The following is a 288358-nucleotide window of genomic DNA, read 5'->3' as shown; positions in this document are numbered from 1 at the left end:
GAGAATTGGTAACATATGTACCATTTTTAAAGATAACATGAGTGAGCAGGCAAAACACATTTTTTATTTCTAATGGGATTCATATTTAACTGTTGGTTATAACAGAATGGCACAATCATAAAACAAAACATGGCAAAACAGAATAATGAAATGACCCCTGTTAAATAGTCTACATACCCTTAGTTCTTAATACTGTGTATTGCCACATTTAGCATTAATGACAGCGTGCAGTCTTTTGTAATAGCTGTCTATGAGGCCTCAAATTCTTGCAGGTACTATAGCTGCCCATTCATCTTGACAAAATGCCTCCAGGTCTTGCAAAGTCTTTGGTCGTCTTACATGAACTGCACAATTAAGATATCTCTAGAAAGGCTCGATGATATTAATGCCAGGAGACTGTGATGGCTACTCCAGAACCTTCATCTTTTTCTGCTGTAACCACTGGAGGGTCAACTCAGCCTTGTGCTTAGGGTCATTGTCATGCTGGAAAGTCCAAGAGCGTCCCATGCACAGCCTTAGTGCAGAAGAATGCAAATTGTATACCAGTATTTTGTGATAACATGCTGCATTCATCTTGCCATCAATTTTCACAAGATTCCCCATGCCTTTAGAGCCCACCCTCCTCCTCCCCCCTTCTCTATTTTTTTTTTCAATTATCATCGTATTGTGCTCCTTGAAACAACCACAGCATCTTTTTTCCAGAGCAGCCTGTATTTCTCCTGACGTTACTTGTGGGTTTTTTCTTTGTATCCCGAACAATTCTTCAGGCAGTTGTGGCTGAAATCTTTCTTGGTCTACCTGACCTTGGCTTGGTATCAAGAGATCCCCAAATGTTCCACTTCTTAATAAGTGATTGAACAGTACTGACTGGCATTTTCAAGGTTTTGAATATCTTTTTATATCCTTTTCCATCTTTGTAAGGTTCCATTACCTTGATACGCAGGTCTTTTGACAGTTCTTTTCTGCTACCCATGGCTTAGTATCTAGCCTGCTCAGTGCATCCACGTGAGACCTAACAAACTCATTGACTATTTATACACAGACACTAATTGCAATTTAAAAAGCCACAGGTGTAGGAAATTAACCTTTGAATGCCATGTGATAATAAATGGCTTCATATGATCATTATTCTTTAATAAAAGATTTTTTTTTTTGCATGATCAGTTATATTTTCAAAATCAATGCCAAGATGTCACAATTAATACCAGGGTATGCAAACTTTTGAGCACAACTATATGTCCAACATATAGCTATAAATTCTTCTCCTGTGGAATTATTGCAAAATTTTACTTTATTAAAGGGAAACTCCAGTGCCAGAAAAACGATCCGTTTTTCTGGCACTGGAGGGTCCCTCTCCCTCCCACCCCCCAATCCCCGGTTACTGAAGGGGTGAAAACCCCTTCAGTGACTTACCTGTGATTACATCGGCCGGTGGGCGAGACTAATCTCGCCCACCGGCGAGGAGACCTAATGCGCATGCGCGGAAATGCCGCGCATGCGCATTACGTCTCCCCATAGGAAAGCATTGAAAAATCATTTCAATGCTTTCCTATGGGGTTTTGAGCGACGCTGGAGGTCCTCACACAGCGTGAGGACGTCCAGCGACGCTCTAGCACAGGTTTCCTGTGCTAGAACCAAGGAAGTGACCTCTAGTGGCTGTCTAGTAGACAGCCACTAGAGGTGGAGTTAACCCTGCAATGTAATTATTGCAGTTTATGAAAAACTGCAATAATTACAGTTGCAGGGTTAAGGGTAGTGGGAGTTGGCACCCAGACCACTCCAATGAGCAGAAGTGGTCTGGGTGCCTGGAGTGTCCCTTTAAAGTAGTAATATTAAGTATTTTTTTATTATTATTGATGGAGAGAGCCTATTTATCTACTTAAAAGGTTTTCTGCCAGGGCTGAAGACTATGTGTCTGTTGCCATGCTGTGCCCTCTATGGTTGTGTGGGTTCATCTTCATCGTCAAGAACATGTTGCTATAGACCTAAGATAGAGGCAAAAGGTTGATGGTAAAAAAAAAAAAAGTGTTTTTAAATTTTAGAAGGCAACTTAAAATCACCTATCTTAGCAAACAAATATGGGGATCCAGTTACACCATATGGTCACTTTGTGTTAAGCCCACCACTACATAACAATACCACATTATCGATGGGTCCTACACTAACAGAAGTTTAACATGACAGATGAACATGCTTCTAAAAACTCTCCTCAAATGTATGATTTCCTGTGGCCACTAGCAAAGGAGAAGAATTTCAAATTTTCCAGAAGAACAAAACAAAAACAAAAACATGCAGTTTGTGAGCTTATTACGTTGTCCCAATCTTCTTTGTTTGAGTTGTTGCAGGTGTTGGATAAAGCCCACAAACAGGTTTCCCTACACTTTTTGTATTCCACTTCCAGTTGTATATTCCACTACGATTATTTGCTCACTTTGTAAAGCTCTTTGGATACGTATGCTACCTGCATAATCAATATGATCACTGAATTTAACAATGATGCTGAATGTTATCCATGCCTGCTAGGCATTTTATAGCAGGAGTCAGAGCCAAGGACTGTATGGCATTTATCATACCATACATTGAAACTTTTATGTCTGTATATATATATATATATATATATATATATATATATATATATATATATATATACAGGGAGTGCAGAATTATTAGGCAAGTTGTATTTTTGAGGATTAATTTTATTATTGAACAACAACCATGTTCTCAATGAACCCAAAAAACTCATTAATATCAAAGCTGAATATTTTTGGAAGTAGTTTTTAGTTTGTTTTTAGTTATAGCTATTTTAGGGGGATATCTGTGTGTGAAGGTGACTATTACTGTGCATAATTATTAGGCAACTTAACAAAAAACAAATATATACCCATTTCAATTATTTATTTTTACCAATGAAACCAATATAACATCTCAACATTCACAAATATACATTTCTGACATTCAAAAACATAACAAAAACAAATCAGTGACCAATATAGCCACCTTTCTTTGCAAGGACACTCACAAGCCTGCCATCCATGGATTCTGTCAGTGTTTTGATCTGTTCACCATCAACATTGCATGCAGAAGCAACCACAGCCTCCCAGACACTGTTCAGAGAGGTGTACTGTTTTCCCTCCTTGTAAATCTCACATTTGATGATGGACCACAGGTTCTCAATGGGGTTCAGATCAGGTGAACAAGGAGGCCATGTCATTAGATTTTCTTCTTTTATACCCTTTCTTGCCAGCCACGCTGTGGAGTACTTGGACGCGTGTGATGGAGCATTGTCCTGCATGAAAATCATGTTTTTCTTGAAGGATGCAGACTTCTTCCTGTACCACTGCTTGAAGAAGGTGTCTTCCAGAAACTGGCAGTAGGACTGGGAGTTGAGCTTGACTCCATCCTCAACCCGAAAAGGCCCCACAAGCTCATCTTTGATGATACCAGCCCAAACCAGTACTCCACCTCCACCTTGCTGGCGTCTGAGTCGGACTGGAGCTCTCTGCCCTTTACCAATCCATCCATCTGGCCCATCAAGACTCACTCTCATTTCATCAGTCCATAAAACCTTAGAAAAATCAGTCTTGAGATATTTCTTGACCCAGTCTTGACGTTTCAGCTTGTGTGTCTTGTTCAGTGGTGGTCGTCTTTCAGCCTTTCTTACCTTGGCCATGTCTCTGAGTATTGCACACCTTGTGCTTTTGGGCACTCCAGTGATGTTGCAGCTGTGAAATATGGCCAAACTGGTGGCAAGTGGCATCTTGGCAGCTGCACGCTTGACTTTTCTCAGTTCATGGGCAGTTATTTTGCGCCTTGGTTTCTCCACACGCTTCTTGCGACCCTGTTGACTATTTTGAATGAAACGCTTGATTGTTCGATGATCATGCTTCAAAAGCTTTGCAATTTTAAGAGTGCTGCATCCCTCTGCAAGATATCTCACTATTTTTGACTTTTCTGAGCCTGTCAAGTCCTTCTTTTGACCCATTTTGCCAAAGGAAAGGAAGTTGCCTAATAATTATGCACACCTGATAATGGGTGTTGATGTCATTAGACCACACCCCTTCTCATTACAGAGATGCACATTGCCTAATATGCTTAATTGGTAGTAGGCTTTCGAGCCTATCCAGCTTGGAGTAAGACAACATGCATAAAGAGGATGATGTGGTCAAAATACTAATTTGCCTAATAATTCTGCACTCCCTGTATATATATATATCAATGCAATGTTTTCTGGACCCAGGACATACTTGAAAACAAGAGAAATCTCAATGTATATTACCTGGTAAAATCTTATATATATATATATAAATAGATGCTGCCATATAGGATAACAGGAAGGAAGCATACAAGGATGAAACAGTCTAATGTCTTTGAGAAAGTGCTGAAAAATTTGACGTGCGTTGGGCAATTTCATCCATTTATACTTCCTTCTTTAACCTCTTAAAGAGATACTATAGTGGCAGGAATACAAAGCACGCATTAGACCTCCCCACAGGAAAACATTGAATCAATGTTTTCCTATGGGGAAAATATTTACGCTGGACGTCCAGCATCAGATACCGGACCAAAGGTCCGTTTTGATTCAGGAAGCCCTCTAGTGGCTGACTGGTAGACAGGCACTCTGGGCCAACTTAGAGCTGCAATGTAAACATTGCAGTATCTCTAGAACTGCAATTTTTAATATTGCAGCACCAAGTGCAAAAGGTGTGGTGGAATCTCGGTAGAAATAAATTTAGTAGGCCGAGATTACCACGTGGTATGTGTACGTGCATATGCTGATGTATCGGTCGGTTGGTTGCACGTGGCAAGATACGATCAGTAGTGTACGGAGCATGTGCGAGAATACAGGATGTAGTATTCCCCTCCTCCATTGTGCTGGACAAGCCATGCGGTCAAGCAGGAAGTTAGTTCTTGTTCGTATTGATTGGTTAAGAGAATGTGCGGGTGGAGCTTAATATGGGAGGAGTTATGTGCCTATATAAGGAGCCTGCACTATTGTCCGGGACTCAGAACTTGTTGTATTTTGGTGACATTAGTCCCTCTGAGTCCCGATCGGTGAACCGAATAAAGAATCTCTTCCTTCCTGAAGAAACCTGTGTCCATCTCTCTGTGCTTGGCTTCCGTCAGTTTCTCCGGTATCATTTGGTGCATTGGCCGGGAAGCTCATCGTTCAACGGTAACTGAGAAGCAGAGGCGTGAGACGGTCTATCTTTGCCCACGTTCTCTACGGCTGCACCCCTGAACTTCTGCGTGGACCTCCCTTCGTCTCGGCGCCACTGGTCTGTTGTCCAGGAGATCATCGGCCTCTACGTAGTAAGTGCTGGGGTGTCCCCGTCGATGAGTGTGAACTCAGGTTCAGGAACGAGGAGGTAAGACGACCGCTGTTTTAGACGGCGGACACACTAGGGGTATACCGATTGTGCGGTAGGCCCATAAGGGGTTAATCTGTGTATGGAATCTGCCCCCTCTGTCGGAGGGAAGGAGCGAAGGCGCACCGCTCAATCGAACGCTCTTTAGTAAGACCGTTTGATTTGGTTTGGAGTCAGGCGGGGTTCTGTGTAAATAGCCCTAGCCGGACACCGGTGTCTTGTCTAGACTAGCGTTCTAGGGTGTACAATTTGTTCGCTAGGTCGGAGGGACCTGGAGACTAAGCGGCGTCTGTGTAAATTCGGTCCGCTAGCTCTCAACCTATCTTGGCTAAGTGGGAAGGCGTGTAAATTTGGAACCCACTAGACTATTGATAGAGTAGAAAGACTAAAAGGGTTCTGTTGTAAATTCCGCCCTCTTGTTCGCTATATGTGGTGCTTGGGCAGTGTGGCTAACCAAAACGGATGTAGATAGTTTTAGGTAGTCCATCAAGGTACTGGCCAATAGATTAGTTGGGGATTGTATATGTGATAAAGATTGTTTAGTAACGTGTATATCTTGTTAGATAGCGTGAGCTCTGCCGTCTAGCGAGAGTGTTAATAGTGTGTTGCTGTATTATAGTGCACGGTACCATAACCCTGTATATTTACTGATACTGTATATAAGTACTAATAATTGTCGTCTATTGCATGTCTAACACCATAACCACTAATAATTGTATTGTGACCTTAAATTGTACTTTGACCTATGCTAACCGTACTGTAACTGCTGTTTGTAAAGACGATGTTACTGGGGTGTGTTATAGACGGGTAATTCATATATAGAGAATTATAGCGTGGGTGACGGTATAGTTTCGCCAAAGGGCATAATTTCGATTACTTAGTGACTGGTGTAACAGCTGTGTGTGTACGGGAATTCCCTGAGTGTTTTTATTGTGTTATTGTGTACGTTTCACTTGGTAACTGTACCACGTGGTGCTGTTGCCGAAGGAACGGGTGTGACTGTTGAATAGAGTGTGTGTATAGCATTCGTTGTCAACGACGCTCCATTGATAAGTATGGGCGCGTCGGAGTCGACGATTTTGGATCCCTTAGGATGTATGGTAAAAATTTTTAAAAAGGGATTTACAGTATGTGATTTTGGGGTTAAAATGTCTCCTGCACATTTGATCACTTTGTGCACTAGGGAATGGCCTACTTTGGTTGCGGCATGGCCGCCACGTGGCAGTTTGGATCCAAATCTGGTACAGCGTGTACACGTGGCTGTATCAGGTAGGCCTGAACTTTACGGACAGTTTCCATACATTGATTGTTGGAGGCAGGCCGTAAACGACTCGCCAAGATGGGTCAGAATATGCCACGAGGAGCAATGTCGCCTCATGGTGGCCAGGACTTGTTTGTCCACTAGGACCACGGTTAAGCCCATTTTGGACACGCCCCCTGAGTCCGAGATCCCTATGCCGCCCCCTTATTTCTCTGCAAGGGGAAGTGATACAAGTACAGGAAGTTCTACACCCCCTCCCCCATTGTCCCCATCTACTTCCTCCTCCAGCTCAGAATCCACCCCACGCCATACTAAACCTCCCCTTCCGGTACCAGCCCCCGTTAAGCCTACCTATCCCGATTTGGCTCCATTTCAAGCTTCCGGTCAGGCTTCCTCTAGCCCGGCTCGGAATATTTTATTCACCGGCCTTCCCTATGATAAAGCTTCTACATCCGCACGTCTTATTACCCCCCGACCGGAACCCCTAACCGACGCCCCTCCACGAAGCCCTATACTAACCCGACAACTGACCGGTACCCAAAAACCTAAACATTACCAGATGCCTCTTCGTTTGAATCCCGGGTCAGCTTACCTTAATGATGTAGGTCAAATGGTGTATGCTGACCCAGTCTTCGTATATGTCCCGTTCACGACTACCGATCTCTTGAATTGGAAGACCCACAATTCCTCGTATACTGAAAAGCAACAAGCCATAACCGACCTGTTCACCTCGATAGTCCAGACGCATAATCCAACTTGGGCTGATTGCCAGCAATTATTAATGACATTATTTAACAATGAGGAGAGGACTAGGATAAACCAAGCGGCTATTAAAGCGCTAGAGGAAGAAGCCCGTACTTTAAACCAAGCAAATCCAGCAGCATGGGCCGCAACTCATTATCCTAATGCTGATCCCGACTGGGATGTTAATGGCGCAGATATGGTTCATCTAAAAGCCTATAGAGACGCTATAATTGCTGGCATGAAAGCCGGAGGGAAGAAAGCCATAAATATGTCAAAGACGGTTGAGGTGATTCAGAAAAGTGATGAAGCGCCTAGTGTCTTTTATGACCGATTATTGGAGGCATACCGTCTGTATACCCCCTTTAATCCGGAAGACACTGAGAATTCCCGAATGGTAAACTCCGCCTTTGTCAGCCAAGCCTACGGGGATATTAAGCGCAAGCTACAAAACTTAGAAGGGTTTGCAGGAATGTCCATCACCCAACTAATGGAGGTAGCAAATAAGGTGTACATGAATAGGGAATCAGAAAGTAAGAAAGAGGAAGAGCGCAAGATGCGTAAAAAGGCAGATATGCTAGCGGTAGCGATCGCAGGCGTAGCTAGACGGGGCCCAGATAGAGGCGATAGTAGGTGGAATAGGGAACCCCTGAGTAGGAATCAGTGCGCGTATTGTAGAGAAGAAGGGCATTGGAGAAGCGAGTGTCCAAAAAGAGAGCAATACGAGAGAGACCAACCCAGGGCAGGATATGGAAATTTTAGAGGCGGAGCGAGAAGTAGAGGAGGTCCCGGAGGGAGTAATAGTAATAACAGAGGAAGTGTAAGAGAAGACAGATACTATCCCGCAGCGCAAAGGTCCCGCGATAGAGAAGATAGGGACTTTGTAGGATTGGCTGACACGGTCATGGAGGACTATTGATACCGACCGGGCTCCATCCCCCTTGGTCGAGCGGAGCCTATGGTCGATGTGTCAATAGGGGGAAAAAGGAGTGCATTCATGATCGACACTGGTGCTGAACATTCGGTGGTGACTGACCTAGTTGCTCCTCCATCCGGAAGAACTATTACCGTAATCGGAGCAACTGGAAGGAGTGCTGCAAAACCGGTTCTTTTTTTTTTATGCAGTATTATGCAAACAATTTCAGGTAAACATTGTTAAGGGTTAAACAAGATAAAGCAATGGTGTAACATACAATATCAGGAAAAAGTGCACTGTTTTTTATATTTATACATGACATAGTAAATAACGATTAATGATATGATATGGTGTCCTCCAGCATTATTAATCTGAAGAATTAGTCAGGCTAAGTAACTGGTGGAGTGTAAAAGTTGAGTAAAACAAGAAGAATGCATGCTGAGTAGGTCAGGATATAGTTACATGCCAGTTGCAATAGCAAGAGTTGTGGTTTCTAGTGTTAAATTGATACCGGAGAAACTGACGGAAGCGAAGCACAGAGAGATGGACACAGGTTTCTTCAGGAAGGAAGAGATTCTTTATTGGATCACCGATCGGGACTCAGAGGGACTAGCGTCACCAAAATACCACAAGTTCTGAGCCCCGGACAATAGTGCAGGCTCCTTATATAGGCACTGTAACGGATCACCTGGTACCCCGACCGGGTACCTCCGTTAAAGGATGCTCCTAGTGCTTCCTGAGGACTCCAAGCACTCTGGCAGACACCACAATCACCGAATCCGAGAAACCTTTTAAATTCTCCCAAGCATATGAATGCTGTAGACCATTGAATAGGAACCATACGAATAGGCTTGTACTCCTAGCAGTCAACTGGAACAGCATGCAATAAATCCTTTCCCCCAATAATGAGACGACACATCACTTTGAGGGTAAAACAGGAACTCTGGACTGGCTCATCCAGCCTGGCTTTTATTTCCAACTCACACATACAGGCCACACCCAGGGGGAGGCATAAAAGAACCAATGACATAGATGTTACCTCCCACACATCCCCTCCCCTTAGTGTGACACATAATCCCATTATGCATACAGTGTAAAATATACTTTTACACAACTTTCATAACTTTAAAACCATACATCACATTCACATAAAAATACATATCCACAATCAATCCATTCAGGGGAACAACATATTAAAAAATGGCATGAATCCGACCAGGGGTTCAAAAGTTACTAAAAGTATCTTTTGTTCCTTTCTGGCTGGCAGAAAAACATCCCCACAATGCACCCTGGTTTCCTCCCTTCTGCCCTGGAGTTAATTGGAGAAGTAATCCAATTACCCAGGACTAAAGGCAGACTCCATTAACCACATGGTTGCAAAACAACATAAAACACTTTAAAATACATAAAGTCACATTTACACATAACACACAGACATTTCACCTATCCCCAGATAGCTGGGATCTGCACGCACAAAACTACCGAATAGCGCGCAGATCCTACTCACACAGTACAATTGCCATGGAGCTAAAGTCTTTCCCATAGTCTTTCATTATATGAATAGGCTCCATGGTATGGCTATCTGGGGTATCACATTCCCATAAAGTCTGGTCCATAGTCCAAAGGCAAGAGGCGGGCAATCAGCCCCCTCCAAGGACACGTGGCGAGGTCGGTTTCGCCACACTTCTCCCCTTTACCCCCCAGACTAACAGGGTACCTGACCTCCTGCCGGTCAGTGCCCTTGTTAGTCCAGCAGCCCACCCACAAGACAGAAACAGCAGAGCAGCCCACCCACAATAAACCTGGAGAATCTTGTCCAGGTTCAGGTGCCTCACCACGGCTGTGTGGGGGACTGGTAGGCTGCCTTGGTAGGTTGCTGAGGGGGCAGAGACCAGCGGTACTCTGTCCTGTTGCCAGCACTACCACGGGAGTAGTCTGGTTGGAGCCTGGTTGCTGGAGACCGACTGTCTCCCCTTTAAATACACCGCTCTGCTGCTGGAGACCGACTGTCTCCCCTTGAGTTACACAACTCTGCTGCTGGAGACCGACTGTCTCCCCTTTAGTTACACAGCTCTGCTGCTGGAGACAGACTGTCTCCCCTTTGGCTAAACAGCCCTGTTGTGGGGGGGCAGGACCGACCGTCCCTACCCCCTGTGCTGGAAGTGCAGAGACCACGGTCCCATCTGCACAGGTGTGGGGCTTACAGTCTCCCCTTGGTACATTAAGCTGCCGCTGGGGAGAGGTGGTAACCAGCTCCTCTCCCATTAGAACACTCTGCCGCTGGGGAATGGAGACTGGGCTCTCTATTCCCTGTACATTAATGATCCGCTGCTGGGGAGAGGTGGTAACAATCTCCTCTCCCATGCATACTTCCCGTCTCTGCGGAGGGAGACCGACTGTCTCTCCTCCCAGCACAGAGTCCTGCTGTGGGGGAAAGGGGGATGGGCTCTCTATTCCCTGCTGGATACTCTGCCGCTGGGGAATGGAGACCGGGCTCCCAATTCCCAACAAATCACACTGCCGCTGGGGAGGGAGGACGGCTCCTTCAGCTCCCTGTAACTTGGGCGCAGAGACCACTGTCCCATCTGCGCTGGTGTGGGGCTTACGGTCTCCCCTTGGTGGGTTAGGCTGCCGCTGGAGAGAGGGTGTAACAAGCTCCTCTCTCTGAACTGTAACCTGCCGCTGGGGATCTGGGCCGACTGCCCAGCATCCCTGTAGGGCCAGTAGAGAGACCTCGATCCCATCTCCACCTGCCATCTGTGGGTCTCTCCAGGACCAGTCTATGAGGTCTGGTTCTGCTTGTCGGGTAGGTTGGAGCTGCACGAAGCTGAGCAGGTGTTGGTAGTCCTGCTCCAGCTCCCACTCCCTTGTTACCAGGTGGGTCATGTCTTTGCTCACCTCGCATTCGTCAGCCCAGACATACATGCCCATCCGGTAGTCGTAGATGTCCCAAAACCTAGACCCCTCCGTGCTGCCAAGATCAATGTCGTCCTCCAAGGCATCCCATAATAAACCCGGGCCATCATAATCATCCCCCTCCGGTAAGTCGTGCTCGGCCGTCCAGGGGGTAAGTCGAATGGTATGCCACCAGAGGGCCTGGTATGCATTGTCTAGCCAGATCTCTCGCCATACCAGGGTCTCTAGTCTTGTCACCCACTCATCCAGGGGCTGCTCTCCCAATAGATACATGCGCATCGCCACACGCTTCTGTAGCCGCTGCTCATCACTAGGGAGACTCTCACCTCGCCGCCACTGGGCGTCTTCCAGGGCATCATACCAGACTTCCTTTCTGTCTGCATCCCTGTAGTCCGCGGCCGCCTCCTCCTCCTCATCATGGAACGCTGTCCAAAAACTAGCTGATTCCATCCTGCTGTAGCCAGGGGCGCTGTACGGATACTAGCGTTGCCCTCAATTTGTAATTCCAAACGTTACCAGTGTCTCTGAGCTGCTTCTCCTCGCACTAGGACGCCATCCCACCGCTTGCCACCAATGTAACGGATCACCTGGTACCCCGACCGGGTACCTCCGTTAAAGGATGCTCCTAGTGCTTCCTGAGGACTCCAAGCACTCTGGCAGACACCACAATCACCGAATCCGAGAAACCTTTTAAATTCTCCCAAGCATATGAATGCTGTAGACCATTGAATAGGAACCATACGAATAGGCGTGTACTCCTAGCAGTCAACTGGAACAGCATGCAATAAATCCTTCCCCCCAATAATGAGACGACACATCACTTTGAGGGTAAAACAGGAACTCTGGACTGGCTCATCCAGCCTGGCTTTTATTTCCAACTCACACATACAGGCCACACCCAGGGGGAGGCATAAAAGAACCAATGACATAGATGTTACCTCCCACACATCCCCTCCCCTTAGTGTGACACATAATCCCATTATGCATACAGTGTAAAATATACTTTTACACAACTTTCATAACTTTAAAACCATACATCACATTCACATAAAAATACATATCCACAATCAATCCATTCAGGGGAACAACATATTAAAAAATGGCATGAATCCGACCAGGGGTTCAAAAGTTACTAAAAGTATCTTTTGTTCCTTTCTGGCTGGCAGAAAAACATCCCCACAATGCACCCTGGTTTCCTCCCTTCTGCCCTGGAGTTAATTGGAGAAGTAATCCAATTACCCAGGACTAAAGGCAGACTCCATTAACCACATGGTTGCAAAACAACATAAAACACTTTAAAATACATAAAGTCACATTTACACATAACACACAGACATTTCACCTATCCCCAGATAGCTGGGATCTGCACGCACAAAACTACCGAATAGCGCGCAGATCCTACTCACACAGTACAATTGCCATGGAGCTAAAGTCTTTCCCATAGTCTTTCATTATATGAATAGGCTCCATGGTATGGCTATCTGGGGTATCACATTCCCATAAAGTCTGGTCCATAGTCCAAAGGCAAGAGGCGGGCAATCAGCCCCCTCCAAGGACACGTGGCGAGGTCGGTTTCGCCACAGGCACATAACTCCTCCCATATTAAGCTCCACCCGCACATTCTCTTGACCAATCAATACAAATAAGAATTAACTTCCTGCTTGACCGCATGGCTTGTCCAGCACAATGGAGGAGGGGAATACTACATCCTGTATTCTTGCACATGCTCCGTACACTACTGATCGTATCTTGCCTCGTGCAACCAACTGATCGATACGTCAGCATATGCACGTACACATGCCACGTGGTAATCTCGGCCCACTAAATTTATTTTTACCGAGATTCCACCACATTCCCCCCTTTGATGCCTCTTGATATTTCACAATTACTTGAGGCATCACTTAACCTTAGTTTGCATACACCGCAAGTTACCTTGAACCAGACCAGACTTAACTTATGATGTGAATCTTCAACACTCATCTTCCTGCATTGGTTCTCCCTGATCTCGAGCCTTATACTTATAAATTGCCATTATCTGTGCAGCAGCCTTCCTTTCTGCTATATTTTCTATCAGGCTTTGCACAGACCTAACTACTAAGGGTATAAGACACGGCAGGAGTAGACACAACATTAAAATCAGTAGGACTCCACCTACCACTGCCTTAAGCCCTCCAAACCACTCATACCAGCTACCAAACCAACTACTTGGATTATACCCTTTCCATACCTGAGTAGGCACATGCGCTAGTTTAACCATATGGCTAGTAAGCTCAGCTATTGCTTGCCCTTCGTCATCTATTTGAAGACAGCAATTGCTCAGGTTAAACTTCCCACATACACCTCCCTCTACTGCCAAAAGGTAATCCAAGGCTAATCTATTTTGGTAAACTGCCGTCCTCATCCTGGTATTATGCTTCGCTAGAAGATTGAGCGCTTGTGATGTTTCGTTAGTAATAATCTCAACCACCGCCTGTAATCTTATAATACGGTTGAGCATATAAATAGGGGTTCTATAACCAAAGGTACCATCTTCTGCCCACGTGGCTGGCCCATAATAATCTATGATACGCTGGGGAGGCCATTCATCATCTTCCCAGGCGCCTATCTCTATGGGTCCCCTTTTCTTCCTATGATTCACATCATACACTTTAACACCTAAAGTCTCACCTGTTTCAATCGGTAACAAGAAGAAGGATGGTTTGAGCATACCCAACACACATGCCCCTTCCCAGTCCTGTGGCAACTCCGAATAGGCTTTCTTACCACAGATCCAGTACAAATTTGCTGGGGCTCTCCAGGTAGATGTGATGGATAAATCAAACCACACATCCTTTAAATTGGCGTATCTAGCAAACGGGTTAGATGGTTCTGAGACATTTGAAGCCGACCACCAAGTTGTATTCTTTGTATCATCATCATAAGCTTTTTGCCCTAGACAAGTTAATTCTCCTACAGAAGTATTATACATTATTCCTTTCCTTGCTATGCAAACATAACCTATGATGGAGGTCTTTAATCTCCACTCAGATTTACCTCTAACACTCATATGATAATCGGCTTGTGTAGATATTAGTTGGTCAACTGCCTCAGAACCGGACATTACCTCCTTTGCTTCCCAAGGCCATTGGTCTCCCATGTTAGTACCTCCACACACATAGCAGTTGGTAACATTAAGACTACCGGCAATACTTTCAGCTAAGTCAATGAACAGGTTTTTAGCATTATGGGGGATCTTATTATCTATGCTCATCTCTTCATAAAAGGAATGGTATACTTGATGAGTTTGGGAGGATACCGTATCAATCTCTATCCCTATAAACAATACTGTCCCAGGATCTAAACCCGTCCCATATATTTGAAACCCAAATAAATTGCCATATTTGTCTAAGAACTTATCGGGGTTATTTATAAGTATATGGATGGGATTGCATTCCATAGACTTACAATATGGGCTGGTAGGCAACTTAGTCACTATCATGTCTTTGTCTACTGTCTGTCCCCAAGTCGCCCACCCCACACAAGACCAATATGGGCAAAAGTTATAGTCTTTATTTGGGCATCTAGGACTCACATATTTATTTTTACTACTGGGACAAATATATTTATCATTAGACCCATACGTCCTCTCCCATCTAAGATCCCCACATACATTCCACGGCTTTCTACCACTTGATATCGCTTTACACGCATCAAATAGCAGAACACCCGAAGAATGTACGGATTCTAACACTGTCTTATTAATTAGGGTCCCCTGAGGATCTCCATTCCTGAGAGTCAACCAAATTGTACGGGGTTGATACTCTGGACTGAAGCACCTAGGTTCTCCTACTCCTAAATGGCACACACTATAGTCTATATTTAGGTATCTACATCTCGATACATCTCCTTTACACTCGTATTGTGAATGCCAAATTAGGGTTTGGGAAATATGGTTACCTGTTCTTGTAGTCTTAATGCATACCTCACAGCTAGGAGTGTCGGTACCTCTACCTTCCTGAATATAAAAATACACATAAATAAACATTATCATCAACACATCTTTCGCCGTCATCCTCAGTCTTCGTCCGTGCGAAGGCACCTCAGCTTCCAGGATGTAAGGGCTGCAGGGAATGGAGTTCTGCTCGTCTTCACAGGAGTCCCTTCGAGACTTTCCCTGGCTTATAAACTATACGTCGGTGGGCGGACAGGCTTTATTATGGCCTTCTCACTCACGCACCAAATCCCAAAAATAATAAAATTTGTAATCCACAATAATTCCTCGTTACTCCGACTGAGTAGTGCGTTTTAACCGGATCTTGCAGGGATTCTCTGGATCTGCTGTAACTTGCCAAGAATCGACTGCTGCTGGTTTAACCCTGGAGTGATGTATCCACGGAGTCACTTCGGCTACTTTTATCGCTGTAGGGGTAGACAAAAGAACAACATAAGGACCTCTCCACTTGGGCCCTAACGGTACATTATTCCACTCTTTAATCCACACTTGATCTCCTGGATGATAACTATGAACAGGGGGATAAATATTCACAGGTAATCTATCTTGTACCCATTTCTGTACCTCCTCCATAGTCTTACCCAACTCTACAACCTGCTGCCGGGTAATTCCTTCTCCCAACTGACTCAAGTCCCCCCTTAAGTTACCAAGTACGGGAGGTGGTCGCCCATACATGATTTCAAAAGGAGAGAGGCCCATCCTTCTGGTAGGGGTACTGCGGATTCGCAAAAAAGCTATGGGTAAGAGAACGTTCCACTTAAGTTGGGTTTCCTGACACATTTTAGCCAACTGATTCTTAATAGTTCTATTCATTCTCTCTACCTTACCAGAACTCTGGGGTCTATATGCTGTATGAAGCCTCCACTTTATACCTAGCATATGAGTCAGTTGTTGTAGGCACTGATGAACAAAAGCTGGACCATTGTCCGATCCTATAGAACAGGGTAGTCCATATCGGGGTATTATTTCTCGTAGCAGGAATCTCACAACTTCTCCTGCTTTCTCTGTACGAGTAGGACATGCTTCTACCCAGCCTGAATAGGTGCACACAATTACCAGCAGGTAACGATGTCCACCCGATTTAGGCATCACTGTAAAGTCAATTTGTAAATCGGACATGGGGAGTCCCCCCATAAACTGGACTCCTGGTGGCTTTACTGGTCCTTGTCTTGCATTATTTTTAGCACACGTTACACATCTTCGTACAATGGCCTGAGTCAAGTTGGACAATCTTGGTATGTAGAAATGTTTTCTGAGAGATTCTTCTGTGCTGTCTCTCCCAGAATGTGTCCCGTTGTGATAATTTTGGACAATTTCTACCGCTAGTGATGCTGGTATGACTATTCTTCCATCTTCTAGCTGATACCACTTGTTCTCCAAATACTTTCCTTGTTCAGTCTTTAACCACTCCTTTTCTTGAGCTGTATAAACTGGAGTCCATTGGGATAGTGGAGTTGGTATAAGAGCAGCTATATGCCCCACATATTCCTGTCTTCCTGATTCAGCAGCACGCTTAGCTGCACTGTCTGCCATCCGATTTCCTTTGGTTACATCACCATCTCCTCTCAGATGCGCTCGACAATGTATGATACTGACTTCTTTCGGCTCCCACACTGCTTCCAATAGTTGTAGGATTTCAGCTGCGTACTTGATTTCTTTGCCTTCTGAATTCAGTAGTCCTCTTTCTTTATACAAAGCTCCGTGGGCATGAGTGGTTAAAAACGCATACTTGGAGTCCGTGTAGATGTTCACTCTTAAACCTTCAGCCAATTGTAACGCTCGTGTCAGTGCTATCAATTCTGCCTTTTGTGCTGATGTTCCTTTCGCCAGTGGCCGAGCTTCTATCACCTTGTCTATTGTTGTCACTGCATATCCTGCATAGCGGATCCCTTCTTTCACATAACTACTGCCGTCGGTATAATATTGAACATCGGGGTTCTGGATGGGAAAATCACGAAGATCTGGTCTACTTGAGAATACTTCATCCATTACTTCCAAACAATCATGTTGACTTTCAGTAGGTTGTGGCAAAAGGGTAGCTGGATTTAAGGTGTTTACAGTCTCTAAATGCACTCTTGGGTTTTCACACAACATTGCCTGATACTTGGTCATACGGCTGTTACTAAACCAATGATTTCCTTTGTAATCCAACAACGTCTGTACTGCATGTGGGACTCGTACATAAAGTTCTTGACCCAGAGTGAGTTTATCAGCTTCAGCTACTAGCAGGGCGGCTGCAGCTACAGCTCTTAGACAAGGTGGAAGTCCGCTGGCCACTGCATCCAATTGCTTAGACATGTAGGCAACAGGTCTTTGCCATGATCCCAAGTACTGTGTCAATACTCCCACAGCCATTCTTCTTTGCTCATGTACATACAGGTAGAATGGTCGTGTGTGATCAGGTAGACCTAATGCTGGGGCACTCATCAAAGCCTTCTTCACATCTTCAAATGCCGTTTGCTGCTCTTGGGTCCATAAGAAGGGGTCGTGCTCTGTACCTTTGATAGCTGCGTACAGAGGTTTTGCCAGTATCGCGTAGCTGGGAATCCATATCCTACAGAAGCCTGCTGCCCCCAAGAATTCTCGCACTTGTCTTCTATTCTTGGGTATCGGTATTTGGCACACAGCTTCTTTTCTCTCTGGCCCCATAATTCTTTGACCTTCAGAGATATGGAATGCCAGATATTTGACAGTTGGCAAACACAACTGAGCCTTCTTTCTAGACACCTTGTATCCTGCCTTCCAGAGAATGTGTAGTAGATCGTGCGTTGCTTGCTGACAGATTTCTTTTGTAACTGCTGCTATCAACAAGTCATCTACATATTGTAACAATACACACTCTCCTGGGATGGACTCGAAATCCAGTAGATCTTGACTTAGAGCTGAACCAAATAGGGTAGGTGAATTTTTAAACCCTTGGGGCAGTCTTGTCCAGGTCATTTGAGCCCGTTACAGCGTTCTCCCATTGGAAAGCGAAAATACATTGACTTTCTGCGGCAATTCGGAGGCAAAAGAAGGCATCTTTGAGGTCTAAGACTGTAAAGTAAGTAGCCCCGCCCGGAATTAAAGCAAGCAGGTTATATGGATTGGGTACAACTGGATGTATACTAACAACCGCATCATTGACTGCTCTCAAGTCCTGCACAGGTCGATACTCATCTGTACCGGGCTTTTGAACAGGCAGCAATGGGGTGTTCCAGGGGGAAGTACAGAATTTTAGGATACCATACCGTATGAACTTATCCAGATAAGATTGGATGTTCTTCTTAGCCTTCTGCGGGATGTGGTATTGTCTTAGGCTTACTGGATAAACCCCAAGTTTTAGTTCAATTTTTATAGGTGGAATATTGCGGGCCAGTCCTGGTGGGTTGTTCTCTGCCCAAACTCTTGGTATGTTGAATAATGACTCATCACTCCTAGGGTTTTGGCTAGTCAACGCTGTATAAAGTCGCCACTCTTCTTCCTTTGGTACGGATAATGTCATAATACCTGAAGGTCCATTAAACTTTAAGGATGTTGTTCCATTTGGTAGGAACGTAATCTGCGCTTGTAACTTAGATAGCATATCACGTCCCAGCAATTGGACTGGACATTCAGGCATATAAAGGAATTGATGTTTTACTACGTGGCCTCCCAATGTACAGAGTCGACTTTTAAGAACCGGTTTTTCAGCACTTCTTCCAGTTGCTCCTATTACAGTAATAGTCCTTCCAGATGGAGGAGCAACTAGATTAGTCACCACTGAATGTTCAGCACCAGTGTCGATCATGAACGCACTCCTTTTTCCCCCTATTGATACATCGACCATAGGCTCCGCTCGACCAAGGGGGATGGAGCCCGGTCGGTATCAATAGTCCTCCATGACCGTGTCAGCCAATCCTACAAAGTCCCTGCCTTCTCTATCGCGGGACCTTTGCGCTGCTGGGATATACCTATCTTCCCTAACACTTCCTCTGTTCCCATTACTCCCTCTATTACCATTACTCCCTCCGGGGCCTCCTCTACCTCTCGCTCTGCCTCTAAAGTTTCCGTAACCTGCCCTGGGTTGGTCTCTCTCGTACTGCTCTCTTTGTGGACATTCGTTCCTCCAATGCCCTTCTTCCTTGCAATACGCGCACTGATTCCTACTCAAAGGCTCCCTACTCCATCTACTATCGCCTCTATCTGGGCCCCGTCTATCTACGCCTGCGATCGCTACCGCTAGCATGTCTGCCTTTCTACGCATCTTGCGCTCTTCCTCTTTCTTACTTTCTGTTTCCCTATTCATATATACCTTATTCGCTACCTCCATTAGTTGGGTGATGGACATACCTGCAAACCCTTCTAACTTATGTAGCTTGCGCTTAATATCTCCGTAAGCTTGGCTGACAAAGGCGGAGTTCACCATTCGGGAATTATCTGCGTCTTCCGGATTAAAGGGGGTATACAAGCGGTATGCCTCCAATAATCGGTCATAAAAGACACTGGGCGCTTCATCACTTTTCTGAATCACCTCAACTGTCTTCGACATATTAATGGCTTTCTTTCCTCCGGCTTTCATGCCAGCAATTATAGCGTCTCTATAGGCTCTGAGTTGAACCATATCAGCACCATTTACATTCCAATCGGGATCGGTGTTGGGATAATGTGTTGCGGACCATGCTGATGGATTGGCTTGGTTTAAAGTACGGGCTTTATCCTCTAGCGCTTTAATGGCCGCTTGATTAATTCTTGTCCTTTCCTCATTGTTGAACAAAGTCATTAATAACTGCTGGCAATCAGCCCATGTCGGGTTATGTGTCTGTACTATTGAGGTGAACAGATCAGTCATAGCTTGTGGTTTCTCAGTATACGAGGAATTGTGGGTCTTCCAATTTAAGAGATCGGTTGTCGTGAATGGGACATATACAAAGACTGGGTCAGCATGTGCCATTTGGCCTGTGGCATCGATATAGGCTGACCCAGGATTCAGACGAAGAGGCATCTGATAGTGTTTTAATTGTTGGGTACCGGTCAGTTGTCGGGTCTGTATGGGGCTACGTGGAGGGGCGTCAGTCATAGGTTCCAGTCGGGGAGAAATAGGGTATGGGGATATGGGAGCTTGGTTTTGGGAAAAGGTTGTAAATAAAACACTTCGAGTCGAGCTAGATGAAGCTTGACCGGAAGTCTGAAGTGGCGCCAAATCAGGATATTCGGTTTTAATGGGGGTTGGTTCTGATTCCGGAAGGGGAGATTTAGTACGAGAGGGGGTGGATTCTGTACTGGAGGAGGAAGCGGAAGTGGATGAGGGCAATGAGGGAAGGGTTGCAGGACTTCCTGCATTTGCGTCACTTCCTCTTAACGGAAAGTAAGGGGGCGGCAAAGGGATCTCGGACTCAGGGGGCGTGTCCAAAATGGGCCTAACACCAGTCCTAGTGGACAAACAAGTCCTAGCTACCATGAGGCGACATTGCTCCTCGTGGCATGTCTGGAGCCATTTTGGCGAGTCATTTACGGCCTGTCTCCAACAATCAATATAAGGAAACTGGCCGTAAAGTTCAGGCCTACCCGATACAGCCACGTGTAAGCGCTGTACCAGAGTTGGATCCAAACTGCCACGTGGCGGCCATGCCGCAACCAAAGTAGGCCACTCCCTAGTACACAAAGTGACCAAACGTACAGGAGACATTTTAACCCCCAAATCACATGTCTTGAATCCCTTTTTAAAATTCTTCACCATACAACCTAAGGGATCCGGAATCGTTGACTGCGACGCGCCCATACTTATCAATGGAACGTCGTTGACAACGAATACTATGCACGCGTACTATTCAACAGTCACACCCGTTTCCTCTGGCAACAGCACCACGTGGTACAGTTACCAAGTGAAACGTATACAATAACACAATAAACACTCAGGGAATTCCCGTACACACACAGCTGTTACACCAGTCACTAAATAATCAATATTATGCCCTTTGGCGTAACTATACAGTCACCCACGCTATAATTCTCTATATATGAATTACCCGTCTATAACACACCCCAGTAACATCGTCTTTTACAAATAGCGGTTACAGTACGGTTAGCATAGGTCAAAGCACAAGTTAAGGTCACAATACAATTATTAGTGGTTATGGTGTTAAACATGCAATGGACGACAATGATTAGTACTTATATACAGTGTCAGTAAATATACAGGGTTATGGTACCGTGCACTATAATACAGCAACACACTATTAACACTCTCGCTAGACAGCTGAGCTCGCGCTATCTAACAAGATATACACTTTACTAACAATCTTTAACACATTTACAATCCCAACTAAACTATTGGCCAGTACCTTGATGGACTACCTAAAACTATATACACCCGTTTTGGTTAGCCACACTGCCCAAGCACCACATATAGCGAGCTAGAGGACCGAATTTACACAGGCGCCTCTTAGTCGATTACTATCAAAAATCTAGTGGGTTCCAAATTTACACGCCTTCCCACTTAGCCAAGATAGGTTGAGAGCTAGCGAACCGAATTTACACAGGTGCCGCTTAGTCTCCCGGTCCCTCCGACCTAGCGAACGTAATATACACCCTAGAACGCTAGTCTAGACAAGACACCGGTGTCCGGCTAGGGCTATTTACACAGGACCCCGCCTGACTAACCAAATCAAACGGTCTGACTAAAGAGCGTTCGATTGAGCGGTGCGCCTTCGCTCCTTCCCTCCGACAGAGGGGGCAGATTCCATACACAAATAACCCCTTATGGGCCTACCGCACAATCGGTATACCCCTAGTGGGTCTGCCGTCTAAAACAGCAGTTGTCTTACCTCCTCGTTCCTGAACCTGAGTTCACACTCATCGACGGGGACACCCCAGCACTTCTCACGTAGAGGCCGATGATCTCCTGGACAACAGACCAGTGGCGCCGAGACGAAGGGAGGTCCACGCAGAAGTTCAGGGGTGCAGCCGTAGAGAACGTGGGCAAAGATAGACCGTCTCACGCCTCTGCCTCTCAGCTACCGTTGAACGATGAGCTTCCCGGCCAATGCACCAAATGATACCGGAGAAACTGACGGAAGCGAAGCACAGAGAGATGGACACAGGTTTCTTCAGGAAGGAAGAGATTCTTTATTGGATCACCGATCGGGACTCAGAGGGACTAGCGTCACCAAAATACCACAAGTTCTGAGCCCCGGACAATAGTGCAGGCTCCTTATATAGGCACATAACTCCTCCCATATTAAGCTCCACCCGCACATTCTCTTGACCAATCAATACAAATAAGAATTAACTTCCTGCTTGACCGCATGGCTTGTCCAGCACAATGGAGGAGGGGAATACTACATCCTGTATTCTTGCACATGCTCCGTACACTACTGATCGTATCTTGCCTCGTGCAACCAACTGATCGATACGTCAGCATATGCACGTACACATGCCACGTGGTAATCTCGGCCTACTAAATTTATTTTTACCGAGATTCCACCACAAAATTAGTGGACCAGACTGGCTACTATGCAAGCGTGTTTGTTTCTTAATTTAAATTACAACAGTATTGTGTGATTTAAGCCGGCAAGAGTGGAGTTGGTGGGCTTTGTTAGATTGTCATCAGCCATACTATAATGTTAAACCGGTGAGCTAGAAAACCACCTGGTCACTAGAGTATGTGAGGCACATATGTGTAAGGCCTAGGAAGCATAAAAGATAACATAAAAAATAACAAACCAAACAAAGTCAACGGAAAAGGCATGCATCATGGTACATTGGGAAGCAGTAGGTCTTGGCTTAATGAGCAGTGAGCAATCTGTCCCGGTGCTCAGCCCATACCCTTTGGGGGTAAGATGTAATCATGCTTACGATCGCCAGTTCGTGACACATGTCCCATTCGCGAGAGTCTCAGTCCCGGTATCATATATGAGTGCGGGCATGCTGTAGGCCTCATCCCGTCATGAGCCCGGCATATTGCTGTCAGGGTACCTGAGGTCTCTACCTCCGAGAGAGGTAGAGACTTAGTCGTTCATCCATCCGGACAGCCTGATTTCCCTCTTCCTCGCGGTCCATCCGGTCATGCAAAGCCGGCCGCGAGGGAGTGACTCCCTTTTATAGCATGACGCCCGGAGGTCGACGTCAGGACGTCAACCCGGAACGACCTGTCACTCAATTGGTTCAGGACCAATCAGGACTCGATGGAGGTGTGTCTACTTATCTGAACAGGGCATTTAATGGTGCTTCTTTCATTAGCTCATTGCCCTGTCGTGGTTCTAGCTTGTTCTAGTCACTCAGTGCTCGTATTTTCTAGTTATTCCTTTTGGCTTTGACCCGGCTTGTTTGCTCTATTCTGCTTATCTCTGTTACTCTTGATTCGGCTTGTCTATCGCTTACCTGTCTTCTGTTACCCTCGATCTCGGCTTGTCTTTGACTATTCTCTACTCTACTACTTACGTAAGTCCGGCCATTCTAAGGTCCGGTATACGTATCTGGCTACTGTTTGTACTCTGCGTGTTGGATCCCTGTCCCGATCCTGACATTACGACAGGGCCAATGGATCCTGCAAGTACGAACAGTCAGCTTGGTTCTCCTGATCCTAGGTTTGAAGCCATGGATCACAGAATGGATCAGATGGCGCTAGCACTACAGGCGTTATTATCTCGTGCCAATAATCCACCAGAGGAGTTACGTACTACTCCTATCTCTCCTGTGGGTTCAGGCCTAGAGGTAGCCACTGTAGGTGCTTCTTCTCGCATTACCCCACCAGTACGTTATGGTGGTGCTCCTGAGAAGTGTTGTGGTTTTTTAAACCAAATTAGTATCCACTTTGAATTGCAACCTCGCTCCTATCCTACGGATAGGGCAAAGGTGGGATTTATTATCACCTTACTCATTGAGAAGGCTCTGAGGTGGGCCAATCCACTGTGGGAGAACGATAACCCGTTAGTATATAACTATAACGCATTTGTAGCTGCTTTTAGAAGAACTTTTGACCCTCCTGGTAGAAAGGTTAATGCAGCCAGATTACTGTTATGCCTGAGACAGGAGAACCGAACACTTGTGGATTATGCACTAGAGTTCAGGCCTCTGGCGTCAGAGGTCAAGTGGAATGAGCAGGCGTATATGGACGTATTTTTGAATGGGCTATCAGATGTAATCCTTGACGAGGTTGCTACTAGAGAACTTCCTGAGAGTTTAGAGGATTTAATTTCGTTCATTTCTTGTATAGATGAACGTTTAAGAGAGAGACAGAACACTCGAGAGAGGAACCGGAGACCTTCCTTTAGGTTTGCTCCCGCATTTCCAAGTCCTGACTCCACGGTCTCTTTGCTCCCTGAACCTATGCAGGTAGGCTATACTCGCCTCTCTGAGGAGGAGAGACAGTACAGTAGAAAGGGGGGGTTATGTATGTACTGTGGGGCCAGAAGTCATTTACTCTCGAACTGCCCTAACCGCCCGGGAAACGCTCGCACCTAAGTTTCTCTAGAGGACAGGGTGTTTCTATTTTGTCCTCTACTCCTGATTATAAAGATCACAGGCTTCTGCTACCAGTTTCCTTAACATGGGAGAAAGAAGTGGTAAGGGCTATGGCCTTGATAGATTCCGGAGCTGCTGAGAATTTTATCGACCAAGCCTTTGCTACTAGACACAATATCCCATCCCAGTTAAGGGAGACACCCTTGGCCGTTGAGGCCATAGATGGTAGACCATTACTGGACCCCGTTATCTTTCGTGAGACCATACCCATTAACTTACCATACCCATTAACCTACACGTGGAGAATTTACCTCTCATGCTCATCTCGTCCCCTTCTGTTCCCATAGTTCTGGGGTATCCATGGTTGAAAAGACATAACCCTATTATCGATTGGGAATTAGGGGAGATACTCTCGTGGGGTCTAAGCTGCCAGGAGAGGTGTTTACGCAGGGTTTCTCCATTGGCCAATATTAATACACCGGGTAGTTCTACTCAGTCCACTGAGAGACAGATACCGCCCCTGTACCAAGACTTAAAGGCAGTATTCGACAAGAAGAATGCCGATTCATTACCTCCACACAGGCCATTTGATTGTAAAATTAAGCTTCTACCTGGTACTATGCCTCCGAGGGGTAATGTAAATCCTTTATCTGTTCAGGAGAACTCTGTTCTAGAGGAATATATCCGTGAGAATTTAGAGAAAGGATTCATTAGGAGGTCTTCTTCTCCTGCCGGGGCTGGGTTTTTCTTCGTTAAAAAGAAGGATGGCACGCTGAGGCCTTGTATTGATTACCGAGGTTTGAATAAAATAACTATCAGAAATGCCTATCCTATCACATTGATTACCGAGTTGTTTGATCGTCTTAAGGGCTCCAAAATCTTCACCAAATTAGATCTCAGAGGGGCATATAATTTGGTGAGAATTCAGCATGGACACGAGTGGATGACGGCGTTCAATACTCGGTATGGCCATTATGAATACACAGTTATGCCATTTGGACTTTGCAATGCTCCTGCAGTATTTCAGGATTTGATTAATGAGGTACTTAGGGAGTTTCCATAGACAAGTCAGAAAGGTACTACACAAACTTCTGCAACATGGTCTATACTGTAAATTGGAAAAATGCAGCTTTGACCAATCGCAGATAGAATTTCTTGGTTACGTGATTTCTGGGGAAGGCTTTAAAATGGACCCTAACAAACTCCAGTCTATTTTAGATTGGCCGTTGCCTAAAGGACTCAAGGCTATTCAGAGGTTTATTGGTTTTTCCAACTATTATAGGCGCTTCATTAAGGGATACTCTTCTATCATCTCGCCTATTACCAATATGACCAAACAAGGGGCTGATACTAAGACTTGGTCTACGGAGGCTCTTGTTGCGTTCAAGACTCTCAAAGAACTTTTTGCCTCTGCTCCCATTCTAGTCCACCCTGATACGACTCTGCCATTCTTACTCGAGGTCGATGCCTCTGAGACGGGAGTTGGTGCTGTTCTGTCTCAAAGGTTAGGGGTGGACAAACCGTTACACCCTTGTGGGTTCTTCTCTAAGAAATTATCTGGGCCTGAAAGCAGATATGACATCGGTGATAGGGAACTCTTAGCGGTCATTAAGACTTTAAAGGAGTGGAGACATTTACTAGAAGGGACTTTACACCCTGTTACTATTTTAACGGATCATAAGAACTTGTCTTATATTGGGGAGGCTAAGCGCCTGTCCGCCAGACAAGCTCGCTGGTCCTTGTTTCTTACTCACTTTAATTATGTACTTACTTACAGACCTGGTTCTAAGAACTCTAAAGCCGACGCTTTGTCTCGTCAATATGAACCGTTCACTATAACTGAGCCAGTCCTTTCCTCGATAGTTCCTAAGGGTAACATCATCGCTAACACGAATCTCAGGATTCATTCTCCATTGTTTACGGAGATCATGAAATTACAGCATCTTGCGCCCAAACAGACTCCTGGGGATCGACACTTCGTTCCCGCCACTCTCCAACTAGAGGTGTTACGCTGTTTCCATAACAGCAAGGTGGCTGGGCATCCGGGCATTCGCAAGACGTATGCTTTGATTTCTAAAGATTTCTGGTGGCCTGATTTACGTAAAGATATTAAAGAATTCATCGGGGCGTGTGAAGTTTGTACCAAGACTAAACTACCTCATTCGCTCCCATGCGGATTTCTGCACCCTCTAGAGGTTCCTGAAAAGCCATGGTCCTGTTTGGCTATGGACTTCATTGTTGATTTGCCTACCTCTAAAAAGCAGACTGTTATCCTCACTGTGGTGGACAGATTTACTAAGATGGCTCACTTCATTCCCTTACCTAAACTCCCATCTTCACCCGAATTAGCAGAGATATTCGCTAGGGAGGTCTTCCGTTTACATGGGATACCTTCCCAAATTGTATCGGACAGGGGTTCCCAATTTGTTTCCCGTTTTTGGAAATCCTTCTGCTCTCAACTGGGCATCAAATTGAATTTTTCTTCTGCCTACCATCCTCAGTCCAATGGAGCTGCTGAACGCACCAACCAAAAGGTTGAACAATATCTACGTTGTTTCATTTCTGAACACCAGGACGATTGGGTCGGTTTGATTCCTTGGGCGGAGTTTGCACACAACAATCTCGTTTGTGATTCTACGCATTCTAGCTCCTTCTTCATGAATTATGGCTTTCATCCTTCCATTCTTCCTTCTGAGTCTTCTTCCCAAGGGGTACCGTCGGTTGATGTCCATGTTGCCAATTTGAAGAAGTTGTGGGACCAGACTCGACAAATTTTTCTGCACAATTCTATGCTGGTAAAAAGACACGCTGACAAACGTAGAAGGGCAGCACCGGTGTTTGTTCCTGGCGATAGAATATGGCTGAGTACTAGAAACATTCGCTTAAAAATGCCTTCCATGAAGTTCGCTCCCCGGTATATTGGACCTTACAGGGTGTTGGCCCAAATTAACCCAGTTGCGTATCGTCTAGCTTTTACCTACTACCGGGTCTTTCTGGCCCCCAGGGACTGTCGCTGGATGAGAGAGCTAGCAGGTCTCTGCTGGGGCAGTAGTTGGAGCGCGGGTCTCCTCCTCCACCTGTGTTGGAGCGTGGTCTCCCGTTGCTGCTGGAGTCGGAGCGTAGCCCTGTGTTTTGGTATCGCAGGTGTCCCTGTCTGAGTTCCCCTCCGCTTGAGTTTCGGTGTTCCCGCTGGTTTCGTCATAGGTTTCCCGGCAGGGAGGTGCACATGGGGGTACCGCCCGCTTGGAGCCCTAGCCGTTGGAGGGGACTGGGTGCTCGGGGGCCTCATGTGTGGTGAGTTACAGCCCGGCGTTAGCAAGAAGGGCTCCTGCAATGCTCGGTTTAACTTTGCCCAGAAATCTTAGAAGATTTTGTCAAGTGTGTTTACTTGCGTGGTCTGAGTCTTGGGTTGTGCTGCGCACATGGCGTCCGCCATATTGGTTGGGTCATTGTGTTTCCCGCTTTGGGAGGCTGCTAAACGGTTGTGCTTGTCTCCGCCAGGTTGCCTTCCGGACCGGTATATCCCCCACCGGTCCATGGGGGGGGGGTTACGGGGCTCTGTGAGGTGATTTCCTCTGCTTTCTTTGTGTTCCCCATTGTAAGATCGGCCGCCTCTCCAGGGTTCACCAGGCCACAGGTCAGTTATCCTGCTCTCCGGGATTGTGTCCACTTGCAGGTCGTTATTGTCGCTCATATTGAGCTCCGGTACCGCCAGAGAAAGTAATCCGCCGACTTGGTGTGTTTTTCCTTCGCGTTTTTGGGCAGAAATCCTCATTTTAGTTCTGAGTGGTCTGGAGCTCATACGATACACGTCTGCCCGGCTTGGCAGTCAGGCCCCGCCCCCCCGCAAAACCGGTTCTTAAAAGTCGACTTTGTACATTGGGAGGCCACGTAGTAAAACATCAATTCCTTTACATGCCTGAATGTCCAGTCCAATTGCTGGGACGTGATATGCTATCCAAATTACAAGCGCAGATTACGTTCCTACCAAACGGAACAATATCTTTAAAGTTTAATGGACCTTCAGGTATTATGACATTTTCCATACCAAAGGACCAAACAAAACAGTGTTAGAATCCGTACATTCTTTGGGTGTTCTGCTATTTGATGCATGTAAAGCAATATCAAGTGGTAGAAAGCCGTGGAATGTATGTGGGGATCTTAGATGGGAGAGAACGTATGGGTCTAATGATAAATATATATGTCCCAGTAGTAAAAATAAGTATGTGAGTCCTAGATGCCCAAATAGGGATTATAATTTTTGCCCATATTGGTCTTGTGTGGGGTGGGCAACTTGGGGACAGACAGCAGACAAGGACATGATTGTGACTAAGTTGCCTACCAATCCATACTGTAAGTCTATGGAATGCAATCCAGTCCATATTCTTATAAATAATCCTGACCAATTCTTAGATAGACATGGTAATTTATTTGGGTTTCAAATATACGGGACGGGTTTAGACCCTGGGACAGTATTGTTTATAGGGATAGAGACCGATACGGTAACCTCCCAAACTCATCAGGTATTCCATTCGTTTTAAGAAGAGATGAGTATAGATAATAAGATCCCCCATAACGCTAAAAACCTGTTCATAGATTTAGCTGAAAGTATTGCCGGTAGTCTTAATGTAACCAACTGCTATGTGTGTGGAGGTACTAACATGGGAGACCAATGGCCTTGGGAAGCAAAGGAGGTAATGTCCGGTTCTGAGGCAGTTGAACAATTAATATCCTCACAAGCCGATTATCAGATGAGTGTTAGAGGTAAATCTGAGTGGAGATTAAAGACCTCCATCATAGGTTATGTTTGCATAGCAAGGAAAGGAATGATGTTTAATACTTCTGTAGGAGAGTTAACTTGTCTAGGGCAAAAAGCTTATGATGATGATACAAAGAATACAACTTGGTGGTCGGCTTCAAATGTCTCAGAACCATCTAACCCGTTTGCAAGATATGCCTATTTTAATGGACGTATGGTTTGATTTATCTATCACATCTAGTTGGAAAGCCCCAGCAAATTTGTACTGGATCTGTGGTAAGAAGGCCTATTCGGAGTTGCCACAGGACTGGGAAGGAGCATGTGTGTTGGGTATGCTCAAACCATCCTTCTTCTTGTTACCGATTGAAACAGGTGAGACTTTGGGTGTTAAAGTGTATGATGTGAATCATAGGAAGAAAAGGGGACCCATAGAGATAGGCGCCTGGGAAGATGATGAATGGCCTCCCCAGCATATTATAGATTATTATGGGCCAGCCACATGGGCAGAGGATGGTACTTTCGGATATAGAACCCCAATTTATATGCTCAACCGCATTATAAGATTACAGGCGGTGGTTGAGATAATCACTAATGAGACCTCACAAGCGCTCAATCTTCTAGCGAAGCATAATACCAGGATGAGGACAGCAGTGTACCAAAATAGATTAGCCTTGGATTACCTATTGGCAGTAGAGGGAGGTGTATGTGGGAAGTTTAACCTGAGCAATTTCTGTCTTCAAATAGATGACGAAGGGCAAGCAATAGCTGAGCTTACTAGCCATATGGTTAAACTAGCGCATGTGCCTACTCAGGTATGGAAAGGGTACAATCCAAGTAGTTGGTTTGGTAACTGGTATGAGCAGTTTGGAGGGCTTAAGGCATTGGTAGGCGGAGTCATACTGATTTTAATGTTGTGTCTACTCCTGCCATGTCTTATTCCCTTGGTAGTTAGGTCTGTGCAAAGCCTGATAGAAAATATAGCAGAAAGGAAGGCTGCAGCACAGATAATGGCTATATATAAATATGAGGCTCTAAATCAGGGAGAACCAATGCAGGAAGAGGAGTGTTGAGGGATTCACATCATAGGAAAAGTCTGGTCTGGTTCATGGTAACCTGAGGTGTATGCAAACCAAGGTTAAGTGATGCCTCAAGTAATTGTGAAATATCAAGAGGCATCAAAGGGGGGAATGTGGTGGAATCTCGGTAGAAATAAATTTAGTAGGCCGAGATTATCACGTGGTATGTGTACGTGCATATGCTGATGTATCGGTCGGTTGGTTGCATGTGGCAAGATACGATCAGTAGTGTACGGAGCATGTGCGAGAATACAGGATGTAGTATTCCCCTCCTCCATTGTGCTGGACAAGCCATGCGGTCAAGCAGGAAGTTAGTTCTTGTTCGTATTGATTGGTTAAGAGAATGTGCGGGTGGAGCTTAATATGGGAGGAGTTATGTGCCTATGTAAGGAGCCTGCACTATTGTCCGGGGCTCAGAACTTGTTGTATTTTGGTGACATTAGTCCCTCTGAGTCCCGATTGGTGAACCGAATAAAGAATCTCTTCCTTCCTGAAGAAACCTGTGTCCATCTCTCTGTGCTTGGCTTCCGTCAGTTTCTCCGGTATCAAAGGGGCATTGCACCCAGACCACTTCAATTAGTTGAAGTGGTCTGGGTGCCTACAGTGTCCCTTTAATGATCAAATTGAAACTTTCCTTTGCCCTGGAGGAAACTGGCAATCAAGATTTTTTTTTTCAAGAATTCTAGACATTCCAATACGGGATGGGCAAGGAAAGGGTCAGAATAGGGAGTGTCTGTGACCCAGTTTGCATCATCATTCACTTGAACACTCCTGAATGGCAGTCTGGGGCTTGTTTGCACTGGGCTGTTTTGCTGCACCTCAAGGCTGCCTATAGTGCAGCTGAAAAACACATTGGACACATTACCATTAGATGGCTTAGTGCAGTGCAGTAATAATATGCTCACACTGCATTTGAAATTTTTGTTGTCTTCAGAGGCGGGGCACCTGGGTATCAGCTCAGGACTGTCACAATAGAGCCCAAAGTCAGAACTGTCTTGCAGAGTTTTTTAATTATTTGGGAGGTATAGAATTCTGAAAATATATGACGAATGCCACATGAATATACTATGAAAATAATTATTCTGACGTCTAAATTTCTCAACAGTGTTAACCATAAAATAAAGGTGTCTTCAGTAGGTGAGAGAAATTGTGGAAAACTTTCGGCTACATAATACAGTTAAAATAGATTGCATATAATTTCAGAAATTATTAAAACGCCAGAAATAGTAATTCCAAATGGAGTCTTGCTTCCCTCTACTGGATACATATGTAATTGTCTTTTATGCCAGGGATGTGCTGGAGGCACTATGAAGGCACATTGTAGCAAGCAGATTTATATCAGATTATTTAATAGTTGCCAATTTATTCTCCCGGGACAGTCCCGGCAATTTACTGGGCCACGTGCTTGTATTATTTTCCCTCGGACTGTAACAGCCTGACAGACTCCCTTCCGATTTCCAAGCAGCTTCCCCGGCACACAGGCTTGTGGTCCACCTCGCTCGTGCAGGCTCTGCCCCATGACAAAAGCTCCCGTCATACACACAAGCCCTGCCTCCCGCACATAAGCTCTGCCCCTGCCGTTTAGCAGCAGGCCTTGTTGCAGTTGGAAGAGGCCAGAATATGCACACCTGACCTCCTAGCAACAGCCTCCACTGACAGGTAGGCTTGATATAAGCAGCCGTGTGTATGTGTGTGTGTGTGTACCTGCTAGTGAGAATGTTTGTGTGTCAGTGAGGTTGTTTGTAGTAAGCTTGTGTGTGTGTCAATGAGCTTGTATGTAGTAAACTTGTTTGTGTATTTGTGTGTGTCAGTGTGCTTGTTTATAGTGAGCTTAAGAGTGTGTGTGTGTGTGTCAGTGAGCTCCTATTTAGTGAGCTTGCGTGCAGGACAGTGTTTCCGCATAGGCATGTGCTGGGCAGTTGCCCGGGGACTCCACATGCATGGTGGCCCCACCGTGATGCCCATGTGCCCAGGCTGATAGAGGAGAGTGAATATCACTAAGGGACAGGGGGCTAAGGGAGAGCACTAAGGGTCAGGAGGGGAGTAGAGAGCACCAAGGGACAGGAGGAGAGAACACTGAGGGACAGGAGGAGAGGAAAGATCACTAATTGCTAGGAGGGGAGAGCACTTTAAAAAAAAAAAAAAAAGCTGCTCCCCTCTCAGCCCCTATCCTTCACCACAAACCCTCTCTTTTACACTACACACATACACAATGCATCCTAACACATACACAGAAACACACAATGCATCCCTACACACACACACAGAAACATACAATGCATCCCTACTCCCACACAGACACACCGAAACACAAAATGCATCCCTTACGCACACACACACTGCTTCTCTTACACACACAGAAACTAAATGCATCTCTTACACACACTCAATGCACACCTTACAGACACACACTGCATTAAATTACATACACAGAAACATACCCTGCCTTCCTTACACACACACTCACAAACACCCAGAAACAAACAATGCATTCCTTACACACAACACACACACTGCAGCCCCTATACACACACTAAACCCCTTACACAAATTGGTATCCCTATACACTACATTCCATAAGAACACACACATTACATCCTCTACAATAACATATAACACATGCCCTACACACATACACTCCACTCCCTGTGAGTGAACTCATGGGTGGGCCATGTAGGTGGACTTATGGGCGGGTCTTGTAGGCATACTCACGGTCAGGCCCTGGGGGCCCAGAGCTTGAGCTTTGTAAGGGGCCCCAAAAATGGAGCTGCTTCCTGTTGGTTAATTGTTGTGAGCACTGTTAAAAAAAAAAAGTCTCCAGAGAGTCTCTTCAACACCAGACCTGTGGAGCCAGACTGCAGCCTGACCCCATCATTATCTTGTCCTCATCTGGTGGTAAGTAGGCAATACAATATTATTAGTGGCACTAATCTCTAATTTACCTCACATGAAAGAGCTTAATGTAGTGGTTCTGGTGTCTATAGCCTGTGCCTGCAGGCTTTTTAATGTAAACACACTGCCTTTTCAGATAAAAGACACTTTGTGCAGAACTGGTGTTGGCCCATATGGCAGATCGTATGGGTGGGGCATTGTGATGTCACATGGTGGGCAGAACATTTGGAGGGGCGGCAACTTTTTGTTTGCCTAGGGTGGCAAAAATCCTTGTACCGACCCTGCACAGCACCCCTCACACACACAGCACCCCTCACACGCACACTCAGCACCCCTCACACGCACTCAGCATCCCTCATACACAGTCAGCACCCGTCACACACACAGCATCCCTCACAAGCACACAAAGCACCCGTCCCACACTGCACCCCTTACACACACATACTGCACCCCTCACACACACACACACACTCAGGAATATGACGTCATATTCCAGCTCCTGGCATCACTCTGCGATGCGCGAGGGAGCTGAGCAAGGAGAGCTCACAAATCAGCGCTCCCTCGTCGCCCGCCTGGAGTTCAACCAGCCACCTGCCCCGAGGCTAACAAGGCAAATGCCTTGTTTGCCTCGCGGGCAAACAAGTCCTGCAGGACCACTTACGGGAATGGCGTTCCTGCTGTGTTGCTTTTGTTGGAGGTACCAATAAATATAAGCTTAACTTTATCAATAATTTACATTTTTATTCCTTTGAGTTGTTGCGTAGGAAGGGCCCCAGTGCACTGCTTAGCCCGGGGGCTCATAACGCTGTTCAGATGGTACTGCTTGTGTGTGTCAGTGAGCTTTTATTTAGTGAACATGTGTGTGTCAGTGAGCTTGTCTGTAGTGAGCTTGTGTGTCTATGCAAGTATGTATGTAGTAAACTTGTGTGTGAGTCAGAGAGTTTTGTCTGTCATTTTGTGTGTGTCAGTGAACTTGTCTATCTTTGAGCCTGTGTATCAGTGATCTTGTGTGCTAGCTGTATACCTGTATACTATATATAGTGACTTATAGGGCTGGTCTACATTTTTTTTTCTGTGGGCTGCTTTGTATTCCCTGTCCGGCCCTGCCAGTGAGTGCTCTTTACCGCCGAATCACCTGTGTGAGCTGCCGCACACTTAAGCCTGCATTGCCCAGCCCTGTTATACACGTCTGGGAGCTGCTGTTGACAGGTACTAGTAGTATGGAGATTGGGACATGGGATATATGTTCAGCTATCTGTAAAATACTATAGTGCTGCTTTCTGTATTATACAGATTTGTGTGTATAATATCCCAGAACAGTCAATGTTCCCTGTATAGTGCTGTTCTCTGTATAATACAGGTCTGTGTGTATAATATCCCGGGACAGTTAGTACTCCCTGTATAGTGCTGCTCTCTGTATAATACAGGTCTGTGTATAGTATCCCGGGACAGTCAGTGCTCCCTGTATAGTGCTGCTCTCTGTATAATACAGCCCTGTGTGTATAATAAGCTGGGACAGTCAGTGCTCCCTATATAGTGCTGCTCTCTGTATAATACAAGTCTGTGTGTGAAATATCCTGGGACAGTCAGTTATCTATGTATAGTGCTGCTCTCTGTATAATACAGGCCTATGTGTGTATAATATCCTGGGACAGTCAGTGATCCCTGTAAAGTGCTGCTCTCTGTATAATACAGGTCTGTGTGCGTATAATATCCTGGGACAGTCAGTGCTCCCTGTATAGTGCTGCTCTCTGTATAATACAGGCATGTGTGGATAATATCCTGGGACAGTCAGTGTTCCTTGTATAGTGATGCTCTCTGTATAATACAGGTCTGTGTATTTATAATATCCTGGGACAGTCAGTGCTCCCTTTATAGCGCTGCTCTCTGTATAATACAGGTCTGTGTCTGAATAACATCACAGAATAGTCAGTGCTTCCTGTATAGTGCTTGTGACGAAAGTGCCCTCGTCACTGTTTTTTGGAGGGGCCTGTTTGCTTGCCTCCTACCCTGTGGCTATGGGCCCTGCGATATACCGTGCCCAATAACTTTAACCCCTTAAGGACACATGACATGTCTGACATGTCATGATTCCCTTTTATTCCAGAAGTTTGGTCCTTAAGGAGTTAAAACGCTCCATTCATGTAATATAAGTACTTTTGTACACCATAAAGAGAGACCGACTTCTGGCCCTAATTCCTTGGAACTGTTTTGGGCATAGGACCATGTGCACGGTCAAAACTATGACTTCCAGGAAACTACTGAACCCCTGAACCGATCTGGGTAATTTTTGGATATGTTGTTCACCCAGATCAACTTTTATGGGGATATGTTGTGTTTTGGGGTACTTTATAAAAAATGTGTGTTTTTTCTGCCTGGGGATAATTAAGTTAATGCATTATCTGCCTTAATTATATCACAGGCAGAGGGGAGGGTTTGTGTACTGTATGTGGAAGCAGTGGCGGATCCAGAGCCTGATCTCGGGAGGGGCACTTGTAGATTATTTAAAAAAAATAATCCTGGCACAATAACCACTACAGCTCAGTGTAGTAGTTATGGTGCCAGTAGTGCCAGGATCCCACCCCAGAGTAAGTAGTCATACCGCTTAAGAACAGTTTGACAACTTACCTGGGGTCTGCTGGGATATAGGGCATAGGAGAAGTGGTGTGTGTTAGGGGTGAAGTGTGTGTGAAAGGTGCAGTGTGTGTGTGTGTGAGCGGTGAAGTGAGTGTGAGTGCGTAAGGGTGACAGTGTGTGTATGGGGGCACTGTATGTATGTGTGGGGCAGTGTGTGTATGGGGGCACTGCGTGTATGGGGGGGTCGTGTGTGTGTGTGTTTGGGGCAATGTGTGTATGGGGGCAGCAGTTTGTGTAGGGCACTGTGTGTGTATGGGTGTGCAGTGTGCGGGGCAGTATGTGTATGGGGCAGTGTTTGTGGGGCAGTGTGTGCATGGGGACAGTGTTTGTGGGACAGTGTTGTATGGGGACAGTGTTTGTGGGACAGTGTTGTATGGGGACAGTGTTGTATGGGGACAGTGTTGTATGGGGACAGTGTTTGTGGGGCAGTGTGTGTATGGGGGCAGTGTATGTGGGGGCAGTGTGTGTATGGGGGCAGTGTGTGTATGGGGGCAGTGTTTGTATGTGGACAGTGTGTGTATGGGGTCAGTGTGTGTAGTGTTTGTGGGGCAGTGTTTGTGGGGTCAGTGTGTGTAAGGGGGAAGTGTGTGTAGTGTGTATGGGGCAGTGTTTGTGGGGCAGTGTGTGTATGGGGACAGTGTGTGTATGGGGACAGTGTGTGTATGGGGTCAGTGTGTGTATGGGGTCAGTGTGTGTATGGGGTCAGTGTGTGTATGGGGTCAGTGTGTGTATGGGGTCAGTGTGTGTAGTGTCTGTATGGGGTCAGTGTGTGTATGGGGTCAGTGCGTGTATGGGGTCAGTGTGTGTAGTGTCTGTATGGGGTCAGTGTGTGTATGTGGGGCAGTGTGTGTAGTGTTTGTAGTGTGTGTATGGGGGCAGTGTGTGTATGGGGTCAGTGTGTGTATGGGAGCAGTGTGTGTATGGGGTCAGTGTGTGTATGGGAGCAGTGTGTGTATGGGGGCAGTGTGTGTATGGGGGCAGTGTTTGTATGGGGGCAGTGTGTGTATAGTGTGTGTATGGGGCAGTGTATGTGGGGCAGTGTGTATGGGGGGGACGGGAGGAGGGAAGGGGGGCTTTTTTAATTAAAAAAAAAAATGTATTTAATAAAATATATTTATGCCCCCCTTATGGGGGGGAGGGGAGGAGGGAAGGGAGGCTTTTTAATGAAAAAGAAAAAAAAAATGTATTTAATGAAATATATTTATGCCCCCCCTCCCTTCTTACCTTTATTGAGGAGGAGGGGGACATTTCTGGATCCCTGGTGGTCCCAGTGGGGAATCCCTGGTGGTCCAGTGGTTCCAGTGAACTCTAGCCCGCGCTCCAGGGCTAGAGTTCACTCTCGCGAGATTTGGAGCGTTGCCGTGGTAACCGCGGCAACGCTCCAAATCTCGCGAGAGGAGGACCCGGAGGAGCTGCTGGTAACAGCTCCCGGGTCCTCTCTCCCTCCCTCCCCTGCCGGCTGTCAGCACAGTGCCTGCGGACCGGGGAGGGAGATCACTGATCACTCTCCCCGATCCGCAGGCACATTGCAGGGCTGGCGCTTGGGCAATGCCAGCCCTGCACTAGCCGGCAGGGGAGAATCTCGGGGGGGGCAATTGCCCCGTTGCCCCCCCCCTGGATCCGCCAATGTGTGGAAGTGTCATTCATTGCTGTATCTACCCTGGGGATTGCTATATCACTATACTCCCCTGGGATTATAATCACTAGCTCTTTTAAGAGCTGTTCCTGCTTCGCTCTCTGGAGTAGGAGAGGTTCACCCACTGGAAGCTGAATCCTGGTCTTGGGTCCAGGGTGGGTGGAGGACGGCGAGTTCCCAGCCAAATTGTAATGCTGGACATGGGTGCTGCGGTGTTGATGGTGTCAGGTTGCTTTATACGCTCACATCTGTTTATCTCTTAAAGTGCCATATGCCCTTTATCCTTCCATGAAGAAGGCTCCCCTTATAGAACAAATCAATTAGGGGTTTAAAAAACGTAAAAATATACATAATTAAATACAATGAAACAGTTGTGTACATATATAAAGAGTTAAACTTGATAAAACCAAGCAAATTCATGAGTTCATAAGTTCATAAGTCTAATTTACAACATTCTTTTAGTTTGTCTATGTATTGAATTCTGCAGGAACAGTTTAACAAATAGATTACCTGTTTAGAATGGCAAGTGATACATTCTTTAATTTCAAAAGATTTTTTGGTAACTAAAGATTGGAAACTAGAAATTTTTCCATAGGGAGGACCTGTCACTTTGCAAATACTGCAATTGCCACATTTAAAAAAACAAAAAAAACTTTTCTGAATTTAAAAAGTGTGCCTCTGGCTTAGGTGTTCTAAAGCTGTGTACTAGTTTATTTTTAATTGTGGGAGCACCCCTGAATATAATCCTTGGATGTTCTGGTAAAAACGGGTCCTGGTAAAAACAGAGCTCAAATAGAATCTTTTTTTAAAAGGTGCCAATGTTTTTTTATACTTCTTCTTAGGAATTGAGATTGGCCACTGTAATTAAAAATAATAGGACAATTAAAACAATTGTCATTTGTTATATTCTTTTAGTTTTTGGACGGTGTTACAAACTGCTATTTGTAACTGGCCCTTTAAATGGAAAATTGTCCTGCTTCCCTGGATTGTGGAGAAGCCTATTTGCCAGCCTCCTCCCTCATGACTATGGCCCCTGGAAGATTGTGCCCCTGAAAACGTATTAACTTTTATTGGGTGTGTATGGCCCTTTAAGAACCGTCTGGGGACATATTGTGACTTTGCTGAACAATACCCCTTTAAGACTATGTCCCCAGACCTGTAAAATAACTTGCCCCTGGCTCTCTCCCACTTGGTTCAGTAAATAGGGCTTACTGAACCAAGTACCACACAGGCGGACCACCCAGAAGTTAAAATATGCAGGCAATTTACCTCCCAGGCTGTGAGGTTACTGCAGGTTAATTGCCGACCGCTGGGTGGCCGCAGTTCGTGCAAACGAACACGTGGCGGCGGCCATCTTTGTTCAGTCGAACGCGGTCAGCGGTGTATGCTAAAGATTCTGTGGAACTGAAATCGGCTACACATTTTACCGAACACCGCTGACCCTTACCTTCTCCTACACTTCATTTTTCAGCTCCAGAGACTAAGTCCCGTTCGAAATTGAATCGTTTTTCTGCATGAAATTGACCGACCGCACAGCCCAAATCTATGGAACTGTTTTGGGCAGGAAATTGTGCTTGCGGTCGGTCATAAAGGGACCTCCAGCTAACTTTTGATCCACTGGAGGGATTTGGCTGATTTTTGGAAGTGTTTATGTTTGAAGTGTGCTGAATTCAAATATGTAATATGGAGATTGAATGTATAGTTTTAAAGTTACAGTGTATGTGTGAAAACTGTATTTTTACTGTATGTAATAATTATGTTAACTGCTTATCTGAGGGGAGGGGATGTGTGGGTTGTACTGTTACTTGATTGGTTATTTTATGCCTCCCCCTGGGTGTGTCCTGTATGTGCACAACCGTAATAAAAACCAGGCTGGGTGTTCCAGCACCTCAGACCTCTTCTGACCCTCTAACTTGCAGCCTTGACTCATGTAGGGGACAGCTATAATCACTACAGGGATTGCTATGCTCTTTATACTCCCTTAGCTACTGAGCTCTTGTAAGAGCTCTTGTTCCTGATCCTGCTTCGCTCTACAGAAGGAAGAGGTTCACCTACTGGAACCTGGAGCCTGGTCGTAGGTCCAGGGCGCAGAGCAGATGGCGAGATACCAGCCCTGCAGCGGTGGTTCGTGGAGTACGCAGTAGTTATGGTGTCTACGGTGCTGATGGTCCTTTGGTGAGCACTAGGAGCATCCTTTCTACGGTCCAACTTCCAGCCAGCCTGGAGGCAACCGTAACAGACGGATTATCCAGATTATTCACCCTTGTGATAGAATTCTCTAAGAGATTTAGTTCATATTCCTTTTCTATAAATTGTGTCTTGATTTTTTTTCTAATTGTTGCTCACATACTTGTGGATCTGTACAATTCTTTTTGATTCGTTGGTATATCCATATGGTACATTAGTGAGCCAAGGGGAATGATGGCAACTTGATCTTAAAATAAAACTGTTCACATCTACCATTTAAAAAAAAAAAAAAAGGCTAGATTTAAGGGTCTGGTCCTCTACATACAAAACCAGATCTAAAAATTCAATACCCATAGTGCTGTACTTAGATGTGAAGAGTAAATTGTAAAAACAAGGCTAATTCCTTCTCCTCCCCATCCCAAATAAAAAAGCAGTCATCAATGTACCGTCTATAGAGGACTAAGTGTAGATCTTTCCAATATGAAATAAAGATTTTTGCGTAACTGGGTGCAAACCTAGTGCCCATAGCGGTAGACTTGTAGACAGTAGACCTGTAGGTAAACCCCTTCCTTGTGCCAGAAAAAAATGTGGGTAAGAATAAAATGTATACATTCCACCAGAAATTCAATCTGTTCCATATAAAGTTCTGGATCTGCAAATAAAGTATGTCTTATTGCTCGTAATCCCAATTCATGTTGTATTACTGTATAAAGTGAGGTAACGTCACAAGTTACCAACCAGTAGTTATCCTTCCAAGTTATCCCTTCTATCATTTGAAGTAATTCACTACTGTCCCTCAAGTATGACTCAGTACATTTAACTGATGGCTGTATTTTTGTATCTATGTATTGGGACAAATTGGAGGTCAAAGATCTGATTCCTAAAATAATTGGCCTTCCTGGAGCTTCTGTCACATTTTTGTGGATTTTTGGGAGGAAGTTAAAAACAGGTTTCCTAGGATATAGGTTTAAAACAGAATCATACTCCCTTTTTCTTAAAATTCCCACCTGCCTTCCTTTATCTAGGCGGGTGGTTAAACCTATTTTAAATTCTGAAGTGGGGTCTCTGTTTAGTGGAACATAAGTGTTTTTATCTTGTAAAATCCTAAGACATTATTAAAACAATACCTCCGCCCTTATCGGCGGGTTTGATTATTATATTCATATTTTGGCTTAACTCATTTAATACCTTTTTTTCTTGTACTGTGAGATTATGATGTCTATTAGGTATTTTAATAGGATTTTTTTCTAAATGCTCTAGCATCGCTATCCTAAAGGCATTCATCTGTGTACTCATTGGGTTAGGGAGACAAAATCTAGATTTCTATTTTAAAACTGTGTGTTTAAAAGACTCCTCATGTTGAGTTTTATTCGAATCAAAAGGGTTGTTCATGAAAAAACGCTTCAGATTGAGTGTTCTCATAAACTTTTGAACACATTTGACTACTTAATGTGTGCAGATGCCAGACTGTTATCCACTATTTAGAAGATTTCCTCACAATTGAAGACAACACACCCCTTGCAGTCTCACAGCAGCGATCGTTCTTTTTGAATCCCTGGGTATACTGGTCTCCCCGAAAAGACAGAAGATCCAGACCCGGTAATACATTTTCTGGATATTCAACTAGACTCATCTTTGGTAATGATGAGTTTTTTTTATTTTTATTTATAATTTTATTAGGTTAAGTACAACATTATCAACCATGAGCATTGTACACATATTTTGAATAGTAACATATAATGTCATCTTGTGGCAAGAATTGGGGGGAAGAAAGAGTAACAGCATAAGTGCAGGCAACGTAGTTTAGCTTTGTCGGTGCGCTGTCTGGGAGCCCCGGGTTAGTCAACTGGGGATAACTTGGTATCTAATCATCGTGTATAGTGTGGTCATTAGTAAGTGGGCTTAGTCCATGTCTCTGATCGGGGAATGATTGGGTTGCCGCTCCCAGGCTCATATTGGTTCAGCGCGCCTCATATAATGTGTTTAATGTGGTTTGGGCTGGACATCTGTCTCGAAGTGCCAAGGCTGTCCTCTCGGTGTCTGGGTCGAGATTGCATTTTCTTATGTGTGCCCTGTAGCGGTTGGGTGTGCTTGTGAGTGTCTCTCTTTTCCACGGTTTGGTTTGTGATGGTTGCCTCTGTCGGGGCCTCTGTGGCCCAGACAGTGCCTGTATTAGCGACTCTGGGTCATCTGCTGATGTTAGTGTAACAGTCTTCTCTCCGCTATCAACCAACAGGGATCCCTCTATTCCCCATCAGTATTTCACAGAGTGGTCTCTTAGGCGTCTAGCCATCGGGGCCATCTTCCTCTTCTCTGCCAGAACTGAGAATGGGATATCTGCATATATTGCTACTGCATGGCTCTTGCATTGTATGATCCCCCTCTCCTGTGAGCGGTTTAGAATCGCCGTCCTTGCTATGACGTCCCTTGTCACCGCAATGACAACTCTAGATGCGCCGTTTGGCGCCGTGGCTGATTTCCGCACTCTAAACGCAGATTTTATCATGGTTTGCTCAGGGGTGTCTGTAATGTCCATGTTTGCCAGTAACTCTTTTAGGTACATTGGCAGTGTCTCTGTTGAAATCTGTTCTGATATGCCCCTAAGGCGAATATTTTTCTTTCTATGTCACAACTCCAAAGTGGTCACTACTCTGTGGAGGTGTTGGACTTGAGCGGCTTGTCCTTCCACTTTGGCATCTGTGCCCTGTGTAAGTTCAGTCCTGTGAGCCTCCCTCCCCTCCAGCTCCTTTACCTTTTTATAGACCTTTCCAATCTCGGCCTGTGCTACTTGGAGGTCCTCCTGCCAGACCCTCCGGAGGTCAATTAGAAGCCTCTTGATGTCTCCCTACGCCTGATGCTGAGGTGGGGGTCATTGTCCCAGAGCGGGGGGAGGTGAAAGGGTCTTCCTCTTCCATTGAGACTTCTGACTGCTCTGATACGGCTCCGGCGCCATTTTGGGCTGCTGTTGCGGCCGCGGTCTCTCAAAGGAGAGCCAATTGTCCGGCTGACAGGGGGTCTCTGGATGGCGTTTTTTTCTATTTTTTCCTCCCCATTCTCACTGTGGGTGGGGGGTGATGTTCTGGTACAGTATCTCTGCTGTTTGTGGCTTTATTTCACGGGTTACCCCTGGGCCCGGACGGTGCTCAGGGAATAGACGTCTACCTCTGGTCTCTGTTTGCCACGCCCCCCTTGGTAATGATGAGGTTTTGAGGAGACTCACATGGGTGGCGGCCATTTGCCATTTTTTTTCCTCAGTTTTATTCACGTCCTTGGGGGTCACTAAAGTATCGGCTGATCGTCTGTCTCTTTTCTGCTTGCAGGCATTCAGCAAGACTCTGCCCACCGCTTACTTACTGGCTATTCCTGCTCCTCCATTCCAATACATTCTACTGGATTAAATGTTTATTGACACACGCACAGACTCTTACCCTGCTAGCACTCTCAGTTAATACTACATTCATAGACAATTTTTTTCAAATTTAGGACATGTTTGCTATTGAGGCTGTATTGGGGTTTTCTCCCTTTTGCCACCTTAAATTTAAATATTTTCATTTGACACTACCAAACTCTACCTAACAGGCATTCAACACCACATGCTGTTACAATATTCTAACAAAACAGGATTCCTATCATCCTACCAAATTAAAACCTTACTGAAAGGAATCCAAAAGCTGACCTGACTTTACTCTTTAATAGTGATGTCACAAAAATAAAATTTTCGGTTCGCGAACCGGGCGAACCGCCATAGACTTCAATGGGCAGGCGAATTTTAAAACCCACAGGGACTCTTTCTGGCCACAATAGTGATGGAAAAGTTGTTTCAAGGGGACTAACACCTGGACTGTGGCATGCCGGAGGGGGATCCATGGCAAAACTCCCATGGAAAATTATATAGTTGATGCAGAGTCTGGTTTTAATCCATAAAGGGCATAAATCACCTAACATTCCTAAATCACAATGGATATGGATTGACACCTGACATATGACATATTGACACCTTGACATATGGATTGACACCTGTCCTCAGAGACCCTGATACACACTGACACAGAGCAGAATAGGGACTGTTCCCCCTACATAGGGTCACTTGGCAGATATGGATTGACACCTGTCCTCAGGGACCCTGATACACACTGACACAGAGCAGAATAGGGACTGTTCCCCCTACATAGGGTCACTTGGCAGATATGGATTGACACCTGTCCTCAGGGACCCTGATACACACTGACACAGAGCAGAATAGGGAGTGTTCCCCCTACATTTCAGCCACTTTCTGCTTATACCGGGGGTCTAGTAGCGTGGACACCAAGTACAGGTCGTTCTCCTTCAGCCTTTTTATACGAGGGTCCCTCAACAGGCACGACAGCATCAAAGACCCCATTTGCACAAGGTTGGATGCCGAGCTACTCATTTCCCGTTCATCCTCCTCAGTGATCTCAATGAAGGTATGTTCTTCCCCCCAGCCACGTACAACACCACGGGTACCAGATAGGTAACAATGAGCACCCTGGGATGCCTGTTGTGGTTGGTCTTCCTCCTCCTCCTCAAAGCCACATTCCTCCTCTGACTCCTCTTCCTCACAATCCTCTTCCAGCGTTGCCGCAGGTCCAGCAAGCGATAAGGCTGTTTCTGGTGGTGATGGTGACCACAACTCTTCCTCTTCACGCTCATCTACGGCCTGATCCAGCACTCTTCGCAGGGCACGCTCCAGGAAGAAAACAAATGGTATGATGTCGCTGATGGTGCCTTCGGTGCGACTTGTCACCTCCTCAAAAGGACGCATGAGCCTACAGGCATTGCGCATGAGCGTCCAGTAACGTGGCAAAAAAATTCCCAGCTATCCAGAGGCTGTCCTAGCACCCCGGTCATACAACTATTCATTAACAGCTTTTTCTTGTTGGAGCAGGCGGTCGAACATTTTGCCGATCTCCAGGTGCTGCGGAGTCTGCCACTTTTCAACGTGTGCATTCAGGGTGGACAGAAGTGCTTGTCCGGTGTGACTCTCTGCTTTCAAGCAAGTCAAACCCAAGACGGCGTGACACTGCCGTATCCGGGATGTGGAACAGTACCTGGGGAGCTGGGGGGGTGCCGTTGATGTGGAGCAAGACGCAGCAGCAGAAGAGGACTCAGATGAGGAGGTTATGGAAGAGGATGGAGTAGGAGGAGTAGAGGAGGTGGCAGCAGGCCTGCCTGCAAGTCGTGGCGGTGTCACCAACTCCTTTGCAGAGCCACGCATTCCATGCTTGGCAGCCATCAGCAGGTTTACCCAATGCGCAGTGTAGGTGATATACCTGCCCTGACCATGCTTTGCAGACCAGGTATCAGTGGTCAGATAGACCTTTGCCCCAACACTGTGTGCCAGACATGCCATTACGTCCTTTTGCACAATTGAGTACAGGTTGGGGATTGCCTTTTGTGAAAATAAATTTTGTCCGGGTACCTTCCACTGCGGTGTCACAATAGCTACAAATTTTTTGAACGCCTCAGACTCCACCAGCTTGTATGGTAAAAGCTAGTGGGCTAATAGTTCAGACAAGCCAGCTGTCAGACGCTGGGCAAGGGGGTGACTTTCTGACATTGGCTTCTTACGCTCAAACATGTCCTTGACAGACACCTGACTGTGGGCAGATGAGCGGGAACGGAGTGGCGGAGTGGCGGATGGTTGAGAGGGGGACGGAGGACAGCAGTGGTTGATGTGGCTGAAAATGCTGGACTAGGAGGAGGATGGCGGCTTTGAGTTTGTGTGCTGCTTGTACTCATGTGTTGAACCCATAGGCATTTGTGATGTGCGATCATGTGCCTATGCAAAGCAGATGTACCTAGGTGGGTGTTGGATTTCCCACACTGCTGAGCTCTGCAATGACAGCTTTCTGGTGGTGGACACAGCATGCGTTGATTGGCGTGCTGTCGGGCTGACCCCGGGTGCCGATGCATGCTGTCTGACTGTGCCACTAGCTCCTTGCGATGACCTCCCCTTGCTTCCAACTCGCCTCCTCCTCCTCTCTGTCTCCCCATCTGAACTTTCGCCCTGTTCTTCTTCTTGCCGAGCGGGCACCCACGTGACATCCATGGACGCATCGTCATCATCAACCGCTTCACTTGTATCTGACAACTCAGCAAAGGAAGCAGCAGCGGGTACAACATGATCATCATCACACCGTACCTCCATGTGTGTAATGCTGCCTGACTGAGACATATCCCTGTTATCTACATCCTCTGGCAATAATGGTTGCGCATCACTCATTTCTTCAAACGGATGTGTAAATAACTCCTCTGACAGATAAAGTGAAGCAGCTGTGGTGCTAGTGTTGGTGGTGGCGGCAGGCAGGTGAGTGGTATCTTGAGAGGTGCCCGAAGCTAAGCTGGAGGAGGATGGTGCGTCAAGGTTCCGAGCGGAAGCTGTAGAAGATAGGGTGTCCTGTGTTAGCCAGTCAACTATGTCCTCAGAACTTTTCAATTTCAGGGTACGTGGCCTCTATGAACTGGGCATAATTCTAGGGCAAAAGGGAATCACAGCACCACAACCACTATGGCCCCTGTGGGGTGGCCTGCCTCTGCCTGTCATTTTTTTTTGATTAGTGGTACTATGCGTGCAAGCTACTGTGAGACCAGATGAGAGTGGCACTGTGCAGTGGCAGAGGTTGGCAGAGTACACGCTGTAGGCCTGACACACACGCTTGAAGACAACTAACTGCTATTCAATCTATAACAGTGAAAAAAGTTTTTGGGTTTTTAAATGCACGCTATTGTGACACCAGATATGAGTGGCACTGTGCACTGGCAGAGGTTGGCAGAGTACACGCTGTGGGCCTGACACCCGCTTGAAGACAACTAACTGCTATTCAATCTATAACAGTGAAAAAAGTTTTGGGGTTTTTAAATGCACGCTATTGTGACACCAGATATGAGTGGCACTGTGCACTGACAGAGGTTGGCAGAGTACACACTGTAGGCCTGACACACACGCTTGAAGACAACTAACTGCTATTCAATCTATAACAGTGTAAAAACATTTTTGGGTTTTAAAAGCACGCTATTGTGACACCAGATATGAGTGGCAATGTGCACTGGCAGAGGTTGGCAGAGTACACGCTGTAGACCTGACACACACGCTTGAAGACAACTAACTGCTATTCAATCTATAACAGTGTAAAAAAATGTTTTGGTTTTAAATACACGCTATTGTGACACCAGATATGAGTGGCAATGTACACTGGCAGAGGTTGGCAGAGTACACGCTGTAGGCCTGACACCCGCTTGAAGACATCTAACTGCTATTCAATCTATAACAGTGAAAAAAGTTTTGGGGTTTTTAAATGCACGCTATTGTGACACCAGACCAGATATGAGTGGCACTGTGCACTGGCAGAGGTTGGCAGAGTACACGCTGTAGGCCTGACACCCGCTTGCAGACAACTAACTGCTATTCAATCTATAACAGTGAAAAAAGTTTTTGGTTTTAAATACACGCTATTGTGACACCAGATATGAGTGGCAATGTACACTGGCAGAGGTTGGCAGAGTACACGCTGTAGGCCTGACACCCGCTTGAAGACATCTAACTGCTATTCAATCTATAACAGTGAAAAAAGTTTTGGGGTTTTTAAATGCACGCTATTGTGACACCAGACCAGATATGAGTGGCACTGTGCAATGGCAGAGGTTGGCAGAGTACACGCTGTAGACCTGACACACACGCTTGAAGACAACTAACTGCTATTCAATCTATAACAGTGTAAAAAAATGTTTTGGTTTTAAATACACGCTATTGTGACACCAGATATGAGTGGCAATGTGCACTGGCAGAGGTTGGCAGAGTACACGCTGTAGGCCTGACACCCGCTTGAAGACATCTAACTGCTATTCAATCTATAACAGTGAAAAAAGTTTTGGGGTTTTTAAATGCACGCTATTGTGACACCAGACCAGATATGAGTGGCACTGTGCACTGGCAGAGGTTGGCAGAGTACACGCTGTAGGCCTGACACCCGCTTGCAGACAACTAACTGCTATTCAATCTATAACAGTGAAAAAAGTTTTTGGGTTTAAATGCACGCTATTGTGACACCAGATATGAGTGGCAATGTGCACTGGCAGAGGTTGGCAGAGTACACGCTGTAGGCCTGACACCTGCGTGAAGACATCTAACTGCTATTCAATCTATAACAGTGAAAAAAGTTTTTGGGTTTTTAAATGCACGCTATTGTGACACCAGACCAGATAAGAGTGGCAATGTGCACTGGCAGAGGTTGGCAGAGTACACGCTGTAGGCCTGACACCCGCTTGCAGACAACTAACTGCTATTCAATCTATAACAGTGAAAAAAGTTTTGGGGTTTTTAAATGCACGCTATTGTGACACCAGATATGAGTGGCAATGTGCACTGGCAGAGATTGGCAGAGTACACGCTGTAGGCCTGACACACACGCTTGAAGACAACTAACTGCTATTCAATCTATAACAGTGAAAAAAGTTTTTGGGTTTTTAAATGCACGCTATTGTGACACCAGACCAGATGAGTGGCACTGTGCACTGGCAGAGGTTGGCAGAGTACACGCTGTAGGCCTGACACACCCGCTTGAAGACAACTAACTGCTATTCAATCTATAACAGTGAAAACGTTTTTTGGCAGATATGAGTGGCAATGTGCACTGGCAGAGGTTGGCAGAGTACACGCTGTAGGCCTGACACCCGCTTGAAGACAACTAACTGCTATTCAATCTATAACAGTGAAAACAGTTTTTGGGTTTTTAAATGCACGCTATTGTGACACCAGACCAGATATGAGTGGCACTGTGCACTGGCAGAGGTTGGCCAAGTACACGCTGTAGGCCTGACACACCCGCTTGAAGACAACTAACTGCTATTCAATCTATAACAGTGTAAAAAAATGTTTTGGTTTTAAATGCACGCTATTGTGACACCAGATATGAGTGGCAATGTGCACTGGCAGAGGTTGGCAGAGTACACGCTGTAGGCCTGACACCCGCTTGAAGACATCTAACTTCTATTCAATCTATAACAGTGAAAAAAGTTTTTGGGTTTTTAAATGCACGCTATTGTGACACCAGATATGAGTGGCACTGTGCACTGGCAGAGAGTACATGCTGTAGGCCTGACACACACGCTTGGGACGCCCCGTCGACATACCCTTCTACCCTACCTATCACATAATGGTGCCCAGTTAAGATATTGGATAATTATTTCAGCACTATTCACAAACATCCACACCAACTACTACTAGAATTACACGGTTCCAAACTTTATGCTCCATAATTCGTATGCTATTGACAGGGCTTGGCCTTAATTCAAATTATTACTCAGGGCAATCTTTCTGCATAGGGGCAGCATCATCTGTTCCCTCCAATTACATTCCAGCACATATCATCAAGGCCATGGGATGCTGGGAATCATACATTTATACATTACATATACTAGAACTGGTTATAAGGATTCGTGGCTTAGCCAAGTAATTTTGTTGTATTGTAGAACGAATACAATTTTGTATGGTACACTCTAGGTATACTTCAATCTATAACAGTAAAACATTTTTTGGGGTTTTTAAATGCACGCTATTGTGACACCAGACCAGATATGAGTGGCACTGTGCACTGGCAGAGGTTGGCAGAGTACACGCTGTAGGCCTGACACCCGTTTGCAGACAACTGCTATTCAATCTATAACAGTGAAAAAAGTTTTTGGGTTTTTAAATGCACGCTATTGTGACACCAGATATGAGTGGCAATGTGCACTGGCAGAGGTTGGCAGAGTACACGCTGTAGGCCTGACACACACGCTTGAAGACAACTAACTGCTATTCAATCTATAACAGTGAAAAAAAATTTGGGTTTTTAAATGCACGCTAATGTGACACCAGACCAGATTTGAGTGTACACGCTGAGTACACGCTGTAGGCCTGACACCCGCTTGAAGACAACTAACTGCTATTCAATCTATAACAGTGAAAAAAGTTTTTGGGTTTTTAAATGCATGCTATTGTGACACCAGACCAGATATGAGTGGCAATGTGCACTAACAGAGGTTGGCAGAGTACACGCTGTAGGCCTGACACCCGCTTGAAGACATCTAACTGCTATTCAATCTATAACAGTGACAAAAGTTTTGGGGTTTTTAAATGCATGCTATTGTGACACCAGATATGAGTGGCACTGTGCACTGGCAGAGGTTGGCAGAGTACACGCTGTTGGCCTGACACACAGACGCTTGCAGACAACTAACTGCTATTCAATCTATTACAGTGAAAAAAACATTTTTGTTTTTAAATGCACGCTATTGTGACACCAGATATGAGTGGCACTGTGCACTGGCAGAGAGTACATGCTGTAGGCCTGACACACACGCTTGGGACGCCCGGTCGACATACCCTTCTACCCTACCTATCACATAATGGTGCCCAGTTAAGATATTGGATAATTATTTCAGCACTATTCACAAATATCCACACCAACTACTACTAGAATTACACGGTTCCAAACTTTATGCTCCATAATTCGTATGCTATTGACAGGGTTTGGCCTTAATTCAACGTATTACTCAGGTCAATCTTTCCGCATAGGGGCAGCATCATCTGCTCCCTCCAATTACATTCCAGCACATATCATCAAGGCCATGGGATGCTGGGAATCATACATTTATACATTATATATACTAGAACTGGTTATAGGGATTCGTCAGGCATTTCGTGACTTAGCCAAGTAATTTTTATGTATTGTAGAACGAATACAATTTTGTATGGTACACTTATTTTTGCTCTCTTTATTTCAGGTGTACTGCATTGTCAGTTCCGGCACACCACAACCGACTGGTGTTTTTAACTATGATATCTACAGGGAGTGCAGAATTATTAGGCAAATGCGTATTTTGACCACATCATCCTCTTTATGCATGTTGTCTTACTCCAAGCTGTATAGGCTCGAAAGCCTACTACCAATTAAGCATATTAGGTGATGTGCATTTCTGTAATGAGTAGGGGTGTGGTCTAATGACATCAACACCCTATATCAGGTGTGCATAATTATTAGGCAACTTCCTTTCCTTTGGCAAAATGGGTCAAAAGAAGGACTTGACAGGCTCAGAAAAGTCAAAAATAGTGAGATATCTTGCAGAGGGATGCAGCACTCTTAAAATTGCAAAGCTTCTGAAGCGTGATCATCGAACAATCAAGCGTTTCATTCAAAATAGTCAACAGGGTCGCAAGAAGCGTGTGGAGAAACCAAGGCGCAAAATAACTGCCCATGAACTGAGAAAAGTCAAGCGTACAGCTGCCAAGATGCCACTTGCCACCAGTTTGGCCATATTTCAGAGCTGCAACATCACTGGAGTGCCCAAAAGCACAAGGTGTGCAATACTCAGAGACATGGCCAAGGTAAGAAAGGCTGAAAGATGACCACAACTGAACACGACACACAAGCTGAAACGTCAAGACTGGGCCAAGAAATATCTCAAGACTGATTTTTCTAAGGTTTTATGGACTGATGAAATGAGAGTGAGTCTTGATGGGCCAGATGGATGGATTGGTAAAGGGCAGAGAGCTCCAGTCCGACTCAGACGCCAGCAAAGTGGAGGTGGAGTACTGGTTTGGGCTGGTATCATCAAAGATGAGCTTGTGGGGCCTTTTCGGGTTGAGGATGGAGTCAAGCTCAACTCCCAGTCCTACTGCCAGTTTCTGGAAGACACCTTCTTCAAGCAGTGGTACAGGAAGAAGTCTGCATCCTTCAAGAAAAACATGATTTTCATGCAGGACAATGCTCCATCACACGCGTCCAAGTACTCCACAGTGTGGCTGGCAAGAAAGGGTATAAAAGAAGAAAATCTAATGACATGGCCTCCTTGTTCACCTGATCTGAACCCCATTGAGAACCTGTGGTCCATCATCAAATGTGAGATTTACAAGGAGGGAAAACAGTACACCTCTCTGAACAGTGTCTGGGAGGCTGTGGTTGCTGCTGCACGCAATGTTGATGGTGAACAGATCAAAACACTGGCAGAATCCATGGATGGCAGGCGTTGAGTGTCCTTGCAAAGAAAGGTGGCTATATTTGTCACTGATTTGTTTTTGTTATGTTTTTGAATGTCAGAAATGTATATTTGTGAATGTTGAGATGTTATATTGGTTTCACTTGTAAAAATAAATAATTGAAATGGGTATATATTTGTTTTTTGTTAAGTTGCCTAATAATTATGCACAGTAATAGTCACCTGCACACACAGATATCCCCCTAAAATAGCTAAAACTAAAAACAAACTAAAAACTACTTCCAAAAATATTCAGCTTTGATATTAATTCGTTTTTTTGGGTTCATTGAGAACATGGTTGTTGTTCAATAATAAAATTAATCCTCAAAAATACAACTTGCCTAATAATTCTGCACTCCCTGTATTTATGTGTTATCTGACTCTTACGGCAATATTGCCCTGACCACAAATTTAAGGCTGGGCGTGTAGTTGTGGGAGGGGCCTAGATCCCCTTTTAAGGGTCTCCAATCCACTCTCACATACCGTTATTGGCCTGGCAAATATCCCCTCCCACCACTCCCTCTTTTCACATCACCCTCTAAGGTGGGCCCTCATTATTACAGGCCTACTCCATTGTTGGTTCCGGCACACCACATCTATAACAGTGAAAAAAGTTGGTGTTATTAACTATGATATTTATTTATGTGTTATCTAACTCTTACGGCAATATTGCCCCAACCACAAACAAATACTTTTTTTTTTTTTTTTTTCTTGAAGAGAGGAATCTGGAGTCTTTGTAGAGTAAATGAATCGTGCTTTTATTGCAGCAATCAAAAAGACACTTTTTGATTGCTGCAATAAAAGCATGATTCATTCACTCTACAAAGACTCCAGAGTGCTCTCTTCAAGGAAAATATATTGGGCTAGAGATTTGCACCGGAGCAATTTAAAGACCAGGAACGTTGAGTGCTAGGATCTAGAAAAAAAATAAATATATATATATATATATATATATATATATATATTTCCTGAATGCACCTTTGTTTGTGTAGCCAGAAACCCTTTCAGCAGCCATGTGCAGTTGTTGCCTCCAGCTTTTAAGAATTCTCTGAGGCATGGGATGGCTGGCAAATTGCCCCCTAGGTCACCAGCATGGGCGTGCGCTAGCAATGGGATTGTGTGCTCCATATTTAAATCTCGAAATAGCAGGTGGTGTGCTGTAATTTCTACAGGATGAATGCATAAGGCAGGAACTGTGCGGGACCCAAAGACCCTATAGAGCCAGGAAAACGAGTTTGTTTTCCTGGCACTATAGTGGTCCTTTAAGGCCTTGTTAAGGAGTGATAGGCGTGCTTTATACGAAAGGAAGCTAGCCTGTATAAACTGCATCAGCTGTGTGTAGTGTACTAGCTGTACTCGAATAACATAGGAGATAGGTGTGCTTACAATTAAATATTCTTTTCCCTAACCTTAAATGCTGTCCATCTCTGCAAAGTTCTGTGTATGAAGAGATCCATAGACAGATCGTTGTATTGACCTTGAATATATTTGTATATGGTAATGAAATTCCCTCGAGGGCATCTCTTCTCCAAAGTAAACAAACCCAATTTAGAATGCACATCCTCATAGAGGTAATCATCCATTCCTTTAATTAATTTTGTTGCCAGTCTAAACACTTTTCAAATCCATGTTTTTTTTTTTCTTTATGAATGTGTGGCCAACATTCTAACGCATTAAGCAGCATTATATAAATAAAATTACATTGGCGCTTGATAACATTTGCAGTAAGTGTTTGTGAATTTGAGGAAATGCCATTCATGTCCTTTGAAATCCTGATGGTTTTCTTATTTAACCTTTGCACGTAATGCCCCAAAGAGTATAGATCAATATATTTTATGGCCATGCTGGGTAAAAACGACAGATTTAATTACATGGAATCCAAGGATGAAGTTTAAAACAAAACAAGAAAATCAAACAAGCACCAATATGAAACAGAGCACCATAAAAGTCCTTTTGCAAACCCTGCTTAATTGTAGATTATGCTATCTTTAGTGTACCTATAATCTTAATTTTATTAATGACAGGAGGCGAGAATTTGCTTAAGTCTCTCTTTACTAGAACTCCACAGCAGCATCAGAAAAAAGTTAGGTACTATAAAACTTCCCTTCCCATGCATCATTTCCTCTTTCAAGCTGAGACAAGACAAAACAAAATACACAAAACATAACGAGGAAGAAACAAAGTCCTAGATATAATGAAAACGACAATGTCCACCATCCGAGAAGAGCTGTCGAACCAGATAGTGTTGATGGACTGTAAACTGAAACGAAAGAAAAACAGAGTCGAACAGGTTGGTTAGCCAATTAAATGTACTTTGAACAAGCAAGTAGGTACCCACGCAGCAACCAAAATTTTTACCGTAACCTCCATAGATTCCAACCCTACTTATGAAAACCAGACATAAGAACAAGTGACAGGTAGCAGAGACAACAAGCAGAGTTGCATACATACCTGAAGGACTCAAACTATAAAATTAAACAAGGGAGGGATAAGAATGGGCGGGAAATACTCGCCTCCTGTCATTAATAAAATTAAGATTATAGGTACACTAAAGCTAGCATAATCTACAATTTTATAACATGACAGGAGGCTTTGTATTTGCTGTTTTAACGCTCAGCCAACAAATCCAACGCTGTTTGTTTAGCTGGTACCTATTCTGTGAGATATGAGTAATCCAAATAGATCCTCCAACTGCGAGAAGTGACAGTAGACGGGTCGATGAAGATGCCAGCTGACTAAGCATCCCAATATGGAAAAAACACCATCCTCTGATAGATCCATTGTACGTAGGGTTGCGACCTGTTTCCTAGCAGCCGGTCCATGAGCTGCCAAGTTGCCCTATCAGTCATTTTCCTGTAGGTGTAAAGTGCCGAAGGTCATTTGCGGACTTAGGGCCGCGCGAAGAAACTGCCACCATGCCTCGACTCTCGATGTGGAAGGTGGTTCCTCCAATCGTGCCAGGGTCACCAGGCGATGTGGCCTTGCAGGCAAACCTCCAACCTCAAAAAATGCGCCTAAGTCCACCACCAACTCCGTAATAGAACCGAGTAGGATCTTTTGTCCCTCATGACCTACCCGCTGAGATGTCTCATCCGCGAATAAATTATGCAGGCAAGAGAGTGGTCAAACTAGCCGTATCCTAAGTGATTCCAGTATTCCCAATGGACTGTGTAATCCGCGGCTGTGGTAGAGAAAAGACTCCTAAAGGATGTCCCAACAAGGTCCTAAGTTGAACTTGTGTGGTGGAACGATGATCGACTATTCTGGGGAATGTGAATCCCGAAAATATTCAAAGGGATGAGAACGTAAATCAGGGTTGAGATTTCCATCCAGATATATATTGTCTAAGGGTGATAACAAAGAAGAGTCCTCACGTGCTGTAGTGAGAGAGTGAATTAATCTGATTACCCGTTTGTACGATCCTGTTCCATGCCCGACCTGTCAAACTCGGGTAGGGGTTCCTGGTCCACACGCCACCTACAAGAACGGGTATAATATAGTGAGACCCCTAGGTCCCTGTACCCCTGACTGTCCGAGTACCTATCTCCCAGAGTAGGCCATAGGTCAAGGAACCCAGGTATGTGAATACGAGAACCAAAGTCAAGGCCTCCCTATAGAGGGATACCTCCCTTCTTAGTTTGGAGTCCCGCGAACACATAGCATTCTCTAATACGCAGGCATGGCATAAAGTCCCCTCACTCACGACAGGTGACTCCAGTGAGCATATATAACGAAAGGACAAGGGTCTAGCTTCAACCGTCCAAAGCAGTTGTTGTCCCGTTTGAAAATGTCGGCTGTCCTATCTGAGTCTGCTACACCTCCTGAGCAGTACTCCAGCAGTAGGTTGCGTCCTGACTTTTGACATCCGTGTAGGAGTCGGCACACAGGGTTCCTCCATAGAGTCCACCGTAGGCCTCATTAAAGGTAGTTAAAAAGGTGGTTTAGCGAGAAACCAAACCAAGACGGTAAGTGTATAGAAGGAGAGCCCTCCATATCCGAACCATGTTCTCCAGATACGTGCTCAGAAGAGATGGAGCAGTCCCGTCATTTTATCCCAAGATTGTAATGACCAGGGAACCCAAATCAACTCGGGATTCTGGTCTTTCCATGCGATCCATGCACCCGGTGTACCTGCAGACCGGGTAGTGGGCCTTCCCTAGTCTTGTTACCCGAGCAAGGCATAGCCTCTATGAAGGCCTCAGGATCTCATGTCACCTTGACATGGGAAAACTGTTACATAGTTACATAGTTACATAGCTGAAAAGAGACTTGCGTCCATCAAGTTCAGACTTCCTCACATTTATTTTTTGCTGTTGATCCAAAAGAAGGCAAAAAAAACAGTTTGAAGCACAGTTTTGCAATAAGCTAGGAAAAAAATTTCTTCTTGACCCCAGAATGGCAGTCATATTTATCCTTGGATCAAGCAGTTATTACCCTACATTGAAAGATCATATTCTTGAATATTCTGTTTTTGCAAGTATGCATCTAGTAGCTGTTTGAACATCTGTATGGACTCTGATAAAACCACTTCTTCAGGCAGAGAATTCCACATCCTGATTGTTCTTACAGTAAAAAAACCTTTCCTTTGTCTTAGACAAAATCTTCTTTCTTCCAGTCTAAACGTATGGCTTCGTGTCCTATGTAATGTCCGGTTTGTGAATAGATTTCCACCCAATGGTTTGTATTGGCCCCGAATATATTTGTATAATGTTATCATATCCCCTCTCAGGTGACGTTTTTCTAAACTAAATATGTTTAAATTTGTTAACCTTTCTTCATAGCTGATATGTTCCATTCCTTTTATTAATTTTGTAGCACGCCACTTTTTCTAGTGCCATAATATCCATAATATCCTGTTCGTGCAGTTTGTTCATGATGGTCTGAATATCTTAAATAGAGTGCAATTGCCTGGTTGATCTAGCGTAGATTATACCAAAACCTGTACTCCTGTAATACCTGAGGCTCATCCGTTAGCCGTACCGTCTCCAGGAGTGTGTGTAAATAAGTGGGGAATCTCCCCCCGTAATACCACAGTGAGTGGCCCGGTCCAGTAGATCCATTATAGGAGTTGAAATATGATACCCTGTAAGATCAGACAGCCCTCTATAACGAAATTGGCAGCACGGTCGTTAGATCTAATCGAATGTAGGAGGGGCGACCCTCTAAGCAGTCATCGTTGTCTTGTACAGGTTCAAGCCTGTGTGATGACTAAATAGACGGCACCGTAGTGCGTTGAGTGTATGGGAGAGCCGTGCTCTCTAATAATGTGATCGAACTCCATGTCAGCGCCTGGCTGACAGCATGAGCGGGCCGCACCCGTCAATAAACAAACCTTAGAGTTTACATCTGTGTCCCTTTATGAGAATGTGTCACTCAAAACATGTCCTCTGTATCCAGCTCGGTATCGAGCTGAGGTGGAAGGAGGGTCGCGCCCTCTAATGATGAATCAGGGGAACTTTCGGAAACAATGATGGAAACTACCCACGGACCGCCTGGATCCCATGCGCGTGCACAGGATCCAGGATGACTGTCGGCAGCCTGAGGAAAGCTGGAGACGTTCTCCGCAATCCACAAGAGCCCGGGAGATCAGCAGAGGTCAAGTCAGACCTCTTGACTTCCCTAGCGATATGGTAATTGGAAGGCTCGAAAACCAAGAAACAACAAATAAAGTAGAAAAAGGTAAATACGTACCTCGGAGAGAAGGTGAATAGCCGATCGGAAGAAGCAAGACTAGGAAAACCAACTGAGAGGATCAGGAGTTAAACATGACGTAGGATCAACTACCAATACCCAAGGTGGATACCTGGAAGGCAGCTAAATGGTTAGTTGTTGAAGGCATGGAACCATGTTCCCCTGTAGGCGTCTGAGCACTGGTCTGTGCACTGCTTGTGCGAAATTCTCTTTGGAGATGTGTTGCCGCTGGGTTGGTGCAAACCGTGGTTGTGTGTCCGGGAATCTTCATAAAGGCTTTGCCCCTCAGGGTATGAGGTGTGTAGGGCCTTCACCCTTCCGATCGTATTTAGGTGTCCGTATCCTGGTGTCCTTTTGGATAGTATGGCAGCAGTGCTTGCCTGTACACCCACTTATCTCCATGTCAGTGATATTCCTCCAGGCCTGTGGCCAAAAAGGGGGTTCGGGCCCAGATAGAACCGACCAATGGTAGAGCAGGCCATTCAATGGGCACAGACATAGCAGGCCAATTAATGGGGCACAGACATAGCAGGTCAATCAATGGGGCACAGATGTAACAGGCCAATCAATGGGGCACAGACATAGCAGGACAATCAATGGGGCACAGACATAGCAGGACAATCAATGGGGCACAGACATGACAGGCCAATCAATGGGGAGCAGACGTAGCAGGCCCATCCTGAGTTGTGTATTAAATGAGTAATGGGGACCCTAAGTTTGGGCAGAGTCCCCTAAACATCTGTAGGTCCTCAGGGTCTCCTATGACATAGGACCCCTAGACACCAACCCGTCCAGACAGTGTAATACTGTGTGAATAACCTGAACCGGGACTGGCAGTCCCTAAATGCCCAGCAGGCAAAATAGTGGTATTCCAGATGTATTGGGTAAAAGCTGAAGTTGTTCCAGTGATTATAGTGTCCATAAAAGCAAGATATACTGAGCAAAACCTTCTTTAACCCCTTAAGGACCAAACTTCTGGAATAAAAGGGAATTGTGACATGTCACACATGTCATGTGTCCTTAAGGGGTTAAATTGTGAATTGGTAAGCACAAGCACCTACCGATCTGTGTGAGATTTCTTATCTATATATAATAGATCATCATCGTCATACCACCTGAAGGGTATTGTACCAATGGTCTCTTTTAGGAGTAGGGTTAAACCATAGTCAACTCAATGAATCTCGCCATAGAAGCTGGTAAAAATGTAATAGTATCAGCATAGACTGGTCTCCCATACCAGTTGGAGGCAGAGTAAGGTCTGTTTAGCTTTTAATACATGCCATGGACAGCGCCTTATACCAGAGTAGTCTCATCTAAGACCTATAGCTGGACCAGAATGTATATACTGTAAACCACCTCAATCTTAGAGCTAACTAGCAAATTAGCTCTGTATACACCCTGTACAGAGCCTGTATAACCGAGTCTCATATATACATGTAACTCACAGTGTTCTGAGATGTATACTGCCATTTAAAATTCTCAGTAAACTGTGGTATAAACTGCCATAAACTCACATCAAGCTGTGATATATACACTGTATTGATACTCAGCAATCTGTGATCTAAACTGCGATATATTCATAGACAGAAAAAACAGTGATCCGATGACCTGTATAAGTTCATGGGCATAGAGAATACAGTGATTTGATGAACTGTATAAGTTCATTAACATAGAGAATACAGTGAGTTGATGAATTGTATAAATCCAATGACAGAGAATACAGTGATTTCATAAACTGTATAAATCCAATGACAGAGAATACAGTGATTTCATAAACTGTATAAATCCAATGACAGAGAATACAGTGATTTTATAAAAATGGCATGTCAGATGTTAGACTATTGGTAGACATGTAGAAATCAGCCGGTGCATCCTAGCAGGGCAAGAATAGGCGAGAGCCGGTCACCGTGGGTAGAGGGGGGACCGCGAGCCGGCGCACCCTCCTCTAGCCGGTCTGACGCCCGCGGCTCCTAGAAAGAGCCGATCGCGGCGAGGCGGCCATGTGTGCGAGCTCCTAGAAGGAGCCGATCGTGGTGAGGCGGCCATGTGCGCAAGCTCCTAGAAGGAGCCGATCGTGGTGAGGCGGCCATGTGCGCGGGTGTCGCCGGGTACTCGTGTCCAACAGCGAGTACCCTGGAAAGCTCGGAAGGGAGCTCGGGGAATCAGAGGAGCCAGCCAGGAGGCTAGTCTCCAGAAACCCCGAGAGAAACACTTGTCGCCCGCGGTTAGCAAGGGCGGAACAAGTAACAGAAGGGAGTTAGTGAGTGGGGTAGCGGGGGTGGGAGGGATAAAGGCAAAGGGAGCAAACCAAATAGAATCCCTAGGAACCCCCCAAAAAACACCACAAAGTAAGCGAAAATCTCCCCAAAGAAAACCAAGGGAAGCAAAGAAGAGCCAAAAGGGCACATTCCCCAAAAAACTAAGCATAATAATAAAATCATAAATAAAACATGATGAATATAAATCATCAATAAATACCAAATAAGCTAAATAAAGGTAAAATAAATCATAGTAAAACATGATTAATATAAATAATCAATAAATCATAATAAAACCCAAAGCCACCCACTAAGAGCAGGAGGCTGTCACGTATTCATCTGCTTATAGAAATGTGGTTAATGACGTTTACTGTCCACACAGTAAAAGGTGTGCCGAGCAGCAACCTAATCCACAGAAGGGTTAATGCTGAGCAGCAATTATGCAAATGAAACCTGGTAACTGACTTTGGGGTCAAAGGCCGGTTACAGCCTATCAGAACTAAAGGCCCAGTTCTCATCCTGCTCAGTGCCCCTGTCGTGGTTTCCCTTGTGGTTGTCCGAGAGCGCGTTCCTGTTATTAGTTTTCTACCTGGTTTTTGACTTTGGCTTTGTTGATTGACTTCTCTATATTCTGGTATCCTGACTCCTGGCTTTCCTCATCGCTGCATCCCTTTCTGTCTTCCCTGACCTCAGCTAGTATTTTTGACTATTCTATGTATGTTAAATCCAGCCATTCTAAGGACCGGTAATACGTTACTTATTTGTCATCCGTGCTATACAGTTCTACGTGCTGGATCAAACAGTTATCCTGACAGAGGCAGTGGTACTCTGACCTGTACTGACTGCAGAGCAGCAAAGAAAGAGGAAATGATGCATGGGGAGGGGAGTTTTATAGTACCTAACTTTTTTCTGATTGGTTGTTTTTCTGTGCTGCTGTGGAGTTCTAGTAAAGAGAGACTTAAGCAAATACGAAGCCTCCTGTGATGTTATAAAATTGGGATGTCGTAATTTTTCCCTCATTTTACTTTCTGGACAGGACAAGTGTTATTTAAAGTCAGAATGGCAGGATAAAATTGTAGGAGATGTCATTAAGAAAAAAATAATGCAATGAATTTCAAATTTAAAGGCAGGGTAAACAAACAAAATGTGACAAACTGAAAGCATAGCTGATTTGGAGATTTTTCATGTTCGGGTATCTTGACCTAAAGTAACCAACAAAGGGAAAAACAGGAGGTGCAGAATTTATTTTTTTTAAGTGGTCATGGAGCCTGTAGTCTTTTTCTGCAACCTTTCAGAGTTGGAGTCTTTATCTGCAGCCGGAGGTGTAACTATTATAATTACCAATAAGGATCCCGCACTTTCCTAGATCCCAGGTCGCAACCAGGCCTGAGGTTGGCCAATCCTCACAATGTGATTTGCAAAAAAGTAATGATGGTCCAGGAACAAAAGTTCAATCCAGTGGGCAGATTTATTGGAGAAAAACAGGGCCTGAGAGATGGCAGTTAAACATCTCCCAAATTTACATGCATTTTCCATTTTCTGTTTACAGCTAAATCTTATTTTACGGTTTCTTCTAACTTGTGCAATCTGCAGCATAATGTTGTCATGAGTGGTCTCTATGTAGTAATGTCATTGTTCGGTAAATTATTTTTTCTCTGGTAACTAAGGCTCTAAGAATTGCTTTATTGTTTAGTGCTAATGACTGAGAATAAAAGGCACTGACGTCTTCACCTCAATGTTCTGTCTGTGATCCAAGTTCAAAACATCAGTTAATTCTCTTCATTTATAAGCTAATAATTTACACAATTGTTGGGTTGAAGTACCAAAAAAAGGTATTATTGGTTATTTTTTTATATAGAACCACAAAATGTTATTCTAGCACTCTGAAATAGGTATCCCATAAAAATAGGACATTAATTAAAATTAGAATACAGTCTGATCACAATTGCATGTATTTGCACAAATTTAGAAAACTTTTAAAAGTATTAACGTTATTGGGGACACAGCGTAATCAGAGACTCAAGAAAGAAAGAACCCTGCTCACTTAGCGCGGGAGGGAGGAGGCAGAGTGGAGACTGCGAGGACAGGAGAGGCAGCCAACTCCCATCAGACCCATCCACCCTCCTGCAATAAAAAGGTAAGAAACAGGAGGGTGGCTACAAAATTAGATGAGTGTGTGTCAGTATGAATGTATGTGTGTATGTCAGCAGGGACATATTTTTTACTTTTTCTAATTCTTGCGAGTCCTGCGGCTGTCAGAAGGTTGCCATGGATTACCATGGCAACGCTCCGCGTGGCACGCAGGCCGCAAGAGTGAGACAGGGGAGCTGCTGGGAAGGGAAGTGAGAGTATGCTGCGGGCCCCCTCTGCAACAAACAGGTAGCCGAAGGCCCGCAAGTACACATATATTTAGCGAAAATCGGCCCGGTGGGCCGAGGCTGGCAGGGAGATCACAGGATCTCCCCTGCCGGTCTATGCAGGGCCGGCACTATCCGAGCACCGGCCCGGCTGTTTGCCATGGAAGGCCGGTGGGGAGATCAAAGATCTACCTCACCGGCCCACTTGGACAGACATGCGGCAGAGGAGGGAGAGGACTTGGCGGAGCTCTAACTTGCAGCTCCGCCGGGTTCCTCTTGCGAGATCCATGGCAACGACCGGATCTCGCGAGAGTGAACTCTAGCCCGCAGGCTAGAGTTCACTCACCACTGGACCACCATGAATCGTGTGCGAGTGCCGGTTCCCCCCTTCCAGGTACCACCATGCCTGTCCCTCCCTCCCAGGCTAAAGGTAAGAAGGGAGGAGGGGATATTATTGATACCGGAGAAACTGACGGAAGCCAAGCACAGAGAGATGGACACAGGTTTCTTCAGGAAGGAAGAGATTCTTTATTCGGTTTACCGATCGGGACTCAGAGGGACTAATGTCACCAAAATACAACAAGATCTGAGCCCAGAACTGACTGTGTAAATGCATGATATAGACATATAGCTCCTCCTATAGTTAACTCTACCCACAATCAGCTGAACAAAGCCTAACTTCCCTTACCTGTTAGACCACATGGCTCACCCAGAACAATGGAGGAGGGGAAGTGTTTTTAGTTTCTACATTCCTGCATTTGCTCAATACAGTGTTGATTGTATCTTAGCTACGTGTAACTGATACACCAAAATTTACACATATGCCACATGGCAATCTTGTCCTAGTAAATTTATTTTTACTGAGATTCCACCACATTCCCCCCTTTGATGCTTCTGATATTTCACAATTCCAGATGCATCACTTAACCATAGTTTGCTTACACCTCAGGTTGCCATGAATCAGAACAGACCTCGTAAGCATCTTAGCATCATTACAAATTCCTTCAGCACTCCTCATTCTGAATATATTCTCTCTGGGCTAAGGGTTCATACTTGCAAACAGCCATTACATGCGCAGCTGGTTTCCTTTCTGTCGTGCTCTCTATGACACTCTGTATGGACCTAATTACCAATGGAACCAAACATGGTAGAAAGAGACACACTATAATCAACATGACTCCTCCTACCAATGTCTTGATCCCTCCAAGCTGTTCGTACCTACTTCCAAACCAACTACTAGAATTGTACCCGTTCCAGGCTTAAGTCGGTACATGCGTCAGTTTAGCCATGTGGCTTGTGAGATCAGCCACTGCCTGCCCTTCATCATCTATGTGCAGACAACAGTTGCTGAGATTGAACTTTCCACATACACCTCCTTCTATTTGCACTGGAAGTGAATGGAGGACTTTATCAACAGCCCAACTGGTTTACCTGGTAAGAAGGCTATGTGCTTTACAGAGGAATCCATAATTGCCTAATGGTAGAATGAGGCTTGAATCCCTGTATTAGAATACAATAACACTTCATGGGCATACAGTTTGGCTGTTAACCAGTTCCCTCACATATTACATCCCTCCTATTGGCAATGAAGCGCGCTAAGGTAGCCAGTGCCACTCATTATCTTCCCAGCTACCTACATTCAAGAATGCTAGCTTCTTTTTATGATTCACATCATACACTTTAACTCTCAAGGTCTCTCCTGTTTCAATTGGCAACAAGAAGAAGGATGGTTTGAGCATACCTAATACACATGCCCCTTCCCAGTCCTGTGGCAACTGCGAATAGGCTTTCTTACCACAGATCCAGTACAAATTTGCTGGGGCTTTCCAACTAGATGTAGCAGATAGGTCAAACCACACATCCTTTAAATTGGTATAAATTGCAAACGGGTTAGGTGGTTCTGAGACATTTGAAGCTGACCACCAAGTTGTATCTTTTGTACTATCATTATAAGCTTTTTGCCCTAGACAAGTTAGTTCTCCTACAGATGTGTTAAACATTATTCCTTTTCTTGCTATGCAAACATAACCTATAATGGAGGTCTTTAATCGCCACTCAGATTTACCTCTAACACTCACTTGATAATCAGTTTGAGAAGATATTAACTGTTCAACTGTCTCAGAACCGGAATACATTACCTCCTTTGCTTCCCATGGCCATTGGTCTCCCATGTTAGTACCTCCACACACATAGCAGTTGGTTACATTAAGACTACCAGCAATACTCTCGGCTAGATCAATAAACAGGTTTTTAGCGTTATGGGGAATCTTATTTTCTACACTCATCTCTTCATAAAAAGAATGGAAAACCTGATGAGTTTGGGATGCTACGGTATCGGTCTCTATCCCTATAAATAATATTGTCCCAGGATCTAAACCCGTCCCATATATTTGGAACCCAAATAAGTTACCGAACCTATCTAAAAATTGTTCAGGATTATTTATGAGTATATGGATTGGGTTGCATTCCCTAGACTTACAATATGGCTTTGTAGGCAACTTAGTAACAATCATATCCTTGTCTGCTGTCTGTCCCCAAGTTGCCCACCCCACACAAGACCAATATGGGCAAAAGTTATATTCTCTATTTGGGCATCTAGGACTCACATACTTATTTTTACTGCTGGGACAAATATATTTATCGTTAGACCCATACGTTCTTTCCCATCTAAGATCCCCACATACATTCCATGGCTTTCTACCACTTGATATCGCCTTACACGCATCAAATAGCAGAACACCCGAAGAATGTACGGTTTCTAGTATGGTCTTATTTATCAGGGTCCCCTGTGAGTCTCCATTCCGAATAGTCAACCAAATTGTACAGGGTTGATACTCAGGGCTGAAGCACTTAGGTTCTCCTACTCCTAAATGGCACACACTATATTCTATATTTAAGTATCTACATCTTGATACATCTCCTTTACACTCGTATTGCGAATGCCAAATTAGGGTCTGGGAAATATGGTTACCTGTTCTTGTAGTCTTAATGCATACCTCACAGCTAGGAGTGTCGGTACCTCTACCTTCCTGAATATAAAAATACACATATAAAAACATTATCAGAAACACATCTTTCGTCGGCATCCTCAGTCTTCGTCCGTGCGATGGCACCTCAGCTTCCAGGATGTTAGGGCTGCAGGGAATGGAGTTCTGCTCGCCTTAACAGGGGTCCCTTCGAGACACCCTGCTATTACACGTGGGTGAGTGGTCAGGCTTTATTATGGCCGTCAAAACACTCACGTACTAATCTCTGAAACAACAATAATTGTAATCCACAAGGTTTCCTCGTCACTCCGACTGAGTCGTGCGCTTGAACCGGATCTTGCAGGGATTCTCTGGATCTATGGTAGCTTGTCAGGAATCTGCCGCTGTTTTTTTTTACCCTAGAGTGATGAATCCACGGAGTCACTTCTACAACCTTTACAACTGTTGGGGTAGATAACAGTTGTAAAGGTTGGGGTAGATAAAAGAACAACATAGGGACCTCTCCACTTGGAACCTAATGGAACAGTGTTCCATTCTTTTATCCACACTTGATCCCTAAGGCTAACAGGATACGCTCCAAGCTTTAATTCAATGTGTATTGGTGGAATATTGCGAACAAGTCCTGGAGGATTATTCTCTGTCCATATTCTTGAAATGTCAAATAAGGATTCATCACTCTTAGGGTCTGTATTTGTTATTATAGAGTAGAAGTGCCACCTTTACAACTGTTGGGGTAGATAACAGTTGTAAAGGTTGGGGTAGATAAAAGAACAACATAGGGACCTCTCCACTTGGAACCTAATGGAACAGTGTTCCATTCTTTTATCCACACTTGATCCCTAAGGCTAACAGGATACGCTCCAAGCTTTAATTCAATGTGTATTGGTGGAATATTGCGAACAAGTCCTGGAGGATTATTCTCTGTCCATATTCTTGAAATGTCAAATAAGGATTCATCACTCTTAGGGTCTGTATTTGTTATTATAGAGTAGAAGTGCCATTCTTCTTCCCTTTGCACCGATACTGATATTATGCCTGGTGATCTATTAAACTTCAGAGACGTTGATCCGTTGGGTTTAAAAGTTATCTGGGCTTGAAGCTTTAATAATAGATCTCGTCCTAGAAGCTGAACTGGACACTCCAGCATATACAGGAACTGGTGCTTAACCAAATGGCCTCCTAGAATACAAGTATGACTCCTGAGAATTGGTCTAGCAGCGCTTTTCCCAGTAGCTCCTATCATAATTATAGTCTTCCTGAAGGAGGAGCAACTAGGTTAGTTACCACAGAGTACTCAGCACCAGTGTCAATCATGAAAGAGCTCCTCTTTCCCTCTATTGATACATCGACCATAGGCTGCACTCGGCTAAAGGGGGATGGAGCCCAGTCGGTATCAATAGTCTTCCATGACAGTGTCAGCCAGACCGACAAAATCTCTATCTTCTCTATCCCTTAATCTCTGGGTAGGGGAATAGTATCTACTTCCCTGAACACCTCCTCTGTTACTACTGTCATTCCCTCCAAGACTTTCTCTATAGCCACCTCTGCAACCATCTCGTAACCTTCTCTCTTGTCTTATCTATAACTTGCTTTATATTCCCTCTGTGGGCAGTCACTTTTCCAATATCCTTCCTCTCTACAATACACACAGTAATTCCTACTTCCTCCCTTACTCAGCCTATTCTCAACTCCTCTATTCACCTCCCTGTTCATATACACCTGATTTGCAATTTCCATTAACTGTGATATGGACATTCCTACAAATCCATTTAACTTTAGCAATTTTCTTTTGATATCACCTTGGGTCTGGCTGACAAATGCTGAGTTGTTCATTCGAGAGTTCTCAGGGGCCTCTGGATTAAAAGGAGTATATAATCTATATGACTCCAGCAATCTCTCATAGAAAGCACTAGGTGACTCGTCTGCTTTCGTAAAGGAATTATGGGTCTTCCAATTAAACAGATCAGTCATGGCGAACGGGACATAAACAAATACAGGGTCTGCCAACTGTAATTGACCATTAATATCAATGTGTGGGGGACCAGGGGTAAGCTGCAGTGGCATTTGTAAATGTCAAAGTTGGAGGGCACCAGTCATTTGTCAGGTTAGGGTGGGACTTAGATAGGGTTGTTTAGTCATAGGTTCCGGTCGGGGAGTGGTGAGGTAGGTGGAAATGGATAAATTAATTTTACTGGTCAGTAACTTGGTTAACAAAATGTTTCGGACAGGGCTAGGAGGAGCCTGACCAGTAACCAAAAATGGTAAAAGTGTATTCCAGCGTCCTATACCATTGACCATTTCATCCAGTTGTATTTCAAAACTAATTTACTGTTACTAAAGGCACACAAGGCTCAGTAATTATAGTGTTATGTCAGTCGTTATGGTGTTGTCAGTGATTATGGTATTGTCAGTGGTTATGGCGTTTTCAGTGATTATGGTATTGTCAGTGGTTATGGTGTTTTCAATGGTTATGGTATTATCAGTGGTTATGGTGTTTTCAGAGGTTATGGTGTTTTCAGTGGTTATGGTGTTTTCAATGGTTATGGTATTATCAGTGGTTATGGTGTTTTCAGTGGTTATGGTGTTTTCAGTGGTTATGGTGTTTTCAGTGATTATGGTATTATCAGTGGTTATGGTGTTTTCAGTGGTTATGGTGTTTTCAGTGGTTATGGTATTGCCAGTGGTCATGGTGTTTTCAGTGGTTATGGTATTGCCAGTGGTTATGGTATTTTGTAATTGCTGAGAATGATCTGATTTCAGTGGATTCAGTTACTGTTATTAAGAATTCTCCTCACAATTTTGACTGCTAATAATAAAACTGAATACAAAGAACCAGTTGGGGGGGTAGGTAGGCACAGAAATACGAGGGGACAGGCATCTGAAAGCCAGAGACAATTAGAGCACAGGTGGACTGGACATACCAGCTGCACCAGTTCTTGCTAAAGAATTTAGTTGAGGGATGGTCAGATGGGTCAGATTCCATTGGGGATGGACAGACCAGTTTTGATAACCATCTAGTAACACAAACTGTGTTAACAGTCAAAATATGGAAACTGGTCATTCTCTACTACATAAGGTAGTCCCCAAAATCACACACATTATATCCCTTTTTAAAGTTATTTAGCATATATTCTAAGGGATCAACAATCTTTAAATTCCGGCGCTGCCATACTTAGCAACGGAGCGTCTAATTCAAAGAAATACAACAAACACACCTCCAACAGTCACACTCGTTTCCCTGGCAACAGCACCATGTGGCACAGTTACTAGGTCAAACTCATACAACAAAACATACAGGGAATTCCCGTACACACACAGCTGTTACACCAGTCACTAAGTAACTAATACTGTGCCCTTTGGTGAAACTATACAGTCACCCACGCTATAATTCCCTATATCTGAATTACCCGTCTATAACACACCCCAGTAACATCGTCTTTACAAACAGTAGTTATAGTACGGTTAGCATTGGTTAGAGTACAATTTAAAGTCACAGTTCAATTAGTAGTGGTTATGGTGTTAAACATACAACATAGACAACAGTTATTAGTAGTTATTTACAATATCAGTAATTATACATGGTTATGGTACCGTGCGCTATAATACAGTTACACACTATTCACACTCTCGCTAGACGGCAGAGCTCACGCTATCTAACAAGATATACACTTTACTAACAATCTTTAACACATATACAATCCCAACTAAACTATTGGCCAGTACCTTGATGGACTACCTAAAACTATCTACATCCGTTTTGGTTAGCCACACTGCCCAAGCACCACATATAGCGAACTAGAGGGCGGAATTTACAACAGAACCCTTTTAGTCTTTCTACTCTATCAATAGTCTAGTGGGTTCCAAATTTACACGCCTTCCCACTTAGCCAAGATAGGTTGAGATCTAGCAAACGATAATGTACATCAGAGTCTGCTTAGTCTCCCGGTCCCTCCGACCTAGCGAACGAATTGTACACCCTAGAACGCTAGTCTAGACAAGACACCGGTGTCCGGCTAGGGCTATTTACACAGAACCCCGCCTGACTCCAAACCAAATTAAACGGTCTTACTAAAGAGCGTTCAATTGAGCGGTGCGCCTTCGCTCCTTCCCTCCGACAGAGGGGGCAGATTCCATACACAGATTTAAACCCCTTATGGGCCTACCGCACAATCAGTATACCCCTAGTGGGTCCGCCGTCTAAAACAGCAGTCGTCTTACCTCCTCGTTCCTGAACCTGGGTTCACACTCATCGACGGGGACACCCCAGCACTTACTACGTAGAGGCCGATGATCTCCTGGACAACAGACCAGTGGCGCCGAGACGAAGGGAGGTCCACGCAGAAGTTCAGGGGTGCAGCCGTAGAGAACGTGGGCAAAGATAGACCGTCTCACGCCTCTGCCTCTCAGCTACCGTTGAACGATGAGCTTCCCGGCCCAATGCACCAAATGATACCGGAGAAACTGACGGAAGCCAAGCACAGAGAGATGGACACAGGTTTCTTCAGGAAGGAAGAGATTCTTTATTCGGTTCACCGATCGGGACTCAGAGGGACTAATGTCACCAAAATACAACAAGATCTGAGCCCAGAACTGACTGTGTAAATGCATGATATAGACATATAGCTCCTCCTATAGTTAACTCTACCCACAATCAGCTGAACAAAGCCTAACTTCCCTTACCTGTTAGACCACATGGCTCACCCAGAACAATGGAGGAGGGGAAGTGTTTTTAGTTTCTACATTCCTGCATTTGCTCAATACAGTGTTGATTGTATCTTAGCTACGTGTAACTGATACACCAACATTTACACATATGCCACATGGCAATCTTGTCCTAGTAAATTTATTTTTACTGAGATTCCACCACATTATAACTGCTTAATTTTATTTTTTACCCCCCACACACACACACACACAAGCACTAAGACTTCATAAACACATATATAAAAATAATTTACGCATAATTAAGCTACCACAAATATACAGATGTATTTGAGGCCTTACATTTTATGTTTGTTTTTCTGTTAACCACAAACCAAAGTGCACTGTGAATTTAGTGTGGCAAAGATGCCTCTGCCACGAGTTCCTGGAGGAGCCTGCTGGCTAGCCTCCTGCCCAAGGACTATGGGCCCTGCAAAAGACATGCTTAAAGACTTTGTTCATGGGATTTCTCGTTATGGTTCGGGAACCGAACAAACCCACGAACTAAGGAACACCCGGATGCTTGTTAAGCCCGATTGACACCTTTTAACGAATCACACCTCAGTGTTCTAAGTGTTCGTCTGGGTATCCGCCGTTCGTATGCACGAACACTTGGTGGCGGACATTTTGCTTGCACGAACGTAGGCATTGGTGTTTGGATATTGTAATACTTGAGGAAAAGTTATTTGGAACTCAACCCCTGAGACTCGATACTGTCACTTTAAGAAAATAATATTTATTGAAATAAAACAATTTTGCTTTGGCAATCTTCTGTGTAATACGATTCTAAAATGATAACGCATGATTAAAGATAATCTTGCAGGTAATTGCTTCAATCTGAATAACGTTTTGCAAAATTAAATTAAATAAGGCAACTCCTTAATTACACTGAACAAAATTATAAACACAACACTTTTGTTTTTGCTCTATTTTTCATGAGCTGAACTCAAAGATCTAAGACTTTTTCTATGTATACAAAATGCATATTTCCCTCAAATATTCACAAATCTGTCTAAATCTGTGTTTGTGAGCAGGGCTGCCATCAGAAATTGTGGGGCCCCTAACACAGCTCAAGATCTGGGCCCCCGTGTGCCCGCCTCCAAGCCCCGCCTCCAAATCCCGCCCCACGGGAATACACACACACAGACACAAAAGGACACAGACACAGAAAGATACACACATACTAACAGACACACACACATATAGACATATACACAGATACACACACACACTGACGTACATTCATACTCACATACTGACACACACACATACATACATACTGACAAACAGACATACATACAAACTGACATACAGACATACACATAAATACATAACGGCATACATACACACACACAGACATACACACTGACAGACATACACACTAACATACACACACTGACATACACACAGAGATACTGACACACACACAGACACACACACAGACATACACACAGACATACACACACACAGACATACACATAGGCAGACATACACACACACAGACATAACCACACACACTGACATACAGACATACACACAGACAGACATACACACACACACACTGACATACAGACATACAGACATACACACAGACAGACATACACACAGACAGACATACACACACATACACACACACATACACACACACATACACACTGACATACACACACAGACATACAGACATACACACTAACATACAGACATACAGACATACACACTGACATACACACACAGACACACAGACATGCAGACATACACACAGACATGCACACAGACAGACATACACACACAGACATACACACTGACATACACACATGCAGACATACACACAAAGACATACACACTGACATACACACACACAGACATACAGACATACACACAGACATGCACACAGACAGACATACACACACAGACATACACACTGACATACACACACGCAGACATACACACAAAGACATACACACTGACATACACACACACAGACATACACACAGACATACAGACATACACATAGACAGACATACACACACACACAGACACACACACACACACACACACACACACACTGACATACAGACATACAGACAGACATACACACAGACAGACATGCACACACAGACATACACACACACACTGACATACAGACATACAGACATACACACAGACAGACATACACACTGACATACAGACATACACACTGACATACACACACACACAGACATACACACTGACATACACACACCTCATTTATCAGCCACCCTCCTCATACCTTTAAGTTGCAGGAGGGTGGCTGGGGATGATGGGAGTGAGCGGATGCCTCTCCTCTCTCCTCTCCTTTTTCCTCTCCTCTGCTCTCCCTTCGCTCTCCTCCCGCGCGCAGTAAGCTGGGAGGAAGTGACCGGACGTCACTTCCTCCCAGCAGCCCTTGCGGTGCTGCCGCAATTTTTTATTTTTTTTTAAAGGGGCCCGGTCGCACAATTACCCGGTCGCAGCGCTGACCTGGCCCCTGAAGATATAGGGCCCCCCAGGGCCGCCGGGCCCGTGACAACCATCATGGTTGTCACCCCCTGATGGCTGCCCTGTTTGTGAGAACTTCTTGCCGAGATAATCCATCCACCTCGCAGGTGTGGCATATCAAGATGCTGATTAGACAGCATGATTATTGCACAAGTGTGCCTTAGGCTGTAAAAAGTCTTAGATCTTTGAGTTCAGCTCATGAAAAATGGGGGCAAAAACAAAAGTGTTGCGTTTATTATTTTGTTCAGTATAGGAACATTCTTCTTAGAAAAGGACACAGAGTCTTTTAGGTTCTGGAAGAAGTAAATAATGAATAGGTCTCATTGGGAGATAAGTAGCTAAATCCCAGAGTGAAGACAATTATATTTCTTCTTATCCTTCCCAATAACTTCAGGTGCGAACCAATTAACTTATTTTGCTTACTGTGAATGATGGTTGAATTGAAGTCCTTTCCCGAATAGATGAGGGTTATGGTTGCTTGAAATATATGTAGAGGAATAGAGGAAGTGGTGATGTCTGTTCCGAAGTCTGGAAGTGGAGAGGTCAGCGTAGTCAGGAGCAAGCCTGAGGGTTCGGTACACAGAGAAGTCAGCGTTGTAAGGAGTAAGCCTTCTGTACACGGAGAAGCTGGTAGTAAAGCTCAGACGGCAATCTGCAACAAAGTAGCAAGTATGCGAGAGGCACAAATTGATTGAGCAATCTTGATTAGTTTGTGGCTTACTTTTCAAAGGGAAGCGCGTGACGTCAGATGCATGGGCGGAGTCAAATTGGCGAAACCCGGAAGCCGATTGGAAAGGAAGATATAGGGGAATGCTGACAGATATGTTGGTCACTCATATCAGAGCTATCGGAGGATGTGACTCTTGTGGGGTTTCCATGGATTTTGGGGGTACTTTTGGGGTGTTTGAAAATTGCATGTTTTTCTGTACCTAGAGATAATTGAGTTTGTACAGTTCCTGACTTAATTATCTCTCAGGCACAGGGGAGGAGTTTGTGACATGTATAAATTCTGTGACTGTACTTCCATTAAACAGATGACTTCCCAGCATTAAGCCTCGGCTCATGTGTGGCGAGATATGCGATACTGGCGATAATTACTGATATACTGCTATACTCTCTGGAGAAGAGTTCTGACCACTGGGAACTGGATCCAGGACTCGGACCCAGGGTGGGAAAAGACAGCTAGACCCCAGCCAAGCTGCAGCTGTTAAGGGTCTGAAAGTGCTTATGGTGTCCTGGCAAAGTGCTTATCGTAACTCGGTGATAACTAGGAAGCACATTTGGCGGAGGTATCCAGGCGGGGTACCAGGCGGTACTCTACATTTAGTTTTTGTATTGTGTTCTGTAGTGTACTGTATATGATTTATAAAAAATTATTGATGCTTGATGTATGCTGTCTCGGTGCAAAGTGGTGAGGGAGGTTTTATCAGTTTGAAGCTATATATACCTGGTGCTCTTGTCACACAAAGTATAAATAATGAAAGGAATACTGGCACTCCAGGATTTGGTAAAAAAAAAAAAAAAAAGAAAGGTTAGTTCTTTATTCTTACCTTACAGTTCTGAACTGTAAGAATAAAGAAGAACTAACCTCTCTTTTTTCCCAAATCCTGGAGTGCCGGTATTTCTTTCATTTTATATATATATATATATATTCTTCCAAAAAGGATGCAGCACTCTCGAATTTAAAAGTCCAAAATTTATTAATACGAAGTTAAAAACGATCAACGTTTCAGTCCTGCATAGTGGACTTTCATCAGGATCAAATACATTAATACGAAAAATTTATTAATACAAAGTTAAAAACTATCAACATTTCAGTCCTGCATAGAGGACTTTCATCAGGATCAAATACATATTTGATCCTGATGAAAGTCCTCTATGCAGGACTGAAACGTTGATCGTTTTTAACTTCGTATTAATAAATTTTGGACTTTTAAATCCGAGAGTGCTGCATCCTTTTTGGAAGAATGGATACTACTAGCCTTCGCATGCTAGCACCCGGTTACTAAGGGATTACAGCGTGAGTGCAAGAGCATTTGTCATTTTTTCTTGTATACATATATATTCATATATATATATATATATATATATATATATATATATATATATATATATATACAGGGAGTGCAGAATTATTAGGCAAGTTGTATTTTTGAGGATTAATTTTATTATTGAACAACAACCATGTTCTCAATGAACCCAAAGAACTCATTAATATCAAAGCTGAATATTTTTGGAAGTAGTTTTTAGTTTGTTTTTAGTTTTAGCTATTTTAGGGGGATATCTGTGTGTGCAGGTGACTATTGCTGTGCATAATTATTAGGCAACTTAACAAAAAACAAATATATACCCATTTCAATTATTTATTTTTACCAGTGAAACCAATATAACATCTCAACATTCACAAATATACATTTCTGACATTCAAAAACAAAACAAAAACAAACCAGTGACCAATATAGCCACCTTTCTTTGCAAGGACACTCAAAAGCCTGCCATCCATGGATTCTGTCAGTGTTTTGGTCTGTTCACCATCAACATTGCGTGCAGAAGCAACCACAGCCTCCCTGACACTGTTCAGAGAGGTCTACTGTTTTCCCTCCTTGTAAATCTCACATTTGATGATGGACCACAAGTTCTCAATGGGGTTCAGATCAGGTGAACAAGGAGGCCATGTCATTAGATTTTCTTCTTTTATACCCTTTCTTGCCTGCCACGCTGTGGAGTACTTGGACGCGTGTGATGGAGCATTGTCCTGCATGAAAATCATGTTTTTCTTGAAGGATGCAGACTTCTTCCTGTACCACTGCTTGAAGAAGGTGTCTTCCAGAAACTGGCAGTAGGACTGGGAGTTGAGCTTGACTCCATCCTCAACCCGAAAAGGCCCCACAAGCTCATCTTTGATGATACCAGCCCAAACCAGTACTCCACCTCCACCTTGCTGGCGTCTGAGTCGGACTGGAGCTCTCTGCCCTTTACCAATCCAGCCACGGGCCCATCCATCTGGCCCATCAAGACTCACTCTCATTTCATCAGTCCATAAAACCTTAGAAAAATCAGTCTTGAGATATTTCTTGGCCCAGTCTTGACGTTTCAGCTTATGTGTCTTGTTCAGTGGTGGTCGTTTTTCAGCCTTTCTTACCTTGGCCATGTCTCTGAGTATTGCACACCTTGTGCTTTTGGGCACTCCAGTGATGTTGCAGCTCTGAAATATGGCCAAACTGGTGGCAAGTGGCATCTTGGCAGCTGCACGCTTGACTTTTCTCAGTTCATGGGCAGTTATTTTGCGCCTTGGTTTTTCCACACGCTTCTTGCGACCCTGTTGACTATTTTGAATGAAACGCTTGATTGTTCGATGATCACGCTTTTCTGAGCCTGTCAAGTCCTTCTTTTGACCCATTTTGCCAAAGGAAAGGAAGTTGCCTAATAATTATGCACACCTGATATAGGGTGTTGATGTCATTAGACCACACCCCTTCTCATTACAGAGATGCACATCACCTAATATGCTTAATTGGTAGTAGGCTTTCGAGCCTATACAGCTTGGAGTAAGACAACATGCATAAAGAGGATGATGTGGTCAAAATACTAATTTGCCTAATAATTCTGCACTCCCTGTATATATATAGTAATATTATTATTATTATTTTTATTCTTTATTTATATCTCACTCCACATGTGAGTAAGACAACATGTAAAACAATATTGAAAGCACTGCACATTTGAGAAATAAATAACAAGGGGACATTATACACAGGTGTTCTAATGAAGAGAGGGTTTTTGGTATTATTTATAGCTCAAGAACTAAACTTAAAAGGTGCCCAACAAGTTAGCTCCGTAGGGCAATAGCTCACCCCTTGGAAAAATTACCCCCATGTAGGATGCGGTTCCTTTTATCTTGCATGGATAATAGGAGAGAATAATATCCCCCAATTTATTATATTAATCCTTTGGTGGATCAATATTGATACATAAGCACCTTACAACAACTTATAACAAGCTAAAAAAATGCTAATACACCTTGGATCATGATGTCTGTGGGACCAGTTCCCAATGAACTTCATAGTTCAGGGTTATTCACTAAAAGTATGAATCCTTGGAATTGAAAGTGAATTCAAATGCTTGTACAAAATCACTGAATTGGAAAAATTCTCAAAGTCAACCAAGGGTTATTCACCAGAATGTTAATTTTTGAAAATGTGAAACTGAATTTAAAATGTTAGGCCTCAGTAACCAAAGTGGAATAACTGGCAAGTCAGCAATGTCTCAGTATGATTATTAGTCTACTTTGGTCTAACATTTCCAATTTACTTTGGATTTCCCAACAATTTTAATTTTAATAAATAACCCTAAGCATTGTTTTTAATTAGCTTATTTTGACTCCCATTTTGATATGTTCTTTGCATGGTAAGCAATGCACACTCATCCTGACCTGTTGGAGGTAAGTCTGCCCCTCATTCCCTAGTTCTACAACCATGACATCAGTTATTGGGAATGTTTTGGAGCAAAATGTAATAACGGGTCTCTTGTACAATTAGCTAAAGTTACAGAAAGGATCTATGCAAATCTTTGTATGGGGATTTAGTTTACATTTATTTCGTTTTGTTTACGTTCTAAATGTGTAAAATGGGGACTTCAAGGACCATCATCTAGAATTAACAACAAATCAGGCAATACTTCTATTTGATTCTATGAAAACAGATTTGAAGATTAAGGATACCTGTCACTTAGAAAAAAGTATATATATATATATATATATATATATATATATATTTGTTTTAAATGTTCAATCCTCCAAGAGGCACACACCCCTTTCCACTGGGGAGGCTGCAGTTTCCCAGCGTTGCCAGCAGGGTGCGCCGCCGAGCAGCGCTGCGCGGTCCTGATGCTGCCGGGGCTCAGTTTCCAGCTGAGAGCTCTGCCTGTGTGACTGATCCAGCCTACCGAGGGGCTGGAGATGGCCAGACTGACGGAGAGAGAGGCGAGGAGGCAGCAGCAGCAGCATCCCCCGCAGCAGCAGCCCCGAGCCTGCCCCATGAGCGGCCCCGAGCTCCCTGCTCAACAATCGGACAGCATGAAGGACCTAGACGCAATCAAACTGTTCGTGGGGCAGATCCCTCGCAACCTGGAGGAGAAAGACCTGAAGCCTCTGTTCGAGCAGTTCGGCAAGATCTACGAACTCACAGTGCTCAAAGACCGCTACACGGGCATGCACAAGGGTGAGTGTCAACCTGTAATACCACCATACCCACTGACATGCACTGCCCTCACTGGCAGCTAGGACCAAGGGGGATTCCACCCTTTCTACCTGTATCCTCAACATTCTATTTAGGTGATTTTGGTTCTAGTGTGGAGTGCTGAGTGTGATTGGGCTTCCATGCTCATATCCACTGAACCCTGTCCGATTCATATTTTTAGTTATTTATATACTGTGTTTTTATTTTTTTTCCCTCACTCCCTACATAAGACCGTAGTGGGGTGAGCACCAGAATGGTCTTCAGACTTATTTCAAAAGCTCACCCTGGTTGAAAAAAAAAAAAAAAAAAAAAAAGAAGAGGGTGTTAAGTGGCTGGCTTTCTGTCCTCTTGCACACTCAGAAATACAGCGATTCATCATAGGGATGGTTTCGGTACCAGCCTCCGACATCTGTACTTACATCGTTAATACACATCGCGAGTGCCTCACATCCCCTTTATACACATACCGATCCCCATTTTTTTTCTCTCTGCACACTAAAATATACAGTGACACAAACAAACTGGTGATTGTAGGCTTTTCATTTTAATGTCAAAAACCACCCCAGTTCTCTTATTATTGAGTGAATTTACCCATAAAAGAGACTTTAAAAAAGGAGCACTGACCTCTTAAAACAAAATGTATTTATAATTGTCAGTAACGTATGTTGACATTGTCTTTTTCTTACACATAACATTATGTGGAATATGTGCTCTGTGTCATTAACCCAATCCTATCTGCCCAATTTACATATATGTCCCATTCTTGTATTTGTTTTATTTCTTATCTTTTATTGAACTACACACCCTCCCCCATTTTATGCAATCATTCCCCTTTATGTTCTTTCACACTCATTTCCATTTTGCCACTCCATTTCCACTCAGATATTTACTCAGCCTACAATTTTCACTCATTTCTCTTACTTATTTTCTTTTCAGTTGGTCTTCCCATTTGTCAAATACAAGGATATTTATTTATAATGTATCATTTATTTAAATACATCTATGTACATGCTTTCTGCATAAACACACTCACACATTTGTGTGTGTGTGTGTGTGTGTGTGTGTGTGTTTATTCCTTTGTTACCCTTCTCTTCATTCATGAACTCTCAAATTCCTTTCTTTATTTTCCCATTATTCACACACCTTGTCTTAAATCTTCTAATCTTTCTTTTCCACTCTATTTATTTCAGTATTTCTGGCCTTATATGTAGCTTTCACAATCAGTTTAGATATTGTTTGCTAATCCTACTGTAAGTACAGAATTGTATTTACCCAAATTATTTCACCTATACATAAGCACAGTGTTTATCCCTCTCTCCTTTTTTTTTTTTTATATATTGTTATCTTTATTATAGTCCCTATGCATTCATACTTATATTCTGTGTGTATTCCTTTTAGCTCCATATATGCATCTGAATTCCAAAACGTGTGAATAAATTCCCTGAATTTCACCAGATATTGCAATAGACTTGCAAATGTGATGATTGGTCCTTAGTGCAAAATAAATACAGAGCTATTTGGTGTCGAAGAGAAATAAAACTGGATTGGTCAATGCATAGTGTAGAAACGTGTGACACTATCTATTTGTTTGGAAGCAGAGTCAGTGATTTACTCTTACATGCTTTTTGCAAAAATTGAAATAGGTTCTTGAGGATTGTACTGTACTTGTTTTTTTTTTAATTCATCACCACTTAATTCCAGAGGGACTGGATTTCCCTGGGCATTGCAACTACTAAATGAGGAAGTTGGCATTAGGAGGGTTAAGGGATTTTGTTATCTCACGGCAATAGATATGGCACAATGTCACAGTTAGTGCCTAAAAGGCTGATAGTATGTTTTGATTGGAAGGCCACAAACCATTGCATTGCGCTTGCATTCTGCAGAACATGGGGTGTGGGAGTAAGAGAGAGACTATGAGAGTTACTATGAGGTATTTACTAAGGCCTCAATTCAAAAAGCTTTCTAAATGATACTGTTAGAAAAGTTTCCAAGTGGTTTATCTACAAAAGTCACCATTAAGGTTTATAGACATTTTTGCTGATTAATCATTTGGAAATTCATCTAACAGTATTGAATCGTTTGGAAAGCTTGTTAAATCAAGGCCTCAGTTGGCATTTGCCAGTAATTCAAAGTGAATTTCAAGTTTTTAAAAAACTGGAGCCATGCCTGTTTTGACGTTAAATTTTTAATTTTCTTTGAATTCACTTCAATATCCAGCATTAACACTATACAGAGTTCCTAATAAAAAAAAATCTGAATTTGGGCTAAAGCCCAATTTCAACCGAATAGCTAAAAGCTGTTTCTTTTTTTTTTTTAAATGAAACTTAATGTTTACATTTCATTCAGCCTGCTTTAAAATCAGCAATTCTTAAATGCAGATACTATATCAAATATAGTATTCACATATTTATAAAACACCAGATTCCAGCCAGATTCAATCTGAACAGATTCAGTAGGCAGGAAATTTGCAAAATACATTTACCTGCATTTTACAGGTGAAACAACAGAAATCCACTATATTTGGCTGCACAGTCAGCCAGCAGGAAAATGGTTAAAATATATATTAAATTAATAATGATGTATTACATAATATTAAAACAATCACACGATGTGCATTTTACAACCTAAAATATCATGTTCTAATTATTGGGATATGATGTTCCCTTCTATGGAGTTATCCTGTTCAATCAAATTTGGAAAAATAATCTGTTGAATCTAAGTATTCAGTTGCATATTTCCATCATTTAGTTCTGGATTTCAGGTTTTTGTTTAGACAGACTAATATCCTGACTAGGCTGCTTTGCAAAATCTGGACATTGATAAATCTTATGAGCAGTGTCTGGACTTTGCAGACTGAATGCCCAAGATTATAGTTGCTAATTCTGATGGGGGCATGCAGATTTTAGTGAATAACCCCATAGAGCTCTTTCTTGATTATTTAGGATATAATTATTATTGGCCCATTTCTTCTGCCAGAAAGGAACATGACAAGTTGTGTACTCTACCCTTTAGCATCCTGTGCATTGGATGTAAGGGAGTAAAGAGGACTGTTGGTCCTCCCTGATAATTTTACCATTCATCAAACAGACATTGGGTGAGGTGTACCATGGAGGTCTTGGTACCCTTTTTGTTAGCAGTGGGTCAATGAACCCCCTTTTCCCAACTTCAACACATTGGGTTAAAGTAAAGTAAGCTAGCATCTTCCTTGTTATTAGGTGACCCTGAGGCTACACACAAGAGATTTTAATTTACATAAATGGCCTATTAATTTATTTTCTTTTATTTAGGTTTATCAAGCTGTCCATTTTTTTCCAGCCAGGAGTAGGTCAGTCCATCATGCCATGTATTTCTTATGGACTTGGGGCTTCATTTTCTACTTTGATAAAAAAAACCAAAAAAAAAAAACTATCCTCATTGAAGAGTCATTACATAGTGATATTTAGTGCACTGCTACCATGGGACAAGCACTCCAGAAATTGGGATCACTGTCTATGGAAAACAGCATCATTAAAATGGGCACCCCCTACCTTTTTTGTGTAATTTTACTTGTATTAAAGAGATTATGAATTATCTTAAATGTTTATTTTGTTAGAAAAAATGCCCTCAACATTTATTTGTCAAGGTGAGTATACCCCAACACATAAATCCAGTTAGAAAACAGTAGAAAAACCTAGGAAAAAAACAGTAAAAGAACATAGTGATAGTCCTTGGAGTGGTCATGATTAAAGTTATAAAGAAACAGCTAAGAACAGGCTGAGAGAAAAGTCAGAGCCACGGTGGAGTCAAGGGTCAGAGAAAAGTATCAGTGAGCAAGTCAGGGAGAACAGAGATCAGGATAAACTAGGAACAAAACTGAGTTAAAACCTGGCTCTTAAAGAACGGATATCAGAGACCACAACAGGGCAAGGGGCAAACTGAATCATGGTCTTAAATTTTCGAAAAATTACACAATCGGCTAGCATCAAAAGTGATGCCGAAACTAGTGGGAGCTGCATCGTTGGATTGGCATGCGCCATTACAGCGCCAGAAAATGAGATTCAAGGACTTATAACAAACCTAAAGATGAAAACCATATACATCAATTGATGCCAGAGTGTTGCACAGAGTCAGATTGTGTGCCATGGTTGCATTCGAAAAAGAGGGGGATTTGTGACATAACCTTTAAAATGGTTGGATTAGGAAAGGAATGATGGGGTGGAGGTGGATGTGAAAGGCAATGGTCTACTAGCTTTTAGAGAAGATAGTAAAGAGCATTTTCGTGTTTGTGTGCGTGTACGAATCCAACATATGCGTTTCACAGGACTCCAGAGAGGGTATGTTTGGCTTTTCTTACTAGCCTCCTTGTACTCTCTAATCATATTCACTCACTGAACTATTGTTCCCGGGATGTGAATCTCCCTGGTCATAATTATTCTGTCCCTTGGAGTCAGGCAGGTGTGCATTATAGCACATAAATATGTGGATTTGCACTTGCACTGGTAACCAGTCCCCATGTTCTGGCCAATTTGGCTATTTTCATAAAGGTCAGCCAGGCCACCGGACTTTAATGAGTCTGTGCGGTGTCCCTTGATGTGTGAGACAGTGCTTGTGACATTCATTATCCACTGGTTGTGTCAATACTAACAGAGTATGAATCATTTATGCTTGCATATATTTTGTGAATACTCCCTCATGCTGTCTATGTCATACTGATGGAGGTTGCAGAGATATATACTGTTTGTTGGCACATCTCTCAACTCTAGTAGTATCTGTCAAGACCATATTTTGCACATAGGGCTATCCACAAGAAGATCCACTCAAACACACACATACACATTGTACCATAATCACAACCATTTGCCTAGATGCATATAGCTCAATCCCCTGCCTTCACACACTACAATTCTTCTACTTATGGTTCTTATTGACTTGTACCATACACATTTCAATCCTTGTGACCGCTGACTATTGACTTCTCTGGCTGTAACACTTCCCAATTGACAAATCAGTACATTTATTGAAGGGAAATGATTTGCAAATTCTTGGTCATAATAGCAGAGGTAAAAAAATAGAGTTGGATATTTTTTCAATTTAATTAAAACATTTTTTTTCAATATTGGTTATTTTTGTCTAAAATGTGTAATTCCTTTCTAGTTGTTGACAATTACTGGTTTAGTTAATTACCCCATGGATCTCCTGTCTATTGCACCCTGACTATCTGTCACTACTCCCTTTTCTTATATTTACTCAAAATCCTAATCTTAATTTTAATTTAATCTAATTCTGCTTTTAATGCTCATGTACGCTACCCAAGTTTATTTTGACAGTAAGGAATAAGTGTTGCACTCATGTCACTTACGATAGGATTATATGTATGGGTAACGCTCCATCCTGGGGAAACAACAAGTTACCTGCTAGATTCCAATAATAAAATATGGAACCGGAATCCCAGTCAACATTTAACCCACTCTTGCAGAATCACTATCTCTGCTTTTTTCCTTTACACACTTACTGACTGAGCAGCGAAAAAGACGTGTTTGAGCAGAGCTCCGACAAAGCCGACGATTAATAGCAAACATTTGCAACTTAAATAGCTCTTACAAGCTCCACACATCACTATCCCCAGCCAGCTGACATTATGGGGCGAAAAAACAAAAAATCCACATCCCGGAGTCTCCCAAAATGGCTGACATTAGGCTTTCCTTTGATTGGCCTATCCCGTGGGTTGCTCCCAGGATGGCGCCTGCAGAGCTAAGTGAGGACGAGGCCTTATAAGCATCTAGGGAGGATGAGCGAGCTCCAGATACTCCCCCAGGCAGCAACTCAGACTCAGAAGAAGACTCTGCGCCAGCGACCAAAAGGGACGTCAGAAACCTCCTGTTGGAGATGAGGCAGGTGTGGAAAGCAAACCTGCTAAATACGCAGACTGAGCTGGGGACCCCGAGTCAACAACTTACAGAAATGGAGTCCAGAGACGGAGCCAGGGAACAACGGCTGCAGACCGTGCAAGAAGAGATACAGGACCTCGCCCAACGGGTCCAGAAACTTACCAGGTCGACAGTGGTGCTGTAATCGCGGCACAGATGGAAGAACATCTGCTTCAGAGGGGTGTCAGAACGAGTCTTGGGAAATGTCCTACTGCCCTTCCTCCGGCGACTACTGACCCACATGGGAGCCAAGAGAGGTGCAGACCCCGAGATCATAACATCAGCATTCAGGATCTGCAAGGCGGCATCAGAACAAGCAGAAGCACCAAGAGATGTTATTGCTGTAACAAAAGATATTGCGTCCAGGTCTGCCATTATGTCCCGCTCGAGAGAGCTTGGCAATATCCGATTTGAGGGAATTAAATTGGCAATATACCGGGATCTCCCGTTCGCTGTGATGACAGCAAAGCGGCAACTGGCACCAGTCGCAAGACGTCTGCGAGAGGCAGAAATAAAGTATAGGTGAGGGGTAGACAGATCACTAGTGGTCCAGGAGGGTAGCGAGACACTCACCTTGCCCTCCACTGGCCTACGATACAGATCCAAAACAGGCCCATAAGGCCAAGACCGGCACAAAGGGCTGACTCAGACTACTCCTTGAGCATGTAGTGTAGTAAAGCAGGCTACCCCAAGCCCATTCCCATCCATAACACTGCAGGAAATCTCGGCACTCGTTTAGTGACACATAGCTCACCCTAGCTGAGATGTAGGAAGCAATCAACTGCCTAAATGCCAAAAGTTGTGTTTTACCGTTTTACCCTTTTCCTTCTCTTGTGTTCGAAAATTGATTATGTTCCTCAGCTTCAGCTCCTACCATGCTTACCATATAACACTACCTAGGAGACAGATATAACCAAGTTTAGGAGCAGAACATACTAGATTATGTCACCTGACACCAATAAGACATACCTTTATACTGTAAAGCATGTCTTGCCTTCAATATGGTTTTGCTGACTTACTATTGTTACCATTGTTTTATTCTCATACTGCGATACAGTTGTATTTTGCGTGTGCAAAATCAAATAAAATACAAATTGAAAAAAAAAAAATATATATATATATATATTTCTGAGGTGACAGTTTTCCTTTAATGTTTGCTGTACCCATGTCAATTTTTGCTTTATTTTAACCCCTCACTAACCATGCATTTAAGTAAACTTGATCCCTCTCATTTTGCACTATTTCTGCTTTTGCCTCAGTCCATCCAGTTCTTACACACTCACACATATAGTCATTTTTTCTTACATCCCTCTGATTTTGAACTACCATGCTCAAATATTTTCTCTGAATCCCTGAGCTGTAACAGACTCCTACTTATCATCTTAATTTCAGCCCCTCTGCTACAAAGCGCTCAATCGATTCCTGATGATCTTTCACACCTTCTTCCCACATTTGAATTTAAACAGTTTTTGCCAAATAGCATTGACCCTTTAACATCGTGTACCAGCATTGTGCAACCCCCCCCCCCCCCCCCCCCCAAAAAAAAAAATATGTGCTTTAACACAAACCTTTTAATTAGCAGAGTGTAATGGGTTTTTTCCCCCCGCAAATTTTGTTTTTTTGGTATATACAATTATTTCTACAGATAGTAAACATATTGTAGTACTTAGGAGCAGGTTTGCTTTTGTGTGTAGAGTTGGTGTTTGTATGTAGCGTTTGCATTTGCGTGTAGGGGTGTGATTGGATGTATTGTTGGCTTTTAAATGCATTTGTGTAGTATTGGTGTTTGGGTGAAGGATGCGTTTATATATAATTTTGGAGTTTGAATTCAGGTGTGTTTTTTATGTAATGTTGGTGTTTGCAGGAGTGTTTGCATGTTGTGTTGGTGTTTGTTTGCTTGGACGTATTTACACACTGCCACATACATACTTACACAGATATACATGCACATTAACACAGAGATACACAGTGACACACTGCACATATACACACGTTCATAAACACACTGACATATGAACACATCTTGACACACAGATACACACAACACATTGGCGCAGATATACACATATACACAGACAAATACACACAGTGACACACGCATACCTTAACACACAGATACATGCACACTGGCACACAGATACACACACACTGAAAGATACACACAGTGACACTCAGATACACACACTGACACACACTAGCACCTACACACACACTGATACACAGATGCATACACTCAGATACACGCACACCGACACACAGATACACTGAAAGATATAAACATTGACCCACAGATACACACACTGGCACATACACACACTCAGATACACACAGCGACACATACACACTGGCACACACACAAGCACATACACACACACACACTGAAAGATACACACACTGACACTCAGATACACACTGACACAGGTACACACAGAGACACAGTGGCACATACACACACTCAGATACACACACTCAGATACACACAGTGACACATTAATACTCACACTCAGACACATACAGTGACACATACACACAGTGACACACAGACTTCACACAGATATGCACACACTGTCAAATACACACACCTGTCATTTTTTTATATTTGCAGTCACCTTCCTGTTAGCATACCTGTTGTCTGCAAGGGGGTGACTTGCTGGCTGAGGCTAGTGTGTGGGGGGGGAGGGGATTCTCACTGTTGGCTGCTGCCTCTCTCCATCAAGTGAGGCATTTTCTATATGACGCTAGGAGGAAATGACCGTTTGTCACTTCCTCCCAGCATCCCATTCTATGGGGACCCCGTTGCGCAATTATTTGGCTGCGGTGCTGACCAGGTCCCTCTGCAGGAATAGGACACCCGGTGGGCAAATCACAGCGGAACCCCAATTTTGCTCTCGCGGAACCCTAGGGTTGGAACACCTATTGGGAAACGCTGCCCTAGACAATCCAGGCCAGTGGTTCTCAAGCCTACCTTGTTATGCCCCAATAGTTATTATGATGGTGGTGCAGGACTGGGAAACCCCCAAACGCAAACCTTTCTATGAGGAGTGCGTTAAGAACCCTTGGCAGAGTGGTGGGTTTTGTTGGGGCCAGGTATGCACCAACATTGGCACTATAGATCTGCATATAGATACACTATAGCTGTTTACTATTATAGCTTTCCCATCTCTGAAGAATGTAACTAATATTATTAAATATTTTGAAGAGCACAATCTACTTACTTTTCATTTAAATTCCCCTTTGTCAACAATTTGCTCACTTTTAAAATTTCTTAATGTACACAATCATCACATTTCTCACAATTTATTGTCACATTATTTTTCACTTCCACCTTTCTTCTGTGGTAAACTATTCACCTTTCTCACGATAATCTACTCACATATTTTGCACATTTTCTCGTCCTTTTATATCATGTACTTGTGTTACCTCTTCATTTGCACACATTCTCACCTCATTTTTGTACCTATATTTTTTTTCTCTATATACTCAGTCTTTCACACCCTTATTTTCTTAAATATGTGTTACATTTTCTAACCTAATGCTTTCGTCACATACTAAGTACTGTATCGCTCTCTATTTCTGTGATCAAAGCATAACCCTCTCATTATTGCTCATTTTCTTATATCCTTTACGTTTTATTCTTAAAGCTCATCTCCATATTGACAATTTGGGAATTCTCGTTCACCGAGCTCTGTTTTATCTTTCTGATTCACCTCTTCACTCAAAAATATATACTCTTCATTGATTCTTCTCTTTACATATCTTGTCATTTTACTAAACCCTTCTATTTGGTGTGGTTTGGTGTATTGTCATACTAAAGCAGCTTTTTTTTCTTTCTCTGTATGTATTTCAGAATGTAAGCTCATTGAGCAGGGCCTTCCACCTCTCTGTTCCTATGCGTCCAGTTGTCTGGTTACAATTACATGTCTGTTAGTCCACCCATTGTACAGCGCTACAGAATCTTATAACACTATATAAATAATAAAATAATAATTTTACCTATATGTTATTCTAATTTACTGCTTCACTGCAATCCCCACTATTCTGCTTTTTATCTCTGACTCTCTCTCTCTCCCCCCTCTCAGACCACAGGGAGGGCTATTGGTTGTATCAGTGACTGACTATAAAGTCTACCTCCCCTGACTGGTAGCTATTTTACAAGGTATATTAGCAGCTAGGGAGTAATTGTTTCTGATGTAGTGACATATAGATATAAATGGTCAAGGCCACATTAACTACATCTGAGACCCCTCGAATATTAATAAGTAATATTGAACAATTTGAAGTACACAGACAGAGAGGTCTCCTAAAACAAAGGCCAACCTTGAAATCTGGATTGACAGCAGTAATAAAATAACCTTAAATGGTTGTGTGGGTGCTGCTGATAGATTGCAATCTATTGCATATTATATAAGGGCGTAAACTAAAGCTATATACTTGTAACTTTTCGTAGTCTTAATAAAGGCTGTTGGTAGCTGCTGAAACATTCTTTCAAATGTTTTATTAATACACTTTCAATAATAACACAATAATAAAAAATAAATGACTAGTAACAATAATAACAATAACAATAATTGTAACTAACATCATTCAATACTGTAAAATAGACACACACACATATATATAAAAAACATACAAAATACACAATGTTTTTCATTTATTTATATATATATATATATATATATATATGTATATATATATATATATATATATATATGTTGTTTTTTTTTTAAAGGCCATAGCCCTGTATCTGTGGGAGGAGTTTGAATCTATCTTATGCTATAAAAACTCCCACTACCATTACCTGGGCCGTTCTCGTTCATGTGATACGTTACCACGTGGACTTCGGGTGCGGCACTTCCCGCCAAAATTTTTCCCTTTACTTACCTTCAGCCACGAAATCTGACCGCATGGGCTGCCAGCTTACTTCAAACCGCATCAGAGTCTCGTTGCCGGTCCGCTTCCGGGTTCCTGTCTCGTGGTCTTTGCAGGTAATGCAAGGCTTACTCCCGAACGCCCGCTGCTCGTCTTCGTGATATTTCATATTCATACGTACGGTGTTCGGTGCATCATAGGAGCTTTCGTGCCCTTCGCGGTGTTTGTGGGAACCAGGTTGTAGTAATTCTTATGTTTCATACGCATGCTAAACAACCGAACGTTCGCATAAACATTCCGTTCCCATGCGTATGTGTTGTTTAACACTTAGCCGTTACATTTCGTATGTTTCTCAAGCTATTATGCATTCGCATGAATTTAAGTTAGTCATGATTTGTTTGGTTGGATGGTATTTTAGTTGTTTGAGCCCTTAGCAATGTTACACAGAGACTGTTCACTGAAATATTTACAGTTTCGGTACTTTCATGTCACTTAAGTGCTTCCTTATCCATAGTTTAGTTATCATGATATTTATTTCACATATATTCACATCTGTTGTTTGCTAAAATCCGGGATTTTGCAAATTACCCCTTTTTTCTTTTTTAGGTGTTATCTATTAAAATGGGTTTCGGACTAGTGATAATTGCATACTGCATTGACATGTTCCCACAGCGTTCCTTTTCCTAAACTACTTTCATGGCGTTGTCACATATCTATCTCATCAATTACGCTCTGTCTATGTTAAGGTACTTTTATTAAATTTGAGTCAATTTACATTACATCCTGGAAAACACCACATTGTCTGTGTTTTCACTTGCTAGCAGTCTAGCTTACTCGTACGCCCATTAGTCCTGGGGGATGGCATGGGGCTTGCCTTTTAGCATTGACCCTCGGATGGTCCACAATATGCATACATTAACGTTCTGACGATATAATTACGGTTTTAGTTCTATACGTTCCTTTATTTCATGTCATTTCAATTCCTGTTTAGAATCCTTTCTATACTTTCTTGATATTAGATGATACAGTGTATTTCAGTTTCTCACAGGTATTTCCAGCTCTCTTGATATATATTTTATTATTATCCCCCGTATTATTATTATACTCATATGTATACGTTTTACTTTTCCTCATAGATCTCTATTCAAAATATTTCCCTGCTTCCTAAGAGAAGCATACTTCTGACACCTTTTTGGTAGGTGAATTGTCCGATCGCCCCCTTTTTACTTTCTATTTTCATTACCCCTCAATAATTTCGAAAATTCTTTTTATAGGTGTATATTCCCTGTATTTACCCTTATCCTCACACATTACGCTTCATAAGAGTCAAGCCCATGCCTAGGGAAAGTGAACTGGCTTATAGGTTTCAGGTGCTAACCTTCACTTTCTTACTCATATTGGTCTCACACTAGCAAGGCCAGATGACCTGCCTCAAACCAGAGGCTTGCCCACATGACCCCACGTTATAGTTATTGTCTCAAAGACCCTTCTTTAGGGTGTTAATTAGTTAGAAGTCCCCTATCATGGCCATACGTATTGATTCTCTTAACATCACCGAAAGGCCAACACCCTGCCACAACGTTTCGGTAGCCACATTCCCCTTGGGCCAAATCATAGCTAGAGCCTTTTTCTGGCATGGCCCGCCTATCACGGGGTAGATTTTAATCCCCAACTCCATCAGGAAAGACATCATTGGGGGTAAGGATGTTCATTTAGTCTCTCTACTGATCTAGTACATTGTAGAGAACAGGACCTATAACTACGGGGATTTGTCAGGGGTCCTTAAAGCCAGGAATCAATCCCTAAATTCGTGATCTCCTTTGGTCTCTACAGAGACATCTTATGCTCCGTGTATCCCCAGAGGCAAGTTGGTGGATTTAGGGTACAAGTATGGGGGCTTTTTTTTATGACTATCACAAGTCGGTGTCAGCTAAAGCTGCGGTAGCTCTGACCCAGTTTAACATTCAAATCGACTGGAGTCGTTTGGATACTAAACTGTTTTGCAGGCATTTTGCCGGCCTGAGCCCCCAGCTTGTGCAGTTTGTTCATCCTCCTCCCATTCCCCCAACTTTTTCCCCTGCAAAGCTGACCCATCCACATCCACCACCCCTGCACGTACCACTATTGTTTCCTCCATGGGTCAAGATTGAGGTCAGAAGGACTAGTTGGGCAGACCCCCAGTTTTCTTGTAGATTGTTGCACATCTGCTCTATGTGCCCCTCGAAGCTCTTTCCCAAGAAATGACATACGGAGGTTAATCGGGCCAATCTAAGCTATCACATATGCTTCCACCCCTTACCCCACTTGGTAGAATTCTTAGTTTCTGTATTTTCCATTGGTTTTCATACAGGTCTCGTGGCACTTCCCTCAGGCACACTGGAATGCCCCAATTATTATCAGCCTATTCCGATCCCTTAACTGTAGATGCTCTACTGAACAAATAAGTCCATCTAGGTTTTGTCTTAGGCCCATCTCTCATTCACCTTTTCAGACTTGGCACATGAATCCCATCGGTGTTTAGACGCACAAATTTTCAAATATAAATGCTTATTATTGATCTTTCAGCTCCTCATTCTTCACACACACCAAGCATTAACTTTCTCATTCCTGCTGAAGAATTTTCCCTCCATTACGCCACCATCGAATACGCCATCCAGGCCATTTTACACGCAGGTAAGCACGCTTGGCTTAGCATAACTGACATGTCTAAAGCTTTCAAGCTGCTACCAATGCACCCGTCCCTATGGCATATTCACAATGTTAAGTGGAGAGATAATTATAACTTTTACACTAGACTTACTTTTGGTTCTAGGGGCAGTCCAAAACTGTTTGATATCTTCACAAAAATACTCTGCTGGCTGCTTCTCAATGTCGTTCGATGTCCCTCGGTGATTCAGTACCTCAACGACTTTCTGGTAGAAAGAGGCACACAGACACCTCTAGTATTTTCAGCACTACTGCCTGTTTCACCACATTAGGTATCCCTATTTCACCTGATAAGACTCTTGGCCACTTCACTAGGTTGGTGTTCCAGGGCATCACCTTGGACACGGTCGTTTTTCAGAAGAGAAGCTGGTACACACTAGTGAGGAAATGGACCAATTCCTGCGGGCTAGTTCATGTACTCGTAGGGAGCTTCAGTTCTTACTAAGGTCACTCAACTTTGCCATGCGAATCATCCCGCGGGGAAGGGGATTCATTTCTTTGTCTACTTCCTGGCTTGTCTGATTATGCGACCGTTCTCCTCGACCCCCTGCCTTAGCTGATTTACGAATGTGGCAACATTTTCTTGTTTCTTGGAATGTTATTTCTCTGATTATTTTCACCTCTTTCTCACCATCACGCTCTCAATCCCCACATCAGACAGCCTCCCATCCAGAACTCTGCTATTCCACTAGCTTGTGATGGACTAGCCAGCATTCTGTCTCACACCCGGTCACTATCACGTTCTGCACTCTCTGATATCACAAAACGGCTCATGATAGGGCTCTTAAAATTTATCATAGGTTTGCCATGGAATTTTTGCCACCTTCACCTTAAATTAGCATACAACACGATTAAACTTTATCTCACAAGGAGTCAACATCACGTACTCACCAAGTACCATAGCAATCATATACCTTTTCTCATGTCCTATCCTATTAAAAGTATATTCCAGGATATACATAATACAGATAAACCCCCTACTTCATCCAGGTTACCAATCGATGGTCCAATATTCCGAGCCCTCTCAGATTTACTGGACACATGACCATTCGACAGTCCCACAAATCAAGTAATTAAAACCGCTACTTATGTAGCTTTCTATGGCTTTTAGACCCCAAGAGTTTACAGTAGCTAGACAGACAGGCATCATCTCTAGATAAAAAATAGCTGATATCACTAAACATCACGATCACTATATACTCTCTCTACTAACCTCTAAAACAAACCAAATAACTCATCCATCCACCATACCACTTTATCCCACCGAGAACAAGTGGTGCCCAGTTAAAATACTCAATTCCTTCTTACCCACATACAGTCATGTCACACACAATTCACCACTTCTCTCACTGCCAGGAATCTCTGTGACTACTGCTAAGTTCATATTTCACATTAAAATACTTCTCTTAAGATTGGGTTTCAACCTGTCCTCTTTTTCAGGTCATTCATTTAGAATGGGCAAGCTCCAGCCGCTTTAAGCACTGACACTCCAGTACATATCATTACAAATTGGGGAGATGGTAATCCTCAGTTCACAATCAGTACATACCTCATCCCAGAAGGAAATGAGGAAAGCTTTCAAATGTTTGGCCTTGTAAATGTGATACAATAAAGTGTGTTCTTCATTGATAACTTTTTGCCCTCTTTTATTACAGGCCTACCCGTACTTTGGTTACGGCACACCCCAACCAACTTTGTATTAACCCGATTTACGTATATTACTAATGTTTCCGACAACAAGTTTTAAGGCCATAGGCCTGTATTTGTGTGAGGAGTTTGAATCTATCTTATGCTATAAAAACTCTCACTACCCTCTTACCTGGGCCGTTCTCGTTCCGGTGATCCCACCCACCTCACTCCATTTTCTTTATTGTAACACCTTTATTAACACCTTAACTCTTGGAGGGCCCTCTTTTATTACAGGCCTACCCGTATGTTGGTTACGGCACACCAACCAACTTTGTATAAACCCGATTTACGTATATTACTAATATGTTTCCTACCACAAATATATATATATATATACATACGTATAAAATAAAATAAAAAAAATAAATAAACAATTTCAGTGCTCATATATATGAATCAGTTTATAATTTGTATATAATGCTGTTTGGTTGAGTGTGGTGTGGATGATACTTATAAGCCAAAATGGCCTCTGATGTCCCTTTCCCAAAAACATTCACCTGCAATCATGTGTATTCAGAAATAAATAATAATAATAGTTTTCACTTTGAATACACTCTGTGGTGGTGTATTTTTATTTTTTTTTATCATTTTGGCGTTACTTACCTGACCAAGATCCATATTAAGTAAATATATCTTGGTATGTGTTGGGAATAATACGCAAGAAATCTTCACTTACAGTATCCTCTATTTTACTTTTTTTTTTTTTTTTTTTTTTTTTATAGAGTATATATAATGGTGAAGTGATTATTTTCCAAAAATAATACCATATTGGGGTTCTGGATAGTGGAGGCTGAACTATTTTTTTTTTTTCTAAATTAAATTTAATTCAATTCTTTATTTAATAGACAGGAAGGCCATATGCAGTACATATAAAGATCCACTTATCCAAATGCCATACATATCTCTATTTTAGGTTTGTAGGAAAGCGGTAAAACAAAATGAAAGAGTTAAAGCAGGGAGAAAGGGGAGGTTTAAAAATGTGGGGTGGTAGGGTAACCACGGGTCTGTAGTAAAATGCCTATGGAAGACAGCCACCAAAAAAGCACTTCCTTCCAAAGTGAAACCACCTTAGAACAGAGCCACCTTATCTGTAGGGATTACCCCTTTGGCAACAGAGCCTCCAGCAATTACCAGTGGGGGATTCCACATCCTAAAAAGCTGGAGTGATGTAGTATACCATGAGATGCAACACAAATGCCTGGTGGCTGCTTCACAAATATCAACCCATGACTCATTAGCCTGAAATTAATAAAGAAGCTTTATTTTTGTCTTTTTGTATATTGGCCAGTGGGAACAAGATCAAGGTGAGGACCTTGATCTTGTTCCCACTGGCCAATATACAAAAATAAAGCTTCTTTATTAATTTCAGGCCTACAGGTCCTTAGACGTAGGAACATAGGAAATCAATTTCCTATGTCTAAGAACCTGGAGATCGAAACGTGAAAGTTTTTCTTATTTGTGTTTTTTTTTGTTTTTTTTGTTTCCCCTATTTGATTTTGTTCCCAATAAACTTCAGCTTGGATTTTAGTAAGCGCTTGATGTGGTGTTTTTTTTTTTTTTTCTTTTAACACAAGAAGGACCTTTTGTTGGGCTTATCTGGCCAAATGTAGAACATCTGGAAATCAGACCTCATTAAGTTTGACTCCTACCTACCTCCTGAAACTCAGGAGAGTGTACCACATTACAATTTGAGGAAGTTGTGCAGCATAGTAGTATATTAACAGACTGGGAAGCCCTAGGCCACCCCTCAACTTAGGACAATATAACATATTTCTTGCAAGTCTGTGAATTTTGTTTTGCTATATAAAATCATTAATGGCCCTCTGCATAAAGTCCAAGTCCTCACTGGTGAAAAGTTCTTCCAGTCCACAAGATTGGTCTCTCTCCTCAGGTTCCCCCAGAGAGTGTAATTGGCCAAGATAAGGGATTTAGGATCACTGGTAATTAGAATCCCCAGGTACCTGATCTCAGGAGTTTTTACCATCTTTTATTTTCACGCTTTCTCCCCAAATGGATGCACCTGTACTTTTTTTGGAGATAAAATAAATCACAAAAAGGTTGAGTGGTTTATAAATGTCTCTACAATCCCAAGATGGCATTATTTTCACCTAAAACATGTTTGTTAGTGTGTATGCATCTTTTATATTACTTTTGTTAGCTTAGAGTCTTGTTTAGGTTTTAAAGCTAGTGTTAAGGTTGGGGATACATTTAGAGCTAGTAGGATTCCAGTAGAGGTACATAGACAGACTTCTAAACAGCAGCTGTTATATGCTACTACCTTCCCTGATGTTAGCACTTCTCTTTTTAGGAATATACCAGTATTGCATTCTGTCCCCTCAGCTCCTTTGCCAGTACACAGATACAGGATGAGGGACTCGATGCAATTTTGTGATGTCTTCCCCTGTGCAATATAAGCTTTGAAAAAAAAATCTACCTATTGACATAACAGGCAAATCATGTAATACATATACGTCCTATATCAACCTTCCAAAATAACATTAAATAGACACCAATAGATCCATAGATTACTTTACAAATGCAATGATTTCTGTTTATGCCTGTTAAAGGAATACTCTTGGCACCATAACAACTTCAGTGTAATGGTGCAAGGAGATCCCTTGACGCTTGTTTAACTCAAGAGGTTAAACGTTAATGAAAGGCTTAACCCAAAAATTTTGAATCAGTTGAATCATAACCCTCGGACAAGTGTCCGCTAGCAGGCTCAAAAACATAAGTATTTTTCTCTAGCTTGTTGTAATTTTCCCCAACAAAGCTGTGTGAATGGTAAAGCACAGATAGTCTCAGAGCGTCAGCCGGCACTCTCAGTTTATTTGTGGTGCCCCTGTCCGAAGCTTCCTGATTCAAGTCAACAACTGTGGCGGATGTTCGTTAACCGAGCATTCAGGCATCGGATTCAACACTACAGCGGACTATAGTGGTTATAATGGTTTTAGTAACCATTTAACCATTAAATGACCATCATAAGGATTAACTGAAGAGACTCACCAGCTGAAGAAATATCTGTAATTTCAATCCTAACTAAACTAAGTAACCCTATAAGAATAGATATTCTCAAATGAGCACTTTTTTATATTTCAGGTAAAGGTGTAGTGTATAATCACTACTGAGCAACAATATTGTATATAATTGTTGTATAAAATAATTTTATAACATTTATTTTTCAGGATAGTTAGTGGGATTGAAGTCAAATGAGTGGGAAAGACCGAGATGGGGTTTCTGTCCAGTTGTGGCCTTCCAAATACCGTTTACCTTGTGTACCTCTGTCAACTGCAGCTTAATTTTATAACCTAATTTGTGGGCCTCTGAGAGAACTAGCGATGGATAAAATAGGAAGTCCCCAAGTAGCTCGTATTTGTAGCCAGTGTCTGACATCTCTGGTTTTGTGTAGATTTTTTGGTAAATGTTTTCAAACAGTCAAAAATGTTTTTTTAGCAAATAAAATATGGATAATGAATTGCTAAATCAAATATGTGCAATAAATTGTATATAGCTTTGCATGTGGCACATACCAATATTCTGCAAATACAACCAGGTTAAATATACAGTTATTTATAAAGCACCAGTATGTTTGCAGCGATGTGCAATAGATAAAACAAGACAAAAATGAATTCTAACAAAACGCTTTTGACACACAAGAACATTAGGGGAAGAGGGCCCTGTGCAAATGAGCTTACAATCTAAAAATGGGTGCAGCTACCCCTAAACTAGTATGCAAAAAGCAAGGTTGGGTTCAATGTGAATATATATTTAAAAAGAAAAAAAAAGAAAATGCAATGTTCTGGTTACAAAGAAACTTCATAAAGTTACAAGATAGGAATTAATTTTAAAAGTGAAATAAATATAATATAGTACCTAACACAGTGAACTGTTCAGTTCTCTGTATAATACCAAATGTGTTTATTACCAAACGATAAGTACTACACCCCAAATTTTGCTGTTTTCACAGTCTGGTGGTATGTTTTTTATTATTTCTGATTTCCACATTTTCCTTCATTATAGTTGTTCAATCCACACTAAACCCACACTTCCCCCTTTTATCTGTATCCATCATTTCTTCACATCCTCTCTCCGCAGCCTAAAATCCCATCCCCCTCTTTTGTTGATTACATTTCCTATTTATTTTTTCTTTATATTTCCTTGTACATATCCATATTTTCACCGTAAGCTCTCCTTTTTCGTAGCTTCTTTCCTCCCTCTATTTCTCTGTGTCTTCTCTCTGGCCTCTCTTATCATATGCCTCCTTTTTCTAGGCATAATACCCAGATTTTATATTTTTTTGTTTCATCCCTTGAGCTTTTTTCTATCAGGAGTGGCCTTGGGAGCATTAATCCTGTCATAGCAGCACTGAGCATGTAACTGGGAGACAGACTCGTTCATGTCTCTGCATTTTATTATTTCTTCTCTGGATTCTCTGAATTTAACCCTGCCATCCCCTCTTTTATCCCTTCCACTCTGCCTCAAGTGGGTTCTAAGCAGCATTTTATAGCACATTATAGATAAACGAATTACACCCAGTTAACGCAACTGAGGGTTACTTGTCTGTCTGGAGGCCAGTGAGTTGGTGTTTACAGAAGGTGGTATAGATTTAGAACATACCTAATGAGGGCTGGCAGTTACTGTGGATAAGGTGATTTATAAAAGTCTTATATGGGGAGCTTATCACACATCACTTAGATAATGGAAAAACAAATTTAGTGGGATGAGCACTGCCGACTAGGTTGGTGCTATATAAATATTTGAAATTGTAGCACACTAATAAGCAATGAGATTCATAGATAAAGGTTTTAGGGAGCAATGCTATAGTAATGTTAGTTACATATAGTGTTATTAAGACTGAATACTGGTGCATTCAAAGTGAAAACTGTCACATAGCAGCGAGGAAAAATCTATATATTGAGAGAAAAAGGCATTTTAATTAGTACACCTGCCAGCCTATGTCCCCTCTGTAATGTCACAGCACAGTATGATAACCAGCTACTTTGCCAAGCTCAGGGAGTATTTTTTTTTTTTAATGTTTTTATACTTGTCATTATGTAGGACACTTTACATATATCACTGATTTTTCTAATGGGACGGGGAAGGCAATAAAAAAAGAGTACAATATATGATTAGAAATACCATTACAGGAAGAATAGCAGAACCCTGCTTGGGTAGTGAATTACAATGTTTAGTGCACGTGGTTGGTTCTAGATGATGGTAAGTAAAAGTCACCCAGACTATTTCATCTCAACGAAGTAGTCTGGGTTCAGTGACGTGGCATTTTAACACTGCAGTGTTCAAGCCCCCATTGCTCCTCTATGAGTCATGCTGTCATGGTACCTGTTGTATCTGCCTCAAAGGAGGTCAGGCATCTGGATGTGGTCCCTCGGGATGGGGCATGTGCACCCGATCATTTCAGTTATTTCGTCCATTTACACGCCGGCCGGCCTCCTTTTATGACATGGCGCTCGATAGCCGACGTCATGACGTCAATGACGTCACGACCCGCCAAAAACTTAAAATCAGGACATTTTGGGGGCGTGGTCATCAATTAAGGAACCAAGGTATAAAAGAGACTCATTTTTAATTAGTCATTGCCCTGTCGTGGTTCTAGCTTGTCTGGTCCCTCAGTGCTCTTACTACTATTGTTTATTTGGTTCTTGACTTGGCTCTCTATTATCGACTTTGCTACTTTCTCCTACCCTTGTACTCGGCTTGGCTTTCGCCTACCTGTCTTCTCGTTCCCTCGACCTCAGCTTGTCCCTGACCATTCTTTGTCTTGTCTGACGTTAGTCTGGCTGTCCTAAGGTCCGGTATACGTACCTATTACTGTTTGCATTCTGCGTGTTCGATCCGTGTCACGATCCTGACACATGCTTCCTCAATGATGTCACAGAAGGGAAGACGTAAACAGCACCTAGCGAGCTTTGGTGCTGGATAAAGGATACAATTTTTATTGCAAATGGGGGGTACCTATATACTTAGGGACAGGGCACATTAGCATTAGGAATACTGTCTTGTTTTCCTAATACTATATTTTTATTTAAAGTGCATTAAGCTTGGATTGCTTTGTGAAATTTGTAGACATTTGTTGAGATTGTTATAGAGGGGTGCAACCAGACATTGCGTTAAGTTACTTAGGGGAAAATATATATTTTATTTTTAAAAGAGTTTAGTAGATATACCTATAATGAAAACATGCAGGCATTTACATTGGAGGTATATCTAAAAACAGCTCGCAAAAGCAGCATATCTCTTTCCCCTTCTTCCCCAGCCCAGACTTTCTGTGGATGCCGATTCACAGACTTTCAATGCATCTCAATGAGAAATCAGGTTCTCTGGGCAATTGTCTGTCTCTTGAGTTTAGACCCACTGAACTAAACAACCAGGAGGTAACAATATGGGTTGTCTGATTGACAGCCGGGTGTGTATTTACAAGATTAGGTTATACATGTGACAATTTGTATTGAAATCTGCACTTTCTCTAAAATTAATAAGAAAACAAACTCTGAACAGATAAAGCACTTCAGCAAGCTTAAATGTTTTAGGTGTCTGGAGTGTCCCTTTTAAGTATAAATAGGGAGTACAGGAGAAATTATAAAGAAATTAAGCTATATGTAAGTGCACTAATGTAATTATTCTAATATTAAGGTGTTGTTCGAGTGTGTCTGAATAAAATGTTCTAGTAACATAAAAGGCCACAGGGAGTAATAGTTCCACCAGTAGCTCATGATTTCAAATTCAATACAGGTGAGTGACATCATCTGTGCATTATGCTCTATTAAGCTCCATAATCTCAGAGCAGCACAGGGACGTGCATGTCCTCAACTGCTGCCATTTAAATTCAACCCTCTCCTAATAATGATATGGCAAGCCTTCCATCCATCTTAATTTTGGCCAGTCAGCCCCACTCTTACTGTCCTGTCTCGCCGTCTGGATATTTTTCCCTGGTGTGCCCAAAAACCATTGTGTGAGGGCATCATTAGAGTCACTCATGCATTATCTTGCCTCACCTGCCAGTTTTTTTGATGGACTTGCTCCATTCCAGATGGTCTGTCTACTTTTACCCCTCCACCGGCATCCTGATTAATAGGACGCTGATGTTGTGGAGTATGCTCTGGTGATAGAGGAGTTGAAGACAAACATAGCATTAACCTATCCCCAACATATCGAGCGTCACATTATATTTATTTGTTAGTCCCTATTTTGATTCTACCCCCCCCCCCCACCTTAACCTGTAAAAAAATAGAGAAGAAATATGTTTTTCAGTTGCGAGATTCACTTGGCGCTGCCACATGCTCATTCTTCTTTCACAAAGATCGTCCAATGCAATGCTTCTCATAGAGGAGCATTGAGGACGGGATGCACCGTGCACAAATAATCAAATGCTTCTCATAGGGAATCGTCAAATCCAACTGTAGCTAAAATCCTAAAAAATATTATAAACTATGAAAGATACTTGCTGTTTGAGAGCATAAGTCGCACCTGTTTTGGCCGTACCAGGACAAATAGATTACAGTAGTGCCCTAAAATTAATGAAAGCCTAGGACAAACTCTAATTCTAAAGAGTCATGTAAAATAAAAGATTTATAACCATGTAATTTGTTTTGCGGAAAAATAATGACATCTCGGGGTTTTGGAGACAGTTACAAAGCAGCTGACCTTTAATCCTTTGCTTTAGGATTACTTACCCATAATACATGGTTCATGGTTATGTGTCATATAATTATATCTCTCAATGGAACATCTGAAAAAAGAAAATGTGTGAAGTGATGGGCGCTAGTACGTGAAAGCTGCAATAACCTGTTAGTCTACTTCCAAAGACTATCAATTAATTGGTAAGCAAACACCAATCGACAAGTTTGTAATAGTGCCTGGTGTCCCTACTCCTCCTCCTCCTCTCTCTGATGTTCGATTGATGGTGTATTTCACACGCTTGCATGCTTCTTCTAATTCTATTCGCTTTATCTGTCTTCTGAAAATAAATGTCCAGTGGCAACAATGGTAACTCCTTAGTCCTTATTGGATGTGAGGTGCCAGGCAGGGATATAAGAGAGTATAATAGAAAATCTCAATACTTGGAATGCTAACTTAGTTCATAATTACCTCACAATTTGGTAAAACAGTGTATGATATCATCACAAAAACAAAAATAATGTTAAAAATAAAATAGAATATATTATATTAACAGCAATCTAAACAAAGAAGATTATTATTATTTTTATTGGTAATGTACTTGAATGTCTCTGTGTTCCTTCCTTTGTCCTGCTCTATCTATTTCCATTCCCTTCTATTTTCTTGCTTGCGATGGCCCTAAACATTCGCTCTCTTCACTTACACATCCTCTGCCATATTTTTTCCCCTGGCATTTCTGATTCTCTTTTTTTGTCATTCTTTCACAGTTCTTCTTTTGCCATTTATCACTCCTTTTTTGTCTCTTTTTTCTTTATTTTCCTCCATTGTTGCTTTGTTTCCTTTTTCATTCACCATTTCTCCTTTCCCTCTGTCTCTGTTACTATCATTCTCTCCATATTTCTCTTTTACTCCATCTATTTCTCCAATCTCCTTTTATCTTTTTCTGTCCCTTCCTCCCAGTCTCTCTCTTTATCTTTGTCCCCCCTCCTCCTTCTCGCAGGTCCCCAGCTGGCTTATGGCTGTAAGGGAAATCCCCCTTGCGTTCAGAGATTTTAAACTATGCATAACAGATAACACACATACTCCTGAGGATCATGCTGCCTCCCTGTCTAGAAAAGGGTTAACAAGATGTTTCTGGGATGGGGGATGGTCTTTTTCATTTTTTTTTTTATTTCCTCCCAATTTTTTCGTTTAATTGTTTTGTTTTTTTGTTACCTGGAGGAGAGATGGTATTTCAGCCGTTTCCATGGAAACATATCCTTCCTATGTAATGAAGATGCTTGTGATAAAGAGAGAAAAATCCCCTTTCCTTCCCCGCCCCCCATCCATGCAGGGGCAGCTCAGAAAGACCCTGTATTTTCAGGTGACGATGACGGTGGCATATCACTGTCAAATTTCTATACTTTGCACATCGTGGGTTCAGGCAGATGAGTTTTTGGGTTACCAAAATATATGAGGTCTAAAATTTTAAGGCACATATAATCCTTTTCATTGGGTACAATTTATTCAATAGCTTTTTTTTTCGTAGTGTTTTAAAAATGACTCGGCAGAACTAAAATGCATGCAGAACACATGAAAACACAAATATGAAAATGCCAATGCATTTTGTTATAATGTGGTGTGATAAAAGAGATATTTAAGTGCAATATAAAAAAATAAATTGAGACATAACCTCTTAGCGCCAGTATGCATACTAGTAAAATAATGTAAACACCATCTCAGTCTATTAAAGAACAACAATTTACCCCCAGAGACATTGCAATTAGAGCATGGAATTGCATACACCCGAGAACACTATAGACTAAGAGATATTTTTTTTCTGAATGGAAAATAAACTTGGGTATTTAAGGTAATAATACTACTAGAGGTTTACTGCAATGGCTGAAATTTAAAATGGAATAACATTTCAGATATACTGGTCTTACTCATGCCAATCCGCAAAACTATTTAATTCTTTGAATGTCAGAGGAGAGCAAAACTGCATTAACCTGATATGCACTTAAAGCACCACTGTCAAATTTAAGATTTAAATAATTTTGTATTCAACTCCTTAAAATAGGTTTGTTTAATTGTATATTCCATTGTTTAAGCCTTCTTCTTATCCTACATTTAATAACTGTTTTTAATACATTTAGGTGTTTGTTATTCTCAATAAACAGTGATACCTTTCAGTTAGCAGACAGATCTGACCTGTCACAGCAAATGTATAGTTTTCAATAACTGTTGCCACGAGTGAGCATAATATGATTTACAGGGTTATTTAGTCAAGTGAGAATTGGTGGGAATTTCAAGTGAATTCAAAGTGAATTTCAAATCTCATGTCAATAGCTGAATTGGAAAAATACTCAGCTGTGCTTTCAGTTTTGGTCCAAAATTGAAAAATTCACTTTGAATTCCCAGCAATTCAAGTAAATAAGACTGTTAATTTAATTGAAAAGAAGCATATTATTGAGTTTTTATTTTTTGAAAAATGCTTCATATAACAGTTAATCTGTTATCACTATCCTGTTAACCTCTGTTGTTGTTTGTGTGAGTCGCCTTTAATCTATCATATGCAATTAATGAATCTGCGCTCTTCTCTTGCCCTCATGTTTCTATGCTTTGCTCATTTTTTCATCACCCTTAAAACAACAAAAAATATAGAGTTGATGTTCGAATAAGCAGTTAATCTACCTCCCTCTTTTCCACTCTACAGGCTGTGCCTTCCTTACGTACTGTGCAAGAGACTCTGCAATCAAAGCCCAAACGGCTCTCCACGAGCAGAAGACACTTCCAGGAGTGAGTAGAATTTTAGGAAGTTGGGTGTTCCATTTTTCCAAATCATAGCGATTCAGTTAGATTCGGAGGGATAATGCATGACATCAAATCACTGTGAATACAAATCCAATATATGACTTCATTTATCAAGACAATTTTTTACAGGAAATAGGACCTCATATATATATATCATATTCCATTTGCTCGTTAGAACAGTATTAAGGTCAGTGCTTGGAGCCAGGAAACCTACGTTCAAATCCAGGTCAGACCACCTCACCAGTAAGTGCCTTTGGGCAAGACCTCTAGTGATAAATATCCACCTACTTCAAATCCTCTTAGATTGTAAGCTCATTTGAGCAGGGCCTTCTTTACGTATAAATATCCTCTTTCTGTAACGGTAAAGCGCTGCAGAATATGTTGATGCTATGTACAAATGCTAATAATAATCAGAATACTGGGTGCAAATGCTCCCATTTGAAACACTGATTGGAGAAGAGGAAAAGGCAGCCTATGAACATGAGTTGTAGCCAACTGTTATTGGTCTACTAGAGCTGAATAGTAGAAATCACTATTCATCATGCTGTAAAGCAGGCCATATAGGTTTATTATTTCCATAAAGATAATTTTTTATGAGGGATCAAACTACCTATTGTTTTGCAAGACAAGTTAGTTTTTTGTACCACTTTGGCAAAAGGTAAAGCAGAACAAAACAAAACCAGATCTCTAATGCTTTTCTTGCTAACTGTTAATTGGAAGAAATATATTCTTATGTACGATAAATGCCTCTGACATCTTTTTGAGTGAAAATAAACCTGTGGAACATGCTGTGCTCTTATGGAAACTACCATCTTCCACTATTTTATACTCTGATTAATGCGTGACAGTACAAAGTGCCACACTAATGGTATACCAAGAGGAAGAAATAAGATAATGGTGTTGAAGGAAGTAGAAGTAGAGGCAAGTTTCTCACCAACCCATACTGCTAACAAGTGTCAGCTAGCAGACTTAATACTCAGGTCATAAACTTTTTGAAACTATGCAGAGAACCTCCTCAACTGTTAGTCAACCATGATTTACTGATGTGTATATTTTACAAATGTGTCCACCAATGGTAAACAAGATACAGTTTTTAAATAAGATAGCCAGTGGAGTTGCTAGCGGTGGGCATTGGGTGATGTGAGCAGGTAGAGCCCCAGAAAAACTAATTGTTAAAATAAACATATTGGCCCTATTTTGTCTTTGGCCATCCTTCTTTAATTGTTATAGTTAAAACCGCGTAAGGCCACCAGAATAAACCTTACAGCATGATCCAGCTGATGAAATTATCACTCTTGACCATCTGACTGCACTCTGCATTGAAAGTAGTAATTTCTGATTCATGGCTACCTTGCAGAGATAAGCTGCACAGTCACTGGAGCGCACAATAGAGTCAGGACATGTCGCCACATAACGCCACTGAAATCAGACGCCAAAAACAGCAAAAGAGCTGCTCTGTATCGGATGACGTTGAGACACACTGCTCACTGTGATATTTCAGACCTTTTAAATGTTCCTATTTAGTAGTGGCCGTCCATATTTTGGCCCCAAATCCATCTGTCTCACTTTTCTACACTAATGTCCCACTCTTCTAATATCTTCATATTGTAACTGTGTCTGAGTGACAGAGCTTCACTGCAATAAAGCTCAATAAAGGTATTCATAAATCAGTCTGTATAAATACAATTATTTTTGTTCTCAGTTCTGATTTATTTTCATAACTTGTTATAAAAACGCCGCCTAAAATTTCTTAGAAGTGTCCAACTCATGGCCACATCCAATTCATAAACCCAGAATTAAAGTATCTCTCTTTGTTTATTTGAAATGTTTGGAGGTATATATTAGGTGGTTCATTAAAGTCCTCCTGTCCTATGTCCTATAAATAACATGGTTTCATGTTTGATGCCACTCAGCCCAATTTATTAGGTTAGACACAGTTCTAATTCTAAGGGCTCACCCAGTGCCACTGGCCTGGACCCACGTTAATTACAATGCCTGCTAAACCCAGCTTGATGTCTATTGACCCTAAGCCCTGAACCTAAGTCAAAGGCTCCAGTCACGTGCATCATGTCATAACATGGCCTAATGTTGGATTTCAAGTGGATAGCCAAGGGTGAGAGGGTTGGCAGGGGCAATGTGACGGTTATATAAGGATTATATTTTTAAGGAATAATAAAATAGATGTGAAAGGGTGATATAGTTGGATACTTGGGGATTCAGATGAATATCCTATTTTGATTTGGTTTGGGAATGACAATTAAATTAATGACTAGGAATAATTTGGCAGGATAATGAGATTAAGTTAAATGGCATATGAGATCACAGTATGAAAAATGCAAAAGAGCGTTTGGTAGGATGAAAACTATATAAAATAGTGGCTGGTTCTTTCAATGAATATAGAAAACAGAAAGGAGGGGAGGGATGGACCTTGGCAAATAATTCTGTAGCGTGAATGAGGAAGGAACCATGCCACCATCAGTCTGAGCAAATGAAAAAATCTCCACATATATTATATGTATACTTTTTCCTTCATACAGACGCTACACATAAATAGAAAACTGCATTCACAAACCCTGACACTATAAACTAATACAGCCGGCCCTAAACTAATACAGCCTTACATTTACACACTTATATCACAAACAAAACTATGAAAAAAGTATGCACTCATGAGTACTTATATTACACACAAGTACATGCAGAAATTCAAACTGATACAATGTATATATACAAACCCAATTTAATTAGTTAATTGCTGCCCTCCAGATTTTTGTGGTTCACACACCGATGGATGTAGTCTCTGAATTTTTGCAGATGAAGAGGATTGGTATTCTCAGGATCCCTGAACGTCATTAGACAAGACACTGCTGCTGGAGCTCCAGGCTGTATTGAGAACCTCAGGCACCGGTCATCTTTAAGAATACAATCACACAGCTAGACAGTACTTGTTATAGTAATAAGAGGTTATAGTAGCAGTTTGTTGTTTCTGATGGTACCATTGTTTCCTGCACCAGTCTTGATTATAGTGCTTCATTTCAGTGCTCATTTAATATCATTAAACATTATTATCTATAGCAGGTACCATATCTTCCCAAGAGAATAGGGTTGGTAATAGACATTGAAAAAGTTCTAACAATCTGATAACTTTTGGGTACTGTTGTTGGCCTTAGACCTCATATCTAAATGATCATGCTTTCTACTTGAATATGTTGTTTTCTGAAATTCTCTTTCCTCGAGTGAATTTTATGGAAGCTAATTTAAGGCAATTGTAATTTTTGTTATCACCAGTATGAATGTAAAGAAGTTGGTATTACATACTCCTCAGCTTATTGCTGAAATCTCATATTGACAGCAAATTTGAAAGACAACATGTGAATGCAAAAAGAACTCTTAGATTGGGTCAATGATACTTTGTTTTCTTTGATAAGAGAACCGTTCGTTGAGACATATATATATATATATATATATACACACACACACAATGTTATACTTCCTGCTCCTTGCCTGTTTCTAAAATACCATGAAGAAGCAACTACAATATACAGTAATTACAGGTAGACAGTTTTATATTAAGTCTACACATACAAATTCCCATTGTCTTATTCTTTCTTTTCTGCTATAAGTCTTACCTTACTTAACTAATATTTTGTTCATGGCCTCTTTAAGTGATCCCTGTTGCTTTACCTCCAACAATGATATATATATATATATGTATATATATATATATATATATATATATATATATATATATATATATGCGATGAGATATGCAATGGGGCAGTCCTATCTTCACCTGCAGGTAAATGGTCTTATTTGCTTATTGAATATTGGAAGTAACTATGTCCCTATTCCTGACATTCAGAGCTTGGTGTCTCCCCCACTGTCTGTCTTCAAATATTGCCATTTGGTTAAAGTGATCCTCATCTTCACTAGATGAACGGTTGCTTGTTTATTCCAGCTAAATATAATTTTAGTTTAAACTTACTCAATACCGGAAAAGGTTGTCAGGTTTTGCATTAGGTCAGACAAGAAACTTATGCCCGGGTTAACTTTATGTTCATTATTTTGAACTTTAGACATGATTTGACAAGAAAATAATAAGAATAGCAGAACTAAAGGGAAAAGGAAACAATTTACTTGGCATTGCAAGCCTGGAGGACTCATGGCACACTAGGACTAATTTTTATTCACCAGAGCTACATTTTCACTCTTCCATGGCTATGGCGTATAATCATTTTGAGTTGTGCTTGTATTGTTGGATGTTAATCAATGACTTAATTGCAGTAGTTTCTACTAGAATCTAGATAAAGTTGTTTTCCTAAAAATAAAAACAAAACAAAGTATCCATGATCTTTACCTTCATGACTATGGTGCATTATGGGTGTCACTATAGATTTACACTGTGTGCAGAATTATTAGGCAAATGAGTATTTTGACCACATCATCCTCTTTATGCATGTTGTCTTACTCCAAGCTGTATAGGCTTGAAAGCCTACTACCAATTAAGCATATTAGGTGATGTGCATCTCTGTAATGAGAAGGGGTGTGGTCTAATGACATCAACACCCTATATCAGGTGTGCATAATTATTAGGCAACTTCCTTTCCTTTGGCAAAATGGGTCAAAAGAAGGACTTGACAGGCTCAGAAAAGTCATAAATAGTGAGATATCTTGCAGAGGGATGCAGCACTCTTAAAATTGCAAAGCTTCTGAAGCGTGATCATCGAACAATCAAGCGTTTCATTCAAAATAGTCAACAGGGTCGCAAGAAGCGTGTGGAGAAACCAAGGCGCAAAATAACTGCCCATGAACTGAGAAAAGTCAAGCGTGCAGCTGCCAAGATGCCACTTGCCACCAGTTTGGCCATATTTCAGAGCTGCAACATCACTGGAGTGCCCAAAAGCACAAGGTGTGCAATACTCAGAGACATGGCCAAGGTAAGAAAGGCTGAAAGACGACCACTACTGAACAAGACACACAAGCTGAAACGTCAAGACTGGGCCAAGAAATATCTCAAGACTGATTTTTCTAAGGTTTTATGGACTGATGAAATGAGAGTGAGTCTTGATGGGCCAGATGGATGGATTGGTAAAGGGCAGAGAGCTCCAGTCCGACTCAGACGCCAGCAAGGTGGAGGTGGAGTACTGGTTTGGGCTGGTATCATCAAAGATGAGCTTGTGGGGCCTTTTCGGGTTGAGGATGGAGTCAAGCTCAACTCCCAGTTTCTGGAAGACACCTTCTTCAAGCAGTGGTACAGGAAGAAGTCTGCATCCTTCAAGAAAAACATGATTTTCATGCAGGACAATGCTCCATCACACGCGTCCAAGTACTCCACAGCGTGGCTGGCAAGAAAGGGTATAAAAGAAGAAAATCTAATGACATGGCCTCCTTGTTCACCTGATCTGAACCCCATTGAGAACCTGTGGTCCATCATCAAATGTGAGATTTACAAGGAGGGAAAACAGTACACCTCTCTGAACAGTGTCTGGGAGGCTGTGGTTGCTGCTGCACGCAATGTTGATGGTGAACAGATCAAAACACTGACAGAATCCATGGATGGCAGGCTCTTGAGTGTCCTTGCAAAGAAAGGTGGCTATACTGGTCACTGATTTGTTTTTGTTATGTTTTTGAATGTAAGAAATGTATATTTGTGAATGTTGAGATGTTATATTGGTTTCACTGGTAAAAATAAATAATTGAAATGGGTATATATTTGTTTTTTGTTAAGTTGCCTAATAATTATGCACAGTAATAGTCACCTGCACACACAGATATCCCCCTAAAATAGCTATAACTAAAAACAAACTAAAAACTACTTCCAAAAATATTCAGCTTTGATATTAATGAGTTTTTTGGGTTCATTGAGAACATGGTTGTTGTTCAATAATAAAATTAATCCTCAAAAATACAACTTGCCTAATAATTCTGCATTCCCTGTATATCCAATGTCTTCAGTCTCTATAAGACTGTTCCTATACAGATTATATTAGCAGACTTTTCCATACTTCACACTCAGCTACGTATGTTTAAATGGAGGTCAACTACCTTTTGAACAGTGTATATTTCTCTCTGTCTTATAACTCTCCTGGTGGTCTGAGGGCTCCCAAATTACTTCTATATTGTAACATGGCCATACTGGCAAAAACGTCTGTCTGGCATAATTATTCAGACAAAACTTTGATTCCAGCTTGAAAAGGTGCTAATTTATCATACTGCTTGTCAAAAGTCAAAAGAAAATTACTTTCCTCTGCCCTAGACCAACCCATCTCATTACAGGACTTTTTCTGTCTCTGTGGGAAAAAACATTTCTACCTTCAAATTACCCTACACTGGGTTTAAGCTTACCCCTGGGGGTTCTGATGGGCAAACAGAATAATAGACTAAATTGAATGGGCAGAAGCCAATCAGCTCTTGAATACACGCCACACTGTTAGAGGTGGGTGGAAGTTTAGAAGAAAAACAGTGGTGATCCCAGGACCTTTGTACTCAAGATAGTTTAGCAGCCTGTTTCTTCTCAACTTTTTCTGGGTGGTGGAGGGTGAATAACCAAGCAGGAGCTGTGCATTTCTTCTGCCTTAAAAATCTATCTCCTGGTTGTAATGGCTAATAGTTATAATGATTGATCAAAGCCTCTTGGGCCATGAAAGAATGTTTCCTTATTAAATGCATAGAATACCAATGTTGCCAACACCGTAATTAATATTATACTAACCTTACCTCCCTTCCTTCCATGATACGATTATTAACATTAAAGAACCGATCTCCGCTAATCTTGCCTGGTCATCTGGCACGTGTCTAGCCTGTTGCAAGGGAAAACTCAATAAAAAATGTTTGGGTATTCCAGGCTACATCATGGTGACTTCAACATTCTAGTCATAGAAATACAGGTTTAGGTCCAGGTAACTGGGATACCCCTAAACTCAACTGTGTGTGAGGAGAGCATTTGGGACCAGTGGCTTGGATCTTGTAATAGGATATTTTATTGTCCAGGTGGACTTGAGACCTCCTGGCCTATGATTATAACTTTATACACACCCATCAAAGAGTGCCAGGGAATTGGACATTTTATTACACAAGGTAAATCTTTCTCTTCTGCATTAAGTTAGGTTTATGCTGGCAATAGCATAACAGAAAGCAGGCAATTAATCACGCTGGCTGTTTAATAGCAGTTTGCTTCCAGTAACATAGCGCCCAGTCACCAAAGGCATTTCTCCACTGTAAGAAATCATTCATGCCAGTTGTTGCAGGTCTATATTGATTGACTGCTGTCCCCAAAAATTCCCATCCTATAAATACTACATGAAAGAAAAAGAATGCACAAAGTGTACCTTGTAGTTACATTTAATAGAAAGTATTAATAAAATCACACTCACAAACAAGAGGCAAACTAATACACCACGTGTACGCAATTTAAGAGTTACAATCACAGTTGGAGTTGTTTATTTTGTTCCCTAAAGGTGTCCCTTCACATATATTCATATCCAGATTTGCATCCGTAGCAGTGGCGTACATACCGGGGTCGCGGCTGCGACCGGGCCCGGCCCACTAGGGGGCCCGGCCGCCCTGCGACCCAGGTATGTACCCACAGGGCCAGCCTCTTCTCCTGGGGGGCCCAAGAGCCGGCCACCTCAGCCCCCCCCGAGGCTGGGCCTGCTGTCACCCGGCTGGCGGGCGCGCGAGGGAGCACTGTCCCCTCACTGCTTCCTCTTCAGCTCCCTCACGCACCGCACTGATACCGGAGCCGGAAATTACGTAATCTTCCGGCTCCAGCATCAGTACGCAGCGCGCAAGGGAGCTGAAGAGGAAGCACTGAGGGGACAGTGCTCCCTCGCGCGCCCGCCAGCCGGGTGACACCACTGGACCCCAGGGAATCCCCTCAGCTCTCCCACAGGTAAGGAGGCTGGGGGGATTCAATTAAAAAAAACCAAAAAAACGTGTGTTAGTGTGTGTGTGAGCGTGTGTTACTTCCCGATTAGTGTGAGTGTGTATCTTCACCAGATACGGAGAACCTGTCACTTTTGCCCTGAGGAAAACGCAATCCTAGTCCTGTGTCGTTAGAAAAGGGATTCCATCAAAAAAGTATTCACATTTCACCTCTATTAATTTGTAAATTTTCTTTAAATTGTAAAACAAAGCTTATGTAGTGACTACTAAGACTTCTATAAACTATAATATATATCGTCCTACTGTTTAAAAAAAATGTGTGTGTGAGCGTGTGTGTGTGTTAGTGAGTGTGTGTGTGTGTGTTAGTGTGTGTAAGTGTTAGAGTGTGTGTGTGTTACTGAGTGTGTATGTGTGCGTCTGTTAGTGAGTGTGTGTTTTGTAAGTAAGTGAGTGTGCCTGTTTGTCTGTCAGTGAGTATGTATGTCTGTCACTGAGTCTGTGTCTGTCAGTAAATGTGTGCGTCTGTTTATGAGAGTTTGTGTGTGTGTCTTAAGCACTTACCTTTCTCCAGCGCCGGACTCCCTTGGCGCTGGGGATCTCTCCGTCCCGGTCGGCCTCTCAGCTCCGAATGCGCATGCGTGGCAAGAGCCACGCGCGCATTCAAACCGCCCATAGGAAAGCATTACTCAATGCTTTTCTATCGACGTTCAGCTCCTCTAGTGGCGGTCAGGGAGAAAGTGAATAGAGGCTGGATTAACCCTCAATGAAACATAGCAGTTTCTCTGAAACTGCTATGTTTTTAGCTGCAGGGTTAAAACTAGAGAGACCTGGCACCCAGACCACTTAATTGAGCTGATGTGATCTGGGTGTCTGTAATGGTCCTTTAAGTGTATGTGTTTATGCATGCACTGGCATACATACCGCGGTCGCAGGGGACGCGAGTAAGTGCACGCGCGGGGTGGGGGGCCCACGGATCAGTTTTCGCACCGGGGCCCCATGGGTTGTGTGTACGCCACTGATCCGTAGGGTTAGGTAACTGCAGCCAATTTATCCCCAAAAGTAAAAATGTTTTACTCAAAGCGTATGCAAATGATTTGTTCGTTGTTTGATCAGGTTAGACCGGTTGTTGTTCGCATTATGTTTAACATAATGGGTAATGCAGTATTAACAATTATTTGCTGGGGGTAACCCACCATCAGCTTCCCTTAACAATAATTAGTCAAAAAAAATAGTTTTGGTGACTATTTGGTAGGCCAATTATAATCAGCTAGTTGTATCATTAGACCTCACATAATTAGAGATATTAGGAAACATCTATTTTTGGAATATAAGACGCACTCATATATTTTAAGGACAGTAAAAAAAATCAAACAACCATCTCCCTTATTACAGTAAAATTAAGCTTATTTTTATAGTAGCTATAGTACATGCGTTTAGGGGATGTAGTTTGTGCATAGGGAATCCAGTGTGTGTAGAGAATGGAGTGTGTATATGTGTAAGGGAGAATGGTGTTTGTATAGGGAAACTCTAGGTGATGTCTAGGTGTCCCTTTCTCAACCCTGATTCCAGCATTGGGAGTCATGAATGAGAAGGGCAACTTAAGACAGTCTGACAAGCCCTTCAGTGCTGTCTCTTTGCCACAGCAATCTACTGGACCAGAGGCGGCTCTCTAATTAGGCGATTTAGGCGGCCGCCTAAGGACTCGCGCTTGCTGGGGCCTCGCGGCCGCCTAAATCACCTTAGGGCAGACTGAACTGCTGGGTCCTCGGTCCATGACCGAGGATCCGACAGTGAGAGGGGGCCCGGCGGCTTGCCCAGTATGCCGCCGGGTGGCCCCTCCACATGGTCTGCCCACAGGGAGAGCCAGCCTCTGATCTGCAGCTCCGCCGAGTGCAGAGCTGCAGATCACATAATGTGGTTCTCGCGAGCACACAGAGCGTTGCCGCGGGTTACCAAGGTAATGATCTGACAGGCTCTCGCGAGAACGAGGTCTGCAGCTCTCGCAGAGCTGCAGACAGAACAGTCATCCCACCGGACCACCAGGGAGTGCTGCCACTGGACCACCAGGGAATTAAATTATAAAACAAGCTATTTTAGTGTGTGGAGGCTTGTCACAGGCTCCACATACACTGTCCCCAAAACTGCCCACCCACCCTCACTGCCCACCCACCCTCACTTCCCCAAAACTGTCCACCCCCTCACTGCCCACCCAGCCTCACTGCCCCAAAACTGCCCACCCACCCTCACTGCCCCAACACTGCCCACCCAGCCTCACTGTCCCAACACTGCCCACCCACCCTCACTGCCCCAAAACTGCCCACCCAGCCTCACTGCCCCAAAACTGCCCACCCAGCCTCACTGCCCCATCACTGCCCACCCAGCCTCACTGCCCCAACACTGCCCACCCACCCTCTCTGCCCCAACACTGCCTGCCCACCCACCCTCACTGCCCCAACACTGCCCTCCCACCCTCTCTGCCCCAACACTGCCCACCCTCACTGCCGCAAAACTGCCCTCCTACCCTCACTGTCCATCTACATACACTGCCCCAACACTGCCCTCCCACCCTCACTGCCCCAACACTGCCCACCCACCCTCTCTGCCCCAGCACTGCCCACTCATCCTCATTGCCCCAACACTGCCCTTACCACCCTCACTGTCCACCTACATACACTGCCCTAACACTGCCCTCCCACCCTCACTGCCCCAACACTGCCCTCCCACCCTCACTGCCCACCTACATACACTGCCCCAACACTGCCCTCCCACCCTCACTGTCCACCTACATACACTGCCCTCCCACCCTCACTGTCCTCCCACCCACACTACCCCAACACTGCCCTCCCACCCCCACTGCCCACCCACATACACTGCCCTGCCCCAACACTGCCCTCCCACGCACACTGCCCCCCACACTGCCCTGCCCCCCACACTGCCCTGCCCCCCACATACCCTGTCTCAAACATGCCCTGCTGCAACATACACTGCCCCGCCATCCACATATCCTGCCCACCACATACACTGCCCCCACACTAACCACCACAGACACTGCCCCCCACACTGACCACCACATACACTGCCCCCACACTGACCACCACAGACACTGTCCCCCACATTGACCACCACATACCCTGACCCCAACCCTGACCACCACATAACCTGCCCCCCCACACTGTCCGCCACACACTCTGCCCCCACACAATTTCTCACACAAAATGCCCCCCACTGTCACACACCCTGCTCTCCCACACTGTTTCCCACACACTCTGCCACCCACATGGTCACACACCCTGCCCCCCTACACTGTCATACACACTGCCCCCTCATGCTGTCACACACCCTGCCCTCACTACACTGTGTCCCACACACCTTGCCCTCCCAAACTGTAACACACCCTGTCCCCCCACACTATCACACACTGCCCCCCACACTGTCACCATCCTCCACACTGCTACCCCACACTGTCATCTTCCTCCTCACTGTCACCCACTCACACCCTGCCCCCAAAACTGTCACATTCCTCCACACTGCTCTCTCACCCTGTTACCCTTTCACACACTTGCACCCCATCTTGTCAGCCCCCAACACTGTCACCCCTCCCACACACTGCCCCTGCACACACTGTCACCCTTTCCAACACTGCATCCCACGCTCTCACCTACCCACCGTCACAATTCCACACACATACAGCCACCCCACACACTGTCACCTCCCCACATGCTGTCATGCCCCCTTCACCCAGCCTCGCTCACATTAACCTCTCCTAATCTTGTTGCTCTCACCCCCTCCATCCATACCACAATTACCGGCCCTCGCTCTTCTACACTCACCCTATCACATTAATCCCCCCTAATCCTATCACACTCATCTTCTCTCATACTGTCACACTCACCCCCAACCCTGTCACACTCATCCTTTTTCACATTAACCCTTTCACGTGGGCCCAACCATGCCACACTCATCCTTTTTCACATTAACCCTTTCACGTGGGCCCAACCATGCAACACTCACCCTGTCACGTAATCCTGTCCGGCTCACTTTCCCTTTTCACACTCCCTCCTCCAGCCGTGCAACACATAACCCATAACCCTGTCAAACTCATCCCCTCTTCACCCTATCACATTAACTTCTCCTATCCTGTCACTCATCCTGCCTAGACATGCCACACTCACCCTGTCACATAACCCTCCCTCATCCTGTCACTCTCACCTCCCCTCGCCCTGTCACCCTTTCTCCTTCAACCGTGCCACACTCACCCCAACAGTGAATATAGAGACTAGCTCTCTGTATCCAGCGCTGCAAACCTGTCATACATTATAACTACAGCTCATTATACACACAATTCAACCCCTATATGTTTTTTTACTATGAGTGTTAGTGGGGGGCCTTTTGTTTGAGTTTCGCCTAAGGCCTCATAAAGTCTAGAGCCGCCACTGCACTGGACCCAAACCCCTTACTCACCCCAATACAAGTATAGTGACTAGTTTAGCATAGTGCTGAACCACTAGACTAGCTGTATTAGTAACAACCTTGGTACTGGTTGGGCTCAATACTGTGCTTAGAGCTAGTTCTGGCTGTGAAGGTGAATCACCATTCACCCATGGTGCCAGCTGGTCAGTTCCCCAGAGACCATGGCCTCTTCCAGTCTCCACACCTCGTCTGCAGCCCTCCAGCTCCTCTTCTCTACCTTAGACCCTCCTGCAGACTACAGTGCAATCACAGACTGGAAAGAGAGACACAGACAGGCTCAGGCTCAGCCTCTCAAAAATTGGAGTTCAGCTCTCCCTCCTAAACTTCTCTTTTCACTCCTCCTGTTCATATATCACACCAACATCAGCAAGAGCTCTGCGTTGCTATAAGTATACATTTGGAATATACGAAGCATGTGGAATTCCACCCTCAATTTTGGGGTAAAAACGCAATCTATATTGTGAAAAATATGAGGGTGGTTAACCTCCAACATGAAAGTATCAGGCAAAAAAACAAAAAAACATACAGGCTAATAGATCTTAGATCAGGTAACCTAGAGTGGCGTTTATGTTAAATCTCACATACCTGCAGATATTGTTTTTTACATAATTACACCAATGTCAAACAGAGATTTTCGAACAGATATATTTCACAGATATACACAGAAGTACACAGATATAGAACAGCTGTATTTCATAAAGAGGGTGCTAGGCCTCATATATGGAAATTTTAGGCAAACTATCATGACCGGTGTATAGTCGCCATATGGGCAGTCGTACTCCAGGACAACCTTCCCACATACCTAACACAATAACGCACTGACACTCTAGTATATGGGAAAATTTGTCCACAGCTTTATTAACAATCTTGAATAATAATAACAATATATTAATTATAAATTAATAATAATAATCATAATAATAACAACAAATAAACATGGGTCATTGCCCCCCATACTCCGTCCTCGCATCCGAATCCTTCTGATATAAATAACACATATATAACATATACCAACATTATTCCAACATACCAACTTAAAGTGCCAAACATAAATTAACCATGGCAGGGGTATACCCGGATACCCCTATCCCACCAGGTTCTGAGCCACCGACAGGACTCGAAACCTACCAACCACCAATGACCACAGTTTTCCGTTTCTGTCACGTTCATCCTAGGGAGCCTATTCCTTCTCCTTCAGCTCCCTATCCCGCCGCTGTGAAAAAACGGGATAACCCCCCCCACAAGAAACAAAATACAGGGAGGGTGGGTGGGACAAACTCGGTCAGGTAGGAAATTAAAAGTGAATTCACTCAAAATGGCTGCCTATTTAAATATCCCATCCCACTTACCCATAACTCCATACTTCCTTTCCTCCTCCTATTCCTGCCTCCTAACTCCTGTCAAGGCCCTTTTCCGCTTAGCTGCGCTTTGGCTACATGGGGCTACATGACTAATGCATAGTCGCCATATGGGCAGTCGGACTCCAGGACAACCCTCCCACATACCTAACCCAATAACGCACTGACACTCTAGTATATGGGAAAATTTGTCCACAGCTTTATTAACAATCTTGAATAATAATAACAATATATTAATTATAAATTAATAATAATAATCATAATAATAACTTAACAAATAAACATGGGTCATTGCCCCCCATACTCTGCCCTTGCATCCGAATCCTTCTGTTAATATAAAAGGCAATAACCCCCATATAAATAACACATATATATAACATATACCAACATTATTCCAACATACCAACTTAAAGTGCCAAACATAAATTAACCATGGCAGGGATATACCCGGATACCCCTACCCCTCCAGGTTCTGAGCCACCGTCAGGACTCGAAACCTACCAACCACCAATGACCACAGTTTTCCGTTTCTGTCACGTTCATCCTAGGGAGCCTATTCCTTCTCCTTCAGCTCCCTATCCCGCCACAAGCTCAGACCTTGACCCCTTAAGCTGTCTGAGCTCCGCCACCCCGAATAAATAGTTCCTTGAGCATTCCATCCTGCCAACCTAGGTTCAGCAGGTCCCATCCTACTGCTGAAAGATGAACGCCGTCTGAGCGGTAGTACCCCGGCAGCGCGCCCTCCAACTCGCTGTGCCGCACTACCACTCCCCCCAATTTCCTCATGAAGCTTGCCATCAAGCTATTCACGTTCTTCCTGCACTTATCGATGGCCACCGGGTCCCTAGCATGCCGCCACCGCCTCCTCGGGATAATCTCAGACCACACTAACATCACCCTCTTAAGCAGGTCCCTCAATTTGTTGAGGTCCTGCTTCATCCACTTCACCAGCCGCCGCTGCGGCGTTAGGCCCAAATCATTGCCTCCCGCATGAAGTACCAGCAGGTCCGGCCTCTGCCCGCCTGCCACCATCCGGAACAGTTTCCCGCAGACCTCCCCCCAACGAAAACCTCTGTACCCAAACCATCGCACTGCCAACCGGTCCCTTGGAAAGCCCAGCTGCTGGCCCTGAGCTTGAGCTGCGGACCTCCTCTCGGCCCAGAAGACAAAGGAACGGCCCACGATCCACGCAACATGGCCTGGGGAAGAAAGAAAGCACCCCCCTATTGCCCCTCGGGATCCCCCGAAAAAGGCCCGCCTTATCAATCTAATAATCCCAGCCGCACATATGACCGGAACCATACTGACTCCCATCTCCCAATCCGCTTAACTATGTCGTCCCCCAAACCCAACCGTGTGGCCTCTGTGGCCGCCCCAATGCGAAAGGAATGTGTACCAAGTCTATCAGCCCGTAGCCCCAATTTTCCCAGGCCCAACTGAAAAACCTTAGTGAATTGGAAACGGGAAAGGGAAGACCCGTCTGCGTGCACCAGCAGGGATCCCCCAACCACCGGCCTTCGGGCCAAATACTCCGCCACCGATGCCACCGGGCACAGGGGGGAGCCCAGCAGGGCCCGTAGTGTCACATCACGGCCCGCCCCCAGGACATCCGTATTGGATTTGGCCAGGTGAACCACTAATTTCCCCTCCCGAGACCTGTAGGCCCCCGGCTGCCACCCGATCGGCACTCACCAACTCGCCAATCCTGAAAGCCCCGAAGAAAGCCAACAGAAACGCCGCCCGGAACAGGGACACCTCAAACACGTCGAAGCAAATTTCGGGCAGACCTCCTACCAGGTCCCCCAACACCTGCATCGACAGCGGGCGCCAAGTGTCCGGAAGCCTGCGCCCCTTCCGATACCCCTTAAGTGCCTGCCTAATGACAAAGGTTTTAGTAAGGTCCTCCCTCCTATGCAGCTTAAACCAGAAAGCCAACGCCGCCATGGACCTGTCAACCATCGCCGGGGAGGCCCCCAGCAATTGACAGGTGTACCACAGAAACGCGTCCAGGAGCGATTCCCTGTCAGGCACGCAGCCCAGCCCAGCCAAGCCCATGACCGTTCCCACGAACCCCAGACCTTACTGTAAGCGGCCCATGTGGCCGGTGCCAGGGAAGCCTTCACAAGTCCCCCAAGCATGACGCTCCCAGCCGCCAAATCTCGTCCGGGCATGCCTGACCCTGTGCCTCCGGTGCCACCGTCCGGAATCGGGACCACTGCAAACGAGAGAGAGCATCAGCCACTTCGTTCAGGTACCTGGGCACATGGCGCGCGCGAAAGACTACATTTAGGGACATGCACATTAGGACAAAGCGCCGCAGCAGTCTGACCACCGGTTTCGACGCCGCCGACTGATTATTCACCGCGTGCACCACAGCCATGTTGTCCAAGAAAAAGACCACCTTCCAGTTCCGCAGCCCTTCACCCCACAGAGCCATCGCGACCACCAGTGGGAACAGTTCCAGGAAAGCCAGGTTCCGCATGAGGGTGCGCGACACCCAGATGAAATGGCGTGGGGATCGCACCCCCGCCGTAGCCGCCGATAAACTGCGGCTAAAGACCCTCCCCATTGGGGTCACCCGGCACGCAAAATTGAGCATCCCGATTAGTGACTGCAGTTGCCGCAGGGTGACTTTGCGCACCTGCGCTACTGCTGCCACCGCCCCCTTCAGACCCTGCAGCTTTGTCAGCGGCAGTCGACACTCACCCCGCTAGAGTCTATCTCCAGCCCCAGGAAACTAAGGCACACTGCCAGGCCCTCCGTTTTATCTGCCGCCAGCGGGACTTCGAAGTGGCCCGCAACCCACTCGATAGTTCTAGGCAAGTGCAGGCAAGCAGGGGAGCCCGCCGGCCCCACACAGAAGAAATCGTCCAAATAGTGCACCACCGCTCCATTCCCCGCCTCAGCCCGCAACACAGCCCATCGGGAGGCACAAGTCCACGAAGTACGCCCCCTCGAAGAAACACCCCAGCAGGTGATGACATGCCGGGTGGACCGGAAGCAGCCTAAATGCTGCCTCAATATCCACCTTTGCCATCAACGCCCCGCGCCCGGCCCTTTTTACCAGCTCGACCGCCTGGTCAAATGATGCATACGAGACTGAGCACAACTCCTTGTCAATGCCATCATTCACCGACGCCCCCTTCGGGTAGGAGAGGTGGTGAATGAGCCTGAACTTCCCCGGTTCCTTCTTGGGGACCACCCCGAGAGGGGAAATCCTGAGGCCTTCCAACGGTGGTGCCGGGAACGGGCCTGCCATCCGTCCCAACAAGACTTCCTTCCCTAACTTTTCTCGCACCCCTGGGAACTACGCCACCGACTTAAGGTTGCGAAGCACCTCTGTCCCACCCTCGTCCCGGAATGGGATAAAGAACCCTTGCCCAAAACCCGCCCGGAGCACCGCGGCGTTTGCCCTGTTACCGTAGCGACTTAGCCATGGCTCCATCGCGTCTAGCCTCACTGGGGTTAAGCCCCGGGGCAGGGGAAGCCCCTCCACCCCCCCCCCCACCCGTAGCAGCGACTCCGGCAGCCCCCGACCTTCCTTTCTTGAAACATCGGTTAAGCCCGTGGGCGCCCCCGCAGCCTGAGCACTCGTGCTTAAAGCGACAGGTGGTCCCCCATTTGCACTGGCCCTCGTTGAAGAGCCAGCATAAGCCCCTTTGCGCCGGCCGTGTGCTGAAAGGGCTGCGCCTTCTGCGCCATCATCAATTTCATCCAGAGAGGTAGGTCCATTTGGTCCCACCTCATACCCGGATTGGCCGCCAAACGTTGCCGGAACTGCTCATCATACCGCCACCATGCCAGTCCGCCATAGGTGCGGTACGCCTCCCAAATTCCGTCCAAATAGCAAAACAGGGAGAAGCATAAGCCAGGCGATTTTTCGCCTAGGACGCTGGCCAGCACGCAGAACGCCCTCAGCCAGTTGCCGAAAGACTTCGGTATCTTACGATACCGCTTCTTTTTCTCCTCCTTCTTATCCGCCTCCTTGAGGTCGATAAAATCTTCCAAAGGGAGGAGGGAAAAGATTTCACAGAATTCGCTTTTCCATATATTTTCCTTCACCTCCTGCTTGAGGTGTACCCCCAGCGGACCCGCAAATGACACATATGCGTGCTGCCTGGCCGCATCGGGGACCCCACCCAGCCAACTCCGCCCGCACACTCGTCGTGTCCACCATACTGCCCGCCACTCCAGGATCCCCGCTCGAGCACGGTTCCGTGGAGACAGCACCCGTGACCCCTGTCCCCTGTTCCCATACCTGACCTACACCGCCCCCAGTGTCACCCCCCGCTCCCAGCGAGTGGAGAAGTGCTTGTAGTGTGTAAACCAGCGTACTGGATTGCAATGATGCACAGGACTCACCGGCCAAGCCCTCTGTCCTACGAGCACTCGGGGCTGCATCGTCAACTGCTATCCGCCTGGGATGAGCGACATCCGTGAACGTCTCGCCAACCGGGGAGCCAACCCGGTGCCCAGCCAGTACAGACGAAGAATGGCTCCGAGACCTGTAACGAGGAGAAGATGTCCTGGGTAGGGTGCACCGACCACCCGCTACCCTCCCGCCCCGTCCCAGGGAGCGCCTGCTAGTCTCCAAAGCCTCCCGCGGTGTGGCCCCTGCACTCTGTGCTCCCGAGGCCTGGACGGCCCCGCCCTGAGGACTACGGCTCCTCCCGTCCCAGCTTGAGGTCAGCCCTCGCCGACCATGCCTGGGGGCCCTGACCTCCCCGAGGTGGACCTGTCCCGCCTAGACCCACCCCTCACCCCCCCCCAGACCCTCCAGCAGCCTCTCCACATCGTCCATGGCCCTGCAGAAATGAAAGAAAAGACCCTACCAGACCCAATCCGCGCGCACAGAAGTGCACACAAACTCGGTCGGGTAGGAAATTAAAAGTGAATTCACTCAAAATGGCTGCCTATTTAAATATCCCATCCCACTTACCCATAACTCCATACTTCCTTTCCTCCTCCTATGCCCGCCTCCTAACTCCTGTCAAGGCCCTTTTCCGCTTAGCTGAGCTTTGGCTACATGGGGCTACATACAAGCTAATATATCTTTATTAGATCAGGTAAGATCAAGTGGCTTTTACATTACATCTCACATGATTACAGACATATTAGGAATATCATAAGGGAGGTGGGGACCTAGTCCCCCCCAACACACACACATGAAAATTGTAGAGTTGTGTTAGATCAAGTATGATCACATGTTTTTTATGTTAGAACTCACATAACCACAGAGATATTTTACATTATTGCTTAAATTTTAGATATTTAATGAGGGACGTAGCACCTACCACCCTCATGAATGTTTTAACATTACTGTAGTGGCATGTCTACCAAACATAAAATGCATCTTGGGTTCTTTGGAACATTTGGATAATACTAAAGGTGAAAAGTTGCAAATTTTTTTTCTTTTATTAATCAAATATGAGATCCTTGTTATCTTATTCAGCATCTGACAATAGCAAGTCTCTTTTGAATTTATTATGTAATCATTTTGTTCTATTTTCTAAAAGACTAATTGTCAGGAGTTTGCAACCAGCTTCCAAAATTTACAATTAAAATGTTTATTGCAACTTGATATACTGTACGGTGCATAACACCAAACTTTGGCATTTAATGATATGGCACTCTTAAATACCTATCTCATCTTTTAAAGATTTTTTTTTTTTTTTTTTTTACATACAAAATGTGTATTAAAGGAAAGCTAAATTATCGCAGACATATGACAGTTTGTTGTGGTTGTGAAAAAACAAAATATGAAAGGATTTTTCTCATCCTCATGTTGAATTTTTCCCCAACTAAGTATCTCATGAAGCAGACATTAGGCTGTTAGAGTAGGACCTGCCAAAGATTGACGTTGTGGCAGACTTATGCAATGATGTATGATCATATTATGTAACTAAATCCCCATTATTTTTTTGCCTAGATTAGGTGTTTTTAAAAAACACAGATGTTGCTGTTTAGTGGATAAGGGATTGCGCTGGATCTTCTTTTGTATTGCATAAATTGGCTCCCAGCAGCACCCTATTAATGCATGTTCAGGGGAGTGCAGCCAACCCCCTGGTTTCTCATAGATCATATTTGTGGTCTTCTGGATACTTGACTGATTAGTTGATGCTCAACAGACAAGCACTGGATTCTTTCATTTCTTTCATGTTGTGTTCCCAATGTGCATTAATCTTGAATCGTGTTTTTTTTTGTTTTTTTTTTGTGTATGGTGAATTAATTAATTCTTATCTTATCCACTGCAAGAGACACTTTTATATTGTCAGCCTTTGTCATGTAGTTATTTGTCAGGATGCAATGTTTTCATATTTATGAATGTTCTATAAGTAATACTGTTAATTATATTCTACATTATCCTTTACATTGTCATCATGTTTGGTAAATTACACCACTTCGTTATGACATCGAGGCCACCATCATTAAAGGACCACTATAGTGCCAGGAAAACATACTCGTTTTCCTGGCACTATAGTGCCCTGAGGGTGCCCCCATCCTCAGGGCCCCCCTCCCGTCGGGCTCTAGGTGGTGGAAGGGGTTAAATTTGCCTTTTTCTCCGGGAAACTCTCCTCCTCCATATCGCCGTCATCGGCTGAATGCGCATGCGCGGCAGTAGCCTCGCGCGCATTCAGCCAGTCTATAGGAAAGCATTCTCAATGAGACAGCCACTAGAGACTGGATAAACCCTATTACTCTGAAACTGCTATGCTTATAGAAGAAAGGGTTAATCCTAGATGGACCTGGCACCCAGACCACTTCATTAAGCTGAAGTGGTCTGGGTGCCTATAGTGGTCCTTTAAGGTTAAATACATAAACTGTGATCAGCATAATTGTATTAATTGTCCATTGGAATTATTGTTGTTGCAATTGTTCTTCTGACTTTTGAATTGTTTTTGGTCGACCACTAATCTGATAAAGTAACAGTGGTGGTGAGTTTTACATTTGTATGACAAATGGAAATAATGGTATTTGGTTGTGACTTTGCAAATGTCGTTTTTTCACACTGGATCCCAGAAATCTTTGCTATTTTTAGAAGTGGAAAATCTGATAACCAAGGGAGCAATTGCCTCCCAGTACTTCAAGTTTAATGATGTCAGCCGTGGAGGGGGTTGCCCACCTATAGGTACAGTAAGACTATAGCGTTGGGAATACATATTTGTATTATTCACACTTTACTGTTCATTTAAAGTGGATCAGTCACCGTCTGGGTACTTTGCAAAATTTGCTAAGATCTCCAACAGTAATGGCTGAGTGGGCTGGGCTGGGCTGGGGACAGGGAAAGGTTATATTTACTTACTTGAACCTGTCCCACGTGGACACCGCCCTCCTCTCTCTGGTGCTTCAGCTGCCAGGAGCCAACGTCACTGCTGTACTACCGCGCATGTGCAAGAGTACAGCATTGAGGTCTATGGAGGATCCTCCATAGATAGAGCTAATTTCTCATCAGCAGTCACTGGTGACAGCTGGGGGAAGCTAAATGGCTTGACAGTGGTAGCTTTGGCCAGTGTCAACCAGTGTTCCCCTGCTAATGGCTGCTAAGTTGTATTTGTTTTGCAATTAAAGAGTCTGCACCTAAATTAGGGATCAATCGATTATCGGTTTTGCTGATATTAATGTCCGATATTCAGATTTTTTTTGTAAGAATCGGTATTGGCCGATAATCACCGGTAATACCGATAATGAGGTGGGCCGGCGCATCCATAAGGCGGCACGAAAGGCCGCCTTAGGGCGCACTGGCCTGGGGCGCTAAATTGGAGTGACTGGCAGGAGGTGGGCCCTTAGTACTCCCTCCTGCCAGGCACTCTGTGTAGCATGGCCGAGCGGAGCAGTGCGCACCACGGTACAGGAACTTGTGTTTCCTGTACCCTGCTGGAAGAAAGGAAGTGCTCACTGAGAGAGCACTTTCTGTCAGTCTGGCCGGGTACAGGACACTGAATCTCCTGTACTGCGGGAGACAAGACAGGGGGAAGTTACACTTTGGGAGAGGGGAAGGAGGGAGAGGGGAAGGAAAAAACACTATGGGAAAGGGGGTGGGGGGAATTCTATGGGACAGGGGAGGGGGGGAAGGAAAAATTATATTGGATGAGGGGGGAGGAAAAAAATGCTATGGGACGGGCGGGGAAAGAACACTATGGGACAGAGGAGGGGAGGAAGGAAAGAACACTATGGGATGGGGGGCAGCAAAGAACACTATGGGACAGGGGAGGGGGGCAGGAAAGAACACTGTGAGAAAGGGGCGTGGAGAACACCATGGTTTGGGGGGGAGAAGAACACTATGGGGGGAAGAACTCTGTGGGGGAGGGGGGAAAGAACACTGGGGGGGGAGAGGAACAATAAGGGAGGGCACTAAGGTACAGAGAAGGGAAAAGTAACACTGGGATGGGGGGGCACTAAAAGATAAGGGACAGGAACATTACAGGGAATGGGGGGGGGGAGTTCAAACTGCATATATTTACACACAAACACACTGCATCCACTATCCACACTGCATCCACTACACATACAAACACATTGCATCCACTACACCAGGCTTCCCCAAATTTCGTCCCTTCAGATTTTGCTGAACAACAACTCCCATGATTCTATGAATGAAATAGATAGGCTGAGAATCAAATCTGACTGGCATTTATTTTTTGTGCATTTACCACTTAATAAAAAAGCAAAAAATTATTTTTTTCTTAAAACGGTAAATGTACAGAATATCGGTAAGCTATTGGTAAGCTATCAGTAAGCTATCGGCTGTTGGCCTGAAAGTTCACAGATTATCGGTATCGGTATCAGCTCTAAAAAAATCAATATTGGTCGATCCCTAACCTAAATGTCCTCACAGTAACAGGAAAATCTAAGTTAAATCGCCAACTAACTTTTTTTTAGCTTATGTAAAGTAGAGGTTCACAGAGCTTTTTTTTTTTTTAATCTTTAATGTAGTGAATGTAAGATCAATGTATTCAGTAAAGATATATACTCATCCATTTTTTTTGTTTGTTTGTTTTTGCTTTAAATATTTAATCAGTTTCCCTTTATTCTGGGTCAAAAGATGAAAGAAGGAAGGTAATTGTGAAATGTTTACTGATCCTGCTCTGTAATATACAAAGGTGACACAATCTTTCTCTGACCACAAGAGGCTGTTTCTGGAGCAATGCATATATGTTGGAGTTTTCAAGACTTGTTCCAAAATCAGTGTGACAGGGAAGATTCTCAGGAATTTCTTATTTCCTGGACATTTATAATATTTAAGCATTACAGTTGGTGCTTTTGCTACTTTGTTACACAACATATTATTTTCTTCAGTAGTGTTATAGATCTAACAACAACAAATATTGGACAATAAAAGGTTCTGAATATTTAACTTGTTTGAGCTTATTAATTACATCTACTCCACCATATGCCTGAGGCATTTCTTTTGCCCAAAGATTATTTATCCATCCAAAGTTACCAGGTTGCAGGTTTCTACTCAACATGGATATAGATTTAAAGATTCTTTGACAAAGTACTTTATATCATCAAGGCAGAAGTTCATTTTCATACAAACAGCTTGTTTGATAGACAGTCAGAAAAATTGACCGACAGATATATTAGATTAGATTTTGGGCTCAAATCCTTCTATCCCTATCCTCTGTTAATACTGGCATATTCCGCAACGATTTCTAGCCTGATATCCCTCCTTTATAGGAGCTCTATATTGTTGGCGTGTCTGAGTGTATGACAGTGTTCCACAGCAATAAAACCCATAGTAATGTGTATTTAAAATGAAAATCAAAGTGTTTAGAAATCAGTCTGTGTAAGTAAAATACCTTTTTTTTTCTTCTAAATTTAATTTTGTTGCATATGTGTTGTTTGTATGTTACTTACAATTTCTCAGAACCGCCTCGCCCCTGGCCACAACCCCACTCACACCCGTAAAATGATAGTGTCCTGAAATGGTCCTGAAATGGTTGGAGCTATCTGTGTACCAGTGAATTTTGGTTTATGTTACATCTAGAAATTTTTATGTTACTGTATTTTTGGAATTTGAAATAGTTTTCATTTGGAGAGAATGTTTTTAACATTTGGATTGCTTGCCAATAACGGTAATTAGGTACGTCTTCCCATTTCAGGTTTTAAGACTTTGCGCTTTTATCATGAACTAGTATTTGAGTTTAAAATGTTAGGAACATAGGCATGTGCAGAACATTCGATTATCTAAACTTTAATTAAAAAAAATAATCCTTTGCAGTAGTAACTATCAACAGACTTCAGGTGGAAGGGTTTTTCAATCACAATTTTTCCAAACCATAACCTATTTGGTTTTTATATTATATATATATATATATATAAATATAATATATATAATGCCAGAATACCAGAATATTGCAGTATGCAATGATACCTTTTTTATTGGAAATATTACAAATCAATCTTATAGAAGAGAACACTTAAAACAACTGATGTTAGAGAAGGGGAGGGATGGGGGGAGAGTGGGATTTCTGTACACAGATTAATGAAGAATGCCATTGGTGACAGTTATTTTGCAGTCCAAGAAACTCACTATGATTTGAAAAGTTCATTTTAAGGTTTATTGACGGGTGGAATTAATTGAATGATTTATGGAAGGCTCCTAAGTAAGAGCCACAACCATTAATTTCAGAGGACCCACACTCAAAAAAACATTTCCTGAACCCCTCATACTAGCATTCAAACAACCGCCTAACCTGAGACAAAGATTGGTCCAAAGCAAATTGCCAACAGAACAGGAGTTCACACAGAATGGCACTGAACGATGAAGAAATCACTCTGCAAACTGTGTCAACATATATGTGGCAATAACACAGCCAGACACAATAACAAATCATACAACATTAAGGGGTCATATTCTTGCACATCTGCGAATGTAATGTACATTATACAGTGTACAGTGTGTGACAAAGGTTGCTACATTGGCCTTAAAGGAACACTATAGTCACCTAAAGAACTTAGGTTAATGAAGCAGTTTGTGTGTGTAGCTCATGCCTCTCAGGTTTCACAGCTCAATTCACTGCCATTTAGGAGTTAAATCACTTTTTTTCTGTTTATGCAGCCCTTGTCACACCTCCCCTGGCTATGATTGACACAGCCTGCAAGAAAAAAAAACTGGTTTCACTTTCGATCAGATGTAATTTACCTTAAACCAGTGGGGTCCCAAACCAGTCCTTGTGGAACCACCAGCAGTCCAGGATTTAGGGATCACTCTGTTGTGTCCAAGGTGTTTTTTTCTCTTTTTTTCTAAAAACACCTTAGATACAACTGGGTAATCCCTGAATCCTGGACTGGTAGTGGTTCCACGAGGACTGGGTTGGGAACCACTGCCTTAAACAATTCTATCTCTTTCTCTGTAAGTTGAACTTTAATCACATACACTAGGCTCTTGCAGGGCCTAGCAAGCTATTAACATAGCAGGGGATAAGAAAATCTAAATTAAACAGAACTTGCAATAAAGGAAGGATAAACTGTAGATGATTATTTACAGAAAGTGTTTAGGGAGGCTGTGCAAGTCACATGCAGGGAGGTGTGACTAGAGTTCATAAACAAAGTTATTTAACTCCTTCATGGCAGAAAATTGAGCAGTGAGACTGCATGGGCATGATCTATACACCAAAACTGCTTCTCTAACATCAGTTGTTTTACGTGTTCTCCTCTATCAGATTGCTTTGTATTGCTTCAGACATGAGGAAGAGAGGTAACTCTCGAAAGCTTGTCTTTGAAATATTATGTTAGTCCAATAAAAAAGGTATCATTGCATACTGCAATACTCTGGTATTTTGGCATCTGGTCTACGGGACTAATAGGGCTAATCTAATCTACAATATATTATTCATCACCATATAGTCAGTATTTCATTCTCATAACCATAGGAATAGGCAACTAGTCACTAGTAACTATTGCTTTTTTCCCCAGAAAATTTAACATCCCTTTTATGTTATAGTCAGAACGGTGAAATATTATAATTATTATTATTATTATTATTATTATTATTGATACTTATATAGCGCCAACATATTCCGTAGTGCTTTACAATATCATAAAAGGGGAGATATACAAATTTGTCATGCAAAATATTAGGTATGTCGTAGACATATTTTCTTTGGCCAATAATTAATTTTTCATTAAAGGAAATTTAGAAGTGGTCCTCCATTACAAACTCAGTGGTGAGTTTATTGTGTTATGGAAGGAGGCATAATTCTTCTAGATAACAGCAGACAGTGAAACATGGGGCTCCTAAGGCAAGAATGTACAATATGGTAAATAGGGCCATCAGTAAAACTAAGATATGACATCCATTTTTTTATCATTCAATAGACAGGACATTAATTTCAGTAGTAATACAAATGCTAAGCAATATAACACATTGCAGGCCACAATTACCTTAATCTTCCTTCCACAACTTAACTAATTAATATATCTTTATTTGTTTTACATCTAAAAATGTATTTAGCAATGAATGAACCTCACTCACATAATGTTCTTTGCAGGAGCCATCCATCTGGGGTCCAATATCCCTCTGCCTAATTATGCCTAATTGATTGTTAAAGAAGAACAGCAGATACCACCGATAGGCAGTCTGCTCTCTATGCATAGCAACCATAGCCCATGCGCTGTGGTTACTGTGAGAACAGCCTAACTGGCGCTGCTAGCACTGGCTTGGGAGGTTGGGAATGGAATGACTGATGTCACTCTGTGATGTCATGCTGGCAACACTGCCAGCAGGTCTGCATCATGGAGGAGTTTTTCTGTGCTTTTATAAACGTAAAGAGAGCAGGAGGTTGGGAACCACCTCTGTTCCAGCGCTGTGTAATTTGTTGGTGCTATATAAATATTAATAATAATGAGATTGCGGCAGGGGAGCAGAAGCTGAGGTAAGTGGTGGCAGGATCACTTTAACATGTTGTTGTTCCCCATATCAAGCAATAGCTCAGTGGAATCTTACTCTTTACCCCACACACTGTGTTAGAAAACCATAAGAGGTTTTCATATTTAAAAACCTAAATACAACAATACACAAAGACAAATGTTCTGATATAGGTGATGATACAAGATCTGTCTGATACCAGCTTACATCTACCTTGTATAATACTAGCTGTTGAGCAGCCACATACTATAAGTAACTTCATTTTATTGTATTATGTGACATACGTACTTTTTTGTAAAATTGTATTCTCTTGTCTTAAAATAAAACTTTTCGAGGGAAATAAAATTCCTAAATTTATATAACAAAAACAGAGAATATGAGAACTCTGAGAAGGGCAAAAGCTTGCCATTCTCTTAGTTCTCAATCAGGTCTCAAGTTTTTTTTGCCCTCCTGTGCCATGACAGAGAGAACCTATACAATTTGCATATCAGTGTGCGCCCACAAGGCCGATCCACAACTAAAATGCTGGCTAGTTCAATCTGCAAGAGAAATACAGGAATCCCAGACCTTTATTTCAGAATTTTGGGGGGATTTGTCAGCAAGGTGTGGCTGATAGCCTTCTAGGCACAGTTAGCATGGGGTCCACACATGGATTACCCTTTTAACTTAGGGAAATACTAAGTAAATGCATTGCCACAAAAATGAAAATATTAGAGCTCAGAGAAACCTCAGTAGCTTGCCCTCCGGTCTCACCTGTGCCTTTACAGAGAGAACCTATGTCAATTGAATATATCACACTTATACCAGTCCAGATACAATATGCTGGCAAGTTTACTCTACAAGAGATATACACCAACCCTAGATACCCTCCCTCTGTTAAAATAATAAATCAAACTCGAACCCTGTGTACTGTGTCGTTTAAGGAATCCACTATACCTTGCTGACGAGGCCCAAAGAAGACCGAAAAACATTTATATAATTTCAAATTGTTATGTATTTACAGACTACATGTCTGTGCACACAGTTAATGTTTTATCTCAGTTTTAAGTTTGCTAGCTTTGCACCTTATAGATAGGTACATGTTACAAAGGGGTTAATCCATCAGGAACAATGACACATCAGGCATGTCGTAAAATAATGTCCCCTAGAGAATGTGTGACATGCCTAATAGGTCTTGCAGTGTCAGTATGTGTTAATTGTATTTCATTCAGTTAGCGCAAGGATTCCCGAGCACCTTTGTCACTTAGCAACAAACTGGCCACTGATGCCCAGCTCCTGTCTACTGACAGTGATACAGGTTAGGTTGGTTTATGTTTGTCATCATTGCGCAGGCTGGTGAGAGCATAATTACAGTGGGATCTAGAGTGTTATGACAATTGTTTTTTTAGCTGAGTAGTTGTAATGTAGCTGACCATTTAAGGTGAGTGCATGTATAGAAATAATCATGACATATATTCAGTGTCAAGGTAGGGTAAACAAAATGCATCCTTTACTTCAACTTAAAATGTAATTACGGAAGTAAAAAAAAAAAAATGGTCAGTAGTTATATACAGTGAACCCCCTGTGCCCTCAAAATATTGTTCAGTGATGAAAGTGATTACCATTAATGTATGTTTTTGTACTGTTAATGCTTTATTTTTTTCACTATTGTTTTATGTTTTTATTTTTTTCACTATTGTTTTTTCACACACTTGCACACACTCTCTCGTTCTCTCTCTCCCTCTATCCCTCTCCTCCCCCAAAGTAAGAGATGTGTTCTGCAAAATGTGTGATTTGGAGTGATTAGGCTAAATCCCAGAGGAACAGGTACCAGCAAACGGGCACCAAAGGGGGGCGGGGCCGGGCCGCCGACCTGAGAGGCAGCAGAGCAATATGCCTCCCGGCCTGAACGCGGAAAAAACGCTAAAACTCGGCATATAAACCGACTTACTACCGAAATGACCGACACATCCTTATCAAGCAGCATCCAAGCTTCAGGGAGAGCCCAAACGGGGATGGGTACGGAGTCAGGAACACCGCAAATACAAAAGCGGGCCTACTCGCCACCACCGACGTGGAAAATGGCGGCTCCCAAAGACACATCGATCACTGATTGGCAGCCAACGAGACGGCGGACTACCAGCTCCGCTGCCCACAAGGAGGACCATACCGTTACAAGAGGCGGTCCGGCCCCGTTCCCCCCCACCGGCCGGGGGGGGATACAGACCCGGCCACATGGCGGTGGCGCGCCCCGGGCGAAAGATACCGCGAGGGGTTCGAGCAGACCGCCTGCACGGGCAAAGGCAACCGGAATGGAGCCCGCCCGAAGATCTTCCTCAGACAGAGGCAACGGGGAGCCAACCATGGGCGGCTCACACGGGCCCTGGTAGAACTGAGCGCTAGACAGATCCCCCATGCTGAGTCCCTAACCGCCGGAGAAGTGGATACCCGGGCTTCTGGGTCTGGGAGGTCCCCGGAGAGCCATGTCCCCGATGCCGCGAGCCCGGTGGGGCGGGATTGTGCCACCCTCCCGACGGACCGGTGGTCGCGGGGGTGGAGCACCGGCCCCAAGCATGTGGCCGACACCGGGCGAGACAATGGAGTGTGCACTTCAGGAGACCCACGTGGAGCTGGGGAGGTGCAGGGAGCGGATGCCCCAAGGACTTTTGTGGTGGGGTCCGACGGACAGCTACTACTCCTGAGTGCCCACAGCACAGTAGAGATCGGACCGGTGAGCGGAGACCGACATGGGGAAGAAGGACGGAGGCCTGGCGACCCAGGGACGGTGTGGTTGCAGCGCCATGGGAGACTCCCTCCAGACGGCTAGACTGTCTGACAAGGCCTTGCTGCCGTTTGATTGTTTACAATTCATTATTTTCCTCTTGCTTACTTTCATTTAATTCCTTTTCTAGTCTGATTTGGTTCACTGAGGTTTTAAGGTGGCTTAGACAGAGCAGTACTAATTCAATTAACTAGATATATAGCTAATAGTGTTGTTCAACGCTTTTCCAAGATGGTGTTTCGGTCTTTTACCTATTTAATAACACGATCAATACATAGATAATTGCATACTCAAGCCTCAACCAGAAATTACATTTGCTTAAGCGATAATCCAATTTAATTACCGTACATAGATCAGTTTACAATATGAATCAATATGCTCTGCTACACAGGCTATGACGAATCCGCTTCTGCGTAAGCGACGAAATGTCTGCACCTTTATTTACCAATGCTTATGCCCCTGCGTGGGCAACTACTTGCTTTATTACAAATCAGTTTGATAAATGCGTTAATATTGTGAAAACAATAAAAATATTCAAAACAAAATGTGTGATTTGTAATGAGGGTATTACAAATTGCAACTTTCATAAAACATGTGAAAGTAATCATGTGAGGCATCACATTTAAACACTTTTTCTCATATATTGGCACGTGTCACAGGCTTTCAATGTAAAACTGTAACAAGAATCAAAAGAAAAAATATTATAATGTTATAAAATATACCAACGATTACTGGCAAATTCATTGCAAGGCTGTTATTCGGAGAGAGGATAGTGGACTATGTAATAGAGTTTTTTTATGCTAAATCATATGAAGAAAAAGATAATTGGTATATATCATATATTGCTGTTACTGTTTTTCATGCTAAAAAGCTGGCAGAGATAGCCTGTTACCGTTTTCAACTACTTAGTTATACAAGGAGATGCACACACACTACATTGGGAATTATTGGGAATTTACCACAAAAATTTGAATTTTAAACCAAAATAGTTGAGCTGGATTTTTTTCCAATTCAGCTTCTTTGACTTACAATTTTTGAATGTTTTGTGTGAATTCGTCACAATTCACAGTTTGGTTAATAATCCTGTTATGAAGTCAGGGATTACTAAACTTAAAAACTCTGTTGGATTTTCAGTGGCCACTATCTAGTATTGGGTAAAAGCTGTTACAGCAGGCTTCCCCAAACTCCGGCCCTCCAGATGTTGCTGAACTACAACTCCCATGATTCTATGAAAGAAATATATAGGCTACGAATCATGGGAGTTATAGTTCAGCAACATCTGGAGGGCTGGAGTTTGAGGAAGCCTGTGTTACAGTATTAATTTTATGAGGCCTTCCACAAGGTGGCCCAGGCTGATCATAAAGTACTTGAAGAATCTTTAGCTGCACACTTCTACTGCATCCTCATCCTAAATGTGCATTGAGACTTTGGATTGTATAGAGTTAGACTACTAGAGCATTGAGGTAAAGTTGTGTAATTGTCATATTTATGGAAGCACATGGAGATATGTGTTTTGCAACATACTGCATTATTTACTTTTGGACCTAGATTAAACCATGTTCATAAAGCAAGGCTAATGGCAGCAACAACTATGCAGATTGTCTGTTTGACTATTTGTGATAATGAACAGGTGTACGTAATTATATGGTCAGATTGACTGATAAACATAGAAAACCCCATGATGTGCTGCTGCATACTATTACATTTATGGGTCAATCTGATAATCTGGTGATCCACCTTCTCTCATGCTTGCCTCTTTTATTCCAGCAGTTGGCTGGTTATCTCTCCCATTGTTGGCCTCTGATATGGTACTTTTGTCATGTACTATGTCATGTATGGTAATATGTAGTACAGCAGCAGGGACTGTTTGCTAGAAAGAGGTGGAGAGGTGTGAAGCATTGTGTATTTCTAAATCAAATCTATAAAACCAATGTATATAAAAATATCTTGAACTGATGCATTTAAGTTTCCAGGGCAAAAATGGTAAACTGCTGACAGACAGTTGTCCTTCTATCCAAACCAGTCCTCAAGACCCACGAACTGCCCAGATTTTGTCAGTATCTCCAGTAGAATAAAACAGGGAAATACATACATCTTTGACTGTTGGTGGGCCATGAGGACTGGTTTGGGACTACTGCTCTAGTAGATGTGAACTAACCAAAACTGGAATAATCTGTTTTAGAACCTGGATGTCATAACCCAGACACAGATTGAGATCTAGCTTTATTTTAGAATATATAACCTCTTTCTTTGAGACTATGCTGTGTGGGTTGAGTTTATATCACCAATGTCATATTTTGATATATTAAACTCTGATAATTATCACCTGGGGTAAAACCTGTTGTTGTGTGCTCACAACCTGGGACCTTGTCTGTGACAATGCAAATTTCAAACAGCTCAACAAAGAAAGTCAGTTTAGAGAATATTACAGCTTAGTTGGATGACCTTAATGGGCACTCACTGACATTTAGCAGTTATTGACAATTAATATATCCACCTGAATCTTTTTTCTGCCGATTCTCCATGGGTTTTATTACCTTAACTTATTAGCTAATAAGGATAATATTTGGTTATCCTTGTGCCAAAAAGGCCACTGCTTAAATCAGGGGTAGGCAATCTTTAGCACTCCAAATGTTGTGGACTACATGTCCCATAATATTTTTACAGCCATAATGCTGACAAAGCGCCAGAGAGATGTAGTCCTCAAATTATTAATATATTCCTCACTGGGTCAGCAACTGAGTTGCTGCCAATTTATTGCTTTCATTTAAGACTACTACATTTTTGACTAGTTAAGTAACCCCAATCATTGGACTGGTTCCGTGATAATTAGCCTTTTCAATAACAGAAGAATAAAACATTTCATTCATTAAAAAAGTTATATAATCACCATGTTTTTTGGGTAAGCAGATCTTTAGGGTAGATCTTGAATATCCTCTAATTCTAAGGCCCACTAACCTCTAAACATTCCTTACCCTAAAGTCCTGTAATACCTATGCATCTTCTGAGATCTTCAATTTAAAAGCCACAGCAGTCTAAGCACAGTTTTAGTGAATTAAAAGATGGATTTGCTCTGAAATTCATCAGATTTTCAGTAGGGTATTATTCTTCCCTTCTGTTGTGTTTAGAACAGATCTCGAGCCAGTGTTATTATATTATAGACGGTACTGCTTCATACAACCATCTTAAATAAGAGCTGTCAGTGGAGAATGGTTAAAATACTTGATACTATTGGGTGTCTTCTATGTGGTCCTCAGAGGTTCAGAAACTGATATTCTATCTTCTGATCAATAAAAACCTACACTATTTACCTGTTTCCAACCCTCAGCCTGTAGCACTTCTTCCTTTTAAAAATGTGTTTATATGTTGCATTCATAGTCTCTGGATTAGGCTGTAAGCCCTTTAATGCCCCGTTTGTCACTTTGCTTCTTCTAACTAATTTCATTTCCACTCTTCTGCTCTCATATTAAGCGTTGTTTTTTTTCTCCCAGATACCCCCTTTTCAACTAATCCCCTTTCACTTTTATTTAATCTCCTTTTAGTTCTTATCTTTTTCAATTGTTACAGCTACAGTCATCTCAACGTCACCCCTGTTATCTCCCTAAGTCTTCTTTCCTGTGAGGTCAATTTATGTAATTTCATATTTTGTAATGCAAGTTGAAATTAGACTTAAAGGAACACTACGGCGTACATGAATTAAATAAAGGATTTACTCACTGTTTTCCAATACTGAAGCTCCCTCTTGCCTTTCCTCAACCCACAAGATTACAGAGGATAATGGTCCAAATCAGTGCTCTTCATAAAGAAGCATTGGCGACTTGTTGAGCCTGCTTTTCTTTGGGGGCTTCTGCATCATGTGATCAAGTTTCCCAAAATGGGAAAAAAATTGAATTCAGATTGCAGATTTCTCTTTAGATCAGCCATCAAACATTAACTGTTTGTTACCTTATAACTACGTGTGTACATGCATTATTGATTACCGTATATACTCGAGTATAAGTCGAGTTTTTTTGGCACATTTTTTGTGCTGAAAAACCCCAACTCGGCTTATACTCGAGTCAATGTCTGTATTATGGCAACTTACATTGCCATAATACAGACAAGGGGCTGTGTAGGAGGGGTGCTGGCAGGAAGCTCTTACTTACCTCTCCTGCAGCTCCTGTCAGCTCCCTCCTCCTCCGCGCCGGTCCGGTCTGCTCCTCTGTCAGCTCACAGTGTAAGTCTTGTGAGAGCCGCGGGGTCATAGCGCGGCTCTCGCAAGACTTACAGTGGGACTTGCAGAGGGAGCTGACCGGACCGGCGCGGAGGAGGAGGGAGCTGACAGGAGCTGCAGGAGAGGTAAGCGCTCTCTGCCAGTCCCCCTCCACTGAACTGCCAATGCCACTGGACCACCAGGGAGTGAGAGCCTCCCTCCCTGCCATGTATCAAGCAGGGAGGGGGGGACGAAAAAAACTAAATATATAAATAATAAAATAAAATAATATTTAAAAAATAATAATATAATATAACAAAAAAAATATTAAAATAATAATAATAATAAAAAAATAATAATAAAAATGCCCACCCCCCCACCAAGGCTCTGCAACACATACACAAACACACACTGCATCACACACACTCACACTGCATTCATACACACACACTGCATTCATTATATACACACACTGCACTCATACACACACACTGCACTCATACACACACACTGCATTTATACACACACTGCATTCATACACACACTGCACTCATATACACACACTGCACTCATATACACACTGCACTCACACACACACTGCACTCATATACACACACTGCATTCATACACACACACTGCACTCATATACACACACTGCACTCATACACACACTGCACTCATACACACACACTGCACTCATACACACTGCACTCATATACACACACTGCACTCATACACACACACTGCATTCATGCACACACACTGTATTCATACACACACTGCACTCATACACACACACTGCATTAATTATATACACACACTGTAAATAAATATTCAATTAATATAATTTTTTTAGGATCTAATTTTATTTAGAAATTTACCAGTAGCTGCTGCATTTCCCACCCTAGTCTTATACTCGAGTCAATACGTTTTCCCAGTTTTTTGGGGTAAAATTAGGGGCCTCGGCGCTTATATTCGGGTTGGCTTATACTCGAGTATATACGGTATTTTACTTTTAGCTTTTCATACATGGTACTTTTTAAATTCATTTTACGGTAATATTGCCAAGCTCCTCATAAACATACAACTCCTTCTTTACAGTGGAGGAAAATGTAAAACAATGCAGAGGGAGTGAGCACTGGTATTTTGTACAACCACTGCACTAACCAATAAACTGTGGACTGGACATGTGGGTCTCTATTTTCACAAGTGCTAAGTATTTCTGTCTTTTTTTTTTAATTTGTTGTGTTTATCTTGCTTTGGTAACCATTGCATTGGTAAACAGTGCTCTTTATGTATACCTGGATACAGCAGCATCCTATGTGTCTCTTTTTTGATTTGCAAAAGAGGAATATTAGTGATAAATCGGATAAGTGTCAAAATATAAACATGTATTTCTCACAATATAATGTCTAACTATTTAGGTGACCAGCCCCAATTTTTCCACACTGCACCAACCTCACCTCCCCACGTCTATGGCTAAGATCATCAATATTGATGATGTCAGCTAATTCAACGCTTCCCAATTGGGAAGCATTGAGAGGCTATTGTACATGCACAGCAAAACACCACACTGCACCAATTAGCATCTCCTCATAGAGTTGTATTGGATCAGTGCATCTCTATGGGGAATGGTCAGCAACTCCATGCAGAATGTGGAGACACTGGATACCAGTGCTTCACACTGACACACTGTACAGCACTGACACAGGAAGCACCTCTAATAACCATCTGATTGACTGCTACTAGAGGTGTTACAAGGCTGCAAAGTAAACACTGCCTTTTCTCAGAAAAGGCAGTGTTTACAGTGCTCAGCGTGCAGGGACTTAGTAAACACACCAGAATCAGTAGTTTCCCTTTGGCACGGTGTATTACCCCAACTCGCTGAATTTCGGATAGCAAGGGACAAGACTAGGAAATGACTGGGCCTTAGAATGGCCGGACTAAACGTTAGACAGAAAAAGCGTAATCAGAGACGAGACGAGGTCAAGGTAACGGAGAGAGAGCGAGAACAAGAACTAGTCAGAGTCAGGTACACGGTAAACAGTCAGATGGGCAAACAAGACAGGAAAGGGTTAAAGATAAATTCAGAGTCAGATACAAAGACAAGGTCAATATCAGAATAAACACAAAAGCTCAAAGAATGCACTAAAGGGTACTTAAACTGAAACCACGATAGGGCAAAGTGGATAGGGCTAGGAAAGTTTAAATATCCTCAACTAACATTTGATTGGCCCACGTCAAGCCCACGGCCCCAAAACGTGCGTATGTGGGGGCGCTGGAATGACGTGGTTCAATGGGAGCCTGAATCTGCTTTTGGCTCCCACTGCCCCTTTAAGAGCGCACTCGTGACGTGAGCCTCTTGGCCGCGCTCCTAATGCCAGGCGGGCTGCGCGACCTTTAATTGCGGTCAGTGCATGCGGCCTGCTCAGAAGGGAAGATTGAGCTGCACGAAGCAGGACTTGCGCGGCTCGAGCGGAGAACCCCGACCAGCCCCCGGATAAGGTAAGTACCGGCACACCCTTCAACTATAAAACAGCAGATCATATGTCATCCAGTAGTGGTTATATGCATGATACTATTAGAAATAAATGTTGCATATTTGAGGATCAGTAACTTACAAACCATAGATAGTATGAATCTGTGCAATGGTTTTGGTGAGTAGTAGATAAAATCATCTCTATAGAATACAGTAAAGAAAACTGGATATAGACAGTGTGTAATCTCAGGAACATTCTTTTTGGGATAAGTAGTTACAAAGGCAACAAATTAGGAGGCACTCTCCATGCGTCGTGCCATCAAAACAGATAAATGCTGGGAACAAAATGTAATCAGTAACATTTTCAGGATTGCGAAATAATGAAATAAATCTCTGTAACAATGAGTGATAGTTTTAATAATGAGCCAGACTGCATTATAGAGTTCAAGAACAAATGTTTCTGCAGACTGAAACAGATCCCAAGTGAGTGAAATAGGATTTCTATAGGACAGCAAAGCAAAACAAACTTCTAGTGATCAAGACCCCTATTCTGCTAGTAGGACTGCCCTTCATTGAGTGAGTTTAATTTTTTGTGAGGAGATTGCATTTCAGTTTAGGAGGCATTGTGCTAATAAAGTTGACTGATCATCTGCTCACAGAGAGTGACATTGACTTCAATGAATAATATAGTCATCTAATGCATATTCTTATAGGGGATGAAACCAATGTTAGAACTCATGAATAGAGGACCCCACTGCAAGAATTTTGGGGGGGAGGAGTGGGGGGCTTACCTATAGAGACCAGAAGATAGACCCTCAACAGTTGTACATCTCCCACAATACCTTCCCAGTTTGGGACTTACCATTTGCCCATCCTTTCATGTTCATATTTGCGTGCAGTGGAGGGCTGTATTAGCAGGGGTGGGTCTAGCTCCAGACTCATAGCGCTGTGATAGGACCACACTACTGGCTTGCCTGTCAATTATGCAGCTGGCCTTTTCTTCTCCTCTTGATTAAGCGCTGGGGGAGCTGCAGACTAGGGATGACCCTGTGATATCATCAGGGGATGTCTTTGCAGTCTGTAGCCAATCAGAGAGCTTGTAGAAATGAGACTGGTATGGGCATGCTGCTGGAGACTATGGAGACTAGAGGAAGGAGAGAGATACAGCTACCCCATGGTAAGTTATGAACAACGGTGGGACTTCTGCCGATGCTTCTGCATTGTGGCCGTCATGCTGTCGGGGGCCGTATGTGCATGGGCCACCCAATGGGTATTGCTAAACAGGATGCAAAACAAAGAAAATAAAAATCACTGTTTTTCTTATATGTGTGAATTGAGGCGCTTAATAATTGGGATGTGATATCAATTTAATCAGCAGCTGTAGCACTCTTAGGGTCCTCTTATTAACCCAGAAAAACAGATATATACATAGACACCACTTTGTGTGAAAACTAAGTTTAGATAATAATCCCCTTAACTTACACATAGTGGAATAGTGCAGCGCTAGACAGAAGGCTTACCCTTACAATGTAGAGCGTTGCTCATATATAACTGGAAAAAATAAACAGAGAAATACGTGAAGTGCAATATTGTTATAGACACTAGTTTACACTCTTAAAATTAGAGAAATTAATTCTCACAAATCAAGAGTCTATTAGACGTTATGGCTCTGAACGTATGCGCTTGCTGTGCCTTTAAGGTAGCAACAGTAACCTTCTCGTTTGCCTCCTTCACTGGTTCAAATGGAATAGGTGTACATGGAAGACATAAGCAGATGGCAAAAAATAGTGTAGATGGTAATAGACTCTGTGGGTTACAACTTGAAAGATGAAATGAAAGTTGCTCACCTGATTCTGGAGCCTGTAAGTGACTGGCTCCAAGTTTGTGCACTTACTTACTTACTACAATATCAGGAGTGGCAAGGAACCCCTTTTAAATCAGAGTGGAACAGATGGTCCAAGAGGATAATGAATTTATCAAAAAAACGTTTTATTACAGAAAATAAAAAATGCTCCAACATGGAGATAAAAACAAATAATTCCACACAAGGTATATCAAATAAAAAAATATATAAAATAAATCCTCACGGCGTCCGAGATGCGTTTTGCCCGCCTTGCAGGCTTTCTCAATCGGCATTCTGTGTCCATCTTCAGTTCCATGTTTATAGGGCAAACCCAGCGTTCATTCTTCCAATCAGCAGTCTGTTCGGCAGAGGGGGTGGTTTGGCAGAGGATCTGAGGAGTGTGTGTATTTGTCAATGTGCGTATCTGAGTGTGTATATGTCTCAATGTTTACGTTTATATGTGGCAGTGAATTTGTATATGTGCATACATCCCAGGAATCAAATGCCAACACTACATGCAAAGACAACCTTGGAATCAAATGCAAACGTTACATACAAACACACCCCTGCAGACAAACAAAAATATATAAATACATCCCTGCCCATATGGCAACTAAGCACCTGTCATGTCCTCTGTGCGTGAGTGTATGACCAAGCTCCGTAGCAATACAATTTACAGTAACGTGCAGTCTGCAAGGAAGTGTATCAAGTAGCATGTGTATGCTGGTGGGGCTTTGTAATACATCATACATGCTGAGGAAGACCTAGCTAGAGGTTGAAACGCGTTATGCAATATATTTATTCATATCTACCTTTACTTTTACTTTTATCTAATGTGCAATAAAAGTTATTTTATTCAAACCGGTTCCTGAATACCTGTCCAATGAAACTGCTACATCTGGTGGGACCTGACTTCTGACATATCTACTCAGTGTTGAGAAAACGCCTACACAGTCAGAGCCAACTTCTAAGTGGCTCTTAAACTTGCTTTTCTTGTGATCTGGAATTGAGAGGTTTTTAACAATTTGTGCGCATGTCACCTTGATTTTTTAAGTGTAACGTACGTATTAAGTGTGAGAGTGACACCACACTTCGGTGATATTACAGCTGCATTTGGTTCTAGCGCCACTGCACCTTAAAACTGTATTAAATACACCACATATTGTATATAGGAGGAAGAATGAATAAACTAGGCTAGACCTAGGGTAAAAAATCAGCAATAAAGACATAGTGTACAGATAGTTTTATATAGGATTGATTTATCCAGCGTGCATATGTGAATAAAATTATGGGTTTATATATGCCCACAATTCATACACTTGCGTATAGTTTTAAATACCTCTGCAAGATCACTATAAAAGGATATTGACGTGGTTATTGTGCAGAGAGTGCTATCTAACCCCCTCACTGTAGGTAGTCAAACCAGATAAGAAGTCGGACTGTTCTAAAATTGTTTCACTTCCTACAATGGTGGGTGCTTGGAGTGTTGCTTTAATATATTTATATAATTAGGCCCATCAAAACATTCAGCTCCAGGTCCATGTGGCCCTTAATCTCGCACTGATGCAGTGCCTGTTTGTTTAAATGCAAGGTTGTTTTTGTATGGAGAGTGTATGAATGCAGGGGTGTATTGTACAGTGTTGGCATTTATTGTGTGTAGTTGTGTGTACTTACACACACAAAGAGACACTCATGCACACACACAATAAAACTTACAGATACCCAATGACACACATATACACAGATACAGATGATTAAATAAAGTAAATTCATATTTTAGCCATCCACCTGTTTGTGTGTAAATTGCTTTTCTTGGGATCCAGAGGGAACAGGATGATAAATGTTTTATTGCTTTCTCGCCCCTCACTTTCCTGTGTGGCTCTATGTATGCTGGGAGGAAAGTAAGTCTGAGAACTTCCACCCAGTGCAAGTTTGCTACGCGAGAGAGTTTCCAGAAGCCAGTTGATCATGCTTAGTCTGGTATGCTAAGTGAAGACCAATTTGGGCATATATTTCTATTTTCCCAACCAAACCACATAGTTTTAAAGGACCTAGGTGCTTGACTGGCCCTTGTTCAGAGAATGGGCTGTAATACCATAAGTGTGAGCCCTAGTCTGGCTACAGTGCAAGTAATTCCAACCCTGGATGAGACAGACTTTCCACAGATAGTAGTACTGAGTGGCAGTTTCCTTGTAAATGCTAACCATGTCTAAGCATCCAACATTTTCAGTAAGGCGGATACCAGTTCAGATAGCATATGTTTTCCAGAACTCTTGTAGAATGGAATATAGTTATTAAATATAAGAGCAGACTCACAAATTGGATAGACCTGGAATCATTCCATTCACCAACAGCAATACTGACATGCCAACATTAATGAGATGGCCATTCAATGACCAATTATTAGGCTATTATGAATGTCTCTGCTTTTACTAATTAACACTACTCTACATCGAGGCCTCTACACCTTGTAATGACTAAGGCATTTTATGACATTACACCAAGTTTAGTGATCATATTGCCCAATTAGTCACTCTCTAGACTGCTTGAGTTGATCCTGACATTTGGGACTTTTACATTTTTTGAATGAGCGATATTTCCCACAGTTGGGTAGTCTATCCATGTAAAACAAAATATTAAAGGGTTGGTCTCTGTGCATCAAAATTTGCCTGAACTGAGAATAACCAGCCTAGAACTCTTGTTGCCCAATGACACTGCAGGAGGTGGAGATACTCCTTGTTTCACACCCAAATGCAGCCTCTAGGCACCATGACCATTTCAAATGACTTAAGTTGTTATGGCTCTTGCAGTAACCTTTTACGTGACAAGACCTCTATTAATTAGTGAGTTTGACTTTACTAAATTAATTATTCTTCCCACCAAAAAGGGATTTAGTAGTTGGCTAGACACCTTTCCAAAAATGTGATTTATAGTTAATGAAGTTTCATAGACATTAGAAAATGAGACTTGTGCACACATCATTCACTTTCTGCAGTAGGCAAAACAGGACAAATTAATGGGGGGATTTATCAAACTGTTCTGTTTTACAAAGTGGTGTAACATTTTAAAAAGTTATGAGTCACCAGAAAAAGAAGAAAGGTGGAAGCTACAGGAAAGACACTCAAAAAATGGGGTTAACCCACAATGAACTACCAAGGTAGTAACAGAAAGAAGGAGACAAGCTTAGAGTGCCCTTAATGGATCAAAATATCATTAAAAATTTACTTTTAATAGTACAAAAATATAAAACAATCAAGAGGAGAAAGATAAAATATTAAATATATAAGTATAAGACTGATAGTCAAATTTCAATTAGTGTGACATATGTACAGCAAATTAAAAGAAAAGAAAAAGAGGGTTCTGATCAAAATCTATAGGCTAGATAGTAAGTACACGTATACCTATGCTGTAACGGTATACTTAAAGAAAGAGCAAAGGTTGCTGATTGCACATATAGTATAGCGTCAAATCTACCCCAAATCACATTAAGGGTGAAATTCGATAATTCAAGTAATGTGTAATACGGAGTAGATTAGTCAGGGTCTAATAGACAGCTGCTGCCGAGTTGCTGAACATGAATCAACCCTGTGACCTATGTAGAGAGAGACCAAGAATCGCTGATAGGATGTCCAGCATACTTATTTGGCAGGTCTACAAACGGTCACAGTAAAGATGAGGTTCAATCTTACTAGTGATAAATAATAAATAAATGAAGTGCTGTACAAATATAGACAGAAGATATAATTGCTGTATAAGACTGATAGTCAAATAGCAATCAGTGTAACGTATGTACAGCAAATCGAAAGAAAAACCGAATACTAAATGTGCTGATAATCAACCCTGTGACCTATGTAGAGAGAGACCTATACTCGCTGGTAGGATGTCCAGCATACTTATTGACAGGTCTACATACGGTCACAGTACAGATGAAGTTCCATCTTTCTAGTGATAAATAGTAAATAAATGAGGTGCTGTACAAATATACACAAAATATATAGTTGCTACATTAGATACATAAGAAACACAGAGGACCTGTTCACAAGTTTTCAGGGTACCTCTGGTATAAGTTACTTGCAACAAAACAAAGTTGCAGTAAGAACTAAAATAGTAACAGTAACAATTTGCTTGATAACAAAGTGGAATGTTGCCACCAACTGCATGTAAATAATGGAGCTTAAATAGCTCAACCTAAACCACAGAAGCTGTTATACCGAGCAGACACAGAGAAAGGGGGTAAGTATCACGATAGAATGTTTACTGAAGGTGAATAGTGATATCCAGTAGCATAGGTCTAACCCCACAATATAGTCTGCTCCGGTCATAACAGAATTGGTGAACGAGATCCTTTTGAGAGTGCGGTCATGTCGATCCGAGGACCACACACTGAGCTGTTACACTGAATCCGATGGCCCCTGACGCGCGCGTTTAGTCACAACTCATCAGAGGGGAACCGATGTGAGGTGAGTATCAGCTATTTAAAGGTAATAGGTAGAGCTGATAGGTGAATTCAAAAGAGGCCCGCTGATTCTGATTGGCCGGACACTAGTTAACAGTGATGACGATCCCAAATTGAATCAATATCGTCATTAACCCTATAGGGTCTGTAGAGAAAGCATATGTATGAATAAATGTTGCAGTTAGAGACTGATAACCTGCCAATACCTTATGAAAGAAAATGACTTGGAAAGTAAAGACAATCTGATGTCTATAAAGGACTTCAGAAATGGTTGAACACTATGTAATAGTGAGGACTAGTGTATATGATGATATCTATATCACTGTGATCGTGGAGTTAGGCGAAAATCGGTTTAACCCCTTTCATGCCGATCAAGGAGTAAGTAAACATCATACAAAGGAAAAGCCAGACTGAGAAGGAGGATTAGACCATATGTACAATATAATAAATAGGGGATTCTTAGTGATGAGGAAACCAATAACTAAGAAGAGAAAGGGGCAAATATTGTTATGAACATTGGTATACACAAATAAATACATACGCTCTATTACATCCAAAGATGGTTAAGTACACATTAGAAAATGAAAGCGGAGTGCCGATGTCTAAAAGGGGCAAAACCAGGTCGATGGACCCTGGATGTGGAGAGGATATAGTATTGTACCCATTTCGGTATTTGAAATGATGTTGGTTAGTGGATATGAAATCGGAGTTTAACCAATTCTTGAGAAAAGATATTAAAGAGAATTTGAATATCTGATAATGGTCCCAACTGAGTTTGAGATACATTAAAGACAACAACGAGACATAGGTCCCAGGGAGTTAAGGTAGAAAGGACTGCCAATAGTCCCAAGGGTTGAAAAAGAGGGGGGGGGGGGGAGGAAAATCCTGCCACTGAATATAGATAAATAAATAAATCCTAATGTGAATGGATGAATGGGGTGAAGTTAAATTCTTAGTTTAAACCGCCTGGAGTAAGGGTTTTAAATTCATAAATCCACCTGGACTCTTTCCGAAGGAGTATGTGATTGAAGTTGCCTTTTCTGGAGTTTAAATTGACTCTTTTCAAGACCTGAAAAGATAGGTGATTAGGGTTTCCATCATGGAAATTTCTTACATGCATGGCCACTGGAGTGCTCAGATGAGGATTTTTTACTGAGTTCACATGTTGCATGGTGCGTCTCCTAAGTTCTTGGTAGGTCTTAGTTATTGGTTTCCTCATCACTAAGAATCCCCTATTTATTATATTGTACATATGGTCTAATCCTCCTTCCCAGTCTGGCTTTTCCTTTGTATGATGTTTACTTACTCCTTGATCGGCATGAAAGGGGTTAAACCGATTTTCGCCTAACTCCACGATCACAGTGATATATATATCATCATATACACTAGTCCTCACTATTACATAGTGTTTAACCATTTCTGAAGTCCTTTATAGAGATCAGATTGTCTTTACTTTCCAAGTAATTTTCCTTCATAAGGTATTGGCAGGTTATCAGTCTCTAACTGAAACATTTATTCATACATATGCTTTCTCTACAGACCCTATAGCAGTGATGGCGAACCTATGGCACGCGTGCCACAGGTGGCACGCCGGGCCCTTTCTGTGGGCACACGGCCATAGGTTCGGCATCACTGCAGAGTAGGCACCTGCCTGCCCGGAATGGCAGGCGCCTACTTTGCTTCCGGTTCGGGTGGCAGGGGGAGGCAGGGGAGGGATCTTTGAAGCAGCTCCCCTGTCCTCTCGCGAGCACCATGGCAACGCCCCACACAGCATCGCGCGGGAGGACAGGGGAGCTGCTTCAAAGATCCCTCCCCTGCCTCCCAAACCGGAAACCATACTTGCCATCACCGGACCACCAGGGATGACTGTGTCCCCCCCCCCCCACCCTCCTTCATTAAAGGTAAGAAGGGGGAGGGGGAACAAGAGAGTAATTTAACATATTTTTTTTTAAACGTTTACACCCCCCCACACCCCATCCCCACAAACACAGCACCCCTACCCCCCAGCAGTACCCCTACCCCCCACACACACAGCTCCCCTACCCCCCCCATACAGCACCCCTACCCCCCACACAGCACCCCTACCCCCCACACACACAGCACCCCTACCCACCCCCCACACAGCACCCCTACCCCCCACACACACAGTACCCCTACCCCCACACACACAGCAGCCCTACCCCCCACACACACAGCACCCCTACCCCCCAGCAGTACCCCTACCCCCCCACACACAGTACCCCTACCCCCCAGCAGTACCCCTACCCCCACACAGTACCCCTCCCCCCTCTCCACAGTACCCCTACCCCCCAGCAGTACCCCTACCCCCCACACACAGTACCCCTACCCCCCACACACAGTACCTCTACCCCCCCACACACAGTACCCCTCCCCCCCCACACACAGTACCCCTACCCCCCAGCAGTACCCCTCCCCCCACACACACTACCCCTCCCCCACACACACAGTACCCCTACCCCCACACACACAGTACCCCTACCCTCCACACACAGTACCCCTAGCCCCCCACACACAGTACCCCTACCCCCACACACACAGTACCCCTACCCCCCACACAGCACCCCTTCTCTCCCCAGCACCCCTCCCCTCCCCCACACCCAGCACCCCTCCCCTACACCCAGAAACCCTGCCCTCCACCCCTACCACCCACACACAGCACCCCCACCCCCCACACACAGCACCCATACCCACGCCCAGCACCCCTACCTCCCCACACAGCACAGCACCCCTCTCACACACACAGCACCCCTCACACACACACACACAGCACACTCACACACACACAGCACCCCTCACACACACAAAGCACCCCTCACACACACACAGCACTCCTCACACACACACAGCACCCCTCACACACACACAGCACCCCTCACACACACACAGCACCCCCCACACACACACACACAACACCCCTCACACACAGCAACCCCCCCCCCCCCACACACACACAGCACCCCTCACACAAACACATACACTACACCCCTCAATGCAGTATGTGTGTGTATTCAGCAGGTTGTGTGTGTGTGTGTATTCAACAGTCTGTGTGTCTGCGTGTATTCAGCAGTCTGTGTGTGTGCGTGTATTCAGCAGTCTGTGTGTATGCGTGTATTCAGCAGTCTGTGTGTGTGCGTGTATTCAGCAGTCTGTGTGTGTGTGTATTCAGCAGTGTGTGTATGTATTCAACAGTCTCTGTGTGTGTACTCAGCAGTGTGTGTATGTATTCAACAGTCTCTGTGTGTGTACTCAGCAGTCTGTCTGTGTGTGTACTCAGCAGACTGTCTGTATGTGTATTCAGCAGACTGTCTGTATGTGTATTCATCAGTCTCTATATTCAGCAGTCTTGTGTGTGTGTGTGTGTGTATGTATTCAGCAGTCTGTGTGTGTGTGTATTGCATTTGTTGGAGATACTAATAAATATAAGCTTAATTTTATCTATTTATATCATTATTTAAAATTTGTATCATTGAACTCTCTGTTGTTGTGTTCTTTTAAAACAAAAGTTGTTAATTAGTTCGGACAACAGTACGAGTTGTTTTTTCTAAACGTAAACCTCAATATTCAGGTTTAATTGCCGTGTTGGCACTTTAAGGAAAAAAATTTGTCATGTATTGCGGTTTGGGCACTCGGGCTCAAAAAGGTTCACCATCACTGCCCTATAGGGTTAATGACGATATTTGGGATCGTCATCACTGTTAACTAGTGTCCGGCCAATCAGAATCAGCGGGCCTCTTTTGAATTCACCTATCAGCTCTACCTATTACCTTTAAATAGCTGATACTCACCTCACATCGGTTCCCCTCTGATGAGTTGTGACGAAACGCGCGCGTCAGGGGCCTTCGGATTCAGTGTAACAGCTCAGTGTGTGGTCCTTGGATCGACATGACCGCACTCTCAAAAGGATCTCGTTCACCAATTCTGTTATGACCGGAGCAGACTATATTGTGGGGTTAGACCTATGCTACTGGGTATCACTATTCACCTTCAGTAAACATTCTATCGTGATACTTACCCCCTTTCTCTGTGTCTGCTCGGTATAACAGCTTCTGTGGTTTAGGTTGAGCTATTTAAGCTCCATTATTTACATGCAGTTGGTGGCAACATTCCACTTTGTTATCAAGCAAATTGTTACTGTTACTATTTTAGTTCTTACTGCAACTTTGTTTTGTTGCAAGTAACTTATACCAGAGGTACCCTGCAAAATTGTGAACAGGTCCTCTGTGTTTCTTATGTATCTAATGTAGCAACTATATCTTTTGTGTATATTTGTACAGCACCTCATTTATTTACTATTTATCACTAGAAAGATGGAACTTCATCTGTACTGTGACCGTATGTAGACCTGTCAATAAGTATGCTGGACATCCTACCAGCGAGTATAGGTCTCTCTCTACATAGGTCACAGGGTTGATTATCAGCACATTTAGTATTCGGTTTTTCTTTCGATTTGCTGTACATACGTTACACTGATTGCTATTTGACTATCAGTCTTATACAGCAATTATATCTTCTGTCTATATTTGTACAGCACTTCATTTATTTATTATTTATCACTAGTAAGATTGAACCTCATCTTTACTGTGACTGTATGTAGACCTGCCAAATAAGTATGCTGGACATCCTATCAGCGATTCTTGGTCTCTCTCTACATAGGTCACAGGGTTGATTCATGTTCAGCAACTCGGCAGCAGCTGTCTATTAGACCCTGACTAATCTACTCCGTATTACACATTACTTGAATTATCGAATTTCACCCTTAATGTGATTTGGGGTAGATTTGACGCTATACTATATGTGCAATCAGCAACCTTTGCTCTTTCTTTAAGTATACCGTTACAGCATAGGTATACGTGTACTTACTATCTAGCCCAGTGGTAGTCAACCTTTTTTTACCTACCGCCCACTAATGCATCTTTTTGGTTGAAAAAAATTTCCTTACCGCCCACCAGTTTTCGCGCAAATGCGGAATATTTTTAAGAAAGGAGGGTGTTTTAAAAAAAAAAATAAATGTACGTACATTTATCTTTTTATTTCTACTTAATGCAGGTTTATAAGGTTTTTAACTTTATAAAGTTTAATGAGAAAACAATAAAGTAAATTGAAATTACCTTTACTAGTGATTAATGAGATCCTTGAGGTTGATGCTGCGAGACTAAATATTTGATATCTGGTTCGATTTTCGTAAGGAACAAACGAAGGTCTCTTTCAGTGATATTCAGACGACTTCTCTGTTTGCGCATAATATGATTTCTCATTTGTGCGTCAGCTCATCTCCTCTCCCTCCTCAATTCCCCTCCCCACCTTTTTTTCCCCTTTTTTCTATTTTTTAACCGTCCTTATAGCAATGCCCAGTAGGAAGGCTGAGCTAGGTAGCCCACTTACTATAGTCCACTATAACAGACAGGCACACATACAAGACACACATACAAGACACACACACAAAGACACACATACAGACATACACACAAGACACACATACAGACACACATACGACACACACACACACACACAAGACACACACACAAGACACACATACAGACACACACAAAGACACAGACAGGCACACATACACGACACATACATACAGACACAAACATACATGCACACACACATGCAAACACACACATAAGACATACATAGACACACACACACATGCAGACACACAAGACACACATACAATGACACATACATACAAAGACAAGACACACACACACATATATACAGACAGACACATACACACACACACACAAGACACATACGACACACACAGACATACAAGACACACACACGACACACATACAGACACAGACAGGCACACATACACACCTACAGACACACAAGACACACAAAGACACAGACAGGCACACATACACACACACACAAGACACATACATACAAACAGACAGGCACACATACAAACAGACACACACAGACATGCACACACACATGCAGACACACACATAAGACATACATAGACACACACACATGCAGACACACAAGACACACATACAATGACACATACATACAAAGACAAGACACACATACATACATACATACAGACACATGCACACACAAGACATACATACAAAGACACATACAGACAGACACACACACACAAGACATACACACACACACAAGACATACCTACAAACACACACACAAACATTATATTTAAGTCACCCTCCTGTTTCCTACCTTTAAGGTGCAGGAGGGTGACTTTTGCTGGGGTCCAGTGGTGGCTCAGTTGGATGGGAGTCAGAGTTCCCACTCTGACTCCCTCTGCTTCCTCCCGCGCGGCTCTCAGTTTTAGCTGGGAGGAGTGACCGGGGAATCACTTCCTCCCAGCTCTGATGTCATCACAGGGGGCCCGGTCGCGCTGTTAAAGCGCCCAGCGCTGACCGGGCCCCCTTACAATCCGCATCCATCGGGTGGCCCTGACAGCATGGGCCACCCGATGGACACTTTGGAAGGCGGCCCCGGCGGTTTGCCGCGCGGGCCGGGGCCGCAAATGGTCACGGCGGTACCCAGTCGCACGGGTACCGCCGGCTCGCGCCCGCCCGCCCGATCAACCTGGAAATCCCTACCGCCCACCTGGAATCCTGAAACGCCCACTAGTGGGCGGTAGGGACCAGGTTGACGACCCATGATCTAGCCTATAGGTTATGAGTCACCAGTTTAATGTGTCTGCTGATTCCACTGGTTTCCATGGAGACTGCTCCACTTTTAGTACTTTAGAGCGATTTTTAGAAAAGAACATTTAATAATTACCCCCCAGTGAGTTTGGTGAATAGTAAAGATTAATAATAATGAAGATATGATACGTGTTATAAACTTCAGCCAATGCAGAGACGTTGGGTTAATTAGGTGAAATTGCCTGCAACATATGAGGTTGCATATAGTTATTCTGTTTCACAGTTAGTGAAATTGGCTTTCCAGGATTAAGTTTGTCTTCTTTAATAGGATTATGTTCCAATACATGACACTGAACTATCAATCAATTGGATTTTTTAAGAGTGAGAGTTGGTTTCATTTAATTATTGAAAAAGTCATGAGTGAGGCTGCTTCCCATGTGTAAATGACCATTACTTACAAATATTGCATATCCTCTGATAAGCAATATTTTCATAAAGTGAACTAGACTGTCTTTTAACATACAATATTTTTCCTTTTGTGATGTAGAGTATTCCCCAGTGAGTATGGCTGCTTTCTCCATTGTGTTACAATATAAGCAATATCAACACATAGGTGACTACACAGATCCCATGGTGTAATGAATAGCGGTTTAGTTAATGAAATATAATTGAATAAGGCACCATCAACCAAAGGTGGCTGAGAATGCTGTGAATTGCAGTCAATAAGACCTAGAATGCCAGAGGAATACATACATGCCAGAGGTTGGCTCTTCATAAACTGCCTTACTACAAATCAAGCATTTCTGATATGTATGTTATTGACTTGCAGACTATCTAATTGAGTCCCCAATGATTTAAATGGATCTTGTCCTCTGACATACACATTAGCACATGGGTAGTTAAAATAAATAAACGAAGCATGCCTCTGTATTTATATCTGCACGGCTTTGTGCACAAGTCTAATCATTACAGTTATCTTGAGCCTCCTACACAAAAATTATTAAGAGTTTCCTTAATATTTTAATTGTTTTTCTTCTAAAATGTCTGCTGTTGGGGCCAGAGTTGCTCTGCCCTAATTATCCTGTCCCTCAGATCTTTCTATACATTGCACATACATACACACAGATATTGAATAAACGAGGTACAAGTGGCGTGTGCCTCTAAGCGCTGGTTGCCACGACGACAGCAAATGTCAGGTTCTGTGCGGTGAATAGCCGTTTCCATGGTAACCTCATCCTTTTCAGAGAGGTGCTGTTATAGTTGGAGTGACAGGTCTGGGGGGGGGGAGGGTGGGAGAGGTGTGGGGTGGGCTAGCGGCTGTATGTCTGTCTGAGCATGTATGTATTGCTCTGTACTATAATAGATTGATCTCTGTATTATAGATGTACATGTTATATATGCTGTTCTTTGTGCTTATTCAGTTTCTAAATTCCATGTAAATGCATTACTTTGAGTAATTATTGCTCAGTGATTTATGCACACAAAAATGTGTATGTACTATGAACATATATACACATTTAGGTGTTTGTTAGTCTCTGTCAGTCTGCTTGATTATTCTTCTGTCTGTGTATCCACCCATCTATCTATCCATGTCTGTCTCGTCTTACCCTCTTTTCTATCTGCTTGTATTAAGATACTATAAGTCTCATTATTTCTGTCTGCCTGCCTCTATAAAGATAAGGATCGTACTGAGTTTTATACCAAATTTTGGTCTCATTCCAGATTCCTAGTTTGCCCCTTACATATTTCTTCCCCACCCCCCACCATTCCACCTTACTCCCCTCCTGCACCACAGCTCCATCTGTCAATGGATCTCCCAAAGCTTCCAGTCCAGAGCTGAACATTAGGGAGGGGGCTATGTGTATTCCTGAGAGAGAACAGCTGGGCACCAGCATCATCCTGAGCCAGAGGTAGAGAAATTCAGTGTGGGCCCAGAGAGGAGAGCTGTGTCAAAGGGAGAGAGATGGGATGGATGGTAATTTGGCCAGAGCGAGAAGAAAGAAATATAGTATACATGAAGGTTCAAGGAGAAAAACAGAAAGGGGCAGAGGTGACATAAATCATTGTTATAAGGGCAGAGCCAGGCAGATGAGTGGGGCTTGCAGTGATCAGTGATACAGGGCAGTGACACATAAACGCAGAGACATATGCTAAGCTTGCGGCTGGGATGTAGAGAGACACCATGGGTAAACAGTAAGAGACAGAGCGAGATGCAGAAACAGTACAAAAAAGAGAAACAATGAAAAAGTAAAGAAACAATGGAAACAGGAACAACATTGAGGCACAGCACCATAAAATATTTGCTAACCAATGCTTTATGCTTTAAGCAAATGTGTAGTTTCATCCATAATCTGAATTTGTAATAGAATGAACATGTTGGAAGAATAATGTTTCATAGTATGTGAGAGAAGCATTTAAAGGAATTTCAGGACATTCTGTCCATCATTTTCCTGCTGAGTTCATGCATAGGAAGTCCATAAATGTATAGAACATTCTACCCAATCTGGATTTTTTGGTTTGTTTTAATGGGATTTCTGCATATCCATCTATCTAATCTATTATTATTATTATTATCATTATCATTTATATAGCACCAACATATTCCATAGCACTTTCCAACAATACATTTGGGATATAAATAAAGTATTGACATTGAGACAAGAGGTGAAGACGGCTCTGCTCAGCTCACAGTCAATCTATCTGTCTATCTCTGTCTGTCAGTCAGTCTCTTCTCCTGTTTGTCTATCTACTTATCTGTCAGTCTACCTGCACTTGAGAAAATGGGATGCATCTCACAAGTTGCTGTCAGCCACATAGCGGTTGTGGTATATGTGCCATAGACTGTGCACACGTGAACTGGTCATATATGTTCATATTGCTGAGTAAAACCACAGACATCAGTGATTTTGAATAAAATGTGATTTGTAAGATTCAGGCTCCGAGTGTGAAGAAGTTTTAAGTATGCCCAACCTTTTTACTTTTTGACTGTTTCAAATAGTGGAGGAAATGTATGTTAGAGTTCTTGCACAAATCCCTTTCAGGTATGTTTAACATATCAAATGTCTGCCAATATATGGACAAACGAATCACTTCGCTAGGTGCCCCTGAACAAATTGATTCCTTTGTCCATAGATTGGCAGGCAATAGATTTGTTCAACACTTCTGAAAGGAATTTGTGCACTAGCGTAATGTGTGTTTTAATCTGATTATTCTTCTTTCTAACAATTCAGGGCAGGTGTGCTTAACAAAGCTTTAATATGGATCTTACAATTTAGATCATCTCTCAGTTTCGCAGATTTGTTACAAAAAGAAATACAAACTTCACATTAAGGTTTTGATATCCCTCAATATATACCTCTAATTATATAATATGTGTGAACTTAAAACTCGCTCTCTAATCACTTACCATGGCACCCAGAATACTAATTAAGTATTTTCTGCATAAACAGACCAAAGAAAATACAACATTGCATATGTATTTGGTGTCAAAAGCAGCTACGATAGATGCAATAGAGATACAGAATGTATTCACACATTTAAACCACTGAAACACCACATGACTACACTGCCCTCCATTAATATTGGCACCCTTGGCAATAATGAGCAAAGGAGGCCGTGAAAACATGTCTTTATTGTTTAACCTTTTGATCTTTTGTTAAACATGGATATCAAACAACTGCAAACACAGCACAGGTTTATATATTATACACACACACACACACATATATATATATATATATATATATATAAATATATATCTTTGTGAAATATATGTATGGCACAACTATTGGCACCATTTTTTGTCAATACTTTGTGCTACATCCCTTAGCCTAGATAATACCTCTGAGTCTTTTCCTTTATTGGCTGATGAGGTTGGAGAATACATAGCAAGGGGTCTAAAACTACTCCCCCATACAAAATCTCTTGAGATCCTTCAAATTTTGAGGTCAATGCTGGTGGACTCTCCTCTTCAGTTCACCCAACAGGTTTTCTATGGGGTTCAAGTCAGGGGAACTGAGTTGGCAATGACAGTACCTTAAATTAACCATTTTTATGTTGATTTTGATGTACCGGTATGTCTTGGATCATTGCCCTGCTGGTAAATCCAACCATAGCAGCCCATTTTATGATTTTTGGCAGAGGCAATCAGGTGGTCAGTTCATGCATTTTGATAGAGTCCATGATGCTATGTATCCTAACGAAATATCAAGGTCCTTTGACAGAAAACCAGCCACAAAACATTAAAGGGCCACCACCATATTTAACCGTGGGCATGAGGTAAAATATCAATGTTAATATACTTGAAATATATTTTTCTCTGATGGGTTCATAGGGCCGCTAATAATTGTGCTACACATATATTTCACAGATATTTATATATGTATTTGGATAAACCTGTGTTGTGTTTGCTATAATTGAAGCAGAGTAATGTGTAATTTTTGAACAAAAGATCAAAAGGTTAAACAATAAAGACAATATTTCACAGCCTTCTCTGCTCATATTCACCAAGCGTGTCAATAATAGTGGAGGGCACTGTGAATTGTAGTGACCTCACAGTCTAATAGCTAAATTCTGCCCTTAATAGCTAAGTTCATCTTGTACCTTCAGCTTGAATCTTTTGGACAAGAGAATTGCAACTTTTGACAGGTTCTTTTTTTTTCCTTCTGATTGCTTAAAAAGATGACAACAAAGTATTAGTAACCCAGCTACTAAGGATTATGGCTGCGCTATGCTCAGTTACCCTTTATGTATTATGGTCACAATTGTCCAAAAAAGCTGGTTATGCGTAACACATTTAATTTCATTATTATGACTGATCATACAGTTTACTACACCAGATTTCAAGTAGTATCTATTAACAGTATCTATTAACAGTCAATACAGCTACATAATGAATGACCAATAGGTAGACCTGCAGTTGTTGTATAATAACTACAACTCCTATTATGCTCTACAAGCCTTATGCAAAGCATAATTGGGGGTTGCAGTTCTACAACAGGTGGGGTTGTACCTTTTGGCCACCCTGAAGCTAGCTCGTTATCACAGGTTTACAGGAAACAGATTGTAAGACAGGGATATTAAACTCCAGTCCCGAAAGGCCATAAACACACCGGGATTTCAGAATATCACCTTGCACATTGCTGAGTTATGCATGGTGTTAATTGTTTTGATTACATGTTAATTAGAAAAATCCTAAACCTCTGGCAGGATTGTGGCCCCAGAGGACCTAACTTGACGCCCCTGTTGTAAAGGTTCCTGTTACGCATTTGTATCTAAAATACTGATTAATGTGCCCCAGTGGATGTTATTTTAGTGGAATAGTTTCCAGATAACTGAATTGTAAAAAAAAATAAAAAAAAAAAGTTATTTCTCTTTCAGTGTACCTACTTTTAGTTACATTGAATGTCAGTTGGCAATCCACTATACCTGACTTTTTATATATATATTAGCATGCCTCCTAACATTTCAAATGGACAAAGAGGGACACTTTAGAACAAGAACAATATATCTTATTTATACAGACCGATTTCTAACTACGTTTATTGTAGTTTAAAGACACATTACTGTGAGTATTATTGCGGTGGAGCTCTGCTGTAGACTCAGACACATTTATAGTAGTTTAAAGACACACTACTGTCAGTATTATTTTGGTGGAGCTCTGCTGTAGACTCACCAACAAAATGGAGCTCCTAGAAAAGAGGGGCAATTATGATAGAAATGAGGGACAAAGGAATTTGGGAAATAGGGACTTCTCCTCCTAAATAGGAATACTTGGGATTTATGTTTTATTATATGATATAAATTACACTTTAAAAAAAACTAAAAAAAAACATTGTACACTAGTGGCACACTAAATTGGGTAAAAATGTCTTTAAGTTCTGTCTGTGTAAGATTAACTCTGTCTCAGTGGACACCATTATACCAGTCACTTGGTATACAGTGGGTTATTTAATAGTTTGGAGATAAACTTTGAGAAATCAAACAATGGAGGCACTTGATATATAAAATGGTTACTGGATTATTCTAAATGGACCATATATGTGCAAGTTTAGGAAAGGATGTTGTCTTTCTTTGCAGTCCCATACTCTTTAAGTAGTACTTGCATATCTAATTTAACAGTAAAAAAGTGCATTGGAGAAGGCTATTTTAGTAAGTATAGTTGTGCTGCCTGAAATTCAAATTAAAGAGCTCCCCCCTGTGATATACTTTTAACATTTGATATTGCAGATTCATTGCAGACTGAAAGGCAATTCCTAAAACAGGAAATAGCTCTTCTGGGTAAACATCTGTAAGAAAGTAAATACAAATAAAGCTATGACATCATACCTTTTAATACCTCACGTGCACAAAGAGGGACACTTTAATTTTACAGGTTTTACCTGGGATTGTGGCCAGAAACTGGCTGTTCGGAAACGTTTTAGGTGACTCACTAATAACAATTTAGGCAACGAAAATGTATTTTAGAACAAGAACAATGTATCTTATTTCTATACATCTATTGCAGTGTAAGAAAATTTACTGTGAGTATTATTGTTGTGGAGCTCTGTTATACTCTCGAACATGCAGGCAGTATTGAGCTCCTAGAAAGGATATGTATTAGGATAGAAAAGAGGGACAGATTGATTTAATAGGGACTGTCCCTCCGAAATAAGGAGAGTTGTGAGGTTTGGGATATGGCATCTGTTATACACACAGTAAAACGAATTAAAAACATTTCACATATATTTATTTTTAGTATAGCTTAATATTCTTTACAAAATAGGCACCTACAAAACAGCTTATCTATCTATCCATCCATCGTTCCCTATGTATTGGTCTCTTTTTCTGTCCATCCACTGAACTCCCATTTCTTTAGAGTAAATGGGGTACTCAAAACTCATCCTTTGGTTGCTCTACCTACAGTATGTGTTAAGGAGATTTAATGACAGAAAATGAGGCATTGAAAGGGCCGAGGGGGAGGTACACAGAGAACCAGGAACAAGCAGTAACACGTAGGTCAAATCTAGGGAAGGTATGATGAAGTAGATAGTCCAGAATCATAAGAGATAGGTCAAAATAATTATTTGTTAGTAGTGACCTTTGTATTTAGGAGCAATTTAATCACTGGCCATATTTAGTCAAATAGGGTCAGTAAACTGATGTAAGTGGAACCAAACTGAAGAATGTAAAACACGGATCAAGATATTTAGTCAGGCTGCCATATACTGCAGACACCATTCATTAATCTTGAAGTCAGTAGCAAGATATGAGAATGAATTGCAAATGTAACACATTCTAAATTTTGGTAGTGTGGGCATGTGTTGTATATGTGTGTGTGCACCCAAATAACCAAAAAAAATCGTCAGTGTATTCAGCTCAAATCACCCATAATGCACTAGGTACATCTCCAGGCCTGAATGCCATTTTGCACAACTTACTATCTATCTAATAATGAAATTAACACGCTTAGAATATGGTACTGTACATTCACAACCAATTTTCATTCTCACACAGAGGAAAAAAGCTACATTTACATGCAACCAAATTCTGTCATCCTTGCCTGTTGACTGAAGGTGACATAGCTTATGTTTCTATATCAGCTGGAAACAAGGCACATGTAGAGTAGCAACACACACATGCATTACATGCTATAGTACATAGCTACTTTCACATTCGATATTGGCCAGGAGGAGTTCGCATACACACCATACACAGCCAGTTCACTGTATGTACCCATTTCTGTAAGCCTAGATTGCAACTTTGGGAGTTGTTATTTGTAACCAATTTCTATTTGTTCAAAGGTGAAAAGTGTAACTAAACATGTAAATACGGGGAATTAATCAAGTGTCAGAGGTATTTATTCCCTCCCCAATGTTCTCTGGTTCTAGATGGCACGTCCCATCCAGGTGAAGCCAGCAGACAGCGAAAGCCGAGGGGGTATGTATCTTGTGCAACAGCAACTATCTCAGGGTAATTACCCTGCATCATCCAATTTAACCACACCCACGATCCCACCATTTCTGAATAAACATTATACAGAGCAGCTTCATCTTTGTTTGGACATCCAGCATTATTATCAGCACAACATGGTAATTACAACCATAGCTGTGCTAAGCATTGTGCAGTGCAGTGGTTGCATTTCAGCATATACATCATCTTGATAAGGGCCATCTTCATTACAATTGTGTTGTCATACTATTCATTGTAAAAAGCATCAATGCACATATTCTTGGATCAGCTATTAATATAAAGATGAGAGATGGATGCATAACAGTAAAAACCATTATTATTCAAAATATTGCTATTGGAGGGCTCTGGAGACATTATAATAAAATTGCAAAAAAAACAGACTTCCATCAGGACCTGATTGGGACAAAAATTTAGCCCAGGCAGTTAAAGGCAGAGCAGCCCACTAGGAGGGGTGGGGCCAGGAAAGCGACATGTTATGTCATCACCAATGACAAGCACTCCCCTCAAAAATGGGTAAGTTAGTGTGATGCTCCTTCAGAGCTTTGAGTGCCCTGGGATGGAAAAATTATTTTGTTTGCTTCTGCACAACACAAAAAGCCACTAATTTGTATGGCAGGGGGCTGTAGTGTGTGTGTTTCTGGGCTGTAAAGTATGTGTGCCATGGGGATGTTGTGCGTACAGGTGCTGTACCATGAGTGTGTATCTAGGGGCTGCAGGGGGTTGCATTGTGTGTTTATCTGAAAGCTGTGGTGTGTGAATGTGTATAGTGGTTGTAGCGCACATGTGTGTGTACAGGTGCGGTAATGTGTGTATAAGATGTATAGTGTGCATGTGGGTATAGAGCAGTGGTAAACAACCTTTAAGCACTTCAGATTTTGTGGACAATTCCCACAATGCTTTGCCCACTAGCGGTTCCCGGGGGTCTGGCAGGAAGGAAGAGCTGCACTGTGCTGCTCCCCTCCTGCCTGTGTGAGAGGGAGGGGGAGGGGTGAGATAAAGAACAATTGACACAGATAGGGAACAATAGGACACATGGAGGGGAGGGGGAGAGAAAGAACAATGGACACAGAGAGGGGAGGGGGGAAAGGGAACAATGGGACACATGGAAGGGAGGGGAGGAGGGAGAGAGGGTATGGAATACATGGAATGGAGGGGGAGAGAGGGCAGAATGGGACACATGGAGGGAAGGGGGGAGAGAGGTAGGGTATTCGACACAGGGAGGGGAGAAGGAGAAATGGGACACATGGAGGGGCTGGGGGGAGAGGGAATGGGACACATGAAGGGGCTGGAGGAGAAGGAGCCTATGGGACTCATGGAGGGACTGAGATGGGAAAGAGAATGGGACACATGAAGAGGCTGTGGTGCAGAGGGAATGAGGCACATGGGGGGGAGGGAATGAGACACCGAGGGGGGGGGGGGGGGGAGGGCAGGGCAATTTTCACACCGGGGCCCAGTGGATTCTAGTTACGTTTCTGGCTTTGCCTCTGCATAATGGATGTAAGAGCATTATGTAGTCCACAACACCTGCAGTGCCAAAGATTGCCAATCCCCAGTATAGGGAGTATAGTGTGTGCATAGATTATGTAGTGTTTGCATAGGATGTGTAGTGCTAGCTTTGGGCTGTGGTGTGTGTATAGGAGTAAAGTGTATGTGTATAGAGATATATTATGTGTATTTATCAGGTATAATGTGGTGTGTTTATACAGTATCTATGAGTGCAGGGGGCGTAATGTGTTTACAGTATAGAGAGTGTGTATTGTGTATGTGAGTGCAAAGGGTGCAATGTTTGTTTAAATAATTATTTAAATAATTTAAAAACAAACCAACAAAGACTCCCCCTGCCTCTTATTACCTTGCAGGTAATCACCTGGGACATGTTGACCCCTTTGGGCTAGTTATTTGGTCTGTATCTCTGCAGGGTACATACCCTGTCTCTCCCTCTCACGAGAACACAGGCGGATGCTACCCAGAGGCTACCTGGCTCATTTGCCCCAGCTTTAAAGTTCTTACTCTCTCGTCTGCACATGAGGGGGCAAAAATCTCTTTGGGCCAATTGCTGCTCTGCATGGGATGGCAGGGAAGATCCTTTGATTTTCCCTGCCATCCTTCGCCCATGAAAATCGTGAATTTCAGGCATACCAGAACAGGCACATTCTGTCACTGGCCTAAGGTGAAAATATTGTTGCCCTAATTCTATAACGCAATGTAAAAAATCCATTGTGCTGAATAGTGTATTAAGGAACACATTGCCATCTCAGGATTCCGATTACATAAAACACTGTAGTAAAATGTAAATGTCTCCAGCATTCCTTAAGAGCACAGATAGATAGAGAGATAGATAGATAGATAGATTAGTATATACATGATCAAGATTGGCGAATATTTGAATTCTTGCTTGTTGCCATGCCAGAAATTTCCAGGTATGAATCATAAGCCAGCTACACACTGAGGAGACCCAGTAGGTCAAGTTAGCTGTATGTGACTGAGCCTGGCTGGATATTTAATTTTTTTGATCAAAAAGCTATGTTTAAATCTGTGTATTTTAGCAAGACCATATTATACCAGCTGTTTACAGCCTCTCTCATGCTAAACAGCTGAAACCACATGGGTAACGTATATCTGGTACGGACACTAATCATCATTATACAAAGTCGCATGTTCATTATAACTGTTTTCACTCATTATTACAGTGTGGAGTATAATGTACTCACTATACTTAACATCGCAGTGCATCATGTTCATCATATGTCCAATGCATCAGTGTATATATACTCAACATCGTTATACATTGATGCGACCCAATATAACCTTGTTTGGCCCTGCCTCCCTGACCTGATTTTGACAGCATCGTCTGCAGCTGCTGAGCAGTCCCTAAACCATTGCTATGTCTCTCCCATGGCCACGGCATGGTGCATGCCGGCACAGCCCATCACCATGGAAACCTGATGCAGCTTCCAGCATCAGACACAATTTTCATGGTTTCTGGACAGCATGTGAAATTGCCAATCAGAGGGTGAAGAGAGATGCTGTTGGGGGGGTTAGAGATGGTAATGGGAGAGAGTGTGCACCAGAGCATGCAAAATGGGGAGGAGTGAGGGGGGGAGGATGCTGTGCTGTGTGCAGTCTGTGTGGGAGATTTACATCAGCTGTGTGCAGTGTGTCAGTAGAATATTGTGGAATGTTTCGCAGGTTACTGATTGTCATCCTCCATACATTACACACAACAGTGTGTCTTCCTGTGTGTTACCCATGCACGTCATAAATGGAAACCTTTTAAATGTCACTGTGCATACATGTGTGACAGATTGCATATACAGTTCATATATTGTTATTTAGCAAATCCAAGAGTGAGTGTGAGGCACAGCATCTGTTAAGAGCTGCAATAAGTGTTCTGTCACGTATGCCTTTTCATTATATGTAGCTGGGTCACTGCACACGTATTATGCATGGGAGTGATAAATAGCTGGCATAATATAGTGTTCACATGTATACTTGTATGGATACTGTTGTGACTAGGTATATATCTATGTATTAGCATATTTTCCCAAAAATGTGTGCCACTTTAAGTTTTTAAATAAGCTTGTCTAAACTTATATTATATGAGTCATAAATATATCACTGTGTCATGTTTATAAGCATGCTTATCTCCACATGTCAGTATGTGAACATCAAACGTATGTTTCCTTATATATTTACATTTGTGCATGTCTGCATATGTCAGGAAGTGATTGTGGTTAATGTGACTCATGGTTTCTAAGTGTGAATTGTTCGTGGATTTTGTGTAATTCCACATTCATTGTACATGTGTAGTATACTTCATGAAGGCATCCATAGATGTATAATGAAAGAGGGAATCATTTGAATGTATGCTCTGGGATCTCCAGGCTCATCAGTACGATGTCTGACTGGGAGCCTGGCTGTATCTTGACTGGAAAGCTCCAGCTGCTCCACTAAACATCTCCCCAGCACCCTGTACCCCAGCTCTCGAATCTTCTACAGGGTTGTCCAACTACAGATCTCTACTGACCAGATACGTTTACCCAAATGTTTATTCCTTGGAGACTGTTACACCTTAAAACACAGTTACAATAGGTGATACTCATATGTTAAATTGTGTTTATCCCACTTCATAAATAAAAAATATGTCGGACATCATTAATCTAGGAAAAATGAAATAATGTCCGCATGAAAATGAATAGTCTTTCCATGTAAATTTAGCCGAATGTGACGCCTAAACATGTCACGTGACAAATCTATAATTCACGGCTTTGGTGGGTCTAACTGCACCTTATTTATTCTTTAACTGAAAATTCTGTTAGCATACTGTATATAAGAAGAATATGCAAAGCATTGTGCAGCAGTATTTTGCTCACATTTCTAGTACTCAAAGGGCTAAATGATTGCAATACATTCAAGGTTGATAGCTCAGGTTAGTGTGCAGCGCTGCCCTTTTATTTCAAGTAGTCTCTGATATTTAATTATAACTCATCCAATGCCTCAAGGCCTTCCAATCTCCTCAGAAACTGACAACCGAAATATTATACAGGGAGTTGGGACAGGGGGCCACTAACCTTCCTCTTGGACCACAGGTGACCGCAAGCTGTTTGTGGGGATGCTGAGCAAACAACAGTCTGAAGAGGAGGTGACCAGCATGTTCCAAGCTTTTGGTTCAATTGAGGAATGTTCGGTTCTGCGGGGACCCGATGGGAGCAGCAAGGGTGAGACAAACTAGTTGGAAAAGGTTGAGGTACTGTGGGTGTTTCTTAAAGAAGATACCCATAGTTTCTCTTTTTAATAGCTGTTATCTAAACTTTCAAAGTACTGCTGCTTATAATTCAGTTGTAGCTGTAATCTAACACTAGGAATTCTGGGTTAATTTACTGCCAATACAGGGCCATACTCCTACAATGATGTCACTCATTATAGACCAGTTACTGACAAACCTATTGATTATCTGCATGTGGAATCATCATGACTGACAAATAGGGGTTCTGGATGGACCCCGCATGGGATTAATTCTGTGATTAGCTTATTTCCTTTTTTTTTTTTTTTTTTTTGCCTTGTGTGTTTTTCAGGATGTGCATTTGTCAAGTTCTCATCTCATGCAGAGGCACAGGCAGCGATACACGCTTTACATGGAAGTCAGACAATGCCGGTATGTTTTTTTTTTTTTCCCTCCTGGTGATAGCCTGTGTAACATTGAACTGTCCAGTCCTGGAAGTCTCAAGCTCTTAATTTTATCCAAGAGGCAACATGTCTTCTGTTTTTAATTTTTTTAATTCTTCCAAATTACATTCAAGTTCTACAATGAAAAGTGTATTATACATCTGTCATTATTTCAAACTTTTATTTTTACCTCTTTTAGGGGGCTTCATCCAGCTTGGTGGTAAAATTTGCAGACACAGATAAGGAAAGAACACTGCGTCGCATGCAGCAGATGGTTGGACAATTAGGCATCTTTACTCCATCACTGGCACTACCCATTAGCCCATATAGTGCCTATGCACAGGCGGTGAGTTTAGCATCACAAATATCTTTTGGCAACAGACCATTCAAAATGTTAGTAGAGTACCACAATATGTAACCATAGCCACTTAGATAACATAGTGATGAAGAGGGAAGACAGAATCAAATGAAGATTTGAGAAAATATTTTTTTCTCTGATGAATGATGGAAGAGGGTCAAATATGTGACACATTCATTTAATGTTGAGGTAGTAATAGAAAATATGGTTTGTATAGGAAGTAATAAATGAGGAAAAATTAAGTTAGGGATTAACAGAATTCAAAAAGTGAATGTTGTGTGCATAAAGACAAATTCGATAATAGGTGAAATGATTGTTTGCTTGGATCAGAAGAGAAAATTAGAATTGAAACTGGAGGTAAATGGACATGAAAACTGTTTGGCAAGAATTGGGATTGGAAAACATCAATTAGACCTGGATCACATGTTATTATAGTTGATACAATCAGAAGCGGAAAGGCTTGGCCCAAGTATTTTGGTGCCTAAGTAAATGGTATTTTTGGAACCCCTGCTATCTTCTTAATTACAATCCTTGTATTACCCATTCTCAATAAGTACCCTCATTTGTCTTTGTGAATTGGTCAGCTTTGGGAACAGAGAGAAATTATTCACGATGGGCAGTGACGGGATCAAAAGAACAGAGATGCTCAGTAGGAGAAAGATAAGATTAGGAACAGAGATATATAGGGATAAAGACATGCTTAAAAAAAATACAGGACATGTTGAGGAATACAGAGAGGCTTTCAAATGGCAATAATTCATGTGGGGATTGGCAGATGTATGTTTATGGAAATAGAGAAATATAATTAGGAATAGCAAGAGATGGAATTGTTATACAGGGAGAATAGCAAAATATGGATGATGAAAGACCATCTGGGGTGAGAGGTGGAGGTCCAAGTTGTTGGGCTAAGACATGAATTTGAAGAGTATTTAGATTGGAAAATCCAGTGCAAATAGCCAAAGCAGAGCCATGAATAATGTAGACAATGCTGGTAGTATAGAGAAATCAAGCTGACTTTAAGGAGAGATGGAGCTGAGAACAAGGTGAAGTTAGTTCTGAGAATAAGGTGAAATAGAGCTTTTAATGCAAAGAGAACGCAACTTGAAATGGGAAGGGAAGCAGCTGGGAGCTGGAAAGAGACAGATTGTACGTCACAGCTGGGAAAGAGAAATTCATTCTCGTCACTTGTTCCCCAAGGCGGATAAAGAACAACCAACAGATTATAATTTAAATTTACTGCTAGTTTATTAGGGGCCAATGCCCCCTAGCGTTCAGTTAGTGCTATGGCTACGGTTCCTCTTGTTTTTTTTTTTAATTCAACTGTGATGCTTTCATGTTTCTTCTTGTATGTAGGATGAACATACCACCTGTTAATTAACTGTGCTTTTATTAAAGATTTAAGATCAAATATCCCATTAAAGCAATCCAAGGCAAAAGGAAGACATAAATATATGTATTTGTTATATATAGATAAAAAATAACCCCTATGTAACATGACTTCCATTTTTTATTTTTCCTTCTCAGCTGATGCAGCAGCAAACCACAGTTTTGTCCACTTCACATGGTAGTTATTTGAGCCCTGGTATGGCATTTCCCCCATGCCATCTTCAGCAGATTGGAGCTGTTAACCTGAATGGACTCCCTGCCACACCCATCACGCCAGCATCAGGTGAGCTTGGGAGACATGGTGCTGCTGCAGCCTGCACCTGTGCCAATTACAGATAGAATTGCAGTAAATGTGCTGCAAGGCTAATTTATGGCTCAAACAACAATAAGTTGTTTAATAACTGGGTGGGTTTAGTTGCTTAGCAACACTTTAAGAAGCTTAATAATAGAGGAAGGGGTTGAGTTTCTTCGTTACACTGGGAAGAGCCGAGCTGCTTAGTAACAGTCAGTGAGGGTTGCTTAGTAACTGCAGAGAGCTGTTTCTATGTAATATAAGTGTATGCATGACTGCCTTAAAGGAACACTCCAGACCCCTAAAGCACCTTAGCATGCTGAAAATCTTTATGTGTGAAGAGTGTGTCCTCTTTTTTTTTTCAATTTGGAAATAGTGAAGATTTCAACGGAAATAGACAATTAAACTGGTTACATCTCCCTGGTTTTTCACGCAGACAAGGGGTTCTTTTACTTTCTGGTGTGATTAGCTTATTTTCAATGAACTCAAGAGGCAGCAATTGCCCACCTGCCTTGCAAAGACTTCTCATTGAGCTGCATTGGAAAGTCTGTGATTGGACAGCCACAGAAAGTCTGGGCGGAGTTAGAAGGGGAGGGTTTGCAAAGGCAGCAGTCAAGAGATCTGCTGGTTTTGCAAGCTGTTTTTAGATATAACTCCAAGGAAAAAAATGCATAATAAAAATGCATGCAAGTTTTCATTTGTGTTACTAAACAGTGATTTTTATTAATTTGTATTTGGGTAGTGGAGTTTCCCTTTAAAATCACATCTCCTTTTTGCCCCACAGGACTCCACTCACCCCCTGTCATTGGAACAACAGCTGTCCCAGGTCTTGTTGCCCCATTAACAAATGGGTTTCCAGGTCTTGTACCCTTTGCCAGCAACCATCCTGCCCTGGACACTATATACACCAACAGCATTGTGCCGTACCCAGGTAAGACAACGGATGGAAGTGAGCAAGCAAGGCTAGGAAACAGAATGGTAAATTTAACTCTAATCTTTATTTCTCATCTCATTTCCATAAAGCCCAGAGTCCTGCACTAACAGTGGAGAGCTTACATCCTTCCTTCGCAGGAGTACAACAGTACTCAGGTAATGTGTTCCATCCTTGCTTTCATGGCAAATTATGTCATCATATATAATAACATAGTTTAAAAAAAAAGACTCAAGTCAACCAAGTTCAAACTTTCTCATATGATTTCATTTACTTTCTTTTCTTACACACAAATATAGTTTTATCCTCAATTAATAAATATTTAAACTTTATTATTACTGAATTATTACTGAACATTTGGATGATTATGTATAATAATTGTCACATTCAAACCCTATTATTATAAGTATATAATTTTAGAATTTGATTATTATTTTTTATTTTTACCATCCATCTAACCTAGCCATGGCCAAAAGGTAAATCCCCAGCGGTTGTAGAACTTCTATCGACATAATGCTTTGCGAGCTGTAATGCGCAGATCCCCAGCTGTTAGACCTTAAAGCCCGCAAAGTCACCAATAATCTAATGTGTGAAGTTAGACTCCAATCCTTTGACTGTTTCTCTCCAGTGCGTTATCACACTTCACTTTTGTACTCTTCAGAATTTTCATCCCGTTATATCATGGATGATGTTGCTGCAGGTTATGCGGAGAGGATTTTGTGTGCATATATAATTAAAGTAGATTTCATTAAATGTAGCTTCATTGAATATTAGCTACAAACCGAAATGTTTTATTCAGGAAGACTTGATAGCTTGATAAGATTGGAAGCAGTAGGATTGTCTTGCAGTTTATAAACTCATGAAGCATCATTGCATTTGCAGGGCGTAACATTTTTAAGTCCTACAACACTAGCCAAGTTTTAAAAATGACTCGCTACTGTAAGCCTGGAGGGTCCATGCGACACTCACCAGGGATGAAATTCTACACACCAAGGCTGGAGAGTGGAAATTATGAGCCCTGATTGTAGCATAGGAGATATGTAACATTCATTAGTAAGGGAGAAGAGTGTAATATTAATATTTACAAAATATGGAAGCTGGTAGTATGCTGCTAGTGCAGGGGTCAGCAACCTATGGCACATGTGCCATACATTTCACGGCACTCAAGGCAGTCCAGCATTTGACCTCTCCTTGGCCAGCCTGGTCCCCAGGAAAGCAACAAACACTGCGAGATATGCCCAGAGCTGCAGAATAAACTTCACCCTCATACAAATAAAACAAACAGCCAACACACACATGCACACAGTCCCCACAAACACAACACTGACAATCCACATACATGAACACAACCACATAAGCAGCCTCTCACATGCAATACTACAAGCAGCTTCATACATACACACACACACCACCAAACACTCAATGTGATATATTATCCACACACTCACACATTCATAGGTATCATGCACAATACCACAAACTACTCATGAATATACAATACAATAATAGATACAATATAACAGCCCAAATACAACATTACAAAGCAACTGCAGCATCCATAAATAACACCAGCACAACTCAGCAACGTACACACCTCAATTTAGAAAAAATGCACCGGCACGCCAAGGGACTTCAAGATTTTGTTTGGCACAGTATTACTAAAAAGTTGCCTAACCCTGTGCTAGTGTAACAGCTGTGTGATGCCAGACAAAGTGTATAAATTGAGCTTCATGATGTCAGACTGTAAAGGCAGAATCGTGTGTTGCTAGATACACCATACTCTTAGAAACTCGTAGAAACTTGTGATGTCAAGCAGGTAATAAAGGTGGTTATAAAGGCAAAACTGTATGATGTCAAATTAATTGTAAAATCAATTTGTCAGATTTGTTTTGAGGTTGTGTGATGTCAGTCTAGTTCTAATGCTGTGGGATATCAGTCTAGTTTAAAGGGACTCTATAGTCACCATATAAAAGCAAGAAAGACAGGTCCCCCAGCCTTCCTTCTTGCTTTTATATGAACTTTCATTCATAAAAAAAAAAAAAAATCGGTGGTTTTATATTAAAAACTTACCTCCGTTCCAGCGCCGAGCTCCCCGCTAGGCCGCGCCCCCTTTTTCGTCAAAATGACGAAATCGCGGGGCCCAATGGGACGGCTTCGCGCTGGACCAATCGCGTTCTTCATAGAGCGGCATTGAATGCCGCCCTATGAAGAACCTGAGCGCTTTACCGCGCATGTGCGCGGAATGCGCGTTCGCGAGCTGAGCTGTCTGACTGACAGCTCAGCTCGCTTTCTAAAATTATCAATAATAATTTAGGGCCCCCACCCGCCCTGTGCGGCGGGTGGGGGCCCTAAAATTATCAATGAGGGGGGGGACCTACTGTCCCCCCCCCGGCCCCCACCCCTGTGCGGCGGGTGGGGGCCCTAAAATTATCAATGAGGGGGGGGACCTACTGTCCCCCCCCCGGCCCCCACCCCTGTGCGGCGGGTGGGGGCCCTACAATTATCAATAAGGGGGGGGACCTACTGTCCCCCCCCGGCCCCCACCCCTGTGCGGCGGGTGGGGGCCCTAAAATTATCAATGAGGGGGGGGACCTACTGCCCCCCCCCGGCCCCCACCCCTGAGCGGCGGGTGGGGGCCCTAAAATGATCAGTAAGGGGGGGGACCTACTGTCCCCCCCGGCCCCCACCCCTGTGCGGCGGGTGGGGGCCCTAAAATGATCAATAAGGGGGGGGACCTACTGTCCCCCCCCCGGCCCCCACCCCTGAGCGGCGGGTGGGGGCCCTAAAATTATCAATAAGGGGGGGGACCTATTGTCCCCCCCCGGCCCCCACCCCTGAGCGGTGGGTGGGGGCCCTAAATACAAAGGGGGGGGGGGACCCTAGTTAACCCTCCCCCCCCAAAAAAAAATATCTCCCTACCTACCCCCCTCACCCTAAAAATAATGAGGGGGGACCATTAACTAAAAACCTGTAAAAAAATGAGATAAAATCAACTTACCATTCGATGTTTTCTTTCTTCTAAAATCTTCTTTCTTCAGCCCCAAAAAAGGCCAAATAAAAATCCATAATAACCGACGCAATTAAAAAAAACAAAAAAAAAAACCGAGCGCAAAAAAAAATAATCCATCTTCACCCATGGAGGGCTCCGCGCAGACTGAGCTCCGCAGGGCGGGGGAAGGCTTATAAAGCCTTGCCCCGCCCTGCAATTAGGCTAAGAACACTCTGATTGGTGGGTTTAAGCCAATCAGAGTGCTCTTTGTCATTTTACAAGCGTGGGAAAGTTCTTTGGAATTTTCCCACGCTTGTAAAATGACACAGAGCACTGTGATTGGATGGATTTCAAGCCATCCAATCACAGTGCTCTGTGTCATTTTACAAGCGTGGGAAAGTTCTTTGGAATTTTCCCACGCTTGTAAAATGACAAAGAGCACTGTGATTGGATGGATTTCAAGCCATCCAATCACAGTGCTCTGTGTCATTTTACAAGCGTGGGAAAGTTCTTTGGAATTTTCCCACGCTTGTAAAATGACAAAGAGCACTGTGATTGGATGGATTTCAAGCCATCCAATCACAGTGCTCTTTGTCATTTTACAAGCGTGGGAAAGTTCTTTGGAATTTTCCCACGCTTGTAAAATGACACAGAGCAATGTGATTGGATGGCTTGAAATCCATCCAATCACAGTGCTCTGTGTCATTTTACAAGCGTGGGAAAATTCCAAAGAACTTTCCCACGCTTGTAAAATGACAAAGAGCACTGTGATTGGATGGATTTCAAGCCATCCAATCACATTGCTCTGTGTCATTTTACAAGCGTGGGAAAATTCCAAAGAACTTTCCCACGCTTGTAAAATGACAAAGAGCACTCTGATTGGCTTAAACCCACCAATCAGAGTGTTCTTAGCCTAATTGCAGGGCGGGGCAAGGCTTTATAAGCCTTCCCCCGCCCTGCGGAGCTCAGTCTGCGCGGAGCCCTCCATGGGTGAAGATGGATTATTTTTTTTGCGCTCGTTTTTTTTTTTTTTTTTTTTTTATTGCGTCGGTTATTATGGATTTTTATTTGGCCTTTTTTGGGGCTGAAGAAAGAAGATTTTAGAAGAAAGAAAACATCGAATGGTAAGTTGTTTTTATCTTATTTTTTTTTTCTTTACAGGTTTTTAGTTAAAGGGTCCCCCCTCATTATTTTTAGGGTGAGGGGGGTAGGTAGGGAGATAAGTTTTTTTTTTTTTGGGGGGGGGGGGGGGAGAGGGTTAACTAGGGTCCCCACCCCCTTTGTATTTAGGGCCCCCACCCACCGCTCAGGGGTGGGGGCCGGGGGGGGGGCAGTAGGTCCCCCCCTATTGATAATTTTAGGGCCCCCACCCACCGCTCAGGGGTGGGGGCCGCGGGGGGGGCAGTAGGTCCCCCCCCCTTATTGTGAATTTTAGGGCCCCCACCCGCCGCACAGGGGTGGGGGCCGGGGGGGGACAGTAGGTCCCCCCCCTATTGTGAATTTTAGGGCCCCCACCCACCGCTCAGGGGTGGGGGCCGGGGGGGGGCAGTAGGTCCCCCCCCTTATTGTGAATTTTAGGGCCCCCACCCGCCGCACAGGGGTGGGGGCCGGGGGGGGACAGTAGGTCCCCCCCTATTGTGAATTTTAGGGCCCCCACCCACCGCTCAGGGGTGGGGGCCGGGGGGGGGGCAGTAGGTCCCCCCCCTTATTGTGAATTTTAGGGCCCCCACCCGCCGCACAGGGGTGGGGGCCGGGGGGGGACAGTAGGTCCCCCCCCCTATTGTGAATTTTAGGGCCCCCACCCACCGCTCAGGGGTGGGGGCCGGGGGGGGGGGGCAGTAGGCCCCCCCCTTATTGTGAATTTTAGGGCCCCCACCCGCCGCACAGGGGTGGGGGCCGGGGGGGGCAGTATGTCCCCCCCTTATTTTTTATTTTAAGGCCCCCACCCACCGCACAGGGGTGGGGGCCGGGGGGGGACAATAGGTCCCCCCTTATTGATAATTTTAGTGCCCCCACCCGCCGCACAGGGGTGGGGGCCGGGGGGGCAGTATGTGCCACCCTTATTTTTAGGGCCCCCACTCACCGCTCAGGGGTGGGGGCCGGGGGGGGGGAGGAGAGTAGGTCCGTCCCCCCCCCCCCCCCCCCTTCAACCACTATTGTGGCCAGACAGCATCCCTGTGGGTTCGAGCTTCAGCTGTCAGCTGAAGCCACGCCCACAGCAGTGCTGACAGGCTGTCAGCACACAAAGCGCGTTCACAGTGCTTTGTGTGCTGATAGCCCGTCTGATGCATTCACCCAGAATGCATCGGACGAGAGGCCTTTTTAGGGCCTCTGAACTCGGAAGTCCCTCTGGTGGCCGTCTGATTGACTGCAACAAGAGGTGTTCCAAGCTTCCAATGTAAACACTGCATTTTCTCAGAAAATACAGTGCTTACAAGAAAAAGGCTCCGGGTAGCTGTAGCACTCACCTAAACAACCTCATTAAGCTGAAGTTGTTCAGGTGACTATAGTGTCCCTTTAACTATTGTATGTAATGTTAGAGTAGCTATAAGGTTGTGGAATGATATCAACGTTTTAAAGCATTGTGATGTTACACAAGTCTTAACACTCTATGATGTCAGAACAATTCTAAAGCTGCATGATGTTGGACAAGTTCTCAATCTGTGAAGTCAAACAAGTTGTAACATCATCTGTTTTACGTCATGTTTTACTGTAAGGTGTGTGTGATATCAGATTAGTTCTAAAGCTGAATGATGTCTAACATGTTCTAAACCTGTGTGATGTCAAGCTGTTCTCTTGAGCTGTTATATGTAACCATTTTCTAGAGCTCTTTGTTTTCCACCAATTTATAAATGTAACTGTCTTCTAGCAGAGATGTTTTAATTTCCTATCCTAATGTTTCTAATACCCCACCTCCTATAGACTGTAAGCTCATTTGAGCAGGGTTCTCTTCAACCTATTGTTCCTGTAAGTTTTCTTGTAATTGTCTTATTTATTGTTACATCCCCCCCTCTCAAAATATTGTAAAGCACTACGCAATCTGTTGGCGCTATATAAATGGCAATAATAATAATAATAATAATAATTGTAGAGATAGATAGATAGATAGATAGATAGATCGGATTCCTGCCATGACCATCCCAGTCCTAGTTCAACTGAACCCCATAGAAAACCTGTGGGATGATCTGAGGAGTCCACCAGTGTTGACCTCAAAATTTGAAATATCTGGAGAGATTCTGTATGGAGGAGTGATCTCTAGCCATGTATTCTCCAACCTCATCTGATATTATAGGAGAAGACTCAGAACTGTTATCTTGGCAAAATGAGGTAGCACAAGTATTGACTAAAAAGGTGCCAATAATTGAACAGAGTATTTTTTGAACAAAGGAATAAAAGGATAAACATTAAAGAAAATTTTCCCCAGCCTTTTTTGCTCATATTTATCAAGGGTGTGAATATTAGTGGAGGGCACTGTAGATAGATATAGATATATATACAATGTTGTTAAGGTTATGTGTTAAGATATTCAAAGTTAATTCCAGATTCAAGTTTGAAGTAGCCAAACTGAAGCAAACTTATTTTTATTCAATTGGGCTATTACAACCTTAAATTAGACATTTTGAAATTTACTTTGAATTCACTTAGAATTCTCATTTTTGTGAATAACCCTGTTGATCTGAAGTTGTGAGATGTCAGAACAGTTCTAAAGCCTTGTGATGTCAGAATATTTATAAAAGTAAATAAAATTATGTGATGTCTGACATATTATGTTGCTGTCCAATGTTGTATCTGTGTGCAGTCAAACTAGGTCTAAAGTAAGAGGTCAGATTGATTCTAAAACTGCAAGATGTTAGACTAGTTCTACCAATGTGTGATGCCATAGTACCTTCACAGTTGTGCCATGTCAGGTAAATTTAAGGCTCTGGTATGTTAGAGATTTTTTTTAATTACCTGTGTGATGTCAGCCAAGTTAAAAATGTAGCAGTCAGAGTCCTTGTGTCACTCACCGTGAGTTCCCTCGCAGCAACTAACCTCAAGCCTCGTTCAACACGGTCCCTGTTAGGCACATGCCAGATCCTTCTACGTGTTCATCCTAAAGGAAGGAGGGTTGATGTCTTCTCCATGTATAGAAGCGGCGCAGCAGATCTTCCCATCTCGCCGCTTCCCGTAGTCTGTTTAGAGCATCAGACAGCATCAACAAAAATGCATATGGAATCATCGCACACCCAAAGGATAGTCTCTTAAAGGAGCAAGAGACAGGATAATTCTAAAGGGTAGCAACAGAATTAAAATAGTGTAGGGAAAGTATGGCCCTCTCCCCTATATAACCACATCTAACCATGTCCTCTGTGCTCAGTTAAACTGTGCTCATCTCAGTTGCATCCTATTGACTCTGATGCATTTTTGCCTGTCTCCTCATTTGTGATCCTGTGCCGGCTGTCATGACCTTTGGCTTTTCCTGACAACGCTTTCTCTTATCCCTTATGGTACTTCGTTTTGGCTTATTTCTGCTATCTGGGCTCCTCCTATCAAACTGTAACAGTAGCTGTATAATAGCAGAGACTTGGTATAAAAGTGAAGTTAGTTCATTTGTATAGATACAACATTGGAGTGTCATGCTAATTGGTGCAGTTAGAGATGCATGTCAATCAGCTTATAAAGCTGAAGCTATATGTTTTAAGACATGAAATGTCAAGTAAATATGTAATGGAGGACAGGCTATAAAGTTAAATTATATAGCTGCAAAATGAAAAGTCATCTTTGAAAAAAAAACACAAGCCTTTCAAGTTCATCCTTTCACTTAAATCTGTTTTCTGCTTTTGATATAAAAGACAACTCAGCCCGAACAAATCACTGATGATATAACATTTGAGCTCTCTAATCGCAGAATATATACAAATGAAGACACATGTGATGAAAACTATTTTCCAAAGACAAAAGTTTAATATGTGCGATAGTCATGGGATGATATGACACAGTTTATTAAGCAGAGCTCTGTGCTGCCAGACACCTTAAAGGAACACTATAGGGCCAGGAACACAAACATGTATTCCTGACCCTATAGTGTTAATCCTACAATTTAGGCGGCTTGCCCACCCTCAGCCACCTTAAAAGGAATTAAAACTCACCTTATTTCCAGTGCCGCGTGGGTCCGCCGGCGCTGGCCCCACCCCCGATCCGCCTCCTTGATGACATAATCAGAATTGCCTATTTTTCACCAATCCAATGCTTTCCTATAACGGAAGATTGGATATGCTAAAATCGGCATGGGATGGGGCCAAACGCAGTTTTGGCCAATCAGCACTTCTTCATAGAGATGCAATGAATCAATGCATCTCTATGAAGAAAATTCAGCGTCCCCATGAAGAGCGTGGAGACCTTGAATGGCAGTGCTGCCTACTGTGCAGCACTGCCCTAGGAAGCATCTCCAGTGGCCATCTGAGGAGTGGCCACTTGGAGGTGTCCCTTGGGGCAATGTAAACACTGCCTTTTCTCTGAAAATGCCTGAAGGCAATGATTATACACACCAGAACAACTACATTAAGCTGTAGTTGTTATGGTGACTATAGTGTCCCTTTAAAGAAACAAATTTGTCATGTCAAGCACTTCATAGGGATGTCTCAGTAAGCAGACCGCAATCTTTGATGCAAGTCACATTTTGAAGGTAGAACAGTGAAGTATCAGTCAGTCAAATGATGAAGCTCCACCAGGTAATGTGAGAAAGGTTTTTTAAGATAGAGCTTAGGGTGTCAGTCAGGTTTCAAAGATAGAGCTCTATGGTGTCAGTCAGATTTTGAAGACGAGTACTGTCAGCCACATTGTCAAGGATAATGTCAGACAATTGATGTGCTTGTGTACTTTGAAAATAGACTCTAGAATCTATTGGTTTGGTGTCATGGATGAAATACTTTTTTGATACTTCCATCTTTCATTCTTATTTGTTGTAGACAGTGGTAATGACATAGCAACCAACTTTAGAGAATAAAAATTAAGTTTAATGATGAGAAAATAAGGCAAGTTTTAGTAACATTACATTAAAGTATGACACAGTATTCAAAGCAAATATATGTCATATTGTTCATTCTTTTACATTTGTAGATACAACTGGGTACATCTGTACCCAGTATGAAATTAGTTTCAGTGAAGTAGCTGTTTTGCATTACTACCTCAGCAGCACTTTACTGATTACTTAAAGAGACATGCATCACTTGACAAATATGTAATTCACGTTTATAAACTATAAACGTGGTCAGATTGCATTTTTGGGTACGCCTCTCAGGTAGGTGAGTTTTCTCAGCGTTCCTCCTCTTACCACCCTTCTCAGTTTCAGACCAATCCACTAATGACAGAAACAGGGCATCATTGTGCGGCAACATAAGAGAAAAACACCACACTGGAGACTGCTTTGCATAAATCACACTGATCAGACTCCCTCTCTTCTCCCTGTATCACGATGAAGAAATCTTTCAAGTGTACATTTGTAAATCTGTCAGACATGCCTACTGCACTTTTCCAGCATTCCTATGAATATTATACTGAATGGTTAGATCAATGACCCCCTAGAGTAAATGTAGAAAGCATAAGAAAAAAAAGCAGGTGTATATAAAAAAATAATACTTGCATGATTTTTTCAGCCTCAGAACAAGGTAACTGTCTCATGCAAAGTTTATGCTTTTGGATGAGAAAGTGTCTCAAAGTGATGCATGTCCCTTTAATTATAGGAACATATGGTAATATATATAGAAGGCACATTTTTGCATTGGTGACTTTTTGGGAGGGTGAGGCCTTAGACTCCATCCCTGCTAACTCACTAAGGCCTACCTACTGATAAACCTGCCAATAATAAACCTGAAATTATACTTTTCTATAGGGCAGAAGTTATGGAGCTAAGGCTTAACAATATTTTCTGATGCATACAGTTTTGCAGAAATTTGTCAATTTTTTGGATGGTGGAATGTTGTGCACTCCCTGCAAACTCCATGCAGACTTTATTGCTAGGCATGTCAGGCCACATTGGAGGCATCCAAGCTGTTCTTCTCAGTCGTGTCCTTGCCCATATTCACCGGTTTCATGTACACGACCAAAGGGTTTGAAAGGGGTGTGAGACTGGGCTTCATGCAAGCCATGAAAGAAGGGTCAAGGGAGGGTTGGTTTGAGTCAGGCTTCTTGTTTACAGGATGATTGGTTCTACCTGCTGCGTATACTGAATTTCAGCAGCCTTCCTTCCTATGCACATACTGAATTTCCAGCCTTCCTTCCTATGCATAGATTGCATTAAGGTGACTCCAACTCTGCAGTAAGTGCATCAGAGTTGGAATAGGAAGTCTGACTCACTCCTCCTGTTCATTAGCCAGTGACGGGGCCCTAAAATCAAGCAAGAATACAGACCTCCCTTATAGGGAGTGACTTACCAGATGCCTAGAAGTATACATTAGTGACCAATGTTAAATCAGAGCAATATTTAGTCTGGTGTTTTTGTTAAAAAAACACCCCATATTCTTAGCATGCTTAGTTGCTCAGTCTCTTGCAACCTCTGCATAACAAAACATACATTCTTTTTTCTATTTTTATGAAAATGTAACTGCCCCAAGAAAAATAGTAGCTGTCAATAACTGTATTTAATTATTTTTAATTGCATCTAAAGCTGGAGAGAAACTGTCTCTAGTGATGAGCTTCCACTGCACAGATGTAAATATATCACTGAATATATCACGTGTCATGTTAGGTTAATTGCCCACTAGCAATGTGTCTGTTATACAAATAAATGCAATACCATAGTTTTAATCCACACCATCAGTTGATCATTTTGCTTTTTCTTGTGCAATAGCCATTTATCCCACGGCAGCTCTCACTCCTGTGACACATAGCACCCCACAGCCTCCACCTATCCTCCAGCAACGGGAAGGTAAGACAAAAGATTATCCTCTGGGTCAGTGAATGGGTATTTTTGACAATCCAGATATTTGTGAAGTAACCTTAAGGGGGGCTGACCAGCATGGAGTTCACAGAGGCATGGGCCCAAGTTTAGCCAACTGATTTAGGTCAAAAAGTGTTATAAAATCACTTTATCTGATTTGTTACTCTTGAAAAAGGACATCATAGAACACCTAGCACTGATAAAAAATAAAAAACCGAGCTCAAATTTAGAACTGGCCAAGTAGTCTGAGAGGGCCCCGAAAATACATGCCCAATATCCTGGGCGCATAAAATGATCTGCCTGGGCATCACAATGTGTCCCTTCCTACCCAATATCACCACTTCCAATAGGGAGGGGGGGGGGGATATACATTTTTTACCATTTGAAATCTTGATTGATGATTTTGGCCCAAAAAGGCCAAATAAAATCTATCCATTGCTCACAAGAAAAGAGAAACATGTAAACCCATCAAGGGATCAGCGCTGATTGAACATTCAAGGCAGTTTTGCTTAAAGCTAACTTTTGTGTGGTGATAGTAAATATAGCAGATCTTTAAATTGGCATCCTAACTTAACAGAATTCAAGAGGCATGCAACTAATGACGCCAACTAGTAACTGAAGGTGTACATTTTCATTTTTCTTCAAAACATTTACGTAAAGTGTATATTCTTACAAACAGCCCTGTATTTTGCCATTGTTCTTTTTATGCATAGGGCCAGAGGGCTGCAATCTATTCATCTACCATCTACCCCAAGAGTTTGGAGATAACGAGTTGACACAGATGTTTCTGCCTTTTGGAAACATTATCTCTTCAAAGGTGTTCATGGACAGAGCAACTAACCAGAGCAAATGTTTTGGTGAGTCTTAGGGAATCTGCATGGATTGTGTCTTCCTTCTTAAGAATATCTAAACATTTATATTTAATAGAAAGCAAAACTAACTACATTAAACATTTATATTTAATAGAAAGCAAAACTAACTACATGCTCAAGTTCCATAAGAATGCATTCTCATTATTATAATGTGTGTGATGGATCCTAAATGTGGCATTATCCATATACCATTGACCCTTTTAATAAATAAATCAGATAGCAACTTTCTCATTTGGATATGGAAACATATTGGACAATGAGAGACAGACATAAAGCTGTAATGAGATAAATAGGAAAGGACAGATATGCAGGCATGTGTAGCACAGACAGATATATGAATGAGATAGAGATAAGCAGGGAACTGAATGAGTCACATCAATTTGAGAGTGGGGATGCTGATAATATTGATGATATAATAATCTGTGTGACTGCGTGATGTGACTTTTGATACCTTTGTCACTCTTGCGCACCTTATGTACAACATGAAAACTGGTGTAAAACGTATAATAAAAATAGTGATGAGATGAGAAATGAAAAAGAGATAAGATGGAAAATAAACATAAACAGAGTGAGAGTCAGAAGTAAAGAGTCCCCTTATATAGTTTTAGGCCTATGACCAATTCATTCACCCCAAATAAAATTCTATAGTTCCTGTTTGGATGTTCTGATCTATGTGTGATCTGATTAGTAAATATTAAGCTTAGCAAATCCATTTTTATATTAAAAACAGCAACAGAATCACATCTAGATAATGTCAGCTTAATGACCAGTAAAATATCACCCTCGTTACAAAAATGGAAGATTGTACTCCTCTTCCCACAGTTTGTCACACATTTTGTCTCTTTGTCTATGTTTAACATTCTATTGTTCTCCAAGTGTCTTTCGAGCAATAGCTTGATAAATCTCATTCTTCTGTCTATCCTCCAGGCTTTGTCAGTTTTGATAACCCATCCAGTGCTCAGACAGCCATCCAGGCAATGAATGGCTTCCAGATAGGAATGAAAAGGCTGAAAGTCCAATTAAAGCGACCCAAGGACACAACCCAACCATACTGACCAATTGCAGTTTTGGGTTCCATGGAGCCCATCCCACTCATACAGGTAAGACAATTAATCAGTGTAACACTGTAAGAGATTACTGATCTTGTAGTCAAAAACTGTATACCAGGGAAATAAATACAGTTTTGGTTATGATCTTGTGGTGAGAAAAGTGGATACATGGAGCAAACAGTAGTCTTCATAAAGGGATATATATCTGGACAAATTACTGCATAAGATTGATTATTGATGTCATGTGTGTGTTTCTTTAACACCCATTGCTAATGTAAAACAAACAATTAATTTAATTGCAAGAGTACTACATTAGTTAATAAATCTGTATTCTGAGTTAACAATATGGAACATGTATAAATACATTTCATTTCTAAATTTCTCTGCAGGTACACAAAGGACCTTTGACACCAAAATCCTACATACAGGATTATGGTAAACAAGACTTTTACACTAAACACTCCCTCCCACCCCTCTAAACCTCATGACCTTTACCCCCACCTACCCTTAAGGACCAATCGGTGGCAATGGGGAGGAGCAGGAAGAACCAAGCTACCTAAACACAAGGTTGTGTCTTGTGAGTGTTCTATGTCTGTCTGCTGAATGCCGGGGGTGGCTACCATTGATGGAGTGTGAACAATCACCTGCCGACCTCCCCAAAGTGACCAAAGGGGGGAGGAAAGGACAGTATTCTTGTCACTGACTCTCAGGATGGCAGGTCTGCTCCCCTCCCCCCATTTGAATGGCTACAGATTTGCAATGCGAAGAACTATCTTTTTTTCTTTATTTATATGAACGTATTTATTTATTGGGGAGGCCCTATACACCTCAAAACCCCTCTTCTGCTCACAGAGAAGGTGAGCAGCAGTGGATGGTGGGTAATTCATCTTTATATTTTGTCTCTTTTAAATGTTCTGTTTTGTGGAGGACAGGGTGTTCTTGGTGGGCAGGAGTGGATGAAAACAAAGTTCACGTTTACAGAGCTCCCTACCATCCCAAGGCACAAATCCTTTCTCTGCTGCTCTTACATCTGGGCTAAGTTAAAGGGCTGGACTTTCTCATCTGCTCCAAAACCCTATATTGCATCTCATGTATTTGGGAAAGGGATAAGTTACTTAGTGTTTTGGGGTAGGGGGAATCTGCAGGGTAAAACTTGATTTGCAACCATATCTCGCTCCAGAGTTGTATGTCTCCCAACTGAAGTGATGTAGAGGTTGACAAGTCTCTTGTCAGTCACCTATAAGATGGTTGAATGAGTCACATCATCATTGAGAATATGCTGCACTGTAGTTAGTGCTGAGTGTGTATATGTCCATCATAGTTATCTATTTTTAAAACATAAGAGCCCCTCCTCTTAAATCTATGATATGGTAATCAATAAAGGTAAGCAGTAATCCCTCAACAAAAATAGGAACTTTAAAAAGTTAATTTGACATATATCTTTATAAAAGGTACACATTATATTGATATGGGGGAATAAGTACTTTTATATATATTCAGCTAATGCATACTTGTTTTTTGTAAACCCTAGCATAAACATGGAAAGCAATTGGAAGGTATTAAGGTGCGCCTACCCAGTACGAACTCACAGGCCTCTTCTAGCTACAAGAGTATGAAGCCATTAGAGACCATACAGCTTGGAAGTGATTAAATTTCCTTCATATGTACATACTGTACAGTGTTATTGCAAGAAATTGGATTTTAAAAGGAAGGTGTATAGTAGAAGCTGAGGGGGACCTTGCAAACATTGAATGCTTGGGCCTATGTGCAGCCATTCTTGCAGTAGAAAAACAGATTGAGAACTGAGCAGGTACAGATTCAAGGCTTTATTTTGTGTGATGAGGAAAGAAGATCGAGCTGCATTTTTCCTGTTTAAATTGAACCTAGACAAATCTTCCTTAAAGAAATATACAAAATAAGGTTTTTCCTGACATTTTTTCCACCCTTTAATCTATCAAGCCCTCAAGGTGACAGCCAAACCCAAGAATGTGGTGTCATTGCATCTGTAGTCTCTTGTAAATACCATTTTTATACTTCAAACATTCCTTGTCTCAGATGTGAATAGAAGGAAGCCCCCGGTAAAGCACAACAAAGAATAATGGGGCTTCTGGGCTGGTTTCACCTCTCTCCAGATCTTTGCAACTGCGGTAGGGCTACTTTGACAAGGCCATTGGAGCCCCTAGAGAGATTTCTGTGTCACAAAAGTGGTTGTTTTTTAATGGATGATGTCCGTTAGCCAAGTAGCAGGGTCCCTCTCCTTCTTTGCAAGGTCTCTGAAAGGCGCTATATGTGTATATAGAGAAAAATATATATATCTATGCCCTGAATAGGAAGACAGACTACTTTTAATCATTCCATGAGGGGGAGGGACTGCAAATATATGGTGTTGCAATTATTTGCTGTGACTGCAGAACAGTGGACTATGTAAGATTTATTGGCTAGGTGTCAACCCTACACTCTTTAAAATCAAAGGTCCAAACAATTCTGTTTCCTAAATTTCTCCCAGAGAGGGGATGGTTGGGGTAACTTATGCTGACAGTGATACAATGCAAAAAAAAAAAAAATTATATATATGTTTTAAATTGGTAAGTTGGTAATTCTCTCAGACAAGAAGAGAAAAAAAGCACAGGGTGTCCTCTTTATCCTTAGAGACACCAAACTAAGTGTCAGAGGAACAGGGTTTAATCAACATTTAGCACATCCATGCCATTTCCCACATCACATCTCCAAGGACCACATCAGTCTGGTTTTAACTTAAAGCAAATCTATATATTTAAAAAAAAAAAAAGTGCAGAGTGTATTTGAGACAGCTACCAGTAGTAGTGTGCAACAGATTGGGGCTGTGAAAGATATATGAAACATATCCTAAGATTTTGAAAGTTAAATTGGAACCAGAGGAGTAAGTTACACATTGCACTTCTGCCATGCGGGCAAGCTCCTTTATGAGTCACAGCCTCCAGATGCTTCACCCAGACCGCACATCACCTGGGTGCATAGGAGATGGAATCTGTGTTGAAATAACCAGGTGTTCAGAAAACCTGATGTTTACGAAAGAATTAAACCTTAATTCTTAAACTTCTGCCTCTGCGTGATTTTTATGGACGATTAATGTAGCAGAATAAATGTGTGTGAGATTGTTTTATTTATCTGCTTTTGGTACTCTGTTCTTCACTTGTCAGATGTCTCCTTCATCTTCATTTTTTTACAGTGACATCTCATGAAGCAAGGTGGTCCTACTTCACAATTTGTATAAAAAGGTTCTTATAAAGTTTTAATGCAAACCCAAAACACACTTGCATACTTTTCTTAAATATTTTGTTGTCTACCGAATTCCAATTTGTATCTTCATAACAAGCCCAGATGGGTAAACTGAGCTGTGGGAGATGATTTTCAAAAGTAGCTTGTCAAAAAGCTGTCACACTATCCTTAATGGAAGCATCAATTTGGCATTTTGGCACCTACTGTTTGTTTTCAAGTCATGTTTTTGACAGTTTTAGACAGCATGCAATGAACAGATGCTACTGTATGTATAGTGATACTGTATGTATATGTGGGCGTGTAAACATTTATAACCCACCACATCAAGACAAACCATGCAACAACATGCTGTGTCATTAAATTCTACTCATAGAATTAAATTGACATAGGAAAGCCACAATACCTTCTGCATAATAGTCATATTTAAAGACTTTTAAAAACTAAAGATAATAAATTATGTAGGTTGCTGTACCCTGCTAGACCAATTTTTGTTCACAGGTGAGAGATAAGCATTCTAAGAAGATATTCACATACTGGAGTTTTGTCTCAAGCAGACTCATGGTTAACGAAATTATGAATTCACTATTCATGAAGTATCTCAGAGTTTTCAGTATTTGACTAAATGGATTACTTGACACCGAAGCTCAACTTGTTTTGTTCAGGATTGAACATGCTGCAACCCAAAATTTGTAATTGATGTTTGTGTTTTTTTTTTCCATTTTTTGGCCACACAGACTTCCACACGGAAGTCTTTGTGCATTTCGGAAAGACTTCTAAAGATGACATCTCAGGTTGGGTGCAGTTAAGGTAGGTTGTGTAACCTGAAGCTGACCCTAGCAGCCACCACAATCTTCGTCCTGGAGGTCTTCATCTCCTGGCCCTTCATTTGCCAGGAGTCAAATCTGTGCTGCATGCTTGAGAGTAAAATGCTAAGGTCTCTGGAGAATTCCGTGAGACCATGGGAGCCTCCATAGATGACACAAGATGAGCGTGGTCATGCCTGAATCCCACAGCCATCACTTGAGAAAGATGCTGGGATTGGACATAACTTGACCACAAAGCTTTTGAAATGAAAATCAAATCAAATACTAAATCCTTTAAAAAATACACAATTTAGAAAAATGCTAATTGTATCGTCCCCTGTGACATTACTGAATGGGCTAGTATGATTGGCTGGGGTATTATAGACAATATATCTCACTGATTTCATATCTGCAGCACATTCTATATCATGCATAGGGTAAAGGAACAGGAAGTTAGATCATTGCTCCTTTTAAGCTACTATTAGGTTCCCATCCTCTTAGCCCTCTAAATAAGGGAAACTGTGGCTCCTTCTTTTAAATTATATTAACCTTCACCCTAATAACATAATGGGTATGAAAATATGGGAGTGGCACTACATTGGGTGTCAAATGGTTAAGAGGGCCACCTAGGAAGCATACATATTTTTTTTCCTCAACCTTTGTTTGGCTTGGAATAGGGAAAATCCCTGAACTTCATTCTCTCTGTAACATGCCCAAAGATTATCGACCTCTCAACTCAAACAAACAAGCTGGTTGTGGTCTGTTAATATAGCTTGTTAAACATAATCACAGCAATCATGCTAAAAACCTTCATGATGTTCCATACTAGACAATAACCCTAAATCAGGGGCTTAGACGGTGATGTGTTCTATAATTGTTTTGATTGTGTACAACTTTTAACTCCTAAATGAAGGCAACTTTGTGGACTAGAAAGTGCTTTATAAGATAATGGTCAAAAAGTAGGAAAAGCCGTTAAACTAATTTTTTGTTATTTTAAAGAGAAATTCTTTGGGTAGTGCCTCAGTTTATCTTCTACTTTTCTATTATTAGCACCTGATTATTCACTGTATGGCTTATATCCGGGGGCTATTGGTGGATGGCTTTTATTTTTGTGGATGGAGTTGTTGCCAACCATCCACCATCGATACATATTGTGTATCTCTGCAGTGCATATTTCATGCAGATTATAATGCTTGACGCCTTGATTTTGTTTACACTGTTTCAATATAGCTAAGATGGCCATTCCTTCTGTTTCAGAACGTGGCAATATTGTCCAAGTATATACCCACTTTAGAACTATACAACCAGAAGTTGGAAGGTAACTGATAATCCCTATTTGTGAAGTTCATGGCAATATGCTAAAGGAGGTGATGAAGGTGAATGAGTGTTGTCTCATATGTCAGGGATAGCAGCCAGTATCAATGGCTTAGTTATAGGGTAGGTTTGTCAAGGAAGATTGTCCACATAACGCATTTGTATTGCTTTCTTGTTTAGATGTCACTGGGTTTTCTATATTTTTCGTTAAAAAAAATATAGTAGTGGATTAAGGTAACTAAAGATGCCTACTAGTCCAGTTCTAATCTAATGTCTAAAAACTGCCCTTAAACACAAAAATGCTTATATGTGTGTGGAGGTATTTAATTACCGTGTGTAACTTTGGACCCACTATAACTGGTCTACCATTAAGAATAAATGAGGCATCGGTATAAACCTCTTGGATATGTACTCACTAATAATGAACTAGGACAGAAGTAGCGTGCTTACTCTCATGTCTGGCTTCCTGAACACATGAGTTGACAATGCAACCTTGCCATACTCGTTGAAATACCATGGGTAAAGTCAAAGACATTCTATTAAACTGGAGACTAAGAGCAGCGTAATGGTTTATATGCACTGATAACTACTAATTAGAAAAGCTTGTAGTTTGAACAGACTTCTCAATGTAGTGTCCATGTAGGTGCTAAGGCCAAAGTGTAGTGTGCAGATAAGCAGACAATAAACATACTTAAAGGCAAGCAATAGGTCAAGGCAGGCAGCACAGGATCAAAGTCGGGAGGGGGGTGGGGTGAATAACTAGATAACACAATAGCAAGTTTACACCATATACCTTTTGAACAACTGAGCAATGAAGAAAAGAAATAGCGTAATTATGTAAGTGAGCCTCTAAATGTATGCATCTGGAGTGGTGATGGCATCATATCTACTGACGCAGGTATGATACTATATTGTCCAAGTGACCGCCATGTCTTTTTTGTCTTAATACTGGATGCTGGGCTGTGAGTCTTGCATCATACGTGATGTGGAGGAGACTGCTGAAGATGTAGCCCTCCCCAAACTGGATGCAAAGGATGACACTGAAGGCATAACCTGCAATATACTAGATGCACAGATTGCTGAAGCCATAACCTTAGAAATATTGGACGCAAAGAAGAACGTTGGAGGTGTAGCCTGCAAACTACTTGGTGCAAAAAGCGACTCTGAAGATGCAACTAGTGACACATTAGATAATGGAAAGAAGCCAAAGATGTGGCCTGCGCCAATATTGATGTGGGGCCTGTGACATTAATGGATGCTGAGATGGAGTTTCTGAGATTCATGTTTAGGGGTTCTGACAGTGTGTTACTGATGTTGTGTATAGTGTTTCCATAGAGAGTAAAATGTTATACTTACATGCAGAGACTTCAGGTGATATCCTTAAATAATCATCTTTTTCAGGTGAGAAGCTACCAAAACAAACAAAAACAATTATGTCCATTAGGCATTTGTTTATTAAAATGAAAAGAGATTACACACACAATTAATCTGTGATTCCAAACTAACCATTCCTTTTTTATATACTCTTAATTAGCCTTAAATTAATTCTCTCAAATACATGGCATACTTAACTAGCTACTCACACTAACACATACATACATAACTAGCCAATTAATCACTCATACACACACAGAAACACTAACATATACATACGGAAAAACTGACAAGCGCAATTGCAATTTAATTTTCCTTCTTCTCCCTTTGCTTCTCTCTTGTATCCTGGTGAACTGGGGAGTGAAGGTCTAGAGATACAGTATCTCGTGTCTAGTGAGCAGCAGACTGTTGTCTGCATACTGTAGCAGCAGATACAGCTTCTACCTTTGCACTAGCAAAGATATGCTGCCATGACTTCCTCACAGTGCTGTAAGACAAGATGACAATCAGTGCAAGGGACACTACAGTCACCAAAACAACTTTAGCTTAATGAAGCAATGTTGGTGCATAGATTATGCCTCTAAAGTTTCACTGCTAAATTCTCTGCCATTTAGGAGTTGTTTCTGTTTATGCAGGGCTAGCTACACCTCATCTGGCTTTGACTGACACATCCTGCATAAAAAAATTATGTTTTCATTTTTAGTCCAATGCAACTTACTTAAAAAGTTTTTATCTCATGCTCTTTAAATTGAACTTTAAATACACGCAGGAGGCTCCTGCAGGGACTAGCAAGCTAATATCGGAACAGAAGATAAGAAATGATGAATTAAACAGTTTTTTGCAATAAAGGAAGTATAAACATTAGATTACTCTTTACAGGAAATGTTTAGAAAGGCTGTGTAAGTCACACGCATGGAGGTGTGACTAGGGCTGCATAAAAAGGGATTTACCTCCTAAATCACAATATAACTGCTTCTTTAAGCTAAAGTTGTTTTGGTGACTATAGTGTTCCTTTAACAAATTGTACACAGATTTTATGGATGAAAGTATGGATCCTAAGTGACACCTGACCATCTCAACTATATTAGTTTGTTGGACATCCCATTCAAACACCATTATTATTATTATCATCATTATTAGCATAACACCAGGTCCTCCACATTGCGGCTACAACAGGTGCAATTCTTCTGCGAAAATTTCCCACAAGATTTTGCCCATTCAGCAAAAAAAGAGTGTTTAATAGGCCAGGGCCAGCATAACCAGCAGATGACCACCTAGGGTGCACCGGCCTGAGGGGTGCAGTTGCCCCCCAGGCCAGAAAAGTGCCCCCTCCTGCCAGTCACTCATGTAGCGTGCTCACACCGATCTTCTGTATTCTTTACCCGGTCTGACAGAAAGTGCTCACTGACAGCATTGAACAGCTTCCTGTCACACTAGGTAGGGGATACAGAAGACCCGGCCATTCTACATGTAGGGAAACAGGCGAGATGGGGGAAAAGACCACAAAGGATTGGGGGATGGAAGAGACACACAAAAGCGGCTGGGAGGAAGGAGACGCACAGAGGGGCTCTGGGGGAAAGAGACACAGAGGGGCTGGCGTGGAAGAGACACACAAAAGGCTTGGAGGAGATAGACACAAAGAGGTGCTGGGATGGATGAAAAAGGCACAGAGAGGCTGAGGAGAGAAAGAGACACAGAATGGGGCATGGGGGAGACAGACACACAGAGGTGAAGGGGGAGAAAGAGACACACAATGGAGCTGGGGAAGGGGAAAAATAGACACACAGAGGGGCTGGGGAAGGAGAGAAAACGACAAACAAATGGGTTGGGGCTAAGAGACAAACAAAAGGGGCATAGGGAGACAGTAAGACAAAAGGGGCTGGGGAGAAAGAGCTATACAGATGGGCTGAAGAAGGGGAAAAAGAGAACAAAGGTGCTCGGGTGAAGTAAGAGATACACAAAAGAGGGAGAGTATGAGACACAAAGGGAGTTGTAAGACACAGAAAGGGGGAAATAAACACAAAAGGGGGTAAGAAATTTAGAAGGGGGGTAAGAGAAGCACAGGTAAAGATGCAGATTTTTTTTTTTTTTTGCTGAATGAGAAAATCTGTCTCGCAATCAGTTTTACAGTTAATTTGATGATTAAGATGTTCAATTGGAATGAGGTTAGGGTTTTGAGCAAGCCACTCGACATCTACCAAACAAAACCAGTCAAACAATGGATCTCGCTTGGTGCTCAGAGACACAGTTATGCTGGTACAGGAAAGATCCTTCCCCAAACGCTTATCATAAATGTGGACGTACTCAATTATCTTAAATACCTTTGTCTCCAAGTAACATGAAGATATTCATTCACTTGAACTAAAGAGTCTAGCTGAAACACTGAAAGCCTGCCCCCTAGCATTGTCCTTCTTCTCAAAAACTTCACAGTAGGCTCTATGCATTAATTTAGGTAACATTCTCTTTGCATCCACCACTCACAGATTCTTCCATCAGACAGATAGTAAAGTGTGATTCATTACTCCAGAGAACATGTTCCAACATAATTATGTAATTTCCTCCAGACGATCCTTGGCAATGTACCTGTTTATGTAAGCTTGTGTACAAATGCTTGGCTGTAGAAACCCATTTCATCGTGAACACTATGCATAGTCCTTGTGCTTATATTGCTTCCACAGGCAGTAATGAGCAATGCAAGAGATGATAGGATAATTTTTTTATTTATTATTTTTGTTGTGCACAGTGTTAATAACAAGCAAGCTTAAGTTGCGCCAACAGCAGTCCTCAAGCAGAATACCATGCATAGCAATAGCAGCAGTGAAGAAACATGCACATTTTTAAATATATTGGTAGGGTAACAGTAGTAAGTATGTTCATATACTAAACAGTTCAGGCTAACAATGAAGATACTAGATTGTGTTATGTTTGCTTAGGCTACATGTTTGGACCAGACATTTAGATAACTACGGGTGCCAAATCATAATGTGTATGAGTATGCGGTACCGGTCGGCAGCTACTCCCCCTGACAGGTATGTATTTAGGTGCTTCAGGCTTGGGTATGTCTGTCAGTGCCAGCTTGTGTTAATGCCAGTTGTGTGCTTGGTGTGTGTCTGCCTTGTGCTGTGCTATGTCGGTGGAGCTGTGTGTGCAGTCAGGTATGTGACGGATCGGTGGGATAGTCCATCGTGTTGTGCTTGGGGGTAGGTCCCAGATCAGCCGATGCCCCGGCTTGGTAGCAGGCATAGGGGGTTACATGTCAGCGAGAGGCAGAGTTCAGGTGGGTCATCCCCATTGCCCCGGGTTGTTGGAGGCCACGAGCTTGGATCTTCCATATGAGGCAGAGTTTTTTCCTGGCTGGGGACTGCAGTGGATACAGATGCAGCGGCAGGGCGAGTGTTTCCTGGGACCTGGGAGAGCGGCCATCTCGTTCCCAGCTCAAGCTCCGGTAGGCCTCAGGCCTCTATCGGGTTACTTCAATGCCGTGCCGGGTCGTATGCGGTATCTCTGCATACACCATCAGCTGGACAGTAGTTTGGTCACCAATGTGGGTCAGTGGCTGCTTGTGGCTCTCAGTTAGTGCTGATTTTCAAGCTCTGATGCGGGAGCTCAGACAAAGCACGTCTGATCCGATCAGCAGTCAGGCTCCGCCCCCCGACAGGATGATGTTTAAGCTTTATGCACTTCAGCACTTCAGCACCCCAGCTCTGTGAGGTATTTCACAATTGCCAAATTATGCAATGGATGAGTTTGAAATAGCAGAACTCATTAATTAATAGAGGTATCTAAATATTTTTGACAATATAGTGTAGGATTAAGTGCCATAAGGAACAAAATATTTAATTCTGCTGTGCCTACCTTCACATTTTATATAGCACGGTATAGATATATAGTAAACATTATAACTCAATGAATTTGAGGATTTGGTGCTCCTGCATAGTGTTCATTTATGCTTGCTGAGAGGTCTGCACTTTTGGTTGATCACTTGTGACTGGAGGCTCTAGGGCAAGCGTGTCAAAATAAAGAATATTTTTGTGGGGGGGGGGGAGGGAGGAGCCGTGGGAGGCTGTGTATTAGATTGGGGAGGCTGTGTAATAGATTGTGGGGGGGGGGCAGTGTATTAGTCTGGGGGGCTGTTTATTAGTTTGGCAGTGCAGGGATGGGGCAGTGTATAAGAGTGTGGGTGGGTGGGCAGTGTATTGAATTTGGGGGCAGTGTATTTGATGGGGGTAGTGTATTAGACTGGGGGGAGGGGGCAGTGTATTAGATTGGGTCTGCCTGGAGGTGCTGAATGCTCCCCATCGAGATGCTGATTCGCCGCGCTGCGTTTTGCCATACATGCACAATAGCTTCCCAATGCTTTCCTATGGAAAGCTCATTGATGCACATGGGAGCGATGGCTAGCTTGCCTCGTTCAATCAAGCAGAAGAGGTACTGTAGCTAAAATGAATGAAAACCTTAATGGTGGCAATGATTGAAAGGTGTCGGAACACACAGTGCATCACAGTTGCTGTGTATGGGGCAGCGTAGCCACAGACTAGTCAGATTGTCCATGATTACCCTTGTCCTCTGTCAAAGAGCCTTCAATGGGGACATAAACATCAGAATAGAACCATGGAGCAATGGAACACGGTTGCCTGGTCTGATGAATCAGATGGATGGCCAGGTGCATGTGCTTCGTTTATCTGGGGAAGACATGGTAGGATGCACTATGGGAAGAAGGCAGGCCAGTGTAGTCATTGTTAAACTCTGGGCAAGGTTTTGCTGGGTAATCTGGGGTCCTGCCATACATGGCAATGGTGTTCCCTGATGACAGTGGCCTCTTTCAGCAGTATAATGCATGCTGCCTCTTCATAAATAGGAATGGTTTGAACAACAAATTCCTCAGATCTTAATCGATAGATCATCTGTGGGGCGTGCTGGAAGCACAAATCAGAGTCATGGAGAGAGGGGGAGGAAGGGGGTAGAAGGTGTCTCTACATTCTTTAAATGAATACAAAAATCCTTCACATTTGGAATGCAGCTTTCCCCCCCTTCCCTAATATCCTAATATTTTATTTTGTGGTAAAATCCTCAGGAAAATCACAGAGCAAAAAATACTAAAGATGATTAAAAACTGCCAGAAGAGTGCCTCATTAGAGAAAAGGCAGGAAAGATGTCATCAATGTATAAGGGTGGAGTAGCAATTTTATACATAAGAAATGGCTCATGCTCATTCACAGCTCAATTTGAAGTGGCTGAGGCACAGCATTGTTGAAAACCACTGCAGCAGTGTTTGGTATTCAAAATTCCATAGTGTTTATCATTGCAGAACATTTTGTGCAGTTTTAAATAGGGATCTAAATTGTATGCATGACATTAGCATTATTGATCCATACATATTCAATTGTAATAGAATAAATGAAGATTTGCAATAAAATATATAATAGATGCAAATACTAGCTTTAAACTCTTCAGACTGTCTAAGACAAGCGTGTCAAACTTGGGGCCCACAATGGATATATTTGCGGCCCACCTGCCCTGGGGCCACTTTGTGTTGTGGCTGCAACCAGCTGCAAGACAGGTATGTAGCCCCAAGAAGAAAGCGCAGCTAAGCAGAGGGGGCCTTGACAGGGCTTGGAGGCGGGCTTAGGTGGAGCAGGGTTGGTGATTGACAGATCAGGATTCTGGGTAGGCTTATATAAATGTCGGCCATTTTATAACACCTCATTACTAATTGACTTACCAGGCTGAATTGGTGCTTTTGTATCTGGGCCTGGTAAGTTTGTTTTTCTTTTGCAGATGGGCAGACGCTGGAGGAGCTGATGGCAGGGATCCAGGATGCTGCCAGGGACAGAGGGACACACTGGCTGCATGAGCAGCTCGTGCGGTTCTGGAGGCGGCGGGTCAAGATGGCCGATGCAACGTTTGAGCCCGGGTCCCGTTGATACCGGAGAAACTGACGGAAGCCAAGCACAGAGAGATGGACACAGGTTTCTTCAGGAAGGAAGAGATTCTTTATTGGATCACCGATCGGGACTCAGAGGGACTAATGTCACCAAAATACAGCAAGTTCTGAGCCCCGGACAATAGTGCAGGCTCCTTATATAGGCACATAACTCCTCCCATATTAAGCTCCACCCGCACATTCTCTTGACCAATCAAATACAAATAAGAATTAACTTCCTGCTTGACCGCATGGCCTGTCCAGCACAATGGAGGAGGGGAATACTACATCCTGTATTCTTGCACATGCTCCGTACACTACTGATCGTATCTTGCCTCGTGCAACCAACTGATCGATACGTCAGCATATGCACGTACACATGCCACGTGGTAATCTCGGCCTACTAAATTTATTTTTACCGAGATTCCACCACATTCCCCCCTTTGATGCCTCTTGATATTTCACAATTACTTGAGGCATCACTTAACCTTGGTTTGCATACACCGCAAGTTACCTTGAACCAGACCAGACTTATCTTATGATGTGAATCTTCAACACTCATCTTCCTTCATTGGTTCTCCCTGATCTAGAGCCTTATATTTATAAATTGCCATTATCTGTGCAGCAGCCTTCCTCTCTGCTATATTTTCTATCAGGCTTTGCACAGACCTAACTACTAAGGGTATAAGACACGGCAGGAGTAGACACAACATTAAAATCAGTAGGACTCCACCTACCACTGCCTTAAGCCCTCCAAACCACTCATACCAGCTACCAAACCAACTGCTTGGATTATACCCTTTCCATACCTGAGTAGGCACATGCGCTAGTTTAACCATATGGCTAGTAAGCTCAGCTATTGCTTGCCCTTCGTCATCTATTTGAAGACAGCAATTGCTCAGGTTAAACTTCCCACATACACCTCCCTCTACTGCCAAAAGGTAATCCAAGGCTAATCTATTTTGGTATACTGCTGTCCTCATCCTGGTATTATGCTTCGCTAGAAGATTGAACGCTTGTGATGTCTCGTTAGTAATGATCTCAACCACCGCCTGTAATCTTATAATACGGTTGAGCATATAAATTGGGGTTCTATAACCAAAGGTACCATCCTCTGCCCATGTGGCTGGCCCATAATAATCTATAATACGCTGGGGAGGCCATTCATTATCTTCCCAGGCGCCTATCTCTATGGGTCCCCTTTTCTTCCTATGATTCACATCATACACTTTAACACCTAAAGTCTCACCTGTTTCAATAGGTAACAAGAAGAAGGATGGTTTGAGCATACCCAACACACATGCCCCTTCCCAGTCCTGTGGCAACTCCGAATAGGCTTTCTTACCACAGATCCAGTACAAATTTGCTGGGGCTCTCCAGGTAGATGTGATGGATAGGTCAAACCACACATCCTTTAAATTGGCGTATCTAGCAAACGGGTTAGATGGTTCTGAGACATTTGAAGCCGACCACCAAGTTGTATTCTTCGTATCATCATCATAAGCTTTTTGCCCTAGACAAGTTAATTCTCCTACAGAAGTATTATACATCATTCCTTTCCTTGCTATGCAAACATAACCTATGATGGAGGTCTTTAATCTCCACTCAGATTTACCTCTAACACTCATATGATAATCGGCTTGTGTAGATATTAATTGGTCAACTGCCTCAGAACCGGACATTACCTCCTTTGCTTCCCAAGGCCATTGGTCTCCCATGTTAGTACCTCCACACACATAGCAGTTGGTAACATTAAGACTACCGGCAATACTTTCGGCTAAATCAATAAACAGGTTTTTAGCATTATGGGGGATCTTATTATTTATGCTCATCTCTTCATAAAAGGAATGGTATACTTGATGAGTCTGGGAGGATACCGTATCAGTCTCTATCCCTATAAACAATACTGTCCCAGGATCTAAACCCGTCCCATATATTTGAAACCCAAATAAATTACCATATTTATCCAAGAACTTGTCGGGGTTATTTATAAGTATATGGATGGGATTGCATTCCATAGACTTACAATATGGGCTGGTAGGCAACTTAGTCACAATCATGTCCTTGTCTACTGTCTGTCCCCAAGTTGCCCACCCCACACAAGACCAATATGGGCAAAAGTTATAATCTCTATTTGGGCATCTAGGACTCACATATTTATTTTTACTACTGGGACAAATATATTTATCGTTAGACCCATACGTCCTCTCCCATCTAAGATCCCCACATACATTCCACGGCTTTCTACCACTTGATATCGCCTTACACGCATCAAATAGCAGAACACCCGAAGAATGTACGGATTCTAATACCGTCTTATTAATTAGGGTCCCCTGAGGATCTCCATTCCTGAGAGTCAACCAAATTGTACGAGGTTGATACTCTGGACTGAAGCACTTAGGTTCTCCTACTCCTAAATGGCACACACTATATTCTATATTTAGGTATCTACATCTTGATACATCTCCTTTACACTCGTATTGCGAATGCCAAATTAGGGTTTGGGAAATATGGTTACCTGTTCTTGTAGTCTTAATGCATACCTCACAGCTAGGAGTGTCGGTACCTCTACCTTCCTGAATATAAAAATACACATAAATAAACATTATCATAAACACATCTTTCGTCGTCATCCTCAGTCTTCGTCCGTGCGAAGGCACCTCAGCTTCCAGGATGTAAGGGCTGCAGGGAATGGAGTTCTGCTCGTCTTCACAGGGGTCCCTTCGAGACTTTTCCTGGCTTATATACTATACGTCGGTGAGCGGACAGGCTTTATTATGGCCTTCTCACTCACTTACCAAATCTCTGAAACAATAAAATTTGTAATCCACAAAGTTCCTCGTCACTCCGACTGAGTCGTGCGCTTTAACCGGATCTTGCAGGGATTCTCTGGATCTGCTGTAACTTGCCAAGAATCGACTGCTGCTGTTTTAACCCTGGAGTGATGTATCCACGGAGTCACTTCGGCTACTTTTATCGCTGTAGGGGTAGACAAAAGAACAACATAAGAACCTCTCCACTTGGGCCCTAACGGTACATTATTCCACTCTTTAATCCACACTTGGTCTCCTGGGTGGTAACTATGAACTGGGGGATAAATATTCACAGGTAATCTATCTTGTACCCATTTCTGTACCTCCTCCATAGTCTTACCCAACTCTACAACCTGCTGCCGGGTAATTCCTTCTCCCAACTGACTCAAATCCCCCCTTAAGTTACCAAGTACGGGTGGTGGTCGCCCATACATGATTTCAAAAGGAGAGAGGCCCATCCTTCTGGTAGGTGTACTGCGGATTCGCAATAGAGCTATGGGCAAGAGAACGTTCCACTTAAGTTGGGTTTCCTGACACATTTTAGCCAACTGATTCTTAATAGTTCTATTCATTCTCTCTACCTTACCAGAACTCTGGGGTCTATATGCCGTATGAAGCCTCCACTGAGTCAGTTGTTGTAGGCACTGATGAACAAAAGCTGGACCATTGTCCGATCCTTTAGAGCAGGCTAGTCCATATCGGGGTATTATTTCTCGTAGCAGGAATCTCACAACGTCTCCTGCTTTCTCTGTACGAGTAGGACATGCTTCTACCCAGCCTGAACCACCAGCACACAACCACCAGCAGGTAGCGATGTCCACCAGATTTAGGCATCACTGTATAGTCAATTTGTAAATCGGACATGGGGAGTCCCCCCATAAACTGGACTCCTGGTGGCTTTACTGGTCCTTGCCTTGCATTATTTTTAGCACACGTTACACATCTTCGTACAATGGCCTGAGTCAAGTTGGTAATCTTGGTATGTAGAAATGTTTTCTGAGAGATTCTTCTGTGCTGTCTCTCCCAGAATGTGTCCCGTTGTGATAGTTTTGGACAATTTCTACCGCTAGTGATGCTGGAATGACTATTCTTCCATCTTCTAACTGATACCATTTGTTCTCCAAATACTTTCCAGGTTCAGTCTTTAACCACTCCTCTTCTTGAGCTGTATAAACTGGAGTCCATTGAGACAGTGGAGTTGGTATAAGAGCAGCTATATGCCCCACATACTCCTGTCTTCCCGATTCAGCGGCACGCTTAGCTGCACTATCTGCCATCCGATTTCCTTTGGTTACATCACCATCTCCTCTCAGATGCGCTCGACAATGTATAATACCGACTTCTCTCGGCTCCCACACTGCTTCCAATAGTTGTAGGATTTCAGCTGCATACTTGATTTCTTTGCCTTCTGAATTCAATAGTCCTCTTTGTTTATACAAAGCTCCGTGGGCATGAGTGGTTAAAAACGCATACTTGGAGTCCGTGTAGATGTTCACTCTTAAACCTTCAGCCAATTGTAACGCTCGTGTCAGTGCTATCAATTCTGCCTTTTGTGCTGATGTTCCTTTTGCCAGTGGCCGAGCTTCTATCACCTTGTCTATTGTTGTTACTGCATATCCTGCATAGCGGATCCCTTCTTTCACATAACTACTGCCGTCGGTGTAATATTGAACATCGGGGTTCTGGATGGGAAAATCACGAAGATCGGGTCTACTTGAAAATACTTCATCCATTACTTCCAAACAATCATGTTGACTTTCAGTAGGTTGTGGCAAAAGGGTAGCTGGATTTAAGGTGTTTACAGTCTCTAAATGCACTCTTGGGTTTTCACACAACATTGCTTGATACTTGGTCATACGGCTGTTACTAAACCAATGATTTCCTTTGTAATCCAACAACGTCTGTACTGCATGTGGGACTCGTACATAAAGTTCTTGACCCAGAGTGAGTTTATCGGCTTCAGCTACTAGCAGGGCGGCTGCAGCTACGGCTCTTAGACAAGGTGGAAGTCCGCTGGCCACTGCATCCAGTTGCTTAGACATGTAGGCAACAGGTCTTTGCCATGATCCCAAGTACTGTGTCAATACTCCCACAGCCATTCTTCTTTGCTCATGTACATACAGGTAGAATGGTTGTGTGTGATCAGGCAGGCCTAATGCTGGGGCACTCATCAAAGCCTTCTTCACATCTTCAAATGCCGTTTGCTGTTCTTGAGTCCATAAGAAGGGGTCGTGCTCTGTACCTTTGATAGCTGCATACAGAGGTTTTGCCAGTATCGCGTAGCTGGGAATCCATATCCTACAGAAGCCTGCTGCCCCCAAGAATTCTCGCACTTGTATTCTATTCTTGGGTATCGGTATTTGGCACACAGCTTCTTTTCTCTCTGGCCCCATAATTCTTTGACCTTCAGAGATATGGAATCCCAGATATTTGACAGTTGGCAAACACAACTGAGCCTTCTTTCTAGACACCTTGTATCCTGCCTTCCAGAGAATGTGTAGTAGATTGTGCGTTGCTTGCTGACATATTTCCTTTGTAACTGCTGCTATCAATAAGTCATCTACATATTGTAACAATACACACTCTCCTGGGATGGACTCGAAATCCAGTAGATCTTGACTTAGAGCTGAACCAAATAGGGTAGGTGAATTTTTAAACCCTTGGGGCAGTCTTGTCCAGGTCATTTGGCGTTTTGAGCCCGTTACAGCGTTTTCCCATTGGAAAGCGAAGATACATTGACTTTCTGCGGCAATTCGGAGGCAAAAGAAGGCATCTTTGAGGTCTAGGACTGTAAAGTAAGTAGCCCCGCCCAGAATTAAAGCAAGCAGGTTATATGGATTGGGCACAACTGGATGTATACTAACAACCGCATCATTGACTGCTCTCAAGTCCTGCACAGGTCGATACTCATCTGTACCGGGCTTTTGAACAGGCAGCAATGGGGTGTTCCAGGGGGAAGTACAGAATTTTAGGATACCATACCGTATGAACTTATCCAGATAAGATTGGATGTTCTTCTTAGCCTTCTGCGGGATGTGATATTGTCTTAGGCTCACTGGATAAACCCCAAGTTTTAGTTCGATTTTAATAGGTGGAATATTGCGGGCCAGTCCTGGTGGGTTGTTCTCTGCCCAAACTCCTGGTATGTTGAATAAGGATTCATCACTCCTAGGGTTTTGGCTAGTCAATGCTGTATAAAGTCGCCACTCTTCTTCCTTTGGTACGGATAATGTCATAATACCTGAAGGTCCATTAAACTTTAAGGATGTTGTTCCATTTGGTAGGAACGTAATCTGCGCTTGTAACTTAGATAGCATATCACGTCCCAGCAATTGGACTGGACATTCAGGCATATAAAGGAATTGATGTTTTACTACGTGGCCTCCCAATGTACAGAGTCGACTTTTAAGAACCGGTTTTGCAGCACTTCTTCCAGTTGCTCCTATTACAGTAATAGTTCTTCCAGATGGAGGAGCAACTAGGTCAGTCACCACCGAATGTTCAGCACCAGTGTCGATCATGAACGCACTCCTTTTTCCCCCTATTGATACATAGACCATAGGCTCCGCTCGACCAAGGGGGATGGAGCCCGGTCGGTATCAATAGTCCTCCATGACCGTGTCAGCCAATCCTACAAAGTCCCTACCTTCTCTATCGCGGGACCTTTGCACTGCTGGATAGTACCTATCTTCCCTTACACTTCCTCTGTTCCCATTACTCCCTCTATTACCATTGCTCCCTCCGGGGCCTCCTCTACCTCTCGCTCTGCCTCTAAAGTTTCCATAACCTGTCCTAGGTCTCTCTCTCTCATACTGTTCTCTTCGCGGACACACTCATTTCTCCAATGCCCTTCTTCCCTACAGTATGCGCACTGATTTCTACTCAGAGGTTCCTCATTCCACTTACTATCGCCTCTATCTGGGCCCCGTCTATCTACGCCTGCGATCGCTACCGCTAGCATATCTGCCTTTCTACGCATCTTGCGCTCTTCCTCTTTCTTAGTCTCTGTTTCCCTGTTCATATATACTTTATTCGCTACCTCCATTAGTTGAGTGACAGACATACCTGCAAACCCTTCTAACTTTTGTAGCTTGCGCTTAATATCTCCGTAAGCTTGGCTGACAAAGGCGGAGTTCACCATTCGGGAATTATCTGCGTCTTCCGGATTAAAGGGGGTATACAAGCGGTATGCCTCCAATAATCGGTCATAAAAGACACTGGGCGCTTCATCACTTTTCTGAATCACCTCAACTGTCTTCGACATGTTAATAGCTTTCTTCCCTCCGGCTTTCATGCCAGCAATTATAGCGTCTCTATAGGCTCTGAGTTGAACCATATCTGCGCCATTTACATTCCAATCGGGATCGGTATTAGGGTAATGTGTTGCGGCCCATGCTGCTGGATTGGCTTGATTCAAAGCACGGGCTCTATCCTCTAGCGCTTGAATGGCCGCTTGATTAATCCTTGTCCTTTCCTCATTATTGAACAATGTCATTAATAACTGCTGGCAATCAGCCCATGTTGGGTTATGTGTCTGAACTATCGAGGTGAACAGATCGGTCATAGCTTGTGGTTTCTCAGTGTACGAGGAATTGTGGGTCTTCCAATTCAAGAGATCGGTAGTCGTGAACGGGACATATACGAAGACTGGGTCAGCATGTGCCATTTGACCTGCGGCATCGATATAGGCTGACCCAGGATTCAGACGAAGAGGCATCTGATAATGTTTTAATTGTTGGGTACCGGTCAGTTGTCGGGTTAGTATGGGGCTACGTGGAGGGGCGTCAGTTAGAGGTTCCAGTCGGGGGGAAATAGGGCATGAGGATGTGGGAGCTTGATTTTGGGAAAAGTTAGTAAATAGAATACTCCCAGCCGAGCTAGAAGAAGCTTGACCGGAAGTTTGAAGTGGCGCCAAATCAGGATATTTAGATCTAACAGGGGTTGGTTCTGGTTCCGGTAGGGGAGGTTTAATACGAGGGGGGGTGGATTCTGTACTAGAGGAGGAAGCGGAAGTGGATGAGGGCAATGAGGGGAGGGGTATAGAACTTCCTGCATTCGCGTCATTTCCTCTTAAAGGGAAGTAAGGGGGCGGCAAAGGGATCTCGGACTCAGGGGGCGTGTCCAAAATGGGCCTAACCACAGTCCTAGTGGACAAACAAGTCCTGGCCACCATGAGGCGACATTGCTCCTCGTGGCATATCTGAATCCATTTTGGCGAGTCGTTTACGGCCTGTCTCCAACAATCAATATATGGAAACTGTCCGTAAAGTTAAGGCCTACCTGACACAGCCACGTATACACGCTGTATCAGGGTTGGATCCAAACTACCACGTGGCGGCCATGCCGCAACCAAAGTAGGCCACTCCCTAGTGCACAAAGTGACCAAACGTGCAGGAGACATTTTAACCCCAAAATCACATGTTTTGAATCCCTTTTTAAAATTCTTTACCATACAACCTAAGGGATCCGGAATCGTTGACTCCGACGCGCCCATACTTATCAATGGAACGTCGTTGACAACGAATACTATGCACGCGTACTATTCAACAGTCACACCCGTTTCCTCTGGCAACAGCACCACGTGGTACGGTTACCAAGTGAAACGTACACAATAACACAATAAACACTCAGGGAATTCCCGTACACACACAGCTGCTACACCAGTCACTAGATAATCAATATTATGCCCTTTGGCGAAACTATACAGTCACCCACGCTATAATTCTCTATATATGAATTACCCGTCTATAACACACCCCAGTAACATCGTCTTTTACAAACAGCGGTTACAGTACGGTTAGCATAGGTCAAAGCACAATTTAAGGTCACAATACAATTATTAGTGGTTATGGTTTTAAACATGCAATAGACGACAATGATTGGTACTTATATACAGTGTCAGTAAATATACAGGGTTATGGTACCGTGCACTATGATACAGCAACACACTATTAACACTCTCGCAAGACGGCTGAGCTCGCGCTATCTAACAAGATATACACTTTACTAACAATCTTTAACACATTTACAATCCCAACTAAACTATTGGCCAGTACCTTGAATGGACTACCTAAAACTATCTACATCCGTTTTGGTTAGCCACACTGCCCAAGCACCACATATAGCGAACTAGAGGACCGAATTTACACAGACGCCTCTTAGTCGATTACTCTATCAAAAATCTAGTGGGTTCCAAATTTACACGCCTTCCCACTTAGCCAAGATAGGTTGAGAGCTAGCGGACCGAATTTACACAGACGCCGCTTAGTATCCCGGTCCCTCCGACCTAGCGAACAAAATATACACCCTAGAACGCTAGTCTAGACAAGACACCGGTGTCCGGCTAGGGCTATTTACACCAGAACCCCGCCTGACTAACCAAATCAAACGGTCTTACTAAAGAGCGTTCGATTGAGCGGTGCGCCTTCGCTCCTTCCCTCCGACAGAGGGGGCAGATTCCATACACAATTCAAACCCCTTATGGGCCTACCGCACAATCAGTATACCCCTAGTGGGTCTGCCGTCTAAAACAGCAGTTGTCTTACCTCCTCGTTCCTGAACCTGAGTTCACACTCATCGACGGGGACACCCCAGCACTTCTTACGTAGAGGCCGATGATCTCCTGGACAATAGACCAGTGGCGCCGAGACGAAGGGAGGTCCACGCAGAAGTTCAGGGGTGCAGCCGTAGAGAACGTGGGCAAAGATAGACCGTCTCACGCCTCTGCCTCTCAGCTACCGTTGAACGATGAGCTTCCCGGCCAATGCACCAAATGATACCGGAGAAACTGACGGAAGCCAAGCACAGAGAGATGGACACAGGTTTCTTCAGGAAGGAAGAGATTCTTTATTGGATCACCGATCGGGACTCAGAGGGACTAATGTCACCAAAATACAGCAAGTTCTGAGCCCCGGATAATAGTGCAGGCTCCTTATATAGGCACATAACTCCTCCCATATTAAGCTCCACCCGCACATTCTCTTGACCAATCAAATACAAATAAGAATTAACTTCCTGCTTGACCGCATGGCCTGTCCAGCACAATGGAGGAGGGGAATACTACATCCTGTATTCTTGCACATGCTCCGTACACTACTGATCGTATCTTGCCTCGTGCAACCAACTGATCGATACGTCAGCATATGCACGTACACATGCCACGTGGTAATCTCGGCCTACTAAATTTATTTTTACCGAGATTCCACCACACCGTGGATGCGGGGAGTGCCGGGACCGAGTCGGTTGTGACCGCGGCCGGCCTAGCGGGTGCCGGTGCAGGTGATGGTGCGCAGGATTTACCGCCATCCGCTGGCGCTCGGCGGCAGGGGATGAGCTCTGGTGCAGTGGCAGGCTCATCACTGCCAGACAGCGCGGCCCTGGAAACAGGGGAAGCTGCGCTTGGGTCGCAGGCCCCTGTGGTCGGCGGGGTTGGCCTAGGAGGAGTGACGGAAGCGGGGGACCTTGGCGCGCAGGTGCCCCCTGGAGGCCTTGATTGGGAGCAGACTGGAGCAGGCACAAGCCGGGACCAGGACCTGGGAGGGCCCAACCTTATGCAGGCAAGTGGTGGTTCTTGCGCAGGGGCAGCAGGCCCCAGGGACAAAGGGGGTGATGCTGGGGGGCATAGCAGGCCTGCCAGGGCTTTACCCCCTCACTGGTCTGGGGCCTGTGCAGTGAGCAATGCAGGGAACCCGGTAGGAGTGCAGGGTGCCACTGGGGACGGCTATATGCATACTCAATTGCCAGCGCAGGGCCTGTTGGGGCCACAGGGCCTTGTGGGTGCAGCTGGGCCTTCCCACGGGGGGTCAAGGTTAGGAGTGCACGCGGGGACCAGGGAAGTACCCCCAGGGCTCTGGGGGGCATGGCAAGATCAGAGATGGTGCAGCGCAGTCAGGTGGGTCTGGCAGACCGCACTTTGGAGGGCGCAGGGCCCGCCAGTAGTAGGAGTCGCAAGCAGACAGGACAGAAGGGTCGCGCATCGGTCAGGAGCCCCAGGGATGAGGGTGTCAGTACCCAGCGGACTTGCGTGAGGCACAGATCCCCTGGCGCAGGTCGGGTCCGGATGACGGAGCTGGGCAGGTCGCAACGAGGCCCAAGTCAGTGTGACCTGGTGGGACCCCAAGGAGCAGCCCCTAGGCCGTTGCCTACGAGGGGCTTGGGCGGTGAGTTGAACTCTTCTTCCTCTTCACTTGCATTGTTACACTCTATCCAACAGCTAATTGACATGTGGGATAAAAGGGGTACACAGCCGTCAGATGCAGGGCGGGTATGGGCTCCGGCGGCATGGGCCACTGACGGGGTTGCGCACACCTCACAGGGTGTCATGTTGGGGGGATCGGCGGTGGCAGACCTGGCAAACGAGAGGTCGGAATTGTCGGAGAGCGCGCCAGACCGCGTATGTTTTGTTCGCGGGCCCACTGGGGGTACACCTCAAGCAGAACATGAAAGACAGGATTTGGAAGGGTGAGTTCGTAGAAGTTTTCGCGCTCCTCCCCCTGGAGGACTACATTGACCTCAAGGAGGAGGAGAAGAAGGACGCAAAAAAGGAGGAGGAGGAGAAGCATAAGAGGTATCGCAAGATACCCAAGTCGTTCGGGAACTGGGTGCGGGCATTCTGTATCCTAGCCAACGTGATTGGCGAGAAATCGCTGGGGACTTGCTCCTCCTTATTTTGCTACCTCGATGGGATCTGGGAGGCCTACCGTACGTACGGAGGGATGGTGTGGTGGAAGTACGACGAACAGTTCCGCCAACGGCTGGCAGCTAATCCGGTATGAGGTGGGACCAGATGGATCTCCCTCTCTGGATGAAGCTTATGATGGCACAAAGGGCGTCTCCCTTTGAGCAGGCGGTCGGCATAGGGGGACAGTCCCCCGCGTCGGCCTCTCATAAAAAAGGGTTTTGTTGGCTGTTCAACAAGGGGCAATGCAAGTGGGGCTAGGCCTGCAAATACAAGCATGAGTGTTCCAGGTGCGGGGGGGGCGCATTGCCTACACCGATGTTTCCGAAAAGGGAAAGGCGGTGGGGCTGGAGTAACCGTGGGGCCCGGCGGGGCGCCTGCTGCCTCGGGGCAAAACAACAGTGAGAATAGATGCGATGTTACCGTGGCTAAGCCGTTAAGGTAATACAGGAGACGCGGAACTATTGCAAGGGGGGTTTCACAGAGGGGTTCGTTAGCCCATTCCGGGGTGGTCCTGGAGAAACTTTCTAAAGAGGTTCAGTTGGGGCGCATGGCAGGGCCGTTCCAGGACCTCCCGATACCGGGTTTGAGGTTGTTCCCATTGGGGGTGGTCCCCAAGAAGGAAGCTGGGAAGTATTGGCTCATACATCACCTGTCGCACGAGAAAGGGGCGTTGGTGAATGATGATATTGAAAGAGCTATGCTTGGTCTCATACGCATCATTCGACCACGCAGTCGAGCTGGTTAAGAAGGCTGGGCAGGGGGCGCTGATGGCCAAGGTGGACATCGAGGCAGCATTCCGGTTGCTACCTGTGCATCCGGAATGTCACCACTTGATGTTTTTTTTTTTTTAGGGCAACTACTTCGTGGACCTTTGCCTCCCGATGGGCTGCTTAATATCGTGCTCATAATTCGAGAAGTTTAGCACCGTCCTGGAATGGGTGGTTAGGGCATCGATCGGTGGTTCACTACTTGGATGACTTCTTCTGTGTGGGCCCGACTGGTTCTCAGGTATGCGGCTACCTGCTGCGGACGGTTGAATGGGTTGCAGGTGTGTTTGGGGTACCGCTAGCGGCGGGGAAGACTGAAGGCCCCACAGAGTGCCTCTGCTTGCTGGGACTGCGTGGGGCAGTGGCGGACGTCCACCAGGCTTGCAAGGTTACACTGAAGCAGCTACAGTCGCTGATAGGTAAGCTCAACTTCGCGTGTAGGGTCATCCCACTGGGGCGGATTTTCAGTCGCAGCCTCTCTCAGGGGACTGCGGGGTTGCGGTCGGCACACCATTTCATAAGGGTATCCAAGCTGATGCGGGCTGACCTTGAGGTGTGGGGCACCTTCTTGACTTGGAACTGTACACGGACATCTCGGGCAACGTAGGTTTCGGGGCTTATTTCAAGGGGAGGTGGTGCGCAGAGGCTTAGCCGGTAACATGGGTGGGTAGCCCACTGATGCGGAACATGGCCTTTCTCGAGTTTTTCCCACTGTTAGTGGCACTATCACTCTGGGGAGATCTCCTCCAGGATTGGAAGGTGGTGTTTTACATGGACAACATGTCCGTAGTGCACGCGGTTAATAACCTCTCGGCTGCTTCGGGCCCGGTGGTACGCTTCTTGCGCCGCTTCGTGTTACTGTGTATGTCGCTCAACTTAGTATTCTGCACGTGTCATGTCCCGGGGTATTTGAATGTTGTGGCTGATGCACTCGTTTGCAGTGGTCCCGATTCCGGAAGGAAGCGCCGGAGGCGATGGAGTAGGGTCAGGAATGCCCTAGGGAGATGTGGCATCTAGGGACGGCATGCTTGGAAGAGTCATGAGGTCGTCAGTGGCCCCCAGTACATGGACGGCTTATAGTAAGGTCTGGGAGCAGTCTCTGGGAGGATTGGACCTGGCGATGGTCCGAGGTTCTGGGCTGGATGCGCTGCTATGGTATGTTATCCGGCTATTGGCAAAAGGCCTGTCCCCGGCGGTGGTGGATCAACAGATGTCAGCGATCGCGTTCTGGTTTAAGCTTCTGGGGTGGGTAGACCACACAAAGCACTTTGTCATCCGTCAAGCCCTGAAGGGTTTTCGGAGGGAGTGCAAGGTCCCTGACTCAAGGAGGCCAGTCTCGCTCAACATACTCGGGGGACTGGTGCACAGCCTGCTGGGGCTTTGCTTCAACGGGTATGAGGCGGGCTTGTTTGAAGTGGCGTTTCTCTTGGCCTTTTTCGAGGCGTTTCGTATCGGGGAGCTAGTTAGCCCAAATCGGGCAATGAAATGGTCAAGAAAATTGGGCGGTGGGAATCGGTGAGGTTCCGGTCCTACATTAGGTTGGATAAGATGGTGTGAACAGTTGCTGTGGGGGTTGGCCTTGTGGGGTTCCTGGCTGACATATTTATTTTCTTCCCTAGGTCGAGTGGCTTGGATCGTGGGCCATTCCTTTATATTCTGGGCCAAGAGGAGAGCTGCAGTTCGTTTTTGGGGTCAGCAGCTGGGCTTCCCTGAGGACCAGATTAAGTTACAATGGTTTGGTTACAAGGGTTATGGTTGGCAGGAGGTGTGTAGCGAGGTCCTAAGTATGGTAATGAGGGGTAGGCAGCCAGATGTGCTCGTGCTGCATGCCGGTGGTAATGATCTTGGGCTTATCCCGCAACGGCTATTAGTAAAAAGGATGAAGCAGGATGTGGACAGGATCAGAGCCTGGGTCCCGGGTGTTCAGTTGGTATGGTCCGAGATAGTTCCCCGGCTCTGTTGGCGGCATGCACGGGTTTCGGCAGCTATAGGGCGCTGCCGAGGGAAGGTTGATGGCCAGTTTTGTAAGAAAGCTGGGCGGGGTGGTAGTTCAGCACAGGGAACTAGAGGACATGCTACCAGGGTACTTCAGAGATGAGGGGGTGCACCTCTCGGAGGTGGGGATCGATTTATTTAATTTGGGGCTGCAGGAGGGTCTGGCCAAGGCTCTATTTCTTCTGGGTGGCGGAGCTCCAACGGCTTAAGGGGTCAAGGTCTGAGTTTGTGGCGGGCTAGTGGAAGGAAAGTTAAGGGGGTAACGGGCCTGCGTAAGGAAGCGTAGAGCAAGAGTAGTGAGTTGTCTGTTTTAATATGGACTGGTTACCTGTTGGTAAGATGTTGGTGGTTTTGAGCTCATTGGTAGCTCAGAACCCAGGTGGTGTAGGGGTATCAAGGTACACCCCTGCCAGGATCGTGTGGAAAATGTTGGATCTTGTTTTGTTATACTTATGGATTGTGTGATAAGGTGAATGGGGTGGTCTCCGAGGGAGTTTATATTTCAACTGCATTGTTCAGAGAGGCATATGATCTTTAACCCCAGGGGGGAGTGTGTGTATGTATATAACTTAAATGCATATTTAGTTATGGGCCCCTGGGGTGGAACATTTGGAGAGAAGGATGGGCCAGTGCTCCACTCCGCTGTTTATTGTTTTTCTTGAGAGACTAAGTCCAGGCCAGGGTTTGGACTGTCTCCAACCCACTGCTCAGCTGCAGGTAATCAGCTGCAGCAGTGGGAATAAACCCCTCCCTGCTAGGCAGGTAAGGGGAGAATGTTTGTTTCTCTCCTGAAGGGCTGGAAGTAGCAGGCTGACTAAACACTGGAGTGCAGAGAGCTGACAAAGACACTAGGTTGGTGAAACCAATATTATTTTGTTATAGTTTAACCCCTGAGAGATAGGGAATCTGGTGTTAGTGCTCAGACGAGCTAGGCTTTTGTTTATAGAAAAATAGAAACATAGAATGTGACGGCAGATAAGAACCATTCGGCCCATCTAGTCTGCCCAGTTTTCTAAATACTTTCATTAGTCCCTGGCATTATCTTATAGTTAGGATAGCCTTATGCCTATCCCATGCATGCTTAAACTCCTTTACTGTGTTAACCTCTACCACTTCAGCTGGAAGGCTATTCCATGCATCCACTACCCTCTCAGTAAAGTAATACTTCCTGATATTATTTTTAAACCTTTGTCCTTCTAATTTTAGACTATGTCCTCTGGTTGTGGTAGTTTTTCTTCTTTTAAATATAGTCTCCTCTTTTACTGTGTTGATTCCCTTTATGTATTTAAATGTTTCTATCATATCCCCCCTGTCTCGTCTTTCCACCAAGCTATACATGTTAAGATCCTTTAACCTTTCCTGGTAAGTTTTATCCTGCAATCCATGAACCAGTTTAGTTGCCCTTCTTTGAACTCTCTCTAAGGTATCAATATCCTTCTGAAGATATGGTCTCCAGTACTGTGTACAGTACTCCAAGTGAGGTCTCACCAGTGTTCTGTACAATGGCATGAGCACTTCCCTCTTTCTACTGCTAATACCTCTCCCTATACAACCAAGCATTCTGCTAGCATTTCCTGCTGCTCTATTACATTGTCTGCCTACCTTTTAAGTCCTCAGAAATAATCACCCCTAAATCCCTTTCCTCAGATGTTGAGGTTAGGACTCTATCAAATATTCTGTACTCTGCCCTTGGGTTTTTACGTCCAAGATGCATTATCTTGCACTTATCCACATTAAATGTCAGTTGCCACAACTCTGACCATTTTTCTAGTTCACCTAAATCATTTGCCATTTGCCTTATCCCTCCTGGAACATCAACCCTGTTACATATCTTAGTATCATCCGCAAAAAGACACACCTTACCATCAAGACCTTCTGCAATATCACTAATAAAAATATTAAAGAGAATGGGTCCAAGTACAGATCCCTGAGGTACCCCACTGGTGACAAGCCCAAGCTTCAAATATACTCCATTGACTACAACCCTCTGTTGCCTGTCACTCAGCCACTGCCTTACCCATTCAACAATATTGGAATCCAAACTCAAAGATTGCAGTTTATTGATAAGCCTTCTATGTGCAACAGTGTCAAAAGCCTTACTGAAATCTAGGTAAGCAATGTCTACTGCACCACCCTGATCTATAATTTTAGTTACCCAATCAAAAAAATCAATAAGATTAGTTTGGCATGATCTCCCTGAAGTAAACCCATGTTGTCTCTGATCTTGAAATCCATGTGTTTTTAGATGTTCAACAATCCTATCCTTTAACATGGTTTCCATCACTTTCCCCACTACTGAAGTAAGGCTTACTGGCCTATAGTTGCCCGACTCCTCCCTATTACCTTTCTTGTGAATGGGCACAACATTCGCTAACTTCCAATCTTCTGGGACTACTCCTGTTAACAATGATTGGTTAAATAAATCTGTTAATGGTTTTGCTAGTACACCACTAAGCTCTTTTAATAGCTTTGGGTGTATTCCATCAGGTCCCATTGACTTATTTGTCTTTACTTTTGACAGTTGAAATAGAACCTCTTCCTCTGTAAACTCACGTGTAATAAATGACTCATTTATCCTTTTTTTTAACAGAGGTCCCTTTCCTTCATTTTCAGCTGTAAATACCGAACAAAAATATTCATTGAGGCAGTCAGCTAGACCTTTATCCTCATCTACATACCTTCCTTCTTTTGTTTTTAATCTAACTAATCCTTGTTTTACTTTTCTTTTCTCATTTATGTATCTAAAAAAAGTTTTGTCCCCCTTTTTTACTGACTGTGCTATTTTCTCTTCTGTGTGTGATTTGGAAGCTCTTATAACTTGCTTAGCCTCTTTCTGCCTAATCTTATAGGTCATTCTGTCTTCCTCACTCTGGTTTTTTTTATAATTACTAAATGCTATAGGGATTTGTGTTACATTATTGGTTGTTTTTTTTTGTCATTTTGCTGTTGTCTCTGTGGTGAAGCTCAACAATAAAGTGCCTGGAATTAAGTTGCTTTTAAAAGACTGTGCATGTTTGTACCCAAAAGGACCGTGCTAACTGCAGACAAGGACCACAATAGTTATCCAATGTTATGTTATATATGATGGGTCATTGCCCTGCGAAATTGATATGTGGAAAAGTGATAATGTTGGATGGCTGAGGATGTGGGGGTGGACAATTACTTTTTAATGTTATTTATATATTATTGTTATTATTATGTATTATAAATAAAAGCTGTGGACATATTGACCCATACCCTAAAGTGTCAGTGTTTCATTGGTGTGGGTTGGGAAAAAGGTAATGGTCAGCTCCTCCAGCCCATATGGCGACTATGCACCTGTCAAGATATTTCCTGTCTGATTCTTGTCTTCCTTCCCACGGCAGATTGCGTGCTCCCGCAGGCCAGCTACTCCTACTTCCCTCCTGCATGCAGTGCCAGAGGAGTGTCTGGCCTGCTTGCAGAGAAGAGCAGGGCTGGAACTGGAGGATGGGCGGCTCATCTTAAGTTAGGGGAAGAAGGTTTTTGGTCATCTTCCTGTGTAGTGTGCTAAATTGGGGAGGGAGGGCAGTGTATTAATTTGAGGAGGGGAGGGAGGGCAGTGTATTAATTTGAGGAGGGGAGGGAGGGCAGTGTATTAATTTGAGGAGGGGAGGGAGGGCAGTGTATTAATTTGAGGAGGGGAGGGAGGGCAGTGTATTAATTTGAGGAAGGGAGGGTCAGTGTATTAATTTTAAGAAGTGGACACTGTATTAATTTGGGGGAGGGTGCACTGTATTAATTTGGGGTGGAGGACCAATGTATTAATTTGGGGAAGGGAAGGAGGCAGTGTATTAAATTGGGGGAGGGAGTTGGGCAGTGTATTAGAGTGGTGGGAGGGGGAGGCAGTGTATTAGAGGGGTTGGAGGGAGGGCAATGTATTAATTTTGGGGAGGGAGAGGGGCAGTGTGTTACATTTGAGGAAGGGGGTAGAAGGTGTCTCTACATTCTTTTAATGAATACAAAAATCCTTCAGGAAAGTTGGGGGAAGGCAGTCTATTAAATTAGAGTGCTGGGAGGAAGGGCAGTGTATTTACTTAGATTGGAGGGAGAGGGGGCAGTGTATTGGATTTGGGGGTAATGTATTGGATTTGTGGGCAGTGTATTATATTGGGTCTGCATGGAGGCGCTGAATGAGATGCTAATTGGCCACACAACTTTTTGCTACACATGCACAATAGCCTCTCAATGCTTTCCTATCAGAAAGCATTGGATTGGCTGAGATCATCAAGTTTAAAGTGAAGAAAACACTCATAGGACTTCAAAATCATGATGGATTGCACCTAAATGGAAGAGGGTCTGCTGTGCTGGGGGATAGGATGGCTAGAAGGTTGGAGGAGATTTTAAACTAGTAGTAGGGGGGAAGGTCAAAGCAATCTATAAAATTGAGATGGAGATGGGCTTAAGCTCAGTGTAAGGGTGGTGGAGATGGGGGGGAGGGGAAAGCTCAGAACATAGGAGGTATGTGATATTGATGAAAATTCACAAAAAATACAAATGACTCATGATAATAAATGTATGCGTACTAATGCAAGGAGCCTATATAACACAATGGGGGGAACTAGAGGCAATAGCATACACTAAACAATATGATATAATAGGCATAACAGAAACATGGTGGGATGAGACACATGACTGGGCAGTTACCTTAAATGGGTACACGTTATTTAGGAAGGATAGGAAAAACAAGAAGGGTGGTGGGGTATGTTTGTATGTCAACCATGAGTTAAATGTCAAATCTTAGGCATGTGGAGTGTGACAAGGAACATTTTGAAGCTTTGTGGATAGATATCTGTTTGGGGCAAATGAAGGGAAATCAATTATTGGTTGGGATATGTTATAAACCACCTAATGTCAATATTAATGAGGAAGAACAGCTGTTAGAGCAAATTGGGAAAGCTGCTAATTAAGGTAACCCGTTAATTATTGGAGATTTTAATTACCCGGACATAAATTGGGATAAAGTGACTAGTACTTCACCAAGGGGAATCAGGTTTTTGAATGTGTTAAATTACACCTTTATGTCACAACTGGTACAAGCACCAACTAGAAAGGATGCTGTCTGGATCTCATTATAACATAACAAATCTTTTGACCAACATTCAAGTAGGGGAGCATTTGGGAAATAGTGATCACAATATGGTAATTTTTTAAATAAACTCAAAAAGCAAAAGCAAATCGGGTATACTAAAACGTATAATTTTAAAAAAAAGCCGATTTGAATAAGATTAGGGCAGCTCTACAACATATCGACTGGCATAAACTCCTTAGTGAAAAAAACACTGAGGATAAATGGAAACTACTCAAACAAATATTAGGTACATTCCTCAGTATATACCATTGGGTAATAAATATAAAAGAAACAAATTAAAACCAATGTGGCTTAGTAGAGAAGTAAAACAAGAGATTAAAAATAAGAAAAGGGCATTTAAAGCATTTAAATCGGACAAATCAGAGGCATCCTATATAAGGAAGCCAGTAATGCTTGCAAAAAGGCAATTAAAGTGGCTAAACTAGAAAATTAGAAATTGATCGCCAAAGAGAGCAAAACCAACCCCAATTTTTTTTCCAAGTACATCAATTCTAAAAAAAAAAAACTGAAAGTGTAGGCACACTGGAAACAGAGATGGGCCTGTTAGCTAATGAAGTGTCACATCATGCCATGTTCTGCAGCGATGTCTGGTCTTGGCTTCTGGTATCCAGTACTCTATACAATTCTTGTTTAGTTTTTCTTGTTTTTTTTGGTTTTCTATTCTATGTCTGGTTTTCTTTATGCTGGGTTCATTCCTATAATCCGTCTAGTGGTAGTAGCCTAGAAAAGAAAGGGAGCACCGAAGTGCTAAGTTCCCAACAGTTGGAAACAAGAGTGTGTCTGCAGAACTGGGAGGGGGTAACCCTTGTGTTTGTACACGGACTAGAAAAGTAAATGGGCGTGATCCCAAGCTGAGACGGCTTTGGGAGCACTGAAAAATAGTTCTGCAGATGTAGTTCTGCCTTAAGTAACAAACTTAAAATAACTTTACTTTATTGCGGGCATCATAAACAATATGATCCCCAAAAAAAGGATATGAATCAATAAATAAAACTTAATGCACCATCACCACTATGGACAAAACAAGGGGGGTAGGGATGGTATAGTCTATGGATATATCTAAATACTAAAGTAGAGAGTGCTGATGGTGCCTGAAGGGAATAAACCTGCTGATAGAATAAAGTTGTAGAGATGTCTCTAGATATAGAGGCTCAATGTGATAGCAGCAGGATAAACCCAAGGCTCCAAATAGGAGAGAGGAACCTTTGTAGCAACATCTATGATAACAAAATAAGAGAGTGTACAAAATGGGAGAACAAAGTATCCCTTACACTCTATAAAGCTAACAAGTTGCAAAATAATACATAGGTTCTATCTGTAGAGAACCTGCTGTTTATGCAGAGCTTGAAAAGAATATCAACTGAAGTTGTTGCTGTGGAAGAAAAAAGATTCTACTCTGAAGGCACTCTCCTGTCTGGTTCTAACATCGGTTAGACACCTAGAAATCCCACTCCCCCAACCTAGTGATCACATCAAAACGTGCTAGTCTAAAAACAAAATAAACAAGGGACCTAACGTACGTTTCGGCGCTGCCAAAGCGCCTTTGTCAAAGGTAAACCAGGTACTGAACCAGGCAGCGTTTAAATACACCCTTAGAAGAATCCCGTGGCCAATCATAGTGATAGGCGTGTCCTGCCTGTGCGCGCCAAACTAGCGAGTGCTGTATGAGCTCTCATTCAGCGTTTGGTCCGCCCACGTGGGTGTAAACGGGGCGGGGACTTGAGGACGGCGAGTGTATCGCCGGCTGATCCTTCATCATGAGAGGACATCTGCCTTGTGAGGGGACATCCATAAGACCCATTACATTCATAGAAATGATCAGTGAACCCCTTCACAAATGTTAAAAACATTGCAACATATGCCATCAGGTCCACTGTATTCATAGAGGTGATCAGTGACCTTATCACCCTTTCGGAAAGTAAAATTATGTGCACATGTCATGTCACGATATCTGGGACGCCCAGAGGTTATACATAGGTAAACATATCGGCTATACTCGGTGAGTGTCCATGTATACATATAGGGTACCGTAATGTAAAGTGATAAAAGAACAGGACTTGACTGTCGGTTTTAAAGGCATAAAGCTCTATTTTACATTGTGAATCCACAGAGCTAAGTTGAGCGATCTTCAGGATGTACATAGTTCTTCCTTGCCAGTGCTAGTGCCCCTAAATGGGACTACATTGTGTTTAGGGGAAGACTCAATGGTCTATTGGAAGTAAATGCTTCCACAGAGGAAGGTAAGTATCCAAAAGGTCAGGGGAAAGTCTATGTGATTTGAATCAAACCATGGACAAAATTCCCATTGTATGGGATCTATTCAGTCATAGCTGCTGGATGAAAAGGGTAAGTATCCAGCTGTGGAGCTCTAGATGTAAGTATATGGAATAGAGGGACTGATTTAATCTATATAGGGTCTAATAATTCGTTACTGCTGGTTGGAAAAGGTAAGTACCCGGCAGTGTGGACATAATTAAAAGTAAAGTTATTTTAAGTTTGTTACTTAAGGCAGAACTACATCTGCAGAACTATTTTTCAGTGCTCCCAAAGCCGTCTCAGCTTGGGATCACGCCCATTTACTTTTCTACTCCGTGTACAAACACAAGGGTTACCCCCTCCCAGTTCTGCAGACACACTCTTGTTTCCAACTGTTGGGAACTTAGCACTTCGGTGCTCCCTTTCTTTTCTAGTTATATCTATTCCTAGAGGTTTCAATACCTACAGAGTGTGCTATCACATTTAATTCGAAACTACAGTAAATAGAACATCATGACCAACTTTCTTTCTCAGTTGAAGGAGTCCAATAAGTGGTGTAGAGTCATAGATTCAGTGTTCTCTGACAAAGACGTGACATATCTACCTGAACAAGATAACATAAATGCCAAGTTTAGGACTCTATCTAACCTATGTAAACAACAAATCAGGTTAGGGTGGGAGGTGACTTCATTGCAAAAGTACCTAAGTAAGGCAATGATACCTAGAGGATTGAGAATTCAAACTACTCCTAACCTAGAACTAGATGATCCTTTACTTTTGAAGGAATGGGAAGAGGCAGCAGACACATGTTCCAAGAAATTTATGGACATTCTGCTTAGATTTGAATCAGAAAGGTTGAAAATAGTTAATGAGAAAGTCAACGTGGCAGTAGAAGGGACACAGAGCTGTAAAGATGATCCCTCCTTCACTGTACAGGAACAAAGACTCCAACAAAATCTAAACAAAAACCAGAATAATGTAAAAAGCCGCAAACACGGCAAATTCGTCAGAGACAATGATGATTATAAAAAGGGAAAGGTATACAGACGTTTTAAAAAAAACCCAAGGTCAGATTCTGACCACTACATGACTTCTGACTATGAAACATCTGACACTGACAACGAACAAGTCACTGCTCCAACAGGCAATACCAATCCTCAATCCAATAAGGGAATCCTGAAAAAAGGGGTGGATTTTAGGACAGCCCCCCCGAGAGGGGGATGTTCAAACTCAAAGACAGACCCGTTACAGAGGAAGAGCACGCAGACGATACTAGAGGATGACATGAGGGTTGTCAACCTGTCAGATGTCATTCTGACTCCCCTACAGGTTAAGGTATTGATGAGAGGGCTATCCTTCATCCCAACTCCTCCATTCAATCACTTTGAATGGATAAAGGACATCAACCTGTTTGGGAGAAAGTTAGCTCTTCACAAGTTCTTTAAGCAAAAAGATGATAAAAGGGCCAGGGCCGGACTGGCCCACCGGGATACCGGGAAATTTCCCGGTGGGCCGTCGGCACCTGGGGCCGGGCAGACATGTGGGTGTGCTGGCGGCCGCTGGAGGAACTTTTCTGGCGGCCGCAGGGGAAGCTGTGCTGTGTCTGCTCTCCAGCGCGCTACTGAATGAGACCGGGGCTGGAATATGACATCATATTCCAGCCCCGGTCTCATTCAGTAGCGCGTGAGGGCGGGGGAGCAGACACAGCACAGCTTCCCCTGCGGCCGCCAGAAAAGTTCCTCCAGCGGCCGCCAGCACAGTTTCTTCTGCGGACGCCATCCCTGCACTGCAAGTGCCCCCCCGAGAATCCGAAGTTCTCCCTCTCCCCTGTCGGCTAATGCAGGGCTGGCCTGTCCAAGTGCCAGCCCTGCAATGTGCCTTCATGGACCGGAGGGGAGATCAGAGATCTCCCTCTCCGGTCCGCAGGCACTGTTTGCTGGCCGCCGGCAGGGGAGGGAGAGAGAGAGGACCCGGGGGAGCTCAGTCTGCAGCTCCTCCAGGTCCTTCTCTCGCGAGCACGGAGCGTTGCCACGGCAACGCTCCGGATCTCGCGAGAGTGAACTCTAGCCCTGGAGACCGGGGCTAGAGTTCACTCTCACCACATGGACCACCAGAGATTCCCCACCGGACCACCAGGGATTGAGAAATGCCCCCCCTCCTCCCTAAACAAAGGTAAGAAGGGAGGGGGGACATTATTTATATTTAAAAAAAAAAAAACATTTTATCAAAAAAAAAACATTGAAAAAAAGCCCCACATCCTTATCACACACATACACACATACACTGCCCCCACTCACACACATTGTCCCCAACTACATAGACTGCCCCCATACACACACATTGCCCCACATACATACACTGCCCCCATACACACATACTACTGATCCCACACATATACACTTCCCCCATACACACACATTGCCCACATACACTGCCCCCAATACACACATTGGCCCCCCACACACATACACTGCTTCATACACACAAACTTCCCCCCATACACACAAGCTTCCCCCCCATACACACATTGCCCCCCACTCACACTGCCACGCACACACACACACTGCCCCCCCTAACACACACTGCCGTCCTCACGTACACACTGCAACTTTCACACACACACACACACACACACACTGCTCACACAGTCCTTCTTACAAAACACACACACACACACTGCACCCCTGCTCCTATGCCCTACTACAGCCCCATTTCCAAGCAGACCTCAGGTAAGTTGTCAAACTGTTCTTAAACGGTTTGACTACTTACTCTGGGAGGGGGTACTGGCACCATAACCACTACACTGAGCTGTAGTGGGTATTGTGTCTGGATTATTTCTCTAAATAATCTGCAAGTGCCCCTCCCGAGGTCAGGCTCTGGATCCGCCACTGCATCCCTGCTCCTCCAGTGGCCGCCATCACACCCAGCTCTCTACCCTGCATGACCCCCCTGGCCGGTCACCCACAGGTAATATGTGTTATGCTGTCAGTGTGTGTGTGTGTCATGGTATGTGTCTGTCTGTGTCATGGTATGTGTCTGTGTCATGGTGGGTGGGTGTGTGTCTGTGTGTCATGATGTCACTAGGAGGTGTCACTTGGAAGCAATGTAAACACTGCCTTTTCTCTGAAAAGTCAGTGTTTACATTGAAAAGCCTGCAGGAACAGGCTATAGACACCAGAACCACTACATTAAGCGGTGTGTGTGTGTGTGTGCGCGCGCCTGCTAGTGAGCTTGCTTGCTTGCATGTGTGTGTGTGCCTGCTAGTGAGTGAGCTTGTGTTTTTATGTCAATGAGCTTATGTATATCAGTGAGATTGTTTGTCTATGAGGCTGTGTATCAATGAACTTGTGTGTGTCAGTGACATTGTCTGTGTCTGCATGTGAGTATGCTTACTTTATAATTAAACGTTTTACTATGAAAGGACCAATATTTTATATTAGAAAAAGCTATATATATATATATATATATATATATATATATATATATATATATATATATTTTTTTTTTTTACTCAATCATGTGGGGTGGCAAGACATAGCCTTACATATTACATGCGACAATATATGGCGCATTGACTTATGGGGCTGGCATATATATTTTTTCCAGGGCTGCTTTGTATCCCCAGTCCGGCCCTGAAAAGGGCTAGGGAACTTGGCTTCAATCCCAGGGAATACCAATGCCTACAGGAACTGGTGTCCCTTTTAGAAGACAGTGATACCAACCCTACAGCACCTTACACTGATCTCTGTTTGAAAAGTAGGTTCACACCTAACCTTAGAGAATTTAAGAATATCGATACATTCATAGACTCCACTACCAATATGATCAAAGCAATAAACACAGATATGCTGACAGTTAGATATGGGGTTCCAAAGATTTGACCGACCGCATGGGTAAAGTATCCGAAAACAGTTCCATGCATTTTGGCCCTGCGGTCGGTCACAAACAAGGGAATGAAAACAGGCGAATTGCCTGTGTTATAGAGCCTGGAGAGGGTTTGAATGAATTCCCTTGTTTATGGGGTTCTTTCTACCGAACGGCGGGTCATTCGGTAGTTTCCATGCGAATTTCTGGAAGTATGGAGGTCTCAGCGGTGTTTGCCTAGTCAAGTGTCCGATTTTAGTTCCAGACACTCGACGGTAAAACACCGCTGTTCGGTAGTTTAAGATGGCCGCCGCCACGTGTTTGTTTCCCGAATGGCGGCCACCCAGAGGACAAAGAATACATTACACTGATTGCCAATTACCCGTTTGCAACATTGTTGCAAACTGTAATTGGAGGCACACTTATTCCTGGGTGGTCTGGTTGTTCGGTAGTTTCACTCAATATAATAAATGGAGTGATTCTACCGAACAATCAGATGAATGCTGCATACATATCCCAGGTTAAACTTAATACACATATAATATTACAGGCAGTACACTAGAATATGTATCACAGTCTTAAAGGGGCAGTAGTCCCAAAAGTCCCAATATGTCCATAGATGCTGTTAAAAGGGCCAGTAGCAGCAATATACAGTACAATATGCCCCAAATAACCCAGGGGCCATAGTCAGTAGGTAGGAGGCTAGCAAACAGGCTTCTCCAGGGCCCAGTGGCGAGGTTGGTTTCGCCACAATCGTCTTATTAAATAGGCAACACTATGTACAGATGGTCGAAGCTATCCTACATGATGATAGGACCTACAAATTACTGACCACTGATCCCTCTTTGAAATACCAAAGTGAATACAAGATCCTCCTGGATCAAGCCTTTGATCAAGGCATACTCTCAAAGGAAGAATATGGCAGTGTTTTCATCAAAAACCCCACAATCTCCACTTTTTACTGCCTCCCCAAAATCCATAAGCAACAAGAAACTTTGACAGCTAGACCAATTGTCTCAGGTACAAATAACTTCACCAGCAAGGGCAGTATCTATGTGGACAGAATTTTACGTTCATTTGTAGAAAATCTGCCATCATGCCTGAAAGACACAAAAGATACTCTTAAATGTCTAGCATCAATTAAGGTACCAGAGGGAGCAACACTCTGCAGTTTAGATGTGGAAGCCTTATACTCGTCCATACCACACTCAAGTGGCTTGGATCATATTGATTATTTCCTCAAGAAAAGAGGTGTCGAGCATAATACCCATACAACTTTTGTGTTAGATTTGTTGAAGTTTATCCTTACACACAATTTTTTCCTCTTCCAGAGCAAATACTATCACCAGGTGCAGGGGACTGCGATGGGGACATCTTGTGCCCCATCATATGCCAACCTGCACCTGGGATGGTGGGAGAGTGAAATAGTCTTCTCTGAGCTCTATACTACCTTTACTGATTGTATCTTCCTATGGAAAAGGTATATTGACGACGTCCTCATCATATGGACAGGTACCCAACCACTCTTTGAAACCTTTGTAGAGGCACTAAACACGAATAATCTCAATCTCAGATTCACCATGGAGTTTGGAGATCAGACACTTAACTTCTTAGACTGTACACTGAGGATAACCAAGGACCTTGGGATAGAGACCACCCTATATCGAAAGCCCACGTCCACAAACAACATGTTACGATGGGTGAGCCACCATCCTATCCCTCTTAAAAGAGGGATTCCGGTGGGCCAGTACCTTAGACTAAGAAGGAATTGTTCGTCTATTGAAGACTTCAAACTTAAAGCCACTGACTTGCGGCAGAGATTCAAACAGAGAGGTTATCCGAATAGATGCCTAAAACACGCCTACCAGACAGCACTGAACCTTGAACGTGAGGATCTGCTCACAAATAAGCCCAGACTGGATTCCAAAAGAGTTATCAGGTGTATAGCAAATTATGACGCTGGATGGAATGAGGTGAAAAAGGTGATGGGCCGTTTCTGGCCGTTACTAACTCAGGACCCACACCTTAAGGACACAATTTCTACCAAAGTGTCCATTACAGCCAGAAGAGGAAAAAACATGAAAGAAATACTCGTACCCAGTCATTTCTCTGCACCTAAAAAGAAAAATAACACCTGGATGAATGTACACGGCACATATCAGTGTGGGAGGTGTGTTGCATGTGTGTACATAGCTAAAGGATCAAAAACCATTACAAACTCCAGTAATTCTGCATAAATCCCCATAAAGCAGTTCTTTAACTGCAATACCCTGGGAATGATCTACTTACCGGATATACTCGAGTATAAGCCGAGTTTTTCAGCACATTTTTTGTGCTGAAAAACCCCAACTCGGCTTATACTCGAGTCAGTGTCTGTATTATGGCAATTTACATTGCCATAATACAGACTGGGGGCTGCAGAGAGTTTACTTACCTCTCCTGCAGCTCCTGTCAGCTCTCTCCTCCTCCGTGCCTGTTCAGCACCTCGGTCAGCTCCCAGTGTAAGTCTCGCGAGAACCGCGGGGTCATAGTGCGGCTCTCGCGAGACTTACAGTGTGAGCTGACAGAGGAGCTGCACGGACCGGCATGGAGGAGAAGGGAGCTGACAGGAGCTGCAGGGGAGGTAAGTAAACTCTGCCAGCTCCCCTCTCCCCCCCCTGAACTACCAATGCCACTGGGCCACCAGGGAAGGAGAGCCCCCCTCCCTGCCATGTATCAAGCAGGGAGGGGGGGCGGAATTTTTTTTGGCTCTGCATTTGTGATTTCGCCATCATAACTTTTATGCATACAGTCCGGTTGAAGGATTTCCTTTGCTTTGGAAGACATATATGTTGACATCACCAAATGTAGATTCTCATAAAGAATCATTTTGTTTCCACTAATAAGCCTCAGAGTGGGAAGATGTATGTTTTACCACAAGTTTTCTACTGTTCCTTGGAAAAGCTTGGCTAATAACCTTATTTATTTGCAAATGAATCTGATAATTCTGTCTTAACTCGCTCAGATTTACTTTAACAGAGTTCATAATTTCCACTTCATTTGCCATCCACAGCAAAAAAATTGAAATGTGTGGGTGAAAACGCTGTATAATAATAATATTAAATAATAATAATAATATAAAAAAAATAATAGGGGCGTGGCCTGACCACCGATGGAGTGAGACGCACCTAACTTGAGCTCCTAGGCCCCAACCTGCAAAGCCCAGTATAAATTAGCACTTTAAAGATCAAATAATCGAGCAAATGGAAAAAAACAGAAGGCTCACTACCGCAGGCCCAGCCAGCGCGACCCCGGCAAGACAACCGCCAGGCCCGATGGATGGCTTCCTATCGATGCCGCCGGGCCCCCGCGGCACTGAGGAGGTAGACACGCGGGCACCTTCACCCCCCGGCCCCAGCATCGTGGACTCCGCACAAGATGCACCACCAACAGGCTCACTGGCCCAAATTTCAGCGGACATCGCGGCCATATCAAGCAGCATGCTGACCCGCAGGGACAAGGCAGAAATGGTGGCAGAATTGCGCGCCATCATCAAAGAGGAAATTGCGGCGGTCCGGAGCGACCTTACCACGCTAGAGCAGAGGGTGGATGCCCTTGAAGAGACTAACCTGCAAGCCACACAGCATCAGCAGGCCGCAGACCTGGCCACCTCGCGGCAGGGCAACATCCTCCTGGATCTCCGCCGGCAGGTCGAAGATTTGGATAATAGGGGCCGCCGGAATAACATCAGGATCCGGGGCCTGCCGGAGGCGGAGGATGAGGCCCTGCAAGAGACCCTCACGGGACTATTTACACGCCTCCTGGGGGACGCGGCGCCCCGAAATTTTGGCATTGAGAGGGCACATCGAGCCCTGAGGGCCCCCAGGAGGGACGGACTGCCCAGGGACGTGGTCTGTGCACTGGTGTCATTCCAACTAAAGGAGGCCATCATGAAAGCCGCCAGACCATGGCCTCATGTCCCCTATATGGATGCACAGGTCACCCTCTTCCAGGACCTGTCAACTATTACCCTGGATGCCAGACGGGCCCTGCGGCCGATTACCCGCCTCTTGCAGGAACGGAGGATCCTCTACAAATGGGGATTCCCCTTCAGCCTACAGGCCAGGACCGGGAATACATGGCATGTAATCCGCTGGCCCAACGATGTGCCCCGCTTCCTCCGGATGACCGGCCTACCAGACGTACCGATCCCGAACTGGATCCTTGGTAGCCCTCCGGCCCGACCATCTGGACCAACAGAGGCAGCGCAGAATCTCCGGCCGAGCTCAGGACCACCCAGGCGCAGGGGAGGCCCAGAAGGCCCCCAAGAATAGGCTCTGCTGAAGGACCACCTCACTTGGTACCCGCTCAGAAGAAACCGACCTTTACAGCAACATCTTTGACCCAGGACCAGAGACATGGGGAAGCCTCCGAGGGGGTATGTACTGTTCCATTAGCCCCGACACCATCATGCAATGCCCAATAGTCCCAGGGTTAAGCTAACTGGGGATCCCCATAAGTTGGGTGGATGGGGGACTCCAGGGGGGAGCGGGGAGACTCATCAGATGGGATGGCCCTTTGGGGTTCGGCCGACGGCACTGGGGCTCCAAGAGGTGGGGAGGGGGAGGGGAGAGGGGTGTATGGGGCAAGCTCAGTGGCCGGGACGTGCCCAACAGAGGGACTGGGACTCCCACGGGCATTGGCTACAAGCCATTATCTGATTTGGGGACAATTGCATAAGTTGAACCCTGATGCACTGACACATGATTTGCAAGGGTGGTCGGGGTCTTGGGGGGAGGACCGGGAGGGGGATAGGCCCGGGCGCTAGCAAACCGGATGGCAGTGGGGGAAGGCGTGGGACATGCTGGGGGGGGAGCGGGGTGGCAGGGGCCGTAATATCTAGTTACAAGTTCTCTGTTGACAGCCATTAATTCAGGGTGGTTAAATTTGTCCAGAACATACTCAGAGTGTGACATCTTCACACGCGCACTCAATTCATACTGCAGGCAAAACTGATGCGGTACTACAGGGCACCGGGGGTGGGGGGTGGGGGGGGACCCTGGAGGATGGGACATCAGGCAATACCGAGTTACGCTACACAGCCACCGTCACCACCATAGCGATCACAGTGCGTAACGGGGCTTCCCTCTAGGTGGAGACCCCGGGGTCCGGAAGTTAAGGGCAGATGAAGGCACTAGAGGGTGACGGGTGGACGGCACGCAGGAGGTTGGAGACCAGCCGAAAATACATAATGGTACATAGCACATAGGCAGACACCCACACTGTCCACGCAGGGGCGGGAGTGGCCGACATGTATAGCGGGATGGACAGGCACGTAGCCCCCGCAGCTCGACCCAGCCTTCAAACACTACCAAATACAGCCCCCGCAGGTTGGGAGCCCCCAATGGAGACTCCTGATAGGACACGACTCTAGACATATAGGCGTCACTACATCGGTGGCGACACTTAACCTCACTGTGACAGACCCTACTTGTATATACTACCGGGGTTGCGGGAGAGGGACGACCATCTGCCCCCGTAACGACTACACCCGGTACTGGGACATAGTCACACCACACCACACCTACACATCTTGACAAGGACAGTATCCCTAGACGCACTTCCTGACCACTGACCACACCCCGCAATGACTTCTCTTTCCTCCGTGCCCTCCCCGGGGCGGGTGCGTGTCCGGCCCCCTGCGACGGCCGGGGACGGCTTCGCGCCGGCCCAGCTTACATACTGGTCGAACAATGTCCAGGGGCTTAACGTACCGGAGAAGCGCACACACCTGCTCAACAAGTGGTGGGCCGCACGGGCGTCGATAGTGTTTCTGCAGGAAACGCATCTCAGAGGCAGCAATGCCCCCAAACTGGAAAACTGACGTTTTCCAACAGGATACTACGCGAATCACCCGGATGCCAAGAAAGCTGGGGTAGCAATTTTGTTCTCACACACGGTGCCGTTCCAATGTAAGGCGACGATGGAGGACCCCAACGGGCGCTATCTCTTCATCAAAGGCACCATAGCAGACCACGTGTACACCTTCACGTGCATCTACAGCCCCAATAGGAGACAACATGTCTTCCTGAAACGGACCATGACCAAGCTGGAGAGCTTTAGGGAAGGCCTGCTAGTAGTGGCTGGGGACCTGAACATCCCGCTCGACCCCCGCCTGGATACTTCCAGGGGGACAAGCACAGTACCAGCACACTGTATACGCACGACGCTAAGGGCTTTGGGCAAACTAGGGCTGGCGGATTGCTGGAGGGTGACCCACCCAGAAGACCGAGATTACACCCATTTCTCGGCAGTCCACTCCCGCTACAGCCGTATCGATTACATTTTCATAGCTCAAGAATACTTAAACCTCCTGCTCAGCACAGACATCGAGCCGCTGGATCACTCTGACCATGCACCTGTGGTGGCCCGCACAAGCTCTCCCCTGTACAAACCCAGGGAACGACAATGGAAGCTCAACGAATCCCTACTGGAGGACCTGGCACTCAAGACTGCGATAACTGAAACTATAACCCAATACTTCGCAGAAAATGAGAAACCAGAGGTATCTCCACTGACGCTCTGGGAAGCACATAAGTGCGTCGCCTGGGGCCACCTCATAGCCGAGAGCACGAGACGCAAGAAAGACCGATGCGCACACCTAACAACCCTGTCGAAGCGCATAGCTGACCTGGAACAAGAACATAAACGCACACAAGAGGAAGGTATATACCTCCGCCTCACAGTAGCGCGAAGGGAACTACGTGACATCATTTCGCAGGGTCAACTACACACGGCTAGAAAGTCAGCAAGATTCTTCTACGAACATTCTAATAAGAGCGGCAGACTGCTGGCGCGGATGTTACAGGACAAAAGGAGAGCACAGCACATCCACAAGATCCACACACGAAGCGGAGGCATCACACGCCTGCCAGAAGGTATCTTGGAGGCATTCCAAGAATACTATGCAACTCTATATGCACAGGCGCGAGCGGGAGAGGGATCTGCGGGACAACACCACAGAAACAAAGTCCAGGCCTATCTCGAAAGACACGTAGCAAGAAAACTTACCCCGGAGCAGGAAGAGGAATTAGACCAACCCCTGACACTTGAGGAACTGGCAGGCGCCATGAAAGCATCTAAGCCACACCGGGCCCCAGGTCCAGACGGCCTACCACTCTCGTATCACCGCACCTTCAAAGATATCCTACTCCCGAAACTCCTATCAGGCCTCAACTCCATCTTGACGGGGGGCTCCTTCCCCTCGGATACCTTGAGGGCCATTGTCACCGTCCTCCCGAAAGAAGGCAAGGACCCCACCAATTGCGCCAGCTACCGCCCCATCTCGCTGCTGAACGCCGACTTGAAGATTTTCGCTAAGGCAATGGCGCTCCGAATCACCCAAGTCCTACCTGGTCTGATACACCCAGACCAGGTGGGCTTCATCCCGGGGAGGGAGGCTAGGGACAACACCATCAGAGCCCTCAACATAATCCACATGGCCAAGCCCGGCAAGCGGGAGGTAATGCTCCTGTCAACGGACGCCGAAAAGGCGTTTGACCGGGTGGACTGGACCTTCCTTGCGGAAACACTGCGCCACACGGGATTTGGCCCCAACATACGAGCATGGGTGGCCGCCCTATACACCAACCCAACGGCACGCATCCGGATCAACGGAGCCCTAAAAAAAACGTTCAGCATTCACAACGGCACCCGCCAGGGCTGCCCCCTGTCGCCCCTCCTGTTTGCCCTCACTCTCGAACCATTTCTGGAGGCGGTCAGACGGGACGGGGGTATAGTGGGGACCCAGGTGGGCGGAACGGAGCACCGAGTGGCGGCATATGCTGACGACATGCTCTTCTTCATAGAACAACCAAGAATCTCAGCCCCAAACTTACTGGAAGAGTTTAAGCAATATAACGTAGTTTCTAACTTAAAGCTAAACCTGGAGAAGTCGGAGGCGATGCCACTAACGCAGGACAGAGCCCTAACACAGCATATCGAAGCACACTTCCCTTTCAAAATCTGCGTGATGAAGCTCCGGTACCTGGGGGTCTGGCTGCCGAAAGATCTAACGCAGATATACCAATTGAATTTCGCACCTATACTGCAGACGCTACAACAGGACTTAAAACGATGGACATCCAAGTACATATCGTGGTTTGGCCGCATAAGCGCTATAAAAATGAACATCATGCCGCGCATCTTATACTTGTTTCAAACACTGCCCACCACCATTCCCCAAGTCTTCTTCCAGACGCTTACCACAAACGTCAGACAGTTCGTTTGGAAACAACGGCCCACACGAGTCCGGAGGACAATACTGGAACGCCCAAAGAACGAAGGGGGAATGGGACTCCCCTCCGCACTCGTGTACTACCAGGCAACACACCTACATAGGCTGATCGACTGGCACGCTAATCCAAACACCAAGCAATGGGTGGACATGGAGCTTCAACAGGCACAGGGCAAGATCCCGGCACTCATTTGGCTGGGTGAGGCTACACTCAAAGATATGAGCACGGGCAACCCGATGATAGACACTACTCTTAGGGTCTGGTGCGGGATACGGTACTCCAAACAGCTCACCACGTCACCCAATCCGCTCACACCTATAACCTACAACCCGAACTTAGCGGGCGGATTAACCCCCGCAGCCCTCAAAAATCTCCAGGCGACGGACTGGGTATACCTACACCAATGGTGCAGCGGCCGGAACCTTAGACCCCTGAGAGACTTGACACAAGACCGCGCAGTGTCCGGGCTGGATGAATTCCATTACCACCAAATCAAGTCCTATTATAACACAATCAAGGGTAAGGACCACGTACACCGCCCACTCCTACAACTGGAACACCTATGCGCAACCAGGCAACACCTCTCACACGGCGTATCAATATTATACCCAACACTCATGAGTAGCGGAGACAAGCATGCCCTGGGCTTCACGGCACGATGGGAGAGGGATGCGGGGATCGAACTCACGGATAAGGAATGGGATAAGATCTTTCAACTGACGCACAAAGGGACCATCAGCTCTAAGTACCAAGAGTGCAACTATAAAATCCTGACGCATTGGTACAGGCCCCCGGACATCCTAGCACACATGCAAGACACGATTCCCGACGACTGCTGGAGATGCGGAACCGAGAAGGGCACGGCGTACCACATCTGGTGGACATGCCCGCGCATAGCCCTGTACTGGCAAATAATACATTGCTTAATAAAAGAAATAACGGGCACCGAGCTACCTCTGCAACCCCTGCCGATGTTACTTAACCATACGCACACGCCTCTAAAGGTATACAAAAAAGGGCTCACTATACATCTGCTCACGGCGGCCAAAACGTTTATCCCCACACACTGGAAAAACACGACAGTGCCCTCCCTTGGCCAGTGGATCGCTAGGGTGGAGGACATCTACAATATGGAAATGATGACGGCCTCACAACAGGGAAGAGCTGACAAGTGTGCGCTGACCTGGTACCCGTGGATGGACTACATCGCTAGGAGGGCTGCGGCGACCGGTCCGGGAGGGGGGGCGGGGACGGCGCACGCTCCGGTGGGGCTGGAGGCTGGAGACTAATACGGACCAGACTTACACGAACGGGAGGACGCCACACAGGTGACTTCATGACTCAGGACCCTACCCAATTATCCCACGGAAAACCACAGACCAGGCACTCCGCAAATAGAGACAGCTGACTCATACCACAATGCTGACCTGATAAAATACTGTACCCGAACCTTAGGGGACACAGGCCCTGCCAGAAAAGGAGCACAACACAATGCTGCACGCAACCGAAAGGGCATCCCAGCTACACACGACTGCGGACATAACAGACTACCCGAACCCTACACCCGGTACCCATATAGAGAAAACCGTACACGACCAGCAGCCGAAACCCACCAAACATGCCGTACCCCCACAGGGGGACCCTAGGAGAGGGGTAGTGGGAGACAGGGACCGAGATGCAAGGACCGACAATGGACCACACACAGCCCAGGACGGTGGGGACAGGCGGGTGGACACTAGACAGACATAGGACCCAGGGGCACAGTGGAACCAGTGACACAACAGGGGCCAATATGGGAAACAAAGATCTCGCACGCACCCACAACGCATGACAGAAGAATAAGGTAGACAAAACAGAACACAAGCTCCACATGAATGCCACTAGGTAACACAAGACAAGTACGCACAGTTCTAAACTCTATGGGGCTTCCCCACACGCCCTCGACCATGGGACCAGGACAAAAACGACAGAAACTAGAGAGGCTGTGGGGGAGCGGGAGAGGAGGGATGTAACCCACATGACCACACGCGCCTAACTTAGGTTGGGGGCACAGACACCCAAACACACGGGGGTACCTAGGCCTCAACCAACCCAGTAGCCTAGCCTCAAAACACCGGAGGCCAATTCGCTGTTCAGTCACACAGGACCAACGCCAGGTTTAAACCAATCGTTGCTCCCAGACATGCGGAGCATGCATTACCAACTATAGCACCTAGCTTCAGCATTACCTTTAGAATGGGGGAAACAAGCGGGTCTCTGACACGTACTATGATAACTATACTCTGCCCGATTATTAAGACACTTCCTGACCAATGTACCATTCAAATTGCCTGTAATACGTCTTTACTGTTCAATAAAAACATTTTGCTTGACAAAAAAAAAAAAATAATAATAATGAAAAAAATAAAAATAAAATAATAATAAAAAAATATATTAAAAATTCCCACCCCCCACCAAGGCTCTGCATCACACACATACACACTGTACTCATACACATACACACTGCATTCACACACATACACACTGCATTCATACACACACTGCACTCATACACACACTGCACTCATACACACACTGCACTCATACACACACTGCACTCATACACACACTGCATTCATACACACACACTGCATTCATACACACACTGCATTCATACACACACACTGCACTCATACACACTGCAGTCATACACACACTGCAGTCATACACACACTGCAGTCATACACACACACTGCAGTCATACACACACTGCATTCATTATATACACACACTGCATTCATTATATACACACACTGAATTTATTATATACACACACTGCATTCATTATATACACACACTGCAAATAAATATTCAATTAATATAATTTTTTTAGGATCTAATTTTATTTAGAAATTTACCAGTAGCTGCTGCATTTCCCACCCTAGTCTTATACTCGAGTCAATAAGTTTTCCCAGTTTTTTTGCTTATACTCGAGTATATACATGCAAATGTGGCATGAAATATGTGGGCAAGACTATACGCCCATTCAAAAGACGCATTATGGAACACGTCCATTCTGTAACCTCTAATAGGGACACACCAGTTGCCAGGCACATTAGAAACCATCATGTGGACACCCCTAAATGCATCAAGTTTGCGGGAATTGAGAAAATTCAGCTAGGCAAAAGAGGGGGTGATCTAGATCAGACCCTCAAAAGGAGGGAATGCTATTGGATCTATAAGTTGGATACACTAGCCCCCAAAGGTCTCAATGAGGGCTTTACCTTCACTCCATTTATTGAAACATGATGTCTGTATATCTGTACATATGTATATAGTTATGTGTTGAAGAGTTCTAACCTATGTCTTTCTTTTAATTATGTTTATTTTTTGTAAATATGGATTTTCACACAACCGGGTACTTACCTTTTCCAACCAGCAGTAACGAATTATTAGACCCTATATAGATTAAATCAGTCCCTCTATTCCATATACTTACATCTAGAGATCCACAGCTGGATACTTCCCCCTTTTCATCCAGCAGCTATGACTGAATAGATCCCATACAATGGGAATTTTGTCCATGGTTTGATTCAAATCACATAGACTTTCCCCTGACCTTTTGGATACTTACCTTCCTCTGTGGAAGCATTTACTTCCAATAGACCATTGAGTCTTCCCCTAAACACAATGTAGTCCCATTTAGGGGCACTAGCACTGGCAAGGAAGAACTATGTACATTCTGAAGATTGCTCAACTTAGCTCTGTGGATTCACAATTTAAAATAGAGATTTATGCCTTTAAAACCGACAGTCAAGTCCTGTTCTTTTATCACTTTACACTACGGTACCCTATATGTATACATGGACACTCACCGAGTATAGCCGATATGTTTACCTATGTATAACCTCTGGGCGTCCCAGATATCGTGACATGACATGTGCACATAATTGTACTCAGGGCTGCCATCAGAAATTTTGGGGCCCCTGACAAAGCACAAGGTCTGGGCCCCCCCCGCCCCCTCCCTCCCGGGCCCGCCCACGCCCTACCTAGTCCGCTGACAATGATGCGGGACTGAATGTGGTGTGTATAGTGGAAGTGAATTAGAATGTGTGTAATGGATGTAGTGTTTGTGTGTATTAGATACTGTTTGTGCAGTGAATGCAGAGTGTGTGTTTGTGTAGCGGATGCAGTGTGTATAGTGAACGCAAAGTGTGTTTGAGTAGTGGATGTAGTGTGTGTACAGTGATGTAGTGTGTGTTTGTGTAGTGGATGTAGTGTTTGTATGTACTAGATGAAATGTGTTTAGGGGATGCAGTGTCTGTAGTGGATGCAGTGTGTGTATTAGACGCAGTGTCTGTGTATAGTGAATGCAGAGTGTTTCAATTTGTGGTGGATGTCGTGTGTACAGTGAATACAGGATGTTTGTGTAGTGGATGCTGTGTGAACAGTTAATGCAGAGTGTGTGTCAGTATAGTGAATCCAGAGTGTGTGCATAGTTTAGTGAATGCAGAGTGTGTGTTAGTGTGTAATGAATGCAGAGTGTGTGTTAGTGTGTAGTGAATGCAGAGTGTGTCAGTGTAATGCATTTAGTGTGTGTGTGTTAGTGCAGTGAATGCAGAGTGTGTGTAAATGTGTAGTGAATGCAGAGTGTGTGTAAATGTGTAGTGAATGCAGAGTGTGTGTTAATGTGTAGTGAATGCAGAGTGTGTGTTAATGTGTAGTGAATGCAGAGAGTGTGTTAGTGTGTAGCGGATGCAGAGTGTGTGTTAGTGTGTAGCGGATGCAGTGTGTTAATGTGTAGTGAATGCAGAGGGTGTGTTTGTGTAGCGGATGCAGTGTGTATAGTGAACGCAAAGTGTGTTTGAGTAGTGGATGTAGTGTGTGTACAGTGATGTAGTGTGTGTTTGTATGTACTAGATGAAATGTGTTTAGTGGATGCAGTGTCTGTAGTGGATGCAGTGTGTGTATTAGACGCAGTGTCTGTGTATAGTGAATGCAGAGTGTTTCAATTTGTGGTGGATGTAGTGTGTGTACTGTGAATACAGGATGTTTGTGTAGTGGATGCTGTGTGTACAGTTAATGCAGAGTGTGTGTCAGTATAGTGAATGCAGAGTGTGTGCATAGTTTAGTGAATGCAGAGTGTGTGCATAGTTTAGTGAATGCAGAGTGTGTGTTAGTGTGTAGTGAATGCAGAGTATGTCAGTGTGTGTGTGTTAGTGCAGTGAATGCAGAGTGTGTGTAAATGTGTAGTGAATGCAGAGTGTGTGTAAATGTGTAGTGAATGCAGAGTGTGTGTTAATGTGTAGTGAATGCAGAGAGTGTGTTAGTGTGTAGCGGATGCAGAGTGTGTGTTAGTGTGTAGCGGATGCAGTGTGTTAATGTGTAGTGAATGCAGAGAGTGTGTTAGTGTGTAGCGGATGCAGAGAGTGTGCTAGTGTAGTGAAAGCAGAGTGTGTTAATATGTAGCGAATGCAGACTGTGTGTCAGTATAGTGGATGCAGTGAGTGGGTTAGTGTGTAGTGTATGCAGAGTGCATGTTGTATTAGTGAATACAGTGTGTGTATTGTATTAGTGTATGCACTGTGTGTGTTAGTGTATGCAGTGTGTGTGTGTGTTGTGTTAGTGTATGCAGTATGTATGTTGTGTTAGTGTATGCAGTGTGTGTGTTAGTGTATGCAGTGTGTGTTGTATTAGTGTATGCAGTATTAGTGTATGCAGAGTGTGTGTTGTGTTAGTGTATGCAGTGTGTGTTGTGTTAGTGTATGCAGAGTGTGTGTTGTGTCAGTGTATGCAGTGTGTGTGTTGTGTCAGTGTATGCAGTGTGTGTGTTGTGTCAGTGTATGTAGTGGGTGTGTTGTGTCAGTGTATGTAGTGTGTGTGTGTTGTGTCAGTGTATGCAGTGTGTGTGTGTCGTGTCAGTGTATGCAGTGTGTGTGTTGTGTCAGTGTATGTAGTGTGTGTGTGTTGTGCCAGTGTAAGCAGTGTGTGTGTGTGTGTTGTGCCAGTGTAAGCAGTGTGTGTGTGTGTGTTGTGTTAGTGTATGTAGTGTGTGTGTGTTGTGTTAGTGTATATAGTGTGTGTGTGTGTGTGTGTTGTGTCAGTATATGCAGTGTGTGTGTGTTGTGTCAGTGTATGTAGTGTGTGTGTTGTGTCAGTGTATGTAGTGTGTGTGTTGTGTCAGTGTGTCAGTGTGTGTGTTGTGTCAGTGTATATAGTGTGTGTGTGTGTTTGTGTGTGTGTTGTGTCAGTGTATGCAGTGTGTGTGTTGTGTCAGTGTATGCAGTGTATGTGTTGTGTCAGTGTATGTAGTGTGTGTGTGTTGTGTTAGTGTATATAGTGTGTGTGTGTTGTGTTAGTGTATATAGTGTGTGTGTGTGTGTTGTGTTAGTGTATATAGTGTGTGTGTGTGTTGTGTTAGTGTATATAGTGTGTGTATAGTGTGTGTGTTGTGTCAGTGTATGCAGTGTGTGTGTTGTGTCAGTGTATGCAGTGTGTGTGTTGTGTCAGTGTATGTAGTGTGTGTGTGTTGTGTCAGTGTATGCAGTGTGTGTGTTGTGTCAGTGTATGTAGTGTGTGTGTGTGTTGTGTCAGTGTATGCAGAGTGTGTTGTGTCAGTGTATGCAGTGTCAGTGTATGCAGTGTGTGTGTTGTGTCAGTGTATGCAGTGTGTGTGTTGTGTCAGTGTATGCAGTGTGTGTGTTGTGTCAGTGTATGCAGTGTGTGTTGTGTCAGTGCATGCAGTGTGTGTGTTGTGTCAGTGTATGCAGTGTGTGTGTTGTGTCAGTGTATGTAGTGTGTGTGTTGTGTCAGTGTATGCAGTGTGTGTGTTGTGTCAGTGTATGTAGTGTGTGTGTGTGTGTGTGTGTGTTGTGTCAGTGTATGCAGTGTGTGTTGTGTCAGTGTATGTGTTGTGTCAGTGTATGCAGTGTGTGTGTGTTGTGTCAGTGTATGCAGTGTGTGTGTTGTGTCAGTGTATGTGTTGTGTCAGTGTATGCAGTGTGTGTGTGTTGTGTCAGTGTATGTGTGTAAATTTGCAATCTGGGGTGAGGGGGAGGAGGGGCATTTTAACATAATAATAAAAAAAAAATTACATTTATTTAAATTGTTTCTCCCCCCTCCCTGCTTACCTGTGTCTAGGGAGGGGGGAGTTTCCATCCCTGGTGGTCCGGTGGCATGGTGGGGCCCCCCGGCTTCCCTGTTACCGCAGAGGGGGCCCAGGCAGCACACAGCTTCTCCTCTTCTCTCTCCTCCAATAACTCTCGCGAGACCCGCGGAGCGTTGCCATGGCAACCGGGTCTCGCGAGAGTTATTAGCAGAAACGAGAGGAGAAGAGTCTGTGTGCTGCCTGGGCCCCCTCTGCGGTAACAGGGAAGCCGGGGGGCCCGCGGCTGCACACATAGATCGCGATATTCGCTATCTATGTGTGCAGGGAGGGAAAGTGGGGCCCAGGACTGCCAGAGCAGTCCGGGCCCCCCAGGGCCGCCGGGCCCGTGACAACCGTCATGGTTGTCACCCCCTGATGGCGGCCCTGATTGTACTTTCCGAAAGGGTGATAAGGTCACTGATCACCTCTATGAATACAGTGGACCTGATGGCATATGTTGCAATGTTTTTAACATTTGTGAAGGGGTTCACTGATCATTTCTATGAATGTAATGGGTCTTATGGATGTCCCCTCACAAGGCAGATGTCCTCTCATGATGAAGGATCAGCCGGCGATACACTCGCCGTCCTCAAGTCCCCGTCCTGTTTACACCCACGTGGGCGGACCAAACGCTGAATGAGAGCTCATACGGCACTCGCTAGTTTGGCGCGCACAGGCAGGACACGCCTATCACTATGATTGGCCATGGGATTCTTCTAAGGGTGTATTTAAACGCTGCCTGGTTCAGTACCTGGTTTACCTTTGACAAAGGCGCTTTGGCAGCGCCGAAACGTACGTTAGGTCCCTTGTTTATTTTGTTTTTAGACTAGCACGTTTTGATGTGATCACTAGGTTGGGGGAGTGGGATTTCTAGGTGTCTAACCGATGTTAGAACCAGACAGGAGAGTGCCTTCAGAGTAGAATCTTTTTTCTTCCACAGCAACATCTTCAGTTGATATTCTTTTCAAGCTCTGCATAAACAGCAGGATCTCTACAGATAGAACTATGTATTATTTTGCAACTTGTTAGCTTTATAGAGTGTAAGGGATACTTTGTTCTCCCATTTTGTACACTCTCTTATTTTGTTATCATAGATGTTGCTACAAAGGTTCCTCTCTCCTATTTGGAGCCTTGGGTTTATCCTGCTGCTATCACATTGAGCCTCTATATCTAGAGACATCTCTACAACTTTATTCTATAAGCAGGTTTATTCCCTTCAGGCACCATCAGCACTCTCTACTTTAGTCTTTAGATATATCCATAGACTATACCATCCCTACCCCCCTTGTTTTGTCCATAGTGGTGATGGTGCATTAAGTTTTATTTATTGATTCATATCCTTTTTTTGGGGATCATATTGTTTATGATGCCCGCAATAAAGTAAAGTTATTTTAACTTTGTTACTTAAGGCAGAACTACATCTGCAGAACTATTTTTCAGTGCTCCCAAAGCCGTCTCAGCTTGGGATCACACCCATTTACTTTTCTAGTCCGTGGTAGTAGCCTGTCACCTGTTAGGGTCCGGGGGGGTTAAGGGTAGGGCTCAGCGCGCTAAGTCCTCATCTGGTAGCTCAGGGGGGGGTGGGGTCATGACCCCCAGGTTTGGACGACGGGGGCGGGCCTCTGGTAGGAACGAGAGGAGTCGTAGTCCCAGAGGCAGGGCCGATCGGGCCTTAGGTGGGCGGAAAGGAGTGGTCGCGGGACGGGAGGCTTTGGTGTCCAGCGGGCGCTCCCAGGGTCGGGAAGGGGGGGCTGCTCGGGATCAGTATGCTCTGCCCAGGACTTCTTCTCCTTGGTACAGATCTCGGAGCCGCTCCGCCTCTGCAGTGGCCGGGCACTGGGTGGGCTCCCCGGTTGGAGGGTCATTGACGGATGTCGCTCATCCTGGTCGTGGGACGGTGCATGACGCAGCCCCGGGAGCTTCAGGAACGAGGGGCTTGGCCGAAGAGTCCTGTGCTTCTCTGCAATTCAGTGCGCTAGTTCACACACTTCAAGCGCTTCTCCACTCACTGGGAGCGGGGGGGTGACACAAGGAGCGGTGTGGGCCAGGTATGGGCTCAAGGAGCTGGGGTAGCGGGCCCTAGTGAGATTTCTTCCGCGGAGCAGAGTTTGGGTGGGGACACTGCAACGACGGTTACCGGGGTGGACGCGACGAGCGAGCGGGCTGAGTTGGCTGGGGGGTGGTTCCTGATGCGGCCAGGCAACACACATATGTGTCGTTTGCGGGTCCGCTGGGGGTCCACCTCAAACAGGAGGTGAAGGATAAAATCTGGAAGGGCAAATTCTGCGAGATCTTTTCTCTTCTCCCTTTGGAGGATTTTATCGACCTCAAGGAGGACGATAAATAAGACGAGAAGAAGGAGGAGGAAGGGAAAAAGAAGCGGTATCGTAAGATACCTAGGTCTTTCGGTAACTGGCTGAGGGCGTTTTGCGTGTTGGCTAGTGTTGTGGGCGAGAAATCGCCGGGCTTGTGCTCCTCCCTTTTTTGTTATTTGGACGGTATTTGGGAGGCGTACCGCACCTATGGCGGACTGGCATGGTGGCGGTACGACGAGCAGTTCAGGCAGAATTTGGCGGCTAATCCAGGTATGAGGTGGGATCAAATGGACCTGCCTATCTGGATGAAACTGATGATGGTGCAGTCCTTTCAGCCCACGGCCGGCGCAAAGGGGCAGTCTGCCTCATTAGCCGCCTTGCAAAAGGGCTTCTGCTGGCTCTTTAATGAGGACCAGTGCAAATGGGGAAACACCTGTCGCTTTAAGCACGAGTGTTCGGGCTGCGGAGGCGCCCATGGGCTCAACCGGTGCTTCAAGAAAGGGAAGTCGGGGCACGCCGGAGTCCCTACTGCGGCTGGGGGGAGGGAGAGTTTTGCTTGCCCCGGGGCTTAACCCCGGTGAGGCTAGACGCGATGGAGCCATGGCTAAGCCGCTACGGTAATAGGGCGGATGCCGTGGCGCTCCGGGCGGGGTTTGGGCAGGGGTTCTTTATCCCTTTCCGGAACCGGGGGGGGACAGGGGTTCTGCGCAATCTTAAATCGGTGGCTGAATTCCTGGGTGTGGTGCGGGAAAAACTGGGCAAGGAAGTCATGTTGGGGAGGATGGCAGGACCGTTCCCGGCTCCTCCGTTGGAGGGGCTGAGGGTTTCCCCACTCGGGGTGGTCCCCAAGAAGGAACAGGGGAAGTTCCGGCTCATTCACCACCTCTCCTACACGAAAGGGGAGTCGGTGAATTATGTTATTGACAGGGACTTGTGCTCGGTCTCCTACGCATCATTCGATAAGGCGGTCGAGCTGGTAAGGAGGGCTGGGCACGGGGCACTAATGGCTAAGGTGGATATTGAGGCGGCATTTAGGCTGCTTCCGGTCCACCCAGCGTGTCATCACTTGCTGGGGTGTTTCTTCGATGGGGAGTACTTCGTGGATTTGTGCCTCCCAATGGGTTGTTCTATCTCATGCTCCTACTTTGAGAAATTTAGTACGTTTCTTGAATGGGTAGTTATGGTTGAGGCGGGGAGTGGAGCAGTGGTGCACTATCTGGACGATTTTCTCTGTGTGGCGGCGGCGGACAAAACGGAAGGGCCGGCTACGTGCCTTAGTGATACCGGAGAAACTGACGGAAGCCAAGCACAGAGAGATGGACACAGGTTTCTTCAGGAAGGAAGAGATTCTTTATTCGGTTCACCGATCAGGACTCAGAGGGACTAATGTCACCAAAATACAACAAGTTCTGAGCCCCGGACAATAGTGCAGGCTCCTTATATAGGCACATAACTCCTCCCATATTAAGCTCCACCCGCACATTCTCATAACCAATCAAAATGAACAAGAACTAACTTCCTGCTTGACCGCATGGCTTGTCCAGCACAATGGAGGAGGGGAATACTACATCCTGTATTCTCGCACATGCTCCGTACACTACTGATCGTATCTTTGCCACGTGCAACCAACCGACCGATACACCAGTATATGCACGTACACATGCCACGTGGTAATCTCGGCCTACTAAATTTATTTTTACCGAGATTCCACCACATTCCCCCCTTTGATGCCTCTGATATTTCACAATTACGGAGGCATCACTTAACCTTGGTTTGCATATACCTCAGGTTACCATGAACCAGACCAGACTTTTCTATGATGTGAATCCCTCAACACTCCTCTTCCTGCATTGGTTCTCCCTGATTTAGAGCCTCATATTTATATATGGCCATTATCTGTGCAGCCGCCTTCCTCTCTGCTATATTTTCTATCAGGCTCTGCACAGACCTAACTACTAAAGGAATAAGACATGGCAGGAGTAGGCACAACATTAAAATCAGCATGACTCCGCCTACCAATGCCTTAAGCCCTCCAAACTGCTCATACCAGTTACCAAACCAACTACTTGGATTATACCCTTTCCATACCTGAGTAGGCACATGCGCTAGTTTAACCATATGGCTAGTAAGCTCAGCTATTGCTTGCCCTTCGTCATCTATTTGAAGACAGCAATTGCTCAGGTTAAACTTCCCACATACACCTCCCTCTACTGCCAATAGGTAATCCAAGGCTAATCTATTTTGATAAACTGCTGTCCTCATCCTGGTATTATGCTTCGCTAGAAGATTGAGCGCTTGTGAGGTCTCATTAGTAATTATCTCAACCACCGCCTGTAACCTTATAATGCGGTTGAGCATATATATTGGGGTCCTATACCCGAAAGTACCATCCTCTGCCCAAGTGGCTGGCCCATAATAGTCTATAATACGCTGGGGAGGCCATTCATCATCTTCCCAGGCGCCTATCTTTATGGGTCCCCTTTTCTTCCTATGATTCACATCATACACTTTAACTCCCAAAGTCTCACCTGTTTCAATAGGTAACAAGAAGAAGGATGGTTTGAGCATACCCAACACACATGCCCCTTCCCAGTCCTGTGGCAACTCCGAATAGGCCTTCTTACCACAGATCCAGTACAAATTTGCTGGGGCTTTCCAACTAGATGTGATAGATAGGTCAAACCATACGTCCTTTAAATTGGCATATCTTGCAAACGGGTTGGGTGGTTCTGAGACATTTAAAGCCGACCACCAAGTTGTATTCTTTGTATCATCATCATAGGCTTTTTGCCCTAGACAAGTTAGTTCTCCTACAGAAGTATTAAACATCATTCCTTTCCTTGCTATGCAAACATAACCTATGATGGAGGTTTTTAATCTCCACTCAGATTTACCTCTAACACTCCTCTGATAATCGGCTTGTGTAGATATTAATTGTTCAACTGCCTCAGAACCGGACATTACCTCCTTTGCTTCCCAAGGCCATTGGTCTCCCATGTTAGTACCTCCACACACTTAGCAGTTGGTTACATTAAGACTACCAGCAATACTCTCAGCTAAATCTATAAACAGGTTTTTAGCGTTATGGGGAATCTTATTATCTACACTCATCTCTTCATAAAAAGAATGGTATACCTGATGAGTTTGGGATGTTACAGTATCGGTCTCTATCCCTATAAACAATATTGTCCCAGGATCTAAACCCGTCCCATATATTTGAAACCCAAATAAGTTACCATATCTGTCTAGGAATTGGTCAGGATTATTTATAAGAATATGGACTGGGTTGCATTCCATAGACTTACAGTATGGTTTGGTAGGCAACTTAGTAACAATAATATCCTTGTCTGCTCTCTGTCCCCAAGTTGCCCACCCCACACAAGACCAATATGGGCAGAGATTATATTCCCTATCTGGGCATCTTGGACTTACATACTTGTTTTTACTACTGGGACAAATATATTTATCGTTAGACCCATACGTTCTCTCCCACCTAAGATCCCCACATACATTCCACAGCTTTCTACCACTTGATATCGCTTTACATGCATCAAATAGCAGAACACCCGAAGAATGTACGGTTTCTAACTCAGTTTTATTTATTAGGGTCCCCTGAGGATCTCCATTCCTGAGGGTCAACCAGATTGTACGGGGTTGATACTCCGGATTGAAGCACTTAGGTTCTCCTACTCCTAAATGGCATACACTATATTCTATACCTAGGTATCTACACCTAGACACATCACCTTTACACTCATATTGTGAATGCCAAATTAGGGTCTGGGAAATATGATTACCTGTTATAGTAGTCTTAATGCAAACCTCACAGCTAGGAGTGTCGGTACCTCTACCTTCCTGAATATAAAAAGACATATAAATAAACATTATCATTAACACTTCTTTCGTCGGCTGCATCCTCAGTCTTCGTCCGTGCGATGGCACCTCAGCTTCCAGGATGTAAGGGCTGCAGGGAATGGAGTTCTGCTCGTCTTCACAGGGGTCCCTTCGAGACTTTCCTGGCTTTTAATAATACGTTGGTGAGCGGACAGGCGTTATTATGGCCGTCAAAACACTCACTTACCAATCTCTGTAACAACAATAATTGTAATCCACAAGGTTTCCTCGTCACTCCGACCGGATCTTGCAGGGATTCTCTGGATCTGGTGTAACTTGCCAAGAATCTACTGCTGCTGGTTTAACCCTGGAGTGATGAATCCACGGAGTCACTTCGGCCACTTTTATTGCTGTAGGGGTAGACAAAAGAACAACATAAGGACCCCTCCACTTAGGCCCTAACGGTATATTATTCCACTCTTTAATCCACACTTGATCTCCTGGATGGTAACTATGAACAGGGGGATAAATATTCACAGGTAATCTATTTTGTACCCATTTCTGTACCTCCTCCATAGTTTTACCCAACTCTACAACCTGCTGCCGGGTAATTCCTTCTCCCAACTGACTCAAATCCCCCCTTAAGTTACCAAGTACGGGAGGTGGACGCCCATACATGATTTCAAAAGGAGAGAGACCCATCCTTCTGGTAGGTGTACTGCGAATACGCAACAGAGCTATAGGCAAAAGAACATTCCACTTGAGTTGGGTTTCCTGACACATCTTTGCCAACTGATTCTTAATAGTTCTATTCATTCTTTCTAATTTACCAGAACTCTGAGGTCTATATGCCGTATGAAGTCTCCACTTAATACCAAGCATATGAGTCAGTTGTTGTAGGCACTGGTGAACAAAGGCTGGACCATTATCCGATCCTATAGTCCTATAGAGCAGGGTAGTCCATATTGGGGTATTATTTCTCGTAGCAGGAATCGCACAACTTCTCCTGCTTTCTCTGTACGAGTAGGACATGCTTCTACCCAGCCTGAATAGGTGCACACAACTACTAATAGGTAGCGATGTCCACCAGATTTAGGCATAACTGTATAGTCAATTTGTAGATCGGACATAGGGAGTCCCCCCATATACTGAACTCCTGGTGGCTTTACTGGTCCTTGCCTTGCATTATTTTTAGCACATGTTACACATCTTCGTACAATGGCTTGAGTTAAGTTGGACAATCTTGGTATGTAGAAATGTTTTCTGAGAGATTCTTCTGTACTATCTCTTCCAGAATGAGTCCCGTTGTGATAATTTTGGACAATTTCTACCGCTAGTGATGCTGGAATAACTATTCTCCCATCTTCTAACTGATACAATTTGTTCTCCAGGTACTTTCCAGGTTCAGTCTTTAACCACTCTTCTTCTTGAGCTGTATAAACTGGAGTCCATTGAGACACTGGAGTCGGTATAAGAGCAGCTATATGTTCCACATATTCCTGTCTTCCTGATTCAGCGGCACGCTTAGCTGCATTATCTGCCATCCGATTTCCTTTGGTTACATCACCATCGCCTCTCAGATGCGCTCGACAATGTTTAATACCAACTTCTTTCGGTTCCCATACTGCTTCCAATAGTTGTAGTATTTCCGCTGCGTACTTGATTTCTTTACCCTCTGAATTCAATAGTCCTCTTTCTTTATACAAAGCTCCGTGGGCATGAGTGGTTAAAAACGCATACTTGGAGTCCGTGTAGATGTTCACTCTTAAACCTTCAGCCAATTGTAACGCTCGTGTTAGTGCTATCAATTCTGCCTTCTGTGCTGATGTTCCTTTTGACAATGGCCGAGCTTCTATCACCTTGTCTATCGTTGTTACTGCATATCCTGCATAGCGAATCCCTTCTTTCACATAACTACTGCCGTCTGTATAATATTGGACATCAGGGTTCTGGATGGGAAAATCACGAAGATCTGGTCTACTTGAAAATACTTCATCCATCACCTCCAAACAATCGTGTTGACTTTTAGTAGGTTGTGGCAAAAGGGTGGCCGGATTTGATACTTAGTCATGCGGCTGTTACTGAACCAATGATTGCCTTTGTAATCTAGCAACGTTTGTACTGCGTGCGGGACTCGCACATAAAGTTCTTGACCCAGAGTGAGTTTATCGGCTTCAGCTACCAGCAGGGCGGCTGCAGCTACGGCTCTTAGACAAGGTGGAAGACCACTGGCCACTGCATCCAATTGTTTAGACATATAGGCAACAGGTCTTTGCCATGATCCCAAGTACTGTGTTAATACTCCCACAGCCATTCTTCTTTGCTCGTGTACATATAAGTAGAATGGTCGTGTGTGATCAGGTAGACCTAATGCTGGGGCACTCATCAAAGCCTTCTTCACATCTTCAAATGCCTTTTGCTGTTCTGGGGTCCATAGGAAGGGGTCGTGTTCTGTACCCTTGATAGCTGCATACAGAGGTTTTGCCAATATCGCATAACTGGGAATCCATATCCTACAGAAGCCTGCTGCCCCCAAGAACTCTCGCACTTGTCTTCTATTCTTGGGTATTGGTATTTGGCACACAGCTTCTTTTCTCTCCGGCCCCATTATTCTTTGACCTTCAGAGATATGGAATCCCAGATATTTGACAGTTGGCTGACACAATTGAGCCTTCTTCCTAGACACCTTGTATCCTGCCTTCCAGAGAATGTGCAGTAGATCATGTGTTGCTTGCTGACATATTTCTCTTGTAACTGCGGCTATCAACAAATCATCTACATATTGTAATAGTACACACTCTCCTGGGATGGACTTGAAATCCAGCAAGTCTTGACTTAAAGCTGACCCAAATAGGGTAGGTGAATTTTTAAACCCTTGGGGCAGTCTTGTCCAAGTCATCTGGCGTTTCGAGCCCGTTACAGCATTTTCCCATTGGAATGCGAAGATACATTGGCTTTCCGCAGCAATTCGGAGGCAAAAGAAGGCATCTTTGAGGTCTAAGACTGTAAAATAGGTAGCCCCGCCCGGAATTAAAGCAAGCAGGTTATATGGATTGGGCACAACTGGGTGTATACTTACAACTGCATCATTGACTGCTCTCAAGTCCTGCACAGGGCGATACTCATCTGTACCGGGCTTTTGAACAGGCAGCAATGGGGTGTTCCAGGGGGAAGTACAGAATTTTAGGATACCATACCGTATGAACTTATCCAGATAAGATTGAATATTCTTCTTAGCCTTCTGCGGGATATGATATTGCCGTAGGCTCACTGGATAAACCCCAAGTTTTAGTTCAATTCGAATGGGTGGAATATTGCGGGCCAGTCCTGGTGGGTTGTTCTCTGCCCAAACTCCTGGTATGTTGAATAAGGATTCATCACTCTTAGGGTTTTGGCTAGTCAACGCTGTATAAAGTCGCCACTCTTCTTCCTTTGGTACTGATAATGTCATAATACCTGAAGGTCCATTAAACTTTAAGGATGTTGTTCCATTTGGTAGGAACGTTATCTGTGCTTGTAGTTTTGATAGCAAATCACGTCCTAGCAATTGGACTGGACATTCAGGCATATAAAGGAATTGATGTTTCACTACGTGGCCTCCCAATGTACATTGTCGACTTTTAAGAACCGGTTTTGCAGCACTTCTTCCAGTTGCTCCTATTACGGTGATAGTTCTTCCAGATGGAGGAGCAACTAGGTCAGTCACCACCGAATGTTCAGCACCAGTATCAATCATGAATGCACTCCTTTTTCCCCTTATTGATACTTCGACCATAGGCTCCGCTCGGCCAAGGGGGATGGAGCCCGGTCGGTATCAATAGTCATCCATGACCGTGTCAGCCAATCCTACAAAGTCCCTGTCTTCTCTATCGCGGGATCTCTGCGCTGCGGGATAATATCTATCTTCCCTAACACTACCTCTGTTATTACCATTACTCCCTCCGGGACCTCCTCTACCTCTCGCTCTACCTCTAAAGTTTCCATATCCTGCCCTGGGTTGGTCTCTCTCATACTGCTCCCTTTTTGGACACTCGCTTCTCCAATGCCCTTCTTCTCTACAGTATGTGCACTGATTCCTACTCAGGGGTTCCCTATTCCACTTGCTATCGCCTCTATCCGGTCCCCGTCTGTCTACGCCTGCGATCGCTACCGCTAGCATATCCGCCTTTTTACGCATCTTGCGCTCTTCCTCTTTCTTATTCTCTGATTCCCTATTCATGTAAACTTTGTTTGCTACCTCCATTAGTTGGGTGATGGACATTCCTACAAACCCTTCTAACTTTTGTAGCTTGCGCTTAATATCTCCGTAGGCTTGGCTGACAAAGGCAGAGTTTACCATTCGGGAATTCTCAGGGGCTTCCGGATTAAAGGGGGTGTACAAGCGGTATGCCTCCAATAATCGGTCATAAAAGACACTGGGCGGTTTATCACTTTTCTGTAACACCTCAGCCGTCTTAGACATATTTATAGCTTTCTTCCCTCCGGCTTTCATGCCAGCAATTATAGCGTCTCTATAGGCTTTTAAATGAACCATATCTGCACCATTAACATTCCATTCAGGATCAGTGTTAGAATAATGAGCTGTGGCCCATGCTGCTGGATTAGCTTGATTTAATGTACGGGCTTCTTCTTCCAGCGCTTTAATGGCCGCTTGGTTTATCCTAGTTCTCTCCTCGTTGTTAAATAATGTCATAAGTAATTGCTGGCAATCAGCCCAAGTTGGATTGTGCGTCTGGACTATCGAGGTGAACAGGTCGGTCATGGCTTGAGGTTTGTCAGTGTAAGAGGAATTATGGGTTTTCCAATTTAAGAGATCGGTAGTTGTGAACGGGACATATACGAAGACTGGGTCAGCATATACTAATTGATCTTCATCATTAAGGTGTGCTGAGCCGGGAGCCAAACGAAGTGGCATTTGATAATGTTTAGGCTTTTGGGTACCGGTCAGTTGTCGGGTTAGTATAGGGCTTCGTTGAGGGGCGTCGGTTAGGGGTTCCAGTCGAGGGGTAGTAAGGCATGGGGATGTGGAAGCTTTATTGTGGGGAAGGTCGGTGAATAAAATATTCCGGGCCGGGCTAGAGGAAGCCTGACCGGAAGCTTGATATGGCGCCAAATCAGGATATGTGGGTTTAACGGGGGTTGGTACCGGAAGGGGAGGTTTAGTAATGAGGGGGATGGACTCTGAACTAGAGGAGGAAGTAGATGGGGACAACGGGGAAAGGGGTGTAGTGCTTCCTGTATCACTTCCTCTTCCTCTTCCTGTGGAGGAGGAGTAAGGGGGAGGCATAGGGATCTCGGACTCAGGAGGCGTGTCCAAAATGGGCGTAACCATGGCCCTAGTGGACAAACGAGTCCTGGCCACCATGAGGCGACATTGCTCCTCGTGGCATACTCGGATCCATCTTGGCGAGTCGTTTACGGCCTGCCTCCAACAATCAATGTATGGAAACTGTCCGTAAAGTTCAGGCCTACCAGATACAGCCACGTGTACACGCTGTACCAGATTTGGATCTAAACTGCCACGTGGCGGCCATGCGGCAACCAAAGTAGGCCATTCCCTAGTACACAAAGTAATCAAACGTACAGAAGACATTTTAATCCCAAAATCACATTTTGTAAATCCCTTTTTAAAATTCTTTAACATGCATCCTAAGGGATCCAAAATCGTCGAGTCCGACGCGCCCATACTTAACAATGGAGCGTCGTTTCCATATACATGCACTCTATCAACGGTCACACCCGTTCCCTCGGCAACAGCACCACGTGGTACAGTTACCAAGTGAAACGTACAAAATAAAAACACTCAGGGAATTCCCGTACACACACAGCTGTTGCACCAGTCACTAAGTAACTAATACTATGCCCTTTGGCGAAACTATACAGTCACCCACGCTATAATTCCCTATATATGAATTACCCGTCTATAACATACCCCAGTAACATCGTCTTTACAAACAGCAGTTACAGTACGGTTAGCATAGGTCAAAGTACAATTTAAGGTCACAGTACAATTAATAGTGGTTATGGTGTTAGACATGCAATAGACGACAAGTATTAGTATTCATATACAGTGTCAGTAAATATACAGGGTTATGGTACCGTGCGCTATAATACAGCTACACACTATTAACACTCTCGCTAGACGGCAGAGCTCACGCTATCTAACAAGATACACACGCTCCTAAACAATCTTTAACACATATACAATTCCCAACTAATCTATTGGCCAGTACCTTGATGGACTACCTAAAACTATCTACATCCGTTTTGGATAGCCACACTGCCCAAGCACCACATATAGCGAACTAGAGGGCGGAATTTACAACAGAACCCTCTTAGTCTATCTACTCTATCAAAAGTCTAGTGGGTTCCAAATTTACACGCCTTCCCACTTAGCCAAGATAGGTTGAGAGCTAGCGGACCGAATTTACACAGACGCCGCTTAGTCTCCCGGTCCCTCCGACCTAGCGAACAAAATGTACACCCTAGAACGCTAGTCTAGACAAGACACCGGTGTCCGGCTAGGGCTATTTACACAGAACCCCGCCTGACTCCAAAACAAATTAAACGGTCTTACTAAAGAGCGTTCAATTGAGCGGTGCGCCTTCGCTCCTTCCCTCCACTGGAGGGGGCAGATTCCGTACACAATTCAAACCCCTTATGGGCCTACCGCACAATCGGTATACCCCTAGTGGGTCCGCCGTCTAAAACAGCGGTCGTCTTACCTCCTCGTTCCTGAACCTGAGTTCACACTCATCGACGGGGACACCCCAGCACTTACTACGTAGAGGCCGATGATCTCCTGGACAACAGACCAGTGGCGCCGAGATGAAGGGAGGTCCACGCAGAAGTTCAGGGGTGCAGCCGTAGAGAACGTGGGCAAAGATAGACCGTCTCACGCCTCTGCTTCTCAGCTACCATTGAACGATGAGCTTCCCGGCCAATGCACCAAATGATACCGGAGAAACTGACGGAAGCCAAGCACAGAGAGATGGACACAGGTTTCTTCAGGAAGGAAGAGATTCTTTATTCGGTTCACCGATCGGGACTCAGAGGGACTAATGTCACCAAAATACAACAAGTTCTGAGCCCAGGACAATAGTGCAGGCTCCTTATATAGGCATATAACTCCTCCCATATTAAGCTCCATCCGCACATTCTCATAACCAATCAAAACGAACAAGAACTAACTTCCTGCTTGACCGCATGGCTTGTCCAGCACAATGGAGGAGGGGAATACTACATCCTGTATTCTCGCACATGCTCCGTACACTACTGATCGTATCTTTGCCACGTGCAACCAACCGACCAATACACCAGTATATGCACGTACACATGTCACGTGCTAATCTCGGCCTACTAAATTTATTTTACCGAGATTCCACCACATTAGTTTTCTTGGGCTGGAGATAGACACGGTACAAGGGGAGTGTCGGCTGCCGTTGGAAAAGCTACAGAGGCTGAAAGGGGAGGTGGCAGCGGTGGCACAAGCCCGCAAGGTTACACTGCGGCAGCTGCAGTCGTTGATCGGGATGCTGAATTTTGCGTGCAGGGTGATCCCAATGGGCAGGGTGTTAAGCCGTAGTTTGTCGGCTGCGACGGCGGGGGTGCGATCCCCGCGTCACTTCATTCGGGTATCGTCGGCCATGAGGGCCGACTTGGCCATATGGGAGGCCTTCCTGCGGGAGTTCAATGGGACGCCGATTTTTAGGCAGGAGGGCGTGTCGGCTGCGGAACTGGAGCTGTTCACTGATGCGTCTGGTAGCATAGGCTTCGGGGCCTACTTTGGGGGAAGTTGGTGTGCGGAGCGATGGCCGGGGGAGTGGCGAACGAGCCCCCTCATGCGTAACTTGGCTTTCTTGGAGCTGTTCACGCTGGTCGTGGCGTTGGCCCTGTGGGGGGATAGGCTGCGGGACTGGAAGGTGGTCTTTTTCCTGGACAACATGGCCGTGGTGCATGCTTTGAATAATCAATCGGCGTCGTCGAAACACGTGGTCAGGTTGCTACGGCGTTTCGTTTTGTTGTGCATGTTGCTAAATGTTGTTTTTCGCGCACGCCATGTGCCTGGGTTCATGAATGATGTGGCTGACGCTCTGTCTCGTTTTCAGTGGTCCCGATTCCGGACGGTGGCGCCGTAAGCGCAGGAGGTGGGGCAGGCATGCCCAGACAAAATTTGGCGGCTCGGTGCGACCTGCTTGGGGGACTCGTGAAGGCTTCGCTGGCGCCGGCCACATGGGCCGCATACAGTAAGGTCTGGGAATTTTGTGAAAGGTCATGGGATGGGTTGAACCGCACGCTAGCGGGGGAATCGCTCACGGATGCGTTCCTCTGGTACACCTGTCAATTTCTGGATAAGGGGGTGTCCCCGGCAGTGGTTGACAGGTCCACGGCGGCGATGGCTTTCTGGTTTAAGCTACACGGGAAAGAGGTTCTTACTAAGGACTTTGTCATCAGGCAGGCACTGAAGGGGTACCGGCGGTGCCGCAGGCGGCCTGACACTCGGCGCCCCGTATCGGTGCGAGTGTTGGGGGACCTGGTCAGATTGTTGCCTAATATTTGTTTCGACAGGTTCGAAACATCGTTGTTCCAGGCGGCATTTCTGTTGGCCTTTTTTGGAGATTTTTGGTTAGGGGAGTTAGTAAGTGCCCTGAGGGCTGCGGCCGGGGGGGTACAGGTGTCGGGGGTCCGAGTGCTGGAGGGGAAGGTGGTTGCACACCTGGCAAAATCCAAGACGGACATGATAGGCAGGGGCCGGGACGTGACGCTGCGGGCCCTGCCGGGCTCCGCTCTGTGCCCGGTGGCCGCGGTGGTGGGGTACATGGCACGGATTTCGGGGGTTGGGTGATCGCTGCTGGTACACGCGGACGGGTCTTCCCTCTCCCGGTTCCAATTCACCAAGGTTTTTCGGTCAGGCCTGGGGAAGCTGGGATTGAGGGCAGATAAGTTTGGTACACACTGCTTTCGCATTGGGGCGGCCACGGAGGCAACACGGTTGGGTCTGGGGGATGACATAGTGAAGCGAATTGGGAGATGGGAGTCGGTACAGTTCCGTTCGTATGTGCGCTTGGGTTTATTGGACTAGTATGGTGGGGGACCTTCGAGGATCCTGGGGGGGCTGGATACAAAAAGGGTTGTTACGATCTGTTTTCTTCTCTTCCCCCAGGCCGTGTCACATGGATCGTGGGCCATTCATTTGTCTTCTGGGCCGAAAGGAGGGCTGCAGCTCGAGCTCAGGGCCACCAGCTGGGCTTTCATAGTGACCAGTTGGCAGTGCAATGGTTTGGGTACAGGGGTTTTTGTTGGGGGGAGGTCTGCGGGATGGTGTTCCGGATGGTGGCAGGTGGGCAAAGGCTGGACCTGCTGGTACTCCATGCGGGGGGGCAATGACTTAGGCCTCACACCGCAGCGGCGGCTGGTGAAGTGGATGAAGCAGGACCTTAACAGTTTAAGGGACCTGCTTCCTGGGGTGAAGTTGGTCTGGTCGGAAATTGTCCCGAGGAGGCGATGGCGGCACGCTAGGGACTCGGAGGCTATTGACAGGTGTAGGAAGAAAGTGAATAGCTTGATGGCAAGCTTCGTGCGGAAGCTAGGGGGTGTGGTGGTACGGCACAGCGAGTTGGAAGGTGGGTTGCCGGGGTACTACCGCTCGGATGGAGTCCATCTCTCGGCAGTTGGTTGGGATCTGTTGACCCTGGGCTGGCAGGATGGCATAACCAAGGCACTTTTTCTTTGGGGTGGCGAAGCTCAGACAGCATAAGGAGTCAAGGTCTGAGCTTGTGGCGGGATAGGGAGCTGAAGGAGAAGAAATAGGCTCCCTAGGATGAACGTCATGGAGATGTGAAACTGTGGTCATTGGTGGTTAGTAGGTTCCGAGTCCTGTCGGTGGCTCAGAATCTGGTGGGGCAGGGGTATCCGGGTATACCCCTGCCATGGTTAATTTATGTTTGGCACTTTAAGTTGGTATGTTGGTATGTATGTTATATATATATATATATGTGTGTGTTATTTATATGGGGGTCATTGCCTTTTATATCAATAGAAGGATTTGGATGCGAGGGCGGAGTATGGGGGGCAATGACCCATGTTTATTGTTAAATTATTATTATGGTTATTAATATGGTAATTCAAAAATTATTATTATTCAGGATTGTTTTAAATAAAGCTGTGAACAAATTTTCCCATATACCTGCGTGTCAGTGAGTTATTGGGTTAGGTATGTGAGAGGGTTGTCCTGGAATCCGACTGCCCATATGGCGACTATACACTGGTCATGTAATTTTTTTATTTTTTATTTTTATTTTTAAATGGCCATGTTTATTTGCAAACTAGGGTCACAGCTATACAAGCGTGCTGTGCCCCCGAACTATGCAAACTTGTACTAATCTTTGTGGGAGCAGACTATGGTATTTATTTCTGCTTTGAATCATTTTACAAACCACATTTGAAGTGGTCCAGATATATTGACAATATAAGTTTTTTCTGGACTGGACCTATGTCCCTAATTCATGAAATGGTGACAACCTTAACACTTTGTCTGTGATATCTTCCCAATAGCACAGACAACACAGCCACACACAAGAATACAACCTACAGCATTAAAGGACCATACTCCTGCACATCCAGCAATGTGGTTTCAATGCACCAAATGCCACCTAGCATGCTACATTGGGAAAATCACCCAGCAATTAAATGGCAGAATGAATATGCACAGATACTCCATTAAACACCACAAAGAAGAATCATACTGCACTCCTCTGGGACACCACTTTACCCAGCCTGGCCACTCAATGAAGGACCTAAAAATCTAAGTACTGAAAGGGGGTTTTAAAAATACCCAAGAAAGAAAAACATTTGAAACCAGAATGATCCAATTGTTTAACAGCAAGAATAGAGGACTAAATATTGAATTGGGTTTCCTGTCCCACTACTAACACTTTACATGAACACTCCCCCAGCATTATCTTACTGTTCTGTCATATGTATCAACACTTTAAAACACATTCCAATATGTTTATTCTATCAATATAGAAACATAGAATGTGACGACAGATAAGAACCATTTGGCCCATCTAGTCTGCCCAATTTTCTAAATACTTTCATTAGTACCTGGCCTTATCTTATAGTTAGGATAGTCTTATGCCTATCCCATGCATGCTTAAACTCCTTTACTGTGTTAACCTCTACCACTTCAGCTGGAAGGCTATTCCATGCATCCACTACCCTCTCAGTAAAGTAATACTTCCTGATATTATTTTTAAACCTTTGCCCATCTTGTTGTGGTAGTTTTTCTTCTTTTAAATATAGTCTCCTCCTTTACTGTGTTGATTCCCTTTATGTATTTAAATGTTTCTATCATGTCCCCCCGTCTCGTCTTTCCTCCAAGCTATACATGTTAAGTTCCTTTAACCTTTACTGGTAAGTTTTATCCTGCAATCCATGAACCAGTTTAGTAGCCCTTCTCTGAACTCTCTCTAAAGTATCAATATCCTTCTGAAGATATGGTCTCCAGTACTGCGTACAATACTCCAAGTGAGGTCTCACCAGTGCTCTGCACAATGGCATGAGCACTTCCCTCTTTCTACTGCTAATACCTCTCCCTATACAACCAAGCATTCTGCTAGCATTTCCTGCTGCTCTATTACATTGTCTGCCTACCTTTAAGTCATCAGAAATAATCACCCTAAATCCCTTTCCTCAGATGTGGAGGTTAGGACTCTCAAATATTCTGTACTCTGCCCTTGGGTTTTTACGTCCAAGATGCATTATCTTGCACTTATCCACATTAAATGTCAGTTGCCACAACTCTGACCATTTTTCTAGTTTACCTAAATCATTTGCCATATCGTAGTATCATCAGGAAAAAGACATACCTTACCATCTAGACCTTCTGCAATATCACGAATAAAAATATTAAATAGAATGAGTCCAAGCACAGATCCCTAAGGTACCCCACTGGTGACAATACCATGCTTCGAATATACTCCATTGACTACAACCCTCTGTTGCCTGTCACTCAGCCACTGCCTTACCCATTCAACAATATTGGAATCCAAACTTAAAGATTGCAGTTTATTGATAAGCAACAGTGTCAAAAGCCTTACTGAAATAAGGAAATAAGCAATAAGCAGGGCCGGACTGGCCCACCGGGATACTGGGAAATTTCCCGGTGGGCCGCGGCACCTGGGGGGCTGGAGATGGAGAGGGAGCCCTGCTCCCTGTATTTTAATAATATCGCGGCCGCCGGCCGCATGTCGGTGCCGCCGGGTGGCCGGTCCGGCGGCACACTATGAGGTGATTACTCACCTTGCGGCCGGCGGCCCCATCTCCTCTGCTGACAGGTATGCTGCTGTCAGTATCAGTGAGTGTGCCGGGCGGCCGCCTAAGCGATCCAGCAGCACACTCACTGATACTGACAGCCGTGCAGCTGTCAGCACAGGAGGACTGAGGGAGGGGGCGGAGCTAACTACCAAGCTCCCTCGCGGTTCCCATGATTCCCAGCATCTACACATCATAGAGTAGGGATTACTCTATGATGTGTAGATGCTGGGAATTATGGGAACCGGGAGGGAGCATGGGAGTTAGCTCCGCCCCCTCCCTCAGTCCTCCTGTTGCAGCAGGTACAGAGAAGAATAGGGGAAGGGGAAGGGGACAAAAAGAGGGGAAGGGGGGGACAAAAAGAGGGGAAGGGGGGACAAATAGAGGGGAAGGGGGGACAAAAAGAGGGGAAGGGGGTCAAATAGAGGGTAAGGGGGGATACATAGAGGGGTAATAGAAACACAGGGGAAGGGGGGACACAGAGACTGAGGGGTAATAGAGAGACAGGGAATGGGGGGGGCAAAGAGAGGGGTAATAGAGAGACACCAGGGAAGGGGGGGACAAAGAGACAGAGGGGTAATAGAGAGACAGGGGATGGGGGGACAAAGAGAGGGGGTAATAAAGAGACACCAGGGAAGGGGGGGGGCAAAGAGACAGAGGGGTAATTGAGAGACAGGGCATGGGGGGCGAAGAGATGGGGTAATAAAGAGACACCAGGGAAGGGGGGGGCAAAGAGACAGAGGGGTAATAGAGAGACAGGTAATGGGGTGGACAAAGAGAGGGGTAATAGAGACACCAGGGAAGGGGGGGACAAAGAGACAGAGGGCTAATAGAGAGACACGGGATGGGGGGGATAAAGAGAGGGGTAATAGAGAGACACCAGGGAAGGGGGGGGGACAAAGAGACCGAGGGGTAATAGGGAGACATAGGGGTTGGGGGGACAAAGAGAGGGGTAATAGAGAGACACAGGAGAAGGGGGGACACAGAGACAGGTGGGGTAATAGAGAGACACCAGGGAAGGGAGACAAAGAGACAGAGGGGTAATAGAGAGACACAGGGGATGGGGGTACAAAGAGAGAGGGGTAAGAGAGAGACACAGGGAGGAGATGGGGAAGAGAGACTCAGGGAGGAGAGGGGGAAGAGAGACAGGGAGGAGAGGGGAGAAAGAGACACAGAAGGTTTGTTGGCTGGGGCTAAGAACAACGCAAAAGGGGCTAGGGAAAGAGAATTACAGAGGCTGGAGAAGGGTAAAAAGAAACACACAGGGACTGGGATGAAGTAAAAGATGCACAAGGGTCGCTGTAAGTGAAAAAAAGGAGACAATTGGAGACAAGATACACTAAACGAGGTAAAAGTAATAGACGTAAATTGATGTGATCCTGATAGTAATACACACACATATATATATATATATATATATATATATATATATTGATGTGTGTATTAGTAACATATAATTATGCCTATAATATTTACACATATAGTAATATACATTTATATATGCATAATACACACATAAATGTCATTAATATATATATATATATATATGTAATGAGCACGTATTGGCCCAGTCTTGTTGCTAGTTGCATTCTCATGCACCATAACATATTTAAAGTTTAGAGCGCACCCATAGAACTTCAAAATAAACAAGCTAACTTAATTTTTGTTTAGTTGTGCAATTGCAGACATTCAGCATTTCAGTATCATTACTAAAATGTCCTTAATAGGCCAAAGTAGGTGTACTGAAACATTGATTACATGCAAATGTACGTCTACTTAAAATAAAGGCACTCTTTTGTTTATTTTGAAGTCCTATATGCGTTCTTTCGTTGGAGTAAGAGTTTTCAATTTCAAGTTATTTTTTCACCTCTATATCAGCACACTATGCTGGCGCGACGCATTATTGGGCTGGTATAGAATTTTTTTCCAGGGCTGCTTTTAGTTTCCAGTCCGGCCCTGGCAATAAGTACTATGTGTAGACCTATGCTTTCCCATACTCTTATGCATGTATGCTTATATATGACTGTGCATTTATATTGGTGTATATGAGTTTATGTGCATGTATGTATATGTGTATTTATATGTATATGTTCACGTGTTTATGCGTTTGCATACACATATTTATGTGTGTGTATGTATAAAGTGTACCATCTTTTGCACTGTCTGCTTGTTTTTTTTTCTCCCTCTCCCCCCTCACTCTGCTCTTCAGAAAGATATTTATGACCCTCTGCAAGAATGGTGTCTTATCTGCACTCATGTCGCTTTAACCCCTGTATCACAACTCAACTTTGAATGTGTCGTCTTGCTCAGAAATGCTTCAGACTTGAGAAATGGAGGTTCTCCCGAATGCTTGTCATTAAAAAATTGTTAGTCCAATAAAAAAGGTATTACAAGATACAAATGTTATCAGTTTTAAAAAAAAATAATATATATATATATATATTTGTGCTCGGAATTTAATATGTAATGGATAATGTCAGAGATAAAAGTTGGTTGTGGTGTGCCGAAACCAACGTCCGAGTGGGCCTGTAAATAAGAGGGCAAAGAGAAAAAAAACACACTTTATTGCATTTGTTTACATTACTAAATTCCTGAAGGCTTGGAGAAGTTCTCTTTCTGGTCGTGGAATGTACGTATTGTATATAGAGGACTTCCAGCGACCCAGTCTCTTTATGATGTGGACCGGGGTGTTAGTACTAGAAGCTGATGAAGCAGCTCCTATGCGAAAGGAATGCCCGGAGAATGAAGCTGGGTTGTAACCCAATTTTCCCAATAGGATTCTAACATGCGTGGTGAATTTTGCTGTAGTGAGTGGGTGCCCTTGTAGTTGTAAGAGTGGTGAGTCTGGTAAGTGCGTGTTATGGGTTGACCGTAAGAGGTCTAGTGTCTTAACTGGACACCAAGCATTGTCTGTTGGAAAGAGAGGAATGATACTGGGGTGTAGGGATTAATTAGTTTTGGTAGATGGGATTGTGAGAATGTAATAGTCGTCTACTTTAGTGAGTTGTGAGGTTTTAAGGTTGTGAGTGGTACCTCCTTGACAAACAACGGTAAATTCCCTAGGTCTTAGGAACCCATAAAAAGCTAAATAGATAGCAGATTTGATCACCAGGTTAGTGTTGGGATTGAAAGGGGATTCGTCGAGGAGGTTGCTAAGTAACCTAAAGATAGGCCCATCTATAGGTAGTCTGGTGGTGATAGGTGGAACCGACACTTTAGAGATCCCCTTTAAGATTTTCTTGATGGGGTATGATGACAAAAAGGGGGTGTTGTTAGGGAAATTTGTGAGGCTGTGATGCTGCAGCCCTGTGAGGTATAATTTAATTGTATTGTGGGAAAGTTTTAAGTGTAAGTGGCAAAAGGAGGCAAAAGCCACCATAGTTTGGGTTGAGAAATCACCTTGTAATCCGAATTCAGCTGTAAATTTATTGAAAATGGTAAGTGCCCTACTGTAGGTGATAGTAGTGTTTGGTGATAGTGCGTGGTGCGTAAGAGTCCTGGCATGGTGCATAAGTGTGTTCAATCCAAGATTAACTCGTGAAAACTCGTTGTTCTAGATGGTTGATGGTGGGCTGACGGGAGTGCCTGGAAAAACACCTGAAATTGAGATCGAGACAGAGCGTCAGCAGCCATGTTGTGAATACCCGGGATGTGAAGGCAAATTAAGTGGAACTGGACGGTTGCTGCCAACCAGGTCAGATTGCGAATCAGCCGCATGATGGTAAGAGAGGAAGAGCGCCCTTTGTTAATGATATCGCAAGCTGACGAGTTGTCGGAATAGCATTTTACTGCCTTGCCGGACCAGAGGTGACCCCAAGTGTGTGCGGCCGCCACGATGGGGTAAATTTCAAACAGAGCTGAAGTTTCTCTAAACCCCGGCAAGGCATCCGTCTCAGCTGGCCAGTGACCCCTAAACCAGTGATTACCAAATATAGCTGCGAAACCTGTGTTGGCTGCAGCGTCAGTGTAAATGCAGGGTGAGGAGTTGGAGAGAGGGGGAATAAACATGGAGATACCGTTCCATTCAGTCAAGAACTTCCCCCACATGAGTAGGTCAGCTTTGGCGTCTGGTCCAATGTGATTGGGCAGGCGTCCGGTACCCCGTGAAGCAGACAAAGGAGCCTGGACACAAAAGATCTACCCTGCGGAACAATGCGCATCGCAAAATTCAGGGACCCCAATAAGGACTGAAGTTCTGTCCTGGTGCATACATCATTCCGCAGGAACATATCTATTTCCCCTCTCAGGCGGACCAGTTTTTCCGGGGGAAGGCTGGCACGGAAGGTACCAGAGTCTAGCTCTATCCCCAAGAAAGTAAGTTTAGTGGTGGGGTCAATTGTTTTAGAGGGAGACAAAGGTACCCCGAGGGTGGAAAAAAGTGCAGAGGTGCTGAGGATATCAGTGGGTGTGGGTGTGCGTGTGCTTGGTTCTAGTATGAGGAAGTCATCCAAGTAGTGAATGACGGCATGACACCTAATAATGTACAGAAGCAGCCAGCATAGAGTTTCTGCGAAAATATCGAACAGTTTAGGGCTGCTTCTGGACCCAAAAGTGAGTCGCGTGGAAAAATAGTACCTGTTTTGCCATTTAACACCGTGCAAGTGCCAAAGTAATTTGAATGCGTTGGTAATGTCTGTTTTACTAAGCCAGGCGTTGTTACCAGTTGAAATGATGTTTTGTATAGCGTCATCTATTTTTACGTATTGTAGTGAGAATTTGTCTGCGGGAATGAGTGCATTGATGCTAGGAACAAAAGAAGAGTGCGGTGCCGATAAATCAATAATCATGCGCTTTTTATTTGAATATTTGTGTACAGCTATGCCAATAGGGTTAGTGCGCCAGGAGGAAAACGGTGAGGAGGTGAAGGGGCCGATCATGAAACCTTGTGCTATTTCTGTGGAGAGGAGAACGTCCGTGGCCTCTGGGTCTAGGCAGGCTGATAGGAGGTTGGGGCATTCCAGTGTCCCTGAGGGAATGGCCACAAGACCCGTGAGAAAGCCCTGGGTGAATCCGGTTATCAAATACTCCACTAGATGTTTACTTGGATGGGTTTTTAAGTAAAAAGCCAGGTTGTCGATATTAACGTTGGTTAGTCACTTGCTAGGGGACAACCTGGCCGGGCACATGGTCTTAGTGTGTGCCCTGAAGCAGATAGAGCAGATGTGCAACAACCTACAGGCGCTGAAGCTGCAGGAACCTGCATAGAAGTTGTTGCACACCTGCGCTTTCCATAAAAAGGAGATGGGCCTACCCAGTTTATCCCACTGTCCACCTTCCTGTTTAAGGTGAGGAGTGGAAGTGGATTGAGGGGTGGGAGTGGGGGTGGATGGATCAGCCATAGAAGGGCACAAATCGGCCAAGTGGGTTGAGGAATTGCATATGGCACAGGACGGGGGCCTCAGACCAGCGAAGTGGCGGCAGAATAGTTCTGTATCCATCTGACACAAGTTAATTCTTACATTAAACTGTTTCAGATGTGTCGCCGCTTTCGCTGATATCGATTTATGGTAATCATAAAAAGATGAGCCCCCGTATTTAACGCCCAAATCCACCACTTTATGGAGATAGAGGTCCAATTCCTCTCTCCTGTGGGGATATACCGAGCAGATGACATCACGGTATATCCCGAAGGCCAAAACGAAATTGGGAATCGATAACTTTTTTTTTGAGCCTTGGGTCTCTGGTTTGAAGAACCACCGAGATATCGCCAAAGTTATAAGCCCTGTTCTCCAGCACGTCTTGGGAGGCAATAAGCAATGACACCAGACACACGTCCTTCTCATCTAGGATTTCTTTCCTAATGGAGTCTGGGACGGAGTGAGCTGGTGACACGAAAGGAGACGTGACTGGGGCAGGAGCTGGAGGGGGAAGTGTAGGGACTGGTGTTGGTGCCATAGGTACTGCCGGGGTGAGGGCTGGAGGGTCAGGAAGGTTACCTGGGGAGGCTATGGCACTCTCCACCTTGCTTAACCTGCTGTTAAGGTCTGCAGGTTGGCCAGGATTGCCGAAAGGGTGTCCTGGGTGGCTGTGCCAGCGCCAGAAGGTTGACTTTAAGAGCTAGTGCCTGGCCTAGGCTCAGGGGCTTGGTTGGTCAAAAGTCTGTATAATTCCGCCTTTCGGGCCGTAGCAGGAAAGGGGATGCCCCTAAGCCTAAGTTCGGTCGTAATTTTTATAGTCCATGCTCTCAAAGACGTAGTGGTAGAAGGGGCGAGAGATACTCCTGGAGACTCTGGTCTGATAGGAGTGGATATTATATCCTCATCAGGCAACTCATCCATGGGAGATGTATCTTGCGACATTCTAGAAATTAGTTGGATTTAGTAGGGGCGTCTGAGAAAATTATTTCAAGGGGTGGGAATTCCTCAGGTGAACTGGACTGTAAGGTTACTGCCGAAGCGAAAAACTTAACTTAGACTAGTGATGGATGAGGCCCTACTAATGCCAAGTGGCGGTGAGAGGCTCTATCTATGATTTGGGCGAAGTGAACTACGTTGCCACAGATGTGGTGGCAGGATGTTGACCTCTCAATGACATTTAAAAGGTTCAAAACGTGTGGCCGTGAAAAGTGAGGCCCTGACTACGGCCCTGTAGAAGAGCAAATGAGACGTTTAACTATGATTTGGGCGTAGGGCCATACCTCCGTGTTGAGGTTGGGAGATGGTTTGTAAATGCCTCGGTGAGCTAGGTCTGAAGTCCAGACCCTGTGAGCCAGTTCACGTCCCATCTATGGGATAAATTGCCGAATTATGTGATGGTAGGATACTAACCTTGATAGTGATTATACCCGTGGACTTGACCTTCAAGTATATATGGAAGAGAGGTCCAGCGGTTGGTGCTGTCGTAGCAGAAGCCTAAGGGGTTTGAGACAGATGTAGATCTGTGTGACCGTGGCGTATGAGCGCATCATGAATTACTGGGGGGCATGGACGGGTGATACGAGAGAGTGGCAAAATGGACCGTGAAGGCTGTCTGCGGCCTTGAAACGGAAACTGAAGTAAAATACTGAAGATTAAAGAAAAACTATACCTGGATATAAGGGACAAGAACCAGGTTTTCTCCGATTTAGACGAGGCAAAGCTGTTGATGTTATCATAGTAGAAACCTAAGGGTTTGAGACAGATGTAAATCTGAGTGGGCATCACGAATGAGCGCAGAGTGAGTTGACAAATGTAAAGTGATGGCTGTCTGAGTTTTTTGCCAAAACAGAAACTAAAGTAAAATAAATACTATACCTGGATAAAAGAACAAAACTCAGGGTTTTGCACAATAGAAGGAGCGAAACGTTTGTGCTATTGTAGACGATAAACCTGCATTTAAAAGACAAGAGCCCAGGTTTCCTCAATTTAGTAGAAATATATGACAAAAGTACGATCTGTGGAAATTTAAAGAAAGATTATTTAACAGGGCTGTGATTAATTTGCATGTAAAGGCATAGTATAATTTTATGTGAATAGTGATTTTCGTGGCAATACTTCCAAGTAAGTATGATAGTAGCTGCTGCTAGAGTTTAGTGCAGGGAAGCTACATATTATACAGAATAAACAGAAAATACCATAGAAAACCACTAGGTGGCGATAACAGCCAAAAACTGGGTATGTGAACTGATACAAGAAAATACAATGGAAAGTATGAATGAAATTTTTTGGCATCCCTTTCCCACATAGTATGAAAGTATAGCCTTTGTACCAGCATGAGATAATAACCCAAAATAATTTACATGTATACTGATATCTAGCTTAACATTTGTACCGTAATATTTAGATCCGTGAGGGGGGGGTGTAGGACCCCCCAGACGGGTGAACGAAAGAGACGCCTATATGCCGACGTGAGGGGACCGTGGGAGGTCCCCGGTAGTAGTTGCCGATATGTGCGTGGGGACCGGAACTTAACGCATTTTTTTTTTTTTTTTTTATTCTTTATTTTTGTAGTGCGTAGGCAGATAACAGTTGCATGTGAGGTACCCCAAAGGCAGTCCTCTAGCATAATAGAAACAGTTGAACACAGGGGTACAAGGTAGATCAAGCACAATTTTTTTTATATATATATATATATATATAACGATAGAAACGATATAAATGCATTTTGTTTAGGTATTTACGTAACATAACATAGAGTGATATCGCTGAACTTTCAAGGCATGAGATTATTGTGCAGTGGCAAGAGCTAGTGGAGCTACGAGTGAGGCTATGAGTGAGCTACCACACACGCTAGAGTAAGGGTGAGTGGTTCAGAAGATTAGTTCTGAACCACTAGCAGCAGCCGGAGAGATGTTTACAAGATATATATGTTATCTCTATTTTTGAGTGTACACGTTTTACAGATAATCTTTCAGCGCCCCAACAGCACTGACTAGGCAAGTAGTTAGACATCGCGTATAGTGGGTACTAGACATTTGAGTAGTCGGCACATTTGTCTGTTAAGCAGTGTAAATTACAAGCTAGCAAAGCATGTCTAGGTTACATATGAGACAAGAGAAACTAGTCGAGTCAAGAACCCAGGCAGTTGAGGAAAGCAGGAAAAGAACATGGGGGAGGGGGAGGGGGGAGAGAGAGAACCTTAATCCAGCAAAAGCCAATGTATTAGCATTAAGTCAGGACATGAAGACAACAATTATGCTAAACTGGATACGGTTTCAAAAAGACATTGTTATTAGTTTGCCTGATCTGCTACAGCTTTGTGGAACGTAGCAGGCACAGTTTATTTGTCCGCCTCCTTCTTCATGGCGATGAAGTAGAGCGCTGTCGGTATGCTAGGCTCACAGCTCATCCGATCCCAGTAAGTGGCGAAAGCTGGGTACCGCTCGGATAGCATGTGCAGGCTGTTGCTCCAGAGGGAGATCTGTAGTGTCCCGTGTATGAGGTACCCCTTGGCTCACCAGTCGCTGCTCGATGTCCTGTAAGTGGTTGCTGCCATCTTCTTAGATTTGTGGTCACCCGTGGAGGTGTGTTTTGCCCAGGTGATGTTCCCTGTTGGGAGACCTTGATTTTGTTGCGCTGGGTATGTTCCTTCTGCGGCTGGTAGCGCAAGTCGGATGTGCCATCCCCTGAGCTCCAGGTTGCGTTGTGGGCCTGAGTCGGTGCGCCCAGGGTCCGATTTCTCCAGTGGGAGTGTGAGATATTCGCCCCTGCGGGTTGCCTGGGTCTGTGGCGGGTTGCTTGTATCCCCCTGTACCGTGTGTAAGCTGGGGGGCCCCCGCTACGGCTCCGAATTCTGCCTGTTGGGATAATGCAAGGGGTGTAGCTTTTCCACCTCAGATTCTTAAGTTTCGCCGCCCTCCGCTGGTGCTGGAGGCCCCCCTGGGGTTTTACCTCTGATGCCCTCAGTGTGGCAGGGCCTCGAGTTCGGGGCTTTGTGGTTAGGGGTGCCGATTTGTCTCGTGGGGTGTTCCCAGGTCTCCCCTTTGCGTGACTTAACGCATTTTTAAACTCACGGTTAGCTAGCCAGCAAGACGGACCGCCGAAGTACCAGAGGATTTCAGCCGTGCAGCCAAAATCCCAGACGCCCGAACCGGAAGTGACGCAAACCTGACAACACGCGAACTGGAAGTAGATCAAGGAACACTTGAACTCAAACGTCAGAGGTGAGTAGGGGCTGGGAGTTTAAGTAGGGGACTTACTCCTCCCACAAATTCAGGCCTAATGGCCTTTCTACACACACACACACATATATATATATATATATATAGCAGCCTTTTATAAACTAGCTAGATAAGATTCAACTTTAAAGGATCACTATAGGGTCAGGAACAAAAACATGTATTCCTGACCCTATAGTGTTAAAACAACCATCTAGCCCCCCTGGGCCACTCATGCCTCCATAAATATAGCAATATCTTACTGTATTCAAGCCAGAAGCTGTAGATCTGCATGCTGTTTGCCTAAAAAAACAAACAAAAAACAAGCAGTCTGCTGACATCATCAGAAGTGGTGGCCTGATCCAATCACAATGCGTCCCCATAGGATTTGCTGAGACTGACTAAGAGGCTGAGACTAAGATCAGGGGCTGAGCCAGCATGATTCAAACACAACCCTGGCCGATCAGCATCTCCTCATAGAGATGAATTGAATCAATGAATCTCTATGAGGAAAGTTCAGTGTCTGCATGCAGAGGGTGGAGACACTGAATGTTTGGATGCATTTTAGGCAGCCATGACCCAGGAAGGATTTCTAACAGCCATCTGAGGAGTGGCCAGTGAAGTTATCACTAGGCTGTAATGTAAACACTGTATTTTCTCTGAAGACAGTGTTTACAGCAAAAAGCTTGAAGGTAATGATTCTACTCACCAGAACAAATTCAATAAGCTGTAGTTGTTGTTCTGGTGACTATAGTGTCCCTTTAAGGTCGCTCACTGAAAAAATTAGCAAAGGGAAGGCTTGATTTAATTTAATGAACTTGAATAGTACTTATAAACTCCTCCTAATGGATTCCCCAATCCCCAATTCCCCAAACAGCAGAATTCCCTCCAGATACGTCCACACACCGCTAATCTAGAGTCTTAGTCCCCTCAAATTATACTGCAAGCTACATAACCATAGTGCAAACAATCGTGAGGTAAATAATTAAAAAGACGTCACGCATTTCAGCCCTAAGAAAGAGCCTTCAGTCAGAGCATTCAAAGGAACCGCTCACCTGGGTCTCCTTAAATCGGGCTGAAACAGCCGATCACATGATAACCGCAACCAATGGCAGCACAGGGGGCGTGTTGATTATGGCGAAGATGTCTTAAACTCCGCCCCTAATGTGACGTCCCTTTGTTTACATTCACAAGGGGAGGGAAGAGATAAATGATAACCACAGGGAACCAAAAGAAGGGGAGGAATAAATTACTATAAGCATCAGAGTATGATGTGCATGTTTAAACCTCGTTTTTGGTGATTAATCCCCTTCACAAATAACCAGATTTAAAGGGAATTAATAATCCAATAGAATTATATATGTCCCATTACTATTATATTCTATTATATACATACCGATATGATTGAAATGAAAGACCATGTATTAAAATGCTTTGAATTAGTGAATATGAGTATGTGTCATTACTGTTATATTCTATTATAGACCCGTTGGGGTCTAGGCGGGTATGCCATCCCATGGAACTGGAGGGAGCTATGTGACAAAACCCCTAGTTTGCCTTCCCAGGAACCATTCTCTTCCTCAGTTTGGGAACCCGTTTAAACTTCGTTTTTATGTTACCAAAGTTGCCCGACATAATTGACTTCCATGGAAATCTCGAACCCCTGAACAGATCTGAGTGATAATTGGATATGTTGGTCACCCAGATTGGGGCTATCAGGGGATGTAACTTCTGTGGGGTGTTTGTGTATTTTATGTGTATTTTGGGGTGTTTTATGAATTGTGTGTGTTCTGTGTCTGGAGATAATTAAGTTTGTACAGTTTCTAACTCAATTATCTCTCAGGTACAGGGGAGGGATTACCCTGTTTTGTGTGGGAATGTCCTTGGCGTGTTTGCTGTGACTCTGAAATGTATAAAAGCAGGCCATTGAGAATGGATTAGAGATCATCTTACCCCTTCATGAAGTCTAGGCTCATGTTTGGGGGAATGGGAGCTATATTTATGCTTGGGACTTGGGAGATTCTTCACAGATGTACTCAGTTGGCAAGCAGCGAGATTTTTCTCCCAAATGTATATCCCAAACCAAGAAGCGCAGGGAAGGTCCAGCAGCATCCCTGTCTAAAGATGAACTCCGGAGATGGAGCGAACTAGACCTCGGGCAGCCTCCCCATATGAGAAGGAGTTCCAAAGGAGACTACAGAGCGCATTGGTCCCACCCAGAGTACGGCCCTTTTTTTGCAGAAGATAAGCTGGTATGGAAAGAAAGCGTACGGCGAGATCTCTGGCACCAGGCCCTGGAGCAGTCTCAAGCTAAAGGGGGAGAGAGTCTTCTCAGTTCAGAACGGTGAATCCAACCAATCAGAGTGCTCTGACTCATTTTACACAGCGTGGGAAAGTTCTTTAGAATTTTCCCATGCTGTGTAATTTGAGTTAAAACACTTTCAATCAGAGAGTCATCTTACACAGCGTGGAAAGGCATGCGGGTAGGGGCATGCAGAAGTAATTAGCCTCCCTTTAATCAATATGAGGGTCATAGTGACCCACATAGGTTTTAATGCAAGGGGAGGAGGTAGGAATGGTTTATTACAAGGAGGGAACTGGTAGCCCTGCTGGCTCCCTCCTTTTGTTTTTTTGTGCATGTGCTGTGCTTTTTTTTTATCCTAATTGACGAAAACAATTTTTTTTTTTCCTTTATTAAAATTCTTTATTTTTTGAGTGCATGAAGAATGATACATATATGCTGGTAATGCCATAATAGCAGATACCGGCCATTCGAGGGTAACAGAAATATGGCATAGAGTATGACTGCACAAATTTTTCTTATATGAACAAGCTTGACTTTGGGTAAAACGTTAGCAAGAAAAGCATACAAACAAATATGGAAATCAGCCAAGCAGACTGCCATTAAGATTAAATAAAGTGACATGTCTGAATATCTATAGCGAGTTTATCCTCCCTGGAGTTTGTTGGTATATATGATAAACTACGCAATGTAAAAGATGTATGTCGAGCATTAATAAAATGATTAACAAGAAATAATAAAATAATAATAATAATAATTTACTGCTTGCCTGGTTAAACAGATGGTTGGAGCTAGTTAGTGAGCCTGAGGAGAGGCATGTATGGGCCTAACATTGTCGAGTGACTTTAGTTTAATATATATTAAAGGTGGCTAGGGAGGTTAGTTTTAGGCTGTGATAATGTAGTTTATTCTTTCCCGCTTAGAGCGATTATGTGGGCATTGCATGCTGCTCATGGGTAGCTGAGTGGCTGCTTTAGTTGTGGGATATAAAATATTCACCCTGGAGGGCCTTGTGGCCAAACTTAAGTATGGTTAATGAAGGTGGCTTATCGTGGAAGCTTGGATCTCGCAAGTGCATTACCCATACTGGGTGGGTTTGGATCAGTGGGGCACATAGGCAAAACGTCCACATGAGTTTCTGCTTAGCCGGTGTCCGCCGGTGTGCTTAGCATGGTTCCTCTGCAAGCTGGCTGTCAGGTGTGCATCACGGCTCTGTCAGGGCTGGCTGGAGAGAGTTGTCTGGCAATCCGTGAGAAGTGTGCGGCACTTTGCATGGGAGACCAGTTCCCCGTCTCGGCTGGAGGGTAGGTTTTTGCCTGCTGAGTGTCGTTAGCCATTGCTGTGGAGCGAGCGCTGGCTTGCTGTGTCTCCTTCTCTTTCGCCTGCTTCTGGCCTGCTAAGGCGCTATAATGCGTACTGATGGCTAGCTGCTGTTGGTTTTGGGCCAGCTTGTACCTGGAAACCTTGCTGCTAGTCGTGAGCGCAGGGAGAAAACAGTTCTTCCCTCTGCCTTCATGCCTTCACCGCCATTTTAGATGAGGTGCCTAGGCCACAGATCGGGGTGGAATTGTTGCTGGGCCTTGGATGCGTTGCAGCGGTCAGGGCCACAGGGTGAGGACTGGGATCACCCCCACCGGTCCAGAGCAGAGGGGGGGGGGGAAACAGGGCCAGTTCCACGCGGGTTTGGGCCTCTGGCTGGGCATTGTTAGGCAGGATAGTGGAGCAGCGGCCATCCGCCCCACTCACCGCTGGAGTAGGCCTCAACTGGTACATCGAAGATTCCTCCTCCAGGGTAATGAAGCTCGAGGAGCCAGCCTCTCCCTGGATCTAGTGCCCCCTTTGCACCGAGGACCATTGCTGTCGGTCTGCTTTTAGGTTGAAAATTGTAGGTTTAAAGGCTTAAGGTTTAGAAGATTGCAGGAGCTGATCATTCTTGTGACTGGCCAGTTTGGCGGTCCGGCCCCGCCCCCAACAAATTATTTTTTAACTAATTTTGTCTGAAAAATGAATGGTTTATGGACGAAATTGGGTATGGACAAATTACATTATTATTTAGTATGAAATAATTTGTACAAAACAAATTTCATTGGTGCACGTCTACTCGTCAGCGCCGATGGTATGACAGGGGCGCCAGGGGTCGTAGCTTTCGGATTGGCCAAAAGGTTCTGATTTTAAAACCTGTTCACCTTGACAAGCTGGCAGGGCCCATACCAAGTGGTGGATCACTTACGTGATCGGCCCTTGCTCTGGTAGTGGGGGGAGACGCATGCTCCACGTAAACATGCTCAAACCCTACTATAAGAGGACGGAGGATGTGGCAGCCATATGTGCGCCTGCCTCCGATGAATTTGAAAATCTTCCCCTGCCAGACCTCCTGACGGAAGATGATAAGACAGATGAGGTCCAGCTAGGAGAATGACTAGGCACTCAAGAGTGCTTCCAGGTATGGAAAATGCTAGCCACGAATGGAGCAACATTGTCAAACGTACCTGGATACACTCCGCTAGCCACTCACTAGGTTATAAATACCCGAACAGTCACCCCTCCGCAAGACACACTACAGAATTCCTGAGGCTGTCAGGGAACATATGAGACAGGAGAACCAAGAGATGCTCCGTCTCGGGTTTATAGAACCGTTTGATAGTCCTTGGGCTTCTCCCGTAGTCTTGGTTCTGAAACAGGATGGAACAACCCGCTTCTGTGTAGATTACCGGAGACTCAATGACAAAACGGTATCAGACACTTACCCCATGCCGAGGATAGATGAGCTCTTAGATCAGATGGCCAGAGATCAGTATCTTACAACCATCGATCTGTGTAAGGGATACTTACTGGCAGATCCCCCTAGCCCAGAATGCCACTCCCAAGTCGGCCTTTGTCACCCCGTTTGGCTTGTACCAGTTTAAGGTCATGTACTTCGGGATGAAAAACCCACTCACGTTCCAAGGTATGGTGGACCAGCTGCTCATTGGCTTCCAAGATTATGCGTGTGCATACTTGGATAATGTTTTGTGAAACCTGAGCACTTAGGCAAATAGGGGCAGTACTAGACTGCATTAGAGAGGCTGGCTTAACACTCAACCAGAGCAAATGCCATATTGGGATGGCAGAAGTCCAGTATTTAGGACACCGGATGGGGTGGGGGAAACAAAAGCCCGAACCGGCAAAGGTTGAGGACGTAGCTCAGTGGCTGCCCACCCAGGTTCTAGCTTTCCTAGGAATGGCCGGCTACTACTGGAAATTTGTGCTAAATTATAGTGTCCTCTCCAAACCCCTCACTGATCTCACTATAAAACATACCCCGCCAAGTCGTATGGGCCCCAGAGTGTGAGCAGGCATTCCAACAGCTCAAACAGGCTCTTGTCAATAGTCCTTTCCTAGCTGCTCCCAATCGATCTAAAAGATTTCTTGTTCACACAGACGCTTCAATGTTTGGATTGGGAGCAGTATTGAGCCAGGTCAGAGAAGAAGGTAGAGAACATCCCGTAGCTTACCTGAGTAGGAAACTTCTACCCAGGGAGGTGAGCTACGCCACCATAGAAAAACAATGCTGATCTATACTTCTACTTACTTCTTCGTAGAATGCAATCAAATTAGTTTGACACGACCTGTGCTTCATAAAACCGTGCTGATTTTTGCTGTTAACCATGTTCTTCTCAAGGAATTCTTGAATATAATCCCTTAATAATCTTTCAAATATTTTACCAGCCACAGAAGTTAAGCTCACAGGTCTATAATTTCCAGGCAAGGATTTTGAACCCTTTTTGAATATAGGAACCACATCTGCCTTCCTCCAATCCTCCGGAACACTTCCTGAAAGAAAAGAATCTTGAAAGATTAAAAACAGAGGTTCACTTATTTCTACACTTAGTTCCTTAAGTACACGTGGATGGATACCGTCAGGCCCTGGAGCTTTGTTTATATTAACTTTCTTTAGTTGCTGCAGCACCTTGTCTTGAGTTAACCAATTACAATTATTCTGCAAGTTTTTAGTAGCAATTATTTGCACATCTATTGCCATCGGTTCTTCCTTAATATATACAGAGGAGAAATAGTTATTTAAAATTCCTGCCTTTTCCTGGTCTTCATTGACTAACACCCCCGTTTCAGTTTTTAGTGTACCTACACTTTCATTTTTGGGTTTTTTAGAATTTATGTACTTAAAAAATGCTTTGGGGTTGGTTTTGCTCTCTTTAGCTATCATTTTTTCATTTTGAAGTTTAGCAAGTCTAATTTCCTTTTTGCACGCATTATTTGCTTCCTTATATCTTTTATAAGATGCATCTGATTTGTCCGATTTAAATGCTTTAAATGCCCTTTTCTTATTTTTAATCTCTTGTTTTACTTTTCTAGTAAGCCACATTGGTTTTAATTTGTTTCTTTTATATTTATTTCCCAATGGTACATACTGAGAAATGTACCTTTCTAATATTTGTTGGAAGATGATCCATTTATCCTCAGTGTTCTTTTCACTAAAGAGTTTATGCCAGTCAATATATTGTAAAGCTTCCCTTAACTTATTGAAATTGGCCTTTTTAAAATTATATGTTTTAGTATACCCCATGTGCTTTTGTTTTTTTGAGTTTATTTCAAAGGACACTATATTGTGATCACTATTTCCCAAGTGCTCACCTACTTGAATGTTGGTCAAAAGATCAACGTTGTTTGTTAAAACCAGGTCTAGACAAGCGTCCATTCTAGTTGGTGCTTGTACTAGTTGTGACATGAAGGTGTCATTTAACAAGTTTAAAAACCTAATTCCCTTTGCTGAGCTACTAGTCCCTCTGTCCCAAATTATGTCCGGGTAATTAAAATCTCCAATAATTAAAGTGTTACCCAGATTTGCAGCTTTCTCAATTTGCTCAAACAGCTGTTGTTCCTCGGCAATATTAACATTAGGTGGTTTATAACATATCCCAACCAATAGTTGGTTTCCCTTATTTTCCCCCAAGCCGATATTTACCCATAAAGCCTCCACATTTTCCTCATCGCATTCCATTTGCTTAAGATTTGGCTTTAAATCATGGTTGACATACAAACATACCCCACCACCCTTCTTGTTTTTGCTATCCTTCCTAAATAACATGTACCCATTTAAGTTAACTGCCCAGTCATGTGTCTCATCCCACCATGTTTCAGTAATGCCTATTATATCATATTGTTTAGTGTATGCTAATGCCTGGGACTAACAGACATGTATTTGCTCCTGCCTGGGATGGAGGCGAGAGACTTTCAAGGTTTAGAGGGTACTGGGGTACAGAGGTTTTATCAACTTTATGAAGGCGGATCGTTTGTCACATTCGAGGGATTGAAATCCCGAGCCCCTTTACACCCGTCTTTATATGCACATTTAAGCACGACTACGACTGAGTGGGGGGGATCTCTCCTATACTGCCCAATGGGAGGCGGACTTGAACGAGGAGCTAGAAGGGGTTGAATGGCAGGAGATCTGGGAGGCCACGGCGACCTCGTCGATGTGTGTCTCCATGCAGGAACAAGCTTATAAGACCATGTTTAGATGGTACACCACTCCGGTAAAGCTTTGCAGGATGAACCGGGTGCCCACTGATCTGTGTTGGAGAGGCTGTGGCCAGAAGGGGACTTATTTTCACATGTGGTGGGATTGCCCGGAGGCACAAAAGTATTGGAAACTGATTGCAGACCTGCTACAGGATATTTTTGACAGGGAGGTCCGATTAGACCCCTGGGTCTTCCTCCTGGCCAAGTCCATGGATGATTGGACCAGGACAGAGCAGAAATTGATATTCAAGGTGAACTTGGCTGCTAGGAGGGCTTTAGCACAGGTCTGGCTGCAGAGGGGGATCCCTTCGCTGGACCTGGTAATTCAAAAGATTAGAGATAATTTCCTAATGGATAAACTGACAGCGCAGGTCAGGGGTACTTTGTGTAAGTTTGAAAAGGTCTGGGGCCCGTGGATAGAGAGTGGAGTCGGCGACTAGGCGATGGGGGAGGGGGAGGGTTCTCCCCCGGCCCCCTGTGTCTCTTGCTGGCCGTCTTGCCCCAGCCTTTGAGTCACCCACCCTGTGCTCCCACGCAGAGACGAATGAAACAGGCAGACTTTCCCTACGCGATGACCTTCTGTGTCACCGTCGTGCTGTTGCTAATTGTTTAGGTTCCATTCTGGGACTGGACCGCATGGACCTGTCGAGGTCGTGGCGATTGGTTCCCTGTTCCACCCCTTCCTGTCCCTCTCTTTCTTTTCATACCCTCCCATACCTTAATCCTCTCTCTCTCTCCTTTTTCTTTCCTTCTTAGAAGTTTTGTGTACTTCCGTTTTTCTTCACATTACTTTCTCCTCAGATCGGACCGGTAACGGCGTCCTCTATCACCGAGTAGATGGGCACAGATTAGCAGGTGTAGAGTCTCGGGCGGTGCTGGCGTGACGCTAAAGGCTCTATGATGATGGCTCTGTGAAAGATCTAAGCTTCCTCAATCACTCTGCTCCCGCCTGTACTTTATATGGGTTACTACGTGTGGACGTGGTGTGAGAGGTTACAGTACTTGATAGCTGGTCGGATTTCGAGTATTTCCATTTTTATATTATTTCTTTTATCTAAAAACCTGGCGGGGCACTTACAGACTTACAGAACATGGGATATGACAGTCTGTACACGAATTATGCATGCACTTGGAGATTGCATTTATATACTATGTTCGTTTGTCTCACTTGTGCAATATTGGATGTATCGTATACTACTTGTGTCTTACTGCATTGTGATGTTTGTACTTTTCTGGTGTTTTGCCTTGAAATAAATAAAGAATTAAAAAAAAAAAAAAAAACAGACATGTATTTGCAACAAGATGAGTTGAACACACAAGAACAGAGGGTATTGGGGGCCCTCAAAGTGACTTTACAATTTCAGGCATAAATAGCTGAACTGGAAAATATCTCCAAGTCAGCTATGTTTTCAGTTCAGCTATTAAGGCGCAAAATATGAAATTCACTTTGAATTCCAATTCTCCTTTATTGAATATATATATATATATATATATATATATATATATATATATATATATATATATATAAACCAGGGGGCAGCACTCACCTGAACATGCATAAATGGGGTGCTGGTGGGGGCCAATTTATACAATACACAAGATCCAGTGCACTCACTTATCCACAAAACAACAACTTCAATGTTGACAGATTTTATTCGTTTTTTAAAAACACCTAATCTAGGCAAAAATAATGGGGATTTAGTTACATTATATGATCATACATTGCATAGGCCTGCCACAGCCTAATGTCTGCTCTTAGAGTAGGACCTGCCAAAGATGGGGTACATTGACGTTGTGGCAGGCTTATGCAATTTCTGATCATATAATGTAACTAAACCCCCACTATTTTTGCCTAGATTAGGTGTTTTTTAAAAAAACCCGAATAAAATCTGTCAACATTGAAGTTGCTGTTTAGTGGATAAGTGAGTGCGCTGGATTTTGTGTATTGTATGTGTGTGTGTGTGTGTGTGTGTGTGTGTGTATGTATATATGTATGTATATGTATATATGTATGTGTATATATATATATATATATATATATGTGTGTGTGTGTGTGTGTGTGTATATGTATATGTATATATATGTGTGTATATATATATTTTTGGTCAAGGCATAAAGCCGTAGAGTTAGTAATATAAAACAATAAGATATGAAAAGTCAGTTGTGGTGTGCCGAAACTGACGATGTAGTAGACCTGAAATAAAAGAGGGCCTACCTCAAGAATTGCTTTAAAGGAGGAGAGGTGGGTGGGACAAATCTCAAGACGTGAGCCGGTAGCAGGTGAAGGGCTGGAGCTCCTTAAGAAGGGGACTCAAGCCCCTCCCACAACTTCAGGTCCTGCCTTCCATTTGTGGTCAAGGCATAAAGCCGTAGAGTTAGTAATATAAAACAATAAGATATGAAAAGTCAGTTGTGGTGTGCCGAAACTGACGATGTAGTAGGCCTGAAATAAAAGAGGGCAAAAAGATGAAACCAGTTTATTCAGCCTACAATACATATAAGATTTATCACACAATCATGTTCTTGAATGCTAAGCGTACTTCCTGAACTGGCTGGGGGATGTATCGTGTATAAGCTGTGGACTTCCAGCGGCCCATGATCTTAATGATATGTACAGGGATATTCTTTTTTGAAGCGGTAGTCGCGGCTCCTATGCGAAATGAATGACCAGAATATTTGGACGGGTTTAGCCCCAGACGTATTAACAATGTTCTTACGTAAAGCATGAACTTACTAATGGTGAGTGTTTTACCGTACAAGGCTAGTAGTGGTTGATGTGGTGTCATTGGTATGGATAAAAGGTACTGGTCGAAAACTACCACGGGACACCATTTATTGTCAGTAGGGTAGTAGGGTATGGTGACCGTCTGTCCCTTCATACTAGTTTTCGTATGGTGTAGGAGCAGTGTATAGTGGTCGTGTGTTTTGACTAGGTCAGCTCTTGTGATGAAGTTTGGGGTGTTGTAATTAGTAGTGGTAAATTCCTTTGGCCGAAGGAACCCATAGAATGCCAAGTATATGGCTGTTTTGATGACCTGATTTGTGCGAGTCTCAAACGGTGAAGTGTCTAACAGATTTGACAGTGACTGGAACAGAATGTCATGTATGGGTAATCTGGAAGGTGTAGGTGCCGGGTTGGAGTCCTTGATACCTTTCAGAATAGACTTTACTTGGTAAGAGGAGAGGAACCGTTGTTTATCAGGCCATGTAGTGAGGATGTGGTGTTGAATACCCGTGATGTATAATTTAATAGTGTTAAAGGATAGTTTTAAGTGAAGGTGGCAAAAAGAAATAAACGCAATCATAGTACTCATAGCAAATTTATCAGCAATTTTGTGTTCCATCACAAATTTGTTAAACAACAGAAAAGCCCTATCATAAACTTTTTTAGTATTTACAGAAAGTCCTAATTGTGAGAGATGATATCCATGAGCGAGTAATCTGTTTAGTCCAATATCATCTCCTGCCACTGTGGTACGGGAGTGGGTGTTAAGGCTGCTGTGGGCAGGGCTGCCTGGAACTCCTGAAAACGAGATCGGGATAAATGGTCAGCGGCAACATTTAGAATCCCAGGGACATGTACGCAATTCAGGAAAAAAATTTATTTCGCTGCTTGCCATGTGAGATTCCTGACAAACCGCATGATGGTCAGTGAAGCGGAACGTCCCTTGTTAACAATATGGCATGTTGCCATGTTGTCTGAGAAGCACCGTACCGACTTCCCTGATCAGATAGCTCCCCATTTCACCGCTGCTGCAACAATGGGATAAAGTTCAAACAAAGCAGACGTTTCCTTGAACTCTGGTATCTTCGCAATTTCCTTTGGCCAGTTGCCCCACATCCATTCATTGCCAAAAATTGCAGCGAAACCGGAAGTGGCCGCAGCATCTGTCCAAATAGAGACAGATTCATCCGATAACACTGGTATGAACAAGCTTTTCCCATTCCAGTGTCGTAAAAACTCCCTCCACATGCGTAAATCAGCAGTGGCATGCCCATCTAACCTGATACGGGAGGAGTCGGTCTGAAACCTAGGGAACAGACTGAGTAGCCGGGATATAAAAGCCCGTCCTTGAGGAATAATTTTCATTGCAAAATTAAGAGAACCTAGCAGGGATTGCAACTCCTTTTTGCTGCAGGACTGTTCGGTTAAATAAAAGTCAATGGCGGTCAGTATGCGATCAATCTTTTCCCTGGGGAGGCTAGCCTGCATGTGTACAGAATCCAGCACCACCCCCAGGAAATTGATGACGGGACCTTCTGTCTTAGTCGGTGAAATCGGGACTCCTAGCTGTGTAAAAAGGCGTGTTGTAGCCTGAAGACTACTGGGAGGTAAGAGGTTGCTTTCTATGGAGAGAAAGTCATCCAGATAGTGAATAATAGTGGGGCATCTACAGGTGTTAAGTAATATCCAACACAACGTCTCCGCAAACATATCGAAAATACGTGGGCTGCTCTTAGAACCGAAGGTGAGACGCGTGAAAAAATAATATTGCTCTTGCCATTTAACACCATGTAGATGCCACAGGGATGGATGTATTGGGAGTAGTTTAAACGCATTCACTATATCTGTCTTACTAAGCCAAGCGCCTATTCCTGCTGAGAGGATGACCGTGATGGCATTGTCTATAGTAGCGTATTGCAGTGAAAACTCCTCAGACGGAATAAGTGAGTTTAGACTTGGTGTGGCCGATGCATGGGGAGAAGAGGTCAACAATCAACCTTTGCTTGTTTGAGGACTTACCAGTGACCAGACCTATGGGGTTAGTTCTCCATACCGCAAAAGGTGGAGTATCAAAGGGCCCAATTACAAATCCTTGGTCAACCTCTTTCTGTATCAGTCGGTCAATAGCGTCAGGATCTGCCATGGCTGTTTGCAAGTTCTTGCATTCTAGGACCCCAGTAGGCATGTGGATGATACCCGTGTGAAAACCCGCCGTGAAACCTGACACCAAAAATTCCACTAAGTGTTGGGATGGATGATCACGTAATAATTTTCTCAGTAGTGAGACATCAATAGACGATAAATACTGTTTGGGGTATAGTTTATTTGGGCACATTGCTTTAGAGTGGGCCCGGAAACATAAAGAACACACATGAAGCCACACGTGCCTGTATTAAAATTATTGCAAATTTGCGACTTCCCCAAAAAGATTATATCGCGGCCCAATTTATCTTTAAGGACCTTGGCTGGTCTACCAGTCGGTGGCACATTGGGAGGGAGGTAGAAATTATTTACCTCTGGGGAATTGGGGCATAAATTAGCCGTGTGTGAATTAGAGGCACAAATGGCACAAGCTGGTGTCTTGAAACCCGCAAAGTGCCGACAAAAGAGCTCCGTATCCAGCATACTCCAGTCAACTTGAAAGCTAAACTGGGACAGAGCCGCCGACGCCTTTGCGGCGAAAGCACGGTGGTAGTCATAGAATGCCGTACCACCATACTTATGCCCCAAATCTACCAGCTTGTGTAGGTACAGATCCAATTCCTCCCTCCTATGGGGATGCACTGAACAAACAACATCCCTGTAGGTTCCAAAAGCCAGGACAAATTCCGGAATAGACAGCTTACGGTTTAGTCTGGGGTCCCTAGATTTAAGAACCACTGATATGTCACCGTAAGCATACGTTTTATTTTCCAGGACATCTTGGGAGGCAATGAGAAGTGATACCAAATTCACCTCTTTCCCCTTCAAGATGTCCTTTCTCAAGTTAGCAGGCACCATATGTGCTGGGTTAATAACATGCGGATTTTTAATACCCGCCGGAATATTACCAGTAGAAGTGCTGGGGACAACCGCCGTGTCACTATTTCCCAGAGCCGTTTGCGACTGCTGTCGGCTCTCTGTGTCCATTTTATCCAGTTTATCAGTAATGCGACCTAAAGAGGTCAAGACAGAGGATAATATTGTATGCAGGTCAGAAGGCTGTCCGCTACTAGACCCTTCACCAGCCCCCGCATTATCGGTTTGCGTGTTTAAAAGTCTATATAATTCGGCTTTCCTGGCCGTAGCTGGGTATGGTATGTTCCTTCTCCTCAATTCAGCAGTGATCCGAGGAACCGTCCAGGAGCGGAGCGATGCAGGACTTGCATTATCGACTCCTTGAGATGGAGTGACCGATCTAGCAGGTGTGCTAGGGATAGTCAAATCTTCCCCGCCTTCTGGTAGTTGTGACATGCTAAAAAATAAATTGTAGAAGTTTTACCTAGTGTAAAATCTTTTCACTGGCTGTTTTAACTAGTGCCAAGTGGCGAAACAATTAAGACGATAGGTGACAGGTGAGGCCCTACTAGTTGCCAAGCGGCTGTGAGAGGCTCTATCTATGATTTGGCCCGATTGGAGTATGAGGCCATTGACATTATGGCGGGAAGTTGGCCCCTCTGTGACAATAACCAGAAAAAGACAGAATGGGAGTGACAGGTGAGGCCCTCTCTATGCAACCGTGCGAGGCGGCTAACTATGATTTGGCCCGAGGGGATGTCGTACCTCCGTTTGAGGATGGGTGTTGGCCTCGCGGGACCACTAACGTAAGGCGTAGAAGGCCACGGAGAATGTACCTAGCGGCCCCTATGATTTTAGTGCCAGTGTATAACTAGCCTATGATATAGACGGGGAAGGGAAACGTGTTGAATCGAAGCATTGGTCGGGTAAGGTAATACAGGTAAACTGTAGGTCCTACAAAATAGTGAGTTTATAAATAATTTAAATTTAATAACTATTAAATGATTATTGCTATGTACCTAAATTCCCTCCTTTACCCAAGATACCTACCAGGTAGCAAAATCCTAAATTGGAACCTTGAACCAAAACACAAAATTGCTGCTTGGATGGACTAGCCTATAAATGTAGAAATAACACGTAAGAATAACGGCTATAAAAATCTGCAGTAGCTAGATAAATAAGAAAACTGACATGCTAAACTTTAGGTTTTTTAAAAAATTCACTGTATCACATATAAAATAAAAAAAAACTCATCTTGACTGCTTGTAGTTCCTAGGACACAGAACATTTGGCAGAATGCCGGTGTAAAGGCTAGTCATTATAGTCTGATTTAACCTGATATAATACATGTAACACAAAGTGATTTAAATTGTACAATATGTAATTCGTATGATATGTAATAATAACGAATGCCTACAAGGGGCCGACATAACCCAGCTAGAGTGCACCATGAATTTTCAAATGTATTGTAAACGAAATTAAAAAATAGTATTTTTATCCTATGAGCACAAATTAATGTAAACGGAATATAAGTTTGAATAATGTGATATGATTTAAACGAAATCCGGCATTGAAACGAATTGCCCAGCGTACATGCAAGAATTCCCGCCAAAATTTCAAACTATGTGACGTAACGGTAAGCTTCCGTACTTGGATAGTGGTATCCCAGGATGACGCGGATCAACCGCGACAGTCGCCCGACGGCAGCCGTGACTTACGGTTTTGCAGAAAAACGGAAACAGCCGCCGGTCGCTTATGGGGTAAGCAAAATGCGGGAACGCCTGGGCGACAGGGAGCCTCTAGCAAGCTGACACGGAGCAACAGGATCAGGTAAGTGATTCCTCGGAGATCAGCCTGTAGCAGAGGAGATTTGCACGGACTGGAAGTGCGGTTATGCAAATCTCAAGACCTGAGCCGGTAGCAGGTGAAGGGCTGGAGCTCCTTAAGAAGGGGACTCAGACTCAAGCCCCTCCCACAACTTCAGGCCCTGACTTCCATATATATATATATATATATATCAGAGATGGTGGCAGCACTCACGGTCTTCATAAAAATATATCTTTATTTAGCAAGACCAAAACATGAATCGACATTTCAGTCCTCTCAGGGACTTTCTTCAGGATCAATATATATATACATATTGATCCTGAAGAAAGTCCCTGAGAGAACTGAAACGTTGATTCATGTTTTAGTCTTGCTAAATAAAGATATATTTTTATGAAGACCGTGAGTGCTGCCACCATCTCTGCTATCTGGATTCATCAAAGTCCCAGGCTTAGCACCCGGCAAGTATAATTTATTGCAGCCTGTGTGCAAGGATTTCCTACAACATTTTATTTATATATATATATATCAAGGCTGAAAGAAACAATTCATGTAGGGAACATGCATTTGCAGTAGATGGCAGCAGAACTACATATGTTACAATTATTTTTAAAATGGCCATATGGTGGCAATGAATCCCATTGTTTGCTGAGAGGTCATTTTAAGTAGCCTTATAACATTGAAAACTGTATTTTTGTGTGCGTTGTACCTTAATCTGTATTTTGTAACAATTATTTTATAACGTCTAAGAGACCCTCGTTCATTTGAACTATTTTGCCAAAATGGATTTAGATGTGCAAACTTCAAATACAGGCTACTAGACCCGCTTTTTAATTTATCAAGAAAGATGTTTTTACTTTCTAGAGAACCATTACTTCGCTGCAAATACCCCTTGGGAGCTCTGCAATTAAATGTTTCTATATTTTTATACTTTCAGAATATCTATATGTTTAGGTTGCATGACCATTTTTAATTTTCTTATTTGTTTGTGATTCTCTCTATGTACTGGTTTTGTAAAACCACCATTTAAAAAAAAATATATATATATATATTTTATTTGGTTTAAACAAGCTGGCCACCTTTACTTATGTGGCGAAACCAACCTCACCACTGGGCATTAGAGAAGCCTGTTTGCCCGCCTCCTGCCTGCTGACTATGGCCCCTGGGAGATTTGACCCTTTAAATACAGTATTTTGGCATATTGTATTTTATTATGCTGCTGCTGGCCCTTTAAGAACCATCTGGGGACATACTGTGACTTTTGGGAACAATGCCCCTTTAAGACTATGGCCCTTGGAAGATATTGCCTGTTAAAGACTATTTTAGCAGATTGGATTTTAAAAGACTTGCTGCCCCTTTAAATTGTATTGGAGCAGTTCTGCAGCTTTAAATTGTCACTTTGGACGCAGCCGAAGTGCCGAAGTAGTAGAAGTGGCCGCCATTCGACAAACGAACACTTGTCGGCGGCCATCTTTGTTCATTCGAACGAGGTCAGCGGTATGTGTAGCCAAATCCATGGAACTGAAATCGGCTACACATTTCAACGAACACCGCTGACCCTTACCTTCTCCTACACTACGTTTTCAGCTGCAGAGTCCCGTTCGGCAGTTTGAACTCACTGCTATACTAAGCTAAATGCACGAATGGCCCCGTAATTTTTCTGTGTAAAAGTCGGTCATAAAGGACTCCCAGCTAACTTTTTTATCTACTGGATGGTTTGATTTTTGAGTATGTTTATATTTCAAGTACGCTGATTAATAATATGTAATTTTTATGAAGATTGGATGTATATTTTTAAAGTTATAGTACATATAAAAAAACTGTATTTTCCCTGCTTGTGATAATTATGTTAACCCATTGTGTACCATAATTAGATCACAGGCAGAGGGGAGGATTTTGTGTGTAATTGCTGGGAGTGTTTTCTGTAATGTACGTATGTTATTGGTTGCTCTGTAAAACCCTGTGGGCAGTACTAAGTTTGTGGATTGTGAATAAAAGAGGCTGTATGTGCCAGTACAGTTAGTTCTGCTTGACCTCAAAACGAAGTGTCGTCTCGTGATTGGGGGAATTGGATTGTATGCTGATTGCCAGGAGTGTAAGCTGATTGTATGCTTTTCCTGTTCAGCAGTTTACAGCATTCTTATGCTTGAGAGCATTCGTATGCTTCTCCGATTCGGTGGTTGTGGTGTCTGCTGCAGTGCTTGGAGTCTTCAGCAAGCGCTAGGAGCATCCTTCAACGGAGGTACCCAGTCAGGGTGCCCGTCGATCCGTTACAACTTATACAGATGTTTATTGAAACCTCAGTATCAGAGCTCAGCAATTGTGTTTTTGTTTAAGACGCAAACAGAAAAAAGGTGTGCTATACCTTTAAAACAATATTACAAACAAATTTGCAACTAAAGTACACAAGTATAAAGGGCAAAAAAGTTACGTGAACACAGTGATATTTGTGTAATGTGCAAAAAATTATAAACAATATATTGTGTAAAATGTGTACAAACATGCTTTTAATCAGTCACAGAGTGTTCCAAATAAAGGAAACACTTATTTTGAATATGTCTATACGAATATGATGGAGCTCCTCAGTATATACAGTTCATACACATATAGTACCATAAAAAGAAAAAAGAGGACATATAGTGTAACACAGTAGGCACTGTTACACAAATAAAAATATACCAAAAACACTCACAAGCAAAGAGCAGTACACCCTGTTCTAAATTATTATGCAAATTCTATTTGTGTCACAAAGATTAAATATTTCGTTTTTCAGTTTAACCCCTTCAGGACGGAGTCAATAGTACACGTTCTGATCAAAACAAAACGTAAACAAAAACTGGAATTTGCGCTATATGTCTGTTCAACCGTAATTCACCTCTTTCATATTAAATGCACCCACACTTATTATGTATAATTTTTTTCAGGAGAAACAGGGCATTCATTTCATATCAAATATTTATATATGAAACATAATTTATTATGAATAAAATAAAATAAAAACTGTGAGAAACTTAATTTTTTTAAAAAAAATTTGTAGTTCCGCCTCACATTTTAGCTGTAAATGTCATAATACTGTTTTACTGCAAACATTTTTACATATTTGTAATCAGCGATGTCTCACGAGTACAACAGTACCCCCCATTAACAGGTTTTATGGTGTTTTGGAAAGTTACAGGGTTAAATATAGAACGTTCCATTTTCAAATTGAAATTTGCCAGATTAGTAATGTTACCTTTGAGATGGTGTGGTAGCCCAGGAATGAGAATTACCCCCATAATGGCATACCATTTGAAAAAGTAGACAAGCCAAGGTATTGAAAGTGGGGTATGTTTAGTCTTTTTTAGTAGCCACTTAGTCACAAACACTGGCCAAAGTTAGCGTTCATATTTGTTTTTGTGTGAAAAGAGCAAAAAACTAATATTTTGGGGACCTGAAGCTGAGCGGACGCCATAACTGTGGGCTCCCACCTTGACACTTACAATCTGCAAATATCCTGAAAAATACCCGGCATCCGATCCTCAGCACACTGAAACTGTGGTCAGGACCAAACACCGAACCGGCAGATGCCTTTCCGGTATACTCCGAAGTCTGGAAGCGCAAAACGCAGGCCTAAGGCCTACCACGCACCGAGCATCCACGGCCTCGAGCAGCTACTCGGCGGCACCTACACACAAGGTGACTCCGACACAGAAAACAACTTCTACCCATACCTACTAGAGGCTCCCGAACCCATGGGGAAACGCACACAGAAAACCCACACGGACTCCTCCACGGCACAAGACATTGGCACCTTGTTACAGCGGCAGGCGCAGCCACTGATCAGACGCCGTCCCACTCACCGGCCCACTCCTCAACCCAAACAGACTCTGCACTCACAATGCCGGTGACTAACACAACACCGGGAGACACTATTTTTGCTACCAAGCAAGATCTCCAAAACTGGGTAAAGGACATACAAAAAACGCTGGCTGTGGATGTGGGATGCCTGAAAACTGACATGCAAAATGTCACAGAGTGTGTCCGAACATCAGAAAACTACATCAAGGATCTCCAAGCCGGCAAGGCAAACATGCAAAACACCATGCAGCAATTACAAGCCTCACAGCAAAGATTAACGCTGCAAATGTCTACCCAGGAAGACCGGGCCAGACGAAACCACATAAAAATCCGGGGAATACCCGCAGATATCCAGGCCGACAAACTGCCGCACTACATCCGCAGACGCCTAACCACCATCCTTCCACCGGCAGTAAATCGATAATTTGGACTGGACAGCATATACTGACTCCCGGAGACCTCCAGGACACCAAATACACCCACAAGAGATGTCATACTACGATGCGCCTCCACCCACGATAAACCCAAATCCTGGCTGCAACCAGAGGTAAAACCCCCCTTACATTTGAAACGGCCCAGTTGTCATTCTACCAAGACCTTACCCGGGCCACGTTACAATGGCGCAGGACAATGTCATACCTCACGTCACCTACGCACACTTGGGGTGCCATACCGATGGGGACCACAAAGATCCCTGCTAGTCCCCCACAATGATGTCACCCACAAGATAACATCAGATGATGAGGCACCCGCGCTTCTGGCAAAACTAGGACTACCAGACCTACCTGCCAACTTACCACAAGAACCCCAGCATGGGATAGGAGACCCAGCCACCAGCATGCCGTTCACCCCACGAGAGAGGACGCCACTGAGTTCACAACCCTGACAAAAAGAAGACGGCACGACCACAGAGGCCAATGATACTGGGCCGAAGATGCTACCATTCAGAGACAGTGCACTTGCATACCTTTAAGCACACTGTTTTAGCCATCGACATGGTCTATGGAACTAAATGTTTGAATTGTTTACTGTTTAAATTTTATGCCTGAAACCACAGTTCTTACCGGTACAGGGAGGGGAATGCAACCACACCACCACGGCTCCAGGTATGCAGACTGAGCCGACATACTAACACTACTCCCCCCCACACCTCCCCCACCGCCCCCTTGGTTAGGGGTTAACACACCAACGGAAGGACCACCCAGGTTATACGCAATCCACCTCTCACCAAAACAGGTCTCACAACCTACCTAGGGTATAACACCATGCACTACTCACAAATCTTGCTACAATCCTCAACCTTGCTCGCTCTCACACCAACACCCCACGACCATACCTAGATACGCAGGGACTACACAAACTCATACGCAACAGCCTGCAAACGCCACACTATGACTACCAATTTTGTTGACCCAAAAATTGTGCAGACTCTCAACTTCAAATCTACCTAATATGTACCTCAAAAGTTGACCTTAATGTCCTGGTGATTAATCAGCATAGTAGGCAACAATAGATGGTCAGACTAGCCTGTTTATGCTTAATAGCATGGAAATGTTGCACTGGATCCATGGCGTATTACCTAAGCCTGTATAGCATATGTTAACCGTTATAATTCCTCGAAGTTACACAAAATGTCTATCCTACTGTTTGCAGCTACCAGCTCTATTGAATTTACTGTGATAGACATCTCTACCTAGCCTGATTCCTTTTATAAAATTGTGCTGTCAATGACTGCCATGCAAATGTTTATTCTTTATTATTCCAGTGGCTTGTATCAGCTGTCGTGGCGGTACACGCGAGTATGTAACTTTAAGCACTACAAAAATAAAGAATAATAATAAAAAAAACTAATATTTGGCCAGTGTTTGTGACTAAGTGGCTACTAAGAAAGACTGGACATACCCCACTTGCAATACCTCGGGTTGTCTACTTTTGCAAATGGTATGCCATCATGGGGTAATTCTCATTCCTGGGCTACCATACGCTCTCAAAGGCAACATATCCAATCTGGCAAATTTCATTGTCAAAAAAATGAAATGCAAGCCTTCCAAAACACCATAAAACCTGTACATGGGGTTACTGTTATTCTCAGGAGACTTCACTAAACACAAATATTAGTGTTTTAAAACAGTAAAACATATTACAACAATAATATAGTCCATAAAAGTGCTGTTCGTTTGTAAAAAAAAAATGCAAAAAATGTCACTTTTACTTAAAATATCATCATTGTAATACAATTTACCAGTTTTAAACACTAATATTTGAGTTCAGCGAAGCCTCCCGAGTAAAACAGTACTCCCTATGTACAGGTTTTATGGTGTCTTGGAGAGTTACAGGGTCAAATATAGTGCTTGTGAATTAAATTCTCTGCACTTTCTCCCTGTGTTGTCAGGCATGTCAATCAAATTTTAATTAATAAAATCACATAATTATGTTAAAATATTATTTAAATATACACGTAGAATTTTAATATATATGCATTTATAGGTATTTAAGGTAATCTTTTATGTAATTATATGTATTTATCTATATATATATTTGCGGTTATTTGTATTTTTATATATATATATATATATATATATATATAATGTCATTCTATTTTTTTATATTTGTACATGTACCTTGTAATAGTTACATACGTGCTCTTCAGCTTTTGGTTTTAGGAGCTAGAGCCAACCTGAGCTCAGATATTGAGTTTTCTGTAAATATAGTTACATAGTAATTTACAGTGAAAACAGACTAAAGTGCATCAAGTTCAACCTTAAACCAATCTTTTATGCTGTTGATCCAAAAGAAGGCAAAAACACACAATTTCCAATTATGCCACAAAAAGAGGGGAAAATCCTTCCTGACTCCATAATGGAAAACAGATTTCTCATTGGATCAACAATCTGTTCACACACATCTCAATTATATCTTTGAATATTCTGTTTTTGTAAAAAAACATCTAGGTCTTTTATAAAAATATCTATAGAATCTGATGACAACCTCTTTAGGCATAGAATTCCACATCTTTATTGTTTTTACTATAAAGAACCCTTTCCTCTGCTGTAAGCGAATACACCTTTATTCCAATTAGTGACTTTTCATCTGTTGTATATTCCTACTAATGAACAGGTTAGCACAGTGGTTCCCTAGGGTGCAGGCCCTGGGGAGATAGCGCAGCTAAGCGGACAAGGGCACATGTAGGAGTGTGGGGATAGATGCATGGGATTGGTTGTGAAGAATCTGTGGGTGTGATTATGTTCTGTGTAAGACAGTGTGGGGAAGTCTTACCTCAGTGCCACTTGGGATTCGGGCCAGCAAACAGCTTCCTGTCCTCCTGCTCCTGTTTGCCTGGGCCTGCAGATTTACACAGCTTGATGGTGAGGCTTCTGGCTTCCCTCAGGGCTGCTGCAGCGTGGATGGTGGCCGGCACCTGTGGGAACAATTGGCAAGCATTAATAGAGGTATGGCTACCGGTGTGGGCCCCCCCCCGCGGCCTACCTCCCCCTGGAGCACCCCCTGTGGTCTCCCCTGCTGCCTTCCATGTGGCCCCTGCCCCTGGGGGCCGCTCCAGCACTGGCAGGCGTTCCCACCCGCCTGCCAGGCTCTCTCCAAACCCCACTCCTCGGGCCCGGGGTAGGAGCAGGAGCCTGGGCCCGAGGCATCACCAGGACCGCGTGTCTGGGGGCTCCAGACACGCGGCCTGGGTCCTGTGGCCGTGATTTGCGGCCTTCCGTGGCTGCGCGCGTGGCGCAGCCTACTCCCTCAAGGCCTTAGATTAAGCCTTCATCTGCTGCGCGCCCTGCGGCCCGGAGGCCTGGTGCGCAGCCTACCCGGCGGGCTCCACATGCCCGGCCGGTTCCCCTGACTCCCGCCCCGGCCGCCAGCGTTGGAACGCGGTCCGGGGCGGTGGGAGGCCCATGAATACTTCCGGGCGGCAGGCCGCCGCCCGGCAACGTGCCAGGTCCCCCGCAGCCCGCGGGGGTGTGGGGCTGCCGCTGGGGCCCCTGTGGTGAGTGGCCCCGCAAGGGCCACGCGGGGTACCGTGGTACCGCCGTTGGGGGTGCGTGGGGGGTCCCCTGCCGGTGAGGAAGGCTCCCGGTATGCTTTTTCCCCTGTCTCCTCCCCCTCCCATGTGGTTTCTGCGAGAGGGGTCCCCTGGGGGGCCCAGCTTCCCACTGACAGGGCCCCCGGGACCCTCTCATCCCTTACTGTCCTCCTCTTACCCCCTACCCCCCCCCCCTTTCAGCTCTTTGCCCCCCTTTCCTGCCCCCCCCCCCCCTCTTTTCTTCCTTTCCTGCCTTTTCCCCCTTTTTTTCTGCCCTTTAACCCCTGGTGCCTACCCTGCTCTATCTGGGTCCCCTCTGTTCTCCCCTGCCCCCTATACCTGGCCTGGCCCCCCCCCCCCTCTGCAGGTCACTTACCTTGGCCTTCTCCTCTGGGGCGTAGGCTCACGTCCTCTCTGCTGCTTCCTTCTCAGGACACTGCTGCAGTTCCTGGATCCATCCAGCAGGTGGCGCCTGAATCACAGCTGATGTCTTCTGTGGATGCTGGAACTGCTGTTTCTTTTCCTCAGCCTTCTGTGAGCGCAGTGCCGGGCTTGGATCGCCAGACTGCGACCGGTGAGTAAATTTCTCCCCTCCTTTAGCGCTTCGCGTACCTACGTTGTTCCTTCCTTTATTCAGTCTAGTTCTCTTTGAACACACAAAAAAAAAAAAAAAGATGAAAACAAATTATTACAGGACAGAAATAAACTGTAAATTGCCACATGGAATAAATCACAAAAAAAAAAAAAAAATGAGAGATAAAAATACAAGGCAAATACAAGAAGAAGATTAAACGTTCACAAAAAAAAAAAAAAAAAAAGGAAAAGAGAAACTGAAATATAATCCAAGTACTTGGGTGCATGGACGCAGCTTCCCCCTCCCCCTTAATTTTCAGTATGTATCGTATGTTTAAGTGCGCTTTCCTGCAGCGTCCAGGGTTCGCGTGACTCTGGGTGTTGCTGAGCTACTATGGCTCGCTTGGCTTGCGCGCAATGCTAAGGTGCAGATGGGGGTAGGGGCTTTTTACTGCAGGGACGTTCCCTCCTGCCTCGGGGGTGCCTTGACTAAAAAGGAACATTAATGGTTCCGGGTGGGTCATGGGGTACGTGCCGTGGACGGTAGCGCCCCATGGCGCATATTCGAATGCACCCTGTGTTCTGGATAGCATGGTCGGGGAGAGGGCTCCCCGAGAATGCGCTGCTGTCAGGTCCCTCTCGGGGCACATAGCGACCCTGGGAGGAGCTGGGTTGGTGGAGGTACGTTTTGCACTTTCGTTGGCGGTGCGACCCTTCTTGGCCTGGGGCTGGATGGGCTTCGGCCTCTGGTTATACTTAGGACTCGCCTGGTACCTCAGCACGGTGCGTTTCTCGTCCTCTCTGCAATCTGTCGGGGTGGGGACGTGGGTGCTCTCGGTGCAGGACCCTCAGAGAGCTCCTTCGGGTGCTGTGGGTCCAGTTTACCAAGAACGCTCGATTAGCTTACTTCCCAATCGTTTTGTGGGCCCCTGGGGTCCACTTTGCGGGTCCCCCCTTGGGGATGTGGTGCCCATGGAGGAACGGGGTTGATGTAGCCTGATTCCTTATTTACTCGGTTGTCGTTTCTTTCCGGGGCTGGGTTTTGGGTTGGTGGCTCACCACAGCGGTCTGCGTGGGTAGGGCTGCGGGGCCCTGGGGCCTTTCTGACGAAGGCGGCTGTGGAATCGGTTTTCCGGCTGCTGCCGGTACGCCCGTCGAGTTGTTGTTTCGGGCTGTGTTTTCTGACGGTCAGGATTAGGTGGCTATGTGCCTCCACGTGAGTTGTTCCCGATGTCGCTTGTGTGGGACCGTCAGTGGTGCATGTACGCGCTCTGCTGCTACAGTGTTTTCTTGGGATTGGAGTTTCGGAGTTCCGTGGCCCGGGCCTTATCCGTGGGTCGGGATGTGTGCTCTTGTCTCCTGGATAGTGGGATCAATTCCTGTAAGGGGAACGTCGGTGCCCCTGGCTGCGGTTTGGGGCATCAGGCAGGAGGCGTCTGTGGTTTGGAGGGGCGTTGTGGGTTTCGGCTGCGCTACTCATGGGCTCTCCTGGGAAAGCTGGGCTTTGCCTGTTGGGGTTGCCCTTGGGACTGTATGGGGTTCCTGCTGGGCCTCTCTTAACGCTGGCTTGTGCAATCTGGCCCCTGAGTCCTTTCCGCTGGCTCCCAACTGTTTTGCCACCGCAGTAGGTTTTGGGGATTTGGGTCTCGGTGGTGTGCTGCCTCTTGCCCAATCCGCTGGCTCTGACAGACTCTGGTGTTCTTGGAGGTCCCCCTTTCTGGTGGCATGGTAGGCATGTGGTACCCAGCTCACGAACAAGGGGGTGGGTTTTCCTTGGGGACCATCGTGGGGTGATGCTGGCTGTCTTTCACATGTTACAGTACCCTACTGGCTCGGTGCTGTTTGAGTCTAGGGGCGGCTGGTCAGGGTTTGTCCGGTGGTTACCGATA

The 288358-nt window shown here is 44.0% G+C and overlaps 1 protein-coding gene across 2 annotated transcripts; it reads left to right on the top strand.

Annotated features, from left to right (window-relative positions):
- Positions 1-77258: 77258 nt before the first annotated feature.
- On the top strand, positions 77259-184136 carry CELF5 (CUGBP Elav-like family member 5). 2 transcript variants are annotated; one of them, XM_063455465.1, is made up of 13 exons: positions 77259-77567; positions 103086-103168; positions 160019-160067; positions 164690-164818; positions 165176-165255; positions 165466-165612; positions 167149-167293; positions 168087-168233; positions 168326-168391; positions 179051-179128; positions 179854-179997; positions 180940-181112; positions 181451-184136. In XM_063455465.1, exons 1-12 carry the CDS (start codon positions 77306-77308, stop codon positions 181065-181067), a joined length of 1458 nt encoding a protein of 485 aa, XP_063311535.1. In that variant the 5' UTR covers positions 77259-77305; the 3' UTR covers positions 181068-181112; positions 181451-184136. The 2 variants fall into 2 exon arrangements, with proteins under 2 accessions (XP_063311535.1, XP_063311536.1); XM_063455466.1 differs by lacking the exon at positions 164690-164818.
- Positions 184137-288358: the final 104222 nt, after the last annotated feature.

Source organism: Pelobates fuscus, chromosome 5 (assembly GCF_036172605.1).
Source record: "Pelobates fuscus isolate aPelFus1 chromosome 5, aPelFus1.pri, whole genome shotgun sequence".
NCBI classification, from domain to species: domain Eukaryota; kingdom Metazoa; phylum Chordata; class Amphibia; order Anura; family Pelobatidae; genus Pelobates; species Pelobates fuscus.
This window is presented reverse-complemented; position numbering and strand designations above follow the sequence as displayed.

Bases quoted from the DNA above. Each gene is read 5' to 3' on its own strand.
- CELF5 (XM_063455465.1), top strand. From the start codon at position 77,306: ATGGCCAGACTGACGGAGAGAGAGGCGAGGAGGCAGCAGCAGCAGCAT. The intron at 160,068-164,689 runs GTATGTATCTTG...CTTGGACCACAG, and splicing joins AGACAGCGAAAGCCGAGGGG to GTGACCGCAAGCTGTTTGTG. The intron at 165,613-167,148 runs GTGAGTTTAGCA...TTTCCTTCTCAG, and splicing joins ATAGTGCCTATGCACAGGCG to CTGATGCAGCAGCAAACCAC.